Here is a 254,167-nt window from a genome sequence, read left to right on the forward strand (position 1 = left end):
TTAACGAAAATAAGAAAACCACTTTAGGTGAAGCTTTCATTTGTACTGAAATGAAAAAAAACTTACAGTAGTACTACTGAAATTAGGTTTATGGTAAGAACTTGGTTTAACAGTCATGATGGACTTACAAGTGCAACTAAGATGAACCTTAAAAGCTGTAGGACTGTTAGTTTTATTGTTAAACTTGTTAGTGTTCAATACTAAGACAGACCAAAAAGAAAATTGATGGAGGTCATTTTCCCTGAGTGTGTTGTCATCTTTTCAGTTTGGTTAATATTCACAGACAATGCACATTTGTTTGAGTGATTGCTTCAAATAATGCAGTTTTCTGAGTGGTGCTGTGTTTACAGCCAAGATGTAAATGAAATAATTCTTTAAATTAATTGTATCAGTTAATATAACTTATTTCTGTGGTCCTTTTGTTGGACTATAAGTCTTTGCTTTTGGTTGCATATTTTATTTTTTATGAGTGTTTTTACCACAAGTACACAGCAGTTTTATATTTCTTATTTTCTAATTTATAAGTAATGAAGCATCAGTCTTTGGGTAATTATTTAAGTACCTATTTCCCCCTCAAATCTGTTTTGCATAGTCAGATCAGAGCCGTGTCTACACTGTCACTGTCACTCTGTTCCTGGTACAGTCAACAAAACATTCAGAGTCAGGCTAAAACCCAAGATACAGATGATGCCCTAAAAATAATGCTTGCTAGACAAACCTGTAAGAATATTCCAGTGTATATCTTTACAGCCATTCAGAGAATAACAAGCTGATCTGCCTAATTGTCCAATCCAAAATTCATGTAAATAAGCTGTTTTAATGTTGCAGCTCAGTTTACAGCCAAAAAGCAACAGCCTTATCAGTGGTCTAGTGAGTCAGTTTACTGCTGCTGTCAGATGTGATTGCAGCCCCTGTGGTCATGGTCAGGCCTCCTTGTAGTGCTTTGTAAGTGGAAATTTTTGATAAGCTCACAAGTCATGTTCACAACTTCTCATTTTGTATGCAGGTTTCAACTATAGCATTAATTATTCTACCATTAATGGTGCAAAATCCAATATACTTCAAATACGACCTTTCAGACTATGCAATGCAGGAATTGTGTTTTAGGCTTTGCTTGTTAGTTTCTGCTTTTTTTGTAGAGTTAACAATGAAAGCAAACAAGAACATTTATAAATTTCTTTTTTAACACATTCCACTCCAATTACTGGTGCAAACCTAAAAACATGCCTTTCCGGACTGAGGAAGGCAAAGAGTATAAATCAATAGTAGGAAGATACTGTTAAAAAGTTGTACAGTGAGTACAGATGAAAAGCTTGGTTGAACGATAACTGTGAGATAAGAAGCTGCTAACAGGAAGTGTCTGCAGCGAAGGTCGGCTTCTATCATGTTTATTATGAAAGAAAGTAATAAAGTAAAAATATAAAGGACAGGGGCAGAACGTCCCAGAGAGCTGTGTTTCTTTACCCTTGAATGTGACATAAGAACCATGTGTGTCCTGATAATAAAGAATCAAAATGCAGAGTCTCCGCTTCATTTACTTTGTACCTTATTACAGACACGATATCAACGCAATTCAAAAAGTTCAATAAATCTTTATTTTTGTCTTTTCAGTCACACAAACATTTAAAAACTTTACATTAAATCCAAAATAAACTATACGATTCACAATCACTCTTTTATAAATCTCTTCTCTATACGCATGTTATGTTTTTCTATTTTGACAAAACACTCAAATCAATCAGTTTATCTCTGATCAGTTCTGATCTGAGTTCTCTCCTGTTCCTTTCACACCTTTAACCATATTTGTTTTGTTCCTTCTGCCGCTTGTTTAGGCCTAAACAGCAAAGCCATGTAAATCTAAATCACATAAATGGGAATCTAAGTCTAAAAGCACATTTTTTTTTGTTGTTTTTACACCGATCTGAACACATAATAGGGGATTTAAGATACTTCCTTTTTGCTGCTCTTCACAGCCTGGGCTCAACTAGCATTCGGTAATCATTTACATTTAAATAATTTAAATGTAAAATAACATAATCATAATAACAAAGTTACCAGCATAGCCACAGATCAATGAAAAGAGCAGAAAGAGATGACTAAAAGAAAAAAAAAAGTTTGAGTCAGGCTGTCTGTCAGCTAAGTGTGCATATTAAAATTTTAAAGGCATCTCAAACAGTGAAGTAAAAAAAACTCCTTCAAACATCAGTAGATGTTTGAAGGAGCTCCAAATCACTTAAATGCGTCTGACTGAAAACACATAAAACATATGAGAGGTGGGAATCGGGTGATACAAATCCAACATGACAAAGGACGTTCACAGAAACAAATATTAGAACAGAGTTTTAAGGGTGACACATTGTGCTACATTCCCCAGCCTTCTTCTGTCTTGTGGCATAACTTCTGAGAAATGTTAACAAATCCATGTTTTCCTTTTCTACTGTTTTAAACTTTTTACAAACCCAGACACAAAGTGCCACATTAACAAATGAACATGACGGTAAAATTAAAGTCCATCTGGAACACAGATGACAAAGTGCATTTCAAGTCATATCAGATCAGCTCATCTTTATACGTTTCCTTGTTGCTGTAAAGATTTTGTGCTTTGAGCAAATACAATGAACACATACAGTATGCCCTACTGTTAATACAGGTCACATGACTCCACAAACAAACCAGGAGCAAAGGAGTTAAGAAGGAAATCAGAGATAAACTCAGAACTACTTACTGTCTACTGCGAAGGAAATGGACTGAAAGGGTTTGGAGATCCAATTGACCTTTGCAAACCAGATTATTACATTACTAACATTTAAATTATAATCTTGCTATTTTTTTTTTATTTTTTATACCAGACCAGTAATCATGCTTCAAACTGCTACTTACACACACGCAGACACACAATCATACAAAAAGACAAGAAACGCAAACACACATCAAAAGCACTCGTTGAATCAGAGGATTCATTCCTCGAATCACTAACTGAAGCCCTAAAAGCACTTTTTTTTTTTGTAAAATGTATTCATAACCTCTACATCACTGAAAAAAATAGTTTATCCTTTGTTTGTCTTTTTAATCACATCTAGATGTGGCTAAAGAGCAAAAACCATCTGGTACTTCCTAAAAAGTTGCTCGCCTGCTGGTATACCATGTTGTGGACTTACTTTGTTAGAACAATGCCACTCTGTGCATCCATATGTGTGTTTGTGCGTTGGCAGCTTCCTTGTGGGTTTTATGAAAAACACCGATCCGCTTGCACACACCAACACACACATCGATTTGAACGGACACATCTGTCCTTGGACGCATTTTTCTCAGGAGGAGAATTTACATGGAGAAAGAGAAAACGATAGAGAGACACACTGCTGGATGGACAGGATGTTGACCAGTGTTAACCAGTGTTCTTTGATCGTCCATCAAGTTGGGTCCATAAATCAGATTGTGTCTCATGATGGCGTGTCATCTACGTCCCGCCGTTGTATGAGTAGTCTGCCTTATTGTGCATCACCAGCTTATTGTCCACAAAGTAGAAGCTGTCGGATTGTGTCTCGTAAGGGTGCAGGATCATCTCTCTGACTGTGAGCAGACACAAAAACATCAGTGTTGTTAGAGCACCTCCCTCCAACCTGGAGGTCAGGAAACATTAGTCTACGCTGCTAACAAGATCATTAAAGGAATAATAAAACAAGAAAAATATTCATTATTATTAAGTTACATGACTTAGAGTCAGAATGAAATATCTAAAAAAAAAAACAGAAAATTGTGTGTGTGTTGCAAATAAAGAAGGTAAATCAATAATTTCCAAACACTTAGGCTGTATTTAACTTAAAATCATTTATAGGTTAAATACATTTATGAAACTCAGCTTGAATTTGGTGTCAGCGCCATATTTAGGAAAAGCTAAGGGGCAAAAATACATTGTGAAAACACTGGAGTGTAAAATAATTTTTTGAGTGGTCACTCAGCAAGACTAGATAAGAGCTTCATATATATGCAGTCCTTTTATAACATTGTTTTTATTAGATTTAATCACCAGTTGCATATTTAATTAAACCAGGTCAGATGGTCTAGTGATAATAAATAAATAAATAAATAAACAAACCTATTATCCAAAGAGAAACAAACACCATTCAGGAACACTGCACCTTTCATTTGAGTCTCATATAAACTAGACCAAGCCCCATTAGCTTTTCTAAGAAATAAAAATGACATAAAACAAACTAAATTTACAGATGTCACAAAAATACAAGACAGTATGTCCCATAACTGTTGAGCAGGTACTCATATACGCAGCAAGAATGAAAAAATATTTTGCTTTTAAACCTAAAACAGCTGATCTTTGCAGTTTCTGTGCTTTATAGACTAATATCTGAACGGTTAAGATAAAGAAGGTAAGCATCAAACATTGTTGATTCTCTGTTTATTAGACCTAATAGAAGCCCATTAGGTTTAAATACTTTATTTAGGAACATTTGCACTGTTATGTATTGTTTTACTCTCTTTTCACAAAATATTCAGTCCAATTCATCCCCTTTTCAGCCTGCATTCAGGGTGACTAAAAGATGAACCCTATTTCATTTGGAAAAACTGCAGGGACTCCCTCACTTCTCCTCTACCGCCCCCATGAGGTTGATAATAAGTTAGAGTGACATCTTAAAATGTGAAATGTTTACTGTGTGTATGTATACAGACTTACTTATGTCCTCTGACAGAGGTGGGAATTCATAGATGTGTTCACAGGTGTTCTTGCTGCTGGGCATGCAGAAGCCAAACTCAAAGTCAAAACTCTTGAGCAACTTCTCTCTGAAATAATGTCTCTCAATCATCCTGAAGTTTTCTATGGGCTTATCACCGACTGTGAACTCGACACTGGATGGATAACGACAAACATAAAGAGAAAAGTGTGTGAGAATGATGTCTGAAAACAAAAGATATAACAATTCTGCTGCCAGCTGCATCTTAGGAAATGCCGATTTTCACTTACGTGGCTCCAACTTGCCGCAGTTGAAGGAAAGCAGGGGTGAACTGGTAACGTACAAATCGGCCAGCATTTGGATCAATGTCTCTCTTCTCTCCTGCTTTATCTGAGGTAAAAGTTAGTTTGCACAGTACAAACAGAAAAGAAATGTACTTTTCAGACATGGACATTTGGCGCTTTTTCATCAGAGTCTGAAAGTAGTAAAACTCATGATAAATCTTGCAAAGCAGTACAGAAGATATGTCGATATTCCAGTTCATGTTTGATTTCTAAATTTTATAAACCAGAAGAGAAGCTGTTTAAAAACCGTACCATAAAAAGTAACGGTCAATGCATGTTTTATGAGGATGTGTATGCAGGTGCATGTCTTTTTGCACCCTTCTTGTTTAAAGCTCTGACATCATGTTTTCATTGGAAGTGCCTCACGGATAAATTCAGGTGAAATGCAAAAATCCCAAACTCACCTGTGGATGGAGGCTTGGTAATTTCAAACAGCACCGTGCCCGTCTCCATGTCTCTGATCTTGAACCTGGTGAAGTCAATGTTGTAAATGTTCTCATCTGGGCTGCACAGATAGTCTGAGAGGGGAGGAAGAGGACAGAGAGCTCCAGATTAGACACATAATATCTACAAAAAAAGTAGTGGTCGGAAAAAAAGCAAACACTGAAAAATCGGAAAAAAAACTCTGGAAAAATCGGTAAAATAACTGGAAATGTTTTGTGAATGTATTTTATTTTAGATTAACATGTTCACAGTAATAAAAAGTCAGATGCAGGAATGAAACAATGAAAGCTTTTGTACTTTTCATTCATTAGATTTTTATCAAAGACCATTGGGAGATTTATTCAGTTAAAGTAAAATACTGTAATTTCACATTAGATGCCATGATTTTTATCAATAAAAACTGTTCAAACATTCATATTTGTAACTCAGGGTATACTGTTAAGTTATAAACTCCTCATCAATTAAATGAATTACAGTTTAAATTATTAAAGATCCTTTTATATAAGTTTTTACCTTTAACAAAAGCAGACATCAAGTTTTTGTTAATACAATTATTTTCTATACAATATACTACTAAAATTATGACTGAAGATGTGTAACGTGACAGTAAACGGACTTGGTATTTCAACAAAAAAGCCATGGTAACTGGTGCAACCACAGAAAGTGAAGTCTCTATAGAAGCACAAGCTAAACTAAATAAATGAAGCTGCAATCTCCACCAGTCATCCATGAACACAGACAGTGAACGCTGACAAAAAACAAAGGCTGTAAAGTAAGCTTGGATGAAAACATGGACAAATTTTCACACCAACTTCAAAACCAAAGGAAAATAGAGAAGAATATTTAGTCCATTATTCATTCCCGGCATCATTATCAGCTGACTGTAATAAAAATGTCTATCAATAAATATTTCTACATAAACTGTGTGAGAAGAGACATTTTCTCACAGATGCAAGAAAAACACAAACCCACAGGCAGCCAGTAAGAAAGAGAAGTAAGTTATTTTTATTCCCCTAATCCTTCCTGCCCTTACAGGCAGTGTCAGTGCTTATTAGAGTTCCCCAGCAGAGCAGACACTTCCTGCTTCCTACCTGATCCGATTCAGTGTTATGTGAAACTTACATATATCCTTATTTAAATGCTGCTGCTGCTCTCAGATCAGAGACTATGAAGACACAGATGACAATAACGGTGCATGAAAATATATTTTCATTAAAAGGGAAAATAAAAAATATGGGATTGGAAGGAGGATTATTGCAGGTCTGAGGAGCCACAAGGGAAACAAGTCAGTCTATGAGTGATCGTGTGTGTAATAATACGTCAAGTCCAGCGATTAGCTCAGTGTCTGGCTGTCCTTGTCACTTGATTGCAACAGATCTGCAGTTGTCTCTTTGTGTTTTACAGTTTCTCTTGATGGACCAACAGTGTGTCGGCTTTGACACCCGATGGTGAGAGAACCACATCCGGCTGCTCAAAGAAATAGTGATGGGAATGGTGTGTAAGGGATGATTTAATCGGTAATGATGGCAGCTCTGACCGGCCAGTCAACCCACCAGCTGTTCTAAACTCATTCCCAATATCTCTGCCTTGCAAATTACATGTCAAGCCTTGACGTCAACTGTTTTCTTTTTCGTTTGGCTGCTTGTAATTACTGTTTCAACGCTGTCACGACAACAAACAAAATCATTATAGATGTTTCAGCAGGGTGTGTGATACTTGTGCCAATCACCACAAGCGTGTATAGCTTGACACTACAGATGCACAATGGCTTGTATCTGACAATAATCATGTATCAAATGAAAATCTAGAAGGGACCGCTTTGCAGTGATGAAGCTGCAGAGAATCATCACCTCGATTTGCAGCTCTCCTCTGCAGATTTATACAGTTTTATCTTACTGTGTAGCTGTTACTGTTCATTCAGTCTCAGTCTTCTAACAGCTGTGTTTTTGTTTGTCATGTCAGAAACAAATAAGCTCCTACTAAACAATTTCTCTAGTTAAATGGCAAACAGACAGAGGTAGAAATTTGCAGAATGGTTTGATATAAACCCCAAACAGCAGAAACACACATCCTGAAATGCATAAAAGCAAATTTTGCTCTGCATAAAGCAAATGCTACAATGTTTGCATTTTATAAGGATAAAGAAATGAAATGCACATTGGAAGTTTAACAGAGACGTTTAATGTGTTGGGCAGCTACCAATACGGATGAAGACAAAGCTGGACCGTGAGTTTTCAGTCTTGGAGGATTATTCACATCATTCCCTGCTTATTATTACTCATGTTTATGGATGTTTGTTCAAGTTTATTCAGGCCTCAAGATAAACTATTACCCAGTCAAGTTGTCAGCTTCACTTACTACATAAGGTGAATGTTCCTGATGGAGTTGATCTGATTCACTGTGACTCTGTGATGTCTAAGTGCTGACCTTGGCTCTTCTAAACACAACAGCTTGGCATGCGGTACTCCATGTGCAACACTTACACAGCCACACAAAGCTGGCAAATGAGAAACTAACACAGAAACATAAATACTCTCAGTTGAGATGTCATTTAAACTAATAACATTCAATATCTGTTTGCAAGTAGCAGCACTATTAACACTACAACATTGTCATTGTGTGTGGGCTGCATATGATACTCACATTTTTGCAAACCGAGTTGTGATAGTAATTTATGAACTTCTAACTGAAAACCTACGTGGACACAAGGATAATATGGAAATGAATACGTTTGATGTGCTTTCACTTCGTATCTAAATGACTGGAGTAAATTATAAGCAGCTACTACCTAGGATTTGTTCCTTACATACCGTTCCAAGGACAACCTGTGAATAGAAACCACTGAAGTGACCAGTTTATCGCAGTAAGCTCGCCTTCTGTGACTAAACGCCCACAAACAGCAAGCTTTCACTGTGTGTGCATGTGAGACTGATATGAGTCCGAAGCATAAAGTGTTGGGTCAGTGCAGTCAAGGCTTCTTATGGAACACAGGCTGAGTAGTTAAGTGTTCACTCTGATGCTGGAAACAGAGAGTTTGTCTGCAAACCACATTTTTAAATTTCAGCATCAGCACTTTTTAAAAAAAATATTCAGCAGTGACTCGACATTTTAATTCAACCATTAAGAGACAAATGAAGTTCTCAAGAAAATCTAATGGTCAAGTCTCACTTCTGCAGATTTGGCGTGTTTTGCAAATGAGCAGGGACACCAAGTAAACCGTGAAAGGGAGTTGCTCATTTCCCATCATGTGAATCAATAAATAAATGTTATTAACAGTTTCACAAACTATTATGAGACTGTGATGTAACCTCACGGCATCCTGAAAGACTACCTGAAGCTGCCAACCCCATCTCATGCTGGAGAGTTTAATATCATCATTAGCTTGGAGCTTGCTATATGCAATATATTCCAAAGCAGATGCCCTTATTTACTTCCCTCTGAGCTGCAAATAGACAGGATTAAGTACAAGAAGTTCTTGGTTAGATCTGCATTTTACTATTCACTGGTTTCAGTTCCTGTCATGTCACGAGAATGCTGCCAACAGGCTACTGACACACTGAAATATTAGTTAAAACCATGGAACTAGATTTTATATATGTGGTCAAATGCACTTTTAACATGATTACTGGTAAGACTTGGCTGGTTTTGCAGTGAAGCAATTGTAGCACAAAGAAAAAAAGTAAATTGTTTTTACTTCTTTTGTAAAAATGTGTGACAATTTAAACTGTTATGTTTCCTGCACTAATATCGTAAACATACTTTGATATTAGACTGAACTGACCAAAGTTGTTATACAAATGGACTGAAACATAATTTAAACAAGTACACTTAGAGAACAACAAACATGAAGAGAAGTTATGCTGAATACAATTAGCCATGTCACATACTGTAAGTTTTTTATATTTGCTGTTCATTCATTTCAGGTTAGCCTGAAAATACCCAGTTTAGAGTCAGACTATGTCAGGTGGTCCTCAGTTCAACACACATAACCTAAATGAAGCCGTAAATACACAATTCTGAAATTGTTTAGGCTTTCAGCCAGTTTTCAATGTGACATCTCCGGACAACTCTGAGACGTTTGAGTATTAGAGTTTAAGATCACCAGCACATGAAACCATATTAAAGGCTTATAAACACAACATGCTGACACCGTTAATGGGATCTAGCTCAGTGTGTCCATTTCATCTGCATATTGGAGGGTCCATACATTGTAAGTTTCCACCATTAATAACATTTTTCATCTCTCTGGACATGGTGTCCACTATTATATTTTTAGAAATACCATTTTTACATCAACTCTGTGACCTTTTGGTGTTAACTATACAAGTGATGTAAAGTCAAAAAGCCAAATTAATTTTTGTTTGTACCTTTGTGGTTTCTTTGGGAAGTACTTTCTGAATTTCTCATTACATTTAACTGTAACTTACATCACATTATGATTAGATACATGCGTCTATAAAATGAGAGAAAATCTGCTTAAACTAAATAATTTAACAGAATCTCTTCCTATAAACTGGTACAAATTGCCTCTCAAAAGCCACACTGTTCTAATGTATGCTTACTTTGTGGTGGACCCAATGCAAAGTGTCCATTTCTATCAACAAGAACCTCTTGGAAACTCTACAGAGAACAATCTCACTCTTAACACCTCTAATAGCACACGTGACCCGTGCATACTGGAGGCAAAGACCAGTGTCTTACTGCAGTGAAAGCTGAAGGTCATGGAACTCGATTAATTGCTAAATAACAAAATGTAAAACATAATTCAAACTTAAAATGATTTTCCTCAACAACTTGCTTAAACTTTTGTAATAAATTGTGAACTAGATATTCATCACTTAGAAAAAACTTTGAAGCTGTGCATGGAAGCATTTCTGACCTAAATGCAACACTGAACCTGCAGCAGACTGTGTGCTGCTGAACTGCAGCACTATGAAGAGTCACACATTCAGTTGCTGACACACCTACCTACTGGGGATGTGCACAGTGCTGTGGTACAACTGCCTAGTCAGACATCATACCTCTTTTGTTAGGTGACATGGAAAAGAGGCTTCATCCCGTCTCCCGTCGTCTCCTTTTATGAAAGAAACAGACCTGAACTTCTTTATGAAGAGATAGCAGAAACGTGACAGCACACAATATTTCTGTATCTGAAACTCTTAACTAAGGATCACAGTTTTATGTATTCGACATCTGACGAGATGTGAAGGACATTTCAATTAAACTAAATTTAAGAAAAATGTAATGACAAGTGCGCTCCATCTACTTAGATGTGAGAAGGAAGGCACTTATGCAGCTCACGTGGACTAATCTGGTTTAGTTTCTCATACATGAAGGCAAATCTATCTAATCACTGGAGAGTGGAGGCAGAGAGGGGGAGGGAGATGAAGAGATCCAGGTATGCAGTGAGGAGCGTCCTGGATAGAAATGGAACACAGTGATGAAAATGTTGGGAATTTTCTAACAAGTGGTTCTATTTGCTATATCACAAGAGGAAGTGGCTTGAAGAGCCATGTCATCATTACTCTGTCCTCAGTCAGCATTGTGAGTCTGAGAAAAAACTCTTCGGAGTCTGACTTGCTTTAAAAAGTGATGAATATCTATGAAACAAAACATCAGTTTCAGCGTTTCATAAGTTAGCCAATGCTAGTATTTTGAAAGTTTGCCAAATGTTTTACCTTATGCTTCTGCAAAACTAACAAAGTGTTATTTTCATTTAGGGTGATGCCTTTAAAATATTTTACATAATTCTCCCCCGTTTGCAGGATATTTGTTTGATCAAGATTTTTAATAATTCAGATCAGCAAAACAAACTCTGATGAGTCTAAACTGTTTCTCCTAAGAGCCCTGTGTGATGTAGAGTGATATCATGTAAGTGTAGAGGAGTGACGCATCTTGTTCCATAGATGATAGTAGTGTTATAGTAACGGCAAGAGGGTTTTTAAAATGCAATGGAAAAAAGAAGATGAGATGAGGATTGTAGGAGCAGCACCTGCTGATTAGATTGATAGAATTTCACCTTAAGACTGGAAATATATGGCTGCAGCTTCCAACGCTTCAGACATCAGAGGTGACTCTGTTCAACTTAAAGCAGTGAGGAGAGCATCTGTGTAACGACTATATTTTGTATTTAAATTATTCCTTTGAAAAGTGCCACGGAATTCCTTTTTTGTCCTTGGATATCTGTGTCAGAGGTTTCCCAATTTTATAACCAATCTATGTCAACGTAAGTGTTAGATTGGCCTTGTTTCATCACCTGCTACCCCATTTAACTTCACAGTGCAGATCATATAACTGCCTCTGATCTGAACCACCACTCTGCTAAAGCAGCACAAGCCGACAGGACTGAGTAGATTATTTAAACTGTGCACTCAAAAGACCTTGTATCATGAAACCAATTCATCTAAACCCACCATCACTCAGTAGCTTATTCACACTACATTTTACAGACTACAGCTCTCACAAGTCTCAGAATTGTGATTATTCTCAAAGATACGAAAGAAATATTATTTAACCCTTTGATGCATTTTGTCCATCACAATGGACACCAATTTAAAGGCTGTTTTCTACTATATATATAAATTTACTATATTTAGCTACACTCAATATACCGCCCCTCACTGAAGAATAAACAAATATAGTATAAAATTCCATATATATATGAAATTATATATATGAAATACGTGTGTGTATATATATATATATATATATATATATATATATATATATATATATATATATATATATATATATATATATATATATATATGTATATATATATACACATATATGCACGTACATGTAACTATTAGCCCTGCGATGGACTGGCGAGCTGTCCAGGGTGTACCCTGCCTGTCGCCCAAAGCCAGCTAGGATAGGCTCCAGCTTCCCCGCGACCCTGAATTGGAATAAGCGGTTCGGAAAATGAATGAATGAATGAATGAATGTAACTATTAAATTTACCTCAGGAATAAACAGGACAAGAAAATGATACTAGTCAATTTTTATATAAATTTGACAAAATATTATTTTTTAAATATTTCTATAAATATCAAATAAATAAACTAAATAAAAAGCCATATAATAAAGCCCAAGAAAAATGTCTCTGTACATGTCTCTAGGAGTAAAATATTGCATGTGAAAAAAATGTGGCATTGTTTTTAATAATTCATGCATCAGAGGGTTAAAGCTGTGAAAGGAAATAGGAGTGCCCACAATGACTCAAGTAGCGGTGTTATCATTGCATGTTTACGCGGTGCCTCCCAGCATGGTGCGAAAATTACTTACATGTGATGTGGCTGCAGGGTTTCCTTTTTCTGATTGGTTAGAATTTGTTTGTTAGAAACGTGAGAAGTACTCTAGTCACTGGGGGCTACTATAATACGAATTACATTATGATTCAGCCTACTTAGAAGTGAATAAACAAAAGAAGCCTTTTAACTTTTCATACTTACTGGACAACTATACTTCTATGGCAGCTTGCTAGCAGCTAGAAGAACATCGCAACTCATTAACAACACATCTCCATGCTGTTATGAGACACAAAAAATTAAACAATATAAATGGCATTTTACTCTGACAGTGTCAAATATTTCAGGTTCAATTATTGATATTACATCTGCCAAATCGATGTTGTTTGTAAAAATGTGCATCATTTCTGCACTGCATTATGGGAGTGAAGTGTAATACAGCTGACTTGTGCAATATGGATAGTGCGCACTGTTCGTATCTTACTATTGTAGCTCAGTAGGTAAGCATGGGATATGTCATACTGGTGAATATTTCAGTGACAATACAACTAAAGATATAAAAACAGATACTAGAATATATGGTGCTGATCTCAGGTTTATTAATAAAGGCTGAAATCCCTTCTGTGCCTGTTGTTTAGAATGCACAGAGACTCCTCTAAGTGCAATACAGTCTGTTGTTGTTTTCCTATGTAATGTCAAAGTGTGTAACTATTTGTTCTGTAATAGTGATATTCCATTAGTTTAGATTGTACAGAAAGTATTGCATTAGCTACTCACACCTTCTTTTTTTTACTAATTGAATTAAATATTCCCACAAAAAGGAATGAATAATGTGTAGGGATGCGTGATATTGGATATTTGACCGATATCTAATGTGCTGACATTTTACTTCTCATTCGGCCAATAACCATTACGATACTTTTATAGGCTGCTTTTAAGCAAGAGTCACCTTTGTTTCCTTCAGCTTGAACAAGTCCCACTTGTCGAGTTTAAATATTTTTTTCTTTTGTTTTATGTGATCAGACCTGATCAGACCTGTCCTGAGACTTCAGCTTTCGGTATTTTAGAAACACTATAACCTACACAATTAAATACATTCTCATAAACTTGGCTGACATTTGCTCTCCTGGCTGATTATATATTTGGCATGTACGTGTTGAACAAGCTATGTTCAAGTTAAAAAATAAGACATAAAAGGAAACAAAAGAACTGTAAGAGCTTAAAACATACAGTACCACTAGACAAGTGGTGGCAAACTCCAATCCTGCAAGTGTTAGGAGTTTCCCTGCTGCAACACACCTGACACACTTCAAATTAGCAGGCTTGTGCAGAGCTAGACATCAAACTCAGTCCAAATCTGCTAGTTACCCATTGATTTGAGTCAGCCATGTTGACACTTTTAAGTGTTACATAAGAGTTGTAGCTGTGTGAAAGAAAAATGTTGATACATTTCAACTATGACTCCTTCTGTGGTCAACGAGTAGAAGAAACAAAGGCTAAATGAAGACGCTGATAAGTTCTGCCTGTTGCAGTAAAAATATATTTTCTAGTTAGAAGCTATGCTTGCTGCTAGTGTGTTGAAGATGGCTGCTTTCAAACACATGTTAGAAAAGACTTTGAGGGAAGTCTAAAAAAAGTCATGCAGCTACAGAAATTCTATTAAGATGCCTTTTAGATAACACAATGTAAAAATGACTTAGTTCTACACCAGGAAATGCCTCCTAATAAGGAGGAAGATGAGTTTCAGAAGGACGGTTTGCATGAATGTAACCATATAGCAGTGTAAACTGGAAGGCCGTCTGAATGTGGCTGGAAACAGCGAATAGCAAGCGGCTAATACGCACTCCACAGAGTCAATACACTGTGCAATCGAGCTATCAGGGTGAATTATGAGGAAAACTGTCATAGTAGCCTAACAAAAAACATATATCAATCGGAGTATACGGTACTCTGTCAGTCAGTAAGTAATATTAAGTTTTATGAAGGACATCCTAATCGGATGTCCTGACCAAAAAATGAATAATTCAATAAATGCTTAAATTAGTCAATGGTAAAAGTGTTTTCATGCAGCCTTACACTGAAATGCTGTTTCTGTATCTGCCTAATAATGCCGTTTTGGAGCTTTTTGTCAAGTGAACCTGCCAAACAGCTTACATTTTGCTGTATGAAATGTAAATAATCACATCGTTTCTCTTTTTTACATACCGTACGCAGTATTAAGTCAAGATGAAAGAAAATACAGTTTCATTAGGCTTAAGTCATTTCACATGAATGATAAAAAAAAACCCAATTCGCTTTGAGAAGTAAGAGCAAGAAAAGGTTTTAATTTTTTTCCCAACATGTATGCACTATTTCCTGCACTTAATTTTAAGCAGTGTTTCATTGTTAGAAACAAATACTGTGAAACGAATCACTCAAAAACAAGGTTGTGGCATCCATCTGAGCAACTAAACACAATAAAAGGGGAACCTTTGCACTGCTCTGAGGCTCTACGCTGATGCGACAGATTAAGGTTTAAGATGCAGTTAAGAACATTTGGATCAAATCGGTCAGCTGAGCAGAGAGCCTGCTCCCTTTATGCGCACCTTAATCAATCTTGGCAGCTTGGTTTAATTTCTCAATGGATGAATGATTGGTAGTAACTTTGTAGTAGTAGTTGTTGTCTTAAACGGACTTCTCTGAGTTTATCCACACATAGCGTCGCTTTTTGTTTATTCTCTGTGATTTTGAGGCCTAGAATAGGTTAAAACCAAAATGTAAAAAATAGTCTTTGACTCAGGACTGTTATCAAGCTGTGCTGAGTGCCTTCAGTTGTGTGTCATGCCTCTTAGAGAGCGAATCCATTTCAGCCACTTGAGAATTTGAGGCGGCAAAAAACATTGAGACAAAGCAACAGAGGGACTTCAGTTGTCTCTCAGGGGAGAGCTCAGGCTGTTTCTAGCTGTGTTTGACCATCGGTAACAGTGTCAAAAGAGTGCTAGAGTGTGTCTGGTCCCCTCCGTGAAGGGATGGAACAACAGCACGGTTAAACATATGAGGAGAGGAGCGAGCAGGAAGTGTGTGGGAGAACAGAGGTGCACGCTCTGCTGGTTGTAACCAAGGAGAAGATGCTTTACGTTGCCTTAGTGATTCAAGCGTGTATCTACGTTGCTGTGGTGATTCACACATGCCTCCTCTTTCCTTCAGCAATGACACAGTAAGACAGGAAAGTGAGAGTTTCCAAGGCCTTAAAAGGTCCATTGTGGAGGATACAACCATTATTATTGTTTTCGATCAACGTTGATAGAGCGACTCCTTTAACCTCATAGAGCTGCAGAGATTATTCTCCTGCTTCAAATGCTGGACAGTTTCCACTAACTACCAGACTTTCCTAAGGCAGTAAGCGAAGGCAAGCTGAGCCAAAGGATGTTCCCAAAGCTCAGTAAGCTGTGATTATGTTGGAGTGGACCGGTGAGGAGTCATTTTAACTTTATCTTACCATATTCTCATGGGATACATGAGAGAAAGATAAATGAGGCTATACACAGGGTGAAGGATGGAAAATATCATTTGAGTGGCAACATCCAGTTTCAGTAAAGTATAAAAGAAACACTCACTGCATTGTTTTGGTTTCTCACAGTTACATTTGGAAATGTCCTCAGCATCACAAATGAATAAAAACATTGTTTTCTGGTACATTTTAAAGCCTTAACACTATTGAAAACAGGTGTGAGCAAATCCTTCTGTGCGTTTGCATGTTATCGCACTCAGGTATAGTAAGTGTGTTGTGTAAGTAGCCTTTAAATAGTCTAATGATCTGCCACCTGTTAGCTAACTTAGACGGTGTTCTTGTATACATAAGAGCTTCTTGATCGCTTTCAAGAGATTTTACAAGTGACATAATAGTAAAAAGAAAAACATATGACTGCTTTGAATTGTGACCTGATGAAGCAGTAAAACGTTTAAGCTGTAAAGTGGAAAAATGCCAAATCTTACTGTACAAATGTTTCATGACATAAAGTATAAAATATGTGACTTAAGACTTTGCTGAAATCCAGCTATTTTAGGATTTCATTATACTTGTATTCATATCTTGTGTTAGGATGTTTGAGGGAAATTGCGTTGTTTCTTAAACTAACATTTGAAAAACATAAAAATCAAAAAGCAATATAAATTTAAAAAAAAAAAAAACTTCACATAACTGTTGAATGTTTGTTGATGTGTTTTACTAGTTTGTGGAGCATACATCAGCTCAAGTATCTACCATAGCAGAATGATCCTGATGGATAAACGCATCAACAGGAGTAAAGCAGCCATGTAATATAACAGCCACATTATAATTTGCATAATATTTTTTATTTTTAGCAACTTAAATCAGAAATTCCTCCTGCTGTAACTAGAGTATTTCCATACTAAGGTCTTGCTACTTCTATACAAAAATCTAACAGCTTTTTTTGTATGTCAATTCATGATGCAAAGCAAGGTTATTAGGCTTCACCTCTCAAACAAAATAATCGATAAGTGAGATTCTTAGATTCCTGATAAAAACGTGCAGTGAATCATGTGCGTGCAACAGTTAACACTCATCTACATTTTGGGGACTCCTTGGCAGCTCCATCAGATTTTCAGTGTGGCTTTCCAAACTGCACACATGGTGCTTCTAAGCCCAGCACAATTATTCACCCTCTCCTCCTCATTGTGCGCTTTAAGCTGAAGCTCCACACAACAGTGGCAGGCTGGCACCTCCACATGTCACAGGTTTAACCCTTTAAAGGTGCCAACAGAGAGAGTTGCACGTCTGCTGACAGGTTGGCCAATATTTGCCCCAACAGAGGGTTCAATCCATGATGTGTTATCATGTGATCCATTCAACATGGCCTATAGATTACATAAATATGAGTGCACAGAAATGACGTGATGTATGACTCATCCAGGAGCCGTCATATTTTAGCCACCTTTGTCCTCCTTTCTCACGCACCAGCAGGGGGGAACTTACTCTCTGTGATCTTCTGCAAGCCCAAAACATCCTCCGGAGTGACCGTCGTGCTCGCGAGCAGGTCTTCTTCCATGGTCACCGGGACCCCCACCTCTGTCGAGTTGCAGCCTTTCTTCACTTTCATCGTCTGCTTCGGGCTGCCGTTACCGGGGATGTCCGTGCCGCTGTCGGTGCCTCCGGCGTCTTTGACTTGATTACTACCGACAGGCTGCTTAACGATTGATGGGTCCTGGCTGTTGCCTCTGCTGGTACAAGAATAGCTCATTCTCCGCTCCTCCTCCTCCCCCCTTCTCCAAACCCAGGGCTTCCAAGATACAAAACAGTTGCCTCCCTCCCTCCCTGAAGGATGCAGAGTTGTTGTGTGTTATCCGGTGCTTAATTCAAATCCGCTTCGTGTTTCTGATCCAAAAGTCTGTCTCCGCAGGCGGGTTGCATGCAAACGGCCCTTGGCTCTCGTGGGCTGCGTTGAGGGGTGTGCGCGCGGAAAGAGCGGTCTCTTTTCTCTTCTGGTTTTTCCGCGCAGCTGCTCTTCGAGACGCTCTATCGACTGTGTCAAATGAAGCTAGACGTCTGAGGGAAATAATATGCTGGGTTTGAACCTGCTAAACAGAGGCGGCAGATGGTCGTGGTCGTTAAGGAGGGGGAAAGGCTCAGCCGGTGTTTCTGCGCACAGTCTGCGATACAACTGTCCGGCGCGCGCGCAGCAATAAACATGACAAACAGCTGACGGTCTGGGTACCCAAACATTGCAAGCCACCCGATGTTTTGTGCAGAAAAGTCAGGGATATACACAAACACATAATGTACCAAGTGTTTTATTGTGTCACATGCAGCTTTAAGTCTCGTTGATCTTACTTTGCACCTAAATGTTTAGATGTTGATGGTGTCTGTCTCTTAAACTGGTTAAACTTATTTTCATAATTATCAACCATTCAGTTCCTCATACCCATAACTTATTTACACTTTCACACATTTAAAAAAAAAAAAAAGTTGAAACGCTGTGTGAAAAAGAAATTAAAACAGAATGTGATGTTTTCAAATCTCATAATCCCATTTTTGTTAACAATCAAACATAAACAACATATCAGATGTTGTAATAAATACATTTTCACGGGAAATATCACCTCATTTTAAAGTTGATGGCAGCAACACGCCTCAAAAAAGGTTGAATGGGCGCCAAACGGGAAAAGTAATTGGCAGGAAAAAATGGCAGCTGATTAAATTAAATTGAAACAAGTCAGAATGCAGAAAGGCAAAACCTCTCAGATGCGAAGTTCACCAGTGTGCAAAAAAAGAAAGAAAGAAAGAAAGAAATAAAAAACCAAATGAATCTAAAAATGATGGAACAATTGAAATATGTATTGTAAGGTAAACTGGGAAGAATTTGAAGACTCCATCATCTACAGTGTATAATTTCCAAAAGATATTCAAAGAGTTAGGAGCAATCTGTGTGCAAAGCACATGGCCAAAGTTTAATAAATGAGTGCTCTTGGCCTTCTGCAGGCTTTCAAGCTGAAATAAAAACAGAGATGATTCTTTTCTGGAAATCATGACCTTTTAGAATGTTTTCAGAAATCACTGTGAACACAGTTCCCTGTCCAATTCCTCCATCATGCAAAGAAGAAGCCATGCGTCAACACGATACAGAAAGACAGCTCCTTTGGGACAAAGCTCGACTAAAATGATCTTGAGACAAAGTGGAAAGCTCTTTTTTGGTTAGAATGAATAAAAATTTAAAATTGATCTTTTAGATGCCGTTTCTGTGATCTAACTTGTTGTCACCAGTTTAAAATCCCTGCATTTCCAGTGAGGGTTGAGAAAACACTTGATCCTCGGATCTGCTTTCATAAGTCATATGCAATAAAATTAACCTTTTGTCATCTTGATAAAAAACTGAAAAAAGGTAATAAATATCATATATATATATATATATATATATATATATATATATATATATATATATATACACATATATATACATGCATAATAGTCTCGCTATCATTTTGATAGTTAACACCATACACACACACACACACACATATATATATATATATATATATATATATATATATATATATATATATATGTGTGTGTGTATATGTATATACGATGGTGTTAACGTGGTTGTCAATCTGATTTGCAGACAATAAATTCAAACCAAATGTAGAAAATCTGATGTAAAAATAAGTGTGAACACAAAATTTCCATCTACACTTATCAAAATGATAGCAAGGCTATTATGTTTTGAGTCTGCAGTTAAATTGCATTGTTTCGAACAGTCAGTCGACATAGCTTTTACATGTTCTGTCATGAGATCTCAATACGTTCATCCATCAATTGGCTATACCTGCTTGTTCCAGTCCAGGGTCATTGAGGTGGAACCTCAGAAGTAAAAGGTCTGTTTACTATTCCCACTGAAGAACATTGACTTTTTATGTTATGTTTCAGTAGAATAAAATAAGTAAAGCCTATGGTCATTGTGGTGTTAGATTTCTCTCTGTTGTAGATTAAACTGGACTATAACAATGAAAAATATACTTTATTTATTGAAAGACTATTTTGATGTTGTTTGTTTTTCAGAATCAGCTCAATTTTGTTTAAACGTTTCATTCATACTGGACTAAAGTCATAAATTGCCATTTTGGAAGATAAATGTTTACATCATTGTACACTTAGAGAAGAAGATGAGGGAGTAGAATGGAAATAATAAGAGCTGTAAATCCTATTTCAGTCTCTTTTTCACTGTACTGATTCATGTTAAGTACCTGAATGGCTCACTGAAAATATCACTTGCATGTGACTGTCTATCACAGCTCTACGTTGTACTGTACATGATAATAACACTGCCAAACCAACTGTAAATGCAGCCATCACCAGCCAATAAATGAATAAATGATCAAGTAAGCAATCCAAAGAGTATAGAAATATTTTAGGTCCACTATGAGCCATTATTAAAAGCATTTAACACATGGCTTCTTGAGAATATGATAATAGAATTATGGTTTTCTAAATTGATGACAAATAAAAGACTAGAAAACACAGAGTTTGCATAGAAATGTTGCACCCTACAGGCAAGCTACATTTACTGCAAACCCTGTTATAATGTTTTCTCTTGTCCTCATTCTCTGAAGAAGAGAGCATGTTTTTCATAATCAGGGTGCTTTTTTGTAGCAGGGCATGACTTTGAGTACGGATTGACCAAGTTAAGATAATAAAGTTTCCAAGCTGCCATTTGTTGCTTAAAAGTTGACCAAATCCAACTGCCTACGCGTTCAATTGGGTTAAAAAAATATTCATGTTTCAAAATCAAAAAATGGTGTCTGGAAAATACATTTTAAGATATTTTAGTAGACTTTTCTGTTTTTTTTTTTTTTTACATCCTTTCGGGGTGACTTTTGAGTGTGTGTTGCAGGATTTTGACTGCAGATGGTTGTAACGTCTGTTAACCCATACATACAAGCAACTGAGGTTTTGCCGTCGTAGATATGTGTGATATCTGTATGTGCACAGCAAGGGCCGGCTATATGGTCACTGTGGGCTCTTCACATCAGCCTGCTGAGTTTGCATGTCCCTTTGTCACATCTGAGCTGCTGTTGCCATCATCAGCAGAAACACAGACACACACACACGAACACGCAAACGTATGTTCCCTTTCCCGTCTCTCATTCAGACCTGAATAAATCCCCTGTGAGCTAAAAAAAAAAATGTTCTCACTTTGATTTCATTTGTAGGCGTAAATGTTTCTCGCCCGCTAATTCTGCAGGAGACCCCATCAGGAAATCCAGTGGACATGAAGACACACACATGTACACACACACACACACACAGACAGAGAGTCTGGGCAATGTGCTGACCTCAGTAAGCCATTCCTAAATGTTTATTGTTCAGTGCAGCAAGTGGGGAGAGGAGGGTGAACGCTTAGTTCTGTACCTATCTTCTCACTGCTTTCATTTGCCCCCATTTGCCCCCTACTTTAGTCCCGCAAAGAAAAGAAAATACTATATAAAAACTATAAAAAGAAAATTCAAAAGACATATATTTATGTCTTATCTTGAAAAGTGGATGCACAATCCACATTAATCAAGTAAAATGGCTTCTTCCTCTTCCCCACTATAAGTCCTAAATGCATCCTGTGTAATATTACACAATTGAGCCCTACTATCTGAAAGTAAGGCTGCCAATTACAGCTCATTCATAGATGCCAAACACTGCCAGACCTGCCAATGAAACCTTTTATATGGTTCCACTGCCCCCAGCTAACCTTTACTGCTAATTATTCAACTGTGCACGTCGTCCATAAATAGCAACAGGTCCTTTTTGTTCCCAAAAACAAGAAAAAACAAAAGGTCAATGAGTGTTGGACAGTTTGAAGAGGTTAGTTGGGTGTCTGTACCGAAACCTCATGATGGATTCCTTCCATTTAAACCTGCAGTTCTACAACATTTGTTCAGTCCTTCACTTTTTTACTACTTAGTGTAATTAAGGGTTGTGGGAAAGCTGCAGCCTATCTCAGCAACAAGCAGGTTAGAGGTAGGTTACACCCTGGACAGCTCGCCAGTCCATCGCAGTCTACAACATTCATTGCTGAGTAATTCTAAGAGATATAGCCTGTTTAGATTCCCAGAGTGGTCGGCATTTTTCTGATCCAAAGCAGGAGTTAATGTAATTTATCCTTTGGATCAGTCAAACATATCATTCAGTGTCAGACTGGGTGTTTATTACTAACTTCAGAGAAAGCAGCAGTATTTTCTATTGTAATGAGTATAACTACATTGGTCCATTTTATTTTGACTTATTTACTTAATGATCTATTGCTGTTGTCTTTTTTAACAACATGGTGTGAGAATATTTCTAATGATGAAAGTGTATTTTTGTTTTTTTTAAAGACTTCACAAACACTTGACAAGTTTCAAACTCTCTTTCATGTGCATCATGTAAAAAGTGTGTGACTAAAAAAGGCTAAACTTTTGACAACACCTAATGTGTCCTGGAATCAATTCTTGCAGCTTTACTTTCACAGAGTGATTTAACATACACATTCATCTATTTATAGATCCCCTCCTGGTGTGGAAAACTGGCCTTTCTTTCTCCCTAAAAAATATAGATTTACTACAGATGTGTATGTAACACAGCAGAGCCATGTGTCCTACCTTCTTTGTGTTTGCATGAATCAATGTGTGTCTGTGTGTTAACCCCTCTGTAACTCACACAACAAAACAATGGAGTCCAAAGCAAAGTGCTGACATGAGTCCAGGCATGCCTGCCCCCTGGCCTCTGACACTCATGGGTGTATATATACCCTCATACACACTGTCTCTGCAGACCGTTCAGTGGAACCCTGCGACACACAGCTCACCAGTTTGGGTAGGTCAAATGAGTAGTTAACAATGCAGTACAAGTTCCCAATCTATAGACATTAACAAGTGTGGGCCTTTAATGGAATTTATACACCAGAAAAAGGTTGTCTTGCTTGAGTGGCGTTTAAACAGAGGGATTTGTTCATTTCCTTTCTAGCAAATGATGGGGTTCAGATAAAACAAGTGGTTAAAAAAAACAAGGAACGAGGTTTTAAGCTCATATTGTAGATTCTACATTTGAATTAATGAGTCTTAAAGAAGCCTCATGGAAACCCATAGAAACATAAACAAAACAGAGATTTATAAGACTGATGAAGTAATGTGCATGTTTTTCTGTGTCAGTTCTGAGTTTCAGTGCATTTTTTTTTTCCACAGGTACTGCTGAAAACAACAACAACATGGCTCTGACAAACCCCATGCCCATGGGCCCTTGGAAGGTAAGCTACACACAACCACCTGTTGTAAGCACAAGGAGCACAAACTAGTTTCATATGTGTAACTTCTGATACGGTCTTTTTTGTATTATTGATTGAATGCACTGATGCACTAATTGCTTTAGTTTGTACTTTTCTTTGTGCTTTGCAGATCACTGTGTATGATCAGGAGTACTTTCAGGGCAGACGTATGGAGTTCACTGCCTGCTGCCAGAACATCATGGAGTGTGGGATGGAGAACATTCGCTCCCTGAAGGTTGAGTGTGGCGCGTACGTATCCACAGAGCTTCTCCTCACTTTGGAGAGTGGAGTTACTTTCTTTTAGATTTTGGGGGAACTTAAAGCGTTTTCTCATGTGGTAATATCCTGGTTTCTGACTTGCAGCTGGGTGGGATACGAGCACTCCAGCTTCTGTGGCCAGCAGTTTGTTCTTGAGAAGGGAGACTATCCTCGCTTTGAAGCCTACAGTGGCAGCAACTCCTACCGCATTGAGAGAATGATCTCTTTCAGGCCTATCTGCTGTGCTGTGGGTTCAACATAACATACAATAAGAGTTTTATATGTCTTCACTGTTATTGCAGGCTTTGCTCAACCCTCTTTTTCCTCCTTTGAATAGAACCACAAGGACTCCCGCATGACCATCTTTGAGATGGAGAATATGATGGGTCGTCAGTTTGAGCTGTGTGATGACTACCCCTCTCTGCAGGCCATGGGCTGGTTTAACAATGAGGTTGGATCCATGCATATTCAGTGTGGAGCGTAAGTTCAGCTTTATGATATCTGATACAAACTGTGATTCTAAAACATGTGCAAGTACGAGATATCTGAGATCCTTTGGTCATTTACATCACTACTTTTTATATGTTTATTTGATTATGTTAATTTCTCTACAGCTTTGTGTGCTACCAGTATCCTGGTTACCGTGGCCACCAGTACATCATGGAGTGTGACTGTCGTGGAGGAGAGTACAAGTGTTACCGTGAGTTTGGCTCCCATGCCCAGACTCCCCAGATTCAGTCCATCAGGAGGATCCAGCACTGAGAGGGAAGCATTTCCTTCACACCTCTTCATCTCCTCCTCCTCCTCCTCTTCTCTCTCCTCCTGCACTTCCATCCCTCCTTCTCTTCCTCCAATCCCGCCACCTCCAGCTCCCAAGCTCTGTTGGTCCGATTGGTCAAAGCAGGATCTGGGACTGGACTTGAGGTGCTTTACTAATGTCAGTGGTTCACTGAACTTTTTCTTTTTTTTTTTTCTCCTTTTTTTCTTTTAAAAGGAAAAGTTATTAAGAAGGAAAACTGTGAGAAAGACAGAAAATAGGAATGATGCAATTGAGAGAAAAAGTTGAATCAGTGAACACGAGAGGCCTCATCTGAAGAGGTTTGCTGCAGAACAGTGTAAAACACCTCAGATTTTTTTTTTTTTTGCTCTTTTTCCATTTTCACCATTGATGGCATCACCATTACCATCATCATCATGATTATCATCATCATCATCATCATCATTATCATTATCATCATCATCGTCACTGTCTTCTACAGCAACACAACCACCAGTCTTGCTGTTATTGTAATATCCATGACTGCCTGTGTTAAAGACGATGAATAAAGATGAATAAAGAGAACGAGCAAAGACAGAGATTGGAAATATTTACATGTAATTTGGTTATGGTGTGTCTTCTTTTCTTTCTGCTTCACTGACACAGCTGGTTTTCAACAAACACTTAATTGTACAAATCATGAATGTATTTGACAAAGTCCTCAAAGCAAAGAGGGATATTATAGATAACAGACACCTATAAAAAGCCAAAACCTCTGTTACAATTTAAACAAAAACTTGATCAGGTTTAGCAGGGATAAATATATTAATACAGCACACAAAACATCTTTTCATGTTTTTCATATTACATTGTGTTTGTAAAGTAAATATACCATCATAACATGACAAAAAAAAAAACCCTGGATCAAATAAAACTGTCAAAGCAAAATAAGTGAATTTTCTGCTTAAAACTAAACTGCCTACACAACATTTCATTCTTTATAAACAGATTTTAAAGATTAGAGCCAATAAAAATGATTATTCAATTCAAGCTTTGAAAGGTTTAAATGGGTCTTGTTGTGAGTCATGTTTGTGGATGATATAAAAATATATATGTCTGAGCCTGACTCAGAATCCCCCCCAAAAAAAGAAAAGAAAAAAAGGTTATCCAGAAAAATCCACTGTTGTTAATGTCACTGCAAAATCACTATAGTGTAACAGAGCAGACAGAGCTGCAGGGTGAATAGGCTCCCTAATATGCTAGTGGACAAAGTTCAGTGACAACCAGCTCAACATGACCAGAACAAATTTCCCATGTTTAGATTTCTTTTCCTGTTTCAGTTGCACTATTTGCATTTAGATTTTTAAAAAATATTTTAAAAATATTTTTCTTATCTTCTCTTTTGTTCTCCAGATGTGACAAAAGATGCTGCTCTTTTTTCAATACAGACTTCCCAAATTAATCACTTTTGGCTTGTGTTGAAAATTACTTAACTGATTCACAAATACATGTGGTCTTTATAAAGGCCAGTCCAAGTCTTTCATAAAAATATAAAAATATAATGTAATGTTAAAAGATTCAATCATACATTTCTTTATAGAGTAGTTGAAGAAGCCACTCAGACAATATAATGTCAGTGCTTCATCTGCTTTTTACTTGGTAGAAATGGTTTAAGGTTTATCAGACCTATCAGATTATGTTATTACTCACAGAATTTCATTTGAATGGCTTATGACTTTGCCTGCAAAAATGTTGCTCCATATTTATGTAGATAATTTTACAAAATTAGCCCACATTTCCAATAATATGTTAAAGGTCCAGCATGTAACAAAACTGAAGGTCAATGACATTTGTTAGGAACTTTTTTTTTTTTTTTTTTTTTTTACCAAAATAACTGTCATTTTTTAATTACTGGATAATAAGCCATTTATATCTGTTTCCCATGGGTCCACAAAAGGACAGCTGTCATATTTGTGCAACCACTTTTGCTGTGGTGTCTCTGAATGGGCATCTCTGTGTGTGAAGTGAGAACCCCATGAGCCTTGAAACTGCTGTGCCAATTTTCTTTGACAGATGCTACAGCACTATTTCAGATAATTAAAACCTTAAAGACCACATAGAAAAGTGTACACAAGTACACAATTTTTTTTTTAACTGTAATGCAGTCATTGCTACACTAGATATCACTGGAACCACTCATAAAACAAAACATGTTCATATCAGAAAGACTTTTGATCACCACAGCCATTGTCGATTAAGAATTGCACTTAGCATTTGCAGTCATTTTTATACCCATCTTTACCACAAGATGCCAGTAATGCTTACATGTTGTACCTTTAATATTGCAGAGAGGGTCTTTAAAATACAGAAAGCTATAACAGAATAAGCCTCGGTGTAAAGATCTATATGTTTCACAAACAACTATCCAGGCATTGTTTTATATATATATATATATATATATATATATATATATATATATATATATATATATATATATATATATATATATATATATATATATATATATTTACATTTATCTTTGTAATAGCAGAGACTTACAAAAATAAAATTGGCGTTTCGATTGTTCCCAGTAGATGGTGCTGTGGGCTGGAGATTTGCGACAAATGGTTTTCCTTGACGGCTGATGGTGACATGTCAACAACAAATATGGCAGTCGGCTCTAACTACTGGGAAGGTAAAAAAAAAATTTTTTAAAAATGGTACAATGCCAATAAAAAGACAGCTGCATTTACTTTATTAACTGCTCTCTGCCGACTAATGCCAAATATTTTAAACTAATAACTTGGTTCGTAACCTTAATACAGTCGACTCCTGCGATAGGGAGCTACATCCACTGTTTCTAGGCTAACCTTTTAGCTTGTTTGGGTATTGTTGTCGAAGTTGAAAAGTTTTTATTCAGCGATCCAACAAGTCAGTGATTTCCTTCTAGATGATTCTGATTTAATTGCTACGGAACTTTTTCTAAACTATCTGATACCCATTTACAGGAACATTTTGGAACAGTAAGACACACCGTCGCCAATGAAAGTCTGCCTAAAGAAATATCCAGAAATATACACTTTAAAACTAATTGTGTGATGTAGATACGTTCATGTTTGGGTTTTTTATTTTTTTATTTTTATTTTTTGCTCGACTTCATGTTTTCCCATTAGTCATTTATCTTTGGCCATAAAAACAATATTCTCACTTCTCTTTTGCTGTGTCTTTTTGCTGTTTGTGTGAATTATAATTTAAGACAGTAAAACAGGCAGTTGCATGGATGGTCAATGATGCCTCCTCCACTATTTATTGTGTAAATATTTCATTGTTCACAATGATGGTCTACTTTTGAAGGCTCTGTAATGTCATATCTGTTCAGGTCATTAATAGTATTCTCTTTGTAGTAGTCTTGGCATGAAAAATTGTAGTATATCATGTAAGTCTGCATTGGCTGGATCTGGTTAAATGAGTGAAACAATGAGAAAAAATTTTTTCCATTCTCTTATTTTTTGGAAAAAGTGTTGGTATGTGCTGGTTAAATTTACTGGTTATTTCCAACCTATGAAATTGTATAGTATAGTATTACTCAAAAGTGAAAGACCCCACTGTAAGGTATAATAATGTGACCTAAACTACATAATATTATTTGGCAGATTTCTTATTTGCAAACTTCAGTGTCATTCTGAACATCTGAAATGTATTTGTGTATGATAGAATATGTTGCCAGAATAAGCATATATTTCTTCACTCAGATTTACGTAAACAGGCCAGACAGCTGGAGAATGAACTGGACTTGAAGCTGGTCTCCTTCAGTAAGCTGTGCACCAGCTATAGCAGCAGCAGCAGCAGCCATGACCAGCGGACAAGAGACAGCAGGTAGTAACACACTATCCCTTCACTTTGACAACAGGGAACAATTTAAATAACATTGGTATAGATATGTTAAGATGCAGATTAATTTACTACTGTGATACCTGAGAAATGTACCAAACCTTTTATCCTCTTCAATAGTGCTCGACTACTTTATATGCTAAACATGTTTGTCTGCCAAGGAATGACTGAAAAAAGATAAGCTTAAGACTTTTCACTGTTTCTTTATTTTTCTTTCTCACATCAGGTCTGATTCTTTTGGACCATCTCAAGATGGTATGCTTGTAGCCATGACAACTGAACTGGAGCAGCTTTTGACCAAAGTAAGTTTAATGTATGACCATACTCTTTTAAGCGTAGAGTATGGTCTCTAACAACTACAGGTAAAGGATTTCCTTTTGTTGCTATATCTTTTGTTATCCCGTGCTTTTACATGTTGGGGATTTTTGAATAAGTATTAAATTAAGAGCAGCTCTCTCAACATGTAAAAAGTTCAGCATAAGAAGATACTGCAGCTAATGGAAAGCTTTTACTTGCAGCTATTAGTAACCATACTGTACACTTCACATTTAAGTTCTTTAAGTTACTTTAAACTCTAGCATCACTTAATCCCTTGGAAGTCACTGCTTCTCTGGCTTCTTTATATTAATTTATTTTTGTTTTGGCAGCTCACAGCAGTCAATGACAAAATGGCAGAGTACACAAACAGCCCTGGATCTTCGTCACATAATGCAGCATTAATGCACACCTTGCAAAGACATAGAGACATTTTACAGGTACTTTCAGCTTCATGTTTTGATTCTGTGCAATCTCATTCTGTCAGTGTCACCACATGTTGATTTCTGTATTTCATAATGCTTTGTCCTGTAGGACTACACGCATGAGTTTCACAAAACCAAAAGCAACTTCTTCAGCCTGCGCGAGAGAGAAGATCTGCTGGGCTCTGTTCACAGGGACATTGAGTAAGCACTTCCAGACTACCCACTTACAACTGGGCACAGTTATCAGAGACATACATTCTTATGAAATGCAATATAATGGTGTCAGGGGATTTACTATTTCCAACTAATCCATAACTTTCAGGTGACATTTGTTAGTGACTCACATGATGGGCCTAAGCTGTACAGATCATTTTCACATTGTCCAACTTTTAAATGTACATATTTGAAAGAAATTTAAAGCTGTTAAAGTTTTACATACTGTATGAAATATGTTCAAATGTTCTGCTGGAGTTTTATTGATAAGTAATACCTGCTTCTGACAATATTAGCTGCATTTTGGGAAAAAATTACTTTATTCAACCATGTTTGGTTAAAATACAATTAGAGGTATAACATTATTTTTAAAATATATTCTTGGATAAAATGCATGAAATATTATTGTGTAATGTCTTGAAAAACTTTTTAAAGTCCATTGCAAGTTCCTAAAGCAAGATGTATTTTTATTATTAAAGACAAAGAAAATAAATGGTTATAGCTGAGAGGCTAGAATCAAGGAATATTGTTGTGTTTTTGCTCGCAGAAATAAAATAAACAAATAAAATTGTTGTTAGGTCTATTATGTGCTGAGCAGCATATATACTGATCATTTCATTTCTTCCTACAGCATAATTGTTATTTGTTTAAAATAGAAGAATGAAAAAAATCTGACAAATATGATTCAGATCTCTCCTGGACATTGATTTTGATACTCAAAGAGATGTAACTGCCTCTGATGGCATACCATTGCTATTACACCATAAGCTGTCTCTTTTATTTTGTTAAACTTAATGGAAGCAGTTTTTCAGTCTGCCTCACATTGCAACATTCAGCCTTCCTTTTCTTAATACTTTATATCAGGCGGAGTCAAACTCCAGTCCTCGATGGCCAGTATCTGGGAAGTTTTTTTTTTTTTCCCTGCTCAAACACACCTGATTCAAATCAAATGGATCCAACAGCTTTTTGTCAATGTATTCATTCATTTCAGTAAAGTGTGTTGGTCATGGAGACAACAAAAACCTGCAGGATACTGGCCCTCGAGGACTTGAGTTTGATACCATGGTTATTCTTTTCCTTTTTATATTTTCTTCTTTTTTTCCACACCTCCTGAACTCATTTTTTGTATTATTTTACTCATCTTCCGGCATTGTGGATGTTTGCTGTGTTATTGTAAACCAGCAGGAGGCAGCGATTTCAACATTGTCTCTGAATTTCCCCACCCTTTAACACTCTCCATTCCCTCTATCATATTTCATTCTCTAATAAGAGGCACCTCCTCTCATTAGCCAGTCCTCTCTTCTCTGCTTTGTATCTGTAACTCTCACTTTCACTGCCTGTTTTTTCTCTCTCTCTCTCTGGGGGATAGCCTTCCTAAGTGCATTCAACAGTAAATCAAACCACAGGGCTTTCATTCGCCAAAAGCTGAGGGAGATTATTTCATGTGTCTTTGCCCTGTGCAGAGAAATGCTTTATCAGAGGAGGGAAGGAGTCAGACAAATTGACAGACAGAAGGAGAGAGAGAAACTGATCTGAAGTTGACAGATTAGAAAAGGGATGAAAGTACATTTTAATTAAACCCACAGACATGAGAGATGAGGTAGGAAAGATACTGGATGATGAATTGAATAGATGATCAGTCCTGATGGAGGGGTGATGGTGTAAATGGAGAATTATGTTTTGGGTTAAGTAGAGCAAATTGCTAAAAAGCCTGAACTCAGGAAGCACGTCATCAGCATGCAGGTATCAGTTAACAGGAGGGATTGAGGTGCCTGTTTCAGACAGATTGAAAAAAACAAAACAGTGGCAAACCTGTTTATGAGGGTTACCTCTTTTTTTAGACAGATAGGAAAATGTAAATCTTGCGTCTAATGATCCTCCATTCCTCCTTACTGTGATGTTAAACATGTTTTTCCAGCACATGTATCAGATGGAATGCAGTCAGTGAATTTCAATCACGTGAAACCAAAATGATCATATTTGTTGTTTTTATCACATTTTCCCATTGTAATTTTGTCCTCTTGATTTCTTTTTCTTTCAGGTCTTATAAAAGTGGCTCTGGGGTGAATAACAGAAGGACTGAGCTCTTCTTGAAGGAACATGAACATCTCAGAAAGTAAGAGATTTTTTTTAAAGCAACCTCTTTGTATCAGTCAATAAAACACTTAGCAAATAATTAATACTAATGTTTTTAAAATGTCATAAATTATTCTGTGTTCATGGTGTATTGGCATTCTTGTTTGAACATTTAAATGCACATTGTGAATTTTTTGCTATCTCATGTGTCCTCATTCCAGTAATAATATTAGAAAATGAGCGTCCATCATTTCAGACACAGCCCACGTGCAGTTGTGGCTTGTATTTGGCATTCAGCCGAGTGGGTAGTGTGGTGTAAAATGCCATATACTTTATATGCAAGCAAAAGTAGAGTTTATGTGTGGCACATCTGCCTGTTATTGGTTCTATGGACATTAATCACGTTGTCTTTATGCCTGATAGAAAATAAAATAATGCAAATAATGCAAGCAGACAAACAAACACAGCTTCTAGTTTAGTTGTAACTGTGACTACATGTCTACATAATCTTTTCAGGCCATTTCCAGCAGTGGGCTTGCTTGTGAGAAAAGTCTGACTCAATGGAGACTTGAGTGACGTACATCTCTTGTTTCACTGTCCAGTCTTGCATGAACTGCAAATATCACAAACCTTTGAAGTTACTTTTAAAGCACATATAAATTCACACGCACTAAGTATGTGTATGCCAAAGTAAACAGGAAGAAGGGAGAGCTGGTTGCTTCATTGAAGAAAGCAAAAAGGGCAAGAAAATTATGTCATCCAAGCCCCAATAGGCAAAGCAAGGCAGCACAATACAAGAAGACAAGACAGCCCAAAAGTGTAACAGCGGCTTGTATGTGATACAAAAAGCCAACGTCTACTGAATTTTGGCAAGTTTTCACACTGTCGGCCCCTAATGAAGGCAGTTATCTTGTGGATTTTAATTACTCATGACTACATGGATGGTAGTGGTAGTCTGGTAAAACCCCAGCAGATTTTGCAGACCAACCTTACTGGAGCAATCTAAAGTTTGGACAAGCTTTTCCATTGGATTTAATAGGAAAATGTGCAATTTTTTCTAATAATCCAGCAAATCCTAATAAGGTGGTAAGGAAGAGAGGCATATGGTGGCAATGTGAAGAAGCATAGCCTCAAGCAGACGCTGGTATGACATGCAGGCTTGAGTCATATCAACAACAATCTTATCTCTATTTATTCTTTGGTTAGAATTAGTTGTGTAGCAATTTAGCCTTTTTGTTGATCTGGGATGATGCTCTTCCACAGTAAAGCATTCGCTCTGCTCATTAAGACAAACTTTTGCAGTGGATTAATGAAGTATTTATAATAGCACAGTTCCCCGGTAATTTTATTGCCTATTATTTTATTTATCTATTTTTTATCTGCAAGGCAACCTCACATAGATAAACATTGTTTTTGATGCATGTGGTGTATCAACTGTCCTTGTTTACCTTCCATTTCTATCATGTGAGGAGTCTTGTTGTATTACAAGCTGCAAATAGATGCTGACACTATTGTCCTCTATGCCTCTCGCCCATTTTCCCTTATGTAATAATAATGAAGTGGAACTCTGCTTTATGTACATACAAAACAGGATATTCTGGATCTAAATATTAAGGTCATGCGTTGTGAAATCATAGCAAGAGTATAAGGGTAAATTTTCACTAAATATTATATTTAACTCAAACATATATCAGCCCAACCAAATCTCTAAAACAAAAGAGTTCTGCTTTAAGGTTTGGCAGACAAACAGAACTACTTCCCACATTAACTCCTTAAGAAGAAGATGGGCTTTTGCTACTGTTTAGAAAGTAACTTCTCGAATAAAGTAAGTAAAAGAAGAGAAGCAGGGATGTGCGAAAGCAGATGCATGTGGAATGTGTCAGCTAATGGAAGGTTGGCAGAAAATGCGGAGGACAGCAGTGAATAGATTGTGGGAGAGGCTGGACGAATAGATGGAGGAAATATAAAGCACAGTATTGATTTTTGGTCTCCAGTGGAGTCTGACAGGATGCTAACTGCTGCCCATATACGCCCTGTTCAGCCCGGGACTGAACACTTCATTTTTCTGTTCGTCACTTATCTCAGCATCTAATGGCATCAGGCAGAAACCTTGATGTAGATGTTTTCACCATGTGAATGCCTGATGCGCTTCCATGCACCTAAAGTAAATTAGATGTCTCAGGTCATCACCTTCAAATGTAAATCTATTCAGATCATGTATATTGAACTTTCTTTTTTTTTTTTTAATTAACTCAAATTTGTCATAAACCATTGTTGTTTTTTTTGCAGGATTCAGAAAATGTGATTTATTTATTCATAACTGTACTAACAGACAATAGACATCACTGATGTTCAATATGTCCATCTGAAATGATCTCAGTGGTTATTTTAGGAAGTATATCTTTGACTTTACTGATTGAGGATGACTGAATCTTACTTTTGTTTTTTTTTTTCTCTGTTTTTTTTCCACTTTGATTTTCACAGTTCCGACAGGCTTATCGACAGTGCAATAAGGTAAGCGTTATTGCTCCACCCACTCACTGTCCTCACTCCCTTTACTCTCACTCTGAACACACACTCATTACAAGGAAAGAGAGCTCAATCTGGTCGATTAATACAGACCTTCTTACTTTTTAGCTCATTGGCTGAAACATTAAAAGCAGTGTAATACGATGATGTGAAGACAGCTATATTTTGCCTGTTCCTGCTGCTAATCCCTCATGGTTTGTCTCCATCCAGTATTGCCATGGCTACCAAAGAGAACATCACATTTCAGCGGGGGATGCTGAAGTCCATTCAAACCAGAGTTACAACTCTGGCCAGTATCCTTTAAGCACTAAAACTGATTCTCCTCTTTCATCCCAGGTTTAAATTTCAGTGTATTTATGTTCTGCATATTTAAATAAAACTATCTGTGGTGTGCCTAGTCAGAACAGTGAACTCACTACATCATTATTTATTTTTTGCTTGGTTGTTAGGAGCTCTACTGATGGATTTTCCCTGCTGCTTTATGTCACTTAAGGAGTGGAGGCCTGCTTTTGATCTTAATTATTTACCTTCATCCAACCTCAGATCGTTTTCCTGCCATCAACAGCCTCATCCAGAAAATCAATTTGCGCAAGAGACGGGACTCTTTAATTCTTGGAGGGGTGATTGGCATATGCACCATACTTCTCCTGCTCTACACTTTTCACTAATCCCCCCCTCCCCCAGACATATTTACTGTAACTCCGACCAAGTGTTGCCAAGACCTGATGCTTTGATGTGTTCTTTCTTCAGCCGTAATTTACTCCCTCTAAAACAGTTGTTTAGAGGATTTCATTTGTATACTTTGTAAAATTCCTGCTTGTTCTCCTGTAATTTTAACACAATGAATGCTTGAACATATTTGACATATTTTACTGCGATTGTGTACAGCTGATGTCATGCTTTCTTAATTAAAAGCGATAAACTTATTTTCAAGTTGATCATGCTCATTCAAGTTTATTTTAGACATGCAAAACTATGGCACAGAAAACCAGTCATACAGTATAAATGTATAAACATAAACATCAGAGTGCCAGGATCAGTGCATACAAGACTTAGCATCCCCATTTCTCATTTGCAGTACATTGTAAACATAACGAGTCTTAGAGATCCACAGAGCTGAGCGAAGTTAGACAAAAATTACATTAATCATGTCAGCGCACAATGCCATATATACCACTGCAGAAAGGCTTTGTTGGGATAAATGTGTGTTTTTAAACTTAATGTAAACAGTACAAGAAAATGGCTCATATATGTACCCAAAGCCATAAAAGTCCAGTGTTGAAAATGAAGAAATGTTAATCTTGGTTGGAAATTTCAGGTGAAAAAGGATGAGCAGGAGTGACATTACAGACTGCACTGCTGTGTTTGTCTCATTCGAGCACATAAAGTACTTTACGGCTATTTGATGGTTATATTTTGCATCTAATTCAGGTTTTTTAAAAGTTTGGCTTTTTGGTGGTTATGGGAGGTTATGTTGATGAGTCAGACAGGTGTAACTGCACTGATAGTTTAGTCTGTGTGTAGTTTGCATTTGCTCTACAGATTGTGCAGACTGGAAGTCTTACACGGTAAATGTGAGCAGCCTCCATTTTTTCTGTTTGTGGTTCCTGAGTTTTCAGATTTACTGGGCACTAGTACTTGTTAGGGGAAAAATTAATGGCTTTTTTTCTTCAGTCCATAGCAGAAAAAAAATGTAAGCCATATTTTGGATTCTTTTTTTTTTCTTTCTTTTTTTTTAGCCTGTTATCAACTGAAATTTGTGCTTTTTCCATCTTCAAGACAACATCATCTTCTGTGCAAAACAGACCTCCGATGAAGTTAAAGGAGACTTTCCATCCCACAGTTCACTTCTGGGTTTCTGAGAAACAGAAAAATGAGAAATTAAGCCACACAGCTTTGTAGTGAAACATAGTGTGTGTTTGTGATGAAACATAGTGTGTGTTTGTGACATAAAGGTCTTCCATACCTATTGTAAACACAATGAAGATGATTACAGCCACACCCATAAGCATTGCCAGAATGCTGAGCAGCATAGAGAGACGTGCATACTTCCTTGCTGCTTCAATATCTCCAGTGTGGAGAACACTCCTCGACTTTTATTAAAAAAAAAAAAAAAAAAAAAGAGGAAGTCAAATCATTAATAATGATTTAAATGCAACAAACCACCAGCAGTACAAAAAACTATTAAGTTTATACCATTATTTAATATACAGGCTTACCCACTGATATAAAGACCATTAAAAGTTAAAACGTGAAATTAATCTGCACTTACCACACTTGCATACCACAAGGCACATATGTTGAACGGCACAGCGGGACAGAAACACGACAGCACGGCGAGCCAGAGGTAATACGGGGGTGCGGATCCAGGTGGCACCGGGGAGGACAGTTGGCCCAGGCTGATCCGGGAGGTGGATCTGGGTGGGGTCGACAGCTGCCCAACTGAGCCTGACTTCAGCGGCGATCTGTGACCGTTCTGATCCGCATCCAGAGACCTGATGCTCCCTCTGATGTTCAGGGAGAAGGAGTCGGATGGTTTGAGGTTGCTCTGTCCTGTTGGCTCGGTGGTCGCAGTGCTCAGCAGCTTCTCCGTATCCTGGAAGTTGGTGGGGTTGGAAACTTCCCTTTCGCCGAGGGCGCTTTTCCCAAAGGCAGCATCAGTGTTGATAGCCATCATTGAACGACAAGAATTATTTCCAAGCCGTATTATTTGTCCGGACGCGCTGCTGTCCCAGTGATGGAGATGCTGAAGAGACTTCCCTCAAATGTTCTCCATTGGGGGTCATTTGATTAAATATTATAAATTCAAAGCGCAATACAGTCAATGTAAACTATTTAATTAAACAGACTAACTCCATCTAAAATTCCTATTCATGAGCGAGATGTTATTGATGTCTGAATCTCTCGCGTTTAGTTGGCGCTGAGCGTCCGGACGCACGCCTTGCTTTTTACCCACCACCCCCCTATGATATGTAGGGAGGTATTACCGCATCCCATACATCTCCACAGTACATCCTTAGTGCCAGAGGCCTACTTAAGCACCAGTCTAGGCGTGGGCAGTCAAAAAGCAACAATTAAACCTCTTTTGAAGTGAACACGCGCAGTGCGTAAAAGCTTTCCATTTAAACGCGGGGGCAGTAGCCTGATCAGCATATAGGACAGTGTGTGTGATGGAGAAAGAGAGAAAAAGGAAAAACAGTAACACCATCCTCTCAATAATTTCACCTCCTGCTGACTCAGTAACGCCAGTAAAGTTCTGCCATATTAAAGCCTTTAACAGGAGCCAAACTGCCTGTGTGTAATCATGTGGCAAAGCAAATGTTCCTGCTTGTATTAGTTATTCGTGGCAAAGTGCACTCTGTCCTCACTGATTTGACAAAAACTTAGCAAAAAATTCAGAAATGGTGGAAGAACTTAGTGTGCTACCCCTTCTAAGTGAATTAAGTGAAGCCGCCAGATGTTGTTTTTCAGTGCACTTTATCATTGTTATTGGTGAACACCTGTAAAAACTGGCAGGTTGCTGGTCATGCAATAACACATCAGCAACGAGCAAAGACATCTGCAGTCATTTCAGAGAAACAATTGTAACTGCCCATAAACCTGGAGAAGAGGCATGAGGCCATTTCCAAACTATTTGAAATTTCTCATTAGTGAAAGTGTAAAATATTGAAGACAGGTGTCAGTGTTTATGGAGCTGACTTCCAAGCAGCTTTAAAGATTATGTCATTAAGCTGATGATGACAAGGGAAATGGTGTCTCTTTATAGCTTTTACTGCATGGTAGAATGTAGTTAATGTTTTGTTTACTTATACACAACAGGAAGGACTGCCTTATGTATATATAACATTTGATAATTAGATATTTTCTTATTCGAAACCTTCAGAGTTTTACATATAAAATAAAATTAAAAAAAAAAAATCAATTTATATGTAAATGTTACAACATTTTTATCTGGTACTTAATTTTATTGCCTGGCTCAAAACAAAACAAATAAAGACAAAATGAACAATTTTCATTTGGATTATGTTCTTAATCATAGCACCATTTTGGGATCAGCTTATGCTGTCACATCTTTCTTTTCTAGAGTTCAAGTTGAAGGTTCACAGGAATTTCATCCAGATTTTTGCCAGGAGAGGAGTCTTTTATGTTAATCCATTAAGATCCGATGCAGCAGAGGAGTATCACTGTTTCCATGATTAAAGGGAACCTTAGCTTCAGATTTAGTGCATATACCTTTTTATTAATTATTGTTATTAGGAAGTCATTTCTTAAGATAAAATATGTATATATATTATTCACTTCAATAAAATTCAGACGGTTGCCAGATTATTCTTTCTACATCTTAAACAACAAAAAGATGCTACATGTCTGTTATTGGCTGGCAGGAGTGGAGCCTTTACTGTTATAATTCCTCTACCCGAAGTCTGAATGTAATGCTACATTGGTAAGTTTTTGCATTCACATACATATTGACGATACAATCCTATAAACTAAAAAAGGGGGGGGGGGGGGGGGGGGGCAACATTAACCGTAATGTACTTTACTCAATAAGAAATGAATCAATAAAGTAACTTTTAACAAACAACTCATAAATGTTATGGACAAAAAATAACGTTTCAGTATTTATTGTGTGAAAGTATAAAGTGCCCTGAATGCATATTGCAACAAAGAATTGAGCAAATATGCAGTTAATCACTGGTGAATCTAATGCATTGCTGTAGACTAATGACTAAAAGAAGCTCATTTAACACCACTTCTACTGGCAATAACTTAACATAAAATAGCACAATTATACAGCACTCTAAAAAGAAAAGTTAACTGAATTAAATAAAAGTAAGGCAACCAGCTGCAAAGCTTTTATAAGTAAACTCAACTAAGGCTTTTTGTGTTGTATTAACTTAAATTAAGGGGGTAAATGAAAGCAAAATATTGCATTAAAAGAAACTGAAGATGGTTAGTCAAGACTATTTGTGTCTTTGAGCTCAACAACTCACTTTGTCAAGTTGAAAATATAGATGAAAAAGTTGAGCCAACTTGTGTTCACAAGTTAAAAATTAGAACATAAGAAGAAATTAGAACATAAGTTATCTCAGTCGTGAAGATTAAATTGATTAAATGAATATTAAACACATCACTGGTGTATCCATGTGAGGTGCCAGCTTAGTCTGACTGAATTAACCTCACTATCCTGCTGTCTTATCAGACTTGTGCGTTCAGTCCTTCTCCTACCTTAGTTTTGCGGAGTATCACGCCATCTGGTGGTGATTTGGAGAAACTACACCCTAAACCTTCAAGGTGAAGCTTTAACAGCCTTCAGCTTTTGATGACTCATCCCATGCAAACGCCTATTGGTCAGTGGGAGAATAAATAATTGTGCATTTTTGGTAACAACCACCACGGTTCAAACTTACTAAATAAATAAGAAAACAATGTGTGTCAGTTTTTTATATATATATATATATATATATATATATATATATATATATATATATATATATATATATATATATATACACACACACACACACACATTTATATAACAACTGCTCACATGACCCTGAGATATGTATTAATCATTTTTGTGAAGATATTTTCTATCTACAAACATTTTAACTATCAAAAAATGTCCTAGTAAAACTAATATAAAAAGCATCCAACCCCCCCCCCCCCCCCCCTTCTTTGACAGTCCTGTGACTTCACAAGAAAACATGCTGTAAAAGAATTCCATGAAGCAGCTGGTGACGCCTTCAGGCCATGTAAAACAGACATTAGGTAAGCCCCCCCCCTCCATTCTGACTCCCTCTTGTTTATATGGAACAGCAGCTCAACTGGGCCCACAGTTTTATATAAATATGAACTCAGTGAGACCAAGAGAGCAAAGATAAAGTACAGCTACTTCACTGAAAAGTTTATTTTTTAAAAATCATCTGATCAGTACTGTTCAAGGACTACCAGAATGTTTCCTGTTCAAACCAATTAAGATTGACTCAGTGAAAACTTTTGTGCTTTTCCAAGAGTATGTTGTTAGTTTTACACAAAAGATCCTGTACATACATAGCCATGCTGATATGAATTATATTACTTATGTGTGTCTGACCAAAAAAAAAAAAAAAAAAGAAAACTCCCAAGAGAACATTTTGTTTTTTATTGTATGAGGAAATGAAAACAACATTAAAGCAGTTTTTTTTTTTTTGGTGAGAAACAGACATTGGTAATATTTGTATAAATTCTTCAAACAGATCATTCAGAAATTCAAAAATATACACACACACCATTCGTTTAAGTTTGGTCTCAATCCCAAGTCAAGCCTGAACTGAATCTTATTCCAAGCACTCCACATCCTCTTCCTCCTCTTGAGTCATCTGGGGCAGGGCTGACCAGAGCAGTTCTTCAGCTGGCAGCTTTAGCATGTGTACAGGAACATAAAGCTTGCCAGTGAAGAACTGCTGTATGTCAGCCATTTGGGGCCACGAGGGAGGGAGCTCTGGAAGTCAGCCAGCGAACGTGAGAGTTCAAAACAAAACAGTTCCAAGTTCCCTAACGAATGGAAAAAAAACTAAACAAATGATGAATTCTTCTTCCTCCTCCTCCTTCTGATTTGGGTGTGTGCATTTCTGTGGAAAGAGAAGAAGATTGTTTTACTTCCCCTTTAAAGTCCCAGCTGAAAAAGTGTGGGCACGAAGTGGCCTGTGGCCAGTCGCACATGCTGCAGGAAGCGGCTGCGGATGAGCTGCAGTGTGTGTGAAATCAGCTATGAGTAAATTACTGAAATGAGAGGATTTGAAAGAACGCCTGGGCAGATGTGCACAAGATCAGAGGTCAGATAACCAGCATCAGCCCCTCGGCTCTGCCTGTGCATGTTGCACTGGGCCTGCGAGAAATTCTTAGATGTTCGTTTAGTTGCGCTGGTGAGAATGACAGAACGGCCTCTTGGAAAATTATTTCTGTCAGTTACCGTGGTTACAAAGCATGAGTGAGAGCTGACGAAGAGGAGTAGACATGCTGTGCATGAAGGCAGGGGGTTCTGCAATCTTTTTCAGAAGTCTTTTAATACTTAAAAAAAAAAAAAAAAAAGGCTGTTCAGAACCTCTTCTAGAAGCTAAACTTGACATATTTCTCAAACTAAAACTAACATTTGCACTGAAAAATGCAGGTATTTAACATCATCAGTCAAAGTTACTCATTTTGTGCCCGACTAATACGAAGAAAATTGGTCTTCCAGTGGTGTCCATTCAGACTTTTTGAATTTCTTTGGGTCAAATCTCAACGTATCATTATAATCTATTTAGCATCTAGTGGTGGAAAACTAAAGGCAACTTTTATTCAGACGACTTAAGTTTGCATGTTGCAAAAACAATCCCATTAGATGCTAAATTTTTACATGAAGAGACAAGATCTGAGTGGCAGAGCCGTTCTGTTTGGAGTCTGAGTAGAACTGACCCATTACACTTGTATGTGCTTTAGTCACAAACAACAATCTGTGAAGAAAATATGGAACACATCGGCTAAAGTAATATAAAAACAGTGACAGATGCGTGAAGTAGGATCTCTCGTGCCAGATATCTGCTGGCTAAACTAAAAGCCCTAAAACACTTGATGATGCACCCAAAGGCTGAAACCATATTCCATGTACCTCAGGATGTCAGATGTCAAAACAGGGACAGCATCACTGCATTGACTACATTTCACTGCAGCAAGTTAGAAAACATATTAGGTAATCATATCAAATTTTCCAATTAGTTGTAAATGAATGTCATTACATAGTCTGACGTTGAGTTTGGTCTGAATTTCTCCCACTACAGATGTTCAGATGGAATTATTGTTCAGAATCAACCTAAGTAGTAAAGTATCTGTCAAAAGGCCGCTTGAAGTCGAGCGCACCTAAAGCTAAAACAGGTCTGTGCATTTTTCTATCCTGCAGATAAACTAACCTTTTGTTAATCTTAAGATCTTGAGAACGATGAGTAACACATGTTGTGCATTCCTTGAGTTAGGAGAGCCAGAATAATGTCAAATATTTGAGAGCGCTGTACACAGCAGGGGGAGCAGGGTGTGTCACAACCAACAGGACTTACAACAATTGATTGGTGAAAACACAGTGGTGAGAAAATATTTAATGTAGTGCTACCTTAAACCTGTAAGAGCCTTTCTGTTGACAAGAAATGCTTGATGTGAACAGAAACTCCCCTCCTAACAAGTTTATCAATGTGATGAATTCCTTTTTTTCCCCCTTCCTGGGTGGTGAGTCAGCAAAACCCAGAGTGCATGTGCTGACTTGTGACTGATGCATACTGAGAAAAGTATTCATAATCAAATCTAAATTAAATCTACCAATGACGTGCCAGATTTACACTTCAGACATGTATTTAGATGAAAGTTTAATCTCTGAGGTGTGTGTACGTTTTCTTTTATAACTTCTCTTTTGTTCCCTTTAGATGTGTGCAGTAAGAGCTGGAGCTCATTGGAAATCTAATGATACGAGATCCGGGGTTTGACATTTTTGCTGCTTTACAATGCTGATCCGGCCAGCTTCCACACCCCAGGCTCATCTTTCTAAACAGTCAAGTCTGTTTGCTTTGAATTAAATTTTAGTGTGGCTGGGTTCGCATTTATAGCAATTTTTTAAGTGCTTACTTACGCTTCATGTGGCCTGCTGCAGGTGAGTTGGTTTTCCATCCTGTAGACCTTACAGTGAGATCTGTGATATACACATTACAAGCTGCAAGCTGTGCATTTGCACCAAGGTTTTAACATGTGATCATGTTGGTGCCAAATTCATTTTTTCAAAATCAAACTCACATGTCCACATTATACAACAGTATCGAATATTTCTGCTACATGTTCATTGGGATTTAAACCGCCTGGATGCTCAGCGAATCCTGCACAGATTCCATCCTGGGCTTTGATAGGAAAAGGTAAAGAAGCAAAATAATTCCATAAAACAGTGAGTTTTAACAAACCCTGACGAAATCCATGCCTATTTGTTTCTGGAGGGCTGAAAAGACAGGGTTCATGCTGCGTCAGCTGAAGAACTCGCTTTGCGAGTCATTTTAGTACGTAATGCAATGAGTTGACTGGAAAAAAAAAAAAGCTGAAACTGGACAGATCGCCAGCTATTGGACATATTTCAGTCAATAAAATTGATTCCATTCCTAGCCTTGCAATATTGGACCAGGACAGAGATCCGGTTAAATGGCAAAGTCAAGATAAACCCCAGCTTAAATTAACTACTGAAGCAAATCTAAGTATTGAGATTTTTTTTTTTCTTCTCATTTTCTACCAAGCTGCAAGAAGAGATTGACCATCTGACTACAATTCGTTGATCTCATCTCATAACATTTAATCAGTGGCAATGTGTGTCCAAAATACACTTTCATGTATGCTTTCCATCCAGAAGACAGACAGAAAGACTATCTAATGTGATTTACTGATGAGCATATGCATCAAATTAATTGAGTAGAAAAAAAGCAACCACTGGTCACTTCTTCATCTCATGCATACATACACACTCATCTTCTTCTTCCTCCCAGTTCATCACGTGCCGATGCTTGAATGAGAGCCCTTCATGGTGGTTTTCAACATTCAGAGTACCTTTGTGACACATCCTGTTATTATTCTCCACCCCCATCAAACCACCATATGTGCCATGTGTGTTACTTGTTAACTATGCACTGCAGAAAGACGTTTCCAGTGTTGCTTGCTGAGTTTATTACTGGTGCAGGCGGGGCTTCTGTAATGGTTACAGAAGGACACCTGGTAAGATGTAGACGGCACGTTGAATAAAGGGGTGCTTGCTGCTTGGAAAAAAGGTGTCCTGTCCAATGCATCAGTATGTGACGTGCTGGGAATGAGTGTGTTGACATGCTTGTACTAGTCTGAATAAGGTCAGGGAGGAGGACATACAGTACAAGCCCTCAAGGCCACCCATATGATCACCGATACTTCTCAAACGGAAACTGAATTACTTATTTGTTCCATAATGTGACACTCCCTCCACAAACAGTGACTCTGTAGTTTTACGTTGACAAAGACAAGCAGTGTTAAAACATCCTTCTCTTCTGTCACGCCACTCTTTCCCTATATCTCTTCTTAATTTTTTTTTTTGTGTGTGTTTCCCCGACTTGCCTGTCCTCTCCACCCTCTCAGTCAGATCAGACTGTCCTGCATTCCTGACATTCCCGCTGCGTATGTTAGAAATTCCATCTGGCTGCTGTGGTCTCTCTCAGTCTCCTTCACTCCTTTTCCATCCTTCCATTCCTCACCCATCCCCTCTCTGTCGGCTCATCTACATCTGGTCTACTCCGGACGAGACTTCACTGTCAGCCCGACCTTCGCCTTCCCCCTCCACCCTCTTTCCTTCAGTGTCTGTCTGTCTCATCTGAGAGATGGAGGTGGACAGAGCCACATGACAAGCAGTGTGGAAGGCCTTGAGACGGGCTTTTATACATGGAGCAGTGTAAAAAGAGATAACAGTTTGAAACACAAAAGACTGAGCTTATCTAGGGCTGTAGACGTGCATTCTCAGCTACAGAAAGGTGGATAAGAAGGAAAACAGTTGGGTTGAACAGACAGGATGGCTGTATCCAAGAGAAATCAGAATAATGACACACACACACACACACACACACACACACACACACACACACACACACACACACACAAAAAGGACAGCCCACTGACATAGCAGCCCTAAAATGAGATTGGCTTATCAAGCTGCAGCCACAAGTGCAAGAGCAGGGTTTGAATTTGTTTATCAAAAAAGCTGAACTATAAAAAGGCAAACAATAAGTGGAAGCAACATATATCTCATGAAGGTAACAAACGGGGAAGAAGATGGAAAAGTCAAACCTCCCATCATGCCATAAACCTTCTAGCATTTAGGCTCAGGCTGTTGTGCAAGACTAACGCATGGAGTGGACAGATAAGACACCACAATCGTTAGTCTGACTTTGGTTTTGCACCCGTGACAACGATGAAACGACATAAGAAAATATGTGAAAGCTCGGGCAAAGATTTGCATATCGCAGCTGAACGTCTGAATGGAAGTGCATGATAATTCAATACAGGTACATTCCTCTGCTGCGGGTGTGGCCCAGTTGGAGAGTATTTACTGTCCCAGATTGTAGTTTGTGACACACAGTGATCATTTTAGACTGGGAACGGGGACAAAGACAGGGACAGGGCGGCGGCTCAGTGCAGAGCCTCTTCTTACACTCTGCTACTAGCAGTTTGCTTGACTTAAAAGGCGAGCTGACTTTAACCCCAAGATCACGAAAAATAAGAAGAGTATGTTGTGTTGAGGAGCAGCTGAATGCCATCCTGAATTACTGACGCTGCTGGAAAATGGTAATGTGCTGTATGAGGCCCATAAGCCTGTCCTCAGGCAGTCAGTGCCATTTTGTTTCAAAGAAATCCTTTTTCCTTTCTTTCACTCTCTTTCTCTCCCCTTTTTAAAATGAAACCTACATAACACATCCCCTCTTGCCCCATCCTCCCTTGACTAGGCACGCAATAGGAATGAAGGGTGGAACCCAGGTTGAGTAAGATGGCTTCACTTCTGCAAATGAAAGCAGTAAAGCAGCGCTGAGGAGCCTGCTGCACATTTTGCCTGGACATGAAGGAAAAAAAAAAAAAAATACACATGTAGGCAAGATGAGCTGCTTTTTTAGTGACATCCTGTCACTGCCATGTGATCTTCATTGACAGGGTGGATTATGTCACACTGATTTGCAATGGCACAAATGCAGCTCGTGACACAGTCTATTGCGCATTCCTACCGGCACGCTGAACTCTGGCTGCACAATTATGTAAGACAGGCTTCATCGATGTAACATACATAACAGTAATCTTTAATCTCTAACCACCTATTCATGGGAAACATTGCCTATGTTGATGCATTTGCTCTTAAACAGATTTAAACGGTGTATCAGAGTGTTGAAACTTGCTTATAAATAAGATGAGACTTGAAGCTTCAAAACTGGGCAGGGAGGCCTAAATACTTTGTTACATCACCTGCTTTAGTAACATTTTACTGGTTCTTACAGGCATCCACACAAACTTATCTCTCGCTTTAAGACTCTTCCACATCTGCCAAATGACTACTGGTGTCATTGCATTTCAGATAAATGACTGCCTCAGTTGTCCTGAATTTTCACCTATCACCTACTTCAGCACAGGCTTTTTCCTTGGCCTATCATGAACTCAGCAAATTTTAAGAGGCTTTGGATGAAGACACTGGGACAAGTTTACAATTACAGACTTCATTTTCTAGCTGCTTTAATTTGGATCCAGAGACTAAAACAATGAATCAAACTAATCTATAGAAGTTTGAGAACAGGATCACTAGTTTAAGTTATTCATTATAAATATGAATCATATGTTATTAAACTTCATTGTGGTTGAAATGCCGTGTGTGTGCTTTTGCTGGCTCCTCTGTTTCCCTGTATTGATTTAGATTTAAATCTGACATTTTAGTGGTACATATGATACAGCCATCTAGCTGCTCTAAGTCCTTAAATGAATAAAAATTTCGTCTTTGTCAATTATCAAAATGTAAATTTACTGCTTGTTGGTTATGGTAGGATGGCAAAATGTTAATTTTCTAGTGTTCCCATAAATTCTATGAGCTCCCCTGAGTCAGTGGGCCTGGACACACAGGCAGGCCCTCAGCCAGAACTCCTATAACATCAAATCTGAATCTCCGAGAATCTCGGAACCTGTTGTTATAAAACTCAAATCTGACCTGCGGAGGCGAATTTTACTTGAAAAAAGTCAGGCATAGGACCATTTCCCTGTTGCCATTTCTCCGCAAACTGGGTCATGAAGCCACCACAGGCTAAATCAGGCTGACAGGAGCAAGCATTCAGCCAGCAGAAGCACACAGACAGCCTCACAGTCCGTAAGTTAATACGCCCCACCTTGACCACCGGCCGGGTCGCTCCTGCCTGCTCCAGCGTGTCTGAACGGTCCAGCAGGAGTTCAGCAGGCTGCCTCGCCCGCTGCCGCTCGGCGGAGTCCTGGCGCTTCGCAGGGCGTGTCGTTGTCTGAGGATTTATTCACAGCGTCCACGATGCGAGCACTGACAATAAATGTGTATCTGGAGGCTTTTTTTAATCGCCGCAAATAGCGGGGAAGTCAGCGCAGGACTTCAGCCCCTTTTACACAACTCCTGCCCCAGTCCTCCCTCCCGTCTATATCTCTCACACACTCACACGCCCAAACCAGACGCACACCCGGCTTCCCACTCCGATCAGCTGGCAGCGTAATGACGTAGGCATCACGAGAAGCGGACGTCAGAACACGCAAGACAGCTGTGCTCTAGGAGGCAGCAGATTAAGATGTTTATAAGATTGTACGTGTAAACATAAGGAGGGCTTTACGAGCAGAAGCCTTTTACATTTGGCTTTACACAGTCGTTTAGAGAATACGTGTTACATTATCTACACTGTAAAATTACCAAATGACAAGTTCTGTATTAATAATCTGCCATGTGTAATCAGTACAATGAACAAAAGGAGATGAAGTAGATACTGTTTATTGCCATGGTTGGTCAAGGTTCAGCATTTTGTAAAAGACTGCAATGCTTTTTGTTCATCGTAACTGTTTTAGACCTATTTAATTCTACAATAAGGAATTATACAAAAGAAATAAACTAGGCTATAAAGTAGAAAACACTGTCAAAAAACTATACAGACACACACACACACACACACACACACACACACACACACACACACACACACACACACATATATATATATATATATATATATATATATATATATATATATATATATATATATATATATATATATATATATATATATATATATATATATATATAAATTCCCAAAATCCACAGTTCTCATATCAAGTGACCTTTAAAAGTGTCCTTTGGGAAGGTACTGAAGCCCAATTTGAAATGCAGTATTCACATGTTGACCACTGCATTTCTTCAGCCTAAAACACGTTGTCACTCACAGATACTGTCTCTTTAAGACTGGTCCCTTCCTGAGACCAGTCTGCACCAATTGATTATCTGATTGATCAAAATGGCAGAACACAAGCAAATGGTATGGCCCAGTATTTAAAAGAATGTATCATTTTCTTCTGTAAAACTATTTATTGAGATCAATGGAAATTTAGAAAAGATGGTGGTTTTGAGGGTTTAGTTGAAAGGAAAAAAACATGTTGGGGTGTATTTTGCTTAATGTTTTCTTATTGTGTTGTTTCACAGTCTATATAATATTTGTCATATTAGTGAAGTAGGACATAGAAAATGCATAATAATCTATAATGTTATGAGATTATTAATATTTTAAAGATCAGTGGAAACTCTGACCTTCTTGTCTTTTTATTTCTCAACATAAATCACCACTAAAGAACTTAATGTCATTCATAGGATCTATGTTCTGGGGAAGGGGGTTTGACTCTGAGTTGCAGCTTTGTGGAACCCACTTCTTGCATTTGTGTCATTCTCACTGTAATGGATGCAGATGCGTCCATGACAAATGAAACTTTACATTTGAATTGTCTGTGCCGAAACCATTAGGATTAAACAATCTATCAATAATCAAAGGGGTTCAGTGTGAGTTTGCTGAAACAGCTTCGTGTTTCATTGTAGACCTAATTGCACAAAAGTAGAATAGCTGTGCTTTTAAGATACTGTAAGCAAATGGCCACTGGAGACATCAGCAGGCTGAGATGAACTTGTTACCCTCTTAGTGCTGACGCACACAGACACACAAGGATTGAAAGGCCAGTCTCCTTTTTCTGTCTCTCTTCTGTGAACCTGGGCTTGTCACTCTGCAGCTTTAAGGTTGCTGCAGTTAGAAAAGCTGCTTCCTCACTGTCACCTGACACACTGAGCATACACAGCAAATCCACACAAACCCAAGCCACTGACCCATGCCTTCTCCTTTATTTGTCTGTTTTATGAGTACTTTATACTGAAATTCAACATTGGTTAATTCACTAATTCCAGTTTCTTCCCAGTTTATCTCACTTCCCATAAAACTTAAATAACCTGCTGTTTCTGTGAAAATGTTAATCACTCTTTCTCATTGTTTGTTCTCAGCATGTAACCTCCATGGCCTTCTGACTCACACACAATCTCCTTTTTAGGCTTTTGTAGGGGAGGAAGCCATTATAAGAAAACCGGTATTTTCTTTATAATACTAGTTAGAAAGTAGAGAGTAAGACCACTGTATCGGTCACAGAGTTGTCTGCTATAAAATGTCTGCTGGGTCTTATTGCAATAAGTCATGTGAACGTTCTTTTTTCACACAACACATTGCAGGAATTTTTTGTTATGAGCTCACCAGTTAAACAGCTTGTGGTGAAAATAATTGCACAACATTTACTCATTTCAGGTACAAATCAGCCCAGAGAATAAGCTGTACTCTACATCTGTTATTCAATACTTTTAACACAGAATAGCCTACATCAGCTTGTAAGTTGATCTACTGCTCTCTGAATATATTCAGAGTAACTGGAGGGACACCAGTCAGGTTAGTCAGGTTAACCCCCCCTCCCCTACACACACACACATTCATACACACACTTAATACCATCACCCTGCTGAACTGACATTCATTTAAGGTGCAAGTCCCTCCAAATAAAATCCAAGCTGACATGTTTACAAAAGCTGTGGAGCTGCTGTTGACAGTGGTCCTGCAAGCAAATCCCAGCATATTTAATGCAGCTTAAGATCTGTTTGTATATTGATGTCCGCTCTAGATGGAAAAGCATGCAAGTCACATCTTCCCCTACCACCCTCTGTGACCTGCAAGCATTTCAGCGCATGATGTGACAAAGGCATGATTTATAATAAAAGTAGACCCATTATCTAGCAAAGGAAATTGTAAATTATGGGTCAAAGTTTATGCAAAAGTACCAGTCAGTCCTTCTGTCAGCCATTGACTATCCAAGTTTCTTGTATAAAAATGTGAAATATAATTGTGTCGTTATTCCTGGATGCCAGCTCAGTCAGTGTTAAAAGGAAGAAACTCTTGTATCCTGTCTGCGTCTTGCTGTGAACTTTGTCACTTCTGTGTGGATAAATGCTACGTGTCCTCTCTGACTCAGCATGATTTATCCTCTTTCTTCCTGTAGGTCTTACCGGTATAGCTCAGATATGTGGGAAATGCAGAAGCAGGGCAGACTTGTTTGAGCTCTGACTCTGAGCTATTTTTTGTAGAAGCACATGTGTAGTTTAATAGCAGCCAGAACACAGACTCATATGGCTAAATTTAATTACCTATAATGCTAAAATAGCAAGAGTAAGTTTATCTTAAGTTTAATAATTACTTTAATACTGAAATAACATTGATGTAAATGTATTTTTAAGATAGTAAAGGCAATTGTTATAATTTCCGTGTGTGCATACTTGTGATGTGTGTACAAAACTGAGAACTTTGTGAAACAGGAACAGGATGGAAACTCCCTGCAAAATTCCACGCTGCATGATGTGGAAATGGTTTTAAGCAGCATACACAGCAGCTCAAGTGAACATAGCTTCACACAGCGTTCAGTTTACACGAAGTCTCAACTTTTTGTCAACTTTGCCTTTTATTTTATACAAAGTATGATTGTATGACGATTAACACTGGAAGGCAAACTTCAGGTTCCAGAAATGGCTACATCAGTACTTATTAAAACAGGGTAATGTTTTTCAGGTAGAATTTGAAATTGCAATAATATTAAAGCAATGGATGACATAAAATATTATGTGAAAAACATATTGAACGGATGAAACTAACGTAATTGGGCACTTTTACATCATAGCTGATAGTATTTGTAGCTACCAGTGATAATGCTTTAACACTGTACCATTCTGTAGATTGTTTTTTGTAGGTACTTTATTCTATACTTAAACCTGCAGTTCAGAAGTAGTATTTGCACTTTGTTATATTTTTTTAAATGAATTAGGCAAGACTAGTTTATTTGTACAGCACAATTCAACAACAGGGTGATTCAAAGTGCTTCATGCAGGGACATTGAAGCATCAGAAAATAAGAGGCATGCATTCAAAAAGATAATTCATTCAAAAAGATCAAGATCAACAGCATTACAAATATGAATAAGTTTACAATTCAAGATTAAAAGGCTTACTGTTAATATACTGTAGCTTGCCTTTATCACTTAGTGAGGTGTTCATTCATTTAAAATTTTCCCTCTTTTTTCAGCTTATTGTTTTCCAAAAGTAATGAGGTTTGTTCGGTTGAATATGCATCATGCATACAAATGAATCAGAAAAGGAAAGACTGTGATTAATATGAAATTACAGAAGCTGCCATTGTGATTTTTTCAGATCAATTTATATTCTACTACACTCACACTGACAGACATGTCAAAGACTGATGGGCAAACCTCCCATGACAGTGCATACCTGCTATCATCTGTTATCTTGTTATCACTACTATCATAACCTTGTTCTTCCATAGGTCTGACTTCATCATACATGACAGTGAAGTCCAATGCCAAAAAATAACTACGTGGCTGAAATAAGTTTGACCCAAAAGGTCTCGTGTGCAGTCTGTGTTCTAAGCTTACTGTTTAAAAAAAAAAAAGAACAAAACTAAAGTATCGTATGTTTATTTGCTTAGTGAGATTTCGTGGCGCAACGGTAGCGTGTCTGATTCCATATCAGAAGGTTGTGTGTTCAAATCACGTCGGGATCATGCTCATCTAACGTCCCTTTCGTGTTTTCTTGTCCAGCAGTTAACACACACCCACCCGTCTATTGAAAGGCGTGTGCGTTACCATGGTGACGCGTCGCTTCGCAACGACGCACAAGAACGTGATTGTGAAGATGAATGTTCCAGAAGGACAAAGCAACACGAAGCTGTTTTATACTTAATCTTTAATATTTTTTTTAATACTGAATCGCTTTCTGAGGAATGTAGCAAGCATTTTTCTCCAGACAAACTAGTTGTTCTAGAAAAAAAAGTTGTCAATACCTATTTTCTGGCGGAAAGTAATGGGAAGATTTGTACATCTCTTGTTTGCGACCTACGTTAATGCAGGTATGAGGCGTTTCACCTACACCTCTGACGATTGAGTTGTTTTGACTTCGTCGGCAAGGTCATATTTTTAAGACGTCATCATGCCTGAAGATAAAAACTGTAAAGTCCTTCAGTCACCCTCTGACGCCAGAAAGAAGACAAAGAAGAGAAAAAAACACTCCCCGGCACCAGAAAAGAAAGGTAAATATACTTTTAAGCTGTGAAAGAAATATTTACGTTTTTTTTCTTTCTATAAAAAATAATGCCCTCTTATTAATGTGGTTTCCAATAAAACAGCACAACATGTAGACCCACACATTGAAGCTCCATTAAAGCTGTGTAAAAATGTGCAAAGTTTTTTAAGACCTAAAATCTAAAATGTTTTCATCTCAAAACCCTAATGCAAATGAGTGACTGAGAATTAGATTAGCCAAACATTTGCTTACAATAAGGGATAACAAATCAATAGAATTACCACCAACCAGAGCAAACAATAGAACAAGTTGCTAATAAAAAGCAGAAGTACAAACAATAACCCATTAAAAGTCTGAAAGCATGTAAGCTCCGAGTGCACATGTATAACTCCTTTTTTGCAGCAGAAATAAAGAGCACCAACTGAACCAAGTCTTGGAAAAACAATTATTTTAGCTGACCCTAATGTATCACTCTGACAGTTCAAACAAAGGTAGTAAAAGGAGCATGTGGTGCTGGTTAAGGATTCCCTGCAGGGCTGAATAACCCATTAGAGAATAGTCCCCCTGTATCACTTCCCTTACCTACTACAAGTAATTACTGTAAACTTAAGTCAGTAGGCCTCCACATCTATTGGGAATCACTAGTAATCTTATCCATTTGGATGATGATGTTTGGTGATGTGCAGTGCAGGGGCGGCTGTAGCTCAGGAGGAAGAGCAGTTGTCCTTCAACTGGTAAGTTGGGGGCTCGATTCCAGGCTTCCCCTGAAATGCTGAAGTGTCCTAGGGCAAGACACTGAACCCCAAACTGCCCCCCGATGTGCCTATTGGGGTATGAGTGTGTTGAGTGAGTGTGTGTGCGAATGGGTGAATGTGACAAGTAGTGTAAAGCGCTTTGAGTGGTCTGTATGACTAGAAAAGCGCTATAGAAGTACAAGTCCATTTACCCATATATATTTATGTTATCTTCCTGCAGAGAAACTTCTGGGTGCATCTTTGCTTCCTGAAAACTTGCCTGCATCCCTTATGCCCCCTCCGGACAAAGGTCAGACCCAAAGCCAGCTTTCTAAGCCTGGTGCTACCCGTAAAAAGAAGAGAGAACAGCTCAAAGGTAGAAGCCAGATGAGCAACAAACAACACAAGGATTTGCAGGCCCCTGCCACAGCCACACATAAATCCAGTGACATTGGTGCTCTGGCACGTCTGGCAGAGCTCAGCATCCAAACCAGGGAGAGTGTGAGGTGGGAAGGAGTGCTGCAGGACCCCTGGGAGGAAGCCAAGAGGCTGGAGCAGTACAGGACCAACAGGCGGCAACGTTACATCACATATCGAGAAAGATTGTTGAAAGAAAGCCAGCACACCTTGAAACAGACTTTTCTCAAAGAGAGCAGACTGTGACAAACAGCGGTCTGTATCAATACTGCATCTGAACATAGGCTGAATAAAAAGCAAATTAGAGCTTTGTGCTTGCTGTCAGTCATCACAGGATTAACTTGCTCACAGCTTAAAATGGATGGAACAACCGAATGGATACAAATAAAGACTGGCAGTTTTGCACAGTAACGTGTCTCCAGAAACTAAAAATGCTGTTTAGACATGTGGTCTAAAATACACAGTCCTAATCTCAGTATTTCTCTATTTCTACATATGTCTTGCTGTTCTGCACTGCTTACCTTGAAAGCAGTCGTAAGGCAGTAAGAGCCTTTATTTAAAAAAAATAAATAAAGGCATAATAACTGTATAACAAGATGAACTTCTCATTTCCATAGTTTATTTTACCCTGACTGTATTTTCTGATATGAAAATCAAACTAAATGTGATCCTTTGAAAATCATTTTAACCTACATGTTTAATAGAGAAATTTTATATATATAAAAAAACAATGCATCTAATGTTTTTACTGTTTAGATATATTTTAAAATATATGCTCATTTGGAATTAATTCCACCAAAATTTTGGAACAATTTGGCAACAAACACTGATATTTGTGTAAAACTAGACATTTTATTTTCATTACACCCAGCCTACACCTTTTTTTCCCATAACAGGGTTTTAGCAAACACACCTATATGACACAAAGTGCATGACTTTTCACAAGGTGACTAATTTAATGGTTTGTTGTTTCACAACATGTTTTCATACAGGCAAGTCCAAATCTGGTCCTCACAGGCAATTACCCTGCAGGCTTTAAAAGACTGCTCGCCTCACTTGCCTTAAATTATTGGGTGATTAACAGGTTTATGGAGAGTTTGAGGACAAGCCGTTGAAGAGATTGATTTAATCTGGAGGTATGTGAAAAAAGGGAATCACCTAAGATCTACCCAGCTGTGGCCCTGGAGACTGGATTTGGACTATCCTGCAATGTTACTTTACAGAAACACTACTACTGGTGGACAACAGATGGCAGACTGAACATGTACTCTCTAGTTGAAACAGACCGTCCAACATAGATGTGTGAGAAAACACAACAAAGGCGCTGGAGCTTTGCCTCATATTTTTTTAATGTGTGAACAAAATAAAACACAAAAAGGTTAAATGACAAGTATATCGCTGTTCACTTTACCATTTGCCTCTGAGATCACCTTTCATTGCTGAGAAAGTCCAATTAAAACAGGACTAATAATTAGCAACTTTTTCCATCTTCAATGAGGCAAAGTACATTTTCAACTATAGTAAAAAAAAAAAAAAACTATTTAAACCAAATTATTTATTGCAACAAGGTGATACTGGTCAGATTAAGCCATCAAGCTGCTTATAATAGATTTATTTCCATCCTTTATAATAAAATGCTGCATATACTGGAACACCAGGGCAGTGGACGCTTACTTCCGAAAGGGGGATTGACTAAATGATGGATACAATTTTAAAATGGATTTTAGAGAGTATGGCAGAGTTTGTGTTGTAATGCAGCTCTTCCACCATTAACTTTTAGCTTTGTGTGTTAATGAGTTTAAAAAAATCTAAAGATTAAACCATTAAAAATTATTTAATGACCCTATCCTGAAGGGAAAAAAAAACATTATCATGCATGCTTTGATATAAAAACAGAAGATAACACCATTTCAAGAGTTTATAAATACTGGTTTAAATAATTCAAAACTATTCAAATTTGAAATAGCAAAATAATTTAAATTCTGATCAATTTCCCTGTGCAAAGAAATAAAATGATTTGTTAGGGAAAGACAGCAATAGAACTGGGAGAGTGACTGAGGGAGGAGAGGAAAATGCACTCTTTCTTTTGTGAGGGCTTGTCATAGCACCTTTTTTGCTGTTAGCTGAGGGCCTATTGTCCCCTGTTGATGTGTTTTGTTACTGATGCCTGTTTCAGCATCTCTGTTCCAAAGAGCTGACCATCCCCTCTCTATTCTTTTAATCCCACCCTCCCCTCCGATTCACTGACTACACCATGTACAGAGCTGCTGTGGGCATTAAGGTCACTTGTGTTTATCCAGCAGCCCCATCCAAGTAAAATGCAGTTTACACCAGTTTTTACATTTCAAGCAGAGAACGTACCGAGGCATCTTACATGGGATGGGGCCTCTGAACTGTTACTGAAAGACTCCTAGAGCATAAACCAGTTAACTTAAAAAAATACTGAAAGCATGACAAATATTAAGATTAGAAGAGAAAAAAGAATGTCAAAAAGCTGCATCCATTGAGGTATATGTTGTGTACACTGTGGAGTCCCTCACACATGGACTTTGACTGCATGGCACACAGTTTCCCAACACAGCCTGCATCACAACGTGAAACTGTGATCCTCACTGCTGTTGGTGCTCTTTGACTCTTTTACTGGAGTTTGTCTCATCTGAATGAGACATTTTAGTCATTGTCCCCTGACTCCTTGTCGCTGCTGAGAACCATGGTGACTAAAAGACCGATGGAGAACTTTGTGGCTGCATGTGAACAAATGAGTGGACATGAAGGTCAAGACAAATGCAGCCAGCTGAGATCGTCAGATCTGTCAAAGAAAAAAGAAAAACCAATAACAGATTAATACTCTTTAGTGCATTCAGGTGCAGATTTGCTGCTCATTTATTCTGTTACATTTGAGTTATTTTAGACCAGTATCCCCTTTTAGCCTCATTTCTCACTATGAAGTGAAGATACTTTGTATTTGACTTGTTTTGTTGTAATATTTTTGTCACCACCAACAATGTAGGTATTAACTTTGTCTCTCTGCTGTAAATGCTAGCAGGTCGTGAAAATTAATGGAGCTTCTTCAAGGAAAAATCTAGTTTTCTGAGGACATGAGGTTGTTGGGATGTGATGTTTCTTTTCATCAGCTCATTTATTTATGATAAACCTTTTACAGGTGAGATGTTGTGTTTTAAAAGTAATCGATATCAGGACCTAATCATGGTGGCTACATCCATGTGGACAAACTGAGATTGTGCATGTAGATAAACCAGGCTGTGTGGTTTTGAGATGGTGATATGGGATTCAAGGGCTTGTAATTCAGTAGAAGAATTTGCAACTGGAAAATAGTGCTCTTATGTTAATGAGAAAAAGAAACTGGTATTAATCAAGGACCTCCACAACAGAAAAAGTCTGGAGCTCTTAAGAACCAGAAGTAATAAATCTGGTTCTTTTTTTTTTAATTTTTTTTTTTTTTATCTTTGTTAAGGTTAGACATGATTTATGACATTGTTTCACTCTTCCTAATGATGACCCCCATGACGAAATGCATAGATGTCTTTAGTTTTCTTACAGTCATGAAAACCTTTCTTTTTCAAATAATCTCTTGTTCAAATTACTGAATTTCAAAGAATGAAGAAAAAGCAAGAAGGTGGAAGTAATTTTACACACTGAGCCTCTTTTTTTGTGATGACATTTCCTGAAAAGAGCCTCTCAGCGACTGCGGACACAGCTGGATCATAATCCAAGCCCGCTGCTGCTATGACTTCATCATTCCTACAAGTTAACACACACAAAGAAATAAACAAAGCAAAACTGGCCGTCTGTTTAAAAGAGACATTTTTATGTGATTACAATATTATATATCTCTCACTTAACTTACTTGATGTACAAGGCCAAGAATTTGTTCTCTTCTAAACTTCCTTTCAACAGCAGATCAGTGTATCCCTCCCCATAGCCTGCCACAAGCACAGAGAAAAACATGAGCTAGACTGGTTCAGATTTGGTATCTATCAGGTTTTAATGCAAAGCAAATTAATAAGCAAACTAATTATGAGTTCAGATGGAGCTGGACACCTATATTTTAAGCTTAACTTTTAACTGAATTTTTAAACATTTATTAATTTGTAATTTATATGTGTTCCTCATGGAAGTCCTTCACACGGGGGGCTCTGTCCGCTCAGTCTACTGGGCTGTTGCCATGTGGGTCATCCTTGTCTGGGTGGCTGAGGGTCGCTCGCTGCAGCCACCCAGACAGCCCTGCAGCCTGTCCTGATCTGGATGGTTCCTATAGTGGTGCCTTCTGTGGCCAAAGGTGGACTGGCTTCTGGTGTGGATGGATACTCAAGATATCGGTTTCTACCAGCAGCATCAAGCCAAAATTTGTTTTATTAACTACTTTTACCTTCAGTTAAGAGACAGAAAATAAGTGATTAGAGTTTATTTGTTCTATTCTACAGTCATTTGGCAGACGCTATTATAGAGAAGGCGAGAAAAAAAGAGAGGGAGAGTGTGTGTCCCTGTGTGTGTGTGTGTGAGAGAGAAAAAGACTATACCAGGTGTGGGTTTTTAAATTGCTTTATAATTTGGTGTGTGAATCACCTCTCTGCTCAATAGCCTTAATAATTACTGAAAGCTTCCAAAAGTAGTTCAATTTCACATTTGTTTGATTTGTGGAAACATACAAACGCATACATTTGTGTGTTGGTGTGTGTGCCCACCTGCATATCTAATTGTTTTACCCAGTAGGACGGTCCAGTAGTAAGGAACAGAGCTGAGTTCTGTATGTTGGCCCAGCATGTTCAGAGCTGCTATCCTCCCTTAAAATAAAATATATTTATTTATCAGTTTAACCTCAAGTAAAACTGCAGGAAGAACAGCAGGTACACGTTTAACATAAAATGCATTAAAAAGAAAAACAACCCACAGCTGATAAGAGTTTATTCATCAGGATCTGGTGTTTGCCGGAACAAGCTTTTGTCTGGATTAATGCTTGATTCTGATTAGATGCATGTTATCTTGTTACTTTTGACAATGCACACCACTACATAGGTCCAGTGAAATGGTCAGTTCACTGCTCTGAATAGACGCGCTGGCTCAGTCTGAATGATAATTTTCATTCCACTGTTACTTCAGCTGCAGTTAGTAATGTAAGTACATGGTTGGACAATCCTTTGGATCAAATTCTTTTTAACATTTCTCTCTTCTAAATACTCAAACAGCATTGTCAGATGGGTGAAAAGCACTGTTTTCTGGCTCACATTCATCAATCAACGGTCAGATACTGTATAGAAAACTGACGGCTGCAGAATATCAACTGTTCTTTTTTTTATTAAGTCATTAAGCTGAGCACATTTTTTAATTCCCTAAAGCTTTAATCTTTTAAACTATTATATTATAGGAAACGGGTAAAGACTATTATGTCAATCTGCAGGACCCATATTAATATCACCAGCAAAAATGTCAGAAGGTCCTCAGGTTGGCCACTGAGAAGCTGAAAGCTGACTGTGGAATAAGAGAGGAGACCTGTGGGTGTCGTAGTGCTAGGAAAGAGAGTCTTAACAACCAGTTGAGAGTTACTTACTGAGAAATGTGGAAAAACCTGACAAGCTCAGAAATGATTGCAGATGATTAACTGTGTTTATGCACCTGGAAACGTCATACAGATGTCATGCCACTGTTGATTTACAAGGCAATATTTCAAGGTGACAAATACTAATAATAATTTCAGGAATGGCAGAAAGAATTGGAATAATATGTGCAGCTGCAGATCGAATAATAGTCCACTGTTGTAGACATTGTGCATAAAAGGGCTGAGGACACATTTACAGAGTCACTCTGCAGTGTCTCGACTGTCACTTATCAGAAATAGACTAAAGTTATGTCAGTGATATTTCACTTTTAAAAAAATTATTATTGTTATTATTATTATTATTATTATTATTATCATCATTATTATTATTATTATGCATACTATACTGACCATTTCCTGTAAAATACCATGCAACTTGGGAGTTTTCCAAAGGGCTTCTGATTTTGGAGAGGAAGTTCTCTGGCAAAAGTGCCTTGTGTTTTATGGCTTCATATGCAGAACTCACACAATACCCATCTTACATATGAGAGTCAAGCTCTAAATCATTTATAGATCAAATATTACCAGTAAAACTGGTTAAAGCCTATCTTTGTTAAAATAGCTGTGGGATTTGTAAAGGCATCACATATTTTCTTGGTACCTTGTGCTTGTGCCAGCTGCCAGTGTCCGATGTTGACCAGCCGGTTTTTGGCTATAGTCAGTGGGAAGGAGGCCAAGTCACCCGCACAGAACACATCAGGGACGTTTGTGCGCATGTACTATTGTAGAGAAATGTAGGCAGAAAAAAAGCCAATAATAAAGCATCATATGTTGATTCATATAAAGAAACAATTATTTTACTCTTAAAACCCTGATCTTGGCAAATTTTAGTAGTTGGGAATATGGTACCACTGAAGATGAAGCAGACAATGAACGTGCAGTATAGGATGAACATAATTATGGAAACAACAGTCTCACCTTGTCAACAATGACATAATTTTTTGAGTTCATCTTTACTTTAGTGCCTGTCAGGAACTCCGAGTTGGGGATGCTGCCTGTTGAGGGTGAGAAAAGAAAAATCTCTTTTTTTTGTAGGAGTTTTTTGTGTATTAGGAAGTTTTTCCTGAGTTCATTACTGGATAAGTTAAAAACAGCCATTTTGTAGGTTTTATATGAGAGCATCATTCAGACAAAAAGGTGAAATAACAGGAATGACACCTATCTCAGTCAAACTAAATGCACTGCCTCAGATGTGAAGAGGTCTCTGTTTGATCATGATAGGATCATGGTGTCTGTAACCTAGTTAGGGTCAAAGTAGATGGGCTTTACCAGATACCAGCTGAATGCTTGCAACCCTTTCAAGTTCAGCAGTAGCTCAGCGGTATTTACAACACAAGATACTGAATCAGTCGGAAAAAGGCCAGAAGCCAGGGTTTCCACATTGTGTAGGTCACAAGTGCTGCATATTAGGTGAAAAAGCACCATTTTTGGGGGTTACATCTTCCAACATCAGTGTTTCTGATTTTAAAATTCTTGGTTTATTTTTGATTTTCTAGACAAAAAAGGTGGATTGAAATGCTCAGAGCTAATAAAACAGTAGAAAGGACAATGAGAAGTGATCTAATGGGGTGAAACTGAAATGCAATGACATGAAAAGGTACTTTGGCTAAATAAACAATAACCCATAACGCTGGTTGACGGACCGTGAAGTAGCCTAATCCACTAAGATTCCTGAAAATTAAAACTTCAGGGTTGGTGCACTTAGCATGAGGTTAAATATTAAAAATTTAAGAAAAATGTTTCAGAGGACTCTGTGCATTACAAAGACTTGTTTGCAGGGAAAGCAAGAGGTTTATTTTCCAGAAGACATTGCTGAAGGTGGAAATGACAAAACATGTCTTCATTTTACTCACCAATACCCACAATTAAAACATCAGCTGGGATAATGTTTCCACTTTTGAGAACAACCTCATTCACCTTGATGAGAATAAAGGAAGATACGGCAAACATGAAGATCGGTGTATTTCTGTTTTTCTTCTGTAAACACAGTTTCACTCAATGATAAAACTCCGTGGCACAATGTGTAGCTCGTCATTTTACCTTGCCATTCACACCTTTGATGTCTATCACACTATCGTTCATGTAGAATTTAACTTTTTTCTGTGACAGCATCTGCAGAAACAGCAGAGACCAATTACAAGTAATTCAGCTGAAAAAGGACGTTTTCAATAAATGATATGCAGAATTCTCTCTCTTACCATCATGGTGATTTTGCCAACCTCTCGGCCCAGTGTGTTTTGGTACGGCAGCTCACTGCTCCCAATCACGGTTATACTTGATGCTTTTTCAAGCATATAAGATGCAACTTCCATTCCTGATAAAATATCAGTATAGATGGTTTAACATAAGTTAACAACACTGAAACTCACTAATGAAAAATATTGACTAAATACATCAGTTTCATTCTTAGTCCTGAAAGTATATATATATTTCATTCATGAAATTAACACGTGTGTATAATGTTACATTTATTGGGTTGCTGAAAATGTTAGACAAAAAAAGAAAGAAAGAAAAAGAAAACAGGTGAATTCTTTCACATCACGTGACATCAATCTTAGCTCTGGGTGTTTGATGGATGGAAAGGTGATGATGTTTAGTCGAGTCAAAGGTGTGGCATAATGAACAAAAGACCAAAGAAACCATGAGGCGCCCAGTCCAGAAAGAGATAGGAAGAAGAGAAACGCTCTAAAGATAAAGGTATGCAGGTCCCCATGAGTGACAATATTGTACATGGAATGAAAAACTTTTTATTATCCTCTTGCTACTTAGCCACAGAATATATTAGTTTGTGTTTGCAACACAACAAGTGCAGGTTCACATGTTAGTCTGGGAATGTGGTAAACATTAGCACGTCCTGACTGGAGTTTTTAATGCTATACATGGGTCTGTGCTAACTTACATAACATAAGCCATATAACATACATGTGATGTCAACATGCACTGACATGACGTTTATGTGATGCTTTTTGAATATTTTATAGTCTGTTATGCTTAGTTTCTCTCTGGACTTGTCATCATCAGCATCAATCATACAATTGCACAACAGATATCATATGATGATGTAAATGATGATTTTGCATCATCGAATGTCAGAAAAGTCAGGTTTTAAATTTTACTTACTCTTTCATGTGGTCAGGCACTGTCAGATGACCCAAACACATTTTAATGCAAGTTGTAAATTCTTGCAAACAACTTTTGTATTGTGTCGTGTATGCGTGTGTGTGTGTGTGTGTGTGTGTTTGTGTTTGTGATGGGTGGTTCGCCCAGAGCGCAAAACTAGCCAGGACCGCCTCTGGTCATAGAAGCCCCACAGGTTGAGTCGGCAACAGACACAGTCACAGCACCGCAGTTCAGCAGCTACATTACCAACAAAAGAAGTTCCCACGAGGACAACTCTGGAGCCCACACAAGCAGCATGGATTTGTCGAGCATCCTCTGGTGTCTCCAACATCTTGACATTGGTCAACTTCATGCCGGGCAAATCCAGACCCTTAGCTCTAAAGGACACGCCATGACTCTGTTTGTAAGTAATGTCGTTTACTGTAGTGGCGCTACAACAATGACCAGTTTCTTTACTTAAAGACACTTTTCAATTTTCAAAATTTTGTATGGTTCACCTAATTATATAAAATACCTTAATCACTTTAAAAAAAAACACATGTTAACCATGATTTTGACCAACAGAAGTTGCCATTATTTTGCTTGCGAAATGCATTCTGGGACACTGACATGTAGTAGTTGCTCTCAAGACAGACAAGGAGGTGAAAGCATATTAACTTGTTCATATCTTGATTTTCTTTTTCTCCTGATCTGTGAATGTACAAAAACATTGTTGCACTGCTTTTGCGTGCAGACACCAGTCGAAAAGAAGTAAAATCAACTACGAGAGTTCATTGCTTTGAAAGTGACAAGAATAGGGGAAGTGAATGGGAGAAACACTGTAAAATATGTTTGTGTGCGTAATCTTATTTTCAAGATGGGTGTTTATTTTAGCACAGCACTGGTAGAAGTCTCTTACGACAGATAATGTCTATGCAGGTAAACAGCTGGAAAAACAATAGGACAGCTGTGAGAGTCTTGTTTGTCAGTCTGAGGCAAACAGACAGTTTTAATGAGCTGTTATGCACAGGAAAACCTTGAGATAAATATATCTGTTGACACAGTTAAATGTAATCAAGTTCTTTGTGTGATTTTAACACAGTCATTACTGATTATTATATAATGTGTAACACACTACATGCATATGTTTGAAAACATTTGATCATGAAGTTTAGCATGAAGAGCTGCTGTCAGAAAGTTAAATGTTTTCTCTCACTAGCAGCTGCATCACGAGCAGCAGATATTATGGTCCATTTTTATCCATCTGGTCAACCCCATTTTAAGTTTATCTTCAGTGATTTCTTCATTATGGATCTCTCTGTCAGTGCACTCAGTTTCATGTTGAAAAGACTGAACAGAAAACTTTAAGACAAGACTGAGAAATAAGACTGGAACTGCAGCAACCTTTACATGTCATTGCCTAGTAGTCGTGTACATTGATTTTTTAATTTGTATGAATATTGAAATAGAGTCATTTTTTGACGGAAGTAAATGTTCATCATACAAGGTCTGCTGTTCCTACTAATCGGGGTTCCCGTTAAAAGGATACTGTACATTACAAAGTTTGATAAAGTAGATAATGGATTTCTGTGTTAGTGCAACATCACTGCAATCGTTAGGTAAGAATATGCTTGTATGACTGAGTTTGCATGGTAACCTAAAAAACTGTCTTTGCAGGAGCAAATCTGAAATACTTTAGATCTTGAGGCATCAAACCAGACAGGTCATTGATCAGATGACCGACATGTTCTTTATGACCTCCTCCTGATAGTTTCTATCAGCTCCTAACCAGTCAGCAGCACTAAAATCTTACTTGCTCAGCTGCCTGTTTTCTTAACCGGTAGATCAGCTGACTGACCATCTGATTCTCTGAACCTGTTAGTTAGATTCTTACAAGTGTTTTTTCTATTTGTGTAAGTCACAACCCACTTTATTTTCTGTTAATCTTGGGTTTGACCCACTTTTTTTAAATTCATATTATTTATTTGAAGTGTAAAAAATTGTGTGGCAGTGAAAACTTGAATTGTGTTCTTGCTCTCTTCTCATATTTCCCTTTGTATTATCATTTTGATCAGTTATTTTGACTGAAGGGCTCAGTTTAAGATGTTCAATCCTAACATTAGAATATATTTAGTGAAGCCTGTAATAGATTCAGGCATGTTTTAAATGGGCACAAAAGATTTAGGCATCTCTCCATCATAGTTGGGCTAACTGGAAGTCCCTAAAAAGCCTCTTGCATTGGGTCCATGCATAGCTATTATTTCCCATGTATTCCTGTTAGTTATACACAAACCCTAAACAGTTCTTCCTGTTCCTGGTGTCAGGAGTTCAGTATTTTCCCACTTACAATTTTGACATAATGGGGATTTTCAGTGTCTTAAATCTTTCTTTTGATCATTTGCACATTGGAGAATCAACAGTAGCTGCCTCTGGCTTCAGAGAAAGCTTTGGTTAACTCTAACTTCACCTGACATGTACACATACAGTGCTTGTGTAGCTCTGTACCTGCAGCCTGTTGAAATAAGGATCTGATCATAGCTTTGAACTGAACCATCCTCAAATGTGAGTGTCTTCTTCTCTGGGTCCAAAGACTGTGCCTGTAAATGCAATGATACAACAACAAGAGAACTTCAATATCAAAATGGATCTATATTGCTTTTAAAATAATAGTTAAGTACGAGAACAAGGTCAACATGTATTAAAAATACTCACATTTTTCCGGAGCCACACCTCAATGTCATACTGATGGAAGAACTCCATACTCCTCAGCACAATTGTGTCATTCTCCACATTCATCACCTGTAAAAAAGGTGGAAGGCCTCTTGGTTTCTAATGCTGGTCGTAAATTTAAAAAAAAACAACTCTTAAGTATGGTGTTCATGTCATCTGTTGCACCTTGCTTAGTCGGGTTTTGTCATAAGGTAACAGGTCATCTCTGGAGACCATGATGATTCTGCCACCGAAGTTTTTCTGCCGCAAAGTCTCAGCACAGATCAGTGATGCGGCTCCTGACAGTTAACACAGTTACACACCAGAGAACATCTCATGTCTTATACCAGGGGTGTCCAGTTCTGCAGGATTTCAACATATCCCTTATCTGACTCATTCATTTGAGTCACACATATTGGAGCAGTACATGCATAGAAAACCTTCAAGGACCACAGCTGGACAACCCTGTCTTTTACACACCTGCCAAACATATGAACTGTACAGTTATTTTGACAGCACCATCGCTAAATCTGAACTCTCATGTATGAACTACCCACTGACAGCATTGTTTTGCCAGTGTGACCATACAGTTTGTTTTAAGTATTTAGTACTAAGTTGAAAAGATTGAAATCATTAAATCAGTGATTCTTCCTACATCATTTTTTAAAAAAAAAAGAAAACAGTTTTTAAATTAACAAAGATTTTTAAAAAGTTAAGAAAGCTAGAACTCAAAATTAGTGTTTATCTTTTACTTAACATAATAAAAATATAACTACCTTGTTCATATTTTAAAAAATAAACCATAAATCTGTGTACTTTCAAATTTATCAAAAACTTTAAGTTATGTGGAGGACAAGTGAGTGTCAAACTGTTTTAAAACACATGTGTGCATGGATTTTAAACAAGTTTTCACAGTCGACTGCTTAGCCTTTCTGCTGTGTTTTTATAGCAGCTTTCACTGACAACAGCAAACACAAACATACAAATACGCACAACTCACCTCCTCCCAGCAGCAGAATGGTGTGATTGACTCCCGGTACTGCACCTCCCATATACCTGATTCTTTTTTGGTGCCTGAGATCCTAAATAGAAACAGAACATTTTAGAAACTTATCAAATAAAAATTATATGTTTGTAAACAAGAATTGTTCGACATATCAAGAGAACGTTTTAGGTTACCAAAAAATCAAATAGGTTCACTTCGTCTTACTGACAGAATATGCTTTTAATACAAAAGGGCAATTTTTATAACCTTTATTACTTTCTAGACAGCTACAATATGTTGTTTTTTATTTTTATACAGTTGTTTTTAATGTTACTATTACTCTAGAGTTGAACAATTTTTTAATACAAAACATTTTTATAATCAGACATAGCTCATTATTTAAATAATAAACCAAGGGCAGCTAGTTTGTTACTCTAAATTTAGGAAAACATGAGAGAATTTCTGTTGGTTTCATTATTTCCCCCCCTTTAACAAAAACATCTGGTGTTGTTGTATACACTGTTAAAAGATCTGGTTGCTCACTTTTACTACAATGTATAATTTAGAGAAGCATTGTTTCAACTTCCATCACTATCCTGATTTGCTTTGACCGAACAGAGCCACTCTTAACAATATAAGTTACATCTGTGATTTTCTTACTTTGACTAAGTGGAATCCATTTTCTTTATCTCTTATCTATTACTTTGTGGCAATTTTTGTCAGCATGTAAAACTTATCTTCCTTTAAAAATGACCTAATAATAAAAAAAAAAAAGAAAAAAAAAAAGGGCAAAGCATTCATTTAATAAAAACAATCTGACACTGCATGTATGCATGTGCTTCATACTCATCAGTTAGATGGTTGAAGGTGCCCAAAAATCAGTTTCACTCTCTGTTCAATTATAGAGTACTTGTCACATAGAAAGCAATGAGGAGGTGAGTATGTACACAGTCTACTGTTGTAAATAATGGAAGTTTAGTTTTCCTATGTAATCCATGTAAAGCTTCAGTACACCTAACTTACATTGACTCAAATAACTGCAAATATTATTATTCTGTGAATTATTTTCAGGGCAGAAATTGATAGAGCAATGTCTGTTTCAATGGACTTCCGTCACTATAAACACAAAATATTTTATTGCAAACAGCAATAGAAACAAGAATATTTTCACTTACAAGTTTATTGATTACATGCAGCTGAATGACTTTCTTTTAAAAAAGCTAATCATCTTACCTTTTTATTTACAGACACATACACTTTGCCGTTTTGAATTTTGACCTTTAAAAAAGATAAGGATGAATTAGAAAGAACACAAATTTCTTATCAAATGTGATGCTCATCTTTTTGTCTCAGGTTTCTACCTTGTGGCAAGGTAAACCATCCATGCCAGGAAACTCCTCTAAATCTCCAGTTTGGACATTAAAGCAGGAACCGTGCCATGGGCAGCGCACTTTGTGGCCTGTCAAAACGCCTGAATACACGCACACACACAAACATGCAAATACAGAATTACAACGTAAATGAATTAATAAACTGCAGAAGCAACAGACTTCAGACTTTAATGTAACATAAACCTTCCTGTTATTTCTCTTTAGAATAAAGATGTGTCTCAGTGAGAGTGAAATACTTCTATAAAGAGTGATGCACACAGGAAAACAGTAAAACCAATAAAAATGAAGAAGTGGAATCAGACTGTGTTTGATTTTTTCATGGTCATAAATGCTGCCTTCTTACCTTTGCTGAGTGGAGCACCATAATGTGTACATTGGTTGGCAAGGGCACTGAATTTGCCTTCACAGCGCGTCAACAGGACAGCATGATGTCCAACTTCAACTTCCATCATACTCAGGTCACACACAAACACAGCATAAAATATATTTTTATTTCTATGCAGTTATATTCCATTTAAAAATGTGTGCTGCAATGATTTTTCTTATCTTTTCCAATTTACATCAAGTTCATAAAAACAACATGCTTGGCTGAGGTGAGGTCATATTTTTTTAGATTTCTAATTGGTTTTAAGACAAACAGATGTATGTGTACAAAGTTAACACACATGAGATTATAAATTGCCTTTCAGTTCCTCAGAGGATGCAGCACATTTCAAACTGATTTTGTTAATTAAAATATATAAAAACATTAGCAGTGAATAAAGCCTCAGAATCAGAAATGTATTTATTTATTTATTTGTTTGTTTGTTTCTTTATTCATCCTTCAAACATCTTAACCTGGTCATAAATGCCCTTTTTTCAGTATGTACAACAAAACTACCTGCAATACTAAAGAGTCAGAGGCAAACTCTGTGATTAAGTCTAATGGCAGCTTGTAAAATAGTTATGAAGTCTACCCTGACTTTGGGCAACAATGCTGCATCACACAGTGAGTGAAGTGGCAGTGGATGATCTAAGATGTTTTTATATAAAATATAGTACTGTTTTTTTTCTTTCTTTTTCTTTTTTTTCATGATTTTAATATGTATTTGACACTTTTATTGCATTCTACTGTTTACATTTTTAGCATGAAAAAAACCAACCAACCAAACAAAACAATATTGCAGTCCAAACTGCTAGGTTTCCTGACTGTTACACAATATTCCCAAATATTGAACAGGTAATTACTAAATATTAGCTAACTTACACTGACCATTAGCCTACCAACAGACTATGTCAGCATATTGACCCGTGTTAGTGAGCTAACATCTTAAGGTCAATAAACTAACATGCTGTGTGCTCATATGCTATCAGGTTCATGTCAGCATGCTAACAGACATGCTTTTACTTTTGTTACTTAATTTAGCTAATCTTTTAAGCCTTTTAGTTTATGGATAAGTAAAACTTAAACTAAATATTTTGAATAAAAGGTGTGGAAAATTGACACAGGCTTGTTCTGTTTGGTTGTGACATGTGTTTTGCTCAAAGTAGAAACATTTAAAAGATTAATACATGGGCCATGAAGAGTGAATAGAAATAAAATACAGATTTTAGGTTGGCAAGTTGTGAACATGTGCCTCCCTTTTCTTACTTTCCATCCTGCAGGTCTGACTCCAGACACACCATCTCTGTCAGCTCTTGTTTGTCTTCTGGATCAGAGTCACTAAAATCACCACGTGCTAAACAAACCAGTGAAAATATTGCTAATTAAACTCAGTCCAGCTCCTCACCATCAAATCATTCATATGCTGGAACATGTGTAAAAATAGCCAATGAACCGCAGAAACAATCAGAACAGAAACATATGACTTACGTGGTTTGGTCCCAGACATGTTGGTCATTCAGCTGGTATGCGATAGAAATACACAAACTACTACAAAAGCACTAAAAGTCTGTCAGATGAGAGCAGCCAAAGGTGCACGAGGTCACTTTGTTTTCCTCTGCGCTGATGAATGATGGAGGACTGTTTCCACAGTATAGTCCATTCCCAGGACCCATCCTGGAGGCTGTCAAATGCACTTGATTTGGGTCTAATAAGGAAAGCAAAATTCCCAAAAAGTTACTTTTGTGACTCTAGTCAATAAACAGTATTGGTAGTGTGGCTGCTCATTTTGCTCTGTTATTGTTCCACAGAAAGAGAATCGTTGTCTTTTGTTTGCCATAGCCGGCACAGAGAAAGGCTGACAAAGCTAAAAGCTGAATGGACAGGCAACAAAGCACCACTTACAAAACCAGAGGTGACTACTTATGTGTTGTATATGAGGTAGTGATGGAAAATATAGGCTAAATAAAAGACAAATACAATGCAGTCAATTTAGTAATGCGATTTTTCTAGAGTCTTTCCCAACTTTGTCTGAAACTGCATTTTTGGAAAAGTTAGGCATATTTTGAAGCTGTAAAATAAACTTTTAACTGTGATTTATTCATTTTCTTTTACATTTATTTGACAGACAAAATTTCAAATATATTATTTTCAGTGACTTTATTAACAATTTTTTTTTACAGAAGATGACGAAGATGCAATTAAAATTTTGATGTTAGCAAAACGGTGAAAAGCAGCTCGAATAGGAGTGTTTGTCATTGTTTCACATAAACCCTAGTGTAAATGGCACTTTATAATTTTTTGGGCATTGATAATACTTATTATTACTGTTTTACACGCATGAGGTCTTTTCTCATAGTAAGCCACATATTTCTAGGCCAGGGGTGTCAAACTCCAGTCCTGGAGGGCCACTATCCGGCAGGATTTTGTTGTTTCCCTCTACCAACACAGCTGATTCAAATCAAATAGATCCAGCAGCTTCTTGTCAACCAATTTTTGAGTTTCAGTCAGGTGGGTCGGAGCATGGAGACAACAAATACCTGCATGATAGCGGCCCTCCAGGACTGGAGTTTGACACCTGTGTTCTAAGCGGTAGATGGCAGCAGAGCAGGCAGGTGTGCACATTATGTCTATGAAGTCATTCTGTTGTCAGTCACTCAGAGTCCTGCTGAAAAGCAAAATTTCTTCCAAAGGAAAGAATTTCCACTGATAACAAATCTCTAGTGCACAGCTCTGCATCAGTGGTGCCTCACAAATATGCAGAACATACATCTCATATGTTCAGATGTACCCTCATGCCATCACAGACCCCGGCTTTTGCATTTTTTGCTAGTTACTACCTGGATAGTCTTTCTTATGTGGGACAAATCCACTTTCTTTATGTTCTAACAATTAACTGGGATTTTAATTACCTGAATAATGATGTTTTCTCCTGGTATGCACGGATGCACTCCTAAGCCTATGTGGCTCTGGAATATAAGACACCATGATAGTTTCTCACACAGAGCTGCCTGAGACTCGTTGACTCTTTCGCCATGTTGTGCATCATCCACTTCCACACAACAGAAACACATGATTAGATTATTCGTAAAATTATGTGCCGTATTTTTATCGATTAATATGGCAAACTGTGGTAACCTGTGAGGATTTCAGTTGTGTGCAGCCTTAGATGGTATATTTCAACATAACTTTATTTACCGGTGGTTTTATTTACCATGTGAATGCAGCATTATGTCCCAGAACTACAATATGACACACAATATATGGCATAGATTTAAAGATGGTGGCAACGTGAGACCCTGTTTAGTTGACATTGTGGTATGGAAAAAAAAGAACACTAATGAAGGGGAAAAAAAGAAACAGAAGTTTGCCACAGACAACTTGAAAGCTTGTTTATGTGTTATTGTATTAATTAAACTTTGTCATACACAACCCCAACACACTAAATAACACATTCAGAGACTTCTAGAAACCATCAAGTTCAATCAACCAGAACCATGAGACAACAATATCCATCTGTTCCTTAACAAAATAAATCTAATAAAGTCAAAGCAGGATTAAGTTGTAATTTTATAATCTCCTCTCACAAGGGATGAGCTACACAAGGTGTGTCCATCTGTTACCCTCAATTTTAATTTGCAGGTTTTAAATGTCTCCCCGATCCAACATCCATTCATTCATTCATTTTCTGAACCGCTTAATCCAATTCAGGGTCGCGGGGAAGCCGGAGCCTATCCCAGCTGGCTTTTGGGCGACAGGCAGGGTACACCCTGGACAGCTCACCAGTCCATCGCAGCCCGATCCAACAGACCTGATTCAAATGAAATAGTTCTCCTCCAAAGCTTGTTGTCAAGTTCTGTCCATACATGTTGACACATCAATCTGATTCAGGTGTGATGCAGTAGGAAACATCCAAACCAGTAAAGACAGCAGGACTATGGTATCACTACTCCAGATTGAAGTGATAATCTGGTTGCCATTTCCATCACTAATGTTGGACCAATCATAAGATAGTCAACAGGTGTGTGTTGATGCCTTAAGATAAAAAGAGGATTTTATCTTAATATTGCAAAGTATCCCGCGTGTTGTGATAACTGAGTGAAAGTGCAGAGTCATCCTCTCAGCTCTCAACACTCTCAGAAGTGTTGAAACTTGATCTGCATGTTTAATTTTTTGCCATGTTTGAGAGGCAGCACAGGTCACGACTTGGTTTCCCTGCAGCATGCCAGCACATTACCTGACTGTGTGTTCAAATGTGTGGGACTTCAATGTGACAGCATTTTAAAACAGATTCATTTATAGTAAGTACATTTTTATGGTGTGTGTTTGCCTTTAACTGTCCTGTTGGTGAAAATAAAAGTTTATTTTCATATTCATTCTTGCAGATTCTGGTAATTTGTGTGATTTACGATGATTCTACTTTAAGTTTGTTGCTGATGCTTCATTAGCATATCACAATAGAATAGAGTAAGAAATTCTAAAAGAGGTCTATCATCATATTTTTATCATTGATTATTCTCTCTCAGCTCAGTCAGGATTACTTCATTGATATTAATGATAGAGGAGTAACCTTTCGGAAGCAAAAAGATTGCTCAGATCCCTTGAGTGTGACAGGGAGCCTGTCTCCATCCTGGTGGAGATTAATTTCCTTTCCCTCCTTCTCCTCTCAGTTCAGAAAAACAGACCAAAAACTGACATTTACAGTTTTTTGTCCACTTTGCTCTTCAACACCACCAGTTGGCTCAACCTGGAAACATATAGTACAGAAACTCCTCTCTAGACATAACAGGACAAACTGCTCAAATCATATTTAAAATATATCAGCTTGTATTTCATTAGATTTCATTAGATTAAAGGGAGTGTCTCATGTCTTATGCTGAAATGTTAGCGGGTGCACAGATTAGCTTTTATTAAGCTCCTTCAATGAGTTATAACAAAAGTGTGTCATATTCAAAGAATATATCTTAAATTCCTTTTTTCAATATTACATTTTTCCTGATGTTTTTGTTAAATAGCACAATTAATGGATTTTTCATTAAGTTATATAATTTAGCTAATGCTTTAAGATTCAAGAAAACATAATTTCAGAAAGCTATAATGTTAAAATAAAGCTTTTAAAGAGAATATGATTAATAGATATGAAGCTTAAAGTGAGGAAGAAACTGGAAACTTAATTATAATTCATATCCAAGATGTCCTCAAATATTTTAGTTATTGACTTATGATTTTGTTGCAGTTCTTTCAGTGATTGTCACACATAATATGAAAGCAAACCATGAGAATATAAATTCATAATCTAGCAACTATTTTTCTTTACATGTAAGTAATCTGAATAAAAATAGTTAGCTCGGCCTTCAATGCTTTGTTTCTTTTCTTTATTTTGAACTTAGTCGTCAGTGCTCCTCTGAGATTCTTTACTAATAAGCTTAGATTTAAACACTAAAGGTGCAAACATAGTTTACCATCACTGTGTTACTGTCAAAACTCAGTTCTGCATAATTTAGCCTTTTTTTTTTCTTTTTTTTTTTTTAAATATGGAAAAATGGGAAGAAAATGTAGAAAAGGTCCACAGCTAAGTGATTCATAACAACAGAGCTACATCGGGATCCTCTTCTGCTGGAACAAAGTCACAAGCGTGGGACCTTTACAGCTTTTGTTTGTTTGCGTTTCGTCTTGGATGCGTGGCAGGGGAATCTTCTCTGTCTTTAACTCTATCTTGTTGTATGGACACACCTTCAGATGCTCCGACATCGATGGGACATCTCTGAAGCACCAGGTCTCCACTGGAGAGAACAAGTTGCTGAATCGCCAGACCTACAGCCACAAAGCGAGACAAGCAACACAGACAAAGTTTCTCTCAGTATCTATACGACATTCCCATCAGTTTCTCTTAAATATACTTGACCTGAGTTTAACTCCACACATTTTATCTATAAAACATTTCTTACATGCACCCTGGAATTCTTCATTGTAAATTTTCCTGCCTCTTAACTTGCCTTCTCTTTTGCCCTCCACTTGGCACCTCCTTGTGAGGAGGTTTCTTTCTCCCAGCGGAGAGTGACCATCCCTCTCTCCTGCAGCAGAGAGGAGCACACCTGCCTCATGAGCTGAGACACGACAGCCAGTTGGGACAAGGACAGACTGTCCAGGAAACTGGCTATATGGCACAGCACCTCGTAGGGCAACGAGCTCAGGGAGTCCCGGCTTCCTCCATGTTGACTACCTCTTGTCCTCTGAGCATTGGAGGAGTCTGTTGTGCTGTGAGAGCTGTTATCCAGACTGGCAGGGACTGTAGGATGCAGGCTGAAGCAGTTCAGCTCGTCACTGAAAGCAAAGATGATCTTTGAATGAACATCAGATTTTCACTGTACAGCATGACTGTAGCAGCAGAGCATAAATACGTCGTTAATGCTCTTTGAAAGTAAGTAATATAAGAGCAACCTTATGTGTCAGAAATAAAAGTAATAGTTTATCTTGCAATGGTTGATCCAACAGCAAACTGTCCACGCTTGGTGTTTAGAAGTATTGCTACTGAGCACAAGTAATAATTCCTCCACACAATCATGTCTGTCGTGTACATAGACTGTATATAATATATCATATACAGTCTATGGTTGTGTGCCTTGAGGCCTGTCAATTGTTTCCATTCAATAACAGATTTCTGCTTCGTCCCCAGAATACAGACTTCAGTGATATTATCAACTGCAGATAAAATCTACATTGTGAGAAACTGTCCTAAATTATTTCCACAGGCTCCCTCTTATCTTTACATCTATTATATTCAGCATTTCCTTACTGTGCTCCATGTCTAGTTTACGGTTAACCTGAGTAGCAGTGAGAGCTGTTCTTGACAGACTTTGCCTTGAATTTGTTAAAAAAATTGCCTTGAAGAAACAAAAGATCAAAAACAAGACAAACAATAGAGTGAAAAGACCTAACTCTTCGGACTTTGAACGATTTCTCTTTGTGTTGTTTTTAAAACATCTAAAACATTTTTTTCTTTTCAAACTTTCCATATAGTTAATTTTCAATAAAGACAGGCTTTTGGTCTTACTTGTAGCTGATGGTGGCTTCATGTGTTGCAGGCTGAAACTTCCTCTGGCTATAGGTGCAGCCCAAATATGACAGTGGACATCTCTGCTCGAACCAGCCGTTCACACTCATCTGGATGTCACAGTGGACATTCCTGCATTTAGCAGCATATATCATTACTTACTAGCAACAGCTTATTTTTTCTCACTGTAAAGGTAAATGGGTAGGATTTAGAGCATGAGAGCAAATCTGATCAGAGCAGAGAAATAGTGAAGGTAAATAATCCTTTAATGAATTAATGACAATAAAACATGAAGAAACTGATATTTTTGGACAGTAAAATTAAAAATTAAGAAAATAATTTTTAAAAAAAAGCTGTACTTGTAATGTTTGCCATATTCTCTGCGCTGGAAGGTGTGTCCACAGAGGAAGGTGAAGGCAGAGTTGGCCTTGTGGTGTCGGCTGGTGACGCTCTCCGTCTGTAATTGAAGGTGCAACTCCAGTGGTTTTCCAGTTGTCAGATCAGCCAGCGACATGTTTCTTTGGAAAGGAGCGGACAGGAAGTTGTAGGTCTGTGTGCCTTCGTCAGTCAGCAGACTGTCTGTACAAATGCTCTCCGCAATGAGGTGACCCCTCTGCTCCCTCTCCAGGGAGCACAGCAAGGAAGCCTAAGAGGAAAATCCAGCACACCATGCAGTGAAAAAAACTGGACTGATTTGTTGGACCATCTGAGTGTTGCTGTGTTTTGGTTGTCTGTATTGTATTTTTTGTAGTTGCATTTTGCACTTTTGGGCTGTTACATATATCTGAAGTTATATGATTCAAACCTTTTTTCTTAGCTTTACTTCTACATAGTGCTTTAAAAAAAACTGTTCCAATGTTTTTCGAACAGAGCTACGACAACCCCAGGTTCACATTGTTGAGTTGTCTATTTTAATATTTGGATTGAGTGTGCAATCTGTGTGTGTCACACCAGTGGCTTCTGGACATTGCCAGGAAGGTCTCATGGGATCAGCACACAATTGGCTTCAGAGTATTTTGCCTAAACTGGACATACACTGGACTAGCCCAAAGTGATTTGATAGTCATACTTAAGTTATATTCTCTTACTGTCAATAGTCTTGTAATCAGACGCTGAACACAAGCTTTTCCTTGGATGAAACCAAAAAGTTTAAAAAGAAAAACAAAGAGGAATGCAGTGGAGAATAAATGTGGACTTATTCAACATATACCTATTATCCATGAATGGGTGTTTTCAGGTTAGTATACAGTTAATAAGCTGCCTCACCTGAACTTCCTCCCACACTGGCATGTCCTCTGGTACCACCCCCAGGTCACTGGTATCCACTGTTTTATTCTCTCTCCTGTAGAAACCAGGATTGCGGATGCGGCCCTGCCTGGCAGCAAAGCTGGTTGGGATTTTAAAGGTGCGTACAGTGATTATCTTCATCGGTTCCACGTGTCCATACACAAAGTTCTTTTTAGATCTCGTAACGAGACAAGAGGATGAAGATTTAAGAGCAGCAGTGGATGAACCACTTGCCAATGTGCAGATGCCACTTGCTGCTGCCCCTGAGCAGGAGTCTTCGTTTTCCTCGGGTAGAGCATCCAGGTTGTTCCCTGTCCTTTTAGACTGTTCTTTGGCTGCTGCATTTGACCCCTCAGCTTCCCTGCATCCACCCATCTCCATACTAAACATACGTTCCCAGGCATTGTAGTTTACCAGCAGGTTAGCATCCACATTTGTTGCCCTGGCAAGAGCCTCCCTCTCCTCCTGAGTTAACACTGGCTGATATTCAATATCTTCTTGATCTTCATCCTCAGGCACAGGCTGTTTTTCAACGGGAAAATTTATGTTAAACATGTTAAAAGACTCCCAGGTGTTGTTGCTTGCCTCTTTTGTAGCTGATCCGTCTGCTGCCTCCTTCTTCTTTCTCCTCTTCTCCTCCTTCGTTTTTTTCCCCTCTCTTTCCTCTTCCTCCACACTCTGGATCAACTCTGGAAACAACTTCTTCATCTTCATAGAGTGAAACAAATGGTCCTGGTCTTTCAGGGCCATGGCCAGGTCAAGACATCCTCCACACTCTCTGTCTTTGACCAGGTTTTCATGAAGCTCCGTGTTCGGATGAGAATGGGCATCGTTGGCTGGCCAGCGGTTCCACTCCATGGAGCAACACACCACGCTGGCTGGACACACCTGAAGGTGAGCTGCCTGTGAGGAGCGGGGTAGTTGAATCGGGCAACCATACTCAGCATTGAGGCAGAGTACCCTTACATTAGGGCACAGCAGCAGGTGATCCTCCTCTTTGCAGAGGTGGAATACAGCCCCACAGAGCAGACGACAAGAGGTGAGCACGCAGCACACAGAGACCTCCACCCGCGCCCTGCAGCGCCGGCTGTAGCAGGAATCACAGTGGACATGTTGTCGTGTCCTGGAGGCTCGAGATCGATGACTCTGAAATGTCACATGTCACACATGTTACTTGAGCATCAATTTAACCTATCTGCTCCAGTAGTGACACATGAGGAATCATGATGTATCAGCATAATGATAAGCATATGCAGACTAAATCAAATCTAAGCAATTTATCTAAAATTGTGAAGATAATCCTAAAACTAAAAGTGCTGCAAAATGTCCTAAATACTGTATGTGTGGCCCTATTTTGATAATTTGTTGATATAATGACATAAAAGACATGTGAAGCACTGACTTTAACAACCTCTTACAGATGTAAAAGTAGTGATTTTCATCAACATTTGATTTAAATTTGGAAAATTAAACCATACCATTCTTCAGCTCTTCTTCCCTCGCATTTTTTTTTTTTAACCTGAAGCTGCTCGTCTGTCCTGCAAACAGGGGAAAAAAACACACTCCCAGACTGTCAGTCAGCTTTTACACTAAACTTTCTTTTGAGTCAAAGAAGTGCAAAATATTGATTTTTAACCTACCACAGTGTGAGTTGAAATGAAGAGGAACACACTCCGAGTATACTGCCTCGTGCTTTCAAAGACCAAACATTTGTGTCAGTGTTATGTATGTGTTATTAATAGAGCTGAGCACTGACCAAGAAATGTTACACAGGTGGTCTGAAACATGATGTGAGTCACCAGCTCTCTCAGCCCCTAACATCAAGAAATCTGTCTTTGATTAGCATTGTGACTTTGTGGGACAATAATTTCAACCTCCAAAATATTTGTCAGAGGCTTTATCTAACTTCAAATAGTGTCCTCTAGTGGAGATTTAACAGTGCTGTAGAATGAACATGAGAACAGATTTAAATAAAGTTTGATGGCTTGACTTCTCTGCGTCACTCAGAGACACAGAAGGGAGGTATTGCTCCTTCTCAACATGCTACTCGGCTAAATTTAACCTGCCTGCAAAAAGAGCACACGCAAGGACTGAATGTTATAAGATCACTGAGACAAAACATATCTGAGCGGACGACTTGGTAAGACAAGTTTGATACTGATGTGATTGTGCTGACATAGTTTTACTTAATCTAAATTTAAATGACTGTTTAAACAAACTTGGCAGCAAAGGAAGAAGTTAAATGTTTTAATGACATTAGTGCTCTAATAACTCACTGTTACTACTTACGGAACCTCTTGTCTCAACTATACACACACACACACACATCTATGTGTTACATCTAACAGTAGTTTTGTTCAGGGGATCAAATCAGGTGAGCAGGTAAAATTTTGTGCATGTATTCATTTAAGCATGCTTAAAATTTAGATCCTGTAGTGCATGCAGAACAAGAGCAGTTATATCAATGCATTGCTCATTTAATTGGTCAATTATTTTTGTTTTTGTTTGTTTTTGCCTTTATCTGTTGTTTGTCTGTCATTGCTGCTGATTGGTCTGTGTAGATGGTCACATGGACCAAGAGAAAATCTGACTGGTCATGAAACAATTACAAGAACCTAACAGGAAAAGATTAAAAAACAGCAGAATTATGAAATATTTCGGCATGAACATGAGCAGTAACCACGACATTTAGATCAAGACACCACATTCTCAAAAGGATTCAGTATATGTTCTTTGGAATTCCTTAATGTATCAACATCATTTGCTGGACAACCATAAATCTTTGTACTGACGAGTGTGTTCTCCAAAATATTATTTAAATGGCTTGAGTTTGATCCTATATTTGCATCCTTTTGTTTAAGAAATAAATTACAGAAGAGTATTAGTAATTTAGCATAAATGAAGAAATGTTGGCATGCTCTAAGCAATGGAGTCCAGCTCTGGTCCTCAACACATCTGATTCATTAGATGGCCCTCTCATCAGCTTGTTGTCAAGTTCTGCCAAAGCATGTTTACCCATTTGATTTAGGCATGCTGCAGCAGGAAACATCCTAAATCTGCAGGACAGTGACTCAAGGACAGGCTCTGTTCTAACTATTTGGTGGAAAGTTTAATTTTAAAATATGTGATTTCCTCCAACTGGTCAGAACAGACAAAGATTTTCAGATGAGAGGTAAAACTTCCTTAAACGCAATAAATATAAGGCCTGTTGACATTATTCAAGTTGTTATACCATTACCATGACCAAAAAATACCAATAAATATTAGTATGCTAACTTACGGAACAAAGATGGTATCAGAACTACTTTCCAGCAACATTCACACTACAGAAAAGATGGAAGCATTTAGTTCCTGCAGAGGAGTTTGCATGACTGTATCTTTGTAGTGTAGTGCACTGTTGGTCACATTGGATATATATGACCAATAATGAAGAATTACAAGTAAATACTACAAAAAAAATTCAAGGGTCACAAGTAGAGTTGCCAGAGGTCACACTTTGTACGGGATAGCCCCGCATTTCTGTTACTTTTCACACGTTCCACATAACGGGACGCCGTCCCGTCTTCACTTTTGTTAAGAAAAAACAAACAAAGCAATACTGGCTTTTACTAATTGTGTGTGGCAAAATATTTGACGGCTGTCACATCACACCGCCTGCTGATTTGAGTTGCACTCATGTAGCCTAAATCAAATTAAGAGGCGGGACTTAATGTACATGTAGGATGCACCGGTGCACCCACTAATGAAAATAAATAAATACATACACCAATTGATCATGGAGGACTGGGAGACAACCGCAGCGAAGAAGAAAAGAAAGTGTAGTTACAACAAAAACTGGGAAAGCATATATTCCTGACTCAAACCTGTTTGAGGAGACTGTGAGAGGGTTTGTCAAAGTAATTTTTCCATGTCACACGGCGGGGAATATGACGTGAAATGGCACAAAAATCCAAGTCACAAAAAAAACTCGCTACTTAGAGGGAGGCTTTATAATAACACATCTGTTATCTTTGGTTAGTAATTTTATTACCAAAGAGCAGAATATAAAGTTTTTTTTTTGGTTTGTTTTTTTTTACTTTGTCATGGCAAGAGTGAGTGGAATCTCACAATGTCCCACATTTTCTGTCTTTGTTCCACATTTGGTGAGAGAAGATACGGTCACCCTAGTTACAAGTGAAAACAAGTTTGATGATTCAATACTTAAAGCTAATATAACAACTTAAAATATCACTTCATCCTACTTCTTCTATTTCTCCCTCAGTGTTACCAAGCCAGCCAGTTATGGTGAGTTACAAACGTCACATGAAATATGTAGCCAAAAAAAAGAAGACCTACCTTCCTTTTCACTTTGTATTTCCTTTTATCTTTCACTCAGAGTCATCGATCTCGAGCCTCCAGGGTGCAACAGCATGCCCACTGTAATACCTGCTACAGCCGGCGCTGCAGGGCGCGGGTGGAGGTCTCTGTTTGCTGCGTGCTCACCTCTTGTCGTCTGCTCTGTGGGGCTGTATTCCACCTCTGCAAGGAGGAGGATCACCTGCTGCTGTGCCCTAATGTAAGGGTTCCCTGTCTCAATGCTTCCTTTGGCTGCACTCTCCAGATGCCTCGCTCCTCACAGGCAGCTCACCTTCAGGTGTGTCCAGCCAGCGTGGTGTGTTGCTCCATGGAGTGGCTTCGTTGGCCGACTGATGACACAAACCCACACAGCTTTAATGCCCTGCAGGACAATGTGATGAAGGACAGTGAAGCAAAGGTGGATGCTCTAGATGTTGCCATGGCTATGGTTGATCAATCAGACCTGTACAATCGCCTTAAAATGAAACCCCTCTATCCAGAGTTGATCGATTCAGAAGAGGAGGAAATAAAGGAAGAGGTGAAAGAGGATACAGCAGTCGGAGGGTTTGTTGATAATATTCCACAAAGAGATGCCAGTGAAAGTGAGTCTTATATATGCGTTGGTTCAATGTGAAAAAGAATATTTCAAAAGGTGTCCTGAAATGGGAGGAAGCGTGGTCACCTATATGGCTTCATACACACTTTAAATGTTTCAATCCCTTATAAACATGCCATTTATTCAATCTTTCAAAGACACGTTGAAACTTCTCAAAATGACAGGTTTTAAAAAGATAATACACCAAATCAAATTCTAAGTCCTAATCTTGTGTCTTTTCTGAAGGGCATGCTGGAAACGGCACAAGTGCAAATGATGTAGTAGAAGAAGCTCCACAGAGCAGTGCGGGACAAAGATTAGCCATCAACAAAGAAAAATACGACCTGTTTGAGATGATGTTCAACATGGACAAAGGTGGCTGTGAGGTCGCTCAAGAAAAACTAAAAAATCCAAACCAAAACCAAGAGTCTGGTGACAAGTCCAAGACCCAAAGTGTGAGGGATCCAAAAGAGGCTGAGAGCCAAACCAAGACATCTGCAGACCACAAAAACACAGAGAAAAATAGTTCTGCTGTGGACAAAAACTGCCCTGCACCTGACACAAGTAAGACAGGGCTGGCCCCGTGGCAGGAAGGGGTTCTGGATCGTCTGTGTCAAGAGCTCACCCCGCAGGAGTACAACATGTATGTGGTGCATCATGGGCGCATGCTGCTCGCCTTTGGGCAAATTGAAGCTTGTACCCCAAGGGAGAAAGACTTTGTGTATGGCAGCTTGGAGCCTATTCCTGTGCAGACCGTTCGCTCTTTCAAGGTGATCACTTTAAATGTACTCTAAATAAAAAAGTAATATTCTAAGTTTTGTTATTATGTCACACTTAGTTTACTTAATTACAAAGCAGATGTTTTTGTCCTCTTTATATACTGTGCAGAGCAAAGCCAAAGGACCAAAGCTAAAAAGCCGAGCCCAGATTGATGGCCAGCTCACATTGTTCTATATTTCTAAGACTGTCCTCAAGTGTGTGTTTCTTAAGCTCCAACACAGAGAGTTCCCTGGAGTATATTTGGGCCCTAAAACAGGCCTGATGCAAAACAAGCCAAGTCAACTTTATTTATAAAGCACTTCAATAGCAACTGCTGAACAAAGTGCTGAACATAAAATAATCAAAACAGCCAAGAGGGGGATCAATAACTGAAACCAAGGACCTGTTGTACAAAGCACAGAGGCTGTTTCACATCAGGTTAGGTTTCAAGTGTAAGTTTCCATGGTGATACACCCTGATAAAAGGTGATTTTACCGAAAACCAGTCGACTGGAAACTAATAGTTGAACCTAAAGGCACCCTGCTGTCTTGAACACTACATTCTCCCAGGATATTTTATAAGTCCAACGTTTGCTGCTTTATTCTCTCCAGTCTTGCATCTTCACATTTTTCTTTTTGTAAGGTCCCTGACAGTTATCACTACAGGCGGCGCGTTCATCTATACGACCAGGCAGCACGACCACAGAGTGAACGCAAAGGTGTCGACACATCAGACCTCGGAGCCAGTGAAGATAGCTGGTTCACTGATGAAGCAGCCGCCACCCTGCTGGGCTACGCTGAACAGGCAGTCATGGGTCACAAGGTACAAAAAGGACAAAATAGTGTGATATAGCTTTTCTACTTTTGAAACCTTTCAAGAATTTACTTATAAGGTCTTAAACACAAAAAAGCATTTATTTATTATTGAATAGGTTTGTGACTTTTTTGGTTTGTCTGATTTTTCTTTGATTGCATAGATCAGTGAGTCAAAAGGGGCTGATGGGCTCTATGTTGATATAGGAACACAGACGCACTCTTTCCATTCAGCTCCATTTAAAGGAAAAACCACCTTGGCTGATGTGATGACAGACAAACCAATGAAGCTTCATCTGCAGCTGCAGACGGAGAGCGTGAGCAGCAGACACCACAGAGACAGCTGTGTCTTCACCTTCCTCTGTGGTCACACCTTCCACCGCAGGGAGTTTGCTACACACTTCAGGTGTGTTTGTCAGTTGTAAACTCCAAGATTTATCTGATAATGTCATGTCTTAAATGCCAAGGCTTAAAGTAAAGATGCTGCACAGTCAGGGAATTCAAAATCCAAAAGTAAAAATACAAAAAAAAAACACTGATGGCGAAACTGAAATGGACCCAAAATTAAACAGGTAACATTCTAGTAATTAAAAAAATGGAAAAATAGTGGTGAATATTCACGAGGAAGGGGAAAGTAAAACACGTTATAGGGGCATGGGAACTAGCATCTGAAATCCAGTATGAAACAAGATGAGGAAGCAAAATTAAATATAATGCAGCTGAAAATCAAAGTATTCATTCATTGCTTGCTTCATTCTTCTAGTCAGTGTTTGCTTTAACACTTCACTTAGTCAAATAAACCTTTTAAATAAGGTATGTCTGTCTTCATCAGAGACAGTACTGCATAAAATATTACTGAAGAAGAAAAGGTATACAGTAAAAAACAAAAAAAAACAAAAAAAAACACCTCACTCATATGTTGGTTAATGCAGCGATAACTGTTCTGCCACGTAGGAGCAAAACATTGAGCTTCATCAAATCCTTGCAGTCTTGGTTTGATAGTTCTATTACAACTTTTACCGTGTTCTCACTTCAGGCCTGACCACAAACCATTTGCCTCTGGTTTCTCTACAGGCGCACGGTCTGGTGTACGCCACATGCCGTTCATTGTTGTTTTCATTCTGCCTTTGGTCAAGCAGGTCAAGGCCTGTGTTTTTAGGTTCACAAAAAAAATAAATAAATAAATAAATAAATAAATAAATAAAAAAATAATAATAATAATAATAATGATGATAATAATAATAATAATAACACCAATAACAATAATAATAATAATATGATCATAATAATAAGAGCAACATGACAGGATAACTACTTGTGTTAGGTATTACGTGAATTTAAAAAGTATTGTTTAGTAATAGTACACAATCAATAACAAATATAAATTATAGGTATAATTAGGGATAAACATGTTTATTGTGTGCAAAAAAATGTGTGGTGAATCATTTTTATTACAGGAACGTGCACAGTGACATCCAGATGTGTCTAAATGGATGGTTTGAAGAGAGATGTCCGCTGGCATATCTGGGATGTACCTACAGCCAGAGGAGGTTTCAGCCGGCCACACACAAAGCCACTGTCACCTACAAGTGAGCACATCCTACGTTTGTTGGTCTACATTCTAATAACTGGTCGCACAATCACAAATCCAAAAAATATTGATGTTGTTCTTTTAGTGCTGAATGTACATAGCAGGATTTGCATTGTACAATCATATGTGCTTTATGATTGATGCTCATGTTAAGTCCAAATAAATTGTACAACAATACCAGCTACTGACATAAAATGATAATCTATACCGGCATTGTCCATGGCAAGGATGTGTTCTGGCCTTCAGACAGCTCTAGTCCTGAAGGGTCACAATCCTGCAGGTTTTCCATGTATCCCTGCTCCCACACACCTGATTAAAATTAATCAGTCATTGTGTGGAACTTCATAGACAGTTGGAACCATTCATTTTAAGCTGGGTGTGTTGGAACAGGGATACATTGAAAACCTGCAGGACGGCGGCCCTTGAGGACCGATGTTGGACACCACTGCTCTATCCCAATTCCTCCTCTTCAGAAACTAAGAGTCAAATATTAAGGCCAAGGGGGAGAAATTGGGATTGTGCTTTGGTTTAATACCACCACAGATCAGTTTTTGCCCACCGTGACATCTTTAGGAAACGACAAATAAACAGAAAAACAGTAATGTTAATTTAAGCAACAGTAGCACTCATTTTCATAATTGAGCAAGGTGTTCGAGCTGGTAGCCTAAATATGATTCATTATCGTCTCAATTTGAGTGGACTACTGATTTATTATGCGTCCCATTTTTAACTGTATTCTGACTGTCTTTTTGTTGTCCCACTGCTGATTTTTTGACAGTTTTACCCAGAATATTGAAAAGAACCCAGAATATTGACAGTGCTACAAAACAGCATGCATAGATAAGCACTAAGCCCAAAGTGATGAAATCTCAGTTTATTAAATACCCTGATAGACAGTGGTCCAGGATCTGTTTTCAGATACACTCTTCCAAGGTATATATAAATTCATAATTGTGAAAAACAGGTAAATTTGGTGGCATATCAGGTCATGTATTAAGTTGCAATGAATGAACATTTGTGTCTTATACAGATGTACTAATCACATATATCTGGTAAGAGTTGATCAGTTAGACAAACTGGTCATCTTATCTTTTTTCTTCCTGACAGTCAGCAGCTGAGAAGTTTCAATTTGCGCCCCATCCTTCTACCTTCATTAGATAACAACTCCTCCGGCAGGGCTGTGGATTCTTCCACCGCTCAGAGGGGGAGTGGAAGTGGAGCCGATGAGGCTGATGACTCCTTAAGCGCACTGCCTTATGAGGTACTGTGCCACATGGCCAGCTTTCTGGACAGTCTGTCCCTGTCCCAGCTGTCTCTGGTGTCCAGGCTCATGAGGCAGGTGTGCTCCTCTTTGCTGCCGGAGAGAGGGATGGTCACCTTGCGCTGGGAGAAGCAGACTTCCACAAATGGACGAGCCAAGTGGACAGCTAAGCCAGTAAGATTTATCATGTGCATTCAGCGCCAAGTCTATCACAAGGCGTGATTCATGTTTTCCTCATTACTCCTGTTTTTCTACAGGTGTGGGAGTTCAGTCGTCTGTTCTCCTCAGTGGATTCATGGCACATGGCAGATACTCCTCCTCTTTCTGCTCATTTAAAAGTCTGTCCATATTACCAGACCTCTGTGCACAGTGAGCCAGTTCCTCTGCCCAGCATGAGTGAGAAACAGAAAAAGAGCAGCAACCAGAAAAATCTGAGCCTTGTTAATCATTTCACTGGAAACCAATGACAAAATGAAGATAAATGAATAAATAAAGGAAGAAAATACTGCAAGTATAAAGATAATTCAATCAAATCTTCATGTAAAAAATCACTAAACAAAATAAAGGCTGTCTGCCCGAGTACAGTTTTGAGTCTTTAACTGCGAGATGTCTGGTATTTTTCTCTTCTTTCTTTAGTTTGTTTTCTTTTTAATAATAATGCTTACATTCATTGTTGTTTTTAGCAAATGATTTAGATTTATTAAATATCAACATTACAACAATGAAATTTTAAATTTGACACAGTCATGTTATAACAAACACTTAGTTTAGGTTTTATATACTCAAATTAATTAGTAAGGATGGCCCGGGCAGGTTTTTTTCCATGTTTAATTTAAAAGATATTTATCATAGACACTGCACATTTACCAAACTACTCACTCCAGTGGATATTAGTGAGTCATAGATACACCGATACTCAGTCAAGAATAAACAAATAAACTATTCCATTTAATATTTACATACATTGTAATAACCAAGTTTACCCGAGTGATAAACTAGACAACAAAATTATAAAGCAACATTTTTATATAATATTTATGCTATACAGCATTATAAATATTTTTTATAGATTACATTAAACTTAATAGAAAGTCAATAAATTAAAAATAGAGAAAAGCACCTCTGTAGATGTCTAGTTTTTTTTTTTGTTTGGTTTTTTTTGTTTGGTTTTTTTAATATCATCGTGTATAATTCATCCATCAGATGATTAAAGGGTTAAACTTTAAAAAAAAAAAAAAAAAAAATCCAGTATGAAGTCATGTTTAGATTTAATTCCATGATCTTTACTAAATGTTCGTTGAATAAGTTCAAAAATACTGAAAAATTGTATCTTTGTCTAAATATTCCTGAATCTAATTTTAAGCTCCCAATTATGTTTTCAAAGAAATTGATCAAAATGGGATTTTCTGTCTTGTGGGGAGGACTGGTACCACCAAGAAGCCCCGCCTTCCCCTCCTGCTTGGTGGCACCAACAACCCCTCATACCAGCTGCTTCAGAAACGCAGCGCCGCACTGCACGTAAAGCCAGAAGGTGAAGACGAGGTTATTTCTATCAGGCTGCAGCAGCGTTCATTCAGTCCTTAAAAAACACCAGACAGCAACATAGTTTGCTGTGGAGCAAAACGGGAAACAAGCGACGTTGCGCAGACTGATCGGCTCCTTTGTTTCCTTCGCTTCTGGTGCACCAAGGACAGAGAAAGAGGTCCAGGGCCAAACGAGGTCCATGAGAAGCGGTTTGGAGAGGATACAGCTTCTGGATCACTGTAGGCCACGGTAAGTGAGCTAGATTAAAGCAGTGTTGAAGGTGTTCACTGGCAATTGTGCATGAATAAAACTATTAAAAAAAAAAAAAAAAGATTAAACGAGGTATCTTGTGTGTTAGACAAAAAAGGGGGAGGAAAGCACGAGTGGTGTGATACTGCAGTAACAGATGGTGTAATAGCCTAATTGTTCTATTGAGCGGACAAGCAAATGATAGATTGTTCTTTTCAGACAAATATTTGGACATTTTATCTGTTTGCAAGTAAATCTGACTCCTGCACCACTCTGGTATCCTCAAATGGGACGCAAATGTTTGTGTCCTTTGCAGACATCAGCTATCGACCTATGTGCTCAGGTTGTGTGGGTTTGCAGTCATGGACGCAGGGAGGCTGGAGCAGCAGGTGGCCAGTGTGGAGAGGGGCATCGCCTTCCTGAAGCAGGAGCACCTGGCCATGCTGACCGGTCTGCACCTGGAAATCACCCACCTGAAGAGGCGCTGTCAGGGTCAGTCCAATAGCCACCCTGCTCTTCTGCATTTCTTATATGTATATCTGGCACCCTGTCTCATCTTCTGTGCTTCTACCTGTGTGCAGAGCTAAGCTGTGAGCTGGACTCCAGGTTTCCTGACAGAAACACCGCTGGTAAGAAATTACAGCTCTGTGCTGACAAGGGTAAAGATGATATGTTGAAGAAACTGATCCAGCATGGAAGAAGACTGTGCACGTGTGACTCTCTCTGGTGGTGGATTGGTAACCTGTCTATGGGGTGCCCTCTGGTGAAATGACAAGCCGGGATGAACACAAGCCACCATGTAAACCCGAATCGGACAAATTAGGAAATAAAGTAGCAAATGAATGAACCATTTGTAAATTAGGCCAGCACGAATGTCAGCCATGGTAAAACTGTACATACAGCTGGCTTTTATTAGCTACCAGGCAACACATTTATGTCCTCCCTGGGCTCATTTTAACACCAAATGCGAAGTTACATCTCTGGCAAGTGTTCATTCATTATCCTAGTTCGATTAAGGGTCGTCGGGAAGCTGGAGCCTATCCCAGCAATCTTTGGGCACTGAGACGGGGTACACCCTGGACAGGTCGCCAATCCATCGCAGTCTGCCAAGTGTTATGAAGGCCAAATGTGTCGTTGTCTGTCCATATTAAAGTAAAGTATTTATAAAGCACTGTTTATGCACAAAACAGTACAAATACAATACAGCTGACTGCATATGCACAGGTCAAATATTGTTTGATCAGGTTTTGTTAGAAACTGGCACTGATAACAACTGGATCTGTGTTGGGGGTGGGGGGGGGGGTTATGTTGGGGTGGTCTCCATAGCTTGTTTTAACTTTATTGTAGTTGAGCTGAAAAGAACTGATTTAAATCCTTGATTTTATTTCTGTGAAGCAGCTTGCGAGAGTGGCGGGACTTGTCGGGGTTCTAGAAACAGTGGAGATGTAGATCTGGATATTGTTGACAAGTAATAGAAGAGGAGTCTGTTGTGGTAAAGGATGTGGCCAATAGGGAACATATAAAGTGAGGAGGACCAAGCTTTGAGGAACACCTAGGAACGGAGGGGCCAAAGAGGAACGCAGGGTTGTTGGTGTGCATTAAGTGTTGTCTGTTGAAAAGATGGGAAATGAACAAGGAAAGAGCACAGGCAGGCAGGTGAGAAGGCAAAGCAAGGCAAGTATATTTGTATCGCACAGTTTGACAACGGGGTGATTCAAAGTGCTTTACTGACAGACGTTGAAACATTACAAAAAAAAAGAAAAGCATCAATGAAGACTGAAAATGAAAGAGAAAGAAAAAAAATTAAGGATGTTAAATAAAAACAATATTAAAAACATATTCTACATAGTCTTTGAGACATTAAAAAACACAACCTGTGGGCAGGATGTCCAAACAACAGGAGTTCGGTGGACATAGTGTATTTCCTGAACCTGCTGTTGGTGAACCTACTGCTTATCAAATATCCTGGATTTTGTCCGTGAAGAATTTGACAAACTCATTGTAGGCTTTGCTGGAAGGAAGTTCAGGTGACACAGGAGAGTCTGTTAGCCCGTCAAATGGCGAATAAGGCTCAAGCATTGTGACAGCTTTTGATAATAATGTCAGAGAAATAGGACTTCTTCAAAGTTTATTTTTATAAATCACAATGAACCAGTAGGTTTGTTTTTCTAAATCTGCACATGGCTTTCTAACGCTCTTGTTTTTCATATTTCACCAGCATTGAATTTCTTCATGGAGACTTTTTCCTTCCAAAGCCTTCACCTCAGTGGAGCATGAGCATCCATAATGTTTGACATGGTGCAATGTGAGCAAAAAAACAGATAAAAAGATTTCAACAGATCAGATTGTTGTTAATAAGGTGGGTCAGGAGTTGGCTGGTGATGACATGTTCCTGGATTTGTGACAGAAAGAGAAGGTTGGAGTTGATCAAGAAGTTTGACATGAGATTAGGCTCAAAGGCTTTCAGTGTTCAGACTAAAACCTTTATAGTCAGTCACTGGTGTCTTCGCTTCTTACCAGTTGCTTCAGTTGACAGATTTGTAAAGAATGAGATCACTTTTAGTATTTCTTTTCAAACCTCATTCCACTTTGGCTCCTAAAAAAAATTTTAATTGTTGTGAAGATAAATTTTTAGTTACATTTTTTTTTTATCTTGAAAAAATGAGAGAACAGAGAGAGAGAGAACACACACAAATACACACACACACACACACACACATATATACATATATATATATATATATATATATATATATATATATATATATATATATACATACATACATACATATATATATATATATATATATATATATATATATATATATATATATATATATATATATATATATATATATATATATATATATATATAATATATATATATATATATATATATATATATATATATATATATATATATATATGTGTATGTGTATATATATATATATATATATATATATATATATATATATATATATATATATATATATATATAAATAAATAAATAATCATTATAGTTATAATGTGAAGTTTTTTGTTTTCCAGGTTCCTGTTTTATTTTGTAATTCAGTTTCCTGTATAGCCTTTTTGTTTCTTTTCATAGTTTTCACCTGGTCTCGTTAGGTTAATTTACTACACCTCTTTCTTGTTTGGTTTCCATATGTATATATAAAAACAAATAATCATTAGGTTCCAATGGCTACGGGTAATGTTGCCTTTACCTTCCAGGATTTCTCCAGTTGTTCTTCAGTCCTTGACAAGTTTTTCTGTTTTCTTCCATAGTTGAGGATGAATACATCATAAAATTCATAACATCAGTCCTATCCTCCATTTTAGGTTCCTCTCATTGCAACGCTCTCTTGGGTCTTTTGTTACCTGCCACTTGTCCCATGAATTGGCCTCTTCATGATTTTATATTACAAAGTAGAGCTTCAAATGTAAATGGACGGTCTGTTCTCTGAGTTTTTTTCCATGCTTTCCCTCATACTCTGCTGATAAGGTGTAATAGAGTGGCATTTCCAAAAGATATGGTAATCTTTGGCTGCATTTTCTCCACATAATCTACAACACTTCATAATGTGATATTTCTGTTGTACTGGTGTTTTAAAACATCTTGCAATGTTTTCCAGTAATATTTTCCATGAAAGGGACCTTGTTGTTCACCATCATTGCTTTTTGATCATTATTGTAGTATTTTCTATCCATAATCTGCATGTTTGCACGCATGAGCATACAATCCATATTCGACTACGTATGTGTTTCGTTTGTGTCTTTCAGAGGAGGAAGCAGAGCTGGCAGCGCGATGCGAGGCTGCGGAGCGTCTCCTGGAGCGCCAGCAACATATGATGGTGGCTGCTCGTGGGGAACTGCGGGCCGGCCGCGCACGAGCATCAGCGCTCGGGAGGAGTCTCAGGGAGGAAGAGCGACGATTCCTGGAGGAGCTGAAGCGACGCAGTCATAAAATTACGCTGCTAAATCGAGAACTTCAACGCCAAAATGTCACCACAACGACCCTCTGCCATGAGCTACATGCAGCACGATTAAAACTTTTTCAGCAGCGTCAGAGTGCGGGGTCTGCTGCAGAAAGAGAGCAAGAAGCCAAAGGACAAGAGGAAGACGAGGAGGAGGAGGATGATGATGAGGAGGAGGATGATGAAGGGGAGAGCTCAGACTGGCTCTTGTCTCCAACTCCTCCTGCCTCCCCCGCCCAACCAGATTGCAAACAAAAGAGGCGTGCCACTGTGAGGGAGGAGAGGGTCAGAGCTTGTGTCCCACAGGAGAGAGTGACGGCACCTCAAAGGCCCCACCCCATGCCAGACCCTGCCCTCTTCTTGGTACCGCTCAGATATCGCCTCCTTCGCTTGAGGCAACCAGTGAGACTGCAGGATGGAGAGGGCGCAGAGGATGAGTGGGAGGATATTGAGGACAGCAGGGTGCACAGGAGGGTAGACATGGGTGCAGGAGAAGGAGAAACCGCTCTGTGACAAAGATGGAGGGATGAAGTTGTCTTCCGGCAGGTTTTAGCCAACATCTGATCCATTTTTATAACTTAAGTGTCAGAACAGACAGACGTAAGCTTGTGGTTGTCTGTAGATTGCAGTAAGTTTCATATTTAGAGTTATTGTCATAAGCGTGTGTGTGGTCTGACCGATAGATAAATGTATGGGAAGAATATGTCACATTGATGGTGCAACATGCATTTTGAAAGGATGAATGGGGTCCAGAAAAATCTGATTCATATGGATGCCTTTTCATTTAAACACTGTTGGTCACAGTTTTTGCCTATAATTAGTAGCCTTGCCTCTGGATCAATGAACACTTTCACCATGTTGATTAAAATGGCTGCTTTATCCCTGCACTATTCCAGGTTCAGAGGTTCACTCAAGAAGGCTTCGGCGCATTTTGTATGATTTGCACTTTATTAAATTCATGCAATGTGCCTGTTGGCAAAACAGTTTGTCTGTTGTCATGTCTGTTTTCAATGATCAATAAGGTGTAAGAGAGTTTTGCTGTTCCTTAGCCTCCCAGTAAGTCATAACAATATGACACAGAACTGTAATGTATGATGGTAAAGTAGCCAAAAGGAATTCCTGAATTCATGATTTTGATATTTATCTACATGCCTCCCCTTTGCCGTATAAAAAGACCTTGTCTAAAAGAAAAAAAAGATAATCCTGTCCACACTTTTCATGTGTTGAAACAACAACCAGAGGCAGACTGGAAGGGAGGAGTAAACATTTTTTAAATAAAATTCTAGGTGATGCAAAAATGGGAAAGATTCCACAGACTGTGGAAAAATACAAAACATATAAATGCAAATTGAATAAAACTTAATATACAGCAAATACACAACAAAATAAACAAAAAGATTTGACAACTGATGAATCAGACTGGAGGTAAGGAAAAAGAAGGAAGGTACGTCCAGGGCAAAGCAGGAAGTAAAACTATTTGACACAAACCAATAAAAGAAAAAATGAAACAAGAAAACCAAACAGGAAAAAAAAAAAATTTAACTAAAATGTAAAAAAGAATTTTCTGAGGAGCCAAAGAATAATAAAACAAATCAAAAAGGATAAATCGTACCACCACCTCAAGTTTTTTTCTAAAAGTTCCTAAAATCTCACAGATTCTTTTTGTTTTGGTTTTATTAAAATAAGTCTGTCACTCAGTGTTTTAGTCCTGTCAAGGTGAAGGACCCAAGCCTATAGATAAATACTGTTCACAATAAAAACACACAAGATGAGTTGTGATTGTTAACATCACATACACTGGGGGGCAGTGCAGTCCTAATTCTTAACTGGGATTAAACTGGAGGGATCCAAACATTTTCTTACAGGATTTAACAACATTCTGTTGCTTGGATTTTTTTTTTTACCATGAACACATGGACAAACTGTCCTGCATTTTCCTCTTTAAATCATGGGTCATTAATTTGTCGGTGAAGAAACAATATAACACTAAATTGTTTTTTTATGTTTAAGCTACACTTTCAATGACCAAGTGGCACTCAGATTGTTTGAATGAATACATAGAAATGAAATAAGGAACAGATAAAGGAAAATTTCAGAAACAAATTTTAGATTCCATTTATAATTAATTTATTGATAAAATGTTATCCAATAAGATTATATCTTTTCCAATCTGAACACTAATGCAAACCACAGAATAAACATGCCTCCTTTCTTGTAGCAAAATGTTTAGAAAGTTCCCACAGTTGTCCTGGTGACCATGTTGAGAATGTCAATGCAGTGCTGCCATGACAACCACAGACCTGCTTTTCAGCTCATTCCAAACACTGTGTGAAGACGACAGCAAGTGAATGCAAAGAGCTTTAATTTGTACACTTTTTGCGCTCTCTCTTTCTTTGGACGAGGATGGTTGTGATCTACTTTGTAGTTTTCACAAAACTCCTTGCAGTCAAGTAAACCCTTACTGATAAAACCTCTGGTCAAAAACTGGTCAAACAGCCACTGCTGTTTCATTGGCGTTGTTACAGTATGGATGCTAGGGATGGCTAAAAGAACCAGAACAATTATAATTTAAGCCATTGCTTGTTGCATCTGTTTCAGCAAGGGAAATACAACAACAACAAAAACAACAACAACAACAACAACAACAATAATAATAATAATAATAATAATAATAATAATAATAATAATAATAAATAATGTTGTTGTTATTATTATTATTATTATTATTATTATTATTTTTATTATTATCATTATTACTATTATTATTATTATCATCATCATTATTATTATAAAAGCTCTTTGCCCAGGTTAGCAGGGTATATTAGTATAGAGTGTTAACAGCTCAGTGATCTAAAAGGGACAGAGACCATTTAGTGCTTTATAATGAATCTTTAAAAGCTTCTGATCAATTCTACAACATACTGTCAGCCACTGTAATGGTGCTAAAATGGGTGTAATGCGATAATAACTTTTTCGATCAGGGGAAAAATCCTGGCAACAGAGTTTTATATTGTCTTTAGTGTCTCTGTTCATTGATATGTTTTATTATGACAAGGAGTACTCCAGCTGTGATTTATAGAAACTGTGTAGAATCGTCTCAGTATCTTTACAAGTTAAAAAAAAGTTCTTTAAGTACTTCTGTGATGATGAGTGTGCAAGTTTTAAGGTATAATGGTTAAAGAAGCACATCTTGTTGTCAAAAAGTCAAAGTCAGCTTTATTATCAGTTTCTTTACATGTACAAGACATACGAAGGAGTTTCCCACTGTCCCACGGCAAAGGCAAGAATGGACATTTCAGCACTAAAGTAGCCATTAAAATAAAAGTGCACAGGCATACCAAATATCTGACATAACACTGAGACTTGTCAAACCACAGACTGAAGTTCCTTGCAGCTAGCATCATGTGATCCACTAAAGGCCCAGCAGATGACTTTGCTCATCTGGTGTGATCCAATTAAAATTACTTCACTTTAAGTGAAGAAAGGTTTCTGATATCCAGTAAGTCATGGAAGGCATTCAACTTCCAATGGTTGGTGACAGTAACAGACAAATACACCTGAGTGCTGTGTGCATAAAAATAAAATGAAACATAACATCATGTCGAAAACTGACCACTTTGCTCCACCCTACTCAGCAAGAGAAAATGAAGATCTGAATGTCTAAGAAGTCATCAAGTATGTGTAAATGTTCTCAAATTGCAATGTTCAGTTTATACAACCCTTATCTCAAAATAGTGGGAATTCTGTGTAAATGTATAAAAAACAGAATGTAATGATTTGCATACTTCATAAACTTAAATCACATGAGGTGCTGAATCTTAGGATAAAACTATTTCATATAAATTGTGTGATTAATTTGAACTTGATATCAACAAAACATGTCAATGACACTGTAAAAAATGTAAATGTTTTTTATTCATGAAAGGTTTGAACTGCCAGCAGGTCAGTACAGTACCTGTACCCTTCCTCCAAAGCCATGCTACTGCGATGGATGCGGCATATATTTTTAATGTTGTCTTGCTTAAATATGAGAAAACCTTCCTTAGAAGAGACATTGTATCTTTCAAGGAGGCAATTAACACTACCTCAGCTGTAGTAAAGGTCTAAAAACGCCTCTACAACCTGAGGCAACTGAGGAGTGTTATGATTCCAAAAGAGCTGATGGTGAATATTTACAATTACGGCATCAACAGTGATTTGACATTATGGATTCATAGTGTGGTTTTCCAGCTGCACTAAGGCCAATCAACAGGTGTTTCTGTGGGAGGTTAAAACAGCAGGAAAAATCATGGTAACTGCTCTCCCTGAGATCAAGTACTATCTCCAGTACCCTCTGTCCTAAGGTGCAGAACATCTCACGTGACCAAAACAATTCGGCCATCACCTGTTCCATCTCCTGCCCTCAGGCAAAAGGTACACAGCGATGCAACCCAGGACAGCCAGACTGGCCCACAGCCAGTATCCTCAGGCAGTGAGGTTGCTGATGAGTGGACAGTAAACCTTATTCCACCGATACAATAACAGTGAATGGACTTTATGTTGCTGCATTGATCATTTTAACTCCATAACCTCACTATATGCTCCCTGTTTCTAACCTAAGATATACAATTTATTTCAAGATTTACTGTTTTTTTGTGCCTGCAAAAGCTACTATTCCCACAGCTGTGCTGATATTTACACAGTGGGTTTTTATGTTCTTTTGCACTTTACCATCACGTATTGCACTTTATTTCATATGCTATGCAGTGTTGTGATGCTGTAATGTAATTTTATTGTTTCTCATTAGACAATGACAATAAAAGTTGTTGTTGCTTGCATGCTAAATATGCAAGTAGTTGTCAGTTTCAACATCTAGTAAATTGTTTCTGTTCTGTTTGGACCTGGACATGGACTCATAAGATGTGTGTTTTTTTGGAAGTGGGGTTGTACATCTGCATCACACCTGACTGTGGGTGCCGGTTCTGTTCTGCAGCCCAGGGATGTGAAATGTTTTGTTCATGCAGAACTGATAACTGAACGTTGAAAAAAAAGTTTAATAGATTCACAAGTTTATTCTCAACTATATTCTGTTCACCACCTCACCCACTAAGTTATTGTTCCCATAAAACATGCAGTAATATTTTTCTATTCTACTACTACATCAAATCACAGTAGCTGTTATGTCTTTATCATTAATTTTCTCAATAAAAATAATAAACATATGAATAAGCAGAGTGCAGTTAGAAAGAAAGAAATCTGTAGTTTTATGACGACATTTACAATAAGATTTAGCATCTACAGGTTCACTTTTTCTAAAGGCAAGGCCATGTCTTTCACTTAATCCAGTTTGTGTATTATATATTTAGCTGTCAGCCGTTAGTGTTTGACGTTTGCTGCAGGGAAACCTCACCAACTTTGACCAGGTGTGGATAGCAATATTCATTTTACCCAGTAGATGGTAGTAAATGTACACGCAGGTATTGTTCACGAGCCTTCTGCACAGGAAAGCACTGACTGAGCAGAGTACAGGAAGTTACATCACGTAGCAGAGATGTTGCCCTCTGCTGGTCTTTTACAGGTACTACAGTGTGGGCAGAGGGTTTACACCGCTTCTCGCTTACCTCTCATGAAGGGCAGACAGACACACATGCTCTGACAGACAGTTTGTGTAACGTGGTTGCGCAGCAAGGACAGGGAAGCCTCATGAGCCAGAAGAAAGCCTGGGAAACTCTGTTCTCTGATTTCAACTGAATGGAAAGCAGTGGATCTTGGAAAATATGACTGGCAGAGACTCCCTGTTTCCTCCCTGGATGGTAGGGCTCATATAAGACATTGATGTATGGAATTAATAGGATTTTATTCCTGTGTTTGTGGTTTGTGTACATGTTTGCTCCTGCAGGTTTGTGTTTCCTTTAGCACAACTAATGTGGGTTGTTTTGTAAAATAATATTTCCTGTTCATATAGCCTTACATTGATTTGGATTAAAAGCCCAAACGTCTATAACATGTTTTTTTTTGTTGTTGTTGTTTTTTTTTTACCTGCTTTCCAGGATTCCTACATGTGCAGCATCATTCTAGCTGATGGGATTTAGTGTCCAAGGTTCTCCAGTGTATGTAAGGTGACACCAGTACAGGAACACTTCATAATTGCACTGTCATCAGCTGTTGTTTAAGGCACTAAGCTGCTTGCATTCACATGTGGTACACAAGCACACACTCTCACTTGACTGTGTGTAAGTGTCACAGTTTATTCTTAGCTGCTTAATTGAAGTAAATGTTTTACTGAGTTTGAAGTAATATCTTTTTTAAGTCAGTTTTTCTTCCCAGCCATTGTTTCATTGCTTGCCAAGAGGTGCACCTGCTTATCACCGCAGCATCTGAGGAGTTCAAGCAGTGTCACTTCAACGAACAGTGATGCATTAGATTTAAATTGCACTTTTCAAGGCATCCAAAGCTCTTTACTTTGAATCCATGATTTATTCCCACTACATTCATATTTGTTGGTGTTATAATATATGCGCAGTCGCAGCTTACCTGGTGCTGACTGACAGAGATGTGGCAGCTAATCCACACCAGCTGACTCCCAAAGCATTCATACACCAAAGATAACTAATGTTAATAGTAACTAGTGGGAAAGTGGGTGACTTGTTGTGACTGAGAAGAACACTACAACAGATTGATGATGAGATTTGACCTGCCAACTTTCTAGTTATTGGACAACCCACTCTACTGTCTACTGCCCCATGGTTTTTACTATTATTTTAAATAATAACTTTTGACACAAGTGGGGACAAAATCTGCAAACTCCTGCGGTCTGAAAGGAAATCAAAGATGATTACTTTTTGTTTTAGCCCAGGAAAGAGCTGCGTTGAAATGATATAATTCCTTCAATTCTGGCATTTATGTTCCACTAAAGGAAAGCTTTCTTACCTAGCTACAGAAAAGCTGGGATGCTGAGCAGAATGTTGAAATTAAATGCAATAATTTACACACCCTACAGTTTGCAAATAGAAAAAAGCTCAACAATGTCACTGTCAACATTTCATGCTTTCTATGTTTTACTAAGAATAAAATGTTGGTTTATGGGGTTTTAAAATAATTGAGCTCTTTTATTAGAAATTGACACTTCTGGGTTTTCTCTTTTATCCAGACAGATATATATCTCTGTGTTCAGAGGCACCATGGGAAACATCTTCCAGTGCTGTCACACACTGTTAAACTACTTTAAGGGTCAGGACACACTGGCTCCTGGTGGGGCCGAACAGTCCCCTCTTCTATCCAGCGAAGACAGCGAATGTGATTCACCAAGCCTGCCAAACAGCTCAGAGGACGATCTCCTGACAGTGTCCAATGGGATAACAAACCCTGTTCTTGAACCAGAGAACTTTCTGTTTCCTGACATCATCCTGAGCAGCAACCCTGGGGGAGAAGTGACACTAGTGGAGCCGATGGTGTGTCTGCTGGTGTCTGAAGAAGGAGAAGAGGAACTGAGGGTGGAAGAGCTTGGAGATGAAGGACAAGGAAGGAGCAATAGGGAGGGGAGCGATCAGGGCTGCTCTGAGGTTGAAACGCAGACTGAAGTTGAGACACAGATTGGTACGGGGGTGCAGACTCAGACAGAGTCACAGGCAGAGGTTCAAACACAAACCGAGGCTCTCAAGTGCTTCACTGAGACAGTGGAGAAAGAGGTAAATACACTCACAAATATAGGTGTTACAAAAGAGATGAACGACTTTGAAAAAAAACAGAAAAACAAAATGAAAAGGATCAACTCTGGCACCTGGACTGGTAAAGACAGTTGTTTGTGTGAGGAGACTTCCACTTCAATAAATCAAATAATACAAACAGAGCTAAACACCAGTCTCCAAAAGGAGTTAATCGCTGATGAAGAGAATGTCCATAAGCTGCAAGAGGGTGTTGTCACCGCTCAGGAAAGCTCAGCCTCTGCACAGATAGATCTGCACCCTGCGCTTGAACCTCTACATGAAAAAAGCAAACAACAAAACTATGAATCAGAGTCTGCTGCGGTGATGCCAACCGAACTCAAGGCAGGCAACATGGTTGGAGTAGAATCTCATAAAATGACAAATCACAGTACACCTAACACTGAGGATGTAGAGAACTTAAAGTCTGCTGGATGTTTTAAGGACCTAAATCTGCAAGTTAATCTGGGTGATCAACAAAAGGCTGACACATCTGGGTCATCATATCAGACTATGAATGTAAAGGACCACAATGACGTACACACGGATGGGATAACAACTCTGACCATTTCAAATATAGATCATATTCCGTGTCAGGAAAACACGGACCTAAAAAACAGAGAAGAGGATGGCGACACGACTGCTAGGCAACATGTTTTGGAGATGGCAGAAGCTATGACGCCGGTGAAGGATGAGGAAGGGGCTGAGAAAAAGCAGATGACCCTATTTTTAGTCGACAGACTCTTTCTGGCAGGACCACGTGTAAAAGGTATGTGATTGTATCACGTTGTATTGTGTACTTAAATAGTGCTATTATAATCAGTACATTCAGCTTGCAAGTGGGTATGGGAAGTCAAGCAAAATTGACTTAGCTACTAGTGTAGGGTGGGATGGGGGTGAGGGGCATCTTAACCTTCATTATTTCCAATAATATGATTACTAATAATTAATTTTCAATACTTAATAACAGTTACAATATGCAGTGATCAATATTGTTCAACTGATCTTACTCTAAATACTTAAACTGATCTGCAAATTAGATAAAGTTAAAGTTGAACTCTTATTTTCAACATCTTCATTTTCTTTATTATTAGTGCATTATGTTTTTTTGTGTCATTTTAGAGAAGAAAAGGAAAACCTATACCCTCAGATGATTTTGGTCCCTTACTTATATATTCATATATCTTATGTATATATTTAGTGTTGGGGAAATTCAAATGTCAACCTTATATACAGTCTGACTACTATAATCATGTCCTCATATCCAGGACCCCTGGTTGGTATGGAAGAGTAATTTGTGCAAGGGACCTCTTACCCTTGGAGCTGTTAGGAATGGGGATGTGGGGGAATAGGAAGTTATCTTTTGCTTTGTGTTTCATCCACTGGCAGAAAGAGAAGTTAAGGGGATATTAAATGTAGTTAAATGCCAGAAATATGTCGTAGCAAATGTGTAAAAAGGTTCTGCAACAGGATGATGATCCTGAACATACTAATGTTCTAATTCAACAAAGGAATACCTACATGGGCCCAGGCTGAACATTTTGCCTCTCACATTCCCTTAAATATGAATTTATCCATCCCGGTCCTCATAATCCATTGTATGTTTTAGATTTTTTCCAATTCAACATAAATTCAGAACTACATTCACATTATGGGCCTCCTCAGCAAGTTCTTTGCACGTCTGATAAAGATAATCTTTATTTCCGATAATGATAAAGACAAACAAACTGAAAAAAAAAAAAAAAAAAACACGGAGAGAGATGTAAATCAAATTCAGTTGAAGTCAAACTTTATTTCTAGAATCCATGAAAAACATTTTCACTTGCCTAATGGGGAGTACAAATCTATCCATTATAAATATAACCAATTCATTAAATCAGCAATAAATATCTAAAATAAGTAATATAATATAATAATAGAATTGATTATTGGACCTCAGTGCTCTGGTTGGACTTCTATACATTTAATTCAGTTAAACTGAAGTAAAACTGATAGAAACTGTAAGATGCCAGCACATGGAGGTTTTATATGATCATGGTATTACCTTCCTGGTTAAAAAAAAACTGCTGCATTTTTTTAACCATCAGTAGGCATAAAACTGATCAATAACATCAACAATCATATAATCGTAATATTACCTGGAGGTTGCTCCCTGAGTCAACTGGAATGAAATATAAGCCTTCACCTTACTGTAAACAGATCCTATTTATTCGTTCAGTGGCATGGTAAAAATTATTTCATACTAAGGATTGTTCCATTGGACTGACCATAAGAATATGAAAGGTCAATAGTACTGTTGCAACTACCTAAACATACTTATAAATATATATATATATGTATATATATATATATATATATATATATATATATATATATATATATATATATAATAATATAGATAGATAGATAGATAGATAGATAGATAGATAGATAGATAGATAGATAGATAGAGATCATCCCTTAGTTAATTTTTAAGGTATATTTAGCTAATTTTGCTGGTTTTGTGTCGATGTTGAAATTGCTACAACTGTTGGTGATATTTTATGATTAATTTTTCAAGGAGAAAAAACTTTATAATTTGCTCAGTTTTTATCTTCATTCCTTTTTCGTCTCATCTGTCTTCAGCACCTTCAAGTCAGGCTGTAGAAAACCCTGATGATGATGATGATCTTCCACAGCCATCTCATGATGAAGACAGGAAACAGCCAAGCCTTCAAGACGTCGTGGAGCTCAATGAGACCAGCTTTACTGTCAGAATTCTGCCTCCTGGAACAGAAAGTTTTGAGCTTCAGGTTTTGCATCAGCCATTTTTTTCCTTAAATATGCTTCACATTTCTTCATCTCACTCCAGTCAAATTCTGTGTCTCCTTCCCTCTCAGGTATCTGGACAGATGCTGGTGGCTGAGCTGCATCAGGTGCTTATGGATCATGAGATCACCTGCCACCGCACATGTTTCTCCCTCCAGCTGGGGGGCATCACCCTAGACAGGCTCACAGAGCTGCGCTCCATCCAGGGCATCCAGGACAGAGTGCTGATCAAGGTGGTGGAGGGTAACTGCCTTGTCCTTTCTGGTTTTATCCTTAGAAATTTAGACTCTTTGTGACAATCGAGCATATAGTGTAGCAAAAGCTCCAGACTTTTCTTTTACTTTAAGGTTTTGCAGAGGATAACTTCAAGAAGTGTTAAACACATACTCTGCAAACTGCACACACAGCATCAAGTAAAAAACTATTCAGTCTAATTCTTTTCTAACTCATGTTCCATTATGTTATGATATTATAAAAAAGACCCTGCAGAAAGTTTTGTCATGTTACGTAAAAGCTTATGAACGTTGCTTCTTGTTTCAGATTCATACTCTGTGCGGGATGTTCGTCTTCATCTCAGACATGTACGTGATCTTCTGAGGAGCCTCGACCCTGCAGATGCATACAATGGTGTGAACGGCTGCTCCCTATCTTACTTGTCCTTATATACTGGAAAGCACAAGGGTAATATTGTTCTCTCATACTGCTTCATATGAGCCTTGACTGAGTTTTTTTTATTTTTTTTATTTTAAAATCCCTTAACCTCTTCATGTCTTCATTCATCCCTTCAGATGGTGAAATTGTGGGTAAGAGGCAAGCATCAGAGAAGGTGTCTGTTGACTGCAGCCCACCAGAATACATCCTCCCTGGAAATAAGGAGCTACCGCTCCATCCCCTGCAGCCAATCAAAGATGACTGGAAGGTGAGAGAGCCACTTGTATAAGTCCAAAAATGCCTGGTTAATTGTTTAATATTCATTTACGCATTTAGTGGATAAAAGTTAACCATTGGCGGAATTAAAGCCTTTGCAGTGCTTGCGAGTCCTGACAATGAGCAGCTGGAACCCACCTCCAGGAAACAGGAAGATGCACGGGGACTTAATGTACATCAATGTCCTAACTATGGAAGATAAAGAGCTCAACATAACATCTTCTATGCAGGGTTTCTACCTCAACCAGTGAGTACCAAACTGTTAAGCTAATTGCAGGGTGCTAAATTCTAAAATATGAAGAGCATTGCTGTGTGTTGGTGGAGTTACTGTAATCACTGTGGTGACTTTCCATTAACTTCTCTGCTGCTTTAGTCAGCCTTCAAAACATTTCTACAACTTAGCCAGTGCCCACTTGCGTTTTCCAGAAGTCATTGAGCGACGATAAGAAGGCAGATATGTAAAAAGTCTCTCAGTTAATGTCAGTATGAAAACAAAGCCATGAAGTGAAGAGTTTTTACGTTCCATCATATCCGCCTTTTGATCCCAGGCCAAAGACCTATTTCATTTTATTCTGACCAGCTTTGACACTTGAGACGTTCCACAGTTTCACTTGTGAAGTGCAACACTCCAAACAGACCTTCATGGTAGTGTGACCAGATCAAAACCACTTCTCAGTCTCATGCCTGTGGCTGTCCATGTTTACTGAAAGATATGTGAATTAATATCAAACCATAAAAAATTTAATTCACTGGGCTGATCAAACAAAGACTGAATGATTTTAACAATTGTGATGAAAATCTGATCATCAGTATCACCTCATTCATTTACAGTCTAAACAAAAAGATGGCAGTATTAAAGGCTCAGAGTACTTACTGGAAAAATCTGTTGTTGCTTTTTTATTTTTAATGCAGAAGAACTTCTAAATCATGTTTATGCTTTGTCACTTTGGAGAAGTGTGTGTAGATTGATGAGATTAAATGAGAACAGATTCCCTTTTGTGTTGTTTGTGAAATTTATTAGAATATGAAGAACAGCACATAACTGTCTGTTGGCCTTGTAAATAAAATAAACACTGAGGAAAATGAAATGAACTATTCTTCAACTCTTCCAGATCAACAGCCCTCAATTTCAACCCCAAACCTGCAGTTCCTAAAATCTGTTGTCACTCTCTGGTTGAACTGCTGAGTCAAGTCAGCCCTGCATTCAAGAAAAACTTTAATGTCCTACAGAGGAAGAGGTAAGCAAGCAGCCTGTTTTTTTGTTGTTTTTTTTTTATTCATATCCCATCATGCATTACCTCTTTACATTAAACTTGACAAAAGTTTATGCTTCACATTAATGATTTCTGTCTCTTGCTGTGAACCAGAGTTCAGCAGCATCCTTATGAGGGTATCGCAGCACCTTTCCAGGTGTTCACTTGGATCGCTCCTCACGGAGACCACACCCTCGACTGTGTCAGAGCAGAGGAGACCCACACGAGTCGAATGGGGCAGGATGAACACACAGCTGGGCAGGTTACAAACAGAAAATAAAGAAAACTTTCAGAACATTTTAAACATGACGTTGTTGTAAGATCTGTAATTAGTGCACCAGCACACAAAAACAGAGGCTTTATTTTTGTGTTTGAGAAAACTGATAGAGATGATGATGCTAATTTTGGGAATATGTGTCATGAACTCAGAGTCGGGACTGGAATGAGGAGCTCCAAGGATGCAGGGAACTCCCCAGGAACTCTCTACAAGAGCGACTTCATAGAGAGAGGAGCATATTCAAGGTAGCATCAGAGAATTTCCAACAAAACTATTTTCATTATCTGATTAAAAGTTAAAGAAGCAGACTGATCAGAAGTTTTGCTCATACGGACTCTGCTGTCAACCAGTTAATTTAGGCTTAAATTCATACCTTGCTTCTGCTGTGAGATGACGTGTTTCTCTCTGTGCAGACCAACAGTGGCTTCGTTGCTGCTGCAGCACAAGGTGCTGTGGCAGTTATTGATGGTAACGTCATGCCGTTAAATCCAGGGGAGCCGCCTCATCAGCAGATGTTTATGTGGAACAACCTCTTCTTCAGCCAGGGGGTTGACATGTCTGAGCACTACAGACCACTAGGAGGCAATACTGCAGCTCACGCTGCAGCTGTGTGTGACTTGAGAGGAGCAGAGGTACAGAGCCTTTGTTCCAGTCTTACTTTCTGCTCTATAGAAATATAATATCTGTATTTGGACATTAAATGAAAAGCCAGAAATCAAGTTTAACAGACACCTTAAATAATGTAAATCTCTGCTATTAACCACAGATATGGCTTTATATTCTTGTGATCAAAATGAGAATACTTGTGTTGTTTTGCTGCAGGCATATATGTCTGTTGACACAGAGGGGCTTCACACACTTGGGACAGCTGTGGTGGATTATCGTGGTATCCGTGTTATTGCTCAGACAATAGTTCCTGGGATACTGGAGAAGAATCATGAGCAGATAGTCTATGGCTCTAATGACAATGGGAAAACGGTTTTTACACACCCAAGGTGACATATGCTCACATGAAACTTAGGTGGCAGGTATTTAGAGTCAAAATGAAGTCAAACCAGAATAATGTTTTTTTTGTTTTGTTTTTTTTATGTGGCAGATTTCTTGAGCTTCTGGATAAAACTAGTAAACCACTAAGAATCCAGCGTCACCAGGTGTTGGACCACAACGACAGACCTTTGGAGCTTTGTTCGGGCATCTCCACTGTTGGCATCTTTGGTAATGATGGACGCCCTTACATCTTGGACCTTCTGCGGACTTTCCCTCCAGATCTGAACTTCCAGTTTTCAGAGACAGAGGAGATAAGTGAGGAGGTGCCGAAGGAATGTCAGAGTCTTGGTTACCCACGGTTACATCGCCACAGCTTGGCCAGACTGAGACCAGAACTGATAGAAGCCTTTGTCCAACACAGGTGAGTAAGAAATCCTGAGCCACTGTATTAACTCATAGTCCACTTTATTATGTACATCTTGCTATTTCCAGCTTGGACTACCTTTTGCTTTCAGACCTGCATGACATTTATAGTATCAATTCAACAATATATAAAAAAGTCCTCTGAGATTTTGGTCATGACATGATAGCATCACTTAGCAGAGTTGTTGGCTGAACATCCATGATGAGAATCTACCATTCCACCACATCCCAAAGATGCTCTTTTGGATTGAAATCTGGTAACTGTGGAAGCCGTTGGAGTACAGTGAACTCATTGTGATGTTCATGAGACCAGTTTGAGATGATTTGAGCTTTGTGACATGGTGCATTATCCTACAGGAAGAAGCCATCAGAGATGGTTCACTGTGTGTATAAATGGAAGGAAAACATGGTCAGAAACAATACTAAGAAAGACTGTGGCATTTAAACAATGTTCTATTGATACTAAGGGACCCAAAGTCATTCATTCATTCATTATTCTAACCGTGTAGTCCGATTAAAGCTGGAGCCTATCCCAGCAGTGTTTGGGCGAAAGGCAAGGTACATCCGGGACAGCTCGCCAATCCATCGCAGGGCGGGGCTCATATTGTGGCAAAAAAATATTTGCCATACCATTACACCACCAGCAGCTGCCTGAACTATTGATACACAGATGGATGGATTCATGTTTTCACATTGTTTTCTCCAAATTCTGACCCAGCCCTCCGAATGTGGCAGCTGACTGAGACTCATAAGATCAGGCAATCAAGTTTTTTCCTGTATTTCTTGCTCAGTTTTGGTGCGTTTGTATGAATTGTATATTCCATGTCCTGTTTATTGCGTCTGCTGATATTTTCCATCTTCTTCAAGGCCTGATATGTTGTGTATTTAGGGATGGTATTCTGCATACCTTGGTTTTAATAAGATATTCTTTGTGTTAGTACTGCTTTTCTAGCGTCTTAAACCATCATCTGTCATCAGCCCATTCTCTGACCCTCTGACCTCTGACATCAACAGGTCACTCTCATCCAGACAACTGGATATATTATGTCTTTTGCAGACCACACTTCGTAAATCCTGGAAATGTTTGTGCAAGAAAATTCCAATAGATCACCAGTTTCTTATATACTTAGACCAGACAATCTGGCAAATTCATAGTAATTAAAATTCCATTTTTTCACCTTGTAGACCTTGCCTACATGAATAAATGCACTGAGTTTGTTGTGGGAAAATGTAGAGGAAAAATCCTCTTGACCATGTGATTAGCTTATTAGCTATGAGCATTAACAAGTAACTGACCAGGTGTATCAAGTTAAGTGAATGGTGAGTACATCTGTTGAACAGGCATGAGAAACGGATGTTGTTCTTCATATTTTGCTTTGTTTTGTTTTTTTTACAGGTATGAGCTGTTTGTGAAGCTAGTATCCCAGGAGCTTAGCTTGGCTAAAAAGGACAAAGCCACAAGCAGGAGTGAGGAGTCTGGCTGTGAGATGACAGATGGAGACAGCGCTGCCTGCAGGGATGACACAGGTCAATAAGACATGAAAATGAGTGAAATGATAAACTAACTCATGAGATAAAAGATGAATGCTCTACTGTGGAGCAAAATTAGTCTAAGATGACCACAAATAACCCCAAGTTTTATCCAAGTTCTTCACTTTACTTGGAAACTAAAAACTTCACATCAGCAGGTGAGTTTACACAGTTTGGGTGAAATTATGAAAGTTAAGTTCAGATTTTTTTAAAAATACTAATCTTAGCTGGTATGTAAGTAGAGACTGAATTTGCTGACAGAATGTGACCTTGTATCCAACTTTGAGGTGTTTGTATTTTACTTGAGTGCAACAACAATAATAGCAAATGTACATTATTCACATTGTAGATGCAGTTTTTTTTTATAAACATAATTCCACTCTTGAACTGGGGTTAAATTGATGATTTATACTTCTACGTTACTGATTCATCAAGGTGTATTAAACAAGAGACCTAATAGAATTTAAAATTAAAGGTTATTTTGCAGTGTAGTCATTGCTTTTACTCTTCAATTTTTAGGTAAAGTTAGAGCAGAAATTTAGGTAGCGTTTGTGATCTTGGAAAGAGTCAGAAATCAACCTTACAAACTAGCTTAAGAACATTTAACCAATCTGAATTTAAACAGAGGTTCAGTTGAAAAGGCTTTTAGCTCAAATTCTGATTGGAGAAACTAAAAGGATTTTTATTGCAATAGGTGTCATTTACTGACATCATAGTGATGAATTCCAATATGTCCACTAAACACTGATAGTTCAGGCCAGTGGCAGCAATAAGTTAAATGAATTTTTGTGTTTGTTTTAATCAGAATTTCAGAGAAGAAATGCAATCTTGAAAGCTTGTAAGGCTGTGGGTTCAGTGAGTGACTCCTGCTTTGACATTCGCTTCAATCTTGATGTTTACTGTCCAGGTACAGCATACACATTACATTTATGCATACACACACTGATTCTTTTGATTGAGCTGTGTTTCTTTTGTATTTTGCAGGTGTGCGTTTCCCTTCTGGGTGTATCGAGGAACTTCAGATACACAAACGGTTGCTCTGGGATGCAGCCGCTTTCCTGCTCTTAAATCAGATTCCAGCAGTGGTTAGTCCTGTATCAAAGTTTTGCAGTTCACATTTGTAATGCTCATAAAGGTGAATATATATGTGTGTGTGGTAGCTGAAGGACTGCCTGGACCAAACAGTGATGCCGATGGATGGTGCGACATTGACTTCAGTGTTGCATCAGCATGGTGTGAATGTACGATATCTTGGCACCATACTGAAGGAGCTGGACAAGATGGAGGAGAAAGGGAGACTCTGCCATATAAAGGTTGTTAACACTAACCATACAGTTAAACATAATCTCATGAAACATCTAAATTCAGCCAACTTTTATTCATTGTCCCCTTAACAATCATACAAAAAGGCAGTTTTACTGATGTGATGGGCCGAGCAGTAAGGCACAGTCAGGCACAGGTTTAAAGTAAAAAAAAAAAAAAAGGGGTTTTATTATGACCAAAACAAGAAAAAGTTGTTTTAACATAAATGAATAAATCAGGCCTATAAAAGAGGTCAACTTAACAAAACTATACTCAAAGAATTTTAAACAGAAGTAACTCAAGCAACAAAATGAAACAAACTGACCTAACAAATGCCACACAAGGGTAAACTTAAATAGTGGCTGATCAGCCCAAACAATAACAGACAAAGGGGATGACGCACAAAAAACTAACTAAATGAACAAGAGAAAACCCTAAATTCCCCCTCCCATTTCTGCCACTGGTTTGGTCCAATTCGCTGGCTCCAAAAGGAAAAAGAAAACAAATTAACACAATTATACTATCACAACATAAACTAAAATGCGCACTTTTTCAGAATAGTTGTGATGCTACATGAAACTAATGTCTAACAAAAATATTGGTCTGCAAATTAAATCCTGGTTGAACAAAAAAAATCTAGGTGTATGTGTGATGCATTTTGACATCACCTATGTGTGGCTGTGGACACAGCCACTGAATGCAAGAGACCTTTTGTACTGAGGCGGACATTGTTGGTAGAAAAAAGTGTTTCTACTAAGAAAAAGTTACAGTTTTCTTATTACATACAGTAAGAAACAAGATTTTTCCATTCTCTGTGATAGAGAGAAAAATAATCTGCAAACTGCTTACATATTATAATTGAATGGATTTCTCAAAAAAATTACCAAAATGTACCTCTTCTTTGGTTTGTTTAGGACAGAATATCCCTTTTTGCTTTATCAAACTCCAATTAGTTACAAAACAGGTTATACTCAAAGTAAGCAGAACAACTTTGTACTTTAAAAAGGCACAAATTATTTCACACTGGGAGCTGCAGAACTACAGTGAAGCTGCCTGAAGGAAAAATCCATTTTTTTAAACTAAAGTTTTCCAGAAAACGCTCAAACTATTATTGCACATCAGACCAATGCAGTTTAAGGTGTTGGAATGGAAAACACAAAAGATGAAGATTGTTAATTAATGAATGATATGAATAATATTTTTTGTGATAATACTGTTGTTTTCTTTATCCAGTTTATTTTTTCACTCGCAGTGTTAACAGGATGAGATGCCTGTGCACATAAAAACAATCGACAACAATGTAACTTAGCTGATGCTTTTTTTATCAGAATCTTATATTTGTCTGAGAAAGAATGAAAGAACTAATATTGATCAAACATATTTGCCAAAACTGCTCCTGTTATCGTGTAAATTCACAGCAGAATTCTGAAAAGGTTTTCCACTAGAATGGACAGAGACATTTGTCGCCATAAACAGCATACTGATGATATGACAGATGATGATGATTTGAATAGACAGCGTCATTATTTATGTATGCAGGCAAGTTTGCTGGCCAGAAATTTTTTTTTGTGTTCAGGGTAAGTCTTTTCAGGGCTTACTGTACTTCTTTTTATACTGCGCCCTTGTGGATTATTTAAAAAGGCCAGCGTCTGCAAAGTTCAGGTTGTATAAAATGACTGCGCATTTTGCTTGGTAAATCAAGCTGGTATTAGGGAAAGTCCACTTTTTTTGTATCTCTTAACACTTTTCATGCTCTTTCAAGACAACTGATGTTCAAATTTATATTTTAACTTAACAGTTCTTGTATTGTCAAAATAATGATCTTGGCTTACTGTGTACTTATACTATAAGATACCAGTCTGCTATGTGGAAACACTGGTATGACTGTCTTTTGTAAATATAGTTGTATGTTTGGTTGTGTTTTTTGATGGACCTGGAGTATAAATAATGAGCTACATACTGGACAGAAAAGTTGCAAAAACAATAAGTAAAACATATTTGTATACATTATAAAGCACAATTTCCCATTAACAAAAAAAAGGAATATAATGGTTGATATAGTTTGTAATATGGTTTTTTGACCAGATTCTGTCCTTTAATTTCATTTCATTTAACCTTTTAGGATGTTCCAATCCCATTGACTTAATAATTGATTTCCTTGCAGAGAATTTCTACCTGTGAGGTCATCATCAGAAGTGCGAAACACATCTTCAGGTCATTTCTCCAGGTGCTTTATAGTGAAATGTTTCAACTTAATTCTTTCATGTCTCATTTGTTTTCTAATATTAACATATATATTTTATATTCTCTGCCAGGACGTTGAACCTGCAGCTTTCTCTGCAGCTGTCAGTCACTTCTTGAACTGCCTCCTGAGCTCCTCTTACTGTTTCTCAGACTCCTGCTCTGATGAGCTCCTTCCTCACCGCAGGAGCCGCCGCCGTCGGAGTCATGGGAGTCGTGTTAGCTTGATGGCAGGCAGCGCGTGGGCAAAACTGACTTCTTCTGAGCTGTGGAGGAGGATCAGGGTTGAGGCGCAAGAATATTACCACTACACAATCATCAGGTGTGTGTGTTTGTGCAAGTGTGGGATTATGTGTGAGTGCAGAAGGACTTTACAGTCTTGTCTTCTGTGTTTAGTGAATGTATTGATGAAGTAATAGAGAAGCACAACCTTCAGAAGATTTCCCTTTTAAGAGAGATGGCCATTAAGACGGGCATCCAGGTGAGACATCCATGGTATTTCTGTCTATAATACATTTGCATGAAAAATTAAATTCACTTTCTGGCTTACGAATTTTAAGATAGACATTTTTTTAAAAAAAAAAACCAACTTTGTTGTCATCCAAGATAATATGGGCTGAGAATTACACAAGCTTTTTATGAATATCTAATATCCTCCCCGGTGTCTTAGCTTTGGCTCAAGCAAAGGAAAATATAAAAAGGAAGAAAAATTAAACATTTTCTGAATTTTACCTTGTTGTAGGCTGCAAAAATGGTTTAAATGCACCTTGCCAGGCCATCGAAGTACTATAATGTATATGATGTTGAGTTAAACCACTGTCTCTGAAGCACTTTGAATAAATTAAATAGTTTTCTATAAACGTTTGATAAATGCATGTCCTGAATGCAAAAAGTGAAGGATACCTTTACGCTTCAGGAATATATGTGGCCGAAGTCTGACATGCACTTCAAAACTAGAAATGCGTAAAGTAGCAGCATAGCTTTGTCAAATTAATTAAGTGATGCGATGAAATGGACCTGTTTTACTTCTCTCTCTTTGTATTTAGGTGCAGCTTAGAGAGTATGCCACTGAGTCTCGACACAAGCCAGTGTTTGGCGAGGAAGATGTTGTCAACATGTTTCCAGTTGTCAAACATCTTAAACCTACATCAACTGATGCCACGCTGCTTGTGCAGGAAGCACAGCAGGCAGTACAGCAAGGTGAGAGACTGAAATGCAAATGCAAACAAAACAGCATGAGTTATGCTTAACTATGAACAGTGGGGTTACATTATTAACTAGAAAAGCACAATGTTAAAGAATCCTTTAAAAAAATTCCTGGATCCAAACGGTGATCCGGATCACCACCAAACTTAATCAGTTCTTCCTTTTCACATTTCCAACCAGTCCTGAAAATTTCATGAAAATCCGTCATTAATGTTTTGAGTTATCTTTGTGGTGGAAAATACTCTGGTCTTGAGAAGTTGTAATACATCTAAGAGTCAACTGTCTTCTTACAATGAACATTTTATTATAAACTAATACAAGCACACGCTGGAGCTTGGAGAGAGAACTCTCTCTGCAGATGCTGAAGTAACACCCAATTATAAACCATGCTTAACTCCTCCTAGTTGCTGGGCAGACCACAGAAAACAATCATTCTCTTCCTGACCTTTAACCTTAAGCAACTGGTCAACCAAGCAGTTGACAAAAACAGATGCCCTGCAGGAAACTCTTCCTGTCTCAGACTTTGTCTGCACATTCCAGACAAGGATCATATGACTTAAAGAAAGCTTTGTGCATAGACACAAAACACAGCAGGATCACAGCAAATCAATGCATATATGTCTAATACTTAATACAAACCAAACTCATAATAATTTCTCCAACACTCTCCCTCCTCTTGGTCCTACAGGACCAACAATAAGAAGAGAAATTATTATCAGAACGCAAAAATACATACAGAAGACAACATTCTCAAAACATCAGGAGCCTCATGCCTATCAGGTTTTAAAAGAATCTTTCAGAAATTACAATAGTGAGGAGCCATTCACTTCAGCTTCAAAATCTGAGTCTAACAATAAATGTAAGAAAAGTGGAAACAAATCATTCCTCTTCGGGGGTGACAGAGGTGTAGTGAAGACACTGTCGGCGTTCTGGTGGGACTTGGCATATCACAGTTGCAGTGGAGCGCTTCTTTCACCTTTCACTGATCTTGCTTGAGAGCGAAGGCTGGTCTTCAGGCGTGAGAGTAGACTATCTCACTTATCCACGCAACCACAGGGATTATTCTGCCCTTTGTTGGGTGGTGCGTTATTCGTCCATAACTTCAGACTGAAGAGCTTCAGGAGGTTCAAGCAATCTATAGTGCCAAGCAGCTCACTCTGCGACCTTTACCACTGTCTGGGTCGTCAGGAAAACCTGAAATGGCCTAAACCATCGATGTTGGTTCCAGCGCTGATGTTTAAAGCTTCTCATCAGGACAAAATGAAGTGAATAGAGCTGCATAGATGCTGATTCATGAAGGGCAGCTTTCACCTGTGTGCAAATGCCTGAAAAGGGTTCTTATGAGGTTAGGACAGTATGTTAAAACATTACTTTCACACAGAGCTGTGTCTGAACAGGCAGTCTTGGAAGGAACCATGCCTGCTTGGGTGAGGGTCCTGCAAAAAGAATAACAAAAAAGCCCATGTTTCCATGTTACGCATGCGCATGTACATCAGAACCAGAAAAAGTACTTTTGGTCCAAGGAAGATCTGAAAAGAGAGCCAGAAGGAAATTTCCCCGTCTGCAACCTGTGGGAGGAAAACATTCAGGAAAATGGCATCCAGAAAGTCATTCATAAGAGAGTGCCAAAACATGGACTTGTTTTCAGCTAAAGAGTAAGCTCAAGTAAGCACGAGAACTGAGACGGGAGAGCTGCAGCCTCCACCATGTCACAGTCAGAGCAAACAGCATCAAAAGGAAAATCAAGTCAGGGTCAACTAGAGGTCGGTCAGGGGCCAGTCCTGGGGGGTGCAGAGGATAGTCAGTTTCAGCTAAACAGTCATGGAGTAAAACATGAACAATACAAAGCAACAGTTAGGGCCACTCAGTTATCTGGTAGGTAATCATTCAAAGTAACCAAATTCATTTAATTACTTATTGCAAAGTTCCTATCAGGTAGTCTCATCTTAACCAACAACCAGAAAAAATCCTCTAGCACTGCATAGCAGGACATGTGTCAAACTGGACTCCCAGCAGTCTGACCAACACTTATCCATGCTGGAATTTCCTTTCTGATTTACTGCTCGTGTTGTTTATGTCATGTCTGCTAAATGACAGAAGCAGAACCAAACTGAAGAATCTCTGCATATATTAAATAAAGCTCATTCAGAACTGTTGATTTAATCAGTAATGTAGTCTAGTTTAGTCTCATGGTTTACTCTGATTTGTCTCTCTTAGACTCCAACAGACCCATTCAGGAGCAACACACACAAAACTGAGATCATGATAAGACTGGCTTTCTATTCCAAATATATTGTGAACATAAGCATAAGCATAAAGCAACAAGATGTAAACCCATCTTTAACAGCTGGACTTCAGGTACTGAACAGCCAGAGACCTTCAGGTCATAATAAAGCTGTTTGTTTTCTATCTACATTTGAACTAAAGCAGCATTTAGAAACAAACTTCTAATACTGATGGCAAAACTGTTTTCATCTACAACAACACGACACACACATGTACGTGCACACACTCACAGCAGCATTTCTTCCTTAATGATTTTAATGCAAACGTGTGTAACAGAAAAGGCCAAGACTAACGGTTTAGCATAGTTAGCTTAACTTTGGAAGTATCAATACTGTTACAAATAATCTGCCTCATATTCATGTTATTTTGAGGACATACAGGGCTTAAATGACTTGTTTGTTTACTTATTAAGCGTGTTAACTAAGAGACTGGTCTATTTACTGGCAGCCATCGCAAGAGTTGGTTCTACTCTTTAAACAAAAATCATCTGATGTGTATTTTAACCACTGAGCATATCTGCTTTAATTCAAAATAATGAGTTCAGATTAGGGATAAAACACCAAGCTGTCAGCAAATAAAACACGGAGATTGTTGTACTTGTGTTGCATTCACTGAAGTCGGGAAATTACAAAGCTACCTTCTTATTTAATGTCATATAGCGGCTTATTTTTTTCTCGTGTTTTTGTTTTCTCTTGACATCTATTCTGTCTCAAACATTAAAAACTTAGTATTCATCACTTTTTTTTTTTTTTTTTGAAAAGGCGGCAGAATTTGACACCTTTTTTTTGTTTTTTTAAATCTATTTATTTTCCTATAAAGCATAGCGTGCCAGAAGTTAACTTGTCTGTATAAACTGTTCAGCTTCCCTGCAGCAAAGCAGAGATGTCTGTGTCATTGTTCAGTTGCAGAAGTCTGCAGGAGTGCAAAATTTTATGCATGCTCATAAATGTGGTATAAAGCTAAGCAGAAACAGTGAGTAAATGTTTGGTTGTAGGGCCTCATTCCTTGGCCTGGTCTTGTGGATAATCATTCAGCTCGTATCACTCGATCTGCTCAGGAGTCAGACGCGCCACAGCCACCATGCTCTCCTCCAATCAGCATACAATCAGAAATTCATGCCAGGAAGTGCCCGACACATGTTCATCAAAGCTTCCTGGTAGATAAATCAGATTCATATGTGTAATTAATTAAGAGTAACATGTAAAGGATCAGAGAGTGGGCAAAAGTTCCAGGAAGCAGATCCAGGTTTTCCACAGAGAACTGAGTGAACCCAACAGTCTTTCTGACAGAATCAGGGTGCAGCTTATTCCAGAAAACATCATCTGATTCTGTAGTTGTGGTGGGACTTGTGCTGCCTGCCGGCCACATCCGTTAGTCTTTTACTTCCAGAAAATTCCACAACTGAAACACAGTCTGAGAACAAGGAGGATCCATCACCTCCAGAGGTCAAAGGTGAAAATCCAGCTCAAATGTCCACCATAGAAGCCATATCCACACTGTTCACAGTCACAACCAACAGGGCTCTGCCAGACCCTCTGGTTCTGGGATCTCCGGGCCCCATCAGCAGCGGCCGGGTCCATGCAGGTCCATCTGCATATCAGGTTCTGCTCCAGGACTTAGATCGGTCACAGAAGGGAGGTGGAATGATGCTGTAGGTTGTAGGGACCGTTTCTGCTCCAGTCTCCTGACTGACCACGCGTGACACCCAGAACTCTGCAGTGACCGGATCAAGAACTCACTCTCCCCCAGCCCCTCCTCTGAATCCCCTCAGGCAGGATAGACAATTTTAGGTCCCTGTGGACCAAGCTGCATGCTGACAAGGGTTTAGAAGGGAAAGCTGCAATGTGTCCAACACCATACAGCAGATGAGCTTTTGAGACTGAACCATTTGGTCATGTAGTGTATTTTCTTCTCCAGTAAGGGGAAAATAAAGATCATAGCCTCATAATTATAATAGTTTTCTTCTGAATCCTGTGGCAAACATATTATGTGGACCATGTTCTGTACTGTGAACATCATGTAACTTGAATATTACATTGTAATTGTGTGTGTGAGACTATATTGTCAGTGGATTCATAACTCAGTTCTCTCCTGGGAAAGCTGAACATGATCTTGCTAAGAAGATACACTTGTTCTGAGAACTTCTCTTCTCGCCGTTAGCTCACATTTAGCTAAAGTGAACTTATTGCAAGAGAAATTTACTCTAGCAAAGTTACGTTGGTTCACCATTCCTATTTTAAGGTCAAGAATTTTCTCTTTTTTCCCTAACATTATGCTTAGTTTCAGCATCCTTCAGCTGCGTTATTTATTTCCAGTTTATCTAAATTTATTTAGACATGCTAGGTGTAAATTAATAATAGCAGTAGTAAAGGAATAAAAATCACCTTATGAATGTCTGAAAGGGAACAGACAGAAACCTAAGTTTATTGCCCACACAATGTACAGTAATTTAACAGAATAAGTCCCTAATACTATAAATCACATCTCTCACATTTCAGATTTTTCATTCTTAATATGTTGTTGCTCTTTAAAATGTTCTCAGGTGATAATAAAGAATGCTTTTCCTTAGGAAAAGGTTCCACATTCATACAGGGAGTGGCTTTTATGCTCTTATAAAAGCTTTAGGAAGAAAAGCACAAGCAGCTATTTTACACAGAATTTATATGTTTGTTTCTGCCTAACATGCTATGACATCATCTCCTTCAGTGAGCAGAAGGCCTTTAATGAACACACTCTTTTCCTCACTTCCCTCTCTCATACATTTTTTGTTGTTTGTTTTTTTTCCTTACTGCAGTAAATTAGATTTTACACAAACAATTCACTTCAACAGTTGGATGAATGCATGTGAATGGGTCGTGCCCCCACGTTTGTCTACCCCCACACAAGCTTCTAGGCTCTCCTGCGAGAGTCCGGTGTGGCTTCACAAGACGTGGTTTTAATTCTCCACACAATCAGTCCAATCAAGTTTAACACAGGAAATTTTACACAACCACCCCAGTTTACCCCTCACATGAAGACAGAGATTTCAACTTCTTAATGGTGCTGTACATCAACCTCCTACTGCAAAGGAACTAGTTCTGTTTGCAGCGGATGTACACAGAGGGTCAATCCCACACCTTTGTAGAATTATCAGGCAAAATTCTCAATGTCTCCAGAAACCAGCCCACACAGTTTCTTCTCTGTTCCTCCTCACTCAAGATGGCTTTCCTCTCAGTCTTCTAACTCAAGGTCACAATGAGAATAATGAAGACAATTGACCACAAAACAGAAAAATATTGTGATTATTAATTAAGATATTGATTATTAATTTGTGATAAATTTCTAGTAATGTTTGACTCCAGTTTGAGTCTGAAAATTAATGTAAATTTAGAATAACACTTCTCACTATTGTCTTTTCACACTGGTTCAGAAGGAGTCCTGGCGTAGTCGACCACGGGTGGGAGAAAGACGTCCTGTCCTCTGAAATTCTCTAATTGAGGTTCTTAGGATGAATCTGTGGATTCAGGTGGCCAACCCGTCTATCCCCAACCTGGGCGGACTGACGCAGGATCCCGAGACGAGCCCCCAAAAACTGTGGTGGAAAATACTCTGGTCTTGAGAAGTTGTAATACATCTAAGAGTCAACTGTCTTCTTACAATGAACATTTTATTATAAACTAATACAAGCACACGCTGGAGCTTGGAGAGAGAACTCTCTCTGCAGATGCTGAAGTAACACCCAATTATAAACCATGCTTAACTCCTCCTAGTTGCTGGGCAGACCACAGAAAACAATCATTCTCTTCCTGACCTTTAACCTTAAGCAACTGGTCAACCAAGCAGTTGACAAAAACAGATGCCCTGCAGGAAACTCTTCCTGTCTCAGACTTTGTCTGCACATTCCAGACAAGGATCATATGACTTAAAGAAAGCTTTGTGCATAGACACAAAACACAGCAGGATCACAGCAAATCAATGCATATATGTCTAATACTTAATACAAACCAAACTCATAATAATTTCTCCAACAATCTTGAACACAAACAAACAGATAAAAACGGTAAAAACGTAACCTTGGCGGAGGTAACTATATACACTACTCACAAAAAGTTAGGGATATTTGGCTTTCAGGTGAAATTTATGGAAAATGCAATATGTTCATGCTACAGTGATATAATATCATAAAAGTAAGACATTTAAGTAGAAGGATGCACTACTGATTTCCTCATCTCAAAAAATTCATTCAACACAAAAGGTAACAACAATGGTAGTTACACCACAACAAAAAATTTGAACGTCTCAATATCTCGTCATGTGCCCTTGAGCATCAATTACAGCTTGACAACGACGTCTCATGCTGTTCACAAGGCAACTTATTGCCTGCTGAGGCATGGCATCCCACTCTTCTTGAAGGGCAGCCCTCAGGTCATTGAGGTTCTGGGGTGCAGGGTTTCGAGCCTCTACACGACGGCTCAGCTGATCCCACAGGTTTTCAATGGGATTCAGGTCTGGAGAGAGTGCAGGCCGTTCCATTTGAGGTACACCAGTCTCCAACAGCCGTTCCCTGATGATACGGCCTCGATGAGCAGGAGCATTGTCGTCCATGAAGATGAAATTAGGCCTGTGCTGTTCATGTAGGGGCACAATCACTGGATTAATGATGTTATTCAGGTAGTATGGGCTTGTCACTGTACCTGTCACTGTATATCACCTACACACTTGGTAAAATGTAATAAAATTTGACTTGTCTGATAGTATCCAGTCTTTTTTTCAACACAGGAAGTTATGCTTTCACAATATATGAGCAAGTTAATTCTGAATGGTGCTGTCACTAAGCAACCATCTTATCTGATGCTTTGCTAAATTTCAATGCATAAAATAGGAAGTATTTTTTAAAACATACTTCCTATGACATGTGTGAGGAATTTAACAAGCAACATTCACAATATGCATAGTTAGTTTACAACAACTGCTACGCTGTCTGTCTGTGCCACAAAGACATCCCATATTACGGGGACTGAAGAGAAGCAGCAACTGCAGCTTTAATTCTGTTAAAATGGTTTCAGCCGTCAGAAAATGACGCAGTTATCTTGTAATGCAACTGTCCTTGAACCTCAAAGAAATGACTTTGTATTAGACTATAAATTTTAGCTGCTGAAGTCTCCATAAGCTGATTTATTTTGTATAAAGTAGACATGTGGATGTTATCTACACACTAGTAAAAAAAAAAATTGATGGGAAATGGCTTCACTCAGGCTACGATAAGATTATATGAACCACCCACTGTGTTGCAGTGTTTCTGCATAAAAAAGCCTTGAAATTTAGCACTTGGTATATCCAGAGGAATCAACCCTTTTCTGACTGCTTATAATTCTAACTTTCTCATTTCCTTTCTGACTTTTATAAACAAATAGACAGTTGTGATGTACAGTCAGTTCATATGTAGGACAAAAGTTATACTTCTCTACATGCTCAGTGCATATATTTGTGTTTACTTTTCAGGGCTTCTCAGAGATGCCCTTGACATGATCAGCCAGGCCCTGACTCTTTTCAGCAGCGTATGCGGGGTCCTGCATGAGGATGTGTGCATGTGCCTGCGTCTTCTGGGACGGCTCTGCTATGTCTTGGGGGAAAACACAGATGTAAATAGCGATTACAGCTCATTTCTGATTTGATGTTGTCCATGCCTTTTACCTGGTTCAACACTTTTAGTGTCATCACTCACATCTGTGGTTGTTCAATGTGGATCACGTAAAACAACAGAAGAAATAAAGTCAGGCTTTTGTTGCATGTCTCACAGGCCCTCAGCTACCAGGAAAAGGCTGTTATGAATTCTGAAAGAATAAGGGGTATAGATCATCCACAGGCCATCCAAGACTATGTGAGTTATTTAACTTTTTCAATCCAAAAATAAATGACTGGATTTCAGTGTAGTATATATTGATATATTTTAATTGTACTATTCGTGATCCAGACTTATCTGGCCCTGTACTGCTTTTCTGGAGGATACCACTCAACTTCCCTGCAGTTGCTGTATCGTGCTCGGTACCTCACCCTGCTTGTCAGTGGGTATGATCATCCACAAGTTGCACTGGTGGATGTAAGTGTTTCAATTTCAAAGTGTTTCTGTTGTATTTATTTGTGTATTGTGTATGTAAATCAGCTCCAAAGTGGTTTACGCAGATTGGTTTGACTGTACTTAATGACCAATTAAGGATTTGGAGCGTTAGATCCACTCTGAATCCTTTCATAAAAAGTTCAACAAAACAAATAAAAAAAACAAAAGGTGATTGTATTTTATTAATGCAGGGGATAGGTTTATTTAACAAGCCTGCCTTTCTACTAATCTTGGGCATTAAATTCAGTTACAGTTCAATAGGTGAAGAAAGATTTATATGTCACCTTTGACTAAAGAAGTCACAAACAAAGCAGAGGGGTTAAACATCCTAAAAGACATTTTATGTATTTTATTTACTTAATGTTTAATTAATACATGTTATTATACTCAAAATCTTTTGTATGAGTGCATCCTGGCCAAGACAGGCGGTCAAAATAGTCAACATTGAGTAAAAGAATCTCCATTCACATTGCTGTTTCAGGGTTTATGAGGGCTAAAACTTCAGAAAAGATTTTTCTAAATGTATTAAAAGTTTTAATGAATTTGTATTTAAGCAGGCATCCTTTACTTTGTTTGTGTTGTATCAACCATTATCCCTTTTGTGCTCCATCTTGACAGAGTATGCTGGGTCTGATACTTTATGGACTGATGGAGTATGAGCTTTCGCTCAAGTTCCTACACAATGCTTTCATTTTAACCTCAAAATATCATGGTATTAAATCCCTGAAGTGTGCACACAGGTAGGTAAGAGACATTGGCATCATGATCCTCTTAAAAGTTCCTTTTTTTCTTAATTTAATGTCACCTTGTCTCTTTTCTATTCAGCCACCATCTGCTCGCCACCGTCTATGAGAGTACAGGGGAGTTTCGTTTAGCTCTGCAGTATGAAAAAGAAGCCTTTTCCATATATAAGAGCCAGGTGTGTTTTAAAATGCTGTCTGCGTTGATGTTTATTTCATGCATTGTGCTTATGAATATTAAATGACTCTAGATTGTTGTTTATATGGAGGTTGGTGAGGACCACAACAATACAAAAGAAAGCTCAGAATACCTGAAGAGCCTCACTCAGCAGGCTGTGATCCTTCAGAAAGCCATCAATCATATCTACAGTGACACATCAAGCACCAGTATCCCAGCTCCAAAGGTTTGCAGTTTTGTAAGAATATGAACAGAATAGCTCAACAATAATTTAGATGTATGCTACCTCAAAACAAATTTCTTTCTATCTACAGTTTTCCACACCAAGCCTTCCCTCTGTCCTTCAGCAGCTCAACCTGATATGTGGAATCATTTTCATCCCCCTTAGGTGAACACTGAAAGTTTCAACACCACAGAATCAAATGAATCACCAACATCTCACCTTTTACATGAAGTCCTACAGTAAAAGCTGAATGTATTTCATAATTTCTTCATTCATGGTGTCTGTCTGTATTGGGTTTTTTTTCCAGCACGAAAGAACTTGCGGACCTGAGGACTAAACTGAGAGGAAAAGGAAAGGTTCAAATGGAAGAGCTAGAAAATCTATTTAAGCAGAAAGGCTTGAAAACCACTGACAAAGCACTGCAATACTGAACTGTGGAACAAACGGGCCGTCTCAGTGTACTCTGTGAAAACAGTAATGGACGAGCAGTGAAGATTGCAAATGAAAGCTAGGTAATAGTTGGTATTCATTATTTGTTTAGGTAGATGAAGCTGCCACCTTTTACTAGATGAGTTTATTCTGTTTCTCTAAGACTGGATATTATAAAAGCTCTTATCTAAAATACTATACAGATTTTGTTGTAACATTCATGAATGAACTAACCATACCTTTGATGCAAATAACATGTTTTTAACAGAAGAAAAAGAGGTACACACTAGTTACAAATTAAAATGATGCCGCAAGATAAATGAACAAATACAGTATGTTTCAACTGCTTATCCTGAGACAAATAAATAAAAAACAACAAGTGTAAGTCTCATGAATTTTAAGATTGTTTTGTCAACTTGCTCCCTATTGTCTCCACTGTGTCTCACAATTGTGCTGCACTTTCTCTGGAAAATATAAATTGATTGTGATTATTCAGTACCTGAATATTAAGATAATATATTTAGAAAATGTGGAAGCAGCCAATTACAATTCAAATCAAATTAGAGCCATTAATAATCAGGGAAGACTGTCTTCCTCTGTCGGTCCCCACAGCTGAAAATAAGATTGCATTTTGAACTTGTGCTTTATGCTAGTTGCTCCACTCAAGTTTGTTAAATTAAATGTTAGTGTTACTCCAAAGTGTTAACTCACAACTTTAAATATGGAAATACACCACAGTACCGTAAAAGTTTAATAGATTTGAATACAATGGTCTTAATTGTGATTTTAAAATTACTAAATTCAAGTCAGCATCAGTTTACTCCATATTATCATTTTCATGATATTATTTTCACGTCAATTACTGACAATACTGTACTTATACTAAACACAAAAATAATTACAAAATTCTGTGTTCCAAGAGATAATAGTGATTTTCTTAACCATCATCATTAACTGAATTATATTTTGCATGAATTAAAACAATTTAGCTCAGTCTGCTTTCAGAGTTGGGCAAATAAACAAATATTACAATGGCGGCTCTGTGTTTACTTTTTGCAATACAAAAAAAAACAAACAAACAAAAATCACACAAAAATATAAATAAACTCTTCATCTACAGGTGTATAAATGCAATGTTTGTTGTTGTTGTTTGTAATCTGATTACGTAATCCTGATTCTATGTAAACCGTAACTGTCTTGCTCTGTTCACCATCTGTGGAGCAGGTGCATGATTAGTCCTTGGGTAAGATTAGCTCAAGTCTTACCTCTGCTCACTTGTGTATAATTAAGATAACCTGCCTCCAAAAAAAGAAAATTAAACAAAACGGTAACTATTTTATTCGATACTAAGCAACTTTTTTTTTTTTTTTCTTCAATCTTTGCATCAAAAGCTCCTACTCGTGAACAGACCAACAACACAACGTAATTCATATTTTTGGTCTGTTTTGCTTTAAATACAAGTATCTTGTGCGAAGTGTGTATGGTGCGCGCCACCGCCCACCTCAACGTGCGCGCCACCGACATTCAGTCGCGACCGTTAGCTAGGGCCTTGCGGTGCGGTGCGGTGCGGGGCGGGGCGGTGGTACCAAGAGGAGAAAATCTGACCGTCCGTGCCGGGTGATGTAAAAAGTCACGTTACTGCAGCCGAACCAGAGTGTCCCACTAAATGCCCAGACCCGTCATGGGAATATGAGATTCAGCATGTATGAAAAGGTGAGTTTAAAGGTCGGACAGCAGCGTTTTCTTTTGTTTTGTACTTAGTAAGACTTGTTATTTTGACGACTGCGGTGTCTGCGTTTACCCGGTCCGATCTCAAAATGGCGGAGAGGCCCAAAGCTAAGCTAAGAAGCAAAGTTGTCATTGTGAAAACCACTAACTTAGAAACTGAACCTTAATATGATAAAACTGTAATGTGTTTCAGTCCTACTCAATGTAAAACTGAATTTAAATCCAGCACCGCTCCCAACAATGAACGCTTGGCCTGAATCGCAGCGTTTGTTTTGAAGCTTTGCTGGACATTTGGCTAACATTAGCATCGCCTGTTTATGGAAGTGTGTAGATGAGCTAACGTGGTACGTTAGCTGTCCATGCTAGCTCAGCTGCTGTCATAACAAAATGTACACTTTTTAATGTGAAGACAGACCTTATTTCTATCGTAAACATGACATTTTATATTGTTATACTTGAATAGTTAAATCATGGGCTTTCTGTACTGCGTGTATCACCTAACATTACCACAGTGTTAATCAGACTTAGTAATAAGATTTTCCTAATGTCAGTTTACGAATTAATTATTTTCATTAAACTAGCGGTTTATTATCTACTTATTACCATAAACAAAAGGCCTGTGTGCGTTCTGAGATGAGTTTAATACTATTAATCCAGTGCTCTGAAGCTGACAGCTCCGTTTTACCGTGCTAAGCTAACTTAGCTGGAAAGGGCGTTGCTGAGCCATTGCTGCAACTTTGCCCTTGTCTCCCCAGAAGCTGAGAAAGAGGCCATCCGAGCCAGATGTTTATCTATGTTCTCTCAATTAATAGATTTTAGGTAATAAATGTTGCTATCAAGCACATTGCAAATCAGAGGAATTGCTTTTAGGATGGAGCTCAAGAAATCAATGTTATATACTAATATTGAAGAAAACTGTCCTGATTTTGATATTCACAAATTGAGTCAATATGTAATACTAGGTTTGAGGACGTTGCATTGAATGCATTGGTCCATGCCTGTAGAATAGTAGACAAATTGTCTGCTGAAGGTGCTCCAGTCAGGGTCAAAGTCCCTTTGGTATTATATTTACTGTCAAGCGTATTTATTAACCATTCTCCACAATTCTTGAATACAATAGTTTGATTTAATTGATGATTATTTATTTACAGATTGATTTAAGTAATAGTCAAGTGCAACCTATTCCTTGTTCTTTCATGATACAATTTAATCTAGAACAGCATTTTTTCTACCCATGTTTTTTTCATATAAATAAACATCAAACTCACCTTTAAACATCAGTTCATATTTCTTTATTTCTTACCGCATTTATCGTAAAATAAAAAATTGTCCTCAACTTAAACTGTCCTCAACCCTACACTTGCATATCTGGAAAGAATCTAGAGTGCTTTTCCTTTTGCTAATTATTATTCTGAGGCTCTAAACTGCATTACTTGCTTGATTGTTGGCCATTTTCTCTTTGTCTTTTAGTTGTTGCTTTGACACAAAAAATTAAGCACTTTTATTATTTTTTAAATAAAGCAAATATTTCGTTATTCTGTAGCTTTACTTTGGTGTGGAAAATACAGAATTTATAAGTGACAAATGTGAGAAAGTAAATGTTGAATGTTGCATAATAGTTATTCAGGGCAGGTTTATTTTATTGGGGTTTTTTTTTTTTTTTCTTAACAGTAGTCTTTGCTATTTGTTGTTTCTGCTCCTTTTCTTTTTTTTTACTATTAAATTGTTTGGCATTGGCTCTCCCAGGTCCATTTAACCCAGTCAGCATTTGATCAGTGCCTAATTTTGCTTTTCTTTTTTTTAAATTTTTTTTTTAAAGGTTTTATTTTGTTTTTATTGGAAGACTGCACATTAATCAATCTGGGATTTGGGATAAGCTTTTAAAGAAACTTTTTGGCACATTTATTTTAGCATCCCTCGCCATTGATTTCAGTACTCGCACTTTAAACTTGACTGTTATCACTGATATCAAAGGCTGAGGGTACTTTGAACTCGAAGATATCATTGGTTGAACAAACCTTATATTGTTGAGAGTTGCCTGGAAAAAAAAAAAACAGATGCAGGATTTTGTAGGCAAATATCCCTCTGTGATTTAGTTAGAAGGTACTGTTTTGGACTTAGATCAGCTGTCACAGTTATTGATGACAGAAAGTGAAATATAACCTAGGTTAATGCATTGTGATGATTTCATTTGTTTGTTTTTGATAGATTTATTTCAAAGCTGTCTTTTCCAAATAACAAAATTAAATGCTGATAAATGGTTTATATAAGTGAGGCATGTTTTGTTTACTGTTAACATGATGCCAAATGGTTGCCCCACCCGAGGAATGAAACTTTTGTATTAATTATTTAATCATGTTTTTTAACCTTGGTCTTTAGACAAAAAAATGCACTGGCAATACTTTATTAAGCAGCAATGACAGTCTTCCTTTTGTTCCAATTTATTCGTTGTGCAGATTTGCTGTTTTAGTTTTTAGTTGCGCCTCTGCAAGTTGAATATGTTTTTGGGGTTTTGACGACTGATTAACGCAAAAGTTAAAATCTGAAGAAGTTCCTACATTTTACAGAATTAAAGATTGAAACTGAAGAACTGGTGTCACACCTACACGTTTTTGCTCAGTTAACTCTGCTTGACACTTTTTTAGTCAAGTGAAATTAGTAACAGCTGACGTCACAATGTGATATTGCTGCCTAAAAGAGACCTATTCATCTTGTTCTCTTTTTATGTTTTCATTCTACAATCGATGATCAAAAATCCAAAACTATTATGTACTTGACATAATGTGAGATAGATACAGCGGGTTAGCTTTGTGTCATAGTGAAGCTTGAGAGATATTAGGTGTTTGCTGTTTTATTCTTCTTTGCCAGCATCTGAATTAAATCTGATCATCAGAGCTTGGTAATCTCATCATGGATAATCATATGAGTTATTTTATGTATAGTACTTAAATAAAAACATTTCAGAAAGATCTTGGCAACATCATGATAATCACTCAGTGTTTAAAGTAGCATTTACTATCAGTTTATTAAGAAGGAAATGTATGCCAATAGATTTAATCTTTGTGGACCACATTAACTAAACAGTGGATAAGTGTGTGTTGATCAAGGTGAAGTGTATTCCCACTGGATATATGGCGGGAACTTTTGAAGAAAGGCTATGTTAGTGTGTTGGAAAGTTGCAAGAACTTAATAGTTGCACATTACTGCCACCAAACGGTGTCCGAAACTGAAGTCAGAATGCAAAGGTGCACTCTGACTTCAGCACTGCCCACTACAGGATGAATTGACTTCATAACCAGAGCAACGTTAAAACGTGGAAGTATGACAGGTGATTTATAGCAATGCTACGAAGGGACGTGCTTATGACAATGTAAGGGAGCATGACTGGGCCTTCTGTAGTGATTCTCAGAGCTATTAAAGACAAATGTGACTTACTCTAATGTTGTTTTGGTTAAGAATCCAAAATTATCTAGTTTGCAATGGTTTTGCAACAGAAATGTGTAGTATTGTCATATTTTCATCTTGTTTATAACTTGAATAATAACAACTGTCTTAATTTTAATCACATAAGCATTATGAAATACTATTTTCAAAGCCAAAGTCATGACTACCTTCATCTTAATATTCTGTCACTTAAGGCACCCACTTCACAAGTATCTACAATGAATTTTAGGTGTTTTTAAAAGGGCAAAATGATCTTTTTTACAAATGCCTATTAAGTACCGTTCAACTTTTTTCCATCCCTCCTGTTTTTAAAACATATAACCTTATCTGTTCACATATTTATTCAAAGGTTTCATGTTATTTTAGAGAAATGGACTGTGTGGTCCATTGTGTGTCATACGTCACCCTTCAATTCTGTTATATAATCATTTTTGATAAGTTGATCCATTGATAGAACCTTGAACTGTTTCAGATTTATGACCGATCATGTTCCCTCTGAACACTAAGCCTAGATAACTGCATATTTATCTGTTAGTGCGATGATGCACTCTCTTGCAGTTCTTAGCTTAGTGTGTCTTTGTGTTTCTTCAGAGCAGTTCTTGTGATACAGTACATACAGTTAAGGTGTCTTAAGCAGGTGCAGAAGCCACAGAGATTGACTAGGTTACGTAATAGTTTGGAGCGTGGCCTGTTTGGTCAAATGGCTATTTTTGAACCACTCGCAGTTCTGTTCACTCCTGAATAATACTTCTCTTTTCTGTCCGCTCATTAACTTGCCTGCCGGTCTGAGAGGTGGCTTTTTTGTTGGAAACTTCAGGCACATCACTGATTTTTGTGTTCAGGCTGCTGTGATGCCTCTGAAATTAATTGTTCATCTGTATGCTAGACATATGTGCTGCCAAAAATATACTAGCATATAATTAAACTTTTTTTTCTTTTTTTTTTCTCAAAGAAATCTGCTTTGTGAAATGGAGAACAGTGGACAGACAGTGGTGCAGTCAAGCGCAGTGACCAAAACATTCAGATACCCTTCTTAATGGCTGGCGTTAATCCTGTTAACTACCATCCAGCCCCTTCTTTGCATTGCACTGTCAGCTCTGTGGTGGACTTGTGGTCTCTGTCACTTAGAAACACGCACACACGCATACACAGACAATCTTTGTGTTGTCTGGTCAAACTACTAAGCAGCTTAATGCTTTTGTGGCCCCAGACTCCAGCAGAGTTGAAGCTCAGGAAGTTACTTTCCAATCACTGAATAGTACATTTGGATTTTGAAAATGTGCTGTTGATTATTTTGTTTTGTCAGATTTGAACTTAAAATGGATATTGAAAATTTTATAATTGGTATCTCTGGCACACATAAGATTGTGTTTTGATAGGATAGCTGGTACAAAGCCATTCAGGTAAGATTAGTAGGATTGACCAATACATTCTTAAAGTTATCTCTTTCACAGTATCCTATGGTTCAGGTTAAGTTTATGACTGTAGCGAGTCTTTAGTTGTGTTTAAAATTACTGATCTGAAGCAAAAATTAAGAATCTGCAGTTGAAATGTTAATTTTTAATGACGCCACAATTTGATTAAGATTTACCTGTTGTTGCTTACTGCATTTCTGTAACTGTCATAGTCTGATTACTGTTCCCTTTTATTATTGAAGAATTAACAAACAAGTCTGAATTCCCTTTATAAAGCCTTTAAAATGTCTGATATCTGTCTTTGGTATAAATAGCTAAGTCTGTATTATTATTATCAACACTTTATGGCTAAGATTTGTTGATCTCTTCCCTTTTTGAGCTGGAGGACAAAGTTGACCAAACCTAGATTATTATTTACCAATCAGTTGGATTAGCTGTGCATCATGAGCTTGTGGAGTTCAGGTTAGGGTGATAATTGCTTGCACATTTCCTTTTTTTGCCAAAGTATTCCAGCCTGACATTATTACCTGATGCTCATTGCTGCCCCCTTGCCGCTGTATTACATATTGATACTAATATTAGCATAAAGTTATATAATTTCTACATTAACTTGAAGTTAATGTAAACACATAAGTAAAATGTTCTTGTTCCATTGAAACCAGAAAATCTCCAGTCAATAAATATACATTTTGATATCACGTAGGCTTAAAAAATCATCACCTCTACACAAACAGGAGTGCAACAAAGACTGGGAATTGTTTTCTGTTTTGCTTTCAGACATTGATTGTTTAAATGTTATACATTGTTGCTTATGTGCTTTATTCACCTATATTGTATTTTGCCAGCATACCTTGTTATTTTCCCCCCTCATCTAATTGAATTTTAAAATTAATTTGAAAAGTACACAACATAGATGTATTTACCAATTTGTTGTTTTTCTCTTTCTCCTAATTTTTCTTCTATGTGCCTATTATTTATCTATTTTTTATTTTAAAAATCTCCCCAATTCTATAAACCCACTTTTCTCTGTTTTCTCTCCTTCAGGTGATGGGCACGTCTGATCAGTGAGTGACATTTGGATCATTGTAAATACCTGTGGGGCATCTTCCTGGTTGACAGCAGATTCTCCAGGTCACTTTTCTCTTCGAGTGTCTTTGCCACCTCTCAGCTTCTGAAGAGAAAAAAACGCACATCTCTGGGGACCAGACTCCACCCCACAACATACATCCCAGCCAGACTCTCCCACATCACCTCATCCTCACCTCCGTGAGAGGGAGAGAGCAGCAGCCAACATGGTGTTGTCACAGAGACAAAGAGATGAACTGTGAGTGTCCTTAAATGTAGGAATACAGGCTCATTGCACATGCAGATAACACACAAGCAAGAGTGGTGCTTGTGAAGAGAAGTGCTTGTACTAAAATGTGCGTGCATATTTCATTTTTGAATAATGCTTTTTTAAAGTTTGGCCATAAGCACAACTCGACATTACATGTTTTTCCTTTGAAGTAGAAACAGTGGGGAGCTGTTCATCTGTGTGGGAAAAGTCATCCAGAACACATTCATGCAGAAGTTTATGAAATTCCACAGCATGTTTAATTTGTAGGGAACTGTGAAGAGATGTGAGCTTCAAGGTGCTTCTCTTGATAGCTGCTTAGTGAATATTTCATGGCCCACACGACAGGAGCAAAGCAGAGGGGGATGGGTAAGGAGAAGGAGGAGGAACTTTGATGACTGGTTAACATGAGCAGCTTTGTGCACTGTTACTACTTGGCTGATTGTATGGAAAGAATATGTGCCAGTAACTAAAAATACTTTTTCATATAGTATTGTTTTTGTCCTGTTCAAGAACATCTAATATTTTTTTTTATTAGTTTAAAAATCTGTATTTTAAGTCTTAGGGAATTTTGCCAGCAGTTCTGATCTCATGCTTAATGTCTGCGGCAGTTTAAACAGGGTTGCATTTATCAGCCATTCTGTCTTGAAGCTTCAGCCTAAATTTAGCATCATTACTCATTAAATATTTATTCTTCATCTAATAAAAACTTGTTTCCCCTTTTTATATAACTGCATATGTATGTCCATATTTGAGGTTGTTTCTAACGCTTGTGGGTTGCTCTCGTTGTAGCGTCTAGCTCTGGGTTCAGTTCTCATTGTGGAAAGTTTCTGGTTTCCATAGCAGCGCAAACACTGTTTCCGAATTTGGTCCATACATTTAATGTTCCCTTATGAAAGGTTGTAATTTGCTCTGGTACTTCCTGAAATTTACTGACATTTAAGGGAGAATTGTAAAACCTGACTCCAGTCACTTCCATCTGCTCCATAGGATGTGATCTCGCCTATTTAAAGGAGGAGCTATGCTTTCTGTTGAGGTGGAGGCAATATTTATTAACTTTGTAAGACTGTGTATGAAGAATTGATTAATTTATAGAATACGCAATTAAAATTGCATCATAGCTGGACACACAGCTGGAGTAGATGCTGTAATGTGTTAGGACCTTATCTGAAAATGGTAATGAAATGCAAGGTTAGCATCGTACAAAATTCCTCTTATTGTCTTTTGCTTTTTTGTTTTTTTTCCTTTTAGAAATCGGGCTATAGCAGACTATCTTCGTTCCAATGGATATGAAGAAGCCTATTCCACCTTCAAGAAAGAAGCAGAATTAGATATGGTGAGGACAGACATAAGCTTGAAAATAATAAATACGAAAACCATTCTTCAGAAATAAAAACTTACTTATGAAGTGGATTCCTGTTTAAGTGTCTGTCTTTCCGTGTAGAATGAAGAGGTAGATAAGAAGTACGCTGGGCTTTTGGAAAAGAAATGGACCTCAGTTATCAGATTACAGAAAAAAGTAAGGAATGTCTACAAGTATTTGCGTACACACATACACATGCAAATAAATGAATACATTTTGTGTGTGTATGTGTGCATTGGTACCTGCTGACAAGTTTGGAAATGTCTTCTTCCTTGACTCTTGTTCAGGTTATGGAGTTGGAGTCAAAGCTTAATGAGGCCAAGGAGGAGATGACACATGGAGGTTCTGTGGGTCAGAAGAGAGATCCAAAGGAGTGGATCCCCCGTCCTCCAGAGAGATACGCCCTCAGTGGGCACCGTGCTCCAGTCACGCGTGTCATATTCCACCCTGTCTTCTCTGTCATGGTCACAGCCTCTGAGGATGCTACCATCAAGGTGTGTCAGTGTTTCCAAACATTTCCCTGGCATTTTATTAGGTATGAGCCAGTATGACAGCCTCGCTCATCAGTTGTAACTGCATACAACTGATCATAGTAAGCCTACTTTGATCTAAAGTCACACCTTGATGTCATAGACAAATATTAGTATAGTGATCATGAAATCTTTGCCACTGCACACTCCATAATGCATGTAGAATCCCTGTAGGAGTACATTATCTTTCTGACACATTTTAAACAAGATTTTCTCATCTTCTATATGATGACATGTAGCCCATTATCATCTTGGTGTCATGGTTTAAAAAAAAAATCTTGAAGGCAGATGGTAACATCTTACCCAAGTGCTTCACTGCCCAAAGTGATGACTGTGTGAAGCAGCCTTTATTAGCAAAATCACTGAGCATTGCAGCACATTCACTGCAGATCTAACCCTTCAGATCAAAGCTGTACTGCAGATCTGAGGCTGCTCTCCTGATTTATCCTCAGCTTCTCTGCTTCAACCAAACTCTTAACACTGCCCTCTCTTCCTCCCTCCTTCCTTCCCTGCTCTTTATTCTTCCTCAGTCTGATTAGTATTACGTACTGTTGTTAATTTTATTATTACTCATCTACATGGAGACAGGCTGATGTTTGTGCTGTCAGGCCCTTTTCGAGAGCTAAGATTTAGTCTTGGACCATTATTGTTTAGTTTCATAGAGTATTTGGTTCTGTTTTATAATTGTTGACTAAAGTGACTCTGTGACAGCTTTATGTGTCTGATATTTTAGGTGTGGGACTATGAGGCAGGGGACTTTGAGCGAACCCTCAAAGGCCACACAGACTCTGTGCAGGATATCTCCTTTGATCAGACGGGAAAACTGCTGGCTTCCTGTTCAGCTGACATGAGCATTAAACTTTGGGACTTTCAGGGCTTTGAGTGCATCCGAACAATGCATGGTAAGAAACCTCTATAGAAAATAATGTAGGTTACAAAACAAACAAACAAAAAAAAAGCACCAAGAAAATTTCCCCATTTGTTAGCTTATCCATTATGACCTGATGCAACATAGGTGTGGTTTTACACTTCAAACCTTGTATCCCTTTTTTTCTTTTTTTAAGACAAATTCGAACAATTTCTTAATGTATTGTGATAAATAAAATAAAAAAATCAGGAATTAACAATAAAAGTAGAATGTTTTAACCTCATAGGTTTTGTTATGTTGCCAGTTTATTTAGAGGTTAAGTTATAAATGGTTTCTGTCTTTCAGTCAGAGATTACTTTTTTTTTTTTTTAAATAAGATCATCATTGGTTAAAAAATTACGATTGTAACTACTTAACTCCTTTTTTTCCTTCACATCACGCAAATTAGTTTACAGAGCAAACATTATAAATCAATTTACAAGTATTTATATTTCATATCACCAAAGACAACTTTTCTTTAACAGTGTGCAATGTTTGCAGGACAGCCCATTCCAACAAATCCTTCAGTTTAATCAAAGCTTTCCCAAGCATATGAGAAGATTTCCTTCAAAACGGTTCACTACAAATGATGCCAATAAGATATGCCTTTCTTGTTGGTTTCAGTTTCACTATGACTGCCTAGCATTGTTATACTTTAGGTTGGTTTAGCTGTAGGTATTTTTAGACACGCCTGAGAGAAGTTTAGGTATAAAAATTCGCTCTAACCGATGGCATCTCAAGAATTGACTATTTCTTCCAGGCCATGATCACAACGTGTCATCTGTATGCATTATGCCAAATGGTGACCACATAGTGTCTGCCTCCAGAGACAAGACCATCAAAATGTGGGAGGTAGCTACTGGGTAAGTGATAGGGAGATGATTTACTTTTCATTCTTATATAGATTGATAGAATTTTACATGCAGCAACTAATCCCCCCTCCCCCTCCACCCCGAGGTTCTGTTTTCAGAATTTATCCCTGTGATCTTGACTTGATCTTCAACAGTAATGCATTAATTTAAATGATTTCGTATTAAAAGTGCTTCTTTTGTAAGCGTATTTGTGGGATTTTCCATCCGTAGGTACTGTGTGAAGACATTTACAGGACACAGGGAGTGGGTGAGGATGGTTCGCCCAAATCAAGACGGTTCATTGATCGCCAGCTGTTCCAATGATCAGACAGTCCGTGTCTGGGTGGTCGCCTCAAAGGAGTGCAAAGCCGAGTTGCGGGAACATGAACATGTGGTAGAGTGTATTGCCTGGGCCCCTGACAGTGCTCACCCCACCATCTTGGAAGCTACAGGCTCAGAGGTAAATAATATTGCTGCTGATCTGACTTTTATCTCTTGAGGAGGTTCATGCATTTAAAGTGTGAGAGCGAAGGATCAGCTGTTTAAGTCCAGATAATTATGAGACGGATTATTTCCTCTGATTTAATTAAATCCAATTTTATTTGAAAAGCACCACTTCACAACAGTGTCATCTCAGGGCACTTTGCAGACACATCACTTTGAGCAAATTCATGATAAATAGCCTAGATAAGGAAAAGCAACTGATTGCATTGAATCTTCGAACAAATCCTTAAACCTGAACATGCACAGGGAAACAGTGGAAAGGGAAAAGCTTCCTTTTTAGCAGGAATGAAAAACTTCTGGCAGAACCCGTGTCAGGGAGGGCAGCCATCTGCCTTGACTGGATGGAGCGGAGAGGACAGGAAAGAAAGGTTAACACATACTGCAACTTTTATCCAGGAAGACCTGCAAGAGGACAAATGCATTAATGATGCCTATCCTGTAATACCTTTATACATGAAAGATAAGGAGCAGAGGGACAAAAAGGAAGTCCGCAGTGCACAATGGGACACCCCTCAGTAGTCTAAGACTATGGCAGCATACTAAACTTAATCTTGGAAGGTAGACAGAATGTCTGCTTCCTGAACCCAGACTGGGAGCTGATTCCAGAAGAGAGGAGCCAGCAAGCCGAAGGCTCTTCCTTCCATCATAGTCTTCGAGACTCGGAACCACAAGTAAACCTGCAGTCTGAGAGCGAGGAGATATGCTTGGAATATATGGAACTATCAGATCTTTGATATACAATGGAGCTTGGTCATGGAGAGCTTTATATGTGAGAAGAATTTTAAGCTCTATCCTAGATTTAACAAGGAGCCAGTGTAGAGATGCTAAAACTGGAGAAATAGGATCTGTACCGCTAGGTCAAATCAGAACCCTCGCTGCAGCATTTGAGATCAGATGGAGACTTTTCAGGGTGTATTTGGGATAGCTGTCCAGTTTACAATGCCAGACAATTGTGTCCTAAGTTTTACTGGTCCAGAGATGGCAACCTCAGGCTTGTCTGTGTTTTTAAAAGGAAAAATATCAGAGTCCTTGAGGCTGTAAGACATCTTTGTAATCTTACAAACTGATTTAATGGGCTTCATGGATCAGTAAATCTGAGTTTCATCCACTTAGTATTACTAGACACCATGGTATCGATTTCCACTGCTAAGGGAAGCATGGAGAATGTAAAAAGTAAGAACCCTGAGGAACTCCATGACTTACTCTGGTGTGTGTGATGAAAACTCATCATTAACAAACTAAAATCTATCAGATAAATATGACTTAAACCAGCTTAATGCAGTCCTTTTACTTACAATCACCTTCCAGCCTATGTAACAAAATGTTTATTGCTTACCTCATTAAAAACTCACTTATTTAGAACATTGTATTAATTGGTAATTCACTGTAGTTTCAGAAGATTTTTGTAGCTTTTGTTTAACAAAGTATTTCAGCTGCTTCCTTCCGCATTTTGAAGTTAACTTTGTTATTATGGCATCTAAATTTGATTATCCATTCTTTTTAGCTTTTGGTTTTTTTTCTTTTCTTTTCTTTTTTCTCCAGTCTTTTTAAAACTGGGTTTTTAATACTTATACTGTCATACCAATTTAATACTTTATACTGTCATACCAATGACCTAGTCAGTCACTGTTTCTCATGTACCTTTTTTGTATTTATTTTTGTTTTGCAGAGTAAGAAGAGTGGCAAACCTGGTCCCTTCCTTCTCTCTGGTTCCAGGGATAAAACCATTAAGATGTGGGACGTCAGCATTGGGATCTGCCTTATGACTCTGGTTAGTAGTAAAAGGGAAGGCTTATGACTTTGTGTTGCTGCTTCAGAATGAAGAGTGTGGTGTGTTAATGGCTTGATGTCTTTAGGTTGGACATGACAATTGGGTACGTGGGGTATTGTTTCATCCCGGAGGACGATTTGTAGTGAGCTGCGCTGATGACAAAACCATTAGGATCTGGGACTACAAGAACAAACGCTGCATGAAGACCTTGTGTGCCCATGAACACTTTGTTACCTCTTTGGGTGAGATGCAGTTTATTATCTGGTGCTCCTCAAACATCTTATATGAATATGAGATTAACTAGTGCAAATACTGAATATGGGTCCATGATGAAAAGATGTTTGGCAAACTTGTATCACATTTCTGAACAACTTCTTTCCTCTTCTGCAGATTTCCACAAGACTGCTCCCTATGTGGTCACAGGCAGTGTCGATCAGACAGTCAAAGTCTGGGAGTGTCGCTGAGACAACCACTTATTCTGTCCGCCCTGCCCCACCCCGCTCCCCCCAAAGAAAGAGAAAAACAAAACAAACAAAAAAAAACAAAAAACTATCCTACCCAATCCTCTCCGGCACCTGCTTCTCTCTGTTCAGATGCCCAGTCCCTCCTCACCTCTCGCACTCAAAACCATAGATGACCAAGGCGCTTTACCCTTTCCCTGCCCACCCCCACCCCTCCTCTTCATTGGTCAGGCCCTATTAAGATGACTATTGTCCTTTTGTGTAAATTATTCTGGATGTAGGGTACGCTTAATAAATGTCACGCAATCTCTGACACACAAACACACTCAAAGAAAAGAAGTATTCTTGCATGGTGACTCTAACAAAAAAAGAAAAAAAAACATTCAACGTTGTTTAGATATACAAATTTGCATACTGTTGCCATGACTCCCCATCAGGTCAAAGGTTGCTTTGAGGTGATGGGTAGTCACAGCACCCCCTTATGAAAGGGGTCAACGATGTGTTTAGTTTTGTTTTACTCAATGCCTCCATAACTGGTCTGCCACTGCATTATTGCTGGTGGAGAACGTTGAAGAAAATAATGGAGAATAACAAGGTAGCGGCTCTCCAGAAGAAGTTAAAGAAAGTAAAAAGGACGCAGCTTCTCAGTTGAATCACATGAGGTTTTGTGGGCAATTGCACATGTACGTGTGTGTGTGTGGGGGGGGGGGGGGGTTGGTGGGTGTGTGTTAGTATGTTACGACAGGAGAATCTTTCCTCTGCTCTGATGTTTAGTTGAGAGGGGAGGCAAAGCTCACCCAGTGTCCCTTCAACATCTTTTACAGACTTGCTATCTAGTAGACTCACTGGACCTTAATGATCTGCAAGCTGCTGAGTACAGGCACAAGCTCCAAAGGAAGTTTAACAGAGGAAGAAGTTGGTTCACCTTTTTTATGAGGTTTGTGTGTGTGTGTGTGTGTGTATCTCATCCCAGAGAATCGCCCAGTGCCCTCTTGCTCGCTATCTCTGCCTTGTTAACCCATCGAGGGCTCCCTCACAGGATTTTCATTCAGTTTTCTGTGGTCTCACTGCTCTCTTTACACACACATACACTCACAAATGCACATACACGCACAGTAAAAGTTGTGTATCAATATATCTGGATGTCATCGTTTGCAACATAATGAAATAAAATCTGTAAATATAAGTTATCTGTTGTGTGTTTTCTTTGAAGGAAGGAGATCTGAGATGACGGGAAGCCAAAGGCAGTGTGACAGGTTTCACTACCTGTTTGATAGTGAGGTTGGATGCAGCAACATCCACGTCAGTCCATTAACTGCACGTTGTTGGGACAGACTAAAATACTGATCAAACAAGCAAACCATTTGCGCTGATTTTTTTTGTTTGAATACCAGAAACTAAAAATTGGCTCAGATTTTAAGGAACTAATGAAGTATTTGAACCTCTAATCTTATTTGACACATTTCAATCTGTTCCATCCTGTTTTTGTTTTGTTTTTTTTCATTGACTTGTTGAAATTGATTTGACACACAATGATAGTGAAGGGTTTCTTCTTTTTTATAAACATACCTTCCTTTGCTGTTTTGAAGCAGGTGCTGTTGTTGTGAATACAAAATGTTGTCATTGAGGAAAAAAATCATGTTTATACTAGTGACTGCATCTGAAGAAGGGAAAAAAAAAGGGGTGAGGGGGGGCGTTTAAATGTGGATCTGGTAACTACACGAGAGAAGAGCTTTAAAAGAAAAATGGGTCACAAGACAAACTTTTCTTCCAGACAGTTGCTATTATTAATTTATAAACTCTAGACTCAGTCACACTTATGGTGTCTCAGACTGTATACTGACCTCTCACCATCTCTGCAATGGTAGGAACAAATGTACTGTCACTGCTGTTTGTGATGAAGAAAGAGATGGAATAAATCAATGCTTGGTAGAGTTCTGATTGGATATACAGATGATTTAGTACAGTAACTAAAAGCTGTTTTTTGTTTGTTTTAAAAGATTGTTAAATCTCTCCTGACATGTATTCCTCAGGTACATCTCACTTGTTAGAGCTGCAAGGCCACTGGCGACAGATTTCATGAGGCAGTGAGGACAGTTCAGATCCTCTTATCAATTATGTACGGTACCCCAGCCTCATTCTGCGCTCACACACACACACCTGCTCACTCGCATCATTTTATTTTTCCTCTCTCTGCTCTATGGTAACCTAGCAACAGTTACCAGGATGTCAGGTGCAGCCACCACACCATGCTCTGTCCTGCAAGCCTGGGAGTGGTGGAGAAAAGCTTGAGGCTAATGTAGACTCTAAGGCAGAAAATAGTTATGGTACAAAGTTCATGTAGTAACAAGGAAATGGCCAAAGAAATGCATCACAATCGACTGACATTAGTGAGCAAGATGCAAAGAGCAGCAAGACGTGAGACATGGTTTCTTTGGTCGTAATGAAAGGATAATGAAGCCTTCCTCAGCCTGAAACTCCTGTGCCTTAACAGAAGCACTGGAGTAGAAACATTGACCTAGATTGCCCCACCACTTCTCATGCCCCTGTGCATGCTTTCTCTCACATAAACACGATAGAGAGAAAATAAAATCACTTTTCCCATTTAGATTGTTTCTGGGTCACCAATTTCTCTCTGTCTCCAGTAAGACTGGATTCTGATGATGGCCAAGAGAAAACATTGAAAGGAGCTGTAAAGAGTTATAAGCCATCTCTGATCTAAATAAGTCCACATGATAAGGATAAGAGGTTTCAAGGTTGGTGTTTACTGCAAACCTGTGATGTTGCAAAATCGATCCCCTCTGGGCTGAAGAGTTTAATATGGCAAGCTGATTTTTCTGCACTGATGTGCAGTTAGATGGCCCATGTGCCAACTGTGGCAAACAGCTGGAGGTTGTGTGCCAATTTGTGGATATGTGCGTCATCCCAGTACTGCTACAGAAGCCACTATAGTTGACGTGACTTGCGTTGTAATCCCTGCAAAACCTTAGGAGAATGAGAGGTTTAAGATACTCCAGGATGTGGCGCACTCTAGTGGTACAAGTTATTAAGAGGACCATGATCCCTGCGAGGACAATAAATGGCCCCTTCCCTGCATTGAAAACAAGTGGGCAGTGGTCACATGGCAGCTATGGAGAAGACAATAATTGGGCCTATTCAGAAACCTGAAATGATCTTTGTTTTTGGGAAAAATGACAAAGATCATTTCGTGATCACGCATGACGTGAAGAAAGCTGAACAGGCAAAGTGGCAAAGATTAAATCTGAATTTGTTTTTATCTTGTAAAAATGGCAACATGAAGTGTTCATAAACATGTACTGTAAGTCAGAGCTCTACAATTGTTCCATGAGGGCTGTAGTATTGCAAGTTCTTTATGTGTACCCACTACAACTCACCTGACTCAAATGAATCCATCAGCATGTGATGTTTTTCATAATGACTCATTCATTTAAGTCAGGTGTGTTGAAGCAGGAAAACATCAAAAACTTGCCTGACTGTGGCCCTTCTGGGATGGAGCTGAAAAGCCCTGATATGGATGATATAACAGCATATCTTTAAAATGACTAACATTTAACTGTGAAAAGAATTTGGGTTGTTTTGTGAGTGAATTAATGTTTACAATTTAGCTTTTAAAAATATAATTAATGTCAAATTAGGTTTGGGATTATGAAAATACTTTTAACCTTGACATGTACCAGTACTGGCCCAGTTTTCTGTTTGTCTCGATGAGTAGCCAAATCAGTAATTTGGTGAGCTGGTTGGTTCTGTTGGTTTCCTTATATAGGCTATTATGAATTGGCCTTCATTATGTTTTCCCCTCTGTCTGTAAAGCGTCTTGAGATGGCATTGCCGTGATTTGACGCTATATAAATAAAGTTGAATTGAATTGAATTGAATTGAGCTCTGCAACCTATAAGGGTCTGATCTGCATAGAAGGTATGATCGCAAGATCGTTTCAATAGTATTGAAAGCCTTTCACATAAAAAAATTAAGTAAAGAACACCCTCTTGGAGGTGGATGTATCACCTTCCAATTTTAACATACTGACTTTGACTTCACAGGAGCAATTGGGTTCACCACATGGTGGAAAGTAAAGACGGGCCAAATTAGAGTTGGCTATGAAACCTAGATAGGCTCTGGTGCAGCTATACATGAGCAGAAGGACCTATTATGAACTAAACCAGAATGATAAGCCAAAAAATGTATGGTAAATGTGTAGAAAGGCTTTTGATTTAAAGCATACAACATCACCTGTCAAATCTGTAATGCCATGGATGTGAATAATCTGAAATGTATTGCATCAGTAGTGTTTATTATGACTACTTTTAGAATTCCTTTTGGGATTTTCTTTATGAATATACACATACATTTCCACCTTCCCTCATGATCAAATGTGATTGTTGAATTCACTGATAGCTAATCCAGATTGCAGCTAACTCAGCCTCCATTAGACAACAAACAAATTCCTTCAGTACTATCATAGCGATGTCCTTCATCTTGGTGTCTAAGGGTGTGTTTCCAGGGTCAAGGATTCTAAATAAGATCTGCCCTGATGATGAAGATGGATAATGATATTAGCTAGAAATGATACCTAAGTGTTGGCATGGGTTTGGTACCTGGGTGGGATGTTGGACCTTTTGGGTTTTTCTCAGGTGACCCTATGACTTGCTAGAGACCTCTGCTCTCTGATGACTTCTAGTTGATGTTCTAACACAAGTCAATAGCAGTAGGATGAATTCTTTGGTGTTATTTGGGTTTATTGTTTGCTCTAATTCAATCAAATGAACCAAAGCTGATTGGATGCAGCTTCACAGAATGACTGGATAACTCAAACATTTTCTGATTGTGGGGAGTGGGGGGGTTAATGCCTAAATGTTTTAATGCAGAACTGTTTGGTTTTTAATAACTGTTTTGTGTGAATAAACGTTTTGTTTCTGCACAGGCAGCATATAAAATGCTAAGTATCCTCTATTATCCCTTCCTGTGATTTAATGCACTCTTTTATTTACCCTTTTAACATCTGTGTTGCATTGCCCCCTCTGCTTTTTAAATCCACAAGTGATGCTGCACTTCTAACTGGGTCAGCCCTTTTCCTTTCTCACATCCCTCCCATCTTCATTCTCTCTCCAAGCCATCTCTTCTCCTCCTCTTTTTCCCTCCTCTTTCATTTCTCTTCATATACATACTACCAGGTTGTTGTTTTCTCCATGCAGCTCATGTGCTTACCATGTGCTGCATTGCATCTTGGTTCACTTCCTCCTGTGTTTCTTCCTGTAAGATTATGCTGCCATCTCAGCTTTTATCCCTCTCCAGCAGGCATATTTTTGTTTAACCATACATTAATGGTGTTACTGGGTTTATATGTGAAAGAAAGGCACATGGCATGGTGAATGCAGTTCCACTGAGCTTTAGGGCTGCTGCTGCGATTGGCTCATATTGTCAGACGCTGTGATGTTGTTGAGGATACATATGACTGAGCGGTCTCCAATCAAAGACTGTTACCATGCAGCCACACATACTCCATATTGAACCTATGTACAAGCTATAGACAAAAATATTACTATAACACATACTGTTCATTACAAAATTATAAAAATATATTTTCCTGAGGTTGCAAGAATCATTACTGTCATCTCACATACTACTCATTAGCATGTAATTTATAGATAATAGTGACAGCATCAAGTATATTTGCCACCATAAGTGACACCATGAGGAAAAGAAGCAGTTGCAGAAAAGGAAAATACTTGTGACTCATGGAGATTCTTTCTCAAAAAATGGAAACTGAACATAAAATGGAAAGAAATCTGTAAGACACACAATTGGTAGACAACTGCAATCGTTTTATACCTATTGTAAAAGTTTTGAAGACAGCATATCACTGACAATACCTCAGCTCAGTGACAATACAGTAGCTCAGTGAATTTGAACTGATTCCTATTTTTTTTTTTAATCACAGTACTCTTTATGGAGAAACACTGGTTCAACTACTTGTTATTTGTATAAATAGTCTTTAACATTTGCATTGGGCTAAGCAACACCCTACAAATCAGCCTGATAGTAATAATCTCAGTACATTGTGGTCAGCTGCTTATTCTGTCTGCTACCGTTTACACTAGTAAACCACGCCCCTTGGAGTTTGACTGACAGGTCTGATCCCGAGACAGCGGGGTGGCCAGTCACGCTCTCGCCATGCAAATGAGTCGCGCTCGGGCCGGGCGGGTGCCCATGTGGACCAGCACCATGCCTTGTTGTCCTGAGCGCTGATTGGCTGGATGGCGCCTGATCGGTCTTCATGCGCTGCGGGCCAGCGGCAGGAAGGAAAACGCGGGGAATCGCTGACGTCTACGGAACCTGCCACTAGCGGAATCCCACGGATGTACGCTTTTACACGGGGAGTCGGTTGTTGCTGAGGTTGTTGGACGACAGGAGTTTTTCTGTAACGCTAATACTGAGACGTTACGTGCGGCCAACTGTTACAACGGCTGGCGGTGCGGAGGAGTCATGGATTGTGCGGTTGCCGGGTTTTTCATGTTGCCGTAGTAACAGGGCGGGGCGGGAGTCCGGGAGGGGCGGACCTTAACGAGAACACGACTCGCCTTGTTGTGTGTATTCCCGTGCTCGCATCGCCATCTTGTTGCGATCCCTTTTTTTTTTTTTTTTTTTTTTAACGGATGCGAGGATCTACTTTCTGTTTGGTCGGATTAAAAAATATCCGTCTGCTTTTGGGAAAAACACAGGGGGAGAAAGGCTCGAGCGCACAGCTGCGAACCGTGCACACACCATTTAGTACAGGGACATTGCCTACCCCTCCTCCCTTTTTCCTTTCCGTCCCGGGCCACCGGGTCCCCTGCCGCGAAGGTTTACGCGCAATGAGTATCGATACACTTTTGGAGGCAGCCAGATACCTGGAATGGCAAGCCCAGCAACAGCAGCAACTCAAACGTGGTAAGTTGGACAGCAGACTGGTGAAACGTGCTGAACATACACGACCTCAAATAGCTGTGTGCTGTGTCTGCCTGCCTTTTGAGGAACTGGGTCCCGTTACTACCAGCGGCGGGGCTCGCCTTTTTAACCGGCCCGCCTGTGGTGAACGGCTTGGCTTTCAGGTTTTATTTATTGCACTGGAAAGAAAAGAAGAAATCGCTGCAAACTATTATTGATCCCCGAGTGCTTTAGCTAACGCAATAAACGTGCACCCTAAACGGCCAGAGTTGTTTTCCTGAACTACTTTGCGCGCTCGTGGGTTTGCGTGCATGTGTGTGTGTGCCAGAGTTTCAACACTCTGGTGACTCACCGTACGCGTGCGCATGTGTGTAATGGAGACATAGCAGATGAGTTCCTGCTTGTAATTATTCATTTATAAATCATATAATTTTTATGTACGAACTAAATGTTTATAATGATACTTTATGTATGTATGTACATTAATGTTACCAATAGGTCCAACGTACAGCAGAGGCGGTAGTGAAGCGGTGCTTTTGTGCTCCAAAGTTTTACATATTTTTCATATGTATGGGCTTGTCAAATTCGATTTGCCTCAATTTGTTTTGTCCGTCGAGCACCGGCAGGGCGGTGGCGAGCAGAGGCTGCTCTTTACATAATACCCTGACATTGCTCAGCTATCTTATGACACACGCGCACTGGGGCGGGGCCTCGAGTCTTCCGTCCGTCCGTCAAGTGGTGCGTTTGTGTGTCAACTTTTAAATATAAGTCCGCGCGCTTCAGTTTGGTATTTGAAGCAGATATGTTGTCAATGCCCCCAATGATCACAGACGGGTTGAAAGGAGAAAAGGGGGGATCGCATTTTATGTTCTCCCCTCTGATGACGTGTCAGACAAACCAGCCCCCCTCCCTCCCTGCATAGTGATCCTACCGCGTGCTAGGATCCGCCCACAGTGACCACGTGCACACGAACCCCAGCTTCCTTTCACCCTAGATAGACAACTGCATACATGCACACACACACACACACACACACACACACATATACTCTCCCCGTCCCCGCCCTTCCCATTGAGCCGACTAGACTGACAGTGGCGTGTCAGAAAGACAGGAGGAGCGGGGGTAAGTAGGGCAACTCCCCGCTTACCCCCCCTCAATGCAGAAGTTATGTAATTTACGTGTGCTTTTCTGCCTTTGTAATTTACTACTAGATAAACTCTTTGGGATACAAGTTAAACTTGCCATCAATATTTTTATTCTTTGAAGATTTTATTTTTTAAGGTTCTTTTAGATAAAAACAGCACATGATCCAGTTGTGCCTGTAGAATAATCTTGAAAACCCTCTGACTGATGGAAAAAGTAGTTAAAGCACACATTTTTATAACCACTTTTAGCCAGTATACTGTGTACATTTCAGCAACACTGATAGCAGGCCTGCAAACGATGGCTGTTTCCTTGATGAACTGGCTTTTTTTCTGTCAGCTCAGCTGTTGGAGCACACACGGTGACTCTTTAGCTGTCATAAGGCTAAACATTTAAATAGTCATTTATGATCTTTATGTGACTAACGAAAAACAAGACAGTTCTCATACCAACCTGGATCTGATTCCACAAAAACACTGACAATTTTCATGTTAAAAAAAATGTCAAGCAACTATGATAACTGGTACCATTATATTTCTTTAATTTCAGTTTAGCAGAACTACAAGATGGTGGTATTAAAATGTGAGAGTTTTCTTTTGCAGTCTCATGTAGAGAAGAAATGAAAGTGTTACTCAGTGCCCAGTCAGGCATCTTGGCATGTGGTGCTTCTGTTTTGTTGGAAGTGGCTGGGTTATATGTTGGCGCTATACTGGTTTGAGGAATCCCTGGGATCTTCTGTCTTCAATGTTGCTGTTTCCATGGAAACTGAGGCCTTTCCACATTACTTTTAGTCTGTATGCTAGGGTGTGCAGTAACTACCCACTCATGATCTGCGTGTGTGAGTGTGCCTGTGCATCTGCATGCAGTTTTTTTTCTAAATGTACTTTATGGATTGTTCTTTTTGCCTTTGACTGCAGCACAACAGTGCTTCATTTATATGTTGTCACGGTTCCAAACTGTAGTTGACCCAGCTTCATAAGTGTCCTCTGAAGAAGCTCGGACTTCCTGATGTTGCCCAGGGCTAGAGGCTTGCTCAGTACTGGAATGGTCCAATCGCAGGGCAGAATGAGAGGTGTTCTCTATTGTCAGGAAATAGATGCAGACACAGTTTGTGTTGGTATTTTCGCTTCCAGTTTTTCTGATCTTTTTCTGGTGACGTCATCCGTCATATTTTGTTTTGTGTACAAACTTCTAGGATGTTTTTTGACAAGCATGAATTGACATTGCAGTGACTCTGCAGAGCGAACCTAAAAGGACTTGTTAAAGAATTTGAACTCAGTAACCCCAATATGAAACAGAGCATTTATTTATTAATCAGTGTTATAACATAATAATAACATGGCCCAGTCAATTACTCAGGTAGTCAGCTTTGAATCATCTGGAGTCTGAATAGAGCCCAGGTTATCCACTATTTAAATCACTCCCAAATCTGTGACTGCTAATGTCTTTCTCATTTCTTTAGTGTTGTTTTACTTCATTTTACCTTCATTGATTTTTTTTTCCTTTGCAGAGGAGGAGCAGTGTAAAGAGAAGGCGCTCATCAATAAGGAGGCTGAGTCAAGACTTGTAGAAATTGTGCCCTCACCTCAGCCTGTCAGAGCCAACCATATTGTTTGGGGTGATGACGCTCTCACTCAGCAACCCCATCACCCAACTGTCCCCCAACCACCCTCTCTCCCACCTGGCCAAGTCCCCATTGCTGTCATCCCAATGGTCCCAGTTGTCACTGCAACACCCTCTGTCCCACCCATTCCTCTTACAACGCCAGTTGCTGCTGCAGCAACATCGCTCAACAGTTCCCCGCCGATCAAAAAAGAGAATGCCTCTTCCCCTCCAAAGCCGCAGCCGCAGCGGCCAGCCTCTCATCAGGTGTTGTGTCCCTCCCAGATCAAAGTAGAACCCGCTCAGCACCTGATCGACGTAAAACCAGGCCTATCGCAGGCTCAGGTGCAGATTCAGTACCCAGCCTCCATCAACACTAATGGCGCCGGCTCTCATCATGCACTGGCTCCCCGTCAAGCTCCACCCACATCTCAGCCGCGACCTAATGGAGTGGCGATAGAGGACATGAGGGGGATGGAAGGAAAGAGGAGGCCAGGAGGGTCAGTTTATGTCTGTGTGTGTGCATGTGTTACAAATAATATAAGGTTGGATTTGTTAATGGTTGCATTTCATCATTTATATTGTGTTTCCAGTGCGGGGACCAGAGAGGTGCATAATAAACTGGAGAAGAATAGGTGAGTCAGACTAATCTAATGTTCTGTGAAGTTTGATGAAATTAACAGGAAGTTGGGTTGATCAAATAAGCTTGACTAGCATATAAACACAAATCTTTGTGTTTAAGGAGCTTACTAGGAATGTCTTATAACCCCAAAGTTCCTGGTGTTCCTTCAACAATAAAAAAGCCAGTAAAACAATGCAGATAAAAGTGGAGTATTGAAGTTTCTGGGAATAAAATCTTATCAAATAGTTTAACAGGAGATTTTTTTACACTCTGCCAAGGGAAAAAGATATGAAAAGAATGACTTATTTTTTAATCTGTTACTCTTCAGACGAGCACATCTCAAAGAGTGTTTTGAGACTTTGAAGAAGAACGTTCCGAATGTTGATGAGAAGAAAACCTCCAACCTGAGCGTGCTGCGCAGCGCTCTGCGTTACATACAGGTAAACAGTTTTTTCCTTGTTTGTTTCATCATGTTCTTGCTGTCACCCCTTTTTTTTACCTGAATTAACTGGCTCTGTTCTGGGAGCTGAACAGACCATTGTTCAGTCTAATTGATGCACATCGATGCTGTGTCGGCTAGTTTGTTGTGATGATGTGTTTGCATCCCACACATAGTGGGGAATTAATCCTAATGCTTTTCTGGACCTGGACTATTTGTATAATTCACTCAGTCAGGACACACTTTGTCTTAGTTAATATGTCTGTGTTAACCTTGCATGTAGCTGGTGTAGACAGTATTAAACTCTGGAGAGGTATTCTCGTACCTGAAGTACAACAGAATACTAGCTTGTTGGTTCAGCTATTGAGTACAACAAAAAGATAACAGAGCATTAGTTTTATATAAAGCATACTCTGTTGAAGCAGTATTTTAGTTTTCAGCCTCTAAAAGTAAATAAAGGATTTCTACATTTTGGATTCCACCCTGGAGCGAGAGTTGATATAGTGTTTTTTTTTTTTTTAATTAAGAGGAAGCTTTGATAATTTTGAGTAAGTGTAATATGTAACGGAAAGTCAGTATAAAGATCTAAATTAGGCTGTGAGTTGGAAGAATCTGTTCAAAACAGAGCTGGCATTAAGATCCCGGGGAGTTAAACATTTTGGAGCAGATCACAGAAAGATTTGAGACCATATTAGGATGCAACCATTTATTAAAGATTAACAATCTAATGACAGAAGAAGGGCCGGTCATTACCCTGAAAAATAAATAACAGTTTATGGAGCTAGTAGTACTGAAACAAAAAATTGTGAGGTCTTGTTGCTTTTTATAATATTGTATGAATTTGATGTCTTTTCTTTTGTTTTTTGTTTGTTTGTTTGTTTGTTTTTTGGATCACAGTAAGACACTAGTGGGCAGTACATCAGTCTGAACTTGAAGTTCTTATAGACCAGCATGTGATTGTTGCTTGCAGTATTTCTGCAGCCCACACAGTTTTGCAGACAAATTGGGTGAAAAGGTTAACATTTTCCAACATCATAACAAATTCTGACAACTGCTGAAACATTTAATCTGCGTTGTTAATACCATAAAAACCAAAGGCATTGTTTCAGTTTGGAGTTCTCTAATCGAAAGGCTAATGTATTCATGTGCACTAAAGCATCCTGGTGTTTGTCATATTTAGGATGGAGACTTTACATGAAGCATAAAAAACATTGATATTTACAACATCGTACATGTGGTAATAGCAACTTTTATTTACCTCAGTCTAATATCAGAGTTTTCCACGTAGCTTATTCAGTTTTTTTCTGAAAAAGAGACGTAGTTTTAAGATTTGTCTTTTAAATTTGCAACAGCTGCTTGAGGACATCAGTCATATCCAGGAAGGATGTGAACACACCGACCGTGTTTTGGTTTCCCTTTTCCATCTCGGCATCTCTCTGCATGGTAACCTGCAAACCTCAGTTGCTGTCTCTGAGCCATGTGAGATCTGAGCACATGGCTACAGCAAGCCTGATGACGTCAGTGCAGCTCACCCACTCTGATCTGCTGCGCACCTTTAGGTTTAAGAAGGAGAGGGAAAGCGGGGTGGGGGGAGTGGGCAGTGATGCAGCCGTGTTTTCATGATCATAACAGTGGAATAAGTACAGATCTGCAACAGTTTTATCGGTTTTTCTTTTAATCTCTGTTCGTCTTGTGTCACCCCCATCCTTCTCCCCTTTGGAACACTTGGTAACCATGGTGACAGGCAGCAGGTTGCCAGGGCACTGTAGTTAGTCAGTTCTCTGTATTCATTTGATGAAAGACTAAACCAGCCACATACTGGTTATTGTTTTGTTTTTGTGAGATTTTGTAGGCAATGGAACGTTACTGGGAGCTGTGAGTAATTCGGCTGTTTTCATGTTGTTCTCCCTGTTGGAATTACAATTGTTACTCGATTTTTGACAGCTTTGTCCTCATACTTCATATCAGACGTGACTAAAGCAAGAATACCTGTCAGAGTAAATTACACTAGATTTTCACCTTTAATTTATTATCAAGGACGTGCTTAAAGAGGAAGGATAAAAGAGCTATAGATGACAGGGAGGAGGAGGATGAAAGTGGGGTGGGTGTTCAGGGGGCGATGAATGAAGGAGCAGGAGGGATAAGAGTGTGGGATGGAATAGTAGAGGAGGAAGAGGACACTTGGAGTGATCCAAACAACTGGCCAGTAACATCATTCCTTGTTTGTGCCCCTCTGCTTTACACAGTTAGATGGCTCCTTATGCTTTATTTATTTATTTAGTTGTTTTTTTTGTAGAAATTGCTACTCAAGGAGCCAGATCCTCACATTTGAGGTTGCCAAGGAAACCGCTATGGGTGGCAGCTGTTTCCTTGGTAATTTACTGCAAGACTAATGGTGCCTGGGTTTGCATAGGAAGATCCTAGGTTGGTGCTCATGGATGCACATGTGCACTTTAGAAGCAGTTGTTATTATTCTGTGGAAACCTTAAAGTAGAAAATCTGTGTTTCAAAGGCTGTGGTTGTACTGTGGGCAGACCAAAAGTCACACTCGTTGTCACCTTGTGTAAATCTACTGGCTTTTTACATGGATATGAAATCAAAGGCATAAAAAAAGGCCTGCACATGTACATTTTTATAGTGCGAAGAAGATTGTCATGAATACACAACCAACTTTCAATTTGCTTTATTTTTTTCTGGCTGATGTAGTCATAGGTTTTTGTAAATGTTGGGGGATCTTACGTCTCAGGCAGCTGGAAGGGATTTGTTGTCAGACATGTTGAAAATCATGTTGTTCTCACTTATAACCTCTACAATTGCCAGTGCAGTTATGGGAGGAGGCTGTTTGAGTTGCTAATGGGTGAGAGCTTTTCAGCTGTTGAGCGCTAAAGTTCACCAAGTCTGGATTGGTGGCAGCTTAAATTTGGACCGAGCAGGGAGAAAAATGGGCTCGCGTGTGAGTCCCATCACGTGCCTGCAGAGTTAACAGCTTTGCTCACTGAAGTGAGTAACCTGTAGCAGGATCATGTGTCCCCATATGCCAATTTTCCTTCTCCTCTCTTGTATTTCCAGCCTTATTTTTCCTTTTTTTTTAATTCTACTTCACTGCAGGTCAGCTGGGTATTCAGTTTCTGGGTTTTTTTAAGGAAATTTGGAATCTGCAAAAGAAAGCACAATGGGTTTCTATTTACCAGGGCAGTTTCTTACAGTCTTTATTTAGTTCTCTATATCCTCCCCTTCTTTACCCTCCATTTTCTCTCCTCTGCTCTTTCACTCTTTTGTAATCTGTGTTAATGTCCTTAGCTTCTTGTACAGTTTGGTGCTCGTGCGTCAGCTGACACAAACAACAACTGGGTCACAGTGGTTTTATCAGGCTTGGAAAGCTCTCCTAAAACTCTTTTCTTTCTTTATTTCAAAGTTTTATTTGTGTTTTCTGTCTTTTCCCCTCATTTAATAATGAAAAAGAACTTAAGCAACTATTTAGCTGCATGACAGTAAAGTATCAGGAAGTCATACTTTATCCTGATTATAGTTACTGAAATCTGTGTTACTAATGCACAACAGGAAATTTTCTCCCTTTATGACCCAAAAAAGCAAATGACACTTCCAAGAAATAGAAAGTCTTTAAGCTGACGTCACCCTTGAAAGCAGGGTTTGCATAAATACCACATGGCTGCTGGAGCATGAAACCTGTGTAGCATGGGTAGAGAGTTGGTAACGTGTTTCCTTAGAATATTGTGTTCTAGTGCTGGTGAAAAGGTCTGTGATTGGTATATTCTGAATTATTATTTAAAAGAGGCAAACAGGAAGATTCCCTTTTGTCTGATCTTCTGTTTGCTGTTATTTTGCTCTTAACAGTTGGATAAATCGTCACTTTTATTTTGTTTTATTTTAGCAATTTTAAGTGAAAACCGAAGCAGCACATTTTGCTGAACAAATTAACATCCATTAGACCTGTTGTTAGACGTCAGCTTCACTGTGTGTTTACGTGCACTTTTCTGTCCACGTGTCTCCTGGAAGACTCTGAAGCGTAAGGAAAAGGAATTTGAGCATGAGATGGAGCGTTTGGCCAGAGAGAAGATCGCAACGCAGCAGCGGCTGGCAGAGCTGAAGAATGAGCTCAGCCAGTGCATGGACGTAATGGAGATCGACAGAGTCCTCCGACAGACCATCCAACCAGAGGACGACCAGGCTTCCACATCCACCGCCTCAGGTAAAGGAAAGATTTTCACTGCACAGATACGTGGCTCTTTAGTGTCGTGATGACTGACACTATCTTCCCCATTCTGCAGAAGGAGAAGACAATTATGAACAGGACATGGATGAAGATGCTCATGCTCCTGCTCCCCCGCCCCTCACCAAACCAACACCTCCCATTATACAAGCCCAGCCGCTCCTCACCTCTCACTTGTCAATCCAGCACGCAGCCCTGCCTCTGTCTGGAGTCCTCACCACTCCTTCTCCCTCTGGTCCTCCTCCACCTCAAGCCATTGCCCCTGCTCCAGCTCCTGGTCAGCCCCCCCCGCCACTGCCAGCACATCCCATTCAACCTCCAGCAGTGCAGGTGCAGCCCACTGTCATCGCTCACGCTGCTGTTTCCCACCCTTCAGTCATCCAAGCTGTCAGTCACACCCTGCCAGCCAGTCACAAACACCTAACTCATATCGCCCCCTCACCTGGCCCCACCTCCTCTACACCTCAGCCAATCACAGCCGCTTCAGCTACTCCCGTCACTGCCACTCACCAGCAAATAGCCGCCCAACCCATCGGACACATCACCGTCCACCCTGTGGCTCACCTCGGAGGTCCTCTGACATCCCACCTCCCAACTCTTTACCCCCAGAGCGTATCTGTGACCCAGCCCACCATGGTGGGCCACATCACTCACACCTTCACCCACCATACCCTGCCGCATGTACAGGCTAATCCTCAAGCTAACACTAACGGGGCCCAGGTGAACAATGCATCTGTGGTGAGCCAGGGGAGCCCGTCGCTAGGGAAACCCACAACAGTGCTGGCGCCACACCCCCAGCTGGTTGGACAAGCTGCTGTCCTCAACCCCGTCACAATGGTTACGGTCCCAACGTTTCCTGTCAGCACACTCAAACTGGCCTAAAAAGCGAAAAAGCTTCAGATTTTTGTCGGTAATCAATAGCAGAGAATATGTGATGGAAAAAAACCAACATTTTTGGGGGGAGGGGGTTGAGTACTGCGATGAATATCTTGTGGGACATTTCAGATATGAACGAGAACATAAAAGCGGACTCACTGGGCCAGACTATTGTCACAATGAAACTGTGACGTTTGTCTCCACCGCAAGGACAGGAACTTTGTTGTGATCTTTTTTTCCTTCCTTCTTTCCTTCCTCTGCGACCAGAAGCACTAACACAATAAGCTCAGTTCACACTCAGGCATCAAAGCGTTATCTTAACCATGTATTCACTCGCTTAGGGAAACACACAAGAGAGCTGTTTGGCTGTTGCTGCAGTGACATGATTACACCCATGCATTGATGAGGTCAAGTGGGACATTGTGGTGGGAAAACATCACAGATGTGCTGAAGAGCAGCAGGAGAGCGGCATGTTCCAAACACATCGCACTCTATGATCGTAAGTGAGCCAATCGCAATTCACTATAAGAGCAAAGAGAGAAATCCTGACTTTATTTTGCAGACCTTCCCCACTTTGCTTTGACTTGAAGAAAATTGATAAATTTAGCAGATGGTGAAATGTTTTGAAAAATCTTACAAATAAGGTAAAGAAAATATTTGGGGGATTTTAATGGGACGTAACCAGATCCATCCTGATGAAGCAAAACAAACAAAAAAGTAGAAGTGACTCCAGTTCTGCCATTTGTATCTGATGATTTTATTCACTCCAAACAGCAGAGCTACTCTAGATATGAGAACAGCTGTTTGGTTTGCTTCACATACAGTTGAATCTATAAAAGTAGCTCTGAAACCACTCAGAAAAAGCAGAACAGGCATGGAGAAAATCATAAAATAGACTGCACTTAAATCAGTGAAGAAAGAACAGCCATTCTGTGATTTTTTTTTTTTTTTTTTTTTTACCCCCATAATTTTTAAAGGTAATTGGTGGAAGTTAAATGCAGAAAGTTTGCACTCAGGCTTTGACGGGGTCTCTGTCTAAAAGTGAAATGCTCCTCTGTGTATTTTTAAAGAATACAGGACATTTCAAAGGCTTTTGGCCTCATCAGAACGTGTTAGGCCTGTAGGTTCATTTGAGTACACAAGTTATAATTTGTTGTTTGAAATGACTGGCTGTTGGGGTAGTTTATACTGAGCGCTCAGGGCGGCGCCTGCCACATCATTCCAAAACCCAGCCGTGTTCATGTGCACGTCGAGCTCTGAGGCATCAGGCTAAAGAAGAATTGACATAAAAAAACTGTCAAACACCCTGACAGGTTTCCTCTTGTCGCTATGACAACACTCCCTGGGCCCACTAAAGGAAATGACAGGTTTATTTCTTCCATGATACCACAGCTCCCCCTGCTGCTCCACCACCCCACACCTCATGCTGATACTCACACTAAACACCTGTGGTGCAACACATACCCCCTTTGATTTAAAGTTCCTTTACATTGCATGCAGTGCTCGTGTTATGGAAGATGGTGAGAGTTTGAGTTATGATTTACTTTCTTGTCTCTATAGATAAGATCCATTGGTTCACTTGAAGGTTTTGGAACGTTTGCATAAACGTTTGCATCAGGCCAAAGTTTAGTTTGTTTTAGTTGCAATTTAAAGCTAATTTTCCAAAAGATTTTTTTTTTAATTCCAGAAAAGAAAAACAAATGTCTCTTTTTTTTTCCTAAGTCAAAATGGGGAATGTGTTGTGATGCCCAGGTCTGTTTTGTGTTCATATCATGTGCACATACATTCAACCTTCTTGCCAGCCTGTCACATCTCTCTCTGATCAGTTTATGTAGTTAATGTGTCTGCTCTTTGCCTCCCCTGCTGTTTCTATGTCTGTACATGTTTTATATATTCTGTACTATAGTTAATCCTATTGTACTTGTAGCATGACTGTTTTGGTTATAGTTTGCCCTGTGCATGATGGTGTGTGCTTGTGTGTGTGTGTGTGTGTGTGTGTGTGTGCGCGCGTGTACGTGGCTATGGCTATTAGCAGGTTATTTTTCTACACAGAGGTGATTTACAAAATGAGCCCGTTTGGATGTTATTGTGTGTGCCTATACTCAGTTTCCCCAAACACTGTGACAACTCTGGTAAAACATGTACACACTGAGTGAATGGAAGAGACAGGTTTACTGTCCTTATTTTTTTTTTTTTTAATGTTTTTAAGTTTTCCATTTTGTGAGTTGGACTGAGACACGAGTGGGAAAAGTTTAAAAGAAAAAAAAAAGGCAGTTGCTCTTTTCTTGATGACGTCTAATATTAAATTTAAGTTTTGTAATAATTGTATGTATGAAAGTTTTGTAAATCTGTGATTGTACGCATGTTTCAGCATATGAGTGTATGCATCTTTATTGCTTCTCTTTTCTTTTGGTTTTGTTTTGCATGTAGGTTTCAGTTTTGTTCCTTTTCTTTCAGAAAAAATTGTTTTAATGTTTATTTTTGGGACCATGTACAATACTGTATAACGTGGGCAGAATCTTGGACCTCATGCTACATTGATATTATATATGAATATAAAAACATGTTTTCCCTATGGAGAAAGTTTTAAGTTATATATCGCCTGTACACTTTGGGCTGCCTTTTAGATCTAACTGTCCACTGTTTAAGATAACAATGACAATAATGGATAAAACATATTAATGATGAATTATGCTGATGGAATAATAAAGATTCTTAATAAATCTTATTACATTTACAACACATCTTGCTCCTCTGTTATGGTGTTTCCAGTAAAATTGAGAAAAAAACATGCTGCAGACGTTAGGGTTTTTTTTTTTTTAAGTCTTTAAAATTTATTGTCCTTACAAAACAAACTCCAACTTTAATTATAGGAAATGAAGGGGAAAAACATGGTTAAAACAAGTAACAAAGCAAAATATAGTCCACTTGCATATTTAAAACTCAACTTCACTATTTTAACCACTAGATGGCGGCGTTCAACCACAATATTACTAATGAATCAGCACAGGGACAATATACATATGAATCTAGTTAAAGCGTGTGATTGGCAGCAGAGCATGTGTGTCTTTGGATGTAGGAATTCCTGAACATCTGAATCAGTTCATCTGTGTACCACCATCACCTGCTGCAATGCTTCATAACACAAGATAAGGACAACTGCTTCCATCTTGAACATGTTTACCTTGCTTGCATGTCAGAAAACACAGATGGGAGTTTACCTGATGGCTACAGGATCAGTCAGTTACTTGACATTGGCACCCTTCTCTGCACTAAATGACTTTCTGCATCTTCTAGAAGTTCAAATTTCTCCAAAACAGACTAATCTCAAAATGACTGATTTTTTTCCCCCCACTTTTATCAGGAATTCCTCTTTCATCCTTGTTCATCTGCTCTGCCATTTGGAGCTGCGGGAGTATCAGCAGCCGCCTCTCTGACTGTGTTGCATCTGCTCTTGAATCCTCTCCAACACCTCCTGCATCCTCCTCAGCTACGGGCAGAGGACAAACAATGGAGTATTATTTACGGCTGAACTGAACGAGGGAAGAAAGAGTGGGAAAGGAAGATGCACACCTCCTCTTCTTTCTCAAAAATCCGCCTCTCCTTCTCATTATCAACGGTTGCAAGCGGTAGAGGGAAATCTCCCACGCTCCCCTCTTGATACCTCTCGTGCAAACTACGAAAGTTTCACACACAAAATACAAGCAGGTCAGAACACAAGCTGTGTCCATCGTCTCACAGGAGAAAATGATCCTGAGTGTCCCATATTGATTTCTTTGTTTATCAGTCAGCTTTTCTTTATACCCACTGGCTCCACCCACCTGCGGTTCTTCTCCTGCACCATGCTCTGGATGCATTCGGCCCTGTAGTTTTCATAGTGCGTCTCTCTTGTCACGTCCTTTAGATCCTGCATATGTGTCCTCACCAACATGTTCCTCAGCAGCAGGAAGTCTGAATGGACTGGATTCTCCACTGTCCAGTCACATAAACAAAATAAAGAGCAATGCAGGACATTTTTCCAAATTTCAGTTTCTAAAGCAAAGCTTAAATGAACCAAACTTACTAATCTGATGACACTTGCAAACAATCTTGAGTGAAAACAAAGACAAAATACACAGTGATGTGTTTGTGTGCAGTACCTTCTACAACACCCCACGGATACGAACGACCCCTGAATTTGCGGCCTTTACTCTCCACCTGTATGTTACTCCCAATCACAGCAAACGGGATGCTGTCCTGCAGAGAGAAGTCCAAACGATAAACTCCCAGTGTTGACAGCACATTTAAACCATGACCAATCAGCAAAGGCCAAACCTTGAGAATCTGCTCCTGTGTCTTGAACTCATCGTCCTCATCTGAGTCACAATCTGGAAATTGGTAGATGTTTATGCCAAACTCCTCGATCTCCCGTCTGATCTGAAATGCATTAAAATTATGCTCATCAGGGAGAGATTGAGAAAACTAGCAAAGAGGTTGGAGAATTTGGCTCAAATTTGTTATTTTGATCGATAAATCTCATAAGATTGCTCCTGATTGATCCATCAATCCCACATGATGAACTGTAACAGCAGGAATGACGGTTGCTGTTTTACAGTCTTGTACCTTCATCTTCTTCCTGCAGACCTCTGCTGGAGTCAGGCTGTCGGCTTTGGCCAGTAAAGGAATTATGTTGACTTTCTCATGCAAGGCCTGCATACACTTCACATCCAGAGGCCGAAGACTGGCGAGAGAAAGAAACCACTAACATCAGCACTTGTTGCATAAATCGCAGCCGAGGCCAGTACAACAGCGTTATCATCGTGTGCGGAGGTGAAACGTGCTGTCAGCGTACCCATGGCCATACGGAGAGATGAAGTAGAGGAGGCAGTGAACTCTGTTGTCCTGAATGTTCTTCCTGTTTAACCCACTTTCATCTCGGAAATACTGCTCAAACTGCTGGTCGATGTAGTCTTCTATGTGCTTCCAGCTGATGCGAACACAAATCTTTGTTTTAAACAACAGTTTACAGGAGCTACTTTAACGCTACGAGTCATGTCTGTTGTTATGATCTTTGAGCCAACAGTGCCACAGCGTCTTGAATGAGTTAGACTGGTTAGACTTAGCAGGATGCTGATGACCTCACCTCTCTGTGTTGTTGACGGCATCTCCAAACCCTGGTGTGTCTATGATGGACAGCCTAAGTTTGATTCCTTTTTCCTCGATGCTGACAATGTGTCTGACAATGTCAACGGTTTGACTGATCCGTTCTGTGGACACATGCATGTGCAAAGTCACTACACAGGCAACACAGTAACAGTGTGTGCAAACAAGAAAAGTAACAGCGGATGTTTTTCAGCATTGACAGAATATACAAGTGAACTCACCTTCGGCATTTGGAACTTTTCTGTCTTTGGAGAGGTCGGTGAGGAACAAACTGTTGATTAGGGTGGATTTACCAAGACCAGACTCTCCTAAAAGATGAGATATTTAATCCATTTTGAGTTATGTATTCCTTAAAATGGTTATTTTAAACAAATATAGCTGCAAAACTTTTACCAAAAATGAAAAAACAATCTGTCACGAATGGTTTCGATCGTGGTTGACAACACAGTGACGTATGTTTAGCATACAAGAAAAAGAAGCTACGCTGACTTCCTTCAACAGCCTTGGTCATAATAGACCCTAATATTTCCCCAGTCAGCAGACATGGGGGGGACTCACCTGCCACCATGAGTGTAAATGTGAAACCTTTCTTCACCGTCTTTCTGTGAACCTGGTTTGGTAAAGTGGCAAATCCCACATACTCCTTATCCTGATCCTGCACACACAGTGTATACAAACACAGTATAAACATACAGTAAGCACAGAACCGTGTGGTCTAAAATCTGAGCCTAAAATAAAGGAACTACCTTATTTCCACTCTTCACTAAACAGGATGGTGATCTCTAACACCAACGATCACTTTAACCCAATCAGGACTCATCAAAATGAGACCTTTATCATCTTTATCTATAACATACATCTTCTGCTTAGAGTGCGCAGCTTCCCACATTTGGTCAAAGGCTGTACAGCTGATTTTTAGAGGATGTATTAAAGGAATTTTTAGACAACCCAGGATAACCTAATACCGTATTACCACCAAACTCTAAAGTCTATTAGATGCACTGCACAACATCTTTGGCTCTGACCACATGCTGTTTCTGAGCCAAAGAGGTCAGCTGGCAGACTGGGTGAATAAGGCGGAAGGAAACAGTACACTCTCTTGGCAAAGTTGCCCTTTATTAGGAAAAAAAAACCATAAAAGTGATGTATTTCTTCATGTGTCACAGTTGAGGCCTTACCTCTGTCCAAAAAAACTGACTTAATTTAACCCAAGCACTCAAAACATTTGTCCAAATTGTTTTACCACACTTGTTGTTTTGGTGCTTTTAGTAATGCACTAAGTTTAGACTCATGATGTACAAATGTCTTACTCAGACATACAAGTTAACAAAAAACACACCTCCGGAGAGTCATAGGGGTCAAAGCGTCCCCAGGGGCTGCGTGGTCGAGATGCTGGGCTGAGCGGAGAGTCCAGAGACACTTGAGAGACAAGCTGACTCCTCAATGGCAAAGGTTGAAACTGCAAGTCCAGTCCTGCACGATTTGCTCTGGGAGGGATTTTCGGAGAGCCGGCTGGGAGGCAGGGAATGGGATGGGGAAGAGAGGGAGACCCAGGAAAACTAGGCAACCTCCCATTGGTTGCTGTCGGAGTGCCCTCTGCTTCATGGTGGTCTAGTGTTTGGAGCTTCTCAGCAGAATTAGAGACTGGAGGCAAATCCCTCATGGCATAAGGAAACTGGAAAGTCTCCTGATCCTCTATGGACAGACTGGAGAGCTAGAACAAATTTACACGTTTTTAATGGACTATTAAAAGAATTTAAATATAACTCATTTCTATTCACAGCTAGGAGGGGGAGTCATTAAGAAATACTGACGGATCAGTCTGGAAGATCAAAACGCAGGAACTAAATAGCTGACTGTAACAGGCGGGGGGTGTGGGGTGCTTGCTTTTGCTATTAATTACCTCTGCCACAGAGGTTATGTTTTCGTCTGCATTTATCTGTGTCTGTTTTTTTTAGTAACAACAGATTCAATTTTTGTGACATTTTTTTGGGAATAGGTCTTGTTTTACTTAGATTCCAATAAATTTTAGGAGTGATCTGGGATACAGGAATCTCTCAAAGGATTCTTCACAATATGGGTGGAAATGAGCTGCTTGGCAGAGGTCTGCGCTCCCCTCATGCTTTTTGAGTTTATAATGTTAATATAAGAAATGCTGCAGACAAATACACCATAACCAACGTGCTACATTTAGCAACTCTATTTAGGCTGCTTTTTGCATGCTTGCAGTCAGTTGAAACAAAAACAGAGACTGATAAGTGGCAGAAAAGTCAAACCCAGCAAGGAGGCTCTAAACAAAAGTTGTAGTCTTAAAACCTGTTCCACAAAATCTGCAGTTAATCTGCAGGAAACTACAAGGATAAGAACTGTATTTTATTGATATTGAAGCAGTGAAGCGTCTGCAGAAGTAGGCTTACCTGCAAAAACAAAGTGACTTTCTGGCAGCTACCACAGTCAGAGCCATTCTCTATGCCTGGAGTTGGAATGATCAACTACACCCTTTCCTCACTAAGATCAAATCAATGATTCTGGTCAAATACCACAAAGCCTCTCTTCCATCTGTCCTAGCAGAATGGAAAACCTGACAAAAACTATTCTAAAGCTGGATCACAGATTTTATTTTCAGGGTACATCTTCCAAGTGTGGAAAGTTATACAAGGATTATCTGATTAAAATCCATTAGAACAGGTTTTTGTGTGGTCTGGCCCTTGTGTTGCCATGGGTACCTCTCAACACCTCATATGATGAAGTAGCACTACCGATTTGGTCATCAAGGAGAACCCAACAGCCACCTACTTACCGGGAAATAAACAAACATGACAGTCTAGTGCAGCCTTCTCTGTTGCTCGCCTGATCAGGGTTCATCTGGCATCCCTCTACCTGTCAGCTCTTATTACCCAGAAAGCTTTGCAGGAGGCTTAACCCTGCTTCTAATGCTCTAACAGGGTGGGGGGTTGAAGATTTAACTCTTAAACACACACAAAAGCCATGGCAAACACTACAATGACAGATTATTATACAAACAAGTCCTACCTGCTTTTCTGATAAAGTTGCAGCTTTTTATGCAGACAAGACAGTATATATAAATTAGAAAAACTATGAAAAGTGTGCTCAAAAGTAAACAAAACAAAGACACAAGTGCAAACTGAACGTGTTAGATGGTAAAATAATGAAAAATATTAGCTTTCTTAATCAGAAGTAAAACTTGGGACAGTGAAATAACAAAAATACGGTAAACAATAGGCATAAATATAAACTACTGTAGATACACGCAAAATACAGTCACCACGCTGCAGGACTAACACAGACTGTTGAAACGAGTGTTCATGAGGCAACGTTTTTATGGGAATTATTATTCTTGGCTAAATTTATCTGTAACTTTTATTAATCTGATAATAAGCTTAGAAAAACAAGAGCTCAGTGTTTTTAGACGTACCTTTTTTAGTGGTGCGGAATCTGACCGGAGAGGACATGTGCTCCATATTAGCGCCTGCTTTCCAAACTGTCCCCAGGTCAGAGCTGCGACATATGACTCACTCAGTGCGCGCGCGCACGGTTTCCGCGTCTGTTTAAATCTCATTCAAAAAGAGTTAATATATTCTATTCTATTCTATTCTATTCTACAGTCCCTTAGCAGACGCTTTTATCCAAAGCAACTTACATACCGCGATAGGCACATCGCACATTGCAAAAACAATTAAGTTTATCTGCGTGAACAGAAGTGTTTTCCTTGTTGTGTATCTAATTAAATATATAGGTCCTGAAGGATTTGCAAATAATTGTATTCTGTTTTTATTCATGTATCTATTTGCAACAACGCCCCAACTTTATTGGAATTGGGGTTGTAAAAACATGGAAACTTATCTAATCAAAGTTTAATATAAGGGCCCTCCACCCATATGTGTGTGTGTGTGTGTGTGTGTGTGTGTATGTATGTATGTATGTATCTATCTATCTATCTATCTATCTATCTATCTATCTATCTATCTGACATCCGTTTTTCTGTCTTGTGACACATCCGGAGAGAGTACAATTTGCCCATAGAGTGCTGGCGATACACCCACTGCTACAAGCAACAGAAAAAGGCTTTAATTAGATTGTTTTTGTGAATGTACATGTATTTGAAAAAAGTAGTTTATACTTACTCCTGTGATTGTATATCTTTTTATTGCATTACCTATAGTTCATTAGGAGTCATTTTACAGTTCAGTGTGCTGGATGGGGTTTGACATTTTTTGCCAATAAAAAAACACAAGGCATTCATATAAATAGTGCAATATAGCTATAATATAAAGTGACATGTGTTTCACAGCTTCCAGTCAAAATAAAAACTAGAGCCCAGTTGCTGATTCTGTCTAACAGTTTTACATTACGACAGATGTAAAATAATCTTTGTGTTGAGTTCAGAAAGGTCAAAGATATTGTTTCAATCATTTATTGACCATGTCTCCATTCAAGTCTGTCCACCAGAGATCATCCATGCAATTTGGGAAATTTAGGGAATTTTTATTAATTTGTTTTTATAAAATATGTGTTCCAGTTTCTGCTGATGTTACATAGAGAAATACTGGACAGTGTAAAGGAACTAAACAAGATGAGGAATCCCCAAGAGATCCACTACATCCCTATTCAGTTGGGCTCTAGCTGTATACTGTAATGCAGGCACATGGAGCATTATGTAGCCAACATAACATACAAGGCAATGATATCAAGAAGCATACAAATTTGGACTTTTTTTCCCCACAAAACTTCCTTTATGAATCTGCAGTCATTCATTTTGTCCCTCTGAAGGTTTCAAAGTAGAGTGACCCTTATACAGTTTTATAAATAAGTTGACTCCTAGTTGTCGGACAAGGCACACAGATCTTCAGAAGAAATCTATTCTTCACAACACTGGTCTCAGTTCTGTAAAAATGACCTTTTTCACTTAGCGTTTAAAGAAAAGAGCTGTCCTCTGTAGATCTGTCCCACAGCACTCTGCAGATCCTTCTTGGCCTGTTTGACTGACCGAGTGAGTTTCTCCCATGCAGCGGTTGTGAAGTCTCCAGCTGGGGTTTTGCTTGACTTGTGAAATTATTCTCCTCATAGGATGCACTTAGATTTTCGCATGAGTCTGAGCTTGTTGACTTGCAACACAACGGGCTTTTGTCTGTCGATCCAGTCTTTGTATTGTGGTCGTCGCCGTGTGTGTTTTGCGCCCCATGTAAATGATTGTCAGGTGTCCTCTTGTGGCCTTGGCTCTGACTAACGTTGTCAGGTTTTGTGAGGTTATTAGAATTGTCTGAACATTGTTCAGAGCTGGAGCTCTGTCCTTCTGGCAGTGAACAGTTATGTTCAGGAGAGACTAAACTCTCATCGAGGTTGTGAGTGTGGTTTTGGTAGTTGTGATTCTTCCAGAAGGCTCTACCAACCTGCTCTAACTCAGAGAGCAATGGGAGACTGATATCCAGGTGCATCACCAGATTGTCCAACCACTCCTCCAGCTTTGAAAACGATGGACTGAAAGACAAAAAATTGCTGCAATGAGAGTTCCACTAGGAGCCTTCCACTTTACTCCATCTTAGTGGAGGTAGAAGTGAAAGATCAGCATCCCTCTGCTGTGGCATGATGACATTAACAGATGAATTTGATGATATTGAAATGATTTAGCCTTACTTTAACCTAAATGCTAGAATCATGCCTTTTATGACACAATTTTAATACACTGCTTGTCCAAAAAATGTCACCACTGGGATTTAACCAAGCAACTAGGTAAAAGCCTTCCATTGAAAAATAACTTCTTGGATGATTATGTTTCAGCTGCCGACAAATTATTTGGTCTTAACAGAGGCAGTGAGGGTCCTATTGTTTCTTAAACAACCATCTAACAACACACACACATGTGGTCATGGAAAAGATTTAAATCTGTTTAAGAACGGTCAAATTATTGGCGTACATCCAAACGAAGAAAAAAAGGAGATTACGGAAACAACAAACATTCGATGAAGTCTCCAATGCATTGCTAAAAACAAGAAGGATTGTGGAAAATCATCGTCTTCGAGTAAGAAATGTGGTCAAAATAAAATCTTCAATGCCTGTCATCAGTGTTCATGTTTCACATTTTGTGTAATCAAATCATAAAAAGTAATAGTAGCTATGTTTAATACAGAAAATATGAACACAAGGGAACTGAAGGGATTGGAAGTAAAAAGCTGGATAACTTTAAGAAAACCATTAATGAGTGAGGCTAATCAGAAAAGGGATCTGCTGCTCAGCATAAAGATTGGACTTTGGAGCAATGGAAGAAGGTCATGTGGTCTTTTGAGTCCAGATTACCCTGTTACAGAGTGACGGGAACATCAGAGTAAGAAGAATGGCAAATGAAGTGATGCAGCTATCACAACCAGTGCCTACTGTACAAGCCTGTGGGGGCAGTGCTATGAACAGGGGTTGCTGCAGTTGGTCAAGACTGGGTTCAACAAAATGTTTGTCAAGAATGAGGCCATCTGACCACCTGAACACACTGAATAAGCAAGTTATTCCAGGTTATTTTATCAATAGATCTTTTTCTTTCCTAATGGCATATGCATAATCCAGGATGACAATGCCAGGTTTCATCAGGCTTAGATTGGGAAAGAGCAGTTCTGGGAGCATGAGACATAATTTTTGGACATGAATTGGACACCACAGAGTCCAGACCTAAACCCTCTTGACAATCTTTGGGATGTGCTGGAGAAGGCTTTACGTAGCAGTCCGAGTCTCCCATCATCATTATAAGATCTTAGTGAGAAATTAATGCAACACTCGATGGAAATAATGGTTTTAACATTGCAGAAGCTCATCCAAACTATGCCACAGCGAATGTGTGCTGTGATCTATAATAATCAAAGCTGAAGGTGGTCCAAAACAATATTAGCCGAATGATGTTTTGTTTGGACAGGCAGCGCATTTAGTGATATGGGAAGAGGTTGTTCTGGTATCTATAAGTGAATTAAAAATAATACTTATATTGCTCACTTATATTTTATGAAGTTCATCATTTGCTGAATGAAATTGTAAAATAAAGTTTCTGGTGTGTTTTTTGCCATCATACCGTTTATCAGCATCCATGTCGCAGCAGAGGACAGCCAGTGGCAGGAAGGCAGACGGGCACTGGGGAGGGTGATACTGCTGCAGGAAACCTGCTACATTTAGTCCAAAGTCATTTGTCCGAGGAAGGTAGTCAGGGTCAGCACTCACTCTGCCAATAATCTAAAGTAAGAATAAGGGTAGATACCATGACGTAAATCTTTAACGCAGACATTCACTGGATTCTAAAGTCAACTCTACAGGTTTTGAGTTTATTTAAGTGTGGTAGAGTGGTTAAATGCTTATAAATATTCGTTGTGTATTTTCTTACCTCACATATCATAATACCAAAGGAGAATATGTCAACACGTTCATCATAGCTTTTCCCTGCGAGTTGAAGAAGAAACATTAAAAGGTATGAGGCAGAGTAAAATAAGCAGAAAGGAATAAAGCATTACTTGAAACAATACAAACTAACAAACAACAACAAAAAACAAAAACAAAAAAGCTCTGAAATAAAGTGCTGTCAAGGTGATTTGGAACGTACTCACCTCTCCTGCTGTAACTAATAGCACACCAAGCCTCGTACACTCACCATGAATCATCTCAGGAGCCATCCAGTATGGGTTTCCTACTACAGTGTACCGCTTCCTGCGGTCAGCTCTGCGCAGGTCCGACAGTGTTCCTTTAGAAGGTCGTTCAAGAGAAGATGTTCTGTTCTGGTTCCTGTCTACCATCACCAGTCTGGCTAGTCCAAAATCTGCTACCACCACAGACTGGTTCTAATGTAGACACAGACACAAAATATTTAATAAAGGTGGTGCTTGTTGAACACAGCAGCGACTTGTTTGATCAACAAAGTTTATCAACCAAAGTTAATAGTTATGCTTTATAGTTTTAAAAAAAGTTAAAGCAACATCAATTTTGTTGTGTCCCATAAATGACAAATACAAAAGTCTAAAAAAACATATTCATTGACTTGGGATGGTTGGATGGATGGATGGATTGATGGATGAATAGATGGATGGATAGTCAGACAGACAGACAGACAGATAGATAGATAGATAGATAGATAGAATGATAGATAGATAGAAAAAGTAGATAAATTGAAAAAAGTATTATTTTAAACACTATTATTTGATAGATATGACAAAATGCAGCTTAATAGCTGACAAAATTTGACTACTATTTATGTAACATAAAGCAAAATGTGCGTCATGTCACTCTTTAATAAGACTTGAGCAGAGTCTGCTAATTAAGTCTAATGTGTGTCAGGTGTGCTGCAACACTTGTGGGACTGCGACCCTTAGGGACTCGAGTTGTTGCCCAACCCTGGTTTAAGTGATTCTGGTGAGTTGCAGGTTTTGAATTAAATTTATTAAATGTCAATATAAATATAATATTATATTGACATTTAATAAATTTTAAAAAATGTAAGTGTACATTCATGAACTGAATTTGCCTTTAGATTTACACCGTATCATTCCTTCCAAAATCCCATATTCCGACGTGAATTCAACCCCACCCGTTACGAGCCAAATCATATCCGTCAGTCGCTGTCGCCCTGACAACGCAAACAATCGAGTCATGGTTGTGAGTGCTGTATTTCATGTTTTTTCTGAACTAAAAATACTTTGCAGTGGTTAGAGGTTACTTGGCTGAAAAAATGTTATACAAGGGGTACTATGTTGCGAAAAGGTTGAGAACCGCTGGGCTATATAATACAAATGACTTGCAAAAATAGCTGCTGTTGAGAAATAATGTCAGCATCTATGCTAGTTAGCCATGTGCTAACTAATTCACAGGTTCAAAAGGAAAAAATACACTAATTGAGTTTAGGTTCCACGTCTGTACATTTACATTTTATGTTTTTTTTTTAAATGGATAAGTAACTTTTCTGTAAGGCGATAACAGGAGGAACTGTAGGCAACTAGCAGTCCGCAGTAGTTTAACTGCTGCTGTCAGTGGCTTGTGGAGTTGGCCTTGTCAAGTGAGTCGGCTTTTTTTTTTTTGTTTACGTTTGTGTTTGTGTGTGTGTTACCAAAAGACGCTTTAAACCCCGACAACTCAAACTAGTCAGTTGACTTCACACAGAGTAAGTTTGAGGTCTGTCATGAAATCTCTGTCTATATTCTCTCTAAGCTGTCCTCCATATGAAGGAAAGAAAGCAGCAAGCACTCACCTCTCTGACCAAACAGTTGTATGAATTCAGGTCTCGGTGTATAACATTCATGGAGTGTAAATATGCCTTCAAGTAGAGACATGAACAATTAATTTAAAGTTCATGGGGTCATTGTAACATGTTCATTTTTAACTTTAGATTTATAACCAGAATAACTTGCCATTCCAGCTGCAATGTCTTTGGCATAACCAACTCTTATACTCCATGGAAAATCCTTATCCTGAAAGATTATGACAAACACACAGCATGACCAGACTGTGACAGCGCTAATGGAGGAACATAAAAACGCAGTTTAACTTACCATTTTGATGATTGCTTCCCGGAGAGTTCCTCCCTGGATGTATTCTGATACAAAATGTATTCGTTTGTCTTTGTAGAACAATCCAATAAACTTGAGAACATTGGGATGGTCAAGACAACGCATCACCTTCACCTGTGCAGATTGTGAGGAAAGTTAATGAACTAAAAACTCTGGTAATTTAGATTTCACAATGTATCCTGTTAATATGTATTATAGGTTTTGTAGCACCGCACACAGTTCAGAGCACACGTAAATATGCATTTGCCTTCTCTCAGAACTCACTGCTTTTTAAATCTTAAATCATGTGTCCTTCCTTCCTGCTCTGAAAACCCCTCACCTCTTTTAAGAATGTCCTCTGTGTCTCTTCATCAAAACGTATCAGCTCTTTCATCACCATCACCTCCCCTGTCTGCTGGTGTGTTACCTTTTCAGACGTTGGACACAGTGCTGATTAAAATCAATCTTAAACAGAACTTACAAATATTTCAAGAATGTCAGCTGTAACAAATGTCAGCTGTAACAAATGACAGTGAAAAGTGGAGAGAAACAACTGCTGTACCTTGACAGCTTGTCCAAAGCAGCCCTTGCCTAGCACTTCACCATGAATGAGGTCAGAAGGTCTGAAGATCCGGTGTGTCCTTTCTCCAGGGTCTACTCGAAGAGACTCTGAACGAACCATGTCTCTCTTCTGAGATAAAAGTGACAGTGCTCCAGGAGAGAGGGGACACTTGTCTATACTACAGCTACGCCTGAGAAAGAGAAGACGACTTAGTTTGTAAAACGGGAACAATAGCTTAAAGGAAGATGACATGCAGCACTTACAAAATATGTCTGGATCGCATCCCCGTGGTTCCTTGGTGCTGAGGTGGTGAGAGGCTCATCCTTTCATCTTCTGTGCCATCCCGTAGACTTGGCTCTTCGTCCAAGCTCGGGAGCTTTGGGGTTGAAGCAAATTTGTCTCGTACACGGGAATCAGGGCAGCTGATGTTATCTGGAGAACTCGCTGATTGAAGGAGGTCACGAGGAGATTGTGGACTGTGTTCAATGGTCAGCTGCAGTGGTCTGCTTGTGTCTTGAATCACACGGTTGATCTATTGGAAAGAATATTGAGATGACTTTGATGATAATCTGTTTTTTGTGAGTCTTATTTTTTATTATTATTAGACATCTACCAAGGTGGACGTCATGCATTTAGCCACATTGGTTTGTCTGTGCGTCTGTTAGCAATATAACTCAAAAAGTTTATCGACAGATTTTGATAAAATTGTCAAGAAATCTCAGAAATTAAATCAGGAAGAAGTTATTTGATTCTGTGGATGATATAGATCACTGTCTAGATACCAAACTTTCTTTTTAAAGGAGTCTTTGCTATCAGGGGAGAGATGGAAAATTTTGGCATTAGAGCTTCTAACTCAGAAATAATGCCCACAATCACTGGCAAAAAAAATAAATAAAAAATAAATAAATCAAAGACAAAGACAATGGCATTTTGGAAGTCTGCATTCTCTGAGTGCTTGTAGTTAAACAGATCCAGCCACTTCATTTATCATACCTCATCTGGAGAAATGCTTTGGACTGGGATGCCATTAACCTCCAGTACTTTATCACCAGCTTGGACAGAAGACAGGAGGTCAGGGCCGAGGATCTCTGAGTCTAACCTGAAGCAGAGTGACAGCGATTTAAATGGGAGGAGGACAAGACAGGAAGAAAAGCTCCAAAATGAGCTAACCACAGGCCAAATGCAGGTAAGTTTGAGCTTTGGAAAAACTAAATTAATGTGAACAGTAATATGCCCAGTGAATTAATCAAGTTTGTTGTGTTGTAATTTTGTAAGAGTCTAATGCTACCCCTACTGGGTTGAAGTTTGTGTTGTGCCTTCATAAAGTTATTTTCATAATGAAATGCTAATTCATTTAATTTAGTTTCATTCTATTGATGGGTTTACAGATAATAGCAGTATAAGATTTAGGTGAGATAATGTGTTGTGCAGTTCTATAGCTATTAGGTTTTCTCCTTTTATCTACTGTTGGCAGAAAAGCCAAAAGGTTCATTTTGCACTCAGCTGCAGTTTAGCGGCTGTAGAATCTCTGAAATCCAGAAACTCACTCAGTAACAGTGACGAGAGGGCTCATGTCTTGGTTAAAGTCAGCGGCAACGGTCAGGCCTCGTCGACTGACTGCATGGGGAGGGAGGGACACCAGCGCCACAATGTGGGGTCTCTTTGTAAGTGACCTCACAGCTGGTTCACCACCCTGACAGAAACAGTGGCCACTGAAGAGGCACAGCAGATGGCACACATCAGTATACTTCATACTTATAAAAATCTTTGCTTGTATACATTTTATATTTACCAGTATAGCTTGGAGCGTTCGATAAGCGTGTAAGTGTCTCCATCCCCAATGACCATTTCACAGCTTGCACAAGTGAAGCATTCAGGGTGGTACTTTTGATCTCCTGCAGCCTGCTTACACAGAGGTGGTGGTGTTACTTAAAGTGTTGAAACAGGTGAAGACAGACAATTTGATTACAAGAAGTCATTTCCCTGGGTCAGTTTGAGTTGGTTTGAGTTGAGTTCTTTTGGTTCCTTGATGCTTAAAGGATGTTTTCAAAGGATATCCTTTGACTTAAGAATCAAAAGAAAAAGTATTTACTTTCATATCAGGAAGAAACCAAGAGACAGGAAGGCTTTGACTGCATGAATAGTTCGTAGCATGCAGAAAAAGCTAGTCATACCTTTGTTTGCAAATATATTAACAGCAGAAGGCTTGACCTGAAAGGACAAACTAGTGAGCAGGATCTCAGAAATTTAACTCTGGCTTAAAATGTCCAATATGATTTCTCTATTGTCAGTAATTACAATGAAATGTTATTCAACTTGACTAAATACTGCAAGAGGGAAAACTGAACAGGAAATGGGGCTTTCTTCTCATGTCGTCCAGCAGTGCAGGCGCTACAAAGTCTTTAGCCTGTACATTTTAATTTTATTGTTGAAGGAAAATGTATATCTGTTTTATTGGTTTGTGGCACAAACCTTAACCCTCCATCTTAATCTTGATCTTTCAATTTTTGAAAACCAGAGTTTTGTGCTTTTGACTGTATTTTACTTAAGTTAAGAAAGTTAGATCATTTCTCATCATCAGTATACCATAACGAGTCCTGTTGTGATTGCCTCCTTGCAGCCATGGCAGTTTTCTCCAAAACGGGACCAATAGTGCTTCTTACAGTAGCGGTGTCCGTCTCTTTCATAGTACCAGTGGGACAGGATGCATTCACAGTCACTACACCTATCGAACAGAGGAAGGCAGGAAACACAGAGTAAGACAGTCAAACAATGAGATGTAAGAGGAAACAAGAGACGTGCAGATTTAATTCAGGCTGTCAGGCAACAGATACTTCAGACGTTTGTTTCAATGAAGTAACAAGAGCCTTAGCAGTGATGGAAAACATTACACTTGGAGGAAAAGTCGACCCTTTAGATAGCCACTAATGAGATCACATTGCCAGGTCAGTGGGTCCATAAATTATTGTCCTCATTTCATCTTATTTTATGTAACATAAATTGTTCTATTACATGGATACCATTTATTTCTTCTGATTTTGCAAAACTGCAGCTTTTTTCTGCACCGCACACTCAGAATATCCATCCATTCATTCACACAGTTATTGGCATGGGTCAGCTGATTTGAAGTGAGAGATGGCATGCTCCCCTAACACAGGACACACATTCAGCCAGGAGCCAAATTATTCTTGCTTTTTACAAAAGTATCATCATATAGGGTCTGTGGTCAGTCACATGTCCTCACAAGATAACTGTAAGTTTATATTCATTCCCAAGGCAGATAAGACCTTAGACTTCACACAAAAACTGTGCAAAGTACAAACATTAAAGTTGTAGTCATTCATATATAAGTTTGTTTCTTGAATGCATTCAGTTTCAGTCATTTTAAACTGAAACTTTCAGTGGCATCCTGGTTACAACATAATTGTAATTACAAAAAACTCTGCTTCCTTATCTTGCTAACACTACAGCCGGAGTGGGAGGTAACTTCCTGGCCTGAGCACTGATCCATGTTTCCTTTCTCCCAAACTCAACGGTAAATGTCACATTGTTTTTACAGCAGAGAATATAAAAGGTTGCTTTATATCTAGAAGAAATGATGAAATACTCAGACTTCCCCACTCACTTCAACACTTACTGAAGGCATTACATTGTGATTACATTTGACCTTTTTTAAAGCTTTTCTTTGTTACGTAAGAAGACGATCATGTCAGCAATGGAATTGAACCTTTTTATCACATCATAAGGTGAAGGAAATACTGATGAAACTACACTTTCTTTTTGTTTTGTTTTACACCAAGAAACTGTGTTCGTAGCTGATTTGAGACTTTTACGGCAAAAAACAAAATATATTATTACATTTATTGTGACAAGACTTCTAAAAGCATAAGAAATCCTATTTGAGATCTGTAAACCTGCTTCTGATTCGTCACTAAAGAAATAATAAAGGAATGAACCTTTCAAACAGCTGCAGGTTTATTTCTGTCTTCCCCTGTTTGCTATTGTGCTGCTGGCCACGGATGTGGAACCTTTAAAGTTTCACATCTGTGATTCCACTTCAACATCTGGTTGTGAGAAAAGCCTGGATTTAACCCAAACATGTTTCCAGAGAATTCCTCCTTTCTCTTTCCTACTGCCACTCCTCCCCTCATATTTCTCTTCACCATTTGAATGTGTTTCACTTATTTCACCTCATACAGAGTCTCATCTTTAGCCACTGGTTAACCTTCGCTTTATACTTCTGTGACTATGTGATGACCCCCAGGTGTACATCAGATAGACATGTTAGCATGTTAAATCCTTAGCATAGGTCGGATATTAAGAATCTGACGTATTGTCCTGCCTTGTTTCCTCTCTTTGCTTGTGTCAATTTGCTGGGCTTCCTTTAAAAAAAGTTCTTTGAAAGAAATATTGGTTTGCAGTCTCATTGTTGCGTCAAAATGATAGTGTATGTTATATACATGGGAACATTTGTAGCTTATTTTTAAAAACATGCCTGATTATGCACTTGATGAAAAAGATTACTGACGGAAACAATCCGACCAGACGCTGCTTTGGATACCTGACATTTCTCCTTGTTTTAATTTCACAAACTATCTACTCACATTCAAAGGTGACATGAAACTACTTAAGGATGTATGACTTGTATGTTTGTTACCGAGTGCTGTTTGAGGAAGTAAAGATGCAGAAGTTGAGCGGCACTTCACTTCTATTCTTTTACTCTCATTCTTTCATCCTCTTTCTCTTATTTCTCTCACTCTTACACATATATGTATCCAAGGAATTAATGATCAGTGGTCTTACCGTTCCTTCATTCCTCTTCGAAACCTCTGGTCTCTTCGTGACATTTTGCTTTGTCAGTTGACTGGTTCACAGCAGTCAGGATACGATCCACCCAGTAAAGCAAGGAACTCATTTGCTGTATGCCTCTATGTGCAGATCATTCAGGCATCTACTGTCACTGGTAGCAGGCGTTGCCTTTTCTTTTTCTTTCTTCTCTCCATGCATTTGAAGGCTTCCTGTGCATGTGTTCGCACTATAATGTGCAGAGTAGTTGTATGAGGAAAAAAAAAGGTCTGACCTACTCACACCAGCTGGTTGCTGGAAAATGACCTAGCCCAGTATAGAAGATCTGCTCCGCCCTCCCCTTCCTCTTACTTCCAGCATGCAGACATTTGCAAGATATAGTTACACTCCTCTGCAGAGTCTTCCAAATGTAATAGAGCTAAAGAGAGAGGGTAAAATATAAGCTCCAGGTGGGTGCTTATGTGATTAAAGATAAGTGCTTGTTTTTCTCAGAAATAGTGTACAAGAGCTTGTGAGTCTGTGTGTTTTGAAATCAGCCCTGTTCCCATTTACGCAGGCATAATCTCTTTATGAATGCTCCAATTACTGCACTGTCCGGATCCCACAGTAAAGCACTCCATTCATTACACAGAACAAACAAAGGGGTGAGAATTTAGTCCAGCACAAGAATCCTCAGAATTAAACAAACAAATCTATTGATGCCATTTGGTATAAAGTTTTTATTTTACTGCCAGAGTAGCCATGTGAGTGTGACTGACCATAGTATTGCACATAATTAGTCAGCAGTAGATTTCCAACAGCGTACGTTGTTGCTGTTTTTTCTTTCCAAAAAATTTTTTTTGGAAATTATTTGAGCCACTAAATTGTACCTAAAGGCTGTAAGAGAGGAATACCACAAATGCAGTGTAGGTGTTTTTAATTACAGTTTACACTGAACGTTGACCTTCACTGTACACTGACTGACAGCAACAGGTGTTGGTGTGTGTGGCTGACAACCTGACTGAAAAAAGATATAGACAGCCTGCTTATTAAAAAAATATATACCTTAAATATTTTAAGTCCACGGTCAAGAGCAGAATAAAGCGTTTTAAGTCTCAGGGACTCTGTAGGGATCAGAATTCTTCCAAAAGATTCATTCATTTATTGTATGATGGTGAAGAGCTTGTCTAATGTGTTTTCTACAGGTTTTTATGTTAACTGCTGGGGACTACAAAAGCTGCAGAATTTAAATCACATTCTTATGATTACCCCTACTTATGATTAGCATAAAAAAAGTTTTAGTCCCTGTTTTTGATCGATGTAGAAATGTTATATTGAAATGTTAAATCTGGTATTTTCGGACAAAATTGAGCAACACCTTCGGAAACTACGCTAGAATTTGCTTGTTGAAACTATATTGCATAACAAAACACACTAAGTTTGGTGCGTGTTGCCATAGTGATCCAAATTTTACATGTATGCATTTTTTAATGCTTTAATCTTTTCTGTCATAATTGTGGTCCTTAAAGTGGCACTACATAATTTTATGACTTTAAAACTCTCCTGCAGCATTTTTAATACACCATGTCGCTTGCTATTAATTGGAAATCTACACACTGATTTGACAAAGAAGAAGAAGATGTTAGGGGAGAGCAAAGTATAACATGAGTCTACATTGGACTCACTTTACTGACTGGACAGAGCTCAGAGAAGAGGCTGTAAGCAAGATGGATGCTGGATTTGCTGTGGCTAGGAGTTACCTGTTACAAAGTCTGCCTAAGTTCAGTAAAATTACTTTTAGAGATGACATAGTTCTGGTCTGACACAGTATTTCTTTATCCATCAGCACATTGGGTTGCTTCTTGTATAAAATGTGTTTTATAAATACTCTTGATTTGCCTAGATTTCCTTTAACTCTAAATACATTGTACCTTGTCTTGATCATATTGCTACAAGAAAAAACTTCAATTCATATTACTACTAACCAACTGAGTTTTTCCAGAAGACTGTGTTAACATGATGTGCGTGAGCTTTCGCCACAGCATTATCATTCTTCATCCAACGATAACCCACAACCCTCAAAGCAGGTTTCAATATTATTGAGTTGCTATTGCTAAAATGAGATTCATGTCAGTTTGTCCTTTTGAAAGCTCAAACAGCAGTGTGGCGTTTCCTTGTTCTCTTTACCGCCCAACATGTTTTTTTTTAAACCATGACAGATACAAATGTTTTTAGAAAAATCTGTCTCCTCTGCTTCCTCTTCTTTATTTTGTCCAAATACTCTTTGTTTCAAATATAATTATGACATAGTCCAATAAAATATTCTGGCAGGTGTAAAACAAACAAATCAAATGTTGATCATCTCTTTATTTCTAAGAAAATGTACAAAAGTGCATGATTTTCTTCAAAAGGCCACATAAACAACACAGTTGGTAAAAACACATGTTGAGCTACATAATAGAGACAAATATAAGCTAAAACACAAGATGAGATTCAGATATACTTACTATTTATCCTCATGACATCACAAGATTACATTGTGGTTCAAAATACATTCAAGATCAATGTAGAAAACAAAGCACTAATAATATTGTGAAACAAATCAAAACACCCACATAGAATAACTAACTCTGATACTATACTGATGTACTGAAATTTGTAGAATAAGACTAAATAAATTTCTCAGCATAATTTAAAAAGACTATTAAACATGAGCAAATTTCCCAACAGTGTTTACAGAGGTACATCCAAAGAAGAAAAACAAAAAACACTACTCCTAAGATGTCATTTGAATGCACCTTCATGTATTCATCATCATATTACCTCACATTTAGTGTAAATGCTTTTATCAACAGCAAATGTGAAAGCTCAAACAAAGCTGCATCATTCTATCAGAGCAAGTGCACCATTATGACATCACAAATTTAGGCATGTTTACTAAAACATTACACTAAAGCTCCTTTGTATTATTCATCTATAAAGACAGTGCTTTAAATGTGAGTGGACATATCTCTTGGTTGTCAAACAGCTGCAGACACTGAGGTCTGAATACATTTGAAATGAACAGACTGCTTCTCCAGGATCAGATAATGGCCAGTCAAAACACCACAACCATAAAAACTAAAATTAGACTGCCTTCTGTTATCCTTTTGTTCATCGTTCCCAGAAAAGTTATTTTTGTTTTGTCTACACAATGATTGAAAGATTGCCTGAGTCTTTGTATTTTGATATGAAAGCTGAAAACAGTGAACAACTACTTGGGAAAATATGTAACTTTGTGAACTGACAGGTAAATTCAGTGTTACTGGAGAAAAGATTCTAAATATTGTGTCAGCATGCAGACAGGTCTGAAGGAGCCACCCTGAGTGAGTCCTTGGAATCAGTCTTTACCCAGAGGATTCATGGTGATTCTTGTACAATAACATAAATCAGATTCAACGTAACAACAACACACACGTATTATGGAGCAGCTTGGCCTCATTGATAAAGAGAAATCCTGACTCTTTATGACGATGGTTCTCAGCCTGACAGGCAGGATCTGTTTTTATAATAAACGTTTACAATAATTGCCAAAGCTTTTTAATTCCTAATTCCTGTAGATCAAATCTACTGAAACTTGTGCTTTTACTCAGAATGGTGAATCTGTAATTAGACCAAATTTAAATAGTTTATCCAGAAGAACCTTAATGCAAACAGGCTGAGAACCAGTCCTCGTGGTCAGAAAGAGCCTGCTGCTTGTGTCGGCTTCAGCTTCTATGGCAGACAAGACATTTATAATCTGATCATTGTATAGCACCACTGTTGCTTCAATGAGGTCACTTCCTGTCTCTTGGTCTCTCACTTCCTCCTTCGGCCACAGTATTTACCCTGACAGCTGCCACCTGAAAGCCAGAATATAGAAGATTATTCTTCACTTGGATTAAACTAAATTGGAATTGAACTGGACTGCAACTGTTAACGTGGCTAGAAGTTACTTTATTTTATTGAATTAGGACTTTACAAATAAGCTGATATTCCTCTATCACATAAAAGCACTTGCTCCCATACCGCTCAGAGAAACTGTTCTGCCTCTTCACACAACACTTCATTTTTGTCTTCTCAGTGACAGATACCAACAAAGTTCCTGTATTTGTGGCTACTAACTATGTGGTAAATTTTTAACAAGTCACATAGCAAAACATTTTTTGTTCCTCTTAATTCTGAGAGGACTGTATTTATTCTAGAAAATTTTAATTTAATGGGAGTAGATATAAGGTTGATGAAAATGCTAATGATAGCCCTTGAAATGAGTGTATCTGCAGTGTCTTTACTGCATAATGTTTAATATCAGTGTAATATTTGTCTGTCTAAAGGGATTATTCAAGTTTTATTTGACCTTACCTATTATCTAAAGAGGCTGAGTTACACAAAAGTGCAGTGAATGGAGAGCATACATTATTAAAATTTTTCATAATTATGTCCAGTGTTTGTTCATTTTTACCTCTGTAGCCTCCAGCTCCAAGTAAGGCCTGCATACTTGCATATTTGGCTGCCTTCTGTGCCTTGGCTGGAAGATGTAAAAGAATTATCCAAAGCAGAGACTATTACAACATATGTGGCTTAATTTATTTGTTTGGTAAGATTCAATAGTGTGACAGAAGTTGAAAATGTCTCTTTTGAAGTTCTCAGTATTTTAAAAACTCATTACATGTCAGCTTTTGCATTAATGTTCTTGGATTTGTGAACATTTGTTTGTCAGAAGAAATAGTGAGATATCTTACATTTTTGTCCAGTTCCTGCATATCCTGGAGCACAATAACAGGATAGAAGAGTCATGAGACCGATAACTGTCACAATAGTTTCTTTCAGGCTTTTCAACTTGTTAATAAATAAAAATATGACCCAAACAGAGACTGTCAAAGTAATAGCCTTTTGAGTGTCCATCTTAATGTGCATCTAAACACGTGTGCCCCACATGCTCATGTCCTACCTGGATAGCCTCCTCCAGCTGCTCCACCATATCCAGGGCCAGCACCCCCTGCTGGAACAATGGCCACATTACAATCTACTGCACACCTGGTCTCAACATGAAGGCAAGCAAGACTTTCACTGAGCAGTATTTATTTTAAAATTTGAAGATAAAAATACAAATAATAATAAAAAACTGAATAACTTTTTCTTCTCCTTTTTTACAGTTTATTATTTGAGCTGACCTGGCAGAACACCTGCACCTCCTCCTACAGTTTGGCCTGTTCCTCCAGGACCTCCTGTTCCAATGGCTACACCACCTGAACAAGTGAGTACAAATGTGAAACTGTATTCAGAAGAGAATCATGACTCATGCACTTTACAAAACGGAGCAGAATCTCTTTGTCATTTATCACTTTATTACATTTTACAGAAGCCTGGACTGTTTGGAGAAAACGAGGACATGAATGCTAAAGCTCAAAAATGAAGATATCTGAATAGTGTGGTGAGAGTAGAGTTTATGTATGTATATATAGATATATATATGTATATATATCTATATATATGTATATATATCTATATATATGTATATATATCTATATATATGTATATATATCTATATATATATCTATATATATATATATATATATATATATATATATATATATATATAGAGATAGATAAAATGGCTCGATCAAGAACTGTCATCTTGTTCTTTTGATCTGCTGTATGTATTTATTTCAAGTATATATTTTAGTTGTTTTTTATAAATTAGAAACTTACCTGGGCCACCTCCAATAGCACCTCCTGGACCAAAGCCGCCAGCTCCGGCACCTCCTGGACCAAAGCCGCCAGCTCCGGCACCTCCTGGACCAAAGCCGCCAGCTCCGGCACCTCCTGGACCAGTGCCACCAGGACCAACGCCACTTGGACCAAAGCCACCAGTCCCAGAAATGCTAGTTCCTCCTGGGCCAAATCCTCCAGGACCATAGCCACCAAGTCTAGCTCCAGCTCCACCAGGACCATCTCCTCCTCCTAAGCCTCCTGCTGGGAAAAAATGCTAAAAGATATAATAACAGCAATATTCTATAACAAAATGAAAAATACAAAACCTCACCTGCCCCATAACCAGCTCCACCATAACCTAGAAAAAAAAGATAGAAGTTAAAATTATTTTATCTCAAACAGACATCTTTATAGGAAGAAAAAATTTGTGGATATTAACTAGTATGATTCATACATACCAGATTTATATGGTTTTCTTTTCCCTATTCCTTGACCAGGTAGTCCAAATCCAGTTCCTGTCCCAGCCCCGCCTGGTCCAAAACCACCAGTTCCTGTCCCAGCCCCGCCTGGTCCAAAACCACCAGTTCCTGTCCCAGCCCCACCTGGTCCAAAACCACCAGTTCCTGTCCCAGCCACTCCTGGTCCAAAGCCACCAGTTCCTGTCCCAGCCCCGCCTGGTCCAAAACCACCAGTTCCTGTCCCAGCCCCACTTGGTCTGTAACCACCAGTTCCTGTCCCAGCCCCTCCTGGTCCAAAACCACCAGTTCCTGTCCCAGCCCCTCCTGGTCCATAACCACCAGTTCCTGTCCCAGCCACTCCTGGTCCAAAACTACCAGTTCCTGTCCCAGACCCACCTGGTCCAAAACCACCAGTTCCTGCCCCAGCCCCACCTGGTCCAAAAGTACCAGGTACATATCTACCAGGTACAGCGCCTGCTCCACCAGGTCCAACTCCTGCTCCTGAAAAACACAGTAGACCTTTAGTAACCTTAAAAACATTCTTAGACCAGCATGCAGACCTTTAGCTGTGGAGTAGTTGTGTGTAACGATTAAATGGTGTCAGTTTGAGTTGTTCTTTTCCACATTTGCGCCAGGAAAAACATGGAGAAAAATGGTGAATACTGCCAACATATACTTAAGAAAAAGTAGCTAAGGTATAACTTCAGCCAAATATAGTTAGGAATTGTAACCTTATAAATGATTGTCTTTTCACATTCCATATTGAGGTTAACTCTTATGTGTAAAAAAAAAAAAGATATAATCCAAAGTAAATCATGATTAAGAACAAAAACAAACTTTTCATTTGTAATCATTTAAAACTTTTCATAGATGTTTTTATTTGTTACTTTTTTGCCATTTTAAATCTCTTTGCAAATATTTTTCTTTCAGGCTGGAAACATGAATGGTATCTATATAAATAGGTACTATACATGTTAGTTGTTAAATACAATAGTGGATCTATAATTATATGTTGTAGATAAGAATATCTACCTACAATAGCATACTTTATTCAAGTGAAAATGGATTACTTACCTTGTCCATAGCCAGCTCCCCCCAGTGATGATCCATAGCCTGTAAGCAAAAGTGAAAACTTGAATATATCTCAGAATTTATGTAGTGTTGTTATATGTAAAAAAAAAAAAAGTAGCGCAGTACCTGATTTTGGTGGTTTTCTTGTCCCTAGTCCCTGACCCCCAGCAGTATAAACGCCAGGAGCTGTCCCTGCTCTGCCAGAGCTGGCTGGTCCTGTGTCGACACCACCTGGTCCAAATCCACCTGGTACTGTGCCAACTCCACCTGGTCCAAATCCGCCTGGTCCTGTGGCAACACCACCTGGTCCAAATCCGCCTGGTCCTGTGGCAACACCACCTGGTCCAAATCTGCCTGGTCCTGTGGCAACACCACCTGGTCCAAATCCGCCTGGTCCTGTGCCAACCCCACCTGGTCCAAATCCGCCTGGTCTTGTTCCAACAGCAACCTGTCCTGTTCCTGCAGTACCAGGCCCAAACACACCTGAACCAGTGCCACCGGTACCATAACCACCAGCACCAGGACCTCCAGGCATAGTGCCACCTGTACCGAAACCTCCTGGACCAGAACCAACTCCACCTGATCCAGTTCCATAGCCCCCAGGTCCAACTCCAGTACCACCAGTTCCTGCTCCATAACCTAAAAACAAATAGAATTTAGTTTTGGTGATTGATATGAATGTTTGTAACTCTGTTTAATCTGAATCTGTTTAGTGTCCTCTTACTTTTTGGTGGTTTTCCAGTTCCAGGACCAGTGCCAAATCTAGAACCTAGTTAACACAACAAATTTATATGCCATGTTTGAAATGTGTTCTTTTTGTAAAACTGAAAATTACATGTTAATTTAAGGTATTTTACCATCAGGTGCTTCCCCACATCATATCCCCCCAGCCCAACCATCGACTCTACCTTGGCCTAATGGAACATTTCCATCTCCAAGAGTCCCAGCACCTCCAGGACCACCTCCAATGCCTCTGACTCCAAGTCCAGTTCCATATCCACCGGGCCCAGCACCAAAGCCACCTGGGCCAGCCCCGTAACCCCCTGGACCAGCACCATAGCCACCAGGACCAAATCCATAACCACCAGGCCCAACTCCTCCCTGGCCTCCTGCACCATATACTGATGGAAAGATAAATACACATAATGAATCTCTCTCTGCTGACACCCGGAAAAAAACTAGAAAGAGTTTAAACCTTTTCCTGCTCCTTGTCCCACTCCTGCTCCTGTAGGATAGCGTATCCCTGAGTTGGAAAAAAAGAAATATTCTGTATGGTATTTTAAGACATTTGTCTGATGTAACTTCTTGATGTTGGGTTGCATACCTCCACCTGGTAAAACTCCAGCTCCACCTGCTCCATAGCCTGTGACAGATAATGTTTTTGTGTTATAGGATTTTGAATTGTAGTTATGCAAGTTTGGGATGGTAACAAAGTCATGATTGTAGCTCACTTTTTCCAGGTTTTGCGCCTCTTGTTCCTACTCCACCAGGTCCTCCAGTCTCAGGTACCAATCCTGCTCCTCCCGGACCTCCTCCAACTGATCCAGACCCAGGTCCACCTCCTCTTGCAACTTCTCCAACTCCACCGGTTCCACCACCCACACCTAGAGTCCCATCGGGTCCGTATATTACATTGAAAAGAAAACATTACTTCCTCTCTGTAAATAATGAATTCCAGTCTTTTGGCTTTTTATGTCAGTTCTGCTGCATGTTTTGTGGCTTCAGTGGAAGTTTAACATGGTTGTAAATACAGTTGGTGGTTGATCTTCTTTAAAGTTTAATGTTTATTCATTTGGCACCTTTGGGTGGTTTTGCTGTTCCTCCTACACCATCAGATCCCCTTCCTGTTCCAATTCCAGTTCCAGTAGCGGGACTGTCTCCTCTTCCCCCTCCGGTTACACCACCTGAAACACCTCCAGCTGGCCCTGTGCTGGTGGGACTCCCCCCAACTCCTCCCAATCCTCCAACTGTACCACCTCTTTCTCCATCAGGACCCCCCTCTCCATCCCCCTCGCCTGGCGTGTCACCTCGAGGAACACCTTTTAGACAGAAATCAAAAGATGGCTAGACTTAACATCAGTGTGGAAAACAAAAACAAAGAACTTTTGTTCAAGAAAATTTACATCCAAAATCACATCACACAGATGGAGTCTGGTGAGTATTATTTGCCTTTCACCATATAAAGTCCCAGTGAACATCTGTTTTAGAGTAGAATTGCATGAAACTTATGTCAGCTATCTTTAAACTTGACCATAGTAAAGGTAAACTTGACTCAACTGAAACTATTCACCTGGGGGTTTGATAGGTTTGGCTCCAGGCAGCGCTCCACTTGAGGAATCACTACTCGAACCTGGGAAAAAAATCATAAATTGTAATTGGTCAAGACTTGTCTTGACTACTTTTAGATCTGGTATTGAGAGGATGTTGAAACTAAGAGAGACATTACAGACCCATTTCCACCAGCGGGTTTGACTCGGTATGGTACGGCTCTGTATGCATTTTGACAAGCAAAAACTGGGAACAGTGCTAGAATAACTGCATACACTGCAATCCACTGACTGGTTGACAGAATTATCACTTTGTGTGTGACTTTGTAAAAACAACAGTAGGAACCGCTATGTATTAAAATGTATGGTGTTTTTCTTTTTTCTCTTATGTTTAAAGCCACATGGCCAAAAGAAAGAACACAAACTGTCACGTCGTTGTGCCACTATGATGTCGGGCTGTAACACAGCTGACGCATCTATCGCTGTCCAGCCGACATACTGCCCATCGAGTAAAGGTATGGCGTGGAAATGTAACAGAGATCAGAATTTACCAAACCAAGCCGCACCAAACAGTCGCATAACAACCCGGCCCTCTTGGTGGAAATGGGGCTTAAAGCACCAGGTAAAAAATTAGCTTGCACTGTTGGCGGTCACTCTCACCTCGAGGGGGGAATCCTGTTCCACCTGAGAGAGAGAAAACCAATTGAGATACCATAGTAGTATTCCAACAGACACCGTACAGCAGGAAGAGCTGACATGTATCTTTTAAAGCAGTGTTTTTTAGTCCAAGTCCTTAGGCACACTATGAGAAAACAAAATCCTGGGGATCCTTTCACACCAGGGGCCATCCCACCAAAACCTCTGAAGCCATCACCACTGGAACAGCACCAATTCAAGGTAGACCCAGAGCCACTCCAATGCAAGGGCCACCCCATCAAAAGCCATTCTCATAGCAATGGCCCAGAAGATTGAGTAGGCATAGCCCCAGGACAGAGGATCCCCATGAGAAAAACACTAGAATAAACAAAGTTTAAATATATCAGATAAAACCTGACCAATAAACAATAACAATAAGAATTTTAAATTGAAAAAAATCCAAGAAATCATATGTTTAGATAATAAAATGATAAAAAAAAGGTAAAAAATATGTTAATAAAAATAAAACAATAATAATAATAATAATAATAATAACAATACATAAATCCTGACGTAGACTAAAAACCAGATAAGATTATCATTTGACCTTTGTCCTTTTAAAGTTTGGATTAGATTAATCTAAATTCTCATAAGTAGAATCTAAATGTTCGTTATATTTAATGTTAACTTACCAGTGGTAGGTCCTGTGGAATCTGCAAGGAAAAGAGAACAAAAGCAATAGTTTTTCAGATGCACAGATTAATTGTACAAACAATATAGTAAATATGAAGTGGAAACATTCCCTTTTAATATAACATTTTTTAAAACTTTGTTTTATTGTTTTCAGGTACCTTTTTTTTTTTTTTTTCTTTTTACACGGTACAGGCATAAAACAGACATATATAACAAAAATAACAGTAGCTGTCAGGATCAATACAGGTTTGGCATACATAAAAACATGAATTTGCTTTAATTGTTGATCAAGACTGCATCACTGAAATACAATTATTTGTACATCCTATTAAGAAAGAATCTTGGCAGCAGCAGAAGAGACTATTTCACTTCTCAAATTGCAAAGTAATTCACCTACATGGGGTAGAAAGAGCACACTCGCTATGTTGGGTTTACATGGGCTGTCCAGGGTTCCCAGTATCTGTCAGACTTAGTACTTACATATCTCAGAGAGAAGGTCAGACATTCATCACACATATCTCCCCAATTATCTTCCCTATTATAGCTTTTTTTCAACTGACTAATTAAATTTGTATTAAGTATCTGTCCTGTTTCTTTAAATTGGCTAGCAGATTCCCAAATATAAAACACTGGTAGAAACAGTACATATATATATGTTCTTTTAAACTGTTTTACACTCTAAAGACACAAAAGTGGTCTCTGAACTAAATATTTCAAACTTTGATGGTCTGTAACCACATAACCTAAATCTTGGTTAGATATGTGTGGTACAGAGGTGAATGATTGTTAAATTTAACACTAATCCATTAGTTACTCCATTTTGAGACCTGAATGTTTTTAGGAGAATTTAGCCATATATGAGAAATACGCAGTGCTTTAAGTGGGCTGGTATGCGGCGGTACACAGTACCGGCACTTTTTAATTTTATCCCTTTGTGTACCTTGACTTTATTTTTTAACAGTGTAGTGTGTACTGGTACAAATTTTTACAGCGTATAGTGCACAACGGGACTATTATTATTATTTTTTTTACAGCGTATGGTGCCTACCAGGACTTTTACCGGCTTTCTTCAGCAATCAGTATACCCTCCTACGACTTCACCACATATTACAACTTATATTTGTTGATTTTTATTTAAAAAAATTTTTAAAAAGTCGCCTCAAAAGAAATGTATTGTTTAGACACAGAACACTTGCTGTAGCCCACAATGTCACGCCGCACTTCACGTTGTTCACTTGCTTCTGTGTTTACATTGAAGTGGACGTGCTTTGAATGAGAGGAAAGGTGGAAAAAAAAAAAGTAGCGCGGCTGTAGCAGAGTTGAGTGATAACAGTAGTACTACTTAACAGTCATTTACTACACCAGACAATGAAGGTCAGATGCTGCAAACTAAGTGCATGGCTGGTCAGTATTTTGAGTTTTTGAAGATTATTTCTAGATTAAAGATAAGATAATATTGCTAAGTTGCATGGACCAGGCCTAATGCTGGGAAAAACATATTTCACAGAGGAAAAGTGTAATAGTAATACACTGTTAAATTAGTCTGGTAATAAGCTAAATAAGTCTAAATGTAGAACTGTTTATGTTTTTAACCCCTTCATGCATAGTGGCCCTGTAGTGGGCACCTATTCACAAGTTTTTTTCTTGCATATTCATGTATGAGGAGGGTATTTTTTTGTAAATAAACCACTTCAGTGTTTTGTTTTTTTTTGTTTTTTTTTTTTTACAAAAATGTGAAAAATGTTGCATTGTTTTATTATTAATTCATGCATGAAAGGGTTAATAAACTTTAAGTTTATGTATTTACTTTTCAGTGTTCTTTTTAATGTCCATGCAATGAGGCTTGAAGTTCATAGAAGTGTCTCCATGGCACTTGTGGAATTTGTGGATTTGATTTAGAACTTGCTGTGTTTATTTTTTGTCATTTCTGTGCTATAAAACTATTAATCTACAGATCAATTTATAGATCTACATTTAAGTATCAGCCATGTTTTTGTCCCATATTTGCACGACAAACTGACAGCAAGTCAATAAGGGAGTACCACCACTTATTTTGTTTCACTTAAAGCACTGGAAATACGTATGATGACAGATGAGCATATATTTATTATAATTACTTAATATTTATACATATAATTATATTTAAGTAAAAACTAAAAGATACTTCATAGAAATGATGAAATAAAACTTTCATCAATGATCTCAAATGGCAGCTGGATGCAGATTCTGAGACAAGAAATGCATTAGAAATGCCACATGGTGGCACTGTTTTATATATAGCTAGGTCTGTCTACTGTCAATGTAATGAAAAACTGCCCTGGTGAATTGCAACCAGTTCAGGTGCAATTTGCATTATGTCCAGCTGACATGAACAAATAACAGAAGACGAGGTGTAAAAGACATAAAGATGTTTCTGACAGAAAAGGCTGAACAAACAATGCTTCCACACAAGCACAAGGGATCTCTCACCTGGAAATTTAGTCCCATTAAGTCCTGTTTTTATAAAGAAAAACAGAAAAAACACAACTGAAATGACAGCTACAAACACTAAATCTGTTTTTAAAACATATAGACTGTTTCTGTATGGGTATTTTGTTACTAAAATGCTTCGTGAAAAATGAAAATACCTGGTGATGCTCCAGTGATGGGAATTCCAGTTCCATTTAGGCTATCTCCAACACCTCCCACTGGTCTGCCAGCTACACCAGTACCTCCTGTTTTAATATGTATGTATTATTTATGTTTGGCTTTTTTATTATCACAGGGCTTTAGCATAGTCTATGTGTCATATGTTGTAATTATTACAACACTTGACCTAAATTTTTTAAAATTGGTTTGGCTACATATCAATGCAGTTTATGAATGATCTCAAGGTAAAAAAAAAGAAAAATGAAAGAAAGAAATAAAAAATCCCATTTTACAAACCTTCTCCAGGAATTCCAGATCCCTCTATTACAGTGCCAGCACTACTGTCACCTGAAGTAAGAACCAGTTATTAATAAAACACAACTCTGACTGTGAAGATGAGAAAATTCGGACAAAAATTGGGAAAGAAATTTTAATTTTGTGGCATTGACTTGGTCAGTCAGACTTATTGTATGAGCATGTCGGTGTAATTGATCCGTTAATGCTATACTGTAACCACTTGAGAAACCTTGGTGTGATTTTTCATTCTGGTTTTAAATTTGAAATTCAAATTATTTTTTAAGCCTCGCGTCTTTCATTTACGGCTCTTGAGTGAAATAAAATCAAAGTCTTTTAATGATCTTTAAAAAATCCTTCCTTTCAAGAATCTAGAGAGATAATCATGCTTTTATCACCTGCTCTTTGGATTGTTGTAACTCTCTTTTTGTATTAATCAGTCTTTGCTCTGTCGGTAACAAAAAAAATTCAGAACTTGTCAGCTCGCCTTCTGACAGGGAGAAAATGACCTTTTAATATTACATCAGTGAAAAGCCCTGAGCTTTTTAAATCATTATTAAAAATGCCCCTTTTTTCGCTGGCTTTTCCTCCAGCTTGAGCGTTTTAATTAGACTTTAATGTGTCTAGTTTCTTATGTCTTTTGTCTTTTTTGAATGGATGTTATTTATCTCGTTATATCACTGTTTTACTATTGTATTTTGTTTCTTTATATATATTGGTTTATTTTAATTTAATATTGACTACTGGAGTTTTTTACAAATGGGTACTACAAAGAAGTTTGACTTGACTAGGTGATGTTACTCCTGCTTGGCATTCTTGCCTGCTGCTCCTCCTACAGCGCCCAGTAAATCAGGGTGACTAAGTTGATTGTTATAATATATGACTTGTTCAGGTTTTGCTTGTGTTTGTACTTGATGAGATTAAATTAAAAATGTTTTACAGACAAGTAACAGAAAAATGTGTATACCTTCTGATGATGGTGTTGGTGTGCCACCTACAGTTCCAAGTCCTCCACCTAATCCAGTAGTAATATGTTACTGCATATAAAATACAGTATCTGTAAGAAATATTCTTACTGGACAAAGAGGAGGAATCACCACTGGGTCCAGCTGTTGTCCCTGGTCTGCTGCTAGTGCGTGTACCATTCACTGAAACACCAGAGCCAGTCCCAGCTCCTGCACCAGGTACAACTCCACCAGGCTGGCCTGTAATTTATAGAAGTTATTAAATAACACATTAAAAAGAGGAGTTTTTCCAAACAGCTGTATTTTCCTCCTAGTATAGTACATAATGGACATAGTTTGCCACTTGCCACACTCTAATAGCATTTGATCTTACCATATTTAGCAGCTTTAGATCCAGCTGTGCCATAACCTGAGGATTGCAAGAAGCCTTTTTTTAAAGTTGAGAAAAGCAGATAGGGTATCAAATTTCAGAAAGAAGTCTTAAAAAATACAAACATCTTGTTGCTACAGTTAAACAATGTCAATTTCGATTTAGACTCTTAATTTGACCATGAAAAAACATTGAAAGCGCTTTTACCTCCAGTGTCAGTTCCAGTGCCAGTTCCAGTGCCTCCTATGAAAATAAATAAGATAAAGTGGAGGCAAGACAACTTCAACAACTATCTACTTGTTCTCAACTTGTCTTTAATTTTTTTGTTATAGGGAAAGTAACTCACCACTCTGACCTGCTCCACCTCGAAGTACCCCACCTGCACCTACTCCACCTTGACCTTCACCAAAGCGTTAAAGGAAAAATCAGTCTTTACTGTAAGTTCAATCAAACATCCATTTTATTTTTTCATAAGATTTTTATACCATATTTAGCAGGTTTTGATCCTGGTCCATACCCTGTTAATAGAAGGAAAACACAACAAAAAAGACCTTAATGATTCTAAAAAGAAGATACCTTTGAGAAAGTTTTTAAAAATTAATGTAAGATTGCATCCTAGACCTGTTCCATATCCTGCCCCTGGTCCTGTACCGTAACCTCCACCTGGTCCGTAACCAGTACCAGCCACTGATCCAGCTCCAGGCCCATATCCTTCAGGTCCATACCCTCTACCAGTCCCAGCCACTGATCCAGCTCCAGGCCCATATCCTCCAGGTCCATATCCTCTACCAGTCCCTAATACTCCTCCAGTCCCTGGTCCATAGCCACCTGCTGCTGGGCCTCCAATTCTTCCTCCCTGGCCAGATCCAGGTGGTGCTCCACCCCCAGGAAGCCCTACGGAGGAGCAAATATGCAGGATAAGAGTACAAGAGAGTTAATCTCTTGTAAAGGCCTAATATAGTAATAGAAGTTCATTTTAATAACATGTACAGAGATAGGACAGCAACATCACTCATGACTGATTTTAGAGGCAATACTTTGTCATACATTTTATGTATACACACGTATTGTGTTTTAATCTATAATAATATATTGGTCGCACCATATTTCAGAGACTTGGCTCCCCCAGGATATCCTGTGAAAAAAACAACAGATGATTAAAAGACTTTCAGCAGCAAACACGAGAAATGCAGCTAATAAAATACTGAGTGTTTAATAGTATTGAGTGCTGGGTGCATGCTAAAGGATGTATTAATTATTTCTATCATAATCTGTTTTAATTTTTTTTTTCATAGTTTCGGAGAATTTTTCTGTCTTGTACCTCCAGCACTGCCTGGACGATAGCCACCTGGTCCACCTCCTGTTCCAACTCCTCTAGAACCAGGTGTCTCTGCTGTTCCAAGCCCTGTGCCAGATCCACCACCAGTTGTCAGTCCAACACCTTGGCCGGGTATTCGTCCATCCACTCCAAGTCCAGAACCAGGTCCAATTCCAGCACCAAGGGTACCTCCGGCACCTCCAGGAATGCCCACAGAGAAAAAAAGTAACATTTGATATTAATATTATTAGAGTTTTATTGTCAACATTGTTTTAAAAGAAGTTGTCTTACCATATTTTCGTGCTTTGGCTCCTGCATAACCTGCAAACATTTTTAAAAGCACAAAATTGGCCACAGTTTTTACAGGGCTTATCTAAATTAATTTTTGTCCTTTGGTTTACCTCCAGGTCCAAAGCCAGTACCAACTCCTCCTGGTCCATAACCAGTGCCAGCACCGCCTGGCCCCACACCTCCTGGTCCAAAACCAGTGCCAGCACTGCCTGGTCCCACACCTCCTGGTCCAAAACCAGTGCCAGCACCGCCTGGTCCCATACCTCCTGGTCCAAAACCAGTGCCAGCACCGCCTGGTCCCACACCTCCTGGTCCAAAACCAGTGCCAGCACCGCCTTGCCCCACACCTCCTGGTCCAAAACCAGTGCCAGCACCGCCTGGTCCAACACCTCCTGGTCCAAAACCAGTGCCAGCACCGCCTGGTCCAACACCTCCTGGTCCAAAACCAGTGCCAGCACCGCCTGGTCCCACACCTCCTGGTCCAAAACCTGTGCCAGCACCTGGTCCCACACTTCCTGGTCCAAAACCAGTGCCAGCACCACCTGGTCCCACACCTCCTTGCCCAAAACTAGTGCCAAAACCTCCTGGTCTAAAGCCAGTGCCAGCACCACCTGGTCCCACACCTCCTGGTCCAAAACCAGTGCCAGCACCTCCTGGTCCCACACCTCCTGGTCCAAAACCAGTAGCAGGACCACTTGGTTGACCTGTTCCAGTCCCCAGTCCTGGCCCTCCCAGTGCTCCACTTAACATGCCTGAAAAAAGCAGAACTGTTATTTTTGTTGTCTGGTGTTCTTTCACAGTAATAATGATGCAACAATAATACAAAGCAGATGTTTATTTGTCTGATGCTTCTTACCATATTTGCGAGCTTTGGCACTGGCATCATAACCTGAAATGCACAGGCAGAATTTTTTCACATTTCTTCGCTAATGCAGTACAGTTGATTCACTGCAAACGTTCAAGCTGTTACTAAAATTTTATATTAACAATACTGTGTAATATTTTTTAATTACTTTTTTTTTTAGACAAGATATTTGTTGGTTTTTAATTACCCCCGGGTGCAGTTCCAACTCCTACTGATCCAGTTCCGATGCCACCTGGACCATAACCAAGACCACCTGGCCCAGTGCCTGCACCACCTTGACTAAAACCAGCCCCTAAACCAGGTCCCACACCAGTACCGAAGCCAAGTCCTCCTCCTCCGAGTCTTCCACCTCCAGGACCTCCAGCTGTACCAGTGCCTGCACCACCTTGTCCAAAACCAAGTCCTGAGCCTGGTCCCACACCTGTACCAAGACCAAGTCCTCCACCTCCAAGTCTTCCGCCAGGACCCCCAGCCATACCAGTACCTGCAGCACCCAGAAAAATTTATTCCATTTTGACTGCTTCATTAAATGCACAAGTTACATACAAAACTGTTATTTTGGCATTATGAGAAAATGTATGTCACCGTATTTACGTGCTTTGGCCGAGCCAGGGCCATAACCTGCACCACAAAGTAATGAAAAGGAGCATTTATCACAATTTTTTAAGTGAAAGCCTTTTTAAAAAAATATTTTAGATTTTGTACATTGTACAACGGTAAAGACTATTGAACGCTCTGAAGTTTGATCCTAAAGATTTACCTAAACCAGGAATAATGCTCCCTTCTCCAGGTCTAGAATGAGGCCCGGCTCCTGTTCCAACTCCACTTCCAAATCTAGGCCCAGTTCCAGTTCCAGCTCCGCCTCCAAATCCAGGTCCAGTTCCTATTCCAGCTCCACCTCCAAATCCAGGTCCAGTTCCAGTTCCAGCTCCGCCTCCAAATCCAGGTCCCGTTCCAGTTCCAGCTCCGCCTCCAAATCCAGGTCCAGTTCCAGCTCCACCTCCAAGTCCAGTTCCAGTTCCAGCACCACCTCCAAATCCAGGTCCAGTACCAGTTCCAACTCCGCCTCCAGGTGTGACTCCCCCTCCAGGAAGTCTTCCAGTTCCAGCCCCTAAAGTTCCTCCTTGACCAAGTCCACCCCCTCCAGCTCCTTGGAGTAAGAACACAAAGTGAAAAAATCACTGCGTAATGCTTGCTATACCGTGAAGTAAATACCTTAAGAAACGTGTCTTACCATATTTAGCCGCAGCTTTGCCTGGTTTCTTTGATTTTCCTGCCCCTGTATCGGAAATATTGAAAATTCTGATATTTTGTGGGACTACTCCTTTAATGTCTATCAGCATCATTATATCACACATCTGTGGAGCCACATTTGTTCCTGTGTACCTGATTTTGGTGATATAAGAGGGTATCCACGAAAAATTCCTGGTAATTGTTGTCCTCGACCATCTAAGACGAGAAATGCAACTTAGACATGTTGCCTATAACCTTTGAAATACTGATCAGTATTATTTTTGACTAATCTCCTAATTAATTCAGTAATTAAAGTAATTAAAGATAAAGGCGTGAACAACAGATCTATTTGTAAAAACTGTAAAGAATTTTTGGAATTACTGCCTGCTCCTCCACCTTGACCAAGTACCCCAGCCCCTATGAAAAATAAGGCAACACTTAGTTTTAGGCAGGTCTGCTGTGTCAAAATGTTATGTATTACAGTGTGTTAACATAGAACACACAGATACCAGTTTGAGGCCCAACACCAGATCCTGTTGCCACTCCCGGTAATACACCACGACCTCCAAAACCTAACAAAAGGAAATGGAAGATTTTCTAAGTGAGTACCAAAAATTTTAGCATGATTTATTATATCAATGTGTGGTACATTATTGCTGTATCATTCAGATGTAGCAACACACCTTGACCGGGTACAAATCCACCTTGATAGAGCCCCGGCATCCCAATGCCTGAATTCCCCAAAAAAAAGAGTTTGTAGTACAGAAAAAACTAATTGATTTTGTACAACATTTGACTAAGAAATGATCAAGGATCCTATGGGGTTTACCTGGAACTTGTTTTGATGCTTTAGAACCACTCTTCCCTCCAGGTCCTCCAACAGTAGTACCAGTCTGTGGCAGTACTAGAAGTGACGATACATTTTACTTGCAGTCCTCATAAGAGAAACTACACATTTTACACACTTGAAAAATCTTAGATTTGTTGATTGGATCAAGGTAAATCATAGTATTTACAAAATGTCAAAATGCAAGATTTAGAAACACAAAATATATATTCTTACTGAATCATATGCTAATTTAATGCTCTTTGATGTTTAGGGGAAAATATATAATACAAACTATGTATATTGAAGTCTAATGTTTACTTTGGTTTAATGCAAATAATGTTACCTACCTCCGCCTGGTAATGGAGCACCACCAGGCCCAACCCCTGGACCACCAGGTCCAAATCCTGTTCCCCCAGGCCCAACCCCTGCTCCACCAGGACCAAATCCTGCACTGCCTGGTCCAAATCCTGCACCACCAGGCCCAACCCCTGCACCACCAGGCCCAAATCCTGTTCCCCCAGGCCCAACTCCTGCTCCACCAGGACCAAATCCTGCACTGCCTGGTCCAAATCCTGCACCACCAGGCCCAACCCCTGCACCACCAGGCCCAAATCCTGTTCCCCCAGGCCCAACCCCTGCACCACCAGGCCCAAATCCTGTTCCCCCAGGCCCAACTCCTGCTCCACCAGGCCCAAATCCTGCTCCACCAGGCCCAACTCCTGCTCCACCAGGCCCAACTCCTGTTCCACCAGGTCCAAATCCTGTTCCTCCTGGTCCAAATCCTGCTCCTCCTGGCCCAACCCCTACACCACCAGGCCCAAATCCTGTTCCCCCAGGCCCAACCCCTGCACCACCAGGCCCAAATCCTGCTCCCCCAGGCCCAACTCCTGCTCCACCAGGTCCAAATCCTGCTCCTCCTGGCCCAACCCCTGCACCACCAGGCCCAAATCCTGCTCCACCAGGTCCAAATCCTGCTCCTCCTGGCCCAACCCCTGCACCACCAGGCCCATAACCTGCACCCCCAGGCCCAACTCCTGCTCCACCAGGTCCAAATCCTGCTCCTCCTGGCCCAACCCCTGCACCACCAGGCCCAAATCCTGCTCCACCAGGTCCAAATCCTGCTCCTCCTGGCCCAACCCCTGCACCACCAGGCCCAAATCCTGCTCCACCAGGTCCAAATCCTGTTCCTCCTGGCCCAACCCCTGCACCACCAGGCCCATAACCTGCACCCCCAGGCCCAACTCCTGCTCCACCAGGTCCAAATCCTGCTCCGCCTGGCCCAACCCCTGCACCACCAGGTCTAACCCCTGCACCACCAGGCCTAACCCCAGCTCCACCTGGTCTAAAACCAGTTCCACCAGGCCCATAACCTGTTCCTCCAAGTGATGTTCCCGCACCGCCTGAGGTAAGAAAAATTATTTATTTTTCAATAATTACGGATTTGCAAAAGCCAAATATTAGCTACCTGTTTTAGGAGGCTTGGGTCCATGACCAGTTCCATATCCTCCATAGCCACCTAAATCAAGAAAGATCAACGAGCTCTGAAAATATTGTATTACAAGTGCATTCCTAAGTGCTTACAAAAAACATTTCTGTTGACTGGTTTATTGAGAAACTTTTGTGCTAAGCATTTTGCGTTGGACATGGTTTATTGTGGGCCACTGAGATCCAGCAGCAATCCATGAGGTGGAAGTTACACAACTTACACATACTTCAACAGAGTTAGGTGTGTGTGTGTGTGTGTGTGAAACTACAGACCTCCAGGTGTGTAGCCCGTTCCAGCTCCCTGACCTCCACCAGTCCCTAGACCTCCTGCTCCAGTGGTTCCTCCACCCAAACCTCCTGCTCCAAGACCTCCGTATACTTGTGAAGAGAACCAGTGCTTAGTTTTTCTTTTAATAACTAATATACAGCACACTAAAATATGTATTAAGTGAATCAGTGAATCTCTTTATCATTTCATCATTTTGCTGTGCCAATGTACACGACAGTAGTACATTGGCACTGTTTTAAATGAGATTGTGCTGGTGGTAACGAGAGTATTAGGGCCACACTGAGAAAGAAAATTGTGACGGTTGATGTTTTTCCCCTTCTTCAAGTAAAGAACATATTAACAATGTTGACAGTGAGGTAAAAAACATGAGAATAAAGTGGAAAAACTGTTTTGAAAATAAAGTTGCAAAATGAAGGAAAAAAAAAAAGAAGAAATTTTACACATGCCAGATACAACTTCTGTGCATTCTCTTGATGTTAAAGTGAGTTTATGATGCAATTTTTAATAAACCTTTTCACAATATGAATAACAAAACCAATACAATGACAGACTTAAAAAATATCATCATGAACTCACTTTCACATCAAGAAGATGGAAATGTGTTGTATTCAACATTTGATAATCTGCTGTATTTTAAAAAAAAAAAAAAAAAAAAAAAGTTACTTTGTTGTCATGTCAATTTTATTCTCGAGATTTCGATTTCCTTGTTGGCATTTTGATTTTATCTCTAATTGAGGAATGATGAAAAATGAATTGTGTGGCACTTATACTCTGTTGAAGGCAGCAGCTGCAACATATTGTGTTTGATTGGACCATTTTGATTTTATGTGGCTCAATACGTTTTTTTAAAAGAAGAAAACTTAGCATATTTCACGTTACTTCTTCAAGTAAACTAGAACGTTTGCAATGTAACATGCAGAATTAGTGCACATTATAGTGTTGCTGAGTTGGTCAGAGCTTTGTTATCTGGAAAATTTGACACAAGTGTACTTCCTGAGCTTACACTGAGCCATTTTCTAACCACCAGCACAATGAGTGGATTTCACAACGTCCCACAAAGCCTGGACTTAACCTGTGAGAATTGCCGGGATATTATCACTAACATTCGTCATCCTGAGAAGGCAACTCACATGTTTTATGGGATGAAAAACAGTGAGGCCTGAAATTTGAAAGCAAATCAGTCTTTCAATGACGTGACGACTTCCGTCCTTTATTGAGGGTCTCTCATGCCTCACGTTAGCCTTTTTACTATATGTGTTCAAATGTGTGTGTATGTTAGGGTGGAGGGCCAATAATAAAATGAAATTATATGTGTTATTTATATTGTTGCACTGACCCAATATAGAAACTGTCTTTACTGAAGAGGAGCAGATCAAGGTTCAGTGAAAAGAAATCCTGAGAAATTTCACTCCTTCTGAATTGGCGTGATGTAAGTAAATATAGGAGGCAGTTATGATAATCATGTTGACTTAATTTGCTATGACTGAGGCCTAAATCAATAGTTATTTTTCAACTAGTCCAAGTCTGTAGTAGGAGCAGGAATTTATTATTTCGTGCTTATCTATTTTAGGGCTTTATTACTCTGTATAGTGAGTATTGATATGTGTGATCAGATGATGTTTCATAATATATTTAATTTAATTATTCCCAACATCTTAGCACAAGACAAAGAATGAAAGGATGCAAACTATACCTTTGATCAAAATAAATCATACCTGTGCCTTGGCCACCTGGACCAGTGCCTCCTTGTCCAAAACCCCCTGAACCAGCTCTACCAGGCCCAGTTCCATAGCCACCAGGACCAACACCACTTGGTCCAAATCCCAGTCCTCCTCCTACATTGAATTTCATGATGTTTGAACCTTTTGGAAGCTTTTTTTTGTCTTAAATGAACAGAAAAATATTTCCAAAAAATCTTGTCTCTGCCACGGCCACAGCCCTACCTGTTTTTGGAGGTTTTCCACCTGTAAAGAAAAGCAATTAAGACAATCATTGAAACAATGATATGATGAAGATGTTTGCTAAAGCATCCACCAACCATACTTTTCTTACCAGCCCCAACACCTCCAGGTCCAACTCCCAGTCCACCGGTGCCTGGACCAAAGGTCCCTGGTCTCCAACCTCCAGGTCCAACTCCCCCTGGTCCTACTCCCCCTGGTCCTACTCCTCCAGGTCCTACTCCTCCAGGTCCTACTCCTCCAGGTCCAACACCCCCTGGTCCTACTCCCCCTGGTCCTACTCCTCCAGGTCCTCCTCCCCCAGGTCCAACACCCCCTGGTCCTACTCCCCCAGGTCCAACTCCCCCTGGTCCAACACCCCCTGGTCCTACTCCCCCAGGTCCAACTCCCCCTGGTCCTACTCCTCCAGGTCCAACACCCCCTGGTCCTACTCCCCCAGGTCCAACTCCCCCTGGTCCTACACCTCCAGGTCCAACACCCCCTGGTCCTACTCCCCCAGTTGCAACTCCCCCTGGTCCTACTCCCCCAGGTCCCACACCCCCGGGTCCTTGTCCACCGTAGGCTCCTGAGAAATACAGCAAAAGTCATTCAAAAACAGTATATTAAAAAATAAAAACAGACCAGACATCATCAAAGCACTGAAACACACACGCACAATAATACAGCTGGATTTGTTTCTGTTGGTTGAAATCAACATGAGGAACTCATTAACCATGAGACAGAAAACATGCTGCCTGTTTTGTCTGCCTTGTAACTTAGAACTCCTCTAGTAATTGATGTTAAAAGTTATTTTTTAATGTGCACCACTGCATCTAAAAGGAATGCTGGATTTGGTCAAAGTGTTATAAATCAGTATTCTTTTAAGAGATTTAACATGACTGACAACCTATTCAATGTCCAACTGCAAGATGAAGTTATAGTCAGTGGAGCTAAGCAGAAAGCAAGCCTGGGAACTACAGTACCTCTTCCAGCTCCAGGTCCAAAGCCTCCTAGACCACCACCCGTACCCCCAGGTCCACCTCCTCCACCAGGCTGAAAACCTGTGCCAGCACCTCCAGGGCCAAATCCAGCTCCTCCTCCAGCTCCTCCAGCACCTGGTATGTATACACCTGATACACACAAAAGCAGGTTCAAAGCCCCAAAAAGCACAAAAATAAAACATAAATTATTTTACAAAGCATTATGAATGATGCAGCTCTTTTTCAGGGAACCATATCTAATAAATATTGATAATATAGCATCAGTTTAAAGCAGAGTTAATTTAATAATACTATATGTAGCTAAAAACCCAAGAAAGAAATAACATTAAAGTAATTCACATTTGTTCCATCAACACTACAGTTTGATGTTTTATGAGTTTTCTTTGTTTTGGCCTCCTAAACAATGACTGAATTTATTGAATTTATGAGTCATCACACAGAGGTAATGACGTATGAGCTCCTATCTGCCAGCTCTAATTCATTTCATTTGTCTAAATAAGAAGGATTAAATTTAATTAATTGAATCAGATGCCACACATGCAGAAAAAACAAGAGAGTACGTGTATTTGTGTGCAAATGTGTGCTTGTGTGTAGCGACTCTCAGCTCTGCACATGTTGTCTGAATTTCTCTGCAGCTGATAAAAAAACGCTGCTTCATCTAAAAGGCATGTGTCTCTGGTCATAATTCTCACACTTTTCTGCACCTATGTTGCGCTCCACAAATCATGACTGCTAAAAATAGAAACATGCAGCGTGAACGTCTATAAAAGGAAATGTTTGTTAAGAACCCACATTACAGATGAGAAAAAGAAGAAATCTGTAGGGATTGTTGCAGTATGTGAGTTACTGATCTCACTGTAATGCCATGTACAGGAACAACACAGTAAATAACTCAGCTGCACCGTCATTCAGCTCTGCCTGCTGCATCCTGCAGGCTCACACTCCTCAAAAAGCTTTTTTGGGCAAAAGTTGCTCAGGTACAATTATATGCTCAGAGTCACTGGAGATGTGTTTGCAGTTTGGCAAGGATTTTATCTTCACCATGACGAATCTCATTAATAAACTGAGAATTTTTGTCTCGTTTTCATACTCCAATAACATTAAATATGACTCCCTTTGGCCTCTGGGGTTGCCTAACGATGTGATAGCTATGGTTAATTGCAGTTTAGGATGTGTCATTAGTTGCTAATTTAAGTACAATGAGTTTTGTTACAGTATGTGCCACCACCACATAAAATGTTCTGTTTCCTACCATAATTTTTCTACAAGCAACATCTTTTTTTCTTGCTGCTTAAACAATGTTGCAGATAATTTATTGATTTTAACAAGGTAACATCCTAACAAGGGCTGCACAATGTAGAGAACAGTACAAGCTTAAAGGCAAACATGCATCAAAAGGAAAGTGACAGTGAAAGCGGCAACGAAAGAGACTGAGAATGTGTGCAGAACTAAGTATGAGGCTGTTTCATTCCATCACTGAAGATTACAACTTTAGTGGTTTTGTGTACAGTAGGAAGATTAAGATAGCAATCAATGACTTTTCTTGTAGGCTACTGTATAACTAGCTGTTTCACTTTTTGGAAAAAGGATTTATTGAAATAAAAGTTAAAAAATATTTCAGTGTAAATATGTGATTTTACAACATGGACACCTGCAGATTATAGACCAGTGCAGCCTATTTTAACCAAAGGTTTTTTTGATAACATTTTGAAAACTTTACATTTTTTTAATTCAATGGGTGCAGCTTATATTCAAGTGGGCTTCCTAGTCTTAAAATCACAGTAAATATCTTGGTTTATAGCATTCAAAACTATGGAGAACCTCTGGGTTGCTGTACTGACTCCTAATCAGGTTCAGATGAAAAACCTGAATGGATTTCCCTCCTCTTCCCAATACTCTGAAATGCAACACCCTGATGACTTGGAGATAAAACATGTTGACATAGCTGCAGGTACCCTTGCTGCAGGAGACTTTTATTCAAGTGAGTTCTTCTCTCATTTCCAGTCAGCTCGTTTTGTCCCTTATTTAATTAAGGCAAAGCCAAAACTTGTGAAGCATTTGTCCTGTAGTGAACAGCTTTATTGTGTAACCTGTGCACATTGACTAGCAGCAGTTATCAGGTGATCGTACCACTCAGGAATGTGTCGTCACACATTTTTCTTTATTACTTAAAGTAATAGGAGTTTCGCCAGACAGCAAAATGATCAAGTATTCTGACTACATAGTGGATCTTTTGAAAATGTGAAGATTTTTATGACGGCATTTACAGTAATATTTGGCTATAATTTGTAGATTATTTTTAATTCAGGCTTACTGAGAAACAAAATAACCAAAATACATACAAATACTTGTTTAGTGTATTTAAGGAATGCCAAACCAAAGAAATGAAACAGTCATCACTCTCTACTGACACTTCTAACTTCAGACTGCACTACTTTGTGATGCAGTTGTTGAACCAGAACTCTTGTTGAAGGAAATCTCTTCACATCACTCAGCTCACCATCTAAATGCAAAAAAGTCAATAAAAGGAGAACCTGAAAGCATGATGTCAGAAGCACATGGTTATAATTCATTTTAACAGGATGCATCGTGGGATTAAAAGTTCTAATCAAAATGCTTCCTTCCAGATCTCATGCCTCACAAAGAGTTAGCTAAGGTGAATAACAGACCTGGGCTTTGTGAATTCAGTGAAAAGTTTGTTATTCTGAGACGTCATCCTTGGAAAGTTGATTCAGGCAAACATTTAAAATGTCCTTAAAATATTCTTAGAAAGTCACAACATATTTTTGGAATTTTTCCAATAAAACTTTTTATATATTTTTTTTTAATTCATGATTTGTTGAAACATTTTACCCAAGGTTACATTTTTCTTTAGTCTCAGTCCAGCATTCTCCACAGATTGCTATCTAGAAATGATCTGTAAATCTGTCATTTGTCTTTAACTTTTTCAGACAAGATCTTAGTTACCGAACCTCACAAAATCCTCATCATCACAAATGGCACAAAAAGTTTACCATACTCTGTAAGGAAAAGATTTTCTGAACATCCACCAACGCTGCTACATGATCCTTATGTGGCACCTGATCCACAGGTACTGCACAGCTAAGCACCACACACACAGTGAAGGGGACCCACCTCCTTGCAGTGAGGGTTTCCACAGAGCGAGGAGAAGCACTCCATGCAAGTATGTGGTCACCGTCCCTCTTGCCATCTCGCTCCGAAGTGTCCCCCTCTTCCTGCAGCCTCCAGGTTTTATTCTCAGCAAGCCTATCAGTGCTCAACAAGGCCTTTAGGAAGAAGGAGGGAAAACGAGAGTTTAAAAAAAGGAGGGGTGGTGGGGTGCAAAACAGGATACTATGTAATTGACTAAGAGGTGCACAAAGAAATATATACAAGGAAAGAGAGGAGGAGAGAGAGAGAGACAGAGAGCAAACACACTGGCTCACCTTATTAAACCAAATAGGCTGTTTTAACCCTTTGGTGACCATTGAGCTGCAGTTTCTAATTCTATGTTGCTGAGAAGAGAGAGAATAGAGAGCAGATAAAGTCTAAGGGAGCCTGCAAATGATGATAATGTATGATGATAGTGTATCTGCTACTTTCCATCTTTGCAAAATACAAATCAAAGACACACTAGCCAGAAATATGTTAGAGATTTTATAAACAGTGTCATGTTTAAGTCTAGAGAAAACACTGAGACTATGATGAATCAAAATGCACCTTTTGAGGAGATGCATTATTCAGACCATAAACACAAAAGCCTCATTATCACTATGGATATGGGGGATGAATGCAAATGTAAATGTTGTAGTTGCAGCCTCTTGTGTGGAAAATGTTTAATATGTGTCTGTTTAAAGGGCGAGGGAAGTTAAAGGCGACTGGCAAACATCTCCTTGTCAGAGCTTGTAACTAAAAACACAAGATAAAATAAAGATGTTAGAGTAGCTAGAGTACTGAAGTTACATCCCTGAATGAATTCAAGAAAGGAGGAGGAGGGGGGAAAACACAAAAGAATTACAGAAGTTAAGGAGAGAGGAAGAGGATGGAAATAAAAGCAAAGGATGCAAAAAGAATTTCTGAACACAGGGCTGGATCCACCCGTTTCTTTCTGTGCTCATAGTTTTGTATCCAGCAGACTTGGCTGCCATAAAGACTCCATTTAGGATACCTGGAAGCAATCAGTGTTTTTATTTTGACCGGATTTTTTCTGAGGGCTTTTCTCCATGTTTGAGCTGGCTAGTCCTGTCCTGTTGCTCGAGAACTAACATCTGATTCTGGCAGGATATGCTTAAACATTTTCTTTCTCTGGAATTAATGAGCCTGAAAACAGATGAGGCAAATGAGCTAATGATATCTCAGCACTTACCAGGACAGAGGATGGGAGAAACACTTGTGTCCTCCTACAGGCACTGTGCTAACACACTGGAAGAACATTGTAGCTTCGCAGATTGTAAGTGGATGGTTCACTTTTGTCTGACCTCATGGAGGAGGACAAAAGTATCAGGTCTTTAAATAAACTCTTTTCAGCCCTATGAGCAATGGCTTCCAAAAACCTAGGTAACCCAAGTTGAGCTTATCAAACCCTTTTGTGGTGCAGACTTGCTGCCTAACCTGCTGGATTTATGCGCAAGCTCAGTTTATCACAAGGGATTTATCGTGCACCTGAAAAGTCTGAAATATGGCAGCAGTTTTTGTAATGTCATCATATAGAAACCTTCAGCTCTGAGTTTTGTTTTAAACAGCACAGTTAGTAAATCTGAGTATATTACATGTATGCATATCTGCATGAGTGCATTTGCAAGGCAGGCAGTGCTACCTGAGCACCCATAATTGGTCTTCAAGTGTAGTTTTATTGCTCCATTTTCTGAGCTGGTGTGCTTTGTGTTTAGCTGTGATGAAACTACATAGTTATGTAGTGAACTAATGCTGAAGTAATAATAATAATCATAGTTCGAGGGAAAATGAAAAGTACATGCTAAAAGTCATATGAAAGCTTGTGGTCATTAATACAGATGTTACGTCAAGTTATACAGTAAACATAGAAAGCACAGTTAAATTTACAACCCCCCTAGTTTTTAATCAGAGCCATATGCTGCTTTTGCTTTTCATATTATATTTACATTTATCAATTTGACTTAAATACCCCAAACTTCCTGCATTTGGCGCTTTTAAAGGCTACATTTTCCCTTTGTTTGGCTCTTGATCTTTGTGCAAGTTTCACCACTTAAAAGATCAATAAACTTCTTTGCAATGGATGTTGAATGTCCAGTCATTCCCTGAGTCTAAAAGCTGAGACTGACTGTGAAATATGAAGTAATGTCCAGCAAGCATCCAGCAGTGAAAGGTGTCAATCAGTATGTATTTGTTTAGTTTGTACACAGAGAAAAATTAGACCTGCTTATGCATTCAGAGAGTAATTTTCCACCACAGTCAGTTCTTCATAATTACACTCAAACCTGTTCATGTAAACAGAGAAACATTAACTCAGCATGGTCACACAACCATCTACTTTGTTTTTTACTTTTTCTGTTTGCATAGCTGTTGTTTCTGTGTTTTTATGGAGTCTTGCTCAACATCTGCAAGTCTAGTGAGATGGTGAGTGCAAAACTATAAATTTGTACTCGTTAGTCCTGTGATGGACTCGTCCTTCATCTTCCCAAGCACAGATTTATAACTATATAACATATTATATTATAATTTGACTCCTGCTGATTCATGAATGTAAGAAGGTTGTGGCAACTATCAGATCATAAGTCTTAACTTGAAACTGGGAAAACTCAAGAGTGTTTTACCCAGTGAAGTATCAGAAACAAAAAAACTTAAGCTTTCCGCTCTCATTTGAAAACATACACAAGTGATGCAACACTGATATATTGTCCTATCCTATTCAAATCATTCATTCATTCATTAATTCATTCATTATCCTAACTGCTTATTCTGATGAAAGGTTGCAGAATCATCATGATTCTGTTAAAAAGTGTTTGTTTGTGTTTCACACATCAATACACAGTTATGGGTCCAAAAGTCCTTCAGTTGCTGAATTCAGTTTCATCAGTATAATGAGTGAAAAATGAAAGGCATATCTAAATTTGTATATTTAAAGTATATTTAATGTCTAACATGATTCCACCAGTACTTACTTACTTACTTCGTACTTCTGGCCGCCATAACTGATAAAATATGAGTTTGAGCAAGAATAACATCCTAATAACATCACAGCTCTATTGAGAATGGGCTTTTTTTTTATTCTGAACCTTTAGGTGTTCATGATGAGTGCCTGTCCACCCGCCTCAGAGAGGGGATGAAGCTCTCGTTTCTGCCTAATCGATGATTATACAGGGCAGACTCACCAGCCACGGTGCAGGTGTATGGCAGTATCCACTACCGTGGGGGTGGTTATTTCCTTCTTGAGGTGACAAAGGAATTGAAATCAGGCTTACCTGTTCAAGCATGAATTCACCTGAAAGTGGAGCAAGTGGGGAAGGTGACATTTTGGCCTCATACACAGGTTATATGGATAGATATGACTGTTGGAAAACCTTTAGAAAATGAATTTTGCTGGTTAAAGGTAAAGAGGATACAGATGGATGGATGGATGGATGGACTGAAGGATGGAGGGATGGATGGACGGACGGATGGATGGATGGATGGACGGATGGACTGAAGGATGGATGGACAGACGGACGGACGGACGGACGGACGGATGGATGGATGGACAGGTCATCAGTGTTGTTAGTGTTGCTATTGAATTCTATTCTACTGTAGTTACAGTGGAAACCTGCAGACGTGACATCATGGGGTTTGAATTTGGCCAGTTGTCCAATGGGAACAAGAAGAAATAACCACTTCACAGAACTGGGCACAGAACACAGACTCTACTGCCAGCAATCCTTTCAACAAAGTTAAGGTGTTATTCTGCATATGAATACAGCATCAGTGTGGTAATGTGTGGAAATAGTGTGATTCATATGAACTCTGACAGGCATCGTCACTGCAAGCACACCGAGTCTCTCTCATCCACCTGCTGTCCACTTCCCACCTCCATCAATGCAACCTGCTCTGCCCTCTTTCGTGCCAACTTACAAAAGTGTATCAGTGTTACACATCGAGCAGCTGACTGAGTTGTGCCTGTTTTGAGGTTTACCTAACGTCTACCTAGTGTTTAGCTAACGTCTGCTGTCTATATATGGACGCCTGTGAGCTGAGGGGCTGCTCACCCCCTCCAGACTGTAAATTTACCCCTTTAAATGACATGGGGAGAGAGTGCTACAGATGGTGTAGACAATCAAAGAGAGGAAAAGTGCATGACTGGTTATAAAACATGCACACTCAGACGTGCACTTGTTTAATATTTAATAGATCAAAGACTTTCATACACAGTTAGGCTGCTGTTATAATTCACAATCTCGTTTGCAATGATTTTTTCATATCAGCCCACCCATATGCTCATCCTGTTATTGTGGAAATATTTTATTTTCTCTGCACAGCGGGATGTAGCCAGGTGCATCATGCTTCTGGAAATTATTTTACTCCTTGTAAAGCATATCCTCATAATTCTAAGTTTTAGTCAGCATGTGTCTATCTTGGTTTCAGTGTGCATCACTATGCAGCTGGTGAGCTTGTTGAGAATTTTGGCAAGGGAAACCAGTATTTACAGGTATCTAAAGATGATAAAGTAGTTCAGGTGGCTGTGTGATATACACTGCTCAAAAAATGAAAGGGAACACTAAATTAACACGTAGATGTGAATGAATGAAATATTTTTATTAAATACTTTGTTCTTTCCACAGTTGAATGTGCTGACAGCAAAATCACACAAAAATTATCAATGAAAATCAAATGTATCAACTCGTGGAGGTCTGGATTTGGAGTTTTACTCAAAATAAAGTGGAAAAACTGACTACAGGCTGATCCAACTTTGATGTAATGTCCTTTAAACAAGTCAAGATGAGGCTCAGTAGTGTGTGTGGCCTCCGTGTGCCTGTATGACCTCCCTACAACGCCTGGGCATGCTCCTTATGAGGCGGCGGATGTTCTCCTGAGGGATCTCCTCCCAGACCTGGACTAAAGCATCCGCCAACTCCTGGACAGTCTGTGGTGCAACGTGGTGTTGGTGGATGGAGCGATACATGATGTGCTCAATTGGATTCAGATCTGGGAAATGGGCGGGCCACTCCATAACATCAAGGCCTTCATGTTGCAGGAACTGCAGACACACTCCAGCCACATGAGGTCTAGCATTGTCTTGCATTAAGAGGAACCCAGGGCCAACCACACCAGCATACAGTCCCACAAGGGGTCTGAGGATCTCATCTCAGTACCTAATGGCAGTCAGGCTACCTCTGGTGAGCACATGGAGGGCTGTGTGGTGCTCCAAAGAAATGCCATCCCACACCGTTACCATTACCTTTACTCACTGCCAAACCAGTCATGTTGGAGGATGTTGCAGGCAGCAGAACGTTCTCCACAGCATCTTCAGACTCTGTCACGTCTGTCACATGTGCTCAGTGTGAAACTTGCGCAAGTGGCGAATTTGCCAATCTTGGTGTTCTCTGGCAAATGCCAAATGTCCTGCATGGTGTTGGACTGTAAGCACAACCCCCACCTGTGGACGTCTGGCCCTCATTCCACCCTCATGGAGTCTGTTTCTGACTGTTTGAACAGACACATGCACATTTGTGGCCTGCTGGAGCTCATTTTGCAGGGCAGTGCTCCTCCTGTTCCCCCTTGCACAAAGAAGGAGGTAGTGGTCCTGCTGCTGGGTTGTTGTCCTCCCACGGCCTCCTCCACGTCTCCTAATGTACTGGCCTATCTCGCTTCCATGCTCTGGACACTACGCTGACAGACACAGCAAACCTTCTTGCCACAGCTTGCATTGATGTGCCATCCTGGATGAGCTGCACTACCTGAGCCACTCGTGTGGGTTGTAGACTCCTTCTTATGCTACCACCAGAGTGAAAGCACCGCCAGCATTCAAAAGTGACCAAAACATCAGCCAGAAAGCATCGGAACTGAGAAGTGGTCCGTGGTCACCACCTGCAAAACCACTCCTTTATTTGGTGTGTCTTGCCAATTGCCTATAATTTCCACCTGTTCTCGATTCCATTTGCACAAGCATGTGAAATTGGTTGTCAATCAGTGCTGCTTCCTAAGTGGACAGTTCGATTTGACAGAAGTGTGGTTGACTTGGACTTACACTGTGTTGATTAGGTGTTGATTCCCTTTATTTTTTTGAGTGTATATACTACATGATGTCATACAATAACGAAAGTGGAACACCCTGATAAAACGAATATATGTTAATGCCTTACAGAGGACTGACTTTTCTATATGTAGTTTTATCTAAATTTTGCTCCTCCACAAGCTATCTTAATCTGTGTCTTTGTAGAGGTCTTTGGTCACTAGTAGCTGAATCATTTTATGCTTGTGTGACTTGTGTGCTTGTGTTTCCAGCTGGGATTACATGTCAGATGTTCATTGAGGCCTTTTTACGATAGTGGAAAAGCAACTAAAATTACTCACCATTTCTCCATTAGTAGTAGTTTGAACTGCTCGTGTTGAGACTGTCTTGAATGGTTAAGCACTGGGGCAGCATGAGAAGGCTGACACGAGAAACCACTTAAAATATCAAATGGCAGCACCATTAAAGCTGTTTGATGTTTTTCAGCCTGTTCGTCTGTCTGACCAATTGTTTAGCAGGATATCACAAGAAGTGAAGGTTGGCTTCAGTGCAAATTTAAGATGAATGAAGTACTCGTACCTGTAGCGTGGTGCCAGTGGAAAACTAGTGGTGTAAGTGGAAACTAGCCTTTCACCTTTCAGTGAACACACAAGGGAGCTCATCTCCAGTTCAGTAAGTGTCCAGTTATTAGTGATACAGCATGCTGCAGGCCATTAAAGTGGTAGAGGATAGATAATGATATAAATGATTAATTAAGTCAAGTCTTGTCTTGTTTTATTTTCACGCAAAAATACATTGTAATTGTTAATGTATACCCACACACAAATACATAATAACTACAAATGTTTTTTTTTTTTTAATCCCAAGATGCAGCTGAGGAATGTCCCATCAGATGCAAAATGTTATTCCATGATACCAGCAGGCCCCTTCTCATGACTCACTGTGACCCTCGGCACGGAGGGGAGAGGCTTCGACTCCCTGGAACATTGAAACAACACAAAATCAAGAGCAGTGCCTTACACAAACACTGCTGGGCTGTGATATATGGAGAGACTATCCATCAGTGTGCAGTGGGGAGAAAAAAAGAGACTGAAAGACATGAAGTTACAGGAAAAAGCTTGGTACAGAGGTTATACATCAAAAAGTGAGAGGCCTGTGGGGTCAGAGCACTTTGAGTCAATGTGTATGTGTGAGGGATCAGCAGTGTTAGTTTAGTGTCTGCTGTGATAATGTGAGAGAAGTCCAGAATCTTAAGACTGTGCAGGAATGTCAGTCTGACATGCTCTACAGCAAGGCTGTGAACAGCATAAATGAGAAGGTCATTTCTCTCTGATGTCAGAGATAGGATTTCACATATTAGGACGTGAAAATAAGATATACTTATCTCCTGCCAGGTTTTCTCCCTTCAGTGGATACTGTGTATGTCACACTGTCACATGTTTTGCATTGAACTTTTTTAGGCAGACTGATGTAAGTAGAAGGGTGAAGTCACTTCATGCCAGGCGTACTTCGACATGACTCACATGTACCCGTACAAAACTGCCACAAAATCCTATTTTTTTGCGGCAAGAAAGAGGACCTCCTTTCTGCCCTATGACGGTTTACAGCTGAGTTTTAAGTAACTGGGATGAATTTAAGTAAGGTGGGGAAAATATGGAGGAAGTGGTAGAGCATCTGCAGTGAAGTGAACTGATCCGTTGTGGAGCTAAGAGAAATGAACAAAAATGCAAAAATGTTGATTTCCTTGTTCTGTTGTTTAAACCTCATTTTTGTGGAAACACTCGTAAAGAAGACGATAGTAGTGGACTTTGGAGGGATTCAATTCACATTGTTCTCTGATCTGTATGAAAATGATCCATTTAATTAGGACAGCTGTCAAAAAAGCTCCCATAAAGTTTCCAGGGGATGTTTTCTGAGCATGTCCAACCAGGAAAAGATCCACTAAGGCAATGTCCATACATGAGGTTGAGCAGGCAGAGGATGACTTATAGAATTTTTCAAATTTCAAACTCAAAAAATTCATTCAACACAAAAGGTAACAACAATGGTAGTTACACCACAACAAAAAATTTGAACGTCTCAATATCTCGTCATGTGCCCTTGAGCATCAATTACAGCTTGACAACGATGTCTCATGCTGTTCACAAGGCAACTTATTGCCTGCTGAGGCATGGCATCCCACTCTTCTTGAAGGGCAGCCCTCAGGTCATTGAGGTTCTGGGGTGCAGGGTTTCGAGCCTCTACACGACGGCTCAGCTGATCCCACTGGTTTTCAATGGGATTCAGGTCTGGAGAGAGTGCAGGCCATTCCATTTGAGGTACACCAGTCTCCAACAGCCGTTCCCTGATGATGCGGCCTCGATGAGCAGGAGCATTGTCGTCCATGAAGATGAAATTAGGCCTGTGCTGTTCATGTAGGGGCACAATCACTGGATTAATGATGTTATTCAGGTAGTATGGGCTTGTCACTGTACCATTCACAAAGTGTAGGGCAGTTCTGTACCAAGTGGACACCCCTGCCCACACTGTAACACCGCCACCACCAAAAGCTCGCCTGGTGACAACAGTGGCTGATGCATAGCGCTCTCCCTGACGTCTCCAACATCGTTGCCGGCCATCATTTCTGCTCAGTGTGAATCGACTTTCATCAGAGAACAGCACTGAGGCCCACTGGTTCCTCGTCCAGCGTAAATGCTCCCTGGCCCATGCAAGACGATGATGCCTGTGCCTGGTGGTGTGGTCAGGTACCCGTGCAGGTCGTCTAGCACGCAGACCACGCTGATGGAAATGGTTTCGAATGGTCTGACGTGACACTTGGGTGCCTCTCACCTCTCTTAAACGTGCCTGGAGTTGAGTGGCATTCATCATCCGGTTTCTCAGGGCAGTGTTCACAATGTAGCGGTCATCAGCACGGGATGTGGCCAAAGGACGTCCACTTCTAGGCCTTTCTGTGACTCTTCCAGTCTCTCCATATCTCTGTTGCAACCTGCTGATGACACTCTGTGACACTCCAAGCTCAGTGGCCACTTCTGTCTGAGAACGTCCTGTTTGAAGCATCGCAATGGCAAGGGACTGTTGTTCCATTGTTAGGTGTCGTCTTGGTCTCATGATGTCAAAATGTGAACAGCATGATGAGGACAACTGTTTAAACACCAGCTCTAATTGAACCAGGACATTTATTGGTCAATTCAAGGATCACACACCTGCTGTGATTTTTGCCGTTAAGCTCCTTGTTAGAGAACAGCAACTTGTGCAAAATTTAATGTGTTATACACATGTTATACACACATATATATATATATATATATATATATATATATATATATATATATATCTATATATATATATAATGTATATATATATATATATATATATGTGTATATATATATATATATATATATATATGTGTGTATATATATATATATATATGTGTATATATATATATATATATATACATATATACAACATAATGTTACAAAGCTTAATCTACGGTATTTCAACAGCCATCCTGTTGCATTCCCCCTGTTTTTCTCTCTTGCTTTTTCTCTTGGTTTCACTTTTCACCTTCCTGTTCTTCCTCTTGTTCTTCCCATTGTTTCACTCGGTTCAGTGGCAGAGACTCAATATTAATACAAAAATATTGTCAGTGCCAAACACTGGAACAATTAGTATCCCAATATGCAATCTGAACTCACTCACTTCCTTGTTAAAGTTTGAATCCCTGCACTGAGCAGACATACATGAGTATATCTCTGTCATCACTACAACATCAGGAACAGATGGAGGTAATTATGACAAGGGAATCATCTCATTCCCCTGCTGACATCATTGGAGGTCTCCAGTCAGACAGCAGGGTTATCAATCATCTCGCTGATCAGACATTGTTCTCCTGTGAATGTGTGCAGTGAAAACTTGATGCACCCTCTGCTGATGAGACTTTCCTCTGTGGATAGTCGCAGTCTGAGAGGTGGTGATGAGTAGGTGATGTGATGATGAGCGCAGATTAAGTCTGTAACTGAGCCTTGATTTGAGCAAGTGATTATATGTTCTGCATGTAAGCACTCAATACATATGTTTAAGACACATGCTGTTTTCATCCAAACATTTGGGAGTGGTTGATATCACCCTCTCTCCAGGCTCCCTTTATTTGGTCTGAGTAAATCCCAATCAATGTTTATTCACACTACCTGACAACATAACTTTTGGTGCCTTTTCAAGAGAACTGCATTGCAGTTCATGACAACATAAAGCGTAATTGTAGCTGATATAGGAAATTCTGCTAAAACACACCATTTTACAGCCAGAATGAGGCAGATAGTGACATCTGATAGCTAATAATTGCTTACAATTAAATTGCCAGTTGAATAATGATTCATAGTTCTCTACTGAATTTATTTTTACAAGGTATGAATGCATGAATAAAGGTCAGATATGTGCAATGTGCTGTAAAGTTACATGTTCATACAATAAATATAAAGATAAATAAGAGTTTAGGTACAGCACAGAACTGAAGGTAATCAGTCATGTAATATAAGACCACCAGATTTTTGTTTTAACATGCTTATTTCACCAAGCATTGTTTTATTGCTGCAATCACGTAATAAATTCTGCCTCCAACATGCCATCAATCAATGGCCAGTCGTATTTTTTAAAGTAACAGCTAATGACCTATGTAACATAACAATTTCATCTTGACTTATTGATTTACAATGTATAGTAAAAATACCGGGACGTCTGTGTTATTGGTTTAAACCAGACTGCAGGTACTACATAATGAAACAGATATTTTCCTAAACTGAATATAAATATTATTAGTGTAGAACAAACGCTGCTCTCAGTGCAGATACAGTTCATTAGATAACCTTTCCCAGATGAGGAGGAGTCATGTAAAATTTAGACAGGTTGCCAGTCTCATTAAAGGAACAGTCTGAAAAAACCTAATCGGAGGGGCAGAATAAAAAAATTCTGCTTCTAAGTAATGGAAAAATGGCAGAATGATGAGTCTCTATGTAAAATCACAAAGAGTTAAATATAATGTAGTTTATAAAATCATGAAAAAAACCTAGAGAATCTGAAGACGTGTCTGTGCAGAAGAGACATGGTTGAAAATCAGTGTTAGCTGTCTGTGATCATGAATTCATCAGGCAGCACTGCATTAAAAACAGCCGTGATTCTGTCATGTACATCACTGCACGAGCTCAGGAACACTTACACAAATGGTTGTCTGTGAACACAGCATGTTTAGCCATCCACAAATGCAAGTTCTTTCTCAACTTTTTGAGATGTGTGGCTGCCATCAATTTTGGGAAGGGCTCATTTTATTCTACACCACTGAGTTCAATTCACGGCACGGGGAACCTTGAGCCTATTCAGGCAAGAGACTGGGTACAACCTGGACAGAGTGGGAGCCCTTCACAGAAGGACAAACAATCATTCACCTTCACATTCATTCCTAGAGACAATTTAGAGTGATTAACCTAACATAGATTGGACAGTGGGCTATCCATAGAGAGAGCCCACACATTGTCAGGTTTAAAACCCCTGTGACATGTAAAATAAAGAAAGAGACACGGACTTAGAACTCAGTGTAACCTTTGCAAAGGGGAAGAGAACAGTCTCAGAGCTCGCACAGAGACTCCTAACTGTCTTCTTCGCTTGCTCTTCCTCTGCTCAGGCTTTTTATTTGACAGATAATGGCATGACACATGTCATGAGTTCATCACACATTTTCCAGTTAATGTATAGTATTAACTTCATTTACTCCTGCAGCTGCTAAAACAATAAGCATCTATTTTAACAGACTACCAGAAGCAAGTCATGAGTAAAACACGAGGTGCAAAGATAACAATAGGATGGTATGTCTGAGTGAGCCAAGCTCATTAAGCATGAGGCACCCTGCTTCACCAGAAAGAATCAATCTTTGTTAAAGTAATCTCAAAAGTTTAACATATGATAAAAGAAAAGATAAGTCATGAACAAATGATAATATATAAATTTCCTAACACACATCAACTCCCCCAACTGAGGCTCAAACCAGCAACCTTCTTGCTGTGAGGCTGCAATGCTAACCACTACTCCACCATTTGAGCATTATTTATAAGACAGTAACATGTGTCACTATAAAATAATCTATGTTTTCTAAATAGTGTTGCTTTACAAGATTAGCAAGTTATTTCAGTATGTTATCGTTTATACCAATAAATTAATCAAAGTTTTTTTGAAGAATATATGACCATTTTGAATTAAATGCCAACATTATATTCAAGAAATGTTGCTCGTCTTCTATTTAGCTCTCTGTTTAGCAGCGCTTGGAAATGGAGAAGACCAATTTCCGGCTTCAGCTGCTCAGTTCAGGGTCTCCATTGTTATATTTCCATTTTTTAAACATCCCAGATGTTTTCAGTGGTATGTCAGGACTGCAAACACACAAGGTTCTTTTAATATGCAGAGAATTTTTCTTTGCATGTTCACGCTGAGGCCTTGGCCACCAAGACAAAACCAAAATCATTTGGTCTTGAACAACATTGACCTCGACATCTAAAGAAATATCAGAAACATGTAACCTGTGTGGGAAATAATTGTCGTGGGAAACTCAATATTAACATTTTGAAGAGACTCCGTCAGAATCCTGGCTAGAACTTTATTAAGAATTGACAAGAAGAAAGAAAAAAACACTGTGACAGAAAGGAAGCTTTCTAACCTCCACAAGCTGGAGATGATCGCAAGAGATGATGGTACAAAATCCATGAATAATATGCACAAATATGCACATGTTCTACTGTGTGGGATATTTATTTTTAGAAATAAAAGAAAAAGAATAAAAAAAGAAGCATGTCCATTAACTTACCTCACTAAATATTTTAAAGTTTATTATTCCTTTAGTAGAAACACATTTTTACATTAAATGTGTCGCAGGCTATTCATTTCCTTCTGACTGTCACTGCTGGCTTTGTGAACTCAAAACCCACATGTGTCAGCTTTTTATTGCTGTGGCAGATTACAGCAAAATGCCACAGCTGCTGCGGACAGGTGGCAGACCTAGTGGGTCCATCACACATGACGCAATACAGTTACACAGTCTGAACATACATCTACATGTTCCTCATTTACAGCACAAGCTTTACTAGAATCCACCTAAGTCAAGACATTTTCTCTGTTTTGTTTTTTTTATTTTTTTTATTTTCTTGACTAGAAAGACACAATAAGACTTGATTTTTGTTGGAATAAGAAGTGAGAAACTTCTGATTGTCATGCAGCTTGTAGCAGAGCAGAATCCCCACAGCTTCAGCTCTGCATCCCTTCATTGTAGTTGTTGCAGCTGAAATGATTGTGCAGAGATGGAACAACATACAATAAAGCGAAAAAGAGAAAATTAAACTTTGTGTAACATTTAAATATAATCTTAGGTTACAAAGTAAGCAAATAGGAGATTGGTTGATCATTTCTTTGTTGTAACAGCTCTTTCATTAAATGTTTTACTGTAGGAAAATGTATGTATTTCTCTTTTAAATGGTACCAGTGTATATTGAAGCATGTGGTTTGCACTCATGAAAATATTGCCAAAAATACCAACAAAGTGGTGATTGCTTCACTGATAGGATAACAGCTTTTAGTGGAGTCAGTGTGATGGTGTGGAGTAGCATCTCCCTCCTTGGTAAAACCTGTGGGTAAAACAAAGATTATTTCCATGCAGACAGAAATTAAGATGAGACTCTGCAAGTGGTGGCAAATAAACAACTCCACAGTCTGAGATAAAACACTCCCATCTATCGCCTCCACAGAGTGGGGTTTGTCAGAGGAAACATTTGGGAATAGAGAGGATGTAAAGGCCTGCTTGGAGCACTGACCGCAACTCCACCAAACACTTGTGGGATCAGCTTGGGCGTCCTCTTTGCAACAGAGTGACCAACACTGGCTGAATTGCAACAAATGCGGTTTGAAGAAATGGGTGTCATCCCACCAGTGTAAAGAGGAGGTGCCAGGATGTTGTGGCTGTGTGGAGTTCTTCCAAATGCTACTGAGGTCTCATTTTGTTAAATGAATCAAATGTTAAATTGCCGTCTGGCCCATTTATTCACATTTCAATCATCCAGCTCACTAATTCTTCTGCTGATCCTACAAATGCATTTTCCTTGCTATCATTGAACTGTTTTTTAAAACATATGCATTGATGCAATAGGGGGGAAAAATCTTATTTTTTATGTCATATTTATACAATTAGAGTATATTATTTTGGTTTATTGTGTTCCTGGAAATTCTCATAAAGTAGTGTACAATGTTCTCGTAAAACAGGTAAAAAACTATTGCTTGATGTTAAACATTCAACAGGATGATTAATCTGATACTGTTAGATTGGCATAATTCTATGTGTGAAAATGTTTGAGCTGTTTGTTAAATCTGTGCCTGTTTTTCTGGACTGAATGTGATGATTGGCACAATATAAAGTGAATTTGCATTTGCATGCAAGGATGAAGCTATAGTACATTTGTATGTGTGAGTAAAAGTAGCGCAGTAAAGTCTCACGGTTCCAGTTGTAAAGGGCGCCCTTCCTATTAAAAAAAGAGGGCATGTTTAAATCCAGACAGCATCTGAAAATTATGAGTACTTTGCTGTGTCTGCATGTACAGCATCAGAGAACTGTGTGATGACTACTACTCTGCAAACACATTAACTTGTCGTTGCTGTAAGAGCAATGTTTCATCTCCAAATTGTCAGATTTTCTGAATCACTGGCTCAACATTGAAAGAAGGAGCAGTTTGGTCATTTTCTCGTATTTGGAATTGTGATGTTAAGAAAAATGAAGAGTGATTGCAATGATTGATCACAAAGGGGTATATAGATTGATCCAAGAAACAAAACTTTTTGTAAGTTTTGCAGTGTGATTTTACTAATAAAGCCCCTCATCACTGCTTAAGTATTTCTGGCGGGGGAGAAGGGAAATGAGCTTGCTGAGGGAAAAATCTGGCTTAGAAATAAAAAAAAAAAAGTGACAACCAAGAGACAAATACAAAAGAAAATTTGGTCTGTATGCCATTATTTGCTAAGAGTTGAGAAAATGTGTTTTTACTGATAAAAATCAGTCATTTAAATAATTTTTCAAAAACTGGGTTAAGATTCACGACCATTTCTGACAGCTAACCCTGACTGCATTTACTTATCTTCATTACTCTGAACAAAACCCATGTTTCCTCTTCATGCAGATGTGTGTGCAGTGTTCAACTGTGTACGTTAAATGTGTGCGTTGCCAGTGAATGCCAAAGCCATGACTGTAGAAAGTCTGATTTTTGAATTACGTCCAAAACACAACAGGAGAATTTAATCACTTTGCAGATGGAAAGGGAAAACAAAGGAGGCTAAAGGAGAAAAGTTGGGGAGAAAGACATGAGACAACTAGACCAAACTGCCACTCAAACATTGGCAGCAGGATTTATGAGCACTGCTTGTGGTGCATACCTGCAATAAGTCCTGTCTTCCTGACCATACATAGAATCAGACCCAAACGACCAGCTGTGGTATAAACACTGAGTAGAGACAGTTTGGCAGCTGAAACTGTAACCTAAATACTGAAACTATGAACAGCGCTGAGGGGTTGTTTCTTCGAGGCAAGAAAGAAAATAAAACTTATTAAGTTACTGTAATTTTTTTTATAAACTTTCTAAGTTGTCTGCTTGGCTGTACCATTAATCACTTCTTTAAAATGTTCCTTTTCCTATTTGTAGGATGGATTTAAAAAGTTCCCCTTGTAAATAGTGATCATCAGTGACCTGCATAATGAAGCCCGTTTTCTGTCTTAACTATATAATGAGTTTATGTGACTTGATATTTGACTCTGAATCTGAGCATGCTGCGGGAGGGTCCAAACTTGGTTAAAGTGTCACATAAATCTGTACCGGTCTTTTCCTCAGAACCATTATTCTCTTTTAATTGTTGTCGATAGAAACAAGTTAATTTTTTGGCATTATATCAAATAGCAAAGACCGTTTTCTTGTGATGACGACACAATTTACTGCATTATCTCGAGTAAAGGAGATGATTAAAGAGATCTCAGAAGTAAGTGGTTACCATGTTACACCTGATTTTGTTGATCAAAACAGACATGATGTCTGTGGAGGGGTTAAAGTCAAGATCCATACATGTATGTGAATGAATGATTGGTAAAACCTAATACTAAGAGTAGTGACCTTTGTCAGACTTGATAGAAGTTAAATTGGAGGTATTGATCAGGCAGCTGTTCCTTGATGTCAGCTTGTGTCCGTTGCTAGCTTGACTGTACGTCCCAGTCCAGAACAGCTCTGTGCTGGGATGCCCCTTTGGTCCCACCAGCTAGTGTTGAGAGAGAGGAAGATACTGGCCATGCTGCCATTCGTGTTGAAGGACAGTCCTCTTCCCCACTGCTCCAGACCCCTCCCAGACACTAACAGCCCCACAGAGCTCCTTCAGACACAGACTGCTGCACCCAAAGTGTAAAGGAGCTTTTAGAGGTCTTTGATTCCTGCTGCAGTTAGACTGGAAACCAGAACTGCTCCCAGTAGACCAAAAAACTCTATAAAATTCAACATAATTTATCAGTACTTAATAGTTCCCTTTTTTTTTTTTTTTTTTATTAATCTTCTATATCAACAACAAGCAGACCTTTGGTGGGAACCTGTGTGGCGTTCTCTCACGGCTTCCTTCATTAGTCCAAATACATAAGTTAGGTTGAATCGAGTAACTTGTCATTACAACTTGTCTCTCTGCTAGTGCTGTAATGGGGTACGGGCAGCCCCATCCTCTTTGTGACTCTGAATTTGAATAATCTATTTTCTGGAGAAAACAAATTAACAAGATAAATTATCCCATTACCACAAGAAAACAAGAAAACTGCTTCTATACAGTACATAAGAGCATGGCGTAATCCAAAACAATATGAGGGAATTAAAAGATATAATCAAAGGTAAAAGCTGCAGTTTCTGCAGATTAAAGCAGGAACCAAGGCGAGCAGCTCAAAGGGAACAAATCTGATTGAATTTGCAATCAATGAAAGCTAATCAGTATCACTAAACTAGTAGGAAGAAGCTTTGGCTATAACCTACTTCACAGGTGTATAAGTTTTGGTTATTATGGCATCTGCGGGTTATGCTGCCGTGGTGCTTCATTGTAACATACTGACAAGGATTTTAAGTAATTAGAAGACCAGTAATGATATGAACGGAAAGTGGGACACAAAACCAGAACGTGTTATCACCAGTCACAAACAGGCAGCTACCTGCACAATGTTTACAACTAGTGCATCTCATTGCCACACTAAGTTACTGCTTTTAACTAGCCGCGACATCCACAAGTGAGCCACCAAAATGAGCCGATGACTCCTCAATACCACAGCACACATCATATACGCATCTGTTTCATATAGTCAGACAGTTTGAACTCTGGCTTGAAGCTGTGCTGAACAATGAACATCAGAGACAAAGTTGTCTCCCAAGAACTTCTGGACACAAGTTTACTCTCATCATTACCCCACAAAAACATCCATGTCTCTGGTTTAACTCAATGAGCAACTCTGAGTCCATTATGACTTAGCCTACCAAACTTGAGGACCAATTTTTGAAGCAATGCCTCCAAACAAGGGGAGCTACACAAATGTGGGTCAAGTGCTTCAGTGGTAGGGCAAGGCCAGAGGTACACACTCCAGCTAAGGCAAGTTTGTTCAGACAGTCAGGACATTAAACTGACCTTCAGCCACCTCATAAAAAGTTCAGTCGCCAAAAAAAAAACAGTCAAAACATCTTATACAAGCCTTCATTTATGAACAGCTGGACTCATATGCTGAACCCAGAATAAATGAAAATGGACTTTTATTGCCATTTCAAAGTAGCTTGGGTTAAGTAGTGTTAACAAACTAATGTGAGTCTTTTTTAAACATCCAATTTAAATTTAATCACAGATTTAAGCACAGATTAAAGTGTGGCAATATTACAAAATAATATTTGAAAATTATTAAAAGAAAACAGTATCACAGAAACAAAAAGAGGAACAGTTTCCATAACTTATGAGGTGCATTATTTACATTTTCTTTTTGTTTGTAATACTATGTTCATGATCAGACTGTCTGCAAAGTTTGTAAACTTATAGATACATCGTCCAATACAGTTTAAATGTTCATTATGTCTCAGCTTTCTGATTTTGTTTTTCTGTTTTCAGAGTTTGCAACATTGAATGCTAAAGTACAACCAGGCTGTCTGTGAATGTGCTGCAAGTCATTTTTTTGACTGTTATTTGTGGAGCGAACAAATCAGAGGAGTGTTAAAGTTGTCTTTTCTTTATGTCTTCTGAGATAGAGCTGTGTTATCTCTGGAGGTCTCAGCAGACTTCAAGCCAAAACCATGATCTCACTATCCATGCGTGCCGCTTCCATCACTGTTTAATTTAATCATGTTTTTTTTCCTCTTTTGGTGTAATGATAAAGATACGTGTGGAGGTTGCTGGGATTCCCATTGACTCCTAAAGTAACTTTGCCCTAAAATCATAAAATGTGGGCTGGGATAAATGAATGCCACTCTTGCATGGATGACAAAACTGCAATGAATTCAGGTTTAATGCTTTTCACAGAGGCAATGTGCCGCTTTACAGGGTTTATTTTCTGTGGATTTCAGTTCATTCTTGACTTGTTGAGCTGAGTCTTTCTTCTTTTAGACCAACTTATAGCTGTCATATAATAGCAATTGAACATAAAGTTATAAAACGAGTCATTTGCAGTCATTTTAATTTAAACAAGATGCAACTGCTTCAATGCTGAAAAGAGCTGGAACAAGTATGACCTTTAACATATAGGTCAGGGCTACTCAGTTCGGTCCCACAATGGCCACAGCCCCGCAGATTCTCACTTTTGTCATGCTCCAAAACACTTGATTCACCAATAAGTTTGAGTTAGGGAGACATTAAAAACCTGCAGGGTTGCAGCCCTTATGGGAACAAATTGAAACTCTGAAAGGACTGTGGAGTCCTTTCAGAGTAATTGTATAGTTCTAATTTTTCACCTTTTTGTTGGTTGATGAAAATGTGGACTAATAGTCAAAGTTTTTTGTTTTTTTAAAAATTTTTTTTAATAAATATAAACTTGCACTTGTCCACAACTTTCCCTGTAACCTGTTTGGTTAGCTTCTGTTCTTAATAGTGCTGCTTTCTTAGTTATGTTGAAGACTCTGGGCTTTTATGTGCACATATCAACACAATATGACACTTAAATTGCACACAGGTGAAACTTAAGTTGTTGAAGTTATTATACATGTTGTATTTATTGAACACTTGTTGAGGTCCTTGACTGCAAGAGGCCTTGCAGAAGGCAAAACTCTCTTTTGCTCAGACTGCAAAGTCCTTGGCTTTTTAAACTGTTAAAAATGCACCATACTTGAGACTTTTTTTTTCTAAAGAAAATCCTTCAGCACACGTTGTACTACAAAGGCACTGTTCATGTCTTCTTACACCATTTTTGTCAACACAACAGAGGAGAGAAATCTGCAAATAAAACAAAAAGATGATGAAAAGTCAACAAGATGAGATGCCTGACTAGATGTCAGAAGCAAACAGCTGACCCAGATCACTGTAAAAAAAACTTAGTGAAGCCAATCAAAATGTTCGACCATGAGTTTTGAAGTGAAAATATGAACCATATTGCCTGCTGACATCCTATAGCAGAGGTGTTTACAGTAACATTGCTGCTTCACACACTTCGCTCTTCTGAAAACACAGCTCAGGCAGGAATTTCTCTTGTGTTTCTGCTATAGGTATAGATAGGGATAAAGATATCACCTACATCAAACCACAGAATCCAATTACAAAGTCTAAGAAGGGCCAACTGTTTGACGCTCTGTTGTTAGGAGTGTTCACTTACAACATGCAGACTACGAGGTCAGGGGGCCAGCAGCGAACACAGTATGGGATGATGTCACTGGCTAGGGAATATCTCTGAATCCCTTCTGACTATGGATGTTTAATTTGCAGCACATTAACCAAAGTGATACCACATTGTTACCTATGACATACTATGATGTTTAATGTGTTTTTGTGGCAGAACATATGGCACTGAACATGACCTTGTTGCCTCTAAAAGGCAAGGCATCATATTCCACCTGCCTTTGAATCACACCTCCATATTGATCCTGCTTTTTCTTTCTTTTTTGTTTTTTTTCCCCCTTATTTCAGAATTTACCCACCACTGTGTGAAATAAGCTGAGAGGATATTTGAGACTTTCCATGGTGTTAAATGACAAGCCTGTCACTGCATCATGTGAGTCTGACCATGCTCACACAGTTTAGAAGAGAATGTCAAACAAAAGCACAGCGACACTATTACTATGTTTTATTCCTAAAAATTAGCATTTTGTCTTTATCTCATAATGAACCCAGGAGAGCTGAGATACGATGATATGAATCTGTCTTTAGATCAGATAAATAAAAAGTTTAATAAACCTTAGTATAGCTTCCTGTATCACAAACCACAGAATACAGTTAATCATAAACTGCTTCCATGCATAAGCATCCCAGTGTTTATGTTGAACAGGTGAATAAGTAAGTAAGTACAGGTGTATTTATATAGCGCTTTTCTAGATAAAAATCACAAAGCACTTCACAACAAAACACAAAAACATTAAAAACATAAAATAACCATCAAGAAAAAAACATAAATACAACTAAAACTTAGTAAAAACAAGATTAAAAAGAAATGTCTTAAGCTGATTTTTAAAAGAGATCACTGACTCAGCCGATCTCTGAGAGAAGGGAGTTTATAAAGCAAATAACTAGGTTCTGGGATTCTTTGTAGTTTTTGTTCACACATACACTTAAAAGAATAAGTAGTTCTTCTAAAGTAATAAGTTTTCTTGTAGTACATGTACACATGGTGTTTTTTTCTGCAGCAAAAACTCCTGTTCTGTAAATGACATAGCTTGGGTAGCAGTACACAGTGCCACGCTGTTATTTGATACAGGTGGAGCTCTGTGCTCACCAGCATTAGCGATCGGAGAGACACAGTCAGTTACATGACAGAAGGAATGAACAGTCACGGTTAATTGTTACTAGCTGAGACAGAAAGAGTAAAAACATGTCAAATGCAGCAGCATACACACTGTACATTATGTACCTCTGACTGAGTGGAATGTGATGTAAAAGACTGGTGGTGTGACAGTACCAAGGTGTCAACTAGAGCTTAGCAACAGTCTCACCTTCACCATGGACATATACTGTGGTAGAAATCAATATGTATATGGGCTCAAAGGTCGCCATATGTTTTATGTTAGGGATCCACAAAACATTTCAGCTCAAGTACCATAATGATAGGTTTTTTTTTTTAGACAAGACCGAATTCCAGCGTACAGGTTTTTTTTGTTTGTTTGTTTTTTTTTTTTTTTTTTAGCAAAACATGGAATGGGAACTACAAGAGCAGAGTAACTCGCTTTTTATCACTGTTAATGTTGTGGCCGTTTGTTGTCTATCAGAGTCCAAACATCTTTACCTCCATCCACAAAAAGGCTTTATACTTTTTACATAAATGTGTGAACGTTTTATTGCAATCCCTTAGAATTCAACAATAGAGCCAGTTAAACATTACATTTGTCATACCATTTTGTTCAGACAGACAGAATTAAGCGTCTTCATACAAGCCTGTTTGAGCTTTTAAACAGGCTGTTCAGCCTTTTTAAGAGCTGAACATTATCTCAGGTTTTAGCACAAAATAAAAAAAAGTTTCACATTTAAACTACTTAAAACTAAGTAAGCAATAACATTAGCCAGACTGACCAACAAAACAACCATGAAAGCATCATAAGATATAGTTCTTATACTTTTTTCCATGTATTTGATTATTCTGTCAAATTCTAAATAGCACCATCTGATCAGAATCACAATGCAAACCTTGGCAAATACACTGTTTTAGCAGTATATCTGTATGAACTATGTCCTAATAACATTCCTAAGCTGCCATGTGCCATTGCTTGTTGTCTGTCAAATCATCAGGAAAAGATCATAAACCAACACTAAGTATTACACTAATGCCTTAAGAAAGGACAAAGGAGATAAAGTGAGCAGACAGTCAGACAGGGTTTGGAGAAAAAACATCTGCCTATTCTTGTAAAGTTTTGGCTGCAGCCCAACAGGGGAACACTTTCATTAACCCTACAGTCAATCTACCAAAAAAACAAACACATTAACCTGCCAATCTATTACTCACTGCCGTTTCATAGCGGCTTCAAATGTTAGTGCCGCTAAGCTTTTTCCTGTCCACCATGACTCACCCTTCCTCAGTTGCTGTGCTATCTCGCTCTCAGCCCTTAACCCTCAGTACTGGCAGCTGAACGAGGCAGATACTGGTGCACCTCACAGCCTGCACAAGAGAATCGCATGGATAAAATTATTCAGTAAAATAATAATAATTTAAAAAAAAAGAAGTCAGAAGCAAAAGAAAAGACTATTAGAGTACTTCAAAAAGTGAAAGTTACATATTTTTTTCAATAACACAACATAAAAGCTAACAACTATTAAGCCTTGGTGAATCGGACCAAATATGTTCCGGACAAATTACTGAGTGTTCATTGAAGGAATTCAATAATATTTTCCTGGTTTGAGTGTTTTGAGTTTATTCTTATTTACAACTACATCAAGAGTATTTTCAGCTCCACCGTCGTTCCAGTCCAAACTTCCAGAAATCACAACTGGCTCTCGACCAACAAAGAGTCTGCAGCCTTTTGACCCACTGTCTGCAGGAGTGACAAGTTCTGAAAAGGTACAACACTATTTACATTTATTTTTTCATTTAAATTAGATTTTATGTGCATTTCGTCAATTCTCAAAAAGGCACTTTAAACACAAATCAACTGAGCAAATTCACTGGGATCTAAACAATATTACAGAAAGCAATTTGTTAAAAAAAAATAACAGAATGAGTAAGGAAACCAGTGGATCGCATAAAATTTTAATTCCATTCACTCCCCCATCCTGAATGCATGGTGCAAACTCCCTTTTAACAGGACGAAAAGCCTTTGGCAGGGGGGGAAGCTATGTGCCTCAACCGGTTGAGGTGGAGAGGACAGAAACAGAGACCAAAAAACACTGCAAGTTTTAGCCAGAGATGGCTTCGAGAGGAGGAATAAAAGTTAATGATGCCATTACTGTCATAAATTCATAACATAGAAAGTAAGAGTAGCAAGACAAAGCAGGAAAGAGATTCCCAGTGCATGATGCAAAGTCCCTCAAAAGTCCAAATCTAACTGAAGTGTCTCCTTTAAATTGTTTTGTTTGTTTGTTTTAGATGTACTTCTCCACATCCTTATACCAGCTTTAGTCTGTTTTGTATTCAAAGCAAGTGCAATATCATGAATTGCATCAAAATGAAGCTTTTGAAACATTTTTATCATTCTCTTTAATTTTATTGATCATGCAAATCTCCTAACATGAGAAAAAAAACTGCCTTCAGCTTTTTGGATATTGTGGCCTTTCTGTAAACTATAAAAGCAGACACAAAGCATTTTCTCAGTATTCAGTACAATAGCTGAACTTTCTCCAGCTTTAAAATGCCACAATGGAAGGCCCTGAGAACAAGTTCACAGATATCCTGGTTTGAAGTCATATGCAAACATACTGAGAAAATAGCCTAATCTGCTTTAAAAAAAAGTCATATCTAGAGACTAATAACTCGCACCACAGGATGTAGGCCAACAGCATTCCAGCATGTTAATCTGCAAATATTAAAGATGCTGATTAAGAGGTCACCATGTTTTTATAGAAAACATACATGTATGCTCACATGGGCCATGTGCTATCAGGCCTCTTTCTTCCATCCCAGCAGCAGTGCTTTCACATGATCCAGAGCTGATAGCTGACCATGGCAGCTCCAGCTCACTCATATATACACTGCTCATATTTGCAATTAGCTATGTATGTCATTATCCTTAGCGTAAATATTGTCATGCAGACTTAACACCATGCAATGTGTGACTGTAGGCTCTCCCTCAGATTTGATAACAGTAAGGTCTTACAATAAAGCTGTTACTTTTATTTCTCATATTTCTGGATATAAATAAACTGGACTGTGTAATCCATCTATAATCCCATCACTTTTTAATGATTTTTGTGGAAATCTGTAAATGCAGCAACTATTTTGACACACACTGTTCAGCGGATGTCAAGTTAGTTGTACTTTAATTGTCAAACAAGTTTAACAGGGATCTAAAAACAGTTTTGTAGGAAATTTCTCAGTGTTTTTGCATGGAGACTAAAGTTGGCTAATGCTGTAATTCTGGCAGATGTAAACCAAAGCTGCACTTCCTTAAATGGGAAACAGAGACCCAGACCCGAGCTTTACTACAACATGGCTCTGATTAAGACCAGACTGGTGTGCCTGTGGTTGGTTCTGAGCTGCAGCCAGTTTCTGCTCAGGGACAAGACCGTTAACATTGTGGTATGAGTGCATCTGTGCTAAGGTCTCCCACTTTTAGACACTTATATCAGCTCAATGGAGATCCACAAGGGCTGGTAACTGCTCAACAATGTATTTGTAAATTTTTAAACATTTTACAATCAGGCTTAAAAATCCACTTATTAAAGAAAACGTAAGATGCATATGGCAAAAATTAATACTTACAATACTCAAGCATAAACACAGTTTTGTTTCTTACAAGTTATTTTAAGGTTATCTTGTGTTTTCTTTGGATAAATTTTTACTAAAATAAAAACAAAACTTTCACAAGATAATGGAGTAATTATCCTATTAAAAATTTGGCTAGAATTAAATCCAAATCGGTTTTTATAATTGAAGGAAGAGACTCCCACAGAGCAATATGTGGCAGTCTGATTCATCCGGCTATCTCAGTCAGTGGACCACATACATTGATACATCTCTTCTACTACAGATTCATTGCCTCTATCTATGAATAATGTGTTCTCCTGGCATTTGTATCTAAAAGCAGGCAGTCAAGATTAATGCACAAATTCTTCATATGAAAACCTTAAACATGGCAAACATTGTGCTTGTTAAATCATCAGTATGTCAGCAGTGTCTTTGTGATCGTATTAGCTCAGTGGTGTTGGTATGCACCTCAAAGCATCACTGTGCCTTAGTGCAGCTTCACAGTTGTTAACACAACTGCATGTTCTTAGTCATAGTAACTGTGTAAATTAAGACTGATTTCACTGTGATAACATGCAATTCCCTGATAATGATGTGTTTTAATCATAAATGAAGTGCTAAGACTGTATTTAATTATTAAGGAGCTAAGTTAATAAAAGGCATTATCACTGAGGTGGCAATGAAGACACATTCTTTCTGTCTTCTGCTTTATCTTTTAAAAAAATCACTAAGGAAAGTTAAAAGTTGCTTCCAGTCTTTGCATCATATTCACAGAGAGACAAACTCTTGCATTTACTCCTATAGCGACAATTTAGAGTAACCAATCAACTTAACATGCATGTCTGGATGGTGGGAGAAAGCCAGAGTACTCGGAGAGAACCCAAGCATACATGGGGAGAACAGGCAAACTCCACACATAAAGGCCACTGTTTGAACCCCCCAGCAACTTTCTTGCCGTGAGACCACAGTGCTAACCACTACGCCACTGTACATGTATCATGTCCTCAAACAAAAGACCCACTTGCTTCAATATTTATATTTGTTGCAGTATTCTCATGAAGGTTTCCACATGCTCATTTTGTGCAAGGTTAAGTGTCCCAGGACTGTTTTAAAATGGGACTTCTACCCAGTAATCTGGGTTACCATCATATAGTAGAGTCTGTCAAAATTTGTGGGTTAAAGTTTTGGCAAATAGAAATGAAACAGGACGGACAAGACAAAAGAGGTGATGTTTATTGTTGTAGTAAATATAGCTAAAAATATGTGTTATTGTGTCATAGTGCAAAGCAATTAAGTTTTGTTCTTCAGTTATCTAAGGTACATGAGAGTTTACTTTTTTTCTAAGTGCATTGTAGTCATGTCTTCATGCCTTGTGTTTGAGAAGGAGATGTTTCTCTGGTGCCATCCTGTGGTTATAAAGAACATTTAAATGCATATTGTGGAAACAAAACTAAAATGTGTAAAAACACATGAGAAGATAAGTTTGGAATTGTATATATATATATATATATATATATATATATATATATATATATATATATATATATATATATATATAATTGTACTGTACAAAGTGGTTGGTATTACTCAATCTTTAACTCTGATGGAGCTGAAATTTAAGATTTAAAGCAAATATAAAAAATAAATTGCATATAAAAATGTGCAGTATCATCTTTTTCCGTTAGATTGGATTAAAATATGTTGAGCTAAACAACAATAAACACACTAAACTGCATCAAATATTAATAATAAAATTATAAAACACTGTAATTGCGCACGCTAATTCTCAATCTCCTTTGGCTAAGCCTCGTCAGCTCCCGTAGTTACGTCATCAACACAAGCCGTCTGACAAGCATGGAGGATACCAGTCGCTGAATAATTTTTGACCTTCTAAACTTATTTGTTTCGACTCATTTCAGTGAGTTAATTTATATCTGACTTTCTGCATCTAATCTTAATTTCTCAATAAGGTTTACGTGTATGGTAATCAATTCTTATTCAATGAAGCGGTTATGATGTTGCAGCTAATGTTAGCACCCAGAAGGCTAACTATGTCTTGTCAGTCTTATGACATCTTGATTTTATAAGAGATAATTAATTAAAATGTTAACATGACCTCAGACTTGTCTATTTAATATTGAATATTTGAAACTTCTGGTATAATTGTTGGTACAAAGTTTTTATGAGTAGATTCTCAGCAGTACTATGGAAGTGTCTATCAGCAGAATCTCTTATTTGCTACCCAAACATGACTCCCCCCCCCCCCCCTTTTTTTTTTTTTTTTTTTTTTTTTAGGGTTGAGTAGATCTGGGCAGAATGTCTGTCAAATATGCATCAGTCCATGCCAAATGGATTATTGGCAGAGTTATAGGGACGAAGATGCAAAAAACAGCAAAAGTGAGAGTAACGAGGCTGGTGCTGGACCCTTACTTGCTCAAGGTAAACCTTGTCTTCCTAAGTGAAATAAATAAATAAGAAGTCCCTGTCAATAGCATATGATATGACATCTTTCATGGTCCAGTATTTGTTTAAACCAATTCTGTTTTGTCCTAGATTTTAAATTTTGAGATAATCTTTATTTTAAAAAAAAACCATAAACAAAAGGACTTGAAACATGTAATATTAATATGTTCTTACAGTTTAGACTTCGACAATATAGTCCTCCTAAGACAGGAGTACTTATTTAATTTGGTCTGAAATAAGTTTTTATTATTTTTTTATGTGTGTGAATGTGACAAGATAAAAAAAAAAAAGTCAAAATCCATTTACTTGTTTCTATATTGCTAAGTATTAAAATCAAAAGGCATAGTCATATGTAAATTTAACAGATCCTTATTTTTTCTTTTGTTGAATAGCTTTGAAATAAACTTATTTTCTTTATATAATTCATGTACAGCCCTCTTAATTAAGTTAAGATAAAATAAAGGAATCTTGAATTTTCCATTTGAAGTTGTGTTTAATTACTGTATAATTATTTTATATTTAAGCCAATTTAACATTATCTTATGTTTCTCAATAGTACTACAACAAAAGGAAGACCTACTTTGCCCATGATGCTTTGCAACAGTGCACTGTGGGAGACATTGTCCTCCTCAAGGCACTGCCTCAGCCCAGATCCAAACATGTGAAGCATGAACTGGCTGAGATAGTGTATAAAGTTGGTCGGGTGGTTGATCCACTGACGGGAAAGAGAGTTGCAGGCTCCGAGTTTGTGGACACACTGACTGACCTTAAACCTGAAGAGGAAACAACATTGTCAGAAAAACTACAGGAGCTCAACATCTCTGCTGTGTCTGCTGGAGCTGAATCCCCATCAGCACAAAGTTCTACTTCATGATGAAAAACTATTCTTTCCTTTTTATTTCAATGCCACTCTGTGATGTTTTTGTTTCTGTTGTAAATGTAGATAAGTTTATATACCAGTAGTCTATCAATATTGAATTCTTTACAATAAAACAACATTGGGAAAGAATCATGCCTACATTAATGTATCTATAATGTATGTGTGCATTTATCATCTTAAAAATTAAAAAATTATGTAGTGTTTTACAAATAGCTCACTTGAGTCATATGATCCTATTTGGTCATTTGGGAACACAGCTTGCATAGTCATTTAACTAATCAATGATGTGCATTTATAATAATATTGCTGTAACATTTTTTAAAAACACTAAATTAGAGAGTGCATCAATGAACAAATAGGTGGATGTACAGTTGTGCTCATACTTATTCATACCCTTTCATTAAAGAAGGAAAAAACAGCTGCCTGTAAAATAAGATGAAATTGACTAAAGTAATAAATAAAAAAATGTTGAAAATCATGACATTATTTTCTAATTCTGGTTCAATGGAATTTTTTTTAAAAAAAGCAAGCAAATTAGATCATTTATTACATATTACATCACTCATAAACTAATATTTAGTTGAACAATCCTTTGATGTTCGCTACAGTCAGGTGTTTTCTGTTCCTCTCAGTCAGATGTCTGCCCATGTTGACAGGTATTTTGTCCCACTGTTCAACAGAAAGTGCTCTAATTTGTTCAGGACCAATTTTTTTTTGTCTTCAACTCAATTAAATGAAAAAACAGTGTCTTATATGAAATTATAATAATAAATTATATTTTTGCAAATTTTTAGTTATTGTTCCTTTTTTTTTTAAAAGTCTCCAGTTGTTTGAGTGACTGTTGTAAATTTAGCCTTTTCTTTAATGAAAGGGTTTGAATACATATGAGCACAACTGTACTTGCTTAATGCATACAGTTTAACATATTTGTTAAGAAAAGCAGACCCGGGTACTGAAAGTCTAGGAATTTAATAAGATTATAGAGGAAATGACAAACTGAGGACTGCATGGATTTATTTGATGTTTAAAACCGTTTAAAGCCAACTTTAAACTATACAAAGCATTAAAAAGATTTTTAAAAAGCGTGATCCTGACGTTAATCACCAACAAAATATGCGTGTCATAAAGACTGCAATTTCCATGGGATTACAGTGTTTAAAATAAAGTAGACCGTGTGAACTGCCTGTAGTTACGTTGTGGAGTCACCTGGTCGGGGAGCAGCCCGGACTGCGGCTACAGCTGTGGCACCAACCCTCAACTACTTTCAGGGAAAGATGGCGACCCGAGTCCTTCAGAGACTAGGCAAAGGCCTTAACAGGACGAAAAATGGATTTCAAGTAAACGGGCCGACCACCATTAGCATCAGGTCAGAGTTGTACTGATGACATATGTCAATGCAGAAGGTTGAATGTTCCTGAAAGTGAGTTGAGGTCTAGTACTGTTGACACAAATGGCAAAGTCCGGGCTGCTAGGTGGCTTAGCCTGAAGCTAACGCTGAGGTGAACGTAGGGACGTTGGTACGTTTACTGTGCTACGTAGCTAGCATTAGCCTCATAGCTCTAAAGCTGCTAACTTTATGCTAAATTTTACTGTCCTGAATCATGAAGCGGAGGGGCTACTTATGCTAGCATATATTCTTGTGTATGTTATAGTGGCGTTTTAAGATGACGGCTATAGACTTTATGGGTTGGCAAAATTAAATCACAAATGAGTTTGTTTGTCCCAAACTGATTTAACTTCAAGGTCAACACGCAGTGAATCCACGAGCAGCAGAAGTTGTTTTGATTTGTGACTGATTGACTTTCCCCGGAGTGGTGTTTCAATATTTAAACATAAAACAGAAATAGTAATTGAAAACAAATATTTATATTAAATTGAACTTTTAGGTAACAGCTGATTAATACTTTAAATATTAAAAGCTTCATTCGTCAGGTAGTCTGATGAAGAACAATTACAGTATTAACATTCTTCTCATTGCACAACATCTAAAAGAGCCCACATGGAAAGGCTGCTTAGACGCCCATTAAAACTAATCTGGTTATGTGTAGCATGTGCACCTTATTTGTAACATTACAATCAGTGCTAAGCAAATACTGTGACTCACTTTTGAAAAGAAAAGTATTCTAACAGTACCCACTAAAATGATATATGCATACTTTTTCTGCAAAATTTTGTTTGAAGTTAATAGCTTTTGTGCATCTAATGCAATGCAACTAAATTTAAAAAGAGAGGCTATTTTTATATCTTAAAATTCATAACAAATTGAGATTGTACTTTGAATTGAAGATGTGAAGGTGGAAATAAACACTGTTAAATGCCCAGTTATACAAAAAAAGGCTTTTCAGGTAAAAATGGAGTACGTTTTTTGGAGAGCTTTTCTGCTATTGGTGGGATCTGATTACTTTGTGTAGCAGAAGAGATGTTATTTTCCAACTCTTGTTGTTTTATTCTACCACAGGAGCCTCTCAGGGTTCAAATCTCTTTTTGTTAGAAAAGTTGACCCAAGAAAAGACGCTCACTCTCACCTGCTCGCCAAGAAAGAGGACAACAATCTGTACAAAATACAGTGTATGTTTTGTTTGTAAAAGATCACACTTAATGTGAATAATCATGTGAGATCTGTTAAATGCTGTCATATCTTTTCATGTTTTGTTTTTCACAGTTCACAATGTCAAGCCAGAGTGCCTTGATGATTACAATGAACTTTGGTAAGAATGTGCTATTCCCTATAATAATCTTTTTCAGATGCCTTCTCAAAGCCCTGGAACAGTGCCGATAGTTTACTTTGTTACATTTGTATGTGTGTGTTTGTTTGTCTAGTGAGGCCGTGTTGCCCTCCATTCATGCTGATCCTGAATACCCTTGTGAGCTTGTGGGCACCTGGAACACATGGTACGGAGAGCAGGATCAGGCAGGTAAGTCCCTTCAACAGGTTGTTCAAGGTTTCATTTGCAATATTCTTTAACATATGCAAGAGGTAAAGCTGCATGTGAATGGCAGCTAATTTCATGACAGCAGATAGTAAGAAGGCCTAATAACAGTAAATGTTGTCTTTTGAGAAAAATGTTCATTTATGATCTCACTGATATTATTTCAATAAGTGGAGAATTTATAATTATTATTTGCATTAATAGTTAATTAATTACATTAGTTATGATTACATGGTGTGGGCCTTGAAGCACTAGCCATTAATAAGCATTGTTTTGAATCTAAGAAAGTTATCATATTGAATCAACCTTTTCACAACTAAGTAACACTGTTGGGCAATTTATAGCATCAGACTCAGTTTTTGAACAAAGCAAAAGATTGCAGCTTAGCAAACCGGAGATAAGTGCTGATCAGGATAAGTTCCTGATTGGTACTTTTCATCAGTAAACAATAGATTTTTTTGGCATTTCATTAAGTTGTTAAAACAATCTTAAATATAAACCATACAAATAGGTTGTGTAGATTACTTTTCCCCCTTTTTTAAAAAAATAAACAAAAGGGGAAAAACAGCTTAATGTAAATGACTTTTACATACAGCAGATTTCCACTTTGGGAAAAATGAGGAAAAAAAACATTCATAAAGTTTTGATTTCAGTTTATATAGAAAGAAGCAATGAAATTACCCTAAAACGTAAAAGTAGTTGGGAAAATTGTTTGGCCCTCTTTCCACCTCAGATCTGATTGGGAAAGGATTCATTCAGGGTTAAATAACACTGCAGTATTTATTTACACAGGCTTTGATCAACATTTATGAGCACACAACGCATGGGTGCACATACTGATTTTTAATGAGCAGTTTTTCTCCTGTTGACTCATTCTTGACTGCACGGATGTAAAAATAGCATTTATTAACAACATGGTACTTTCTTTCTTCCTTAGTTACTCAAATTAACCATTCTGGTTTGTATAGTATTAGCTGGCTGTTCATTTTGTCCTGTGGTGACATTTGTCCATCCTTCGTTGTAATCATGCATCACTGTTCTGATGGTGGCAAAGTCAGTGGTGGGAATCTAAAAAGGGAGCAGAAATAACGTGTGTAGCATGTGAACACTGGAAACAGAATTAGGTTTATTTTTTCTTATATAAATAGAAAGAAACATATGAATACACAAAAACCTCATACCACATACAAAAGCTAGATTTAGCTGCCACTTTTTAGAGTTTTAAAAGATAAATGACATCCCACCCTCCACAACAGAGATATCACTTTATTTAAAATATGTGTATAAATGAGCAGATTACATGTTTTTCTGTATGATGAAAAAACATTTTAATAAATGTTATTTTATTATTATACTGAATCCATGAGGTTGATCTTCTGTGTTTTCCCCAACAGTATTTTCTGTGAAAACCTCACATGTAGAGATCATTAATTACAGACTTGAATGTGAAAGAATATCTATCCCAAGAGATTACAGCCCATATTCAAGAGAGCTGCAATATTTCTGGCTCTTCTACTCCTTCTATTCTAGTTCACCTATGGAGATATCGGGGCGGATACCCAGCTCTCACCGAAGTCATGAACAAACTCAGGCAGAATAAGGTAACAGGGGCTCGCATTAGATCAGTTCGGCTGCTGATCTGTAGGCCAGCGTTTTAGCTGTGCACCCTTTAATTTAGACCTGAAGACCTTTTACCCCGTGTGTTTTACAATCTTTATCTGTGATTACATGAAGACCAGATGTTCAGTATGATTTGACATTTTCTGTGCAGTCATCTTAAATGTTCGTTTGCAGAATTTCAGTTTCATTCTTTATTGGTGGTAAGTGTCTTATTTATGTTGTATGTTCATGTTTAATGTCATGAAGTATAAACAAAAAAGCTCAAGCAGATGGAAACTTTTTATAGAGTTTGGTGAAAAAGGGGGGGGGGGGGGGTTATGTGAATTATGTGCATAAGAACTGAATCTGTTTAGAGTGCCTTGCCTTTGCACATCCTTCCTATACACCCTCCCAAAAATTAGACTGCTGTACAAAATGTAAATAAGAACAGAATGCAAGAACTTGCAAATTTTATGAACCAGACTGGAGACTCCACTCGTCTTGAGTCCACAGATGTGTTGTTGACCATTTCAGTTTTGATTCCTCTGAGCACAGCACAGTTTTCTGCTTTTCCTCGAACATGTTTAAATGTACTTGGCTCTAGAAAAAAAAAGATTTTTAAATCATTTAGCTTCACAACGACATTGTTGTGAAGTGGCATTGTATGTGACTTGTTCTTTGCATAATAGAGCTTAAACATGCATTTGTCAATGGCACATCAATGACAATAATGCATTTCTGAAAGCTCAAAGATCACTGGCATCCAGCTATTATCATCTAATGCTCACACAGATGTTTCCATACTCTGAATCTTTTGATATTATGTACAATAGATGGTTGAATATTCAAATGTGTTGTAATTTTACATTCAGCAGCATCTTTCCAAACTTGCTTCACAATTTTTAGAAGCAGTTTTTTGCAGGTTGTTGAACCTCAGCCCAGCTTTCCATCTGAGAGATTCTGCTTCTCTGAGGTGCTCTTTTTCCCCATGTCATTTTTCTGGCCTGTTGCCAATTAATATAATTATTTGCAACGTGTTTCTTTAGCATTTCTTTTAACTAACACATTCCCAGCCTTTTTAGCCTTTGTCGTGTTGCTGCCATCAAACTCGAGATCTAATAATTTTATGAAAAATGTTGTCTAATTTGCAACATTGTATAGGATTTTTCCTGTTCTATTTTAAATTAATTGCTGGTTTAATTAGCAAATTACTGCATTCTGCTTTTATTTCTGTTTTCCCAGCTTTCAGGAAATGGTTTAATGCATGAACATGTCAGTAAGCAGATCACTGTAGCTGACCTCACTGTTGTGATCCCACCGACCAGATAACTGGAGTTATTTGTAGCGGTTTGTAGTTGAGTCCAGATTCCCTGAACATTGTCTTGTTCTGTTTTTACTGTAGGAGTTTATGGAGTACAGGGCAAAGAGGGGACAGATGCTGCTGTCTCGTAGGAACCAGCTGCTACTAGAGTTCAGTTTCTGGAATGAGCCTGTTCCACGTCCAGGACCCAACATCTATGAGCTGCGATCATACCAGCTCAGGGTAACTATTTTTACTGTAATACATTCACCAGCATCTCTTTAATAAAAAATAATCTTGCTGCTGTAGTCAACCATCACATATGTTTCTTTTCTTTTTTAATTTCTCTGCCATCTTCTTGCTCTCATTGCAGCCAGGTACAATGATTGAGTGGGGGAATTACTGGTAAGGCATCCTTTTTCCTCTATAGTCATTTATTTGTTTATCCATCCATCTGGACACAGAATAAAAAGTCACCAAGTTACATATTTATGGTTTGAATCCATAAATATTCAATGGAAAATTAGGAATATATTCTGAAAGTAATGCAAGTCAGCCAACTTGCTAAATCTGTATATTTTTTACAAAACTTAGATGTTTTTCAGTGAATTATTTATGTATTTATTTATTTCCATGGAAAATTTTATCTGAATTTAAATTTTTTCACATGATTTACATTGGAACTACTCATTCTCATGGACACTTCATATTAAGTCCTTATTGTAGATATTATTCACCATTTTGAATATCTCCTCACTATTGTTTTATTGGTTTTACAGATTGTTGCAGATGAAATTGAGTTTATGGTACATTTTAACCTTCCAACAAATGCATACGTCTTAAGCATGAGCAGATATTTCCAACAATTTTATTAATCTTAAATGTAGTTGGCCTTTTTGTTTCAAATTTTTTAAACCAAAAAAGAATTTCCCAGTTGTGGTAATTGTGCTTGTAATAAAACTCCGTTAATCTGAGCAACTTTCTCAATTCCTGTTGTTCTGTTAGGAAAAACGGCACCGAAACCAATGAATTTGTGCTTAATAATTAAATGCTTCAGTAACAAGCTGTTTACTGTGTTTTTTATTTTAAAATAAAATAAAATTAAAAAAAAAAAATCTTGTGGTCTGCAGGGCTCGTGCGATTGAAATTCGCCAGCAGAACCATGAAGCAGTGGGAGGATTTTTTTCACAGATTGGAAGTCTGTACACAGTTCATCACTTATGGGGTAAGGAGAAAAAAAAAAACCTCTGTTCTTTTTTTTTTTTTTAACATAAGGAGGTTTTTCAAATATATCACTATATTTAAAGACATTGGATAATGGTTTGTAATGCTCTTTCTACTTTATGAGGCATATTTTGGTTCATATCTCAACATTTTGCTCATAAATTTTAATGAAGCTTTCGAAAATACATGTACACTTGTCATTTAAAAAAAAAAAGTCATAAAAATTTTTAACAAAGTAAATTAACATTTAGCACTTTCTGGAGAAGGTGCACCTATAAATCATCGGTCTTCCATCCATCCATCCATCCATTTCCTATACCTGCTGCCTATTCCTATAAAGGACTACAGGGTGTGAGTGTGAAATTGAGTAAAACCAGCCAAAACGTCTGTGTTTCCCTCCAGCTTACAAAGATCTACAGTCCAGAGAAGAGATCAGAAATGCAGCCTGGCAGCGTGAAGGTTGGGATGAGGTTGTTTATTATACAGGTTAGTTTGCTTTTTAATTTACTGGTAATTCTTCCTGATTCTCATAATGCTGGAAATGAAAATGAATTAGCTTTAAATGGAATACCATGTGGATGGCATGACTGACTTTTTTTTTTTTAAATAAAAATCTGTCCTAGGTTATGCTTCACAGTTGCTTAACTTAAAAAAAAAACCTTGAGATCTTTATTGCCAGTCACTTGAATGCATAGCAGAATGTCACCATTCACTGTATAAAACTTTAGTTTTGAGACCATGAGTCAGTACCAATATTAACAATAGATTCCATTCACTGGAATAATAGATTCTATAAAGGATATGTTTACAAATGTTTATAAAATGTGAAACAAAATAAGAGATTGAAATATAAATGTGGACCATTTATTATGTTCATTCTTGGTTGAAATATGATGAGATAGTCTTTCTTGTGTAGATACATGCTTCAAAGCTAAATTGTTGTTTCTTTGTCTTTGCCTTTTCATAGTCCCTCTTATTCAGCACATGGAATCAAGAATAATGATTCCCATGAAGAGTTCACCCATGAAGTAACCACCAACATTGGGGAAACATCAGCAGCCACTGCTACAACTACACCGATTTCTAGAGTGTAATCCACCATAAGAGCGTGTACTGCCAGAGATATCGGCATGATCTAAATAGGTTTTTGTTTCTTGCTTTGTTTCTTTACTCATGTTTCTCCAGACCCATTTTTCAGATAATTAGGTCCAAATTGTTCTCTTAAATTGTACCTGTTACAGCACCTACTGAGTTACTGATCTGTTAATGTGAAGAGTTTGAACACGGTGTAGGATTTTTCACTGTCCCCCTTCTTGTCAGGTCTGTCATGTAAAATTGAAAGAAATCTGAGCATAATTTGTAAACTCTGCAAATGTAACTGCCTCCAGCATCTCACAACTAAATCACCAAGTGCAGAGCAATGTCTTGTGTAGGCTTACATTTTACAGACAATATTCAATTTCCCCAAGAAAAACATGATTGACTGTGTTCATTTCCTTTAAAAAAAAAAAAAAAAAAAAAGGTCTTATGTTTACAATGCTTCAGTCCAACCATCTTATTGAGACATGTGCTGTGCTTCAAAAATATTTGGCTGGATGGTGGGATAAAAATGCATTATATGAAGTTATATGAAGATATTCTGAAGTTCAAGTTTGCAAACGTATCAAACAGTGTTTCAGTGAAAAGATAAAATTTCTTTTATTCCTCCTGGATTTATAAATATTATGTTAAATCCCTTGCCTCATTGGTATCTTTTGTTAAAACTCACCACATCCCCTCCAGATCTATCATAACTTTACCATCATGGTACTTGTTGTTCCCACATGGCTCATCTAGTTGTGAAGAGGGCCGAAGGATGATTTAAACCGATTAGAAAACGTGTTTGATTTAAGCAGAACTAATCCGTAATAACAAATCACTGTACATTGACTGGTTTTGCTTGTCCCTGTGGCAAACTATGATTGTGTGCTCTAACAGAGATGAAAGGTCTTTTTTTTTCTTCTTCTTTTAAATCAGTCAGTTTGTAGGTTAACATAGTGGACTTATTTCTTAAGTCAGATAAGCTCACTCCTGTATATGTAAATCAGTGAGGTTTTTATAACCATCTCTCAATGAGAAACAAGATGACAGGAAATATGTGTGTGTGACAAATGTCAAATGCAGTGCTTTAATACAATTAGTTGTACATATTGAATTAAATTTCTGATTTATTGAAAAAATTGTCTCTTCTATCTATGCTACTTTGTTGATGAGCACAAAAATGCTTACAGCTGTGATTTGCATCAATCAACCCCTGACCGAAAAATTGAGTTACATTTATTTTGCTCAAAAATGTTTGGTTGGAGCATAAACTTTTCCACTTTACTTCTGAAAAGATCTCTTACATCTCAGCTGCGCACTCCGTACACTGGTGTTGCGAGCTGAGACCATCGACGTATGTAGTGTAGTCGGACTTATGATGCCTTCACTGCCCGTGGGAGGTCTTGCATACCAAATGAAGCAAAAGTGGAAACTTGTCCCTCAGCTGTAAACACAAACTGTTCACTTCAGTGACCATTAACATTAGTATATTTTAACAATTGAGAATTCAAATTAATTTTAAAAGCTATGAAGTCATTGAGTATTATAAAAGTTTTAATAACTTAGTCCTAAACCTTCAAAAATCGTTTATGTGATCATTCGCCTGAATATGCTTGACTTTTATCTGTATGTAAATTAAAACTTGCCACTTTAAATTGCTTTCCTTACTTTCTTAGACATAATATTGACTCATTTTATATAAACATGTACTTTGGTAACGTAATAAGTTAATTATTCCTATTTCTCAATCGTTTCGGTGAGTGTGACACTTTATAAAATCAGAATTTCCTAATCTCGCCTGCTCCCCTAAAGGCAGCACGAGAACACGTGTTGGAGCCTTCTGGAAGTCGACTCCCCTTCCTAAAGCTGCCCGAGCCCGAGCAGCGTAATTCTTTGCCGGCGACACTTTACTCAAACTTCGCTGGTCGTGCTGCTTCGCTATGACCGCTGTAAAAGCTCTAAACCCAAAAGCAGAGGTGGCCAGAGCCCAGGCTGCCCTTTCTGTAAATATCAGCGCCGCCCGGGGGCTTCAGGATGTGCTGAGGAGTAACCTGGGACCGAAGGGGACCATGAAAATGTGAGCGCCGCTGGAGCTCTTTGTGCAGCACGCGTGCTATGCTAGCTCACTGCTAACTAGCTAACATGATCTGCTATTCAGCGTTGAAGTACTCTTTTAACAGTTATCAGTTTGTTGCCACACGATCCATTGTATTAAACAGGAGTAAAGTTTTCTGTCCTCTGAGTTTTAATGGTAATTTAGTGCAGCAGAGGCCTCCTTCGCTACACGATGAAGGGTTTCCCGGCGCACGTTGCCCTGCCCAGTCATCGTCTTGATCCCTTTTTACGACCAGAGCTAAAGTTAGCCACAGCTAGCTAGCATGTAATGCAATACGGGGAGGCAGAATCATAAAGTTTATGTCAGCATGAAATAAATTGTGACACTGGTAAGCAATTGAATTACTCGATTGGTGAATTTAGATTGTATTGTAAAATCTATAGTTCTGGCATGCTTCTGCTTTAGTAAGCAGTGGGCGGACTTCTGTGGGATCTGGTCATGTCACGATCGGTGGAAAATAATAGTTTTAAGCTACCAGAAAATAAAGTGGAAACGCCACTAATGGATTTGTAATGAATTTAATCGGCTTAAGGTTTACTTTTAATTGCTATTTTGCTTATTTGACTTGCAGGTTGGTGTCTGGTGCAGGAGACATAAAGCTGACCAAAGATGGCAACGTTTTGTTACACGAGATGGTAAGGAAGTGATGATCTGTCAGATTAATGGCTCTGTGCAAACGCTTTATTCATTGATACTAATGTTGGTAAACAATAGGGGTGGGAAAATCGAATCGAAAAATACAAATAAAAATAATCCATTATAAAACTTTTGTAATTTTTTATTGATCTTTTAACATGTCTTTTTGGGCATTGTAGCAGCAGAATGATGGTCTGGCTACTGTTGTTTTTTCCTCATTGAAATCAAGAAAAATGACGAGCAAAAAAAAAAGATTTTAAACATTTATTTTGTTTTTAATCTCCAAAATCAGCAATATCGAAGAATTGTAAGAATCACAATTTAAATCGAATTGGCACCCAAAACATCCAAATTGAATCGGGACAGAAGCATATCGTCACAGCCATTGTAAACAAAACAAACTTTTTATGAATAATGAGCTTTTTGTTTTGAATTAATGTGCTACTTGTAAATGCACAAAATATAAAATCGGCTTTAGTATTAATTTGTGGTTGCACAATATGTTATTAGTGATTTTAGTCAAGCTGAAGAAATAATTGTTCATGTTAACATAGCTGATGTTTCACTGTCGCTGCGTGATAGCAGATTAAACCACAAATTTATTTGTATCTAGATACCCATGACGGTACCCTGATGAAAACTTACATTTAATGCATATTAATGTGCTGATATACAGTTAAAGGTTTACACACACTTTTCCATTAAATCTAATAGGAAAGTGTGACTTTTGACAGCATAAAAAAAATTCCTATCCATTTCTTTCTAGCAAATTCAGCACCCGACAGCTTCATTGATTGCAAAGGTTGCTACAGCGCAGGATGATATCACAGGAGATGGAACCACCTCCAACGTCCTCATCATCGGTGAACTTTTGAAGCAGGCTGACCTTTATGTGTCGGAGGTAAGCTTCTGAAGTGTCCTAAATGTACAATGCTGCTTATGAGGGACTTTTATTCATCCAGTGGTGATGTCAATTAAATGCAGTCAGCTCCCCCAAAATATGAACTGAGCAGGATTGATTTAGAGGCAAATGTGTGGGTTTCAGGGGCTTCATCCAAGAATCATTGCTGAGGGCTTTGAAGCAGCAAAAGAAAAAGCCCTGGCTGTTTTGGAAGAGGTGAAGGTGATTCGGGAAATGGACAGAGAGACGCTCATCAATGTTGCACGCACCTCACTCAGGACCAAGGTCCATGCAGAGCTTGCAGACCTTCTCACTGAGGTGAGATATGAAGGACTTTGTAGGCTGAGACGATGTTTTAACTCCTGAAACATATTGGGGCAGATATTTAAGAGCAAAAGAATTTTTATTGATTCATAGAACATTGGTAATATATTCATGTGATCATGACAACGTTGTCTCTCTCCAGGCTGTAGTAGATGCTGTCCTTGCCATTGCTAAACCCAATGAACCCATTGACCTGTTCATGGTGGAGATCATGGAGATGAAGCACAAGACCGACTGTGACACACAGTAAGTTTTAAAATAGACTTTGATAAAAGCAGAACTTCATCCTGTTACTGAAAAGTCTAAATGCTTTTTCCTCCTTTCTCTCTCAGACTGATTAGAGGGTTGGTGTTGGACCATGGTGCCCGCCACCCAGACATGAAGAAGAGGGTAGAGGATGCTTACGTGCTGACATGCAACGTGTCCCTGGAGTATGAAAAGACAGAGGTCAACTCTGGTTTTTTCTACAAAAGTGCAGAGGAGAGGGAGAAACTTGTGGCTGCTGAAAGGAAGTTCATTGAGGATCGTGTGCAAAAGATTGTCGCTCTGAAGAAGAAAGTCTGTCCTGATGATGAAAAGGGTTTTGTCGTCATTAACCAGAAGGTTGGTTGAAAAAAATCTGTTTTTGTAAAATGACTGATTTGTTACAGTTTATACAGCTGATGACTTGAGCTGAAATGGAGGGGTCTAGACAAGAGTATACAAGTCAGATTTGTGCTACTAAGAAAAAAAAAAAAAGCCTCTTTCTGTGTAAGCATAATTTGGGACTGAATTTCTATAAGAGCACTGTCCAGCGAAGTGTGTTGTCAGGCGCACAGTGAACACCCAAGGATGCTGATGTAGCTCTCCTTGGTCTTTAAATTCTGTGCCACAGTAACTCTGATCTGTACCTCTGCATTAGGAGAGTCCACTCCTCCCCTACATGTATTCATCAGATCAGAATAATCTTCACATCACTGCCAAATGAAATGACTGATTATTCCTTGAATTGATGACTGCAAAAACAAATGTTCTGTGTGGTTTGTAGGGTATTGACCCGTTCTCCCTGGATGCCCTTGCTAAGGAAGGCATTGTTGCCCTGCGCAGAGCAAAGAGGAGGAACATGGAGAGGTAAGAAAGGAACTTATTTTAGAACAGACAAATGTGCTTTTTATTTTTTCTCTCTGTGAATAAAACAATGTTAGTGTTTTAGAAAAGCACTTATGTAGACTCATCCCTTAGTCTCATCAGAAAGGACTGCAAGAAGGTGTCTTCACCCTCTTGCAGTTGAAATGTTTACAAAACGTTCGGTGTGCTGCTGCACTGTCTTCACCATGTGACATTTATTGATGGCAACGGCGCTGCTAGAACTTCATATGCGGTGGTGAATAGCCCTTTTTTTCAGCTTTTTTCTGCATTAGCCACAAGATGAACACTTTCTGTAAGCCAGAGTCTTGTCAGCAAAATGATGTTGTGTTCTTAAAATGAAGTCTTTTCTGTAATGACATTGCATCTGAATTGAAAATGCACAAGCTGCAAATTGGAAGACTTAATGATGAATATTTATGTGAATTTACGTTAAGAAGCCCTTACCATGATCACTCCTCGTCTTTAGATGCTTAAATCATTACTCGGGCGTGTGTACAGAAACGATGCTCTGGTCGTAGAGACAAGTGTTTTAACGTTAGTCTTTATTTACATAAAACTGTGTTTTACATCCAGTTTGTTATTGCCTCTGTAGGCTCACACTTGCTTGTGGTGGCATTGCCATGAATTCGGTGGATGACCTCACACCCGAGTCCCTGGGCTATGCTGGACTGGTGTATGAACACACACTTGTGAGTGTTTTAAGTTCTCTGGTTACATTTAAAAGAAAATTTAGATTTTTTTTTTTTTTCCTTGCAGTGCACAGTATATTGTTTGTAAAAACTTTTCATTACCATCAATGCTGTTTGCAGGGAGAGGAGAAGTACACATTCATTGAGAAATGTGGGAACCCTCGCTCAGTTACCCTGCTGGTGAAGGGGCCTAACAAACACACCCTCACACAGATCAAAGACGCTGTAAGGGACGGTCTGCGGGCAGTCAAGAATGCTATTGAAGATGGTAAGGCACTGAAATATTACCATGTGTTTTAGTCTTTTCAAACAATTTAATGAATGTATTTAGCCAGAAGTCAGTTTCCAAGTTGTACAAAACAAGTTGATATTTGGGGATCTCAATAAATTGAGACACTTTAGAAACTGTTGAAGGTTTCTGGATTCAGTGACTATCACGGTTTATAAAGTCATAATTACTAATTTGTACTATTTTCTAAAAGTTTACTAACTTTCTATTTGAAGGTGACACTTAAAATGTTAAGTGAAGTTGCTGTCAGTCTTTGTGTCCACTTGCACAGTGAACACCCAGGGATGTTAACATGGCTCTCTCTGGTCACATGTCTGTGCTACATCATTTCTGGTCTTTTTCCTCTGCATTAGGAGAGTTTTTCCTCTTCTACATGTATTCAGCTGATCAGAACAAACAAAACTGAATGTTTCTCTTAATCAGCTGTTTGTTTAGCTTTAGACTCACTGCAATTGCTTCATTTAGGTAATGCCATGATCCTCAACATCCCTGATTATTCTGAAAATCCTTTTTACATTTTGTCCCTTCAGGCAGTGTTGTGTCTGGCGCAGGCGCATTTGAGGTTGCCGTTGCAGATGCTTTGGTAAAACACAAGCCCAATGTGAAAGGCAGAGCCCAGCTGGGAGTCCAGGCATTTGCAGATGCTCTTCTGGTCATTCCAAAGGTGAGAAGCCTTTTTATCGTCCTACTCTCTGCTCAAAGAGATCTGAAACTGATTTATCAGTGGATGTTCATTTGTATAAACCTTTTTGTCTTTTATCTTTGATAGGTTTTGGCCCAAAACTCTGGCTATGACCCACAGGAGACCCTCCTGAAGCTCCAGACAGAGTACAAAGAGTCTGGCCTGCTTGTTGGGGTCGACCTCAGCACAGGTCAGAACATGTAACAAGTGCTTTCATTTTCAAGTTTGGCGTAAAATTAAGTAAACAGGTAAAATCTCAAGTGTTTTACCTGAACCATTCTGTTTTTCAGGGGAACCAATGGTAGCAGGGGAAGCAGGTGTCTGGGATAATTATAGTGTTAAGAAACAGCTTCTCCATTCATGGTAAGATGTATTTCTAAGTCCTAAGGCCATTATAAAATGTGCATTGACCCTGATTAATACTGTTAAATTAACTTTTTTGTTTTTATTTACAGCACCGTGATTGCCAGCAACATCTTGTTAGTGGATGAGATCATGCGAGCTGGAATGTCTTCTCTGAAAGGTTAAAGGTCAACAAACAAGCTGCAGCTGTTATCGTACTCACGGGGATAGTTGTCTACCTGACTGTTCCGCTAGCGTGTTCCTGCTCTTGGCATTCTAAGCACCCCCAGTGGATGGACGGGCTGTAGACCTGCAGCATCCATCCCAGCGTCTGTCAGAAATCATTTTTCTGCTATTCATGTATTTTTTCATGGATTTGTCAACGCTTCCCTCTGAAATGATTGGTTTATTTATGAGATTTTGTTAAAAGCACTGACTTCAAACACAGTTTTGTTTCTGCCCATTAAAGTTTTTCTCAACTCCCAAAATATCTGGTTGTCTTTTTGTGAAGTGTTAACAATTGTTATAAAAATTCCACTCTCAAATCTGAATATTATTGTCATTATTCTAAAAATAACCTGTGATCACATTTCCTTCTCTAACAAACTATTGGTTCTATAAAATTGCTTTTATTTAGTTATTTATGCAAATAATACACTTTGTTTTTTGAAAGTGCTGCCTTTGGAATCAAACAAAGCTTTTTTGTGGAGAGAAATGGTTATTTCAGAGGAAAGATTCTGAAGAGGAAAGAGAATTTAAGTAGTTTACGTGAAGCGGAACCTTTTGCGTAACTCTTGTTCAACGTCGGATTCGTGAACGTTGCAACAGTAAAATTTGTCCGGCAGGAAAAATGATTTAAAAAAATTGACACCTTCTTTGCCGACAAAGTTATGCGTACAAATCTGTATGTATAGTAGTTTCATGTCAGTTTAAAAAAAGAATAAACCTGGAAGGAATGAAAGCTAAAGCCCTGCTCCGGTTATTGTCCGCGTGTTTCTTGTCAGTCGCGGGTAAGATTCCTTCCTCTGCTTGGAGAAAGTGAATTGATTTTCAACATGATGAGTTGGTTTCCTCGTGGCAGCTGCGGGAGAGATGCTGGACATCCCCAGGGGGACGATGATGATGGGAACCAGTGCGGCTGATGGGAGAGACGGAGAGTCACCCCTTAGGGAGGTGAAGGTGCAGCCTTTTAAAATAGACAAGTACCCTGTCACCAATGCTGATTTCAGGTAAACCAACTTGAAACCCGAAAAAAACACAAGATGCTATATACAGCTGAATGAATAGTCAGTTGTTTTCGTTTTCATTCACAACAGAGACTTTGTGAGAGCACAGAAATATAAAACTGAAGCTGAGACATTTGGCTGGAGTTTTGTGTTTCAGGACTTTGTGTCTGACGAGTTGAAGAGCAAAGTCACTCAGAGAATTGAGGTACTGAAAGTAAAAAAAACAAAAATTAAACAACAGATGGCAGCAAAACGTTGTTACAATAAGGCAAACTAATTGAACAATTTTTTTCTTTACTCTCTAGTCTGCTCCTTGGTGGTTGCCCATAGAGCGAGTGTTTTGGAGGCAGGTAAGCTTTTCTACTGGTAGTGTATCTGCATAAGCAGCTGGCACCTCACTTCTTCCCAACCCTTCACTGGTCAGCCTGCAGGACCTGGTTCAGGAATTCGGGAGCGTCTGGACTTTCCAGTGGTGCAGGTGAGCTGGAATGATGCTCAAGCTTTCTGCAGATGGAAAGACAAGAGACTGCCCACAGAAGAGGAGTGGGAGTGGGCTGCACGTGGAGGGCTACAAGGTACAGTACATATTCTGTAAACTTAAGAGTAAACTCTGAAAGTATGCAATGTCACTGTCAATGTGTGCAATGTTACTTGTGCAATGTACATTCCTGCCATGGGAATTCAGCACAAAAAAGTTGAATATATTTGTATATTTATTACAACTATAATATTTTATTAGTCTTTTTCCATGGGCATCGTTAGAAAGTAAAATGTGAAATTTGATGGCCATAAAAACTAGAAAAAGCTATTATTGAAATAATAGCAACTGTGAATGCCCATTTATTGAACTATGCTGAATGATTGAAATGAAATTACATAAGTCTAAGAAATTGAAAAAAAAAAGCACAAGTGACATTTTTTCTAATTGCCCCACATCAGGTTTGAACCCTTGAACTTCTGTATTGAAGCACATTAACTTTACTCACTATGCCACTTGTACTCTTAGTTGCACCCCGGAAAAAGCGTTGAAATTTTTTCCAATTGGGATGGGAAGGCCTGTTTTACACTTCAAGTAGAGTTTAATTAGCGGGATTGCAAAAACATGTGCAAGGACAACTAAACTCCAGTGAAGATGTGAAAGACTTTGTTCAATGTGAAAAACTTTTTTTTTTTTTAGTTGTTTAAGATTTATCAAAGTGTTGAAATGTTGCAGGGAGCATTGTTAGAACAAATCCTTCATATTTAACTGTGACATTTGCAAATAAATTCCTTTGCTCCTTGAAGTATGCAGCTGAGACCAATAGTTTACATTGAGCAGCCTGCAGAACTGCATGCCATCACACAAGCAACAGCCGATATGTGAAATGCTGCATTTGAACCCGTGCCTTGTATGTGTACCTGTGTCCCAGTGCACAAAATGGACCAATCACTGGAGGGGATTTTAACATTTGGCAAAAATGGGAATAACTTTAAAAGTTTACATGTTAGAAAGACCAAAAGTTGTAGCACATATCTCCTGAATGAGCTGAACAGTTTGATATTTGAATGGTTGAAGCGAGGCAAAAGGTGTAGGAGGAGTAGTGTGCCAAACATTTTGCAGGAAAGACAATGGGGATGGGAACTTGATGAACCGGACACTGCAAACTGGTGCAGAGCCCCAAAACCCTGTTGAAGCAGTTTTCAGCTCATTATGCAAAAACTGATCAATCGAGTTGCATTTTTGCAACATCCAATGCACAGTGGGTTTGAAAGACTTTCATCCAATCACAAGGCTTAATTAATTTTTTTTACAAAATGCTAAATATCTCAAAAACTGCAAAGATTTGAAATGACAAAAGTCATAGCACACTTCTCCCGAAGGAGCTGCAGGGTTTGAGATGTGAACGATTGAAGTGACTTGGAGGTCACCAAAGTTTGGCGGAATAATAATAAAAATTGCCGAACAGGATCTCAATAATGTGAATGCCCCCATGGGCAGTCACATTAATAAGTGTGTACATTTCTGTATCAAAGCTCACATGGAAAAAAAAAGAGCATTGGAAAAGATGAAAGACTGCAACGATTGACAGCATTGGGTGGACGTACAGGCAGCAATAATCAGGAGGTGAACAATGAACCATTTGAACTGGGCTGTTGTGGCAGCCCTTTCAAAAGAAAGGAGAAAAAAGATAATAATGTCTAAAATGTTAGAATCCTAACCTACAGTATCGTGGTTGGAATATATGTGTCCAGTGAAATGAGTTTGCATGATAATGCTCAGTTTTTTGCAGTTTATATTTTTGTTTGCTCTCCAGGTCGGACTTATCCATGGGGAAACAAGTTCCAGGCCAACAGAACCAACCTGTGGCAGGTCAGCCTCTTACAGTAATGCATGCTACACTGCAGTGACACTTTTTTCTGCTCTTGAAGATTTTAAAAATCTGTCAACATCTTCCACTCATTTCTGTAAACAAAATCCTCCTACTTTCTATGTCTCAGTAGACAGTTTGATTGAAATGGTTAAGACTTTGCTTAGATGGCCTGAATGTGCTGTTAACTTGGATGTATTATTGCATTAAGTGAGATGATTAAGGTTGTATTTAAAATAATATTTTTTTCTGTCAGTAAGGTAGACATGGACTCTTATCATGATTTCATATTTTTAAAAATGTCCAGAAGGAAGAAAATACAACAGCTACATGTTGTTTTGTCTGTCTTATTTAGGGAAAGTTTCCAGATCGAGACGCTGCAGAGGATGGATATCATGGCACCTCTCCTGTCACAGCATTTCCTCCTCAGAACAGTTATGGTAATTCTGCCTCCAAAAGGAATAACATGGAGATGTTGGAACCAAATAAAAGTGCCATTAATTAAAAGCATCAATTAAAAAAAAAAATTAAAAAAAGTTGTTACAGAAAAATATTTAAATGAGACTTTATGTAGAGATGCCACTACACACACAAAAACTGTCAAAGCATGTTATAGTTGGCATACAGTACCTACTCTAAAGGCTCGCACTATCACACATGAAATATCCTGATCAGACAGACAGAGAAATACTTGACCAGCAGTTTTATTCTCAAATATGTACATGTTCCTTGTGTGTAGACAGGCTGTGAACAGCTGGTACAGATCCTCTGTTAAAATAAAGTCACATTGCAAGTCATAGATCTATCTGACCCATGGTGCTAAAACACCACAGATTTAAGCAGTGAAGTCATTTCACATCAAACTGGCAAGAGTTTATAAAGCATGTCCTGAGTAGTTGGCTGCATATTGGTTCCTTATAGCACCAGTCACCTGTATGAATTAGATTAAGCATGTGGAGAAGATAAATTAAAGAATGGTTTTCAGCATTTCACTAGTATGTACTTAATGATGTAACAAATTCAGTAACAAATTGGAAATCAGAATTTCCAACTTCCCAGTAGGAGAAAAAAAGTTGGATTTACTAATACCAGAACCCCTATTAAGATTATTTATTCTGACTTTTAATGCACTAAATGTATAATCTTTTGTTTCCTTTAATTGATCTTATAAATCCATGGATTACTTGTAAATTGAGTTATTAGTAAATAAAGTTATTAAACCAACTATATAAACTATTTTATGGGGAAATATAATAAAAAGGACCCCTGATATGGGACTTTGAAGCTTTGACAAACATTTCATATTTTAGATTAGGAGTCCAACATGAAGCTAGATGAAGCGCAGCGTAAGTAACATAAATTTAACTAATGCTGTTTTCTTCTTTGAATGTTAAAAGTACAATGATGACTTTTTCTGTAGGATTGTATGACATGATGGGAAACACATGGGAGTGGACATCCACTCCCTTTCCAGCTGCACGGCCAATGTATGTGCTGCGGGGAGCCTCCTGGATCGACACCGTAGACGGTTCAGCCAATCACAAAGCTCGAATCACAACCAGGTGAGTTACTGAGTAAAAGGCCCAATGTTGAGATCATACATCTGCCTTGTGTGACTGATAGTTGTGATTCTGTGTTCCTCAGAATGGGCAATACCCCCGACTCTGCTTCTGATAACCTGGGATTCAGGTGTGCTGCCAGCGTTGGACAAAAACAAGCCAAGAAGAAAGACAAAGCAGAACTGTAGCAACAGAGTTCACTTGAAGCCGCAGTCTCTCATTTGTTCTTCATATGATGGCCTTCAAGTTGAATTCCAGTTAATGAAATGGACCAGTAAAAAAGGAAAGACTGATAAACGATTCTCTTGTGGAGAACTCAGAATTTTGTAGATTTCTTTTTTATTGTTTTGTAAACCATAATAATACGACAAAAAGAAAGACTCGCTTTTTTTAAAAAAAAGTCTTATTTCTACATAAAGTTGTGTCCATCTTAAAGAAAACTATAAATAAATAAATTTATTCATTGCACAGCAGGAAGGGGACACTATTTGACAGCCAACAGTGGTATTCTTCCTTTTTACAGGCTGGGATCTTTCTTTGTTGGGTTTGTGATGTGACTGGAAAGTAAATCAGTGCTTTTGTTTATTCACAGCTTCTCTAATCCCGATCTTGGCATTTTGTGTACTTTCTCATCATGAGTTGTTGGTTGATTGGACTCAGGCTGCTGGGTTCATTCTGAGAGAACTGCCGGCACTTTTGGTCAGGTATCAAGTTCCTGTGCAGAGCCAAGGCTTCTCTCTGTTTCAGAGAAATAAGTAGACATGACATGAAGAGATAAGCTGTGGAGGTGGAGTGAAAGGTGTTTTTGTGAAAACTGAAAGTAAAAAAAGAAAAATCTGCTCTTGAGCAACAATTACTTTCAGAGCACCTCTACAGTACCTGAAGCCCATGCAGATTTTTCAGAATAAACAAGCGGACTAATATGATTTTGCAGAATGTTTATACAAAATTGTTATTTTTCATATTAAACGTTTTTACATGGGTTTTTTTTTTTTTTTTTACTCCTGTGTATATTGAAGTGATTATATCAGTGACATAAAAACTAAAGAAATTCTATAAATATTTAAAAAATATTTAAAATATGACAAAATTATGTATTTTAGATAAGCAACTTCTGAAGATTCAATACATCTGTTTATGAAACAACTGCAGGGCTCACTTAACTCTTGTTTTTTCTTTCTGATCTGTTTTCATGCATTGCATCTAACGTGCAATGCACATTAAGCCCAGACTGGAGCAGGACAAGTTAAACATGGATTAATTGAACAATTCGTATAATCTGTCACCACTGTTGGATTGTATTTTATAACTTGGAAGCTGGATGTCTGCAAAGAATGAGGCATCGTGCAATATTTGAAACTTTGACTAACTTTAAGTTAACTTCTTTTCTCAGACAGTAACAAAATATTCCGACCAAGAACTTCACAGCTCTCCAATTATCTTCTTTTGTATGTGTAAAAGAAATATATATACATTTTCTCATTCATGTGGCTGGCTACCAGCAGCGACTGTAGAAAGTCACTTAACTTATTGTAAAGCATCAAGCTTTTGTTTTGATCATTTTTGGTCTTGTGTATGTGTTAACCAAATGTAACAAACGACATACAAAGACATAATTAGGGCTATTGTTTGTCTTGCTACAAGACAAACCTGGTGAGCTGTTTCTTATTGTTAGCCCTGCTAAGCTAAGCTAAGCTAATTGACTGCTAGCTACTGATTGCTAAAGTTACTCTCAAACTCTTGATTTAAAGAAAAGAAAAAATTTCCCAGCTTGAAATGTTCACACATTCTTTTTACAAATATTTTGATAAAATGCAAATATTTATTTAGATAAAAACAAGTATGAAAAGCTAGTTTTATGTAACCTAGTGGACTGTCAGATGTATTAAGTAATACATTCGAGGGGGGAAAAAAAGCATTTTAGAGTTAATGCAGGTATTAACAGGTTTTGGGATAACATATCAGAACAACATATAGGTAGAAACTAAAAAAAAAAAAAAAAAAAAAAAAAAAAAAAGCTATAAAGGAAGAAACAACTTTTTATTTGTGTTAGGATAAATTCTCAAAATGTATTAATGATGCTGAATTTTCTCCATAATTTATATAATAATGAAAACAACACAGGGTCTATTTTCTCTCAGACCATATATTTTCTCTGTTTTGTTTTGCACTGGAGAAACAACAGACAAAACTTGAATTCTATTAATTCTGACTAGTTTTACTGTCCTGTTTAGCATTAAATGTAAAGTATTGGAGCTGTCAGGTAAAAAAAGGATGACCGGTTTCTGAATATTTTGTGCTTTACAGGTGACCTACTTTTTACTGAAGGAAGTGCTACTAGACAGCTTTTAGTAAGATGTAGAAAAAAAACCAACCATACTGTAGTATCTGAATAAAAACTGAACCTACAATTATGGAAAAAGTTTCTTTAGTTAACAGTAAAAATTAAAATCAGTACTTTAAAAATAATTTGCATCGTACAACAATGATCTACAACATATTAATAAGTAGTGTGGATGACTCATTTCCACTCATGTCAGCAGATCTGCGACCAAAAAACAACCCTCAGCAAGAAATGACTGCAATTGGTGTTTTCCCAAAAGCCTTTCCAGTCAAAAATAAATTGATGACTAATCATAAGTGTGGTTTAGACAAGATACCCGCTTCACTTCCATTTACACTGACTAAATTTTTCCAGTCGCCATCTATTTCCTGCAAGTCTTCAGCTCTCAATGTTTGACTATTTTTATATAAGAACAGCTTAAACCAGGTGTCCTGTCCACAGTCTATGGTCCTGCGTCAAGCCTGAATAAATAGATTGCATCAAAATACAATAAAGCCACACCTCTTTGTCTCCCTGCTGCTCTGGTATGTTGGTGCGTCATGTAGTTGTGTTGCTGTAAAGAAGGAAGCCCAGACGAGCTACATGAGTCCCAGCCTCCAGTGACATCACATCATGTCATTTTGTGTGCCTGTGAGGACGCACACTGTTCAGGTAAAACAAGTTCAGTAGCATTCTGCTTGTTGTTCCTCCCTCTTTCTTGTTTTAGTCTTCCTCCTCCATGTGTATTTACACCTGACAGTATCAGCATACGCTTCAAGTGATACTGCTTCTGCCAGGCTGATCATGGACTACTCTCAACCTTTCTCAGTCCTCAATGAGAAACTGAGACCCCGATGCGTCTCCAGTGAGATTCTCTACTCTTCCCTGACCAGACTGGAAGAAAAACAGCTGGGCTTGCTCAGAAGGAAGTCCACATCTTATCAACCAATTGTTCGACTGACCGAACCAGAACCAGAAGATCCACAGGAAACTGAAACCAGTGCAGAACAAGATGATTTGAGCTGTGATGGTACAGAGGAGGGAAACTGTGATGATCTGGCCAACAACTTTCTGGACTCACGTCTTATCAGTGGTTTTAATTTGAAAGTTGAGGATGAAGATGAATTGGTTAACAATGACAGCAGCACCACAGAGACCGAGGACAAAGAGCTGGCTCCAGATGGGAAAAGAGACTCCATAAAGTCAGAAGCAGTGGCTGGTGCAGGAGGGAGCTCCTTCCAGAGGTGCTTCATTGATGGGACCGTACCAGATCTGATCAAGACTGGCAGGGCACTCAGCAGACGCAGGACACTGGGACACGTCTCAGACACGGTAGGAAAGAAAAAAACTGTTTTTATGTTTTTATGTTTGATATGAGACTATGCCAACAAATGTTTAATTAGTGTAAGGGTTAAATCTCCTGCAGCAGGCCTGTCAGACCTGTAATACTGGGAGGAGGCAGTCTGAGCGGTTACTTAACCCTCACACCAGAAGACAGAAAAAAGTACAAAATGAAAAATGTGAAACTGTTCCCATAAGATTTTTTCAGAACACTGATATATGACCATGTTGCTCTTCTACCAGACTGCAGGAAAACTCTTGTAAAAGTGATGATAGATGGCTTTACATCTTTATCTCCTGATGACGGCAGGAGAGCATGATTTGTGGTTGTGAGGTTGGAAACAGTGCTGGTGCAAAATGTTTTGTGCTTTATACTTATCTATGTATCTATGCCAGTTCTAACAATGCTTTCATGCTTGCAAAGTTTGTATCAAGTAACATTTCAGCCAGTACAACTGGATTTCTTCAGTTTCTACAATCTACATGATCAGTTTTCTTTTCATGTTATATTTTCCATGAGGTTGGACTTTTTTTGAGGAGACAAGTGATTATCTTTCCAGGAAGAAATACTTAAGTGTCCTGCAAAAAAAAAAAAAAAAAAAAAAAAAAAAAAAACAACAAAGAAAAAAACATTGCTATTTCATTATTTATAGCTTAAAGAAGTTCGTAGAGAAGTGGAACTGTCTCGGAGGCGAAGCATCAAGCTTAAACTTCAGGTGGACAAGCTACAGGAGAACAGCGATGGACCAGGTTGGAGTCATCACAGAGAGAGGGTAAGCCTTGCACCAGTACCAGGATATAGCATAAACCTGTGGAGCTGGTAATAACCTCTTTCTATTGATCTTTATACCAGGTTACAGAGGAGATTCTGTCCATTGTGAGGCTTCTGCACCCACTGACAGACCCAGAGTCCAGCCAGCCTGAGCCCAGAGATGGGGAACAACGCCTGGATGATGCACTTGCCCAGCTGCAAAATGTTGCACGCAAATTGGCAATCTGTCACACCAAACAGGTCAGGGCACTCGCATAAAACTCTTCACCTTTTTACACAACCCTGCAATAATGGTTTCAGTTGATTTTAGTGGGCATGTTTCTCATAGGTATGTTTGCTTCGCTCGTAATAGTGCATGGTCAGTTGACGAAGGTGGATAATCATTTACTTGGCTGGTGTAACTTGATATTTTCTCATAATGTTGGCTATTTTCAAATTTCAAAAGCAGGAAATATGGGAAGAAAAGAGTGAATACCTTTGAGTGGTACAACTATGAGTGGTACAACAGTAAATCACTGAGCACATCTAAAAAAAATTAACTTGGAAAGTAGTAAAAAAAATAATAAATAAAGAAAGAAAATAGTGTGATCGGCTTTATTTGACATGTAGATAATAAAGAGGCTCATTGATACAGTTTTATTGGCAGGGCACCAGATTTTTTATGTCGTCTACATAGTTGAGAACTGGCAGTCTGAAAATAAAAATTCCTGAGGCTTTTACGTAAGTAGGAAAGGTCATGTGAGAGGCATCTGTGCCCCATGAGATAAAGAGTTGTCATACCCTGAAATCATTAATTACTCCTCCCAGGAGTTAAGTTCAGCTATGTGGCTTGACAAGTTTAGAGGCGACAGCATCGGTGAGTTCGTCAGCTGTGTGTTTGTCCAAAATCTCACAGTGTGTGACTGAAAGTTTGGATAACATTAAAATCTACGGTAATAAGAGTGAATGAAATCAGGTGAATAATAACAGACGTGTGTCTTTAACCTTCCTCTTCTGCCTGTGTGTCGATTTAGGACTTTAAATCTGTAAAACATGAAGTGGAAGACAGTGCTATTCTTCAGCAGGCACTGAGGGACAGAGACGAGGCCATAGAGAAGTGAGTTCACACGCAGATGCACACACAGTCACGCTCCTCTTAATAACCACTAAATCAAGATTTAGGAGAAAAAGGAATTGAGTATTTGTGTTGAGAATTGAGTCATTCCTTCTGTTTTGTTGTGCAGGAAGAAGGCGATGGAGGGTGAGGTGCTGCGGAGTAAGACAGAAATGATGGCTCTTAACAATCAGCTGCTCGAAGCTGCTCAGAAACGTCTGGAGCTGTCGCTTGAGCTCGAGGCCTGGAAGGTAAACCTGAGACTTCTTTAGTGTTTAAGAGACTAAAGGAGTGAAAGGCTGTGCTGTCTGGACAAACAAGAACTTAAGTTTATATAAAAGCACAATTATTCGTGATGAAATAGAAGCAAACATATGAAATTCAGCCAGAAAAGTCAAGTAGAACACACGCACACAGACCCTCACACATATGCAGCAATTAGCATGAAGTACAGGTTAGAACTCAGAATTAATTCAGAGATGAAAGCTGCACGAAGGAAATAGAAAGGGCAATTAAAATTCACCTACATTGAGCACATGCGGTGTATGCAGGTGTTAATGCCAGCTGGTATCCTGCCACACTGTTTCTGCCTCAGGCTCATGTTGATCTGGTTTGCACTGAACTCCCTGCAGCATTACACTGAAACCACATCGCAGAATGTAACGCTAGCAAGCGCTGGGGCCGAATGTGACAACAATACTCCCACACATTTAAAATGTCAGCTGTTTAATTTGATTGCAATGAAATCAGCATCCACATAAGTTTGGGTTTGTTACTTCATGCATTAAAAAGGACATCTTCACAACCTGCTGTGGATAATAAACTCATCATTTTAATATGGAGGAGTGGTAACATCATGACCAGGCAGGTTGACTTGAGGCTGGAGGACCCAGATCAAAGTCACCCAAACTTGAATCAGAGCCTCATTTTGGGCCCCTGAGCAAAGCCCTCCCCAACTGTTCTCCAGGTGCCTAAACATGGCAGGCCATTGTGCTTTAGTAAAATCCACAAGGGATCACTGAGATTTAAGTAGTAATTTCCCAACTGAGATGAAAAAAGTAATTATAATAATTTTTTTTT

General features: G+C 38.7%; 17 protein-coding genes across 22 annotated transcripts; 11 read left to right on the top strand and 6 right to left on the bottom strand.

Annotated features, from left to right (window-relative positions):
* Positions 1 to 3,457: 3,457 nt before the first annotated feature.
* On the bottom strand, positions 3,458 to 17,966 carry unc119a2 (unc-119 lipid binding chaperone a2; the record flags this gene model as incomplete). Its single annotated transcript, XM_079247759.1, has 5 exons — positions 3,458 to 3,570; positions 4,691 to 4,863; positions 4,979 to 5,078; positions 5,437 to 5,550; positions 17,702 to 17,966. The coding sequence occupies 5 exons, from the start codon at positions 17,964 to 17,966 to the stop codon at positions 3,458 to 3,460; spliced, it is 765 nt and encodes a 254-aa protein (XP_079103885.1).
* Positions 17,967 to 23,456: 5,490 nt separating this feature from the next.
* Positions 23,457 to 24,533, top strand: LOC306761025 (beta-crystallin A3-like; the record flags this gene model as incomplete). Its single annotated transcript, XM_079247101.1, has 5 exons — positions 23,457 to 23,495; positions 23,644 to 23,762; positions 23,877 to 24,018; positions 24,109 to 24,251; positions 24,386 to 24,533. 5 exons carry the CDS (start codon positions 23,457 to 23,459, stop codon positions 24,531 to 24,533), a joined length of 591 nt encoding a protein of 196 aa, XP_079103227.1.
* Positions 24,534 to 27,180: 2,647 nt separating this feature from the next.
* Positions 27,181 to 34,797, top strand: LOC306761488 (Golgi SNAP receptor complex member 1-like; the record flags this gene model as incomplete). Its single annotated transcript, XM_079247680.1, has 9 exons — positions 27,181 to 27,223; positions 28,281 to 28,404; positions 28,646 to 28,721; positions 29,067 to 29,174; positions 29,269 to 29,360; positions 31,414 to 31,488; positions 33,933 to 33,962; positions 34,188 to 34,270; positions 34,521 to 34,797. The coding sequence occupies 9 exons, from the start codon at positions 27,181 to 27,183 to the stop codon at positions 34,643 to 34,645; spliced, it is 756 nt and encodes a 251-aa protein (XP_079103806.1). The 3' UTR covers positions 34,646 to 34,797.
* A 1,024-nt stretch (positions 34,798 to 35,821) lies between these two features.
* LOC306761234 (trafficking regulator of GLUT4 1-like) lies at positions 35,822 to 36,651 on the bottom strand (the record flags this gene model as incomplete). Its single annotated transcript, XM_079247343.1, has 3 exons — positions 35,822 to 35,835; positions 35,944 to 36,070; positions 36,250 to 36,651. 3 exons carry the CDS (start codon positions 36,649 to 36,651, stop codon positions 35,822 to 35,824), a joined length of 543 nt encoding a protein of 180 aa, XP_079103469.1.
* An 18,946-nt stretch (positions 36,652 to 55,597) lies between these two features.
* On the bottom strand, positions 55,598 to 70,731 carry LOC306761501 (apoptosis-inducing factor 3-like). The gene is made up of 19 exons (XM_079247693.1): positions 68,981 to 70,731; positions 68,759 to 68,846; positions 67,472 to 67,581; positions 67,099 to 67,208; positions 66,971 to 67,015; positions 65,753 to 65,834; positions 64,939 to 65,051; positions 64,756 to 64,842; positions 64,549 to 64,640; positions 62,311 to 62,441; positions 61,143 to 61,258; positions 60,985 to 61,056; positions 60,798 to 60,861; positions 59,863 to 59,939; positions 59,546 to 59,663; positions 58,034 to 58,132; positions 57,196 to 57,271; positions 56,985 to 57,089; positions 55,598 to 56,136 (listed from the first exon to the last, which is right to left on the bottom strand). The coding sequence occupies exons 1-19, from the start codon at positions 69,006 to 69,008 to the stop codon at positions 56,103 to 56,105; spliced, it is 1,647 nt and encodes a 548-aa protein (XP_079103819.1). The 5' UTR covers positions 69,009 to 70,731; the 3' UTR covers positions 55,598 to 56,102.
* A 135-nt stretch (positions 70,732 to 70,866) lies between these two features.
* Positions 70,867 to 77,531, bottom strand: LOC306761481 (F-box only protein 40-like). 3 transcript variants are annotated; one of them, XM_079247671.1, is made up of 8 exons: positions 77,471 to 77,531; positions 77,309 to 77,368; positions 76,797 to 76,976; positions 75,810 to 76,718; positions 74,903 to 75,189; positions 74,544 to 74,675; positions 73,486 to 73,813; positions 70,867 to 73,303 (listed from the first exon to the last, which is right to left on the bottom strand). In XM_079247671.1, the coding sequence occupies exons 2-8, from the start codon at positions 77,309 to 77,311 to the stop codon at positions 73,085 to 73,087; spliced, it is 2,058 nt and encodes a 685-aa protein (XP_079103797.1). In that variant the 5' UTR covers positions 77,312 to 77,368; positions 77,471 to 77,531; the 3' UTR covers positions 70,867 to 73,084. The 3 variants fall into 3 exon arrangements, with proteins under 3 accessions (XP_079103797.1, XP_079103798.1, XP_079103796.1); XM_079247672.1 differs by having other exon boundaries at positions 73,486 to 73,563; positions 73,663 to 73,813; positions 75,810 to 76,976; XM_079247670.1 differs by having other exon boundaries at positions 75,810 to 76,976.
* Positions 77,532 to 77,832: 301 nt separating this feature from the next.
* Positions 77,833 to 85,782, top strand: fbxo40.2 (F-box protein 40, tandem duplicate 2). Of its 3 annotated transcripts, XM_079247669.1 has the most exons (10): positions 77,833 to 77,970; positions 80,092 to 80,114; positions 80,206 to 80,385; positions 80,464 to 80,767; positions 81,007 to 81,530; positions 82,162 to 82,341; positions 82,496 to 82,737; positions 83,789 to 83,920; positions 85,030 to 85,357; positions 85,441 to 85,782. In XM_079247669.1, the coding sequence occupies exons 2-10, from the start codon at positions 80,112 to 80,114 to the stop codon at positions 85,648 to 85,650; spliced, it is 2,103 nt and encodes a 700-aa protein (XP_079103795.1). In that variant the 5' UTR covers positions 77,833 to 77,970; positions 80,092 to 80,111; the 3' UTR covers positions 85,651 to 85,782. The 3 variants fall into 3 exon arrangements, with proteins under 3 accessions (XP_079103795.1, XP_079103793.1, XP_079103794.1); XM_079247667.1 differs by having other exon boundaries at positions 80,206 to 80,767; XM_079247668.1 differs by lacking the exon at positions 77,833 to 77,970 and adding an exon at positions 78,003 to 78,204 and having other exon boundaries at positions 80,206 to 80,767.
* Positions 85,783 to 86,602: 820 nt separating this feature from the next.
* On the top strand, positions 86,603 to 91,844 carry LOC306761485 (uncharacterized protein). The gene is made up of 4 exons (XM_079247677.1): positions 86,603 to 86,956; positions 87,273 to 87,448; positions 87,538 to 87,585; positions 90,737 to 91,844. Exons 1-4 carry the CDS (start codon positions 86,907 to 86,909, stop codon positions 91,441 to 91,443), a joined length of 981 nt encoding a protein of 326 aa, XP_079103803.1. The 5' UTR covers positions 86,603 to 86,906; the 3' UTR covers positions 91,444 to 91,844.
* A 4,796-nt stretch (positions 91,845 to 96,640) lies between these two features.
* Positions 96,641 to 121,592, top strand: LOC306761235 (clustered mitochondria protein homolog). The gene is made up of 31 exons (XM_079247344.1): positions 96,641 to 96,722; positions 96,960 to 97,023; positions 98,060 to 98,969; positions 99,210 to 99,381; positions 101,238 to 101,404; positions 101,492 to 101,663; positions 101,961 to 102,101; positions 102,209 to 102,339; positions 102,440 to 102,594; positions 103,460 to 103,585; positions 103,715 to 103,862; positions 104,030 to 104,122; positions 104,291 to 104,509; positions 104,700 to 104,872; positions 104,974 to 105,285; positions 106,684 to 106,814; positions 107,623 to 107,724; positions 107,802 to 107,902; positions 107,978 to 108,130; positions 110,284 to 110,346; positions 110,435 to 110,682; positions 110,757 to 110,841; positions 111,407 to 111,560; positions 119,334 to 119,473; positions 119,632 to 119,712; positions 119,806 to 119,931; positions 120,568 to 120,689; positions 120,775 to 120,868; positions 120,959 to 121,093; positions 121,182 to 121,255; positions 121,398 to 121,592. The coding sequence occupies exons 3-31, from the start codon at positions 98,091 to 98,093 to the stop codon at positions 121,519 to 121,521; spliced, it is 4,821 nt and encodes a 1,606-aa protein (XP_079103470.1). The 5' UTR covers positions 96,641 to 96,722; positions 96,960 to 97,023; positions 98,060 to 98,090; the 3' UTR covers positions 121,522 to 121,592.
* A 1,451-nt stretch (positions 121,593 to 123,043) lies between these two features.
* On the top strand, positions 123,044 to 137,012 carry LOC306761484 (lissencephaly-1 homolog A-like). Its single transcript, XM_079247676.1, has 11 exons — positions 123,044 to 123,232; positions 129,151 to 129,430; positions 130,691 to 130,775; positions 130,884 to 130,958; positions 131,090 to 131,296; positions 132,066 to 132,234; positions 133,000 to 133,102; positions 133,322 to 133,550; positions 135,264 to 135,365; positions 135,451 to 135,607; positions 135,756 to 137,012. Exons 2-11 carry the CDS (start codon positions 129,399 to 129,401, stop codon positions 135,827 to 135,829), a joined length of 1,233 nt encoding a protein of 410 aa, XP_079103802.1. The 5' UTR covers positions 123,044 to 123,232; positions 129,151 to 129,398; the 3' UTR covers positions 135,830 to 137,012.
* A 31-nt stretch (positions 137,013 to 137,043) lies between these two features.
* mntb (MAX network transcriptional repressor b) lies at positions 137,044 to 154,317 on the top strand. Of its 2 annotated transcripts, none has more exons than XM_079247674.1 (6): positions 137,044 to 137,102; positions 145,425 to 146,016; positions 146,110 to 146,151; positions 146,467 to 146,578; positions 150,595 to 150,787; positions 150,867 to 154,317. In XM_079247674.1, the coding sequence occupies exons 1-6, from the start codon at positions 137,054 to 137,056 to the stop codon at positions 151,688 to 151,690; spliced, it is 1,812 nt and encodes a 603-aa protein (XP_079103800.1). In that variant the 5' UTR covers positions 137,044 to 137,053; the 3' UTR covers positions 151,691 to 154,317. The 2 variants fall into 2 exon arrangements, with proteins under 2 accessions (XP_079103800.1, XP_079103799.1); XM_079247673.1 differs by lacking the exon at positions 137,044 to 137,102 and adding an exon at positions 142,540 to 142,774.
* Positions 154,318 to 155,102: 785 nt separating this feature from the next.
* On the bottom strand, positions 155,103 to 160,308 carry LOC306761237 (septin-5-like; the record flags this gene model as incomplete). Its single annotated transcript, XM_079247346.1, has 11 exons — positions 155,103 to 155,174; positions 155,258 to 155,360; positions 155,506 to 155,656; positions 155,824 to 156,100; positions 156,287 to 156,404; positions 156,516 to 156,650; positions 156,807 to 156,930; positions 157,048 to 157,134; positions 157,385 to 157,481; positions 158,166 to 158,532; positions 160,238 to 160,308. The coding sequence occupies 11 exons, from the start codon at positions 160,306 to 160,308 to the stop codon at positions 155,103 to 155,105; spliced, it is 1,602 nt and encodes a 533-aa protein (XP_079103472.1).
* Positions 160,309 to 161,002: 694 nt separating this feature from the next.
* Positions 161,003 to 172,002, bottom strand: LOC306761479 (LIM domain kinase 1-like). The gene is made up of 15 exons (XM_079247666.1): positions 171,719 to 172,002; positions 169,502 to 169,640; positions 168,708 to 168,817; positions 168,463 to 168,627; positions 167,909 to 168,014; positions 167,179 to 167,447; positions 166,916 to 167,105; positions 166,694 to 166,780; positions 166,357 to 166,488; positions 166,216 to 166,275; positions 166,056 to 166,121; positions 164,469 to 164,655; positions 164,205 to 164,260; positions 163,899 to 164,056; positions 161,003 to 162,325 (listed from the first exon to the last, which is right to left on the bottom strand). Exons 1-15 carry the CDS (start codon positions 171,760 to 171,762, stop codon positions 161,761 to 161,763), a joined length of 2,334 nt encoding a protein of 777 aa, XP_079103792.1. The 5' UTR covers positions 171,763 to 172,002; the 3' UTR covers positions 161,003 to 161,760.
* Positions 172,003 to 225,661: 53,659 nt separating this feature from the next.
* mrps17 (mitochondrial ribosomal protein S17) lies at positions 225,662 to 227,799 on the top strand. Its single transcript, XM_079247691.1, has 3 exons — positions 225,662 to 225,760; positions 226,138 to 226,281; positions 226,862 to 227,799. The coding sequence occupies exons 2-3, from the start codon at positions 226,159 to 226,161 to the stop codon at positions 227,177 to 227,179; spliced, it is 441 nt and encodes a 146-aa protein (XP_079103817.1). The 5' UTR covers positions 225,662 to 225,760; positions 226,138 to 226,158; the 3' UTR covers positions 227,180 to 227,799.
* Positions 227,800 to 228,417: 618 nt separating this feature from the next.
* LOC306761487 (protein NipSnap homolog 2-like) lies at positions 228,418 to 236,451 on the top strand. Its single transcript, XM_079247679.1, has 10 exons — positions 228,418 to 228,551; positions 229,644 to 229,753; positions 229,848 to 229,893; positions 230,006 to 230,100; positions 231,646 to 231,716; positions 233,117 to 233,257; positions 233,388 to 233,419; positions 234,145 to 234,239; positions 234,641 to 234,724; positions 235,206 to 236,451. Exons 1-10 carry the CDS (start codon positions 228,460 to 228,462, stop codon positions 235,268 to 235,270), a joined length of 831 nt encoding a protein of 276 aa, XP_079103805.1. The 5' UTR covers positions 228,418 to 228,459; the 3' UTR covers positions 235,271 to 236,451.
* Positions 236,452 to 237,160: 709 nt separating this feature from the next.
* On the top strand, positions 237,161 to 242,909 carry cct6a (chaperonin containing TCP1, subunit 6A (zeta 1)). Its single transcript, XM_079247675.1, has 13 exons — positions 237,161 to 237,395; positions 238,006 to 238,069; positions 238,837 to 238,971; positions 239,116 to 239,289; positions 239,438 to 239,541; positions 239,628 to 239,898; positions 240,323 to 240,405; positions 241,016 to 241,112; positions 241,233 to 241,380; positions 241,932 to 242,065; positions 242,171 to 242,273; positions 242,374 to 242,446; positions 242,539 to 242,909. The coding sequence occupies exons 1-13, from the start codon at positions 237,259 to 237,261 to the stop codon at positions 242,609 to 242,611; spliced, it is 1,596 nt and encodes a 531-aa protein (XP_079103801.1). The 5' UTR covers positions 237,161 to 237,258; the 3' UTR covers positions 242,612 to 242,909.
* A 380-nt stretch (positions 242,910 to 243,289) lies between these two features.
* Positions 243,290 to 248,469, top strand: sumf2 (sulfatase modifying factor 2). The gene is made up of 9 exons (XM_079247678.1): positions 243,290 to 243,435; positions 243,507 to 243,654; positions 243,742 to 243,856; positions 243,957 to 244,001; positions 244,076 to 244,226; positions 245,946 to 246,001; positions 246,355 to 246,439; positions 247,420 to 247,561; positions 247,644 to 248,469. The coding sequence occupies exons 1-9, from the start codon at positions 243,381 to 243,383 to the stop codon at positions 247,744 to 247,746; spliced, it is 900 nt and encodes a 299-aa protein (XP_079103804.1). The 5' UTR covers positions 243,290 to 243,380; the 3' UTR covers positions 247,747 to 248,469.
* The last annotated feature ends 5,698 nt before the right edge of the window (positions 248,470 to 254,167 follow it).

Source organism: Telmatherina bonti (assembly GCF_933228915.1).
Source record: "Telmatherina bonti genome assembly, chromosome: 10".
In the NCBI taxonomy this organism is placed as follows: Eukaryota; Metazoa; Chordata; class Actinopteri; order Atheriniformes; family Telmatherinidae; genus Telmatherina; species Telmatherina bonti.

Excerpts from the sequence above, each read along its gene's own strand:
- LOC306761501 (XM_079247693.1), bottom strand. The coding sequence starts at position 69,008 with ATGACCAACATGTCTGGGACCAAACCAC. Across the intron at positions 64,641-64,755 it reads AGGTGTGGCTCCGGAAAAAT|GCACAGTCTTTGGACCCAGA; the intron begins GTGAGTATTTTT and ends TTGCATTTACAG. Across the intron at positions 57,090-57,195 it reads TTCTTGGCCTTGTACATCAA|GAATGATGAAGTCATAGCAG; the intron begins GTAAGTTAAGTG and ends GTTAACTTGTAG.
- LOC306761481 (XM_079247670.1), bottom strand. Across the intron at positions 75,190-75,809 it reads CAGTGTGGGAGGAAGTTCAG|GCTTCCTTGCTGTGCTCCCT; the intron begins GTGAGGCAGCTT and ends TTTTCCTCTTAG. Across the intron at positions 74,676-74,902 it reads GAATATGGCAAACATTACAA|GAATGTCCACTGTGACATCC; the intron begins GTACAGCTTTTT and ends TGCTAAATGCAG.
- fbxo40.2 (XM_079247667.1), top strand. Across the intron at positions 80,768-81,006 it reads ACAAAGAGATGCCAGTGAAA|GGCATGCTGGAAACGGCACA; the intron begins GTGAGTCTTATA and ends TCTTTTCTGAAG. Across the intron at positions 82,738-83,788 it reads GAGTTTGCTACACACTTCAG|GAACGTGCACAGTGACATCC; the intron begins GTGTGTTTGTCA and ends TTTTTATTACAG.
- LOC306761485 (XM_079247677.1), top strand. The coding sequence starts at position 86,907 with ATGAGAAGCGGTTTGGAGAGGATACAGCTTCTGGATCACTGTAGGCCA. Across the intron at positions 86,957-87,272 it reads CTGGATCACTGTAGGCCACG|ACATCAGCTATCGACCTATG; the intron begins GTAAGTGAGCTA and ends TGTCCTTTGCAG. Across the intron at positions 87,449-87,537 it reads CCTGAAGAGGCGCTGTCAGG|AGCTAAGCTGTGAGCTGGAC; the intron begins GTCAGTCCAATA and ends ACCTGTGTGCAG.
- LOC306761235 (XM_079247344.1), top strand. The coding sequence starts at position 98,091 with ATGGGAAACATCTTCCAGTGCTGTCACACACTGTTAAACTACTTTAAG. Across the intron at positions 110,347-110,434 it reads TCTTCAGGTCATTTCTCCAG|GACGTTGAACCTGCAGCTTT; the intron begins GTGCTTTATAGT and ends ATTCTCTGCCAG. Across the intron at positions 121,256-121,397 it reads ATCATTTTCATCCCCCTTAG|CACGAAAGAACTTGCGGACC; the intron begins GTGAACACTGAA and ends TTTTTTTTCCAG.
- LOC306761484 (XM_079247676.1), top strand. The coding sequence starts at position 129,399 with ATGGTGTTGTCACAGAGACAAAGAGATGAACT. Across the intron at positions 129,431-130,690 it reads CAGAGACAAAGAGATGAACT|AAATCGGGCTATAGCAGACT; the intron begins GTGAGTGTCCTT and ends TTTTCCTTTTAG. Across the intron at positions 130,776-130,883 it reads AAGAAGCAGAATTAGATATG|AATGAAGAGGTAGATAAGAA; the intron begins GTGAGGACAGAC and ends CTTTCCGTGTAG.
- mntb (XM_079247673.1), top strand. The coding sequence starts at position 142,699 with ATGAGTATCGATACACTTTTGGAGGCAGCCAGATACCTGGAATGGCAA. Across the intron at positions 142,775-145,424 it reads ACAGCAGCAACTCAAACGTG|AGGAGGAGCAGTGTAAAGAG; the intron begins GTAAGTTGGACA and ends TTTCCTTTGCAG. Across the intron at positions 146,152-146,466 it reads AATAAACTGGAGAAGAATAG|ACGAGCACATCTCAAAGAGT; the intron begins GTGAGTCAGACT and ends GTTACTCTTCAG.
- LOC306761479 (XM_079247666.1), bottom strand. The coding sequence starts at position 171,762 with ATGTCACGAAGAGACCAGAGGTTTCGAAGAGGAATGAAGGAACG. Across the intron at positions 167,448-167,908 it reads AAAGCATTTCTCCAGATGAG|ATCAACCGTGTGATTCAAGA; the intron begins GTATGATAAATG and ends TCTTTCCAATAG. Across the intron at positions 166,122-166,215 it reads AAGACATTGCAGCTGGAATG|GCATATTTACACTCCATGAA; the intron begins GCAAGTTATTCT and ends CTCTACTTGAAG.
- mrps17 (XM_079247691.1), top strand. The coding sequence starts at position 226,159 with ATGTCTGTCAAATATGCATCAGTCCATGCCAAATGGATTATTGGCAGA. Across the intron at positions 226,282-226,861 it reads TGGACCCTTACTTGCTCAAG|TACTACAACAAAAGGAAGAC; the intron begins GTAAACCTTGTC and ends GTTTCTCAATAG.
- LOC306761487 (XM_079247679.1), top strand. The coding sequence starts at position 228,460 with ATGGCGACCCGAGTCCTTCAGAGACTAGGCAAAGGCCTTAACAGGACG. Across the intron at positions 233,258-233,387 it reads TGCGATCATACCAGCTCAGG|CCAGGTACAATGATTGAGTG; the intron begins GTAACTATTTTT and ends CTCTCATTGCAG. Across the intron at positions 234,725-235,205 it reads TGAGGTTGTTTATTATACAG|TCCCTCTTATTCAGCACATG; the intron begins GTTAGTTTGCTT and ends GCCTTTTCATAG.
- cct6a (XM_079247675.1), top strand. The coding sequence starts at position 237,259 with ATGACCGCTGTAAAAGCTCTAAACCCAAAAGCAGAGGTGGCCAGAGCC. Across the intron at positions 238,070-238,836 it reads ACGTTTTGTTACACGAGATG|CAAATTCAGCACCCGACAGC; the intron begins GTAAGGAAGTGA and ends ATTTCTTTCTAG. Across the intron at positions 242,447-242,538 it reads AAACAGCTTCTCCATTCATG|CACCGTGATTGCCAGCAACA; the intron begins GTAAGATGTATT and ends TTTTATTTACAG.
- sumf2 (XM_079247678.1), top strand. The coding sequence starts at position 243,381 with ATGAAAGCTAAAGCCCTGCTCCGGTTATTGTCCGCGTGTTTCTTGTCA. Across the intron at positions 243,857-243,956 it reads AAGTCACTCAGAGAATTGAG|TCTGCTCCTTGGTGGTTGCC; the intron begins GTACTGAAAGTA and ends TTTACTCTCTAG. Across the intron at positions 244,002-244,075 it reads AGCGAGTGTTTTGGAGGCAG|CCTGCAGGACCTGGTTCAGG; the intron begins GTAAGCTTTTCT and ends TTCACTGGTCAG.